Below are 211,462 nucleotides of genomic sequence, written 5' to 3'. Positions count from 1 at the left end.
ACTTTAAAATGGCCATAACTCCTTAAATATTGAGTTTTCGGCGTTTTTAGCTATTATTTGTGATCACTTTTTTAGGTACGAATTAATGAAAACTTTAAAATGGCCATAACTCCTTAAATATTGAGTTTTCGGCGTTTTTAGCTATTATTTGGATCACTTTTTAGGAGTGAATTAATGAAAACTTTAAAATGGCCATAAACTCCTTAAATATTGAGTTTCGGCGTTTTTAGGCTATTATTTGTGATCACTTTTTTAGGTACGAATTAATGAAAACTTTAAAATGGCCATAACTTCTTAAATATTGAGTTTCCGGCGTTTTTAGCTATTATTTGTGATCACTTTTTTAGGTACGAATTAATGAAAACTTTAAATGCCATAACTCCTTAAATATTGAGTTTTCGGCGTTTTTAGCTATTATTTGTGATCACTTTTTAGGCTACGAATTAATGAAAACTTAAAATGGCCATAACTCCTTAAATATTGAGTTTTCCGGCGTTTTTAGCTATTATTTGTGATCACTTTTTTAGGTACGAATGAATGAAAACTTTAAAATGGCCATAACTCCTTAAATATTGAGTTTTCGGCGTTTTAGCTATTATTTGTGATCACTTTTTTAAGAGTGAATTAATAGAAACTTTAAAATGGCCATAACTCCTTAAATATTGAGTTTTCGGCATTTTAGCTATTATTTGTGAGCACTTTTTAGGTACGAATTAATGAAAACTTTAAAATGGCCATAACTCCTTAAATATTGAGTTTTCGCGCGTTTTTAGCTATTATTTGTGATCACTTTTTAAGAGTGAATTAATAGAAACTTTAAAATGGCCATAACTCCTTAAATATTGAGTTTTCGGCATTTTTAGCTATTATTTGGGATCACTTTTTTAGGAGTGAATTAATGAAAACTTTAAAATGGCCATAACTCCTTAAATATTGAGTTTCGGCGTTTTTAGCTATTATTTGTGATCACTTTTTTAGGTACGAATTAATGAAAACTTTAAATGGCCATAACTTCTTAAATATTGAGTTTTCGGCGTTTTTAGCTATTATTTGTGATCACTTTTTTAGGTACGAATTAATGAAACTTTAAAATGGCCATAACTCCTTAAATATTGAGTTTTCGGCGTTTTTAGCTATTATTTGTGATCACTTTTTTAGCTACGAATTAATGAAACTTAAAATGGCCATAACTCCTTAAATATTGAGTTTTCGGCGTTTTTAGGCTATTATTTGGGATCAGTTTTTTAGGAGTGAATTAATGAAAACTTTAAAATGGCCATAACTCCTTAAATATTGAGTTTTCGGGCGTTTTTAGCTATTATTTGTGATCACTTTTTTAGGTACGAATTAATGAAAACTTTAAAATGGCCATAACTCCTTAAATATTGAGTTTTCGGCGTTTTAGCTATTATTTGTGATCACTTTTTTAAGAGTGAATTAATAGAAACTTTAAATGGCCATAACTCCTTAAATATTGAGTTTTCGGCGTTTTTAGGCTATTATTTGTGATCACTTTTTAGGTACGAATTAATGAAAACTTTAAAATGGCCATAACTTCCTTAAATATTGAGTTTTTCGGCGTTTTTAGCTATTATTTGTGATCACTTTTTAAGAGTGAATTAATAGAAACTTTAAAAATGGCCATAACTCCTTAAATATTGAGTTTTCGGCATTTTTAGCTATTATTTGTGATCACTTTTTAGGTACGAATTAATGAAAACTTTAAAATGGCCATAACTCCTTAAATATTGAGTTTTCGGCGTTTTTAGCTATTATTTGTGATCACTTTTTTAGGTACGAATTAATGAAACTTTAAAATGGCCATAACTCCTTAAATATTGAGTTTTCGGCGTTTTTAGCTATTATTTGTGATCACTTTTTTAGGTACGAATTAATGAAAACTTTAAAATGGCCATAACTCCTTAAATATTGAGTTTTCGGCGTTTTTTAGCTATTATTTGTGATCACTTTTTAGGTACGAATTAATGAAAACTTTAAAATGGCCATAACTCCTTAAATATTGAGTTTTCGGCGTTTTTAGCTATTATTTGTGATCACTTTTTTAGGTACGAATTAATGAAAACTTTAAAATGGCCATAACTCCTTAAATATTGAGTTTTCGGCGTTTTTAGCTATTATTTGTGATCACTTTTTTAGGTACGAATTAATGAAAACTTTAAAATGGCCATAACTCCTTAAATATTGAGTTTTCGGCGTTTTTAGCTATTATTGTGATCACTTTTTTAGGTACGAATTAATGAAAACTTTAAAATGGCCATAACTCCTTAAATATTGAGTTTTCGGCGTTTTTAGCTATTATTTGTGATCACTTTTTAAGAGGTGAATTAATAGAAACTTTAAATGGCCATAACTCCTTAAATATTGAGTTTTCGGCTTTTTAGCTATTATTTGTGATCACTTTTAGGTACGAATTAATGAAAACTTTAAAATGGCCATAACTCCTTAAATATTGAGTTTTCGGCGTTTTTAGCTATTATTTGTGATCACTTTTTTAGGTACGAATTAATGAAAACTTTAAAATGGCCATAACTCCTTAAATATTGAGTTTTCGGCGTTTTTAGCTATTATTTGTGATCACTTTTTTAAGAGTGAATTAATAGAAACTTTAAAATGGCCATAACTCCTTAAATATTGAGTTTTCGGCATTTTTAGCTATTATTTGTGATCACTTTTTAGGTACGAATTAATGAAAACTTTAAAATGGCCATAACTCCTTAAATATTGAGTTTTCGGCGTTTTTAGCTATTATTTGTGATCACTTTTTTAGGTACGAATTAATGAAAACTTTAAAATGGCCATAACTCCTTAAATATTGAGTTTTCGGCGTTTTTAGCTATTATTTGTGATCACTTTTTTAGGTACGAATTAATGAAAACTTTAAAATGGCCATAACTCCTTAAATATTGAGTTTTCGGCGTTTTTAGCTATTATTTGTGATCACTTTTTAGGTACGAATTAATGAAAACTTTAAAATGGCCATAACTCCTTAAATATTGAGTTTCGGCGTTTTTAGCTATTATTTGTGATCACTTTTTTAGGTACGAATTAATGAAAACTTAAAATGGCCATAACTCCTGAAATATTGAGTTTTCGGCGTTTTTAGCTATTATTTGTGATCACGTTTTAGGTACGAATTAATGAAAACTTAAAATGGCCATAACTCCTTAAATATTGAGTTTTCGGCGTTTTTAGCTATTATTTGTGATCACTTTTTAGGTACGAATTAATGAAAACTTAAAATGGCCATAACTCCTTAAATATTGAGTTTTCGGCGTTTTAGCTATTATTGTGATCACTTTTTAGGTACGAATTAATGAAAACTTTAAAATGCCATAACTCCTTAAATATTGAGTTTTCGGCGTGTTTTAGCTATGATTTGTGATCACTTTTTTAGGTACGAATTAATGAAACTTTAAAATGGCCATACTCCTTAAATATTGAGTTTCGGCGTTTTAGCTATTATTTGTGATCACTTTTTAGAGTGAATTAATAGAAACTTTAAAATGGCCATAACTCCTTAAATATTGAGTTTTCGGCATTTTTAGCTATTATTTGTGATCACTTTTTAGGTACGAATTAATGAAAACTTTAAAATGGCCATAACTCCTTAAATATTGAGTTTTCGGCGTTTTTAGCTATTATTGTGATCACTTTTTTAGGTACGAATTAATGAAAACTTTAAAATGGCCATAACTCCTTAAATATTGAGTTTTCGGCGTTTTTAGCTATTATTTGTGATCACTTTTTTAAGAGTGAATTAATAGAAACTTTAAAATGGCCATAACTCCTTAAATATTGAGTTTTCGGCATTTTTAGCTATTATTTGTGATCACTTTTTAGGTACGAATTAATGAAAACTTTAAAATGGCCATAACTCCTTAAATATTGAGTTTTCGGCGTTTTTAGCTATATTTGTGATCACTTTTTTAGGTACGAATTAATGAAAACTTTAAAATGGCCATAACTCCTTAAATATTGAGTTTTCGGCGTTTTTAGCTATTATTTGTGATCACTTTTTTAGGTACGAATTAATGAAAACTTTAAAATGGCCATAACTCCTTAAATATTGAGTTTTCGGCGTTTTTAGCTATTATTTGTGATCACTTTTTAGGTACGAATTAATGAAAACTTTAAAATGGCCATAACTCCTTAAATATTGAGTTTTCGGCGTTTTTAGCTATTATTTGTGATCACTTTTTTAGGTACGAATTAATGAAAACTTTAAAATGGCCATAACTCCTTAAATATTGAGTTTTCGGCGTTTTTAGCTATTATTTGTGATCACTTTTTTAGGTACGAATTAATGAAAACTTTAAAATGGCCATAACTCCTTAAATATTGAGTTTTCGGCGTTTTTAGCTATTATTTGTGATCACTTTTTTAGGTACGAATTAATGAAAACTTTAAAATGGCCATAACTCCTTAAATATTGAGTTTTCGGCGTTTTTAGCTATTATTTGTGATCACTTTTTTAGGTACGAATTAATGAAAACTTTAAAATGGCCATAACTCCTTAAATATTGAGTTTTCGGCGTTTTTAGCTATTATTTGTGATCACTTTTTAGGTACGAATTAATGAAAACTTTAAAATGGCCATAACTCCTTAAATATTGAGTTTTCGGCGTTTTTAGCTATTATTTGTGATCACTTTTTTAAGAGTGAATTAATAGAAACTTTAAAATGGCCATAACTCCTTAAATATTGAGTTTTCGGCATTTTTAGCTATTATTTGGGATCACTTTTTTAGGAGTGAATTAATGAAAACTTTAAAATGGCCATAACTCCTTAAATATTGAGTTTTCGGCGTTTTTAGCTATTATTTGTGATCACTTTTTTAGGTACGAATTAATGAAAACTTTAAAATGGCCATAACTCCTTAAATATTGAGTTTTCGGCGTTTTTAGCTATTATTTGGGATCACTTTTTTAGGAGTGAATTAATGAAAACTTTAAAATGGCCATAACTCCTTAAATATTGAGTTTTCGGCGTTTTTAGCTATTATTTGTGATCACTTTTTTAGCTACGAATTAATGAAAACTTTAAAATGGCCATAACTCCTTAAATATTGAGTTTTCGGCGTTTTTAGCTATTATTTGTGATCACTTTTTTAGGTACGAATTAATGAAAACTTTAAAATGGCCATAACTCCTTAAATATTGAGTTTTCGGCGTTTTTAGCTATTATTTGTGATCACTTTTTTAAGAGTGAATTAATAGAAACTTTAAAATGGCCATAACTCCTTAAATATTGAGTTTTCGGCATTTTTAGCTATTATTTGTGATCACTTTTTAGGTACGAATTAATGAAAACTTTAAAATGGCCATAACTCCTTAAATATTGAGTTTTCGGCGTTTTTAGCTATTATTTGTGATCACTTTTTTAAGAGTGAATTAATAGAAACTTTAAAATGGCCATAACTCCTTAAATATTGAGTTTTCGGCATTTTTAGCTATTATTTGGGATCACTTTTTTAGGAGTGAATTAATGAAAACTTTAAAATGGCCATAACTCCTTAAATATTGAGTTTTCGGCGTTTTTAGCTATTATTTGTGATCACTTTTTTAGGTACGAATTAATGAAAACTTTAAAATGGCCATAACTCCTTAAATATTGAGTTTTCGGCGTTTTAGCTATTATTTGGGATCACTTTTTTAGGAGTGAATTAATGAAAACTTTAAAATGGCCATAACTCCTTAAATATTGAGTTTTCGGCGTTTTTAGCTATTATTTGTGATCACTTTTTTAGGTACGAATTAATGAAAACTTTAAAATGGCCATAACTTCTTAAATATTGAGTTTTCGGCGTTTTTAGCTATTATTTGTGATCACTTTTTTAGGTACGAATTAATGAAAACTTTAAAATGGCCATAACTCCTTAAATATTGAGTTTTCGGCGTTTTTAGCTATTATTTGTGATCACTTTTTTAGCTACGAATTAATGAAAACTTTAAAATGGCCATAACTCCTTAAATATTGAGTTTTCGGCGTTTTTAGCTATTATTTGGGATCAGTTTTTTAGGAGTGAATTAATGAAAACTTTAAAATGGCCATAACTCCTTAAATATTGAGTTTTCGGCGTTTTTAGCTATTATTTGTGATCACTTTTTTAGGTACGAATTAATGAAAACTTTAAAATGGCCATAACTCCTTAAATATTGAGTTTTCGGCGTTTTTAGCTATTATTTGTGATCACTTTTTTAAGAGTGAATTAATAGAAACTTTAAAATGGCCATAACTCCTTAAATATTGAGTTTTCGGCATTTTTAGCTATTATTTGGGATCACTTTTTTAGGAGTGAATTAATGAAAACTTTAAAATGGCCATAACTCCTTAAATATTGAGTTTTCGGCGTTTTTAGCTATTATTTGTGATCACTTTTTTAGGTACGAATTAATGAAAACTTTAAAATGGCCATAACTCCTTAAATATTGAGTTTTCGGCGTTTTTAGCTATTATTTGTGATCACTTTTTTAAGAGTGAATTAATAGAAACTTTAAAATGGCCATAACTCCTTAAATATTGAGTTTTCGGCATTTTTAGCTATTATTTGTGATCACTTTTTAGGTACGAATTAATGAAAACTTTAAAATGGCCATAACTCCTTAAATATTGAGTTTTCGGCGTTTTTAGCTATTATTTGTGATCACTTTTTTAGGTACGAATTAATGAAAACTTTAAAATGGCCATAACTCCTTAAATATTGAGTTTTCGGCGTTTTTAGCTATTATTTGTGATCACTTTTTTAGGTACGAATTAATGAAAACTTTAAAATGGCCATAACTCCTTAAATATTGAGTTTTCGGCGTTTTTAGCTATTATTTGTGATCACTTTTTTAAGAGTGAATTAATAGAAACTTTAAAATGGCCATAACTCCTTAAATATTGAGTTTTCGGCATTTTTAGCTATTATTTGGGATCACTTTTTTAGGAGTGAATTAATGAAAACTTTAAAATGGCCATAACTCCTTAAATATTGAGTTTTCGGCGTTTTTAGCTATTATTTGTGATCACTTTTTTAGGTACGAATTAATGAAAACTTTAAAATGGCCATAACTCCTTAAATATTGAGTTTTCGGCGTTTTTAGCTATTATTTGTGATCACTTTTTTAGGTACGAATTAATGAAAACTTTAAAATGGCCATAACTCCTTAAATATTGAGTTTTCGGCGTTTTTAGCTATTATTTGTGATCACTTTTTTAAGAGTGAATTAATAGAAACTTTAAAATGGCCATAACTCCTTAAATATTGAGTTTTCGGCATTTTTAGCTATTATTTGGGATCACTTTTTTAGGAGTGAATTAATGAAAACTTTAAAATGGCCATAACTCCTTAAATATTGAGTTTTCGGCGTTTTTAGCTATTATTTGTGATCACTTTTTTAGGTACGAATTAATGAAAACTTTAAAATGGCCATAACTCCTTAAATATTGAGTTTTCGGCGTTTTTAGCTATTATTTGTGATCACTTTTTTAAGAGTGAATTAATAGAAACTTTAAAATGGCCATAACTCCTTAAATATTGAGTTTTCGGCATTTTTAGCTATTATTTGGGATCACTTTTTTAGGAGTGAATTAATGAAAACTTTAAAATGGCCATAACTCCTTAAATATTGAGTTTTCGGCGTTTTTAGCTATTATTTGTGATCACTTTTTTAGGTACGAATTAATGAAAACTTTAAAATGGCCATAACTCCTTAAATATTGAGTTTTCGGCGTTTTTAGCTATTATTTGTGATCACTTTTTTAAGAGTGAATTAATAGAAACTTTAAAATGGCCATAACTCCTTAAATATTGAGTTTTCGGCATTTTTAGCTATTATTTGGGATCACTTTTTTAGGAGTGAATTAATGAAAACTTTAAAATGGCCATAACTCCTTAAATATTGAGTTTTCGGCGTTTTTAGCTATTATTTGTGATCACTTTTTTAGGTACGAATTAATGAAAACTTTAAAATGGCCATAACTCCTTAAATATTGAGTTTTCGGCGTTTTTAGCTATTATTTGGGATCACTTTTTTAGCTACGAATTAATGAAAACTTTAAAATGGCCATAACTCCTTAAATATTGAGTTTTCGGCGTTTTTAGCTATTATTTGTGATCACTTTTTTAGCTACGAATTAATGAAAACTTTAAAATGGCCATAACTCCTTAAATATTGAGTTTTCGGCGTTTTTAGCTATTATTTGTGATCACTTTTTTAGGTACGAATTAATGAAAACTTTAAAATGTTGCAATTTTTTTTCATCTCACCCTTTATATATGTTAACCTACATATCCGACACAAAAAGGTATTGCTACAAATTACCCCAGCAAAAAAGTCATTGGAAACTTTTCTTGAATGCCTTTGTTTTTGAAAGTGACTGACTCAATGACAGTCTGACTGCCCACCCACTCGTCGTACACCAACACAAAAACCATCCATGCAAATATGAATCATAAAACATGCAAATGAAAATTTTGAGGTTATGGGCAGTGGGAGGGAGGGAGGAAATAGTCATCGAATCATTTCAAGAGCTCCTGCAATGACCACAGACATTCATATGAATTTTAAATAAAGAAGATAATTTACACAAAAAATTTTTATTATTGTTGTTGTTCTTTTTTTCTTTGTTATTGAATGTCTGGGTTCTAGGCTAACATTTCACAGACATTAGATAACAAGAACAAGAAGAAGAAGAAGCATCAAAGTATACGGTTATCTTGTGGCTGGGGAAAACTTTGTGGTTAAATATTTGTAAATATTTAGGAAAACTTGAAGAAAAGGAACCAGAATTTGTGGTTAAAACTAATTTAAAAGAAATTTAGCAACTTTTAGGTTAGGTTTATTAATTAATTTGTTTAAATTTTTTTCTAGTATTTTTTTCTAGGCAATACTTTGCACAACACTTTGTATGAGATACATTAGATTTAGGACAATTTTATGTATCATTATCATGCCGGTTCGGTTGCGAATTTCAAATAGTCCACACACAGTCACACGGAACTCACGATAGCGCAGCTGCATTAGGAGCATTTCCAACTGCAAAGAAATCAAATGATGTGGTACAATTTTTAAAAAAAAGAAAAAATATTTTAGCAAAGTTTTTTTATTCCATGGCAGAACAATAGAGGTAGTCTCATTTGCTAAAAAGTAAAAAAGCAAAAAAATATTTTAATATCTTAAATATTTACGTATGACAAGTGGCATATTTTATTTGATCGCTTTTTTTTTAATTTTTTCTTTTTTTTTTTTTTTCTTTAATTTTTTTGGAATGAAAGCAAAAATGTCGGAAATAGCATCAAATTTTAGAATAAATTTAGATTTATTCGAATTGGTCAACTTTGGCAGGAATTATGGCCTCCAAACAGCCAATGAAACCACGTCACACGTTGCCTGCCCGAATGTTGTTCTGCGGTATTTTGGCCCATGGCACGGCGAAGCGCTTGCTTAAGGTGATCGACACTTTGGTTGTTGTTGTTGTTGTAGCAGTAGTACATGTATGTATTTGCGTTCTGCTAATCTGGTTCCAGCTCCAGGTTTAGAAATTCGGCTACTTTAACGGGCTGTAGCCAGAGATCTTCTGGAGTGAGTTGGATTGGTTTGGCTGAGCAATTAAAAAGGTGTAGCGTATTGTGCGGGCCTGTATCGCACGGCGGGCAGGCGTCACGCACATCTTCATCAATTCGTGCCCAATACGAATTGAGACGACTACACCATCCTGAACGTAATTGCGCTGACGTTCTTCAGCTGCAATGTATGGGGGTATTTTTTTGGTATTTGGTTTAGTGTCAACCCTGCTTTCCAAAATAACTCCAGACAGAATAGTCAAACGGATTGGTATCCGGAGATTTTGTGGTGGCCATTGTACGCTGGAAATGAAGAAACGAGGAACCTCATTTTGTAACCATTCTTGGATGGCGTGTGCTGAGAGCGATGCAGCTGAGTCCTGTTGGAATGTCCAAGGTCTGCGGCAAAAATGCTTGGGTGCCCAAGGCTTTATAACACCCCCTTCAGAATATTTTCACGATAATATTCGGCATTTATATTGGTGGCCATGGTGCGCTAGAAATAAAGCGAGGAACCTCATTTTGTAACCATTCTTGGGTGGCGCGTGCTGGGTGTGATGGTGCTGAACCCTGCGGCCAAAATGTTTGGCTGCCCAAGGCTTTAATACACCCTCCAGAATATTTTTGCGATAATATTCAACATTTACGTTGATGGCCATTGTGCAATGGAAATGATGCGAGAACCCTCAATTTGTAACCATTCTTGGATGGCGCGTGCTGAGTGTGATGGTGCTGAGTCCTGCGGCCAAAATGTTTGCGTGCCTACGGCTTTATAACATCCCCTTCAGAATACTTTCGCGATAATATTCGGCATTTATTCTGATGCCATAGTCGCTTAATACGAGCGGAAAGCGACCATCTGATGTTATAGCGGCCCTCAGCCTCACTCACCATGGCCGGCGCTTGAGTTCTGGTGGCCAAGCTGCCTCAGATGACCTCTTTGGCAAGTAAACCCGAGCATTTTGTTTGTTTCCAACTGCTGGACAACGAATGTTTTCTCATCGGAGAAAACCAATTTCGTCAGTTCACCACTTTCGGCCAAGCGAAGCAAGTCTTTAGCTCTTTTGAGTCGTCTATTTTCTTTTTATTGCGGTGTAAGTTCTAGCACATTTTGGAATTTCAATGGCTTTACCCCGAGCTCATTTTTTAATATTTGACGAATGAAATATTGCCATTTTCGGCCACTGCGACGCGGGTTTCGATCAAGTCGCTTTTTTATTTTCCCAACCATTTCTGCTGATGTTGCTGTTGATATTCTTCCGTCCACTTCCTTGACATCGTCGGGCTACGCTACCAGGCATCACGGTAACTAGCGATGGTATGAGACACAAAAGATTTATTCACATTTAAATGCTGGATTGTTCTAACGATAGCCACTTTTGGTGGTTCTCCAGCCAAATATAAAGAAATCACAACATCACGCTTGAATTCTATCACGAATAAGTTTTTTTTTTTCTCGAAAATTCTCACCAAAACTTCTGTGCGCTTGTAAACAATATAATGAGCTGTCACTGGAATAATTTTAACAGCTGTCGGACGAGTGGTTTAGAAATGACAGGAGTCTGAAATTGGTTGCAGTTTTTTCATTTCTCCCCGTAAATGTAAATTTCTTGCCAGTCGTACGTCCATATCTAAGGAAGAACTACAAAATATAAATTTTGACAATAAATAGACACCAAATAAAAGAGTTGTATTTCCATGATTGCATGAGGCTACCTTTGTTATTCTACCATGAGTTTTTTTTATAAAAAAGTCAATTCAGCAGAGTTTTTTTTAACGACGTGGACCTGCATAGGCAACTTTTGTCATAAGCCATTAAAATATTCAAATGCGAAACTTGAGAAAAAATCGGTGAATAATCATCAAAATACCGAATATCGAGAAGTACCATTATCTGGAGGCTATACGAAGACGTGAACCTGCCAGGACAATTTTCTGTCATAGGCTCTAGTATCCATTACGAACTTTAAATACCAAATTTGAAACAATTCTGGTGATTAATGTCGCCGAAATCACCAATATACCGAATATCGGGAGGTGCCATTATATGGGGGCTATAGGAAGACGTGGACCTACATAGACAATTTTCTGTCTTAGGCTGTAGTATCCATTACGAACTTCAAATATCAAATTGGAAACAATTCCGGTGAATAATGTCTCTTAAATCACCAAAATACCGAAAATTGGGATGTACTTATATAAGGGGCCTATACGAAGGCGTGGACCTGCACAGACAATTTTCTGTCACAGGCTGTAGTATCCATTGCGAACTTGAAATACCAAATTTGAGACATTTCCGATGAATAATGTCGCTTAAATCATCAAAATACCGAATATAGGGAGGTCCCATTATAGGAAACCTATACAAAGACGTCGACCTGCAGAGACAATTTTCTGTCACAGGCTGTAGTATCCATTGCGAACTTCAAATACCAAATTTGAAACAATTCCGGTGAATAATGTCGCTAAAATCACCAAAATACCGAATATCGGGAGGTACTATTATATGGGGGCTATACGAAGACGTGGACCTGCACAGACAATTTTCTGTCTTAGGCTTCAATATCCATTGCGAGCTTCAAATACCAAATTTGAAACAATTCCGGTGAATAATGGCGCCAAAATCATCAAAATACCGAATATCGGGAGGTACCGTTATATGGCGGCTATACGAAGAAGTGGACCTGCATAGACAATTTTCTGTCATAGGCTGTAGTATCCATTACGAACTTCAAATAACAAATTTGAAACAATTCCGATGAATAATGTCGCTAGAATCATCAAAATACCGAATATCGGGAGGTACAGTTATATGGAGGCTATACGAAGGCGTGCACCTGCACGGACAATTTTCTGTCTTGGGCTGTGGTATCCATTACGAACTTCAAATGCCAAATTTGAAACAATTCCGGTGAATAATGTCTCTAATTTCATCAAAATACCGAATATCCGGAGGTGTCGTTATGTGGGGGCTATGCGAAGACCTGGACCTGCACTGACAATTTTCTGCCATAGGCTCTAGTATCAGTTGCGAACTTTAAATACCAAATTGGAAACAATTCCGTTTAATAATGCCGCTAAAATCATCAAAATACCGAATATCGGGAGGTACAATTATATGGGGACCTATACCTAAACGTGCAGCTACATGGCCCATTTCCAATTCCAAACATCCTGCAGCCATAATATACATTTCAGTAAAATTGTATAAACCCAACCCTCCATCCTATGGTGGAGGGTATAAAAATTTTGAAGATATGTTTACATAGGGCTACCTTTTTAATTCTACCCTGAAAAAAAACTTTGCTGAATTGACTTTCCAATATTTTTTGTAGATTTTTTTTTTCTTTTCGAATCCCTTACACTCAACACCAACGTATCCCTTTCCACATAACCTCCACTGCCCAGTGAGGCATAGATTCCAATACGATAAACCTGATTGACCATGCGTGCATATGTCCTCTGCAGCGATTCACAGATGTTATAGAATATCATGACATTGCTAATGTTCGCCAGCAAAATAAAAACGTAAAACGACAACTTCAAAGGTTGAACATTTCCAAAATCCGCAACATAGGCCATGATGTTAAACATCATGGTAATGAGACTGATGAAGACGGCCAGCAACAAAAATAGCACCGGAATTTCATAGATATCCAAATGCTCATGCGTCAAGCTCTGCAGATGCATTACCTCAGCGGCAATAGCCTCCACGGTGCGATTTAAATTACCACGCCATTTTCGATGTAACATCTGTTGATTTTTTAGAAAAATATTCTCTTGGACCTTTCGCGCCTTGGCCATTAGCCAAATGTCACGTTCGATTTCCTCCAAGGTATGACTCAACATGCTGAGACACAAATCGATGAGCAGCAGACCCAATATCACATTTACATCCACAATCAGCTGTTGCACATTCAGGAGGCCATAGTACAAACTTATCGCCACATAGGGTAAACTCTTCACATATTCACAGGGTGACTCGGTGTAGTAGTGATAGATATTCACATAGACCACAATGGCCTTGCACACGGATGAACAGAATTTCTTGAGAAATATACGCTGGGCCCGTTGCACAGCTTCGTAGTTATCCAACAGCATGGTCTCGGTGAAATAGCGCCGAGTCAGAGCCAAATATTTGTAGTACAGCTGATGTATTTTTTTCCGTTTTAGCCAAGACATGCACATAATCGAAAAATACGCCAAAAAGTATGCAATGCCACTTAGCAGTTTTATTACCACTAGGGCACCGAATTCGTCACAGTTCAAGGACACCCGGCTGGAGTGTAACATGGAGATGGGTTGGAGCATTATGAAAACCAGATTCAATACCGCCGAATACACAATTGTGGGCCAATGGTAGAGCTCGACAATTTGAGTTCCGCCATCGTAGCGTAAATTTGTCAAACCCACCACCAGGCTGGTGTAGTAATAAATCGTTAAAAATTCAACCATAACTCGAACAGCTCGCACGGAAGTGAAACGTATAACTAAGAGAACCGAACAGTTTTATTGAAATTACCTTCATCCATTAGTTTTAATGATTGGCTGTTAAGAGGTCCCCCCGGGGTGTGTGTACATGATGTCACCCCTCGATATCATAATTGAGTATTTAAATATTAAAAATTCTCCTCTCCTCTAGGGGAGATATGCAAATGAAACGGTGGAATCCAAAATGAAAAAATTGAGTTCGGATCGTTGGCTGTTGCCAAAAAAAATTTGGCAGAATCAAGGGTCTGTTAATTGATGATATAAGTTTAGTTAGTGGTAAGGGTTGTTGTTGTTATTGTAGCAGCTCATACATCTGCGTTCGTTCGGTTTCCATTTTTCTGACTCCATTCAATCAGGATCTGCCTCTAAGTGCCGTCTCAAAAAGGATACAACCTGTATGGGTTGTGTCCATAACGAGACTGGAGTTAGGTGAGTAGGCTTGGCTGGGCAGCCAAAATGGGTGCAGCGTGTCATGTGAGCCTATGCCACAAGCTGGGCAGGTCTGCTGCACATCGCCAGCTGTTAATCCGGGCCCAATAAGAATTTAGGCGGCTGCACCATCCTGATCGTAATTGAGACAAAACTACTCGGCTTTGACGGGGCAGCTCTCGTTCTTCAGCTGCGACGGGAGGGGGATGGTCTCCTAGCACAGTATTCGCTCTATATCCTTGAAGGGCTTCTGAGATCGCATTGGAGTGAGTATTATTCAGTCCCGCTGAATAGGCCTGTTGATCTAGAGGCTCTCTCTCTGTACCTCTCCCTCTGGATCATGAAGGAGGAGGTTGCCTATCCACAAGATAGCGATTCGGATGGCTTTGTCTATAACACCCAAGCAGGTATTGCATTGACAGAATTTTGTTATGCTGTCGCACCGGTAAGACCTTTGCTTCCTCATGTAGGTGATCGACAGGTGTCATGAGAAGGCACCCTTTTGCGGTTCTAAGCGGCGGCATTCTGGCTGGACTGAATATTTTTCCACTGCGTAGCTCTGACGTTGGCGGACCACACCGGAGCAACATAGTTTACCATAGACCGGTCTATCGCGTTGTAAGAGGTCAATATGGTTTCCTTATCAGCTCCCAAAGTACTGCCGGCCAGAGAATTGAGGACCTTGTTCCTACTTCTAATCTTGTCGCAGATAGCTGTGCTGTGCGCGGACGACTCAAAGAGGCTATCGAATGTGGTAAGGGTATTATGTCTTTGTTGCTTTGTTTGTAACACGGAGAAGGAAGCGCGATAGACCCATCGATACCTTTGAGAATCTTCATAGAATCACTTTCTGAGTCGATTTATGGATGTCAGTCCGTCCGTCCATCTGTCCATGTAGTCTTGTCAACAAAATGCAGGTCGCGTTTATTATCCGATAGAGATTAAATTTTGTAAACAACATTTGTTTGGCCCAAGGACAAACCCAATTGAAATTGATGAGAATCGGATCAGATTTAGATATAGCTCCCATATATATCTTCAACCGATTACGGGTTAATTGTGCACCAAATGGCCAATATCTGTCCAAATGACCTGAATTTTGGTACATCCCAACGAATTCAGTCTAGAAGTGAGTACATCAAATTTGGTGTAAATCGGTTCAGATATAGCTATAGCTCTCATATATATCTTCTACCGATTTCGGGTTAATTGTGCACCAAATGGCTAATATCAGGCCAAATGACCTAAATTTTGGTACATCCCACCGAATGCAGTCTAGAAGTGAGCACATCAAATTTGGTGAAAATCGGTTCAGATATAGCTATAGCTACCATATATCGGTTTCATCCGATTTGGGGTTTAAGGTCCCTCACATGCGTAATATGGCCTCCACAACAATGATATTTGGTATCAGACATCAGCTACTGCTCGAAAATACATCTGTCAAATTTTGTCGAGATTGAAATCGGTTCAGATTTTTATATAGCTTCGATATATATCTTCATCCGGTTTTACGGATTGATATGATTTACTTCACAACAATTCCCAATGTAAACCTTTTTAATAGCTTGAGCTGTACTAAATACACATAGTGGTGTAGGGTATCATATAGTCGGCCCCGCCCGATTTTTGGCCGTTCCTTACTGGTTTCCCTTTAAACGAGTTTATCTATAGACAAATTTGCTAACATTCATGTATTTTATAGATATCTCATAAATTGCTTTTTTATAAAAAAACATGATTTTTTCAATATCGAAAAAATTCACTGAATATTCTTTTTCAAAAACACAAAGAATTTTCATTTTTTTTCTCAGAGAAAATTAAATCTAGAGTTGTTTGACAGCCACCCATTAACTTTAAATGTGTGAACGCTAAACCACAGCGCCGTTAATCTGTGAAATGCAAAAAAACCTTAACATACTCTTAGGCGTCAATAATGGTACAGTGCTTAAACAGCAAACAAAGTAACCACATCAACAGCTATGAGTTGAATTAACTTTTTCTTTGTATTTTCGTTTAATATGGGCAGAATTTTTAATAGAATTAGAATACTTAAATTTTCTTTAAAAAAAACATTGAATAAATTTACTATTCATATTTGTTGAAATTCAAAGGGGGAACGATTATTAATAATTCATGAGCAAAAGTCCCTTGACTTGCTTGGTTGGTTATCAATTTCCAAAACAAATTTTTAAAATCTTGCTAGAATTTGATAATAAATTTTCAAAATTAAATGGTAAAATGCTGCGCTATATTTCAAAGGTAACGAAAGACAAGAGTGAAGCTTCATCATTGGAATTTTATTTAATTTTCTGCAGATAATAATCACTTATTACATTGGATTTCAATTGTAAATTGAATATGGTGGGAGTTCATAATAACAATTTCGTTTTTTGCTTTCATGGCTATTTTGCATTTGTAATACAAAGAGAAACAAGTATGAAATGGAAAAAAGTGGGTAATGAAGGTTAATGGAGTGTTATTTAAGTTAAGGAAGAAACTTAAGAATAAAATTGAAATGCAAAACATTAAAAAAGAATATAGTTTTTGGAAAATCATATTTGAGTTAAATATGTGCTCGGAAGAGGCAGTCTTAAAAATCTAGAATAAACAAAAATGTAAAGGTAAGAATACATAAAAGGTTTTTTTAATTGACTTATAATATATATAGCAAAATAGGTGTTTTCTCACCTTAAAGGTGATAGAACATAACAAGTAAAATAGCTGTAAGTTCGGCCGGACCCAACTTTGAATACCCTCAACCGGTTGGAACGAATTTTGAAATGTTCAAACAAATCAAAATTTGTTAAAATTCTGTTAAAACCCTAGTCGCCGTTATATTGGGGTCTATACAAAGAAGTGGACCAATATAGACAACTTTTGTCATAGGCCATTACAATATTCAAACACGATATTCAATTTGAAAAAATTTCGGTGAATAAAGTCGCTAAAATTGTAGGGAGATACCCTTATATGGGGGCTATACAAAGACCTGACCCTGCATGGACAATTTTCTGTCACATGCTGTAGTATCCATTACGAACTTCAAACACGAAATTTGAAACAATTCCGGTGAATAATGTAGCTAAAATCACGAAAATACCGAATATCGGGGTTACCGTTATATGGAGGCTATTCGAAAAGGTGGACCTGCATAGGCAATTTTCTGTCATGGGTTGTAGTATCCATTATGAACTTCAAATACCAAATTTGAAATATTTCCGATGAATAATGTCGCTTAAATCATCAAAATCCGAAATATAGGGAGGTATCATTATATGGGGCCTATACGATATCGTGTACCTATAAAGACAATACTCTACCAGGGGGTAAAGTACTCAGAAGGAACTCCCTGTGTGGATTTTCAGATACTTCCATTAAAAACTTTGGCTACAATCATCAAAATACGGAATATCGGAAGGTACCGTTATATGGGGGCTATACCAAGGCGTGGATCTGGATAGAAAATTTTCCGTCACAGGCTGTAGTACCCATTAGGAACTTCAAATACAAAATTTGAAACAATTCCATTGGAAATGTTGGCTACAATCATAAAAATATCGAATATCGGGAGGTGCCGTTATATAAGGGCTATACGAAGCCGTGGACAGACAACTTTCTGTCAAAGGCTGTACTATTCAGTACGAATTTCAAAAATCAAATTCGAAACAATTCCGGTGAATAATATTGCTAAAATCATCAAAATACGGAACGTAGGGAGGTACCATTATATGAGGCCTGTACGATATCGTGAACCTATATAGACAATACTCTTTCAGGGGGTAAAGTACTCAGACGGAACTTTCTGTGTCGATTTTCAGATAATTCCATTGAAAAATTTGACTACAATCATCAAAATAACGAATATCGGGATGTACCGTAATATGGGGCTATACGAAGACCCGGACCCGCAAAGTCAACTTTCCGTCACAGGGCATAGTACCCATTAGGAAATTCAAATACCAAATTTTTAAATAATTCCGGTGAATAATGTCCCTAAAATCATCAAAATATGGAACATCAGGAGGTACTGTTATATGGGGGGGCTATACGAAAATACCGTCAAAAATCGGTAACTTTAAAACCAAAAATGTTGATATAAAATAAAAGTTGAAGTTGATAAGTTAGGTATCGGTAGGTCTCAGCGACTACTTTGATGTCGCTGCTAACTTACCCTTAATTTCCGAAATTTGTGGCATTTCAATTTTACCGACTCAAGAGCTGAGTTAAGCTGTGGCTACATAAGCAGCTTGAAGTCTTCACATGGCATATTTGGTGACATATCATAAAGGAATGCCAGATCAGAAATCGAATTCTGCCGTCGTTTCCCCTTATAATTTGATATTAATATGCCTGGCCATAATGCCAAGTTGTTTATCTACCCTCACCTTTGGAGAATTCCATTACAGGAGTCATATAATACTTTACACAAGTTAAATTCTTCATTTATTTTTTTCCTAAAAAATTCTTCGAATTATGGTAATTTGACGCTAGTTAAGTTTTTTTTCTTCTATAGTTTTACGAGAACTTTTATCGTAAATTGTCGTTGTATCGTGTTACGGAATCCTGATGGGCTACAGATTTTTTTTATATATATATATACTCGCTTCATTAATCCACCATTTTTTCCTAATTTTTCCAATATTTATCATGGACATTCTAGATGGCAATAGGGTACCTACGAAATGGTTAATCAGCCATGGTTGCATAAAACCGTAGCCATATATCGATTGAACGATCCCTAATTTTATTTATTATGGCAACGCCATCCATTTCCTTTTTGTCATTTTCTTTTTCGTTTCGCATGATGCGCAACAGCATCCAACTTTAAAATTTTGTTTTTTCTGAATCGGGTTTCTGAGCTATTTCTCTTTTCAAAGAAATAGCTACTGGGGTAAGTTATTCAAAGCCTACTTAAAAAAATGTAAATGTAGTTTTGGCAATCATCCCTTTTTTATTGGACTTTTTTTAAATGGTGTCTTTAGTTCCCTATCACTAGCCCATGGTTGATGATAGGGATTCATAGATACAATTTAAAAAAAAAATCCCTATCACTAGCCCATGGTTGCATTTTGTTCTTAGTTCTCTACACTTACCATGGTAGAAGAATACAGGTAGATGCATCAATGCTTGGAAACATTGATATGCCAAATAATTTTGAATGTTTTCTCAAATATAAGTAGATTTTTATATGTTTTCTTATACGACGTCAAGCGGAGGTTATTATAATTCGTATTTTTCAAAAATTTTTACAAATTTAAATAATTTTTCATTCAACATTTTCAATTCCAAAATTAGTTTGACAGTTCATTGTCCCAGCAGCTGTGTCGATGCGGCTATCTATATTCTTCTACCATGACACATACATAGTATACATGGTAGAAGAATACAGATAGTCGCATCGACACATCTACTGGGACAATGAACTGTCTAAACAATTTTGGAATTGAAAATAATGAATGGAAAATTATTGAAATTTGTAAAAATTTTTGAAAAATACATATCTTTACAACCTCCGATTTGCGTCTTATAAGAAAACATAGAAAAATCTACTTATTTTTGACAAAACTTTTCAAAAATTTTGACATATTAATGTTCCCAAGCGTTGATGCATCTACCTATATTCTTCTACCATGGTAGTATATATTGGCAAGGCTTTTCGCTTCACTTAAACTGAACCTGTTAATTTCGTGGTTCGGCCAAATTGTTGATGGTGATGGAAAAAATGTTCTGAAAAAGCCCCCAACAACTTATTATATATTTTTAACATTATATTTTTCTAGATCTATAATTTTGTCCAAAGTGGTTACAGCTGCTATTCCTACATCAGGGCACATATAGGAATAGGAGCTGTAAACACTTTGGAAATAATTTTAGATCTTGAAAAATATAATTTTAATAAATATAATAAGTTGTTGGGGGCTTTTTCAGAACATTTTTTCCACTTTCCATTTTTAGCCCAACATTTTCTAACGTGAATTTATGTAAATTGTTGCCGGATGACCAAAAAAGTCACACATTTCATCCTGGAGTCCATAAAAGCAGACATATAATTTCAAAGATCAATAAAATCTGTTGGAATATCCCATAACAATTCCATAACCACATTTTATGCTCTTCCTCTTTTGGTGGTCAACATTTTAAAAGAAGTTGCTGAGAAAGTTTCATACTTTCTGTTGCTTCTCACCATAGCCATAAAACAGGAAATAAATCTCTCCATGAAAACAACAACATTAAAACAAACATAAAATCTTGCCCACATGTACTTCCTTGTTTTATTGTCAACGGGGTATTACCGAGTTTTATTCATGCGGAAAATAAGAAAAAATACTTTAAAGTTGTGAAATGGCGAATGTTTAAGGATGGGATCAAAAAAAGAAAGAAAGAAAATGGGTTTCAAAGAAGATTTGAAGGTATGTGAAGGAAATATTAAATCAACTTTGGAAATAAAACTAAACTCAATTTACAAGAAAAATTGTTAAATATTTACCTTTAAAAATAATGAAAAATAACTATTGCCAACATATTTTTTTTAAGTTTTGAAAATTATTTTTAAAAATATTTACAGAATCCAGGCCTTCAGACAGAAGGGGTAAGGCTATATGTCCATATCCTTAGGAGGGGAATCGGTGAAATGGCCGCCACTAACGAAGTTAGAGAAAAGACTCAATTATATATAGGTGCAGTGCCTACAATGAAGTTGGTCCAAAATGACGAAATATGGACAATTTTTTTCTATGACACCAGTTGAGAGAAAGTTCCATGATATGAAATGATGCTTCTGTGTACAAATAAAAATTGTTAATTAACTTTTAGGAAAATATTGGAGAAAGATGTAAATGTTTATAAGTGCGGTTGTAAGATTTAGAAGACTTTCCAAAAGAATTTTAGTTTAATTTAATTCTTTGGTTATTCTTCTATTGAGCTTACGATCTCGTCACTTGGGTAAAAAATTGTTTTTTGTCATAGAAGTTTTTTAAAAAAAAACTTCCTTCTCCTTCCGAAACCTAGGTATTCCCTGCCTTACCCCCTGGTAAACATTACCATCGTTCTTCACTAATAAACAAACGTTGTTTTTATAAAAACAACAATAAAGGGATAAAGCCTGACAATTTTGCAACAAGAAAATATTTATTTTAAAATATTTATTTAAAAGTTTATTTAAATTATTTTAAATGTTTCTGCTCCGTTTTCTTTTAAAAATATTTAAACAAACCCAGTCAATGGCGGAAAGTGGGAATAATGCCCTAGGCTGGCAACAACCTTTATTTCCATTAAGTATCTTAAATTATTTTTTGTGGATTATCCCCATTATTATTGCACGAAATGGAACTGAACATTGTAGAAGAATATAGGTAGACGCATCAACGCTTGAGAACATTGATATGTCAAAATTTTTAAAATATTTTATTGAAAATAAGTAGAAGTTTTTAATACGAAGCAAATCGGATGTTGTTATAATATCGATTTTTCAACAATTTTTACAAATTTGAATAATTTTTCATTGAAAATTTTCAATTTGAAAACTGGTTTGACAGTTCATTGTCCCAGCAGATGTGTCGATGCGACTACCTGTATTCTTCTACCATGGAACTGAATTTATATTGCATTGAACAAATTTAATATGGCATATGGCAACGCTGTCTGAAATCAATCAGCTGTTAACTAATTGTTTACGTTTGTAAAATGGCAAAAAAAAAACAAGAAATGTAGGTATTTTAATAGTATGGAGGGTATATTAAGTTTGTCATTCCGTTTATAACACCTCGAAATACAAATTTTAGACCCCAAAAAGTATAAATTTTCTTGATCAACATAAAATTCTATGTCGATTTAGCGATATCAATCCGTCTGTCCGACTGTGGAAATCACTCTAGCTTCCGCACGAAATGAAGTAGGTTGATAAAATTTTACTCAAATGTATATTATGTCAGCAGGACTTTTGGTATTGAAAATGGGTCATGTAGGTCCACGTTTTGGTATAGCCCCCATGTAACGGCACCCCCCAATATTCTGAATTTTGATGATTTTAGCGAAATTATTCACCGGAATTCTTTCAAATTTGGTAGTTGAAGTTCGAAATGGATATTACAGCCTACGACATAAAATTGTCCGTGCAGGTCCACGTCTTTCTATAGCACTCATACAATGGTATCTCCCTGTATTCGGTATTTTGATGATATTAACGACATTGTTCACCGGAATTGGGTCAAATTTCGTGTTTGAAGTTCGTAACGGGTACTACAGCCTATGACAGAAAATTGTCTGTGCAGGTCCACGTTTTCGTATAGCTTCCATATAAAGGTTTTTATTTGAGCGGTATTTTCGGTGGTTTTTCTTTTTTGAATATTTTCGGGTTCCTTCCGTATGCTGAAGGAAATAAAAAGTTCGGCCCGGCCTACTTAACAACTTAACTGCTTTTTTACTTCTTTTGTTTTAGATTATATTCTTCCTATGGTACAATAAGGAGGTACAACAGCTTCGCAAAACAACAGAAATGCACTCCTGAGGATATGCCCGCTTCCTGTCAAATTTGCATGCCACAAGTTTTTTTTATTTATTCGATATTTTCCCTCATTTTTAAAATGAGTCATATAGCGTGAAAAATGAATTAAATGTCTTGGTTTTCTTTCAAAAATATAATCTAAAAAGCTTGAACTTTCAAATCCATGGCAAAACTAGGGAATATCTTCAATGCGCTTCCCGCAATGTACATTTCTTCCAATCATTAATTTTGAAAATATTTCGTTTTTTTATTTTTCAAAACAATAAATACATACACAAAATTGGCAGAAGTCGGGCACACTTAGAAAAAAAATTTTAATCAGCTGGTAGCTCTACCTTACCTTTTTATTGTACCATGATTCTTCCCTGACTTTTATGCCCTCTAAAAGACGTGATAATTACAGAATATTTGGTCGGAAATAAATCTAAATTATTTGCTAGCTATACGTGTTCAAATTTGGGGAAGATCTACAAAATATAAATATGACAATTTATGTAGATCAAATAAAAAATTATGTTATCGAGATTACCCATTAAGGTGGGAATACATAAAACGCTTATTTGACTAACTTAAGTCATCGGCTGGCTTCTTCATAGAGGAACAATGGAGTTGTAGGTTGACTTAGTTCGATCCTGGCCCTAGACTCCTTTGTACGTTTCCGAAGAAGCCTGCCGATAACTTAAGCTAGCCAAACAAGCACTTTATGTATTCTCACCTTTAGGCATTTGTTTATGAATTTTTAAGAGTCGCTGCTTTCAACAAATATGATGAACCGATTTGTTCAACATTTAATATTTAATTTAAGGAATTCCAATGGATAGTCATTTTTACCCATCAAGGGACTTGAAAATTCTATCAGTATTTTAAGATAAAATACCAAGAAAAAGTTTTATAAATTCGTAGCCATTGAAATGGGCAATTTGACAAATTTCTTTGCTGGGAAAAGCTTTATCTAGAAGTTGATGCCTAAAAGTATGCTAAGAATTTTGCATTTAACAGAAAAAGCTATATACACAATCTGACATTTCTGAATTTTATTTGAAAAGATATTTTAAAGAATACAAATTTGTTGGACTGAAAAAAAAAAAATTAAAAATTATCAAAATCGTTGTTTCTAAAAAAAAATTAAAAATCCAAAAACGAACAATTTTTTTCAATTTAAGGTGTAAGTACGTAAAAAGCTTGAAGTCATGGCAAGGCATATTAATGTCAAATTATAATGGAAAACGACGGCAGGATTTTAGTGCGGCTCTGTAATCCCTTTATGAAATGTCACAAAATATGCCTAGTCATGACTTCAAGCTTCTTATGTACTTGCACCTAAACTAGAAAAAAAATTGTCAGTTATTGGATTTTTAATTTGTTTTTTTTTTCAGAAACGATTTTGATATCTTATAATTTTTTCCGGTCCACCAAATGAGTATTCTTTAAAATAGTTCTTTCAAATAAAATTCGGAATGTTAGCTTGCGTCTATAGCTTTTTCTGCTAAATACAAAAATTCTGAGCATACTTTTAGGCATCTATTTTTAGGAAAAGCTTTTCCCAGCACCCAACATGATAGTAGAATACAGGTAGTCTCATCGACACAGCTGCTGGGACAATGAACTGTCAATTCAATTTTAAAATTGAAAATTTTCAATGAAAAAATATTGAAATTTTTAAAAATTCTTGAAAAATGCATATCATAGCAACCCCCGATTTGGGTCGTATAAGAAAACTTATAAAAATCTTCATATTTTTGAAAAAACATTTTAAAATTTTTGGCATGTCAGTGGTCCCAGGCATTAATAAATCTATTCGTATTCTTCTACCAACAGACCTAGAACATATCACAATCTTCGTTTTGTCGCCTTTAAATACAACCCTTTTCACTATTTCCCCCCTTTTTTCCCCAAAATTCCTTAATGCAAGAATAAACTATCTTCCCTCAGATCGCTTAAATCCTTTCTAAATATAGTTGTAACATTAAGCGACACCTACCAAACAAAAAAAAAAAGAACAACAACGAGCAACAAAGACCTCCATCAGTTCCCCAGCGTGTGTATTTGCTTCACTAATCCTCAATGGATGCCAGGCTTTAAAGTGCCACCTAAAATGAATACATATGACTCTTGGATAACCACGTTTACCGCTCACTCACTCGCTCACTCACTGTGAGCATACTGGTGTCTTGGTGTCGAGGCAGACATGATATCCCCACACCCCTCCCCCCAGATATAATACCTCCCATCTGTTTCACAGAGTAATTCGTTCGCTCGCTTACTCACATTGTCAGGCATGTGCAAACATGTATTTACGTTGTTTTAGTTTAACGGATGAATCCAATCGGAAATGCATTCCACACACACACAAGGATACTTTTCCCCCCTCCTCCCTTTATTCCCCCATCCTTAGATAATATTCACAGTTGCGGAAACGACAAACATGTAGCAATTTCTTATGTTACATACAGGGTGAGAAGAAAAAAAACTACAACCAACTTCAGACTGCTTTCATTGCTAAGCCACTCATCCGACAGCTGTTAAAATTATTCCAGTGACAGCTCATTATATTGTTTAGAAGAGTACAAAAGCATTTTGCTGAGAATTTTCCAGAACATAAGTTATTCGTGTTCGGAATTCAAGCGTGATTTGGTGTGATTTCTTTATATTTGGCTGGAGAACCACCAGAAGTGGTTTTAGTTAGAGCATTTCCCAGCATTTAAATGTGAATAAATCTTTGGTGTCCCATACCATCGCTCGTTACCGTGGTACTGGCAGCGTAGCCCGACAACGTCAAGGAAGTGGACGGAAGAAAAAAGCAACATCAGCAGAAATGGTTCGAAAAGTAAAGAAGCGGCTTGTTGGAAACCCGTGTCGCAGTGGCCGAAAAATGGCTCGTGAGATGTACATACCGCAATGTTCCATTCGGCAATTATCGAAAAATAAGCTCGGGGCAAAGCCATTGGAAATTCCAAAAAGTACAAGAACTTATACCGCAACAGCAAGAAAATAGACAACTCAAAAGGGCTAAAGAGTTGCTTCGCTTGGCCGAAAGTGGTGAAGTGAACCGAATGTGGTTTTCTCCGATGAGTAATGAGAAAAACAATGAGAGAAATGAGAGATTCGTTGTCCAGCTGATTGTAAACAAACAAAATGATCGTGTTTAGTTGTGAAAGAGGTCAGCTGAGGCAGCTTGGCCACCAAAACTCAAGCGCCGGCCATGGTGAGTAATGGTGTGGGCCGCCATTAAAGCCGATGGGCGCTCTCCGCTCGTATTAATCGACCGTGGCATCAGAATAAATGCCGAATAATATCGCGAAAAAATTTCGGAGGATGTATTAAAGCCTTGGGTACGCAAACATTTTGGCCGCAGGACTCAGCACCATAGCACTCAGCACGCGACACCCAAGAATGGTTACAAAATGAGGGTTCTCGCATCAATTCCAGCACACAATGGCCATCAAAATAAATACCGAATATTATCGCGAAAATATTCTGGAGGGTGTATTAAAGCCTTTGACACGCAAACATTTTGGCCGCAGACCTTGGACATTCCAACAGCACCTCATCATCACCATCGCACTCAGCACGCGTCACCCAAGAATGGTAAGAAAATGAGGTTCCTCGCTTCAATTCCAGCGCACAATGCCCACCACAAAATCTCCGGATACCAATCCCTTGGACTCTTGTGTGTCTGGAGTATTTTGGAAAGCAAGGTTGGCACTAAACCAAATACCAAAGTGTCGATCACCTCAACCAAGCGCTTTGCCGGGAATACCGACAAAATACCGCAGAGCAACACTCGGTCAGGCAGCGTGTGATTGGGTTTCATTGGCCGTTTGAGGGCCATAATTCGTGCCAAAGGTGGCCAATTCGAACAAATCTAAACATATTCTAAAATTTGATGCTATTTCCGATATTTTTTGCTTTCATTCGAAAAAATGCAAAAAAAAATTAACAATTAAAAAAACTGTAAGTTTGGCCGGGACGAACTTTGAATACCCTCCACCATTTGGAAAGAATTTTGACAATTCTCAAAAAAATAAAATTCGTTACAAATTCTGTTAAAATCTTAAAAATACCGAATATAGCTGTTATATTAGGGTCTATACGACGACATGGACCTGCATAGGTAACATTTGTCATAAGCCATTACAATATTCAAATGCGGAACTTAAAAACAAAAAAAAAAAAAAACGGTGAAAAATGTAGCCAAAATCGTCAAAATACCGAATATCGGGAGGAAACGTAATATGGGGGCTATACGAAGACGTGGACCTGCAGAGGCAATCTCCCGTCATAGGCTGTAGTATCCATTAGGAACTTCAAATACCAAATTTGAAACAATTCCGGTGAAAAATGTTGCTAAAATTATTAAAATACCGAATATCGGGAGGTACCGTTATATGAGGGCTATACGAAGACGCGGACCTGCACAGACAATTTTCTGCCATAGGCTGTAGTATCCATTAGGAACTTCAAATACAAATTTTGAAATGTCGCTAAAATTATTAAAATATCGAATATCTGGAGGTACCGCTATATGAGGGCTATACGAAGACGTGGACCTGCACAGACAATTTTCTGTCTTACTTTGTAGCATCCATTACGACATTCAAATTCCAAATTTGAAATAATTCCGGTGAATAATGTCGCTAAAATCATCAAAATACCGAACATGGGGAGGTACCATTATATGGAGGTTATACGAAGACGTGGACCTGCACAAACACTTTTCTGCCATAGGCTGTAGCATCCATTACGAACTTCGAATACCAAATTTGAAACAATTCCGGTAAATAATGTCGCTAAAATGATCAAAATACCGGAAATCGGGAGGTACCGTTATATGGGGGCTCTACGAAGACGTGTACCTGCACAGAAAATTTTCTGCCATAGGCTGTAAGCATCTATTACAAACTTCAATACCAAATTTGAAACATTTCCGGTGAATACTGTCGCTAAAATTATTAAAATACCGAATATCGGGAGGTACCGTTGTATGAGGGCTATACGAAGACGTGGACCTGCCCAGACAATTTTCTACCATAGGCTGTAGCATCCATTACGAATTTCAAATACCAAATTTGAAACAATTCTGGTGAATAAATTCGCTAAAATCATCAAAATATCGAATATCGGGAGGTACCGTTATATGGGGGCTATACCAAAACGTGGACCTACATGGCCCATTTTCATTAACAAAAGTCCTGCAGACATAACATACATTTGAGTGCAATTTTATCAATCTACTTCAATTCGTTCGGAAGTTAGAGTGATTTCCGCAGACGGACAGGCGGACATACGGACGGACATCGCTAAATCGCCATAGAATTTTATGATGAGGAAGAATATTTATACTTCGTGGGGTCTAAAATATGTATTTCGAGATGTTACAAACGGAATGACAAGCTGAATATACCCTCCATACTATGACAGAAAATTTTCTGTGCAGGTCCACGTCGTCGTATAGACTCTAATACACGGCTACATTAGGTATTTTCAAGATTTTAACAGAATTTTTAACGGATTTTATTTTTTGAAAATTGTTAAATTTATACCAAATGGTATTCAAAGTTCGGCCCGGCCGAACTTACAGCTTTTTTACTTGTTTTTATCTCACCCTGTATCTTTGTAGATGCGTTTACACTCACACACACACGCACACAGCGACATTGTCACACATTGAGATGACAATGACAGCCAGAAGTGGCAAAGCAAGGAAGGATTTGAGACATAAAAGACAATCCCAAAGCCAAAAAGAGAATACAAATATTAAGGTAGTTTCAAGGGTTTGCGACCCAGAAATGGAAAATATTTTTGTTATAGGAGAGGAGGGGGTGGTGTTAGGAAAAGGTTATCATTCGACCCCATTTTAGTTGCAAGTTTTCTCATAATGCCATAAATTTAAGGCAGGGCATGACATGGCAGGTCATAATGGTGCCCTAACTTACTCCCCCCTCTTCACCCCCTCCCCCCACACACATCTAAAGGAGGTTCCTATAAAGTTATAATAAACTTGAATCCTGACTTGACTTCTTCTACCCTACTGGCGTATTTAAATATCCTGTGTGTGGGTGTGTAAACGTCACACAAAGATCAACACATTTGAAACTATTAAATCCCCAGTAAAAAATATTTGGAGTAATCCTCAACCGAGCAATAGAGGAGTAATGATTTCTTCATCCATTTGGAGTAATAAGCGAGCAATGTATGAATTTTGTTTTGCCAAAAAATTCCACGAAGTTGGAAAAAAATTGATGTCTCGCCTTATGCTCCAAATGGATCAATAAGGGATGCATCAAAGCATTTTTGGCATGTTTTTTTTTGTTTGATGTAACTGTTGTTTAACTGTTGCTTTCGTCATGTTCGATTATTTCTTTATGGTTGTCCGTCCATTTGCTCAGTTTTCTTGTGTCCGTCTGAAGTGAAACACGTGTTGTAAGTGTAAATAAAGTGTAATTAAAAAAATTAAAAAAGTGTAATTAAAAAAATCAATTGGTAAAATAATGTGTGATAATTTTGTTTCTAAACGTCATCTTAGACGGCTTGTAAAAAAAGAAATTGAAAATTTCTCAAATTGTACTCGGCAGACTCTTACTGATCAGGAACTTTCGGCACCTATAGAAATTAATCAGTCATCAAATGAGGGTAGCCAATCGGAAAACTTTAATATTCATGACGAAATGAATCCAAATGATACGAGTTTCAGCAGTGAAAAAAAAGATTGTATTGATCGGAAGCTTGCTTCGTGGGTAATAAATAATCGCGTTTCCAACGAATGCTGTAATTCGCTTCTTAGCATTTTAAAAAGTGAAGGTATTAATGTTGCACTATGCAAGGAAACATTGTTGAAAGCGTTATATGCAGAAAACTCTTATTGCCCTAATGAGAGCCCGTCAATATCACAAATGCCACCAGGTGAATATTTTCATTTTGGATTAGAAAAAGCGCTGATGATGCATGGCCAATACTTGCTGTTGAATGCAAAGTCCGAATTACTTCTTGATGTATTTGTGGATGGAATGCCGCTTTATAAAAGCTCATCAACGTCATTATGGCCAATCTTATGTTCTTTCTCAGAGTTCAAAAACTCACAACCATTTTTAATTGCTACTTATATTGGTAAATCAAAACCTCCGGATGTAAAGGATTTCTTAAAAAGATTTGTGGAGGAATACATCTATTTGAAAAATGAAGGTTTTAAAATTGGTGATAAATACTTTACACCCAAAATTAGACTTTTTGTTTGTGACACACCTGCAAGGGCTTTTTTAACCGGTACAGTGGGACACACTTCTGCGCAAGGATGTTCGAAATGTGAGCAAGAAGCTTCATATAAAAATAAGAGACTAAATTATGCTATAGTACCCGGAAATGCCAGGACTGATGAAGCTTTCCTAGCACGAAAAAGTCAAGCATATCACATACAGCAATTTCGTAGCGAAACTCACCCTTTGGAATTATGCAACATTAAGATGGTCACACAATTTCCGCTTGACACTATGCATTTGATTGACCTTGGAGTGTTTAAAAAGATGTTGCGTTTAATTTTACAAAACAAGCATACAAAATCAAAGTTAAATGTAGCGGAAATAAATGAATTAAATCGCAAAATATTGTATATTGCGAAGTATACCCCAAAGGAGTTTGCTCGAAAAGGTAGACTATTTGACGAGGTATGCAGGTGGAAGGCAAAGGAATTCCGGCAAGTTGTGCTTTACACGGGAATAATTATTTTTAAAAACATATTGCATGAGGATTTATATACACACTTTTTACTATTACATACAGCATATCGGATGGTTTCGTGTCCTTCAAATTGTCATAAGAATTTGCAATGCGTTCAACAACTAATGGAAGCTTTTGTTGCCGATTTTGCCTTGATATATGGAAGTGATAAGATCAGTTATAACGTGCACAATTTACTACATTTGGCGAAATGCGTGGAAAACTTTGGAAATGTAGAAAATTTTTCATCATATAAATATGAGAACTTTTTGCAAACCTTAAAAAAAGATTGTCGGAAACCATCATACATTAGCCAACAGCTAAATAATCGATGCATGGAGCGGCATTTGCTTTTGAAAACAAATGATCCTAAATTCTTACCACTTGGGCAAAAACACAGAAACAACTTGTTTATGAGATACAAGTTCGACACATATTTCTTATCCGGAAAATCTCCTGACAATTTTTGCTTCACTATGAGTATGGTTCCAATTAAAGTATATGGTTTCTTGGTAGATAGCGGCGAAGAATACGTAGTCGGTAACGCATTTACAGATGCAGTAAGCTTGTTTCAGTACCCAGTGGACTCTAAAAAGTGTTTAGGAATTTGTAAGGCGAAAACACTAAATATCCACCGAGAGAAAATTAACATGCGTGACATATATTGCAAGATATTTTGCGTACCTGATGGGGAATATTTTGTATTTATTCCTATTCTACACCACTGTCAAATTTAGTAAATACTAATATTTAAACTATATTTCAAACTATTTTTCTACCTTAAGAACCATGAATTTTAATGCGAACATATTCCAAACTCAATCAGTTTTTACGGATGAAACTGTACAAAGCACACCGAATAATGTCGCAGGTAATGTTAACTCATAGCTCTTTTTATATTTTTTATCATAGTAATTATTTGATTTTATGTTCATTTCTAGAAACAAACAATGAAACAAAAAACACCAATAAAAAATTGGAAAACAAAATTGATCTCCTTCAAACTGAAGTCGAAGCTTTAAAGAAAATTATGTGTAAACAGACAATTTTGTTAGAACAGGTCGTTAAACACATACGCCCAACTAGCAAGGATCTCAAAATTTTTCCAATAAATTCACTAGAGGAATTAAATTCGGCAGAACAATTAGTTAATAACGAGCCTGAATCAGAAGTGGTAAGCCAGAGTTTTTAATGCATAATTTAAGTGAATTTGGTACTAAAAGCTAATTATATTTATCTTTAATTATTTTCAGATATCATATATGAAACTAAAATTTGGCAAAGACAAAATAGAAAAGGCGTTACATGCAATGATTGGTGACAATATTTTGCTTCGGGTAAATTGGGATGGAGCTAAAAATAAGACAGCCATAAACAAATATCGGTTGTTTAACTTTTTTTATTTCGGTAATAGCTTGATTTTATAACGTGTTTTAAATAATATGTACATGATGTTTATTTTTCCTTTATTTTTGCAGAATCACTCAGAGACACCTACGAAACTTATCCTGAATTTGAAAAATCTTTTAAGTTGGCCTTTCGCAAATGTAAGGCAACATTTTACCGGCAAACCTACAGCCTAAAATCTAAATAAATAAAGTATTTAATATGTTTTTTTAATTATAAGAAATTATAGTACAAAAATGAATTATTTGTTTTTTTTTCGTTAAAAATAAATGATAAAATATATATTCTTTATTTTACTCTTTTCTTTTACTTCTTTACTTTCTTTTACTCTTTCAGGAGATAACAAAGATTACTCCCTTGATTCTCCTTTCCGAGATCAAAAGGAGTACTCCCTATATGCTTTTTCAGGAGATAACAAAGATTACTCCCTTTGTCCTCCTTTCCGATATGAAAACGAGTACTCCGTCTATGCTCTTTCAGGAGATAACAAAGATTACTCCCTTTGTCCTCCTTTCCGAGATGAAAACGAGTACTCCGTCTGTCATCCAATGGGAGCTCAAAAGGAGTGCTCGCCTCCTAGGACATGCAATGTTAAAAAAGAGTATAAAATGCAAGAGAGTCGGAGATTTAAGGAGTACTCCATTGCTCGAAAAGGAGCGTCCTACGATTAATCGTTGGATGATCCAATTTTTTACTGGGTCCCCCCCCGCTCACACACACACATGCACGTGATGTGCATTTCCCTGTGTGTGTGTGTGTGTGTGGTAAAATATTCCCCGCAGCAGCTGCTGCTGCGGCAACACCACTCTGCGGCATCATTTTTCGCTGGCAGTGGTGACAATGTTTGGTGATGGCGGCATTGGTAATGCCGATGAGTGACTGCCTTGGTTGCACTTCTGTTTGGCCGCAAGGACACATTTTGTGTGAAAGCAAGCCTTGGGCGAGGGATGCAATGAAATTCCACTGTTTGTGTGCGTGAGTGTGTGTGAGTGAGCGAATTGCTCGCAGCCAACTTTAGTTAAACTTTAATTTTTGCCAAAACTAAATTTCGAAGAACATTTTTAATTAACAATCAACAATTTTAAAAGTAATTTAAGTTTCAGGCAAACTGACGGTGACTTGTGGACGGGGAGGAAGGATGGGGTAGGTTAGATTTTTAGATTTTCTTGTAAAAATTAATTATTTGTTTTTTTTTTTTTTGCCCTCCACCATAGTATGGAGGGTATATTAGGATTGTCATTACGTTTTTAACACCTCGAAATACACATTTTAGACCCCTCGAAGTATATATAAAATTGATCAGAATAAAATTCTATGTCGATTTAGCGGCGACTGTCCGTCTGTGGAAATCACTCTAGCTTCCGAACGAATTGAAGTAGGTGGATAAAATTTTACTCAAATGTATATTATGTCTGCAGGACTTTTGGTATTGAAAATGGGCCATGTAGGTACACGTTTTGGTATAGCCCCCATATAATCGTAACCTCCCGATTTTCGGTATTTTGATGATTTTACCGACATAATTTACCGGAATTGTTTGAAATTTGGTATTTGCAGTTCGTAATGAATACTAAAGCCTAAGACAGAAAATTGTCTGTGGAGATCCACGCCGTCGTATAGCCCCCATATAACGGTACCTGCCGATCTTCGGTATTTGGATGATTTTTACCGACATTTTCACCGGAATAGTTTCAAATTTGGTATTCGAAGTTCGCAATGGATACTACAGCCTAAGACAGAAAATTGTCTGTGCAGGTCCACGTCTTCGTATAGCCTCCATATAAAGGTCCCTCCCGATATTTGGTATTTTGATGATTTTTGCGAACTTTATTCATCGAAATTGTTTCAAAGTTGATACTTGAAGCTCGTAATGGATCTTACAGCCTATGACAGAAAATTGTCTGTGTAGGTCCCCGTCTTCGTATAGCCCCCATATAAAGGTCCCTCCCGATCTTCGGCATTTAGATGATTTTTGGTGACATTATTCACCGGAATTGTTTCAAATTTGGTATTTGAAGTTCGAAATGGATACTACAGCCTATGATAGAAAATTGTCTGTGTAGGTCCACGTCTTCGTATAGCCCCCATATAACGGTACCTCCCGATCTTCGGCATTTTAATGATTTTAGCGACATTTTGCACCGGAATCGTTTCAAATTTGGTAATTGAAGCTCGTAATGGATACTACAGCCTAAGGCAGAAAATTGTCTGTGGAGGTCCACGCCGTCGTATAGCCTCCATATAACGCTACCTGTCGATATTCGGTATTTTGATGATTTTACCGACATTATTTATCGGAATTGTTTCAAATTTCGCATTTGAAGTTCGTAATAGATACTACAGCCTATGATAGAAAATTGTCTGTGCAGGTCCCCGTCTTCGTATAGCCCTCATATAACGGTACCTCCCAATATTCGGTATTTTGATGATTTTAGCGATATTATTTAACGGAATTGTTTCAAATTTGATATTTGAAGTTCGTAATGGATTTTAAAGCCTATGACAGAAATTTGTCTGGGCAGTTCCCCGTATTCGTATAGCCCCCATATAAAGGTCCCTCCCGATATTTGGCATTTCGATGAGTTTAGCGACATTAATCATCGGAATTGTTTCAAATTTTATATTCGAAGTTCGTAATGGATACTACAGCCTATGACAGAAAATTGTCTGTGGAGGCCCAAGTCTTCGTATAGCCCCCATATAAGGGTACCTCCCGATATTCGTTATTTTAAGGATTTTGGCGACATTAATCATCGGAAACATTTCGAAGTTGGTACTTGAAGCTCGTAATGGATACTACAGCCTATGACAGAAAATAGTCTGGGCAGGTCCACGTCTTCGTATAGCCCTCATATAACGGTACCTCCCGATATTCGGTATTTGGATGATTTTTGGCGACATAATTTACCGAAATTGTTTCAAAGTTGGTACTTGAAGTTCGTAATGGATGCTACAGCCTATGACGGGAGATTGTCTCTGCATTCGTATAACCCCAATATAACCCCGGTACCTCCCTATTTTCCGTATTTTGATGATTTTAGCGACATTATTCACCGATTTTTTTTTATTAAAGTTTCGCATTTGAATATTGTAATAGCTTATGACAAAAGTTGCCTATGGAGGTCCACGTCGTCGTACACACCCTAATATACGGCTACATTCGGCATTTTTAAAATTTTAACAGAAACTTTAACGGATTTTATTTTTTTGAAATATATTTTGCGGTTCCTTGAGGGGGTGGGCCAAGTTTTTTTTTCCATTTCGTATCTGACATAAGTCTGATTTTATATCGACTACTTGCTTCACCTTAAATGAGATATTTGTAAATATTTCGAAAAGTTCGGGTTTCATGAGAGCTATAATTTTTTTAAAATGCTGACCCGTCGTGGGTGAATTACATAAGGCGATAACAGGTTTTCTATTTAAAAAAATCGATAACAATTTTTTTATAACACCATTCAGTTCTATTTAAGATACCCCCAAATTGTCCAAACATTCCACCAGCCATGATGATAATTACTCTGGCCACCTACTCCCCTCACCATCTTTGACGCAATTAAAACATTTCAATTAAATGAACACCAAAATGAATTGCCACTCCAGAAGAGAGCATCTTCAGTGGGCGAAGGTCGTTTTTCAATCAAAAAAAAAAAAAAAAAACTCGGAGAATGTAACAGCTTGTTGCCATGTCTGTGGCTTAAAAATTTTAAGCAGCTTTCAATTTCAACAAAATTGAGTTTCCAACGAAGGGTATGCTAATGTCAAAGGTAGTTTTTTTTTCGAAATGGGGGAGGGGAGGGGAGAGGGGAAGAAAAGGGGGTACCTCTACACCTAAAACATTCAGCACTTTGCATTGAAACCTTGATGTTCTGTTGCTCTGGCATTTAGCGCCTTTGACAATGCCTTTAAACGTTTCCGTGTTTTGTATTGGGCTTTTGTCTTAAACGGCCTCTTTGGAGGTCAGCAAAAAAAAAGACAGATAAATGACAGTCTGTTGCTTTTATGGGGCATGCGATTAGTGAAATGGTGTCCTTAAAAAAATAAAGGCTTTAAAACAGGACATGGCAATAAAATACCGGGTGAGATGAAACAACCTGCAATCAACTTCAGACTGCTGTCATTTCTAAGCCACTCATCCGACAGAGGTTAAAATTATTCCAGTGACAGCTCATTATATTGTTTACAGGCGTACCAAAGCATTTTGGTGAGAATTTTCGAGAAGAAAAGTTATTCGTAAAGGAATCCGAGCGGGATAGTGTGATTTCTTTATATTTGGCTGGAGAACCACCAAAAGTGACTATCGTTAGAGGTCTTCAGCATTTAAATGTGAATAAATCATTTGTGTCTCCTACCATCGCTCGTTATATTGTGATACTGGTTGCGTAGCCCGACAAAGTCATGGAAGTGGACGGAGGAAAACCGCAACATCACAAGAAATGGTAGGAAAAGTAAAAAAGCGACTTGATCGAAACCCGCATCACAGTGGCCGAAAATGGCTTGTGAGCTGAAAATATCGCAATACTCCCTTCGGCAAATATTGAAAAATGAGCTCGGGCTAAAGCCATTGAAATTCTAAAAAAGTACAAGAACTTACACCGCAATAGAAAGAAAATCGACGACTCAAAAGAGCTAAAGAGTTGCTTCGCTTGCCCGAAAGTGGTGAACTGCCGAATTTGGTGTTCTCCGATGAGATTCCGATGGCATACGTTGGCCAGCAGTTTGTAAATAAACAAAAGGATCGGGTTTACTTGCCAAAGAGGTCAGCTGAGGCAGCTTGACCACCAAAACTCAAGCGCCGGTCATGGTGAGTGAGGGTGAGGGCCGCCATAACAGCCGATGGTTGCTCTCTGCTCGTATTAATCAACCGTGGCATCAGAATAAATGCCAAATATTATCGCGAAAATATTTTGAAGGGGGTGTATTAAAGCCTTAGGCACGCAAACCTTTTGGCCGCAGAACTCAACACCATCGCACTCAGCACGCGTCACCAAAGAATGGTTACAAAATGGGGGTCCTCGCTTCATTTCCAGCCCACAATGGCCACCAAAAAAAAATTGCCGAATATTATCGCGAAAATATTCTGGAGGGTGTATTAAAGCCTTGGGCATGGGAACATTTTCAGATGCAGACTTTGGACATTCCAACAGCACCTTAACATTACCTCATCAGCACCATTGCACTCAGCACGCGCCACCCAAGAATGGTTACAAAATGAGCTTCCTCGCTTCATTTCCAGCGCACAATGGCCACCAAAATCTCCGGATACCAATCCATTGGACTGCTATTGTGTCTGGAGTATTTTGGAAAGCAAGGTTGGCACCAAACCAAATATAAATGTGTCGATCACCTCAAGCAAGAGCTTCGCCGGGAATGGGCCAAAAAATACCGCAGAGCAACATTCGGGCAGGCAGCGTGTGACTGGGTTTCATTGGCCGTTTAAAGGCCATAATTCCTGGCAAAGGTGACCTATTCGAACAAATCTAAATTTATTCTAAAATTTTGATGCTATTTCCGACCTTTTTTTGCTTTCATTCGAAAAAATTAAAAAAAAAAATTAAAAATTATGGCCTTTGACTTTATTGCAGTTTTTTTATACCCTCCACCATAGTATGGAGGCTATATTCAGCTTGTCATTCCGTTTTTAACACCTCGAAATACACATTTTAGACCCCACAAAATATATATATTCTTGATCAGCATAAGATTCTATGTCGATTTAGCTATGTCCGTACGTCTATCCGTATGTCCATTTTCGGTAATCACACTAGCTTCCGAACGAATTGAAGTAGATCGATAAAATTTTGCTCAAATGTATGTTATGTCTGCAGGACTTTTGGTATTGAAAATGGGCCATGTAGGTCCACGTTTTGGTATAGCCCCCATATAACGCTACCTCCCGATATTCGGTATTTTAATAATTTTAGTAACATTTTTCACCGGAATTATTTCAAAATTTGGTAATTGAAGTTCATAATGGATACTATAGCCTAAGACTGAAAATTATCTTTGCAGGTCCACGTCTTCGTATAGCTCTCAAATACGGGACCTCCCGATATTCGGTATTTTGATGATTTTAGCGACATTTTTTCACCAGAATTGTTTCAAATTTGGTATTTGAAGTTCGTAATGAATTCTACAACCTATTGCAGAAAATTGTCTGTGCAGGTCCACGTCTTCGTATAGCTCCCATATAACGGTACCTCCCGATATTCGGTATTTTAATGATTTTGTGGACATTTTTTCACCAGAATTGTTTCAAATTCGGCATTTGAAGTTCGTAATGGATTCTACAGCCTAAGACAGAAAATTATTTGTGCAGGTCCACGTCTTATGACCCCCATGGTACCTCCCGATATTCGGTATTTTGATTTTATTGACATTATAACCGATTTTTTTTAAGTTTCGCATTTGAATATTGTAATGGCTTATGACAAATGTTACCTATGCAGGTCCATGTCGTCGTATAGACCCTAATATAACAGCTACATTCGGTATTTTTAAGATTTTAACAGAATTTTTAACGGATTTTATTGTTTTTGAGAATTGCCAAATTCGTTCCAAATGGTGGAGGGTATTCAAGCTTTTTTACTTGTTTCATATCATCCTGTACTGTCTTTCTTAAATCAATTGGACTTTAAGAAGAATATCCTGCCAAATTTCGTTTCCATTTACCACCCCCCAATTAAACGCCCAACTATCACCCTCAATATTGACATTTAAATCGAGAACCTGTCCAAGGTGTCAAATAAAATATTCTCGAGATTACAAGACACCTACACTTGCCACTTCACTATTTTCCGTCTCTCTCTTCTGCCCAAAGTGTTCTGCACTTCAATTAAAATTCATTCCATTTAATTATATTAAAATATTCTCAAAAAAAACCTGAAAATAAAACTGAAAAGTATTTTTGCAATTTTTACTTCATTGAAATGAAAATGTTCCGTAATAGCATTAATTTAAAGTTGTCTCTTCCTTTGCTGCCGAATTCCTTGGCCATAGTTGAGTGCCTTTTTTGCAAGGATACATTCGCACACACAGTTTGTCGTCATTAAAGTTTAATGTGTCTTTTGTCTTGGCGCGCACAGCAACGAGCAAAGCAGAAGGAAAGCAAAAAAAAAGGAGAAGAAACTTTCAAGCAATTCCAGCGGAGATAATTGCATATGGATGTCGAGAGGTACGAAAAAATGCCAAGGCATTAGGGAGGTAAATGGGCGCTTCATAATAATGCCATAAGGACTTTTTATTGAAATTTATTTATTTATTTATTTCTGGAGAATACTTCAAATTTTACTTTAACAGAGAACAAAATTATCGATAACAACCTTTTCATACAGAAATTATGTCGATACATAACTTCTTTTCTGTAGATCGATAAATAAAAATCGATATTTAAAATACATAAAATATTTCCCGTTTCACTATCAATACTCTCTTTCTCTCTTTCATATATTTTATTGTTGTCGTTCAATACTCTCTTTCTCTCCTTCATATACTCAATTGCTATTTCTCTCCGTCATACCATATCATCTTTGTACTGTAATCCTAACTAACATTGCAGATTGCAACACATGATGCAACCCTCCCCGCCGGGAATAGAGCAAACAATGGATATAAGTCTCTCAATCGTCTTCATTTGACAGCAACAATGGAGTTGTTTTTTCTTCAATGAACTCAATTTGTTGGCAAACTACTTCAATCCATTTGGGATGGGAAAAACTCAGTGTTTTGACCAGGGGGCGGGAGGGCGATGCATTCGTACCTCTTGGGTATTTGAGGTTTCAAATGAAAACAAACATTGGTAATTTTCAAAAAAGAAAAAAACATGAAAATTCGAACACAAAGGATAAACTTAAATTACATGGCTTGGCTTTTTTTGACAATTAAAAAAATTAAATTAGAATATATGAAAGGAGTTCGAAATTATAGGGCAACAGAGAGATATTCAGACACGTTATACAGATGATAAAAATTGTCGATTACAACTTTTCTATATAGAAAAGTTGTCGATAACAACTTTTTTGTATAAAAAAATTGTCGATCACAACTTTTCTGCATAGAAAAGTTGTCGATAACAAACTTTTCTGCATAGAAAAGTTGCCGATAACAACTTTTCTGTATAGAAAGGTTATCGATAACAACTTTTCAATATAGAAAAGTTATCGATAATAACATTTCCGACTAGAAAAGTTATCGATAATAACTTTTCTGTATAGAAAAGTTGTCGATAACAACTTTTCTGTATAGAAAAGTTGTCGATAACGACTTTTCCGCCTAGAAAAGTTGTCGATAACGACTTTTCCGCCTAGAAAAGTTGTCGATAACAACTTATCCGCCTAGAAAAGTTTTCGATAACAACATTTCCGCCTAGAAAAGTTGTCGATAACAACATTTCCGCCTAAAAAAGTTGTCTATAACAATTTTTTTCTGCACAGAGAAGTTGTCGATAACAATTTTTCTGCATAGAAAAGTTGTCGTTACAATTTTTCTGCACAGAAAAGTTGTCGTTACAATTTTTTTGCACAGAAAAGTTGTCGATAACAATTTTTCTGCACAGAAAAGTTGTCGATAACAATTTTTCTGCACAGAAAAGTTGTCGTTACAATTTTTCTGCACAGAAAAGTTGTCGATAACAATTTTTCTGCACAGAAAAGTTGTCGATAACAACTTTTCCGCCTTGAAAAGTTGTCGATAACAACTGTTCCGCCTTGAAAAGTTGTCGATAACAACTGTTCCGCCGAGAAAAGTTGTCGATAACAACTGTTCCGCCGAGAAAAGTTGTCGATAACAACTTTTCCGCCTTGAAAAGTTGTCGATAACAACTGTTCCGCCGAGAAAAGTTGTCGATAACAACTGTTCCGCCTTGAAAAGTTGTCGATAACAACTGCTCCGCCGAGAAAAGTTGTCGATAACAACTGTTCCGCCTAGAAAAGTTGTCGATAACAACTTTTCTGTATAGAAAAGTTGTCGATAACAACTTTTCTGTATAGAAAAGTTGTCGATAACAACTTTTCTGTATAGATAACAACTTTTCTGTATAGATAACAACTTTTCTGTATAGAAAGGTTATCGATAACAACTTTTCAATATAGAAAAGTTATCGATAATAACATTTCCGACTAGAAAAGTTATCGATAATAACTTTTCTGTATAGAAAAGTTGTCGATAACAACATTTTTGTATAAAAAAATTGTCGATCACAACTTTTCTGCATAGAAAAGTTGTCGATAACAAACTTTTCTGCATAGAAAAGTTGTCGATAACAAACTTTTCTGCATAGAAAAGTTGCCGATAACAACTTTTCTGTATAGAAAGGTTATCGATAACAACTTTTCAATATAGAAAAGTTATCGATAATAACATTTCCGACTAGAAAAGTTATCGATAATAACTTTTCTGTATAGAAAAGTTGTCGATAACAAACTTTTATGCATAGAAAAGTTGCCGATAACAACTTTTCTGTATAGAAAGGTTATCGATAACAACTTTTCAATATAGAAAAGTTATCGATAATAACTTATCTGTATAGAAAAGTTGTCGATAACAACTTTTCTGTATAGAAAAGTTGTCGAAAACAACTTTTCCGCATAGAAAAGTTTTCCCCATAGAAAAGTTGTCGATAACAACTTTTCCCGATAGAAAAGTTGCCGATAACAACTTTTCCGCCTAGAAAAATTGTCGATAACAACTTTTCCGCCTAGAAGAATTGTCGATAACAACTTTTCCCCATAGAAAAGTTGTCGATAACAACTGTTCCGCCTTGTCGATAACAACTCTTTCGCATAGAAAAGTTATCGATAACAACTTTTTCATATGGAAAAGTTGTCGATAACAACTTTTTCATATGGAAAAGTTGTCGATAACAACTTTTTCATATGGAAAAGTTGTCGATAACAACCTTTCCGCATAGAAAAGTTGTCGATAACAACTTTTCGGTATAGAAAAGTTGTCGATAACAACTGTTCCGTCTAGAAAAGTTGTCGATAACAACTGTTCCGTCTAAAAAAGTTGTCGATAACAACTGTTCCGTCTAGAAAAGTTGTCGGTAACAACTGTTCCATCTAGAAAAGTTGTCGATAACAACTGTTCCGTCTAGAAAAGTTGTCGATAACAACTGTTCCGTCTAGAAAAGTTGTCGATAACAACTGTTCTGTCTATAAACGTTGTCGATAACGACTTTTCCGCCTAGAAAAGTTGTCGATAACAACTTATCCGCCTAGAAAAGTTGTCGATAACAACATTTCCGCCTAGAAAAGTTGTCGATAACAATTTTTCTGCACAGAGAAGTTGTCGATAACATTTTTTCCGCCGAGAAAAGTTGTCGATAACAACTTTTCCGCCTAGAAAAGTGGTCGATATCAGCTCTTCCACATCTAAAACACTTTGTCGACAACTTACCCGCATACATCCCCTACCCTAGCACTAAATTACAAACTAAATTAAGTTCCTCCAAACGACTTCAATATCTAACCAATTGACATTCACATTTCAAACTAACCTGTAACCTTCCCGAAAATCACCTTGATTTTCTCACATTTTATTCTAAACATGATTGTGTTATGCCATTTTGAATAGTTCTCCAATCTCTATTTTTAAAAGAATCCAAATAAATGTTGTTAACCCAATTCTAGATAACAACATTTTGACCGCATTAAATTACCATGAATCCTCCAAGCCCAGCATGTTTCAGTTCTGTCCTTTTTTTTTTTTTTTTTTTTTTTTTTTTTGCTCTCCTGTTGTCTTTCTCGGTAAACCTATGCCCAAACAATGACTGCTGGATGTCCATGTTGGTGGTTTTCCACATTTGTCATGGCCCCACAGAGCGGAAAGGGGGAAACATAACAATGCAAAAACCAGATGTAAACAGAAACAAAATAGAAAACAAAAAACAAGTTGAATCTATGCAAAATACCATTAGAGGACCCAAAGGGCAGATAAACATTTTCCGCCACAACTTATTTACTTTGCCAAGGAAGGCAATGTTGCAGTTAACAATTCAGTTGTTTCCATTTTTTGTTTTACTGATTCCATAGTTGAGGAGGGGAGGTTTGGATACAAAAAAAATTAAACGCAACTATAGGTCCCTATTAAAGATACAGTTTTTGGGGCTTGAATTTCATGCCGCCCATATTTTAGTGTTGGTGAACAAATAATGACTAACTCATAAAGCTTCCCAGATGCCCTTAATGAATTGCATCACTTGAAATGAAACTCAGGGAAAATACCTTTATTCTACAAATTACAATTAACTATTTTTATCGCTCTCTCACAATAAGAGAATTACAACATCTCTATGAAGATGTGTTGTCGATAAGCAATGTCGTCGAGGGGAATGTTGTCTATAACGGTATTTCTACACAGCAAAGTCCAATGATGTTGATTTTTTCTTGGTTTTTCCAAACAGCTTGCCTAGAAAAAATAGTGTCATTATCATCTTGGAATGAGCATGTCAAAAAGTTATCAATAGCAACTGTTCTACACAGAAATATTTAATGTTATCGATAATACACCTGCCAAGAATACTTTACCTCTTTGAACGTCTTCCAATATATTAGTGAAAACAACAAAATTTTTGCATTTTTTTTTTGTTAATTATCTTTTAAATGTTTATTGAAATTAAGTTAAATATTATTTCGGATTTTTTTTACAATCATTTATCGAAATTATTACATATTATCATATTTTTATCAATTTAATTTGAATTAAATATTTTTAAAAGCCAATCATTATGTCAAGTTGGAGCTAAATATGAATGTAAGTTTATGCCATAAGTTGTAAGTATAATTATTATAATAATATTATTAGTTAAATTTAAAATTGTTAATATTTCATGATATTAGATTTGATTTAAGTACTATATTTTGACTAATTGTTACAATATTTTTATAGTACAAGGATACATTTTTGTGGGTTAAAAAGTTATAAAAATTTATAGATTTAAAGGGATTATTATTTTGATATTCCGTTCCGGAGTAAATGGTTATGTATTCTAATAAAGGTGCGCGGATAATGAATAAAGTCTAGGGTTGATATGTTTGGAGATTTAAGATTTTTCTATGTTGCAAAAAGAAGAGTTTTAGTTTGAAAAGTTGTCGATAACAAGTTTTCGGTATAGAAAAGTTGTCGATAACAACTTCACAGTAAAGAAATGTTGCCGATAACCACTTTTCGGTACAGAAAAGTTGTCGATAACAAGTTTTCGGGACAGAAAAGTTGTCGATAACAAGTTTTCGGTACAGAAAAGTTGTCGAAAACAAATTTTCGGTACAGAAAAGTTGTCGAAAACAAGTTTTCAGTACAGAAAAGTTGTCGATAACATGTTTTCGGTATAGAAAAGTTGTCGATAACAAGTTTTCGGTACGGAAAAGTTGTCGATAACAAGTTTTCGGAACAGAAAAGTTGTCGATAACAAGTTTTCGGTACGGAAAAGTTGTCGATAACAAGTTTTCGGAACAGAAAAGTTGTCGATAACAACGTTTCTGCATAGAAAAGTTATCGATAACAAGTTTTCTGCACAGAAAAGTTGTCGATAACAAGTTTTCTGCATAGAAAAGTTGTCGATAACAAGTTTTCTGCATAGAAAAGTTGTAGATAACAACTTTTCTGTGTAGAAAAGTGGTCGGTAACAACTTTTATGTATAGAAAAGTGGTCGATAACAACTTTTCCGCCTAGAAAAGCTGTCGATAACAACTCTTTTGCATAGAAAAGTTGTCGATAACAACTCTTTTGCATAGGAAAGTTGTCGATAACAACTCTTTTGCAAAGGAAAGTTGTCGATAACAACTCTTTTGCATAGAAAAGTTTTCCATAACAAGTTTTTCGCCTAGAAAAGTTGTCGATAACAACTTTTCTGCGTAGAAAAATTATCGACAACAACCTTTCCGCCTAGAAGGTTGTCGATAACAACTGTTCCGCCAAGAAAATTTGTCGATAACAACTTCCCTTTATAGACAAGTGGTCGAAGTGGTCTTTCCTGTAGAAAAGTTGTCCATAACAACTTTTATCTATAGAAAAAATGTCGATAACAACTTTTCCGCCTAGAAAAGTGTTCGATAGCAAGTTTTCTGTATAGAAAAGTTGTCGATAGCAATTTTTCTGTATAGAAAATTTTTCGATAGCAACTTTTCTGCATAGAAAAGTTGTCGATAACAACTTTTCTGTATAGAAAAGTTATCGATAACAACTTTTCTGTATAGATAAGTGGTCGATAACAACTTTTCTGTATAGATAAGTGGTCGATAACAACTTTTCTGTATAGGTAAGTGGTCGATAACAACTTTTTTGTATAGATAAGTGGTCGATAACAATTTTTCTGTATAGAAAAGTTTTCGATAGCAACTTTTCTGCATAGAAAAGTTGTCGATAACAACTCTTCTGCATAGAAAAGTTGTCGATAACAACTTTTCTCTATAGAAAAGTGGTCGATAACAACTTTTCTGTATAGAAAAGTGGTCGATAACAACTTTTCTGTATAGAAAAGTGGTCGATAACAACTTTTCAGTGTAGAAAAGTGGTCGATAACAACTTTTCAGTGTAGAAAAGTTGTCGATAACAACTTTTCTCTATAGAAAAGTTGTCGATAACAACTTTTCTCTATAGAAAAGTTGTCGATAACAACTTTTCTCTATAGAAAAGTTGTCGATAACAACTTTTCTCTATAGAAAAGTTGTCGATAACAACTTTTCTCTATAGAAAAGTGGTCGATAACAACTTTTCTGTATAGAAAAGTGGTCGATAACAACTTTTCTGTATAGAAAAGTTGTCGATAACAACTTTTCCGCCTCGAAAAGTTGTCGATAACAACTTTTCCGCCTCGAAAAGTTGTCGATAACAACTTTTCCGCCTCGAAAAGTTGTCGATAACAACTTTTCCGCCTAGAAAAGTTGTCGATAACAACTTTTCCGCCTAGAAAAGTTGTCGATAACAACTTTTCCGCCTAGAAAAGTTGTCGATAACAATTTTTCTGCATAGGAAAGTTGTCGATAACAATTTTTCTGCATAGGAAAGTTGTCGACAACAATTTTTCTGCATAGGAAAGTTGTCGATAACAATTTTTCTGCATAGGAAAGTTGTCGATAACAACTTTTCGTTGTAGAAAAGTTGTCGATAACAACTTTTCGTTGTAGAAAAGTTGTCGATAACAACTTTTCATTGCAGAAAAGTTGTCGATAACAACTTTTCGTTGTAGAAAAGTTGTCGATAACAACTTTTCGTTGTAGAAAAGTTGTCGATAACAGCTTTTGGTGTAGAAAAGTTGTCGATAACAACTTTTCTCCCTGCAAACAGAATTTGCTATCGAAAATAGAAGTTTAGTCTGCAAAATGTTAAATATTGGAATATGAAATAAACGACAGGGGATTTTTCGGATATGTGTTCTCTAAAATCTAAATTAGTTTTCCATTTTATATTTCTTACGAAGAGAGTCTTTAAAAAAGTTCACACATTATTAGTTTCTAAAAAAATGTTTTCTCTTGTTGACGTTTTTTTTTTTTTAATTTTTCTTATATTGAAGCTAAGTGGTTTTTAGAAAAAAAGTTTGATATTCATTTAAATTTTGATTACTTTTATTCCTTATGTGGGTTGTGTTGGTTGGTTTGGGTTAGTTCTTATGGTGTTTCCTTGTTTGCATGATTTTCTTCTTGTTCTTCTTCGTTCGGTTTTGCCTTGGCTTGAATTGCAAGTGAATTCAAATGAGTTAACTTGACTGCTCTTCTAACCTCTCTCTTTCTTTCTCTCTCACGAGTTTCTTAAATTTATTCATATGTTATGGAAACATTCGATTTTGGTGTTGGCAATGGTGATGTGGTGTTCTCTTCCTCTTCGTCGTTTTCTTGAGAGTCCTCCGGCTCGCCCAAGGCATGAACAAATTCATAGAAATCAATACGGCCATCACCGTCAACATCGACTTCCTTAATCATGTCTTCAACTGTGTGGGTGGTGGTGGGAAGAGAAATTAAAAATATGCAAAAATAAAAACAAAATAAAAACAAAACTTTATTAGTTAAAGTTTGATAAAAAAAAAAACTTTATGGATATTTTCATAACCTGCAAGGTCAAGAATATGCTAAATATTTTATTGGCTTTGCAAAACAAAGGGTAAACATTTTATGGTTGACAAGTTTTTTCTCTTTTACTTACTTTCTTCTTCATCTAAATCCTCTCCCAGACACTGCAATACAGCCCTTAAATCCGATGCCGTTATGTAGCCACGATTATGTTTGTCGAACACACGAAAGGCATCACGCAACTCACGTTCTTCTTGATCGGCCGATGAGAGACCAGACTTATCTTCATAGGCCATATTCGAGAGAATATCCACAAACTCCTCAAAACTAACATTTCCATCGCCTATTTTAAACAAGGTTTTATTAATGGTCGGAAATAAAGCATTCATTTAGTTTCAAAAAAGTAATGGAAGAAAAGATTTTTATAGATACCACAAAAAAAGGAAAAAAGACGTCAGAATTCAAAACCTGACAAACTCATATAAATATTTCTCGCCAATTTATCCAATAATGGGAGCGGTCTTTGAAACTTTTTCTAGTTTTAGAAATTTTTTTCTAACAAGAACTAGTTCACCTAGTTCCCTAGTTCAATTGAGTGCACCCAAACATAAAAGCATGGTACAAGAATATGGGTAGACGCGTCGACACAGCTGCTGGGACAATGAACTGTCAAACCAATTTTCGAATTGAAAATGTTGAATGAAAAATTATTTGAATTTGCAAAAATTGTTGAAAAACGCGGTTTATAACAACCTCCGAATGACGTCGTATAAGAAAACATATAAAAATCTACTTATATTTGAAAAAAAAAAGATTTAATTTTTTTTACATATCAATGCTCCCAGGCGTTGATGCATTTACCTGTATTATTCTGTCATGCATAAATGTTTAATTCTAAAGAGGTTTAAACATTATCAGGTGAGAATACATAAGAGCATTTTTTTCTAATATAAGTCACCGGCTGACTTTTTCGTAAAGGAATTAGGGTGCGCTTGTTTAAAATGTGGGTCAAAATTGAACTAAGTCACCCTAAAACTCCTTTTTTCTTTTACGAGAAAGCCAGTCGATGTCTTATGCCAGTATTCTCGCCACAAGATTTTTTTCTCACACATGTCAGCGTTTTTCTTTTTTGGTAGAAGAATCAAGGCACATTGTTCTATTGACATTTGTTTTCTTGGAAAATTTCTTCATTTCCTTTCAGAAACTTTCATATGGCAACGCTGCAGAACATCAATCAGCTGTTTACAAATTGTTTACGTTTGTGAAAATCAAAATGGATAGCAAAACAAAAAAGAGGTAAGTTTTTAAAGGCTCTATTAGATGATATGTTTTTTACATATGTCATATAAAATTGTCCATATGTAGAAGTTGCAAATAACGTGTGATACATGGATGACATTTCAGTTGTGAAATACATGAGTAAAGCACATACAGGGTGAGATAAAAAAACTGCAACAAAGTCAAACGCCATAATTTTTACATTTTTTTTTTTAATTTTTTTTGAATAATAATTTTTTTAGAATAAGTTTAGATTTGTTGGAATTGGTCACCAATGCCATCAATTATGGCCTTCAAATAGCCAATGAAACCGCGTCACACGCTGCCCGAATGTTGCTCTGCGGTATTTTGGCCCATTTCCGACGAAGCGCTTGCTTTAAATTTTATTGAATGAAAACAAAAAATGTCGGAAATAGCATCAAATTTTAGAATAAGTTTAGATTGGTTCGAATTGGCCACCTTTAGCACGAATTATGGCCTTTAAAGGCCATTGAAACCGTCACACGCTGCCCGAATGTTGCTCTGCGGTATTTTGGTCCATTCCCGGCGAAGCGCTTGCTTGAGGTGATCGACACTTTGGTATTTGATTTAGTGCCAACCTTGCTTTCCAAAATACTCCAGACACAATAGTCCATCGGATTGGTATCCGGAGATTTTGTGGTGGCCATTGTGCGCTGGAAATGAAGGGAGGAACCTCATTGAGTAACCATGCTTGCGTAGCGCGTCATGAGTGCGATGGTGCTGAGTCCTGCTGGAATGTCCAAGGTCTGCAGCCAAAATGTTTGCGTGCCCAAGGCTTTAATATACCCTCCAGAATATTTTTCGCGATAATATTTGGCATTTATTCTGATGCCACTGTCGATTAATATGAACGGAGAGCGATCATCGGCTGTTATGGCGGGTCACACTATCAACATTGCCAGTGCTTTAGTTCTGGTTCTGTTGGCCAACCGAAGGTACACATTTTCAGCTGACCTCTTTGGCAAGTAAATCCGAGCATTTTGTTTGTTACAAACTACTGGACAACAAATGTTTTCTCTGATCGGAGAAAACCAAAATTCGCCAGTTCACCACTTTCCGCCAAGCGGAGCAACTCTTTAGCTCTTTTGAGTCGTCTATTTTCTCTCTGTTGCGGTGTAAGTTCTTGCACTTTTTGGAATTTCAATAGCTTTACCCCGAGCTCATTTTTCAATATTTGCCAAATGGAATATTCCGATATGTTCAGCTCACGAGCCATTTTTCGGTCACGGCGACGTGGGTTTCGATCAAGTCGCTTCATTACTTTTCGAAGCATTTTTGCTGATTTTGCTTTTTCTTCCGTCCACTTCCTTGACGTCGTCGGGCTATGTTACCAGTATCGAGCGGTAACGAGCGATGGTACGAGACACAAAAGATTTATTCACATTTAAATGCTGAAGTGCTCCGACGAAAGCCACTTTTGGTGGTTTTCCAGCCAAATATAAAGAAATCACACCGAATCACGCTTGAATTCCATCACGAATAACTTTTTTTCTGGAAAATTCTCACCAAAATGCATTGGTACGCTTGTAAACAATATAATCAGCTGTCACTGGAATAATTTTAACAGCTGTCGGGCGAGTGGCTTTGAAATGACAGCAGTCTGAAGTTGGTTGCAAGTTTTTTCATCTCACCCTGTATTGTAACTGGACAGTAATTTTAGCAAATATTGCCCATAACAAACGCCGACAGGTATATGTCCTGCCCTCCCTCTGTCATTCTTCTTCGTTACTACTTACCATCAACATCAATTTCCTGCAACATTTCCTGCAGCTCTTCGACACGTGCAAATTGACCCAGCGAACGCATAACCGTACCCAGCTCCTCCTTGGTAATGCAACCGTCGCCATCTTTATCGAAAAGGCGAAATGCTTCTCGAAATTCTGAAAGCGAATAAAATGTAAGGGAAAACATTTAATTGATAACCTAAACAAATAATTAAATTTCTTGCTCTCGAAGGACCAATTTCTATAAAATGCGTAATTTTGGGACATCGAACACATAAAACACTTTTTTTTTGATTGGCTTAAAGGTGAGAGTACATAAAAAGCCTTTTTGACGGCCTTAAGTCATCAGCTGGCTTTTTCGTAGAGGAAAAAAGGAGTTATAGGTTGACTTAGTTCGATTTTCGCCTTACGCTCCTTTATTCGTCAAAAAAGCGTTTTGAGATTGACTCAGTTCGATTTTCGCCTTACGCCCTTTATTAATGAAAAAAGCGTTTTATGTATTCTCACCTTAAGCCAGTCAAAAGGCTTTTTATGTATTTTCACCTTAAGTCATCGCTTGGCTTCTTCTTCGTAAAAGAACTAGTTCAGCAGCTCATCATCAGTGAAGCGCTCAACTGAATTTTGCGCCAGGTTGTTAGTGAACTTAGCAAGCAGAGAGTCGAGTTGATGATGACACTAAAGGTGTGAGCACATAAGCAGCTTAAAGTCTTCGCATGGCATATTTTGTGAAATATCATAAAGGGATGCCAGAGCCGCATTTAAATTCTGCTGTCGTCTCCCTTTATAATTTGACATGAATATGACAAGCTTTGATGCTAAACTGCTTATGTACCGTCACCTTAAATTATTTGGCTTCAGGTTAGAATACATAAAAAGCTTTTTTGACTGGCTTAAGTCATCGACTGGCTTCTTCGTAGAGAACCAAAGGAGTTTTAGGTTGACCTGTTTCGATTTTGGCCCAACGCTCCTTTGTTATTTTACGAAGAAGCCAGCCGATGACATAAACCAGTCAAAAAAGCGTTTTTTGTATTCTCACCTTTACATACCATTTGGTCCTTCGATTGCTTATCTTTTCTTGGTCCCCCAAACTAATGTTGGAAAAGAGAATGTTATTTCCCACTTACCTCGCATTTGACTTTTCGATATTATTCGACCACCGGCCGCCTCATATGATTCATTTGACGGCGTTCGTTGCTTTGAAAATTGACGTGTTTTCGTTTTATGTTTGCTAACCGTTTTAGTCTTTGGTCTACGTTTATTTTGTTCCGTCGAAGACGTCACTTCAAAATCATCGGCGATCTCTTCCACTTCAATGTCATTGCCCTCATTATCGATATCGGCATCGTTGTCGGATTCCGTTGTAACACTCGCTTCATCCTCATCGTCATCATCATATTCCTCAGAATTTTGCGATTCATTGCCATTGTTGTAATTGTATTTGTCCTCAGAAACCATATCCTCGGCATATTCCTCAACCGATGTTACTATGGTGTTGGGTATGTCTCGAAAAGGTCGTCTTGGCCTATGTTCCCCAGTGCCATCAGCTGCGCCGCCTCGACGTCGTTGACTTGAATTGAAATCACATGATGAATCTGTATCGGGATCTGATGCAGTCCTGGGTGTTCGTTGATATCTACTACTCTGTCTAGTGCTGCTGCCGCTATCCAATTCCGATTTATTATTGGTCGAATCGAAATTCGTTGGGGTTTTCTTTCTATGTCGCGGCGAACGTCGCCGTCGTCCCTTTGTTGGCGTTGTCATTGTGTCTGAAGTTTCTAGCGGCAATGTTTGCGGTGTTGCCATCACCGCCATCGAGGTGCTCTGTGCATTTTGTGAGTTTGAATTTGGCAATACTTCAGGGTTCTCTGCTGTCGCCTGTTGTTGTAGACTACTGTTTGCGCCGGCACTGGCGCCCGGAGTCAACTGTTCAACATTTGTCAATACTTCAGAAGTGTCGTCGACACTTACAGATGTATTACGTGTCTGCAATGGAAGTAAGTATGCATTTTGTGATAAGGTAATAAAGGCAAAGGTGAGAATACATAAAACGTTTTTTTTTTTTGAGTGGCTTAGGTCATCGGCTGACTTCTTCGGAAAAGATCAAAGAGGTAAAGGGCCAAAATCAAACTAAATCAACCTAAAACTCCATTGTTCCTCGACGAAGAAGCCAGCTGATGACTTAAGCCAGTCAGAAAAGGCTCTTGTGTACTCCTATATAAGTACTTATAGGGTAGAATCACATAGAATAAAGATGTAGATATATAAAAGGGTTTATGTTCGGGTATAAGTACTCGACTGCCGCCTTTTTAAAAAAATAAAGAAGGTTTGTTTTCACTTAGTTCAATATCGACCTTGCTCACCCTACAGATATGACTTGACAGATTCAAAATATTGTTTACAAGCGTACAAAAGCATTTTGCTGAGAATTTTCCGGAAAAAAAGTTATTCGTGATGGAATTCAGGCGGGATAGAGTGATTTCTTTATATTTGGCTGGAGAACCGCCAAAAGTGTCTATCGTTAAAGCACTCCAGCATCTAAAAATGTGAATAAATCTTTGTGTCTCGTTACCATCGCTCGTTACCGTGATTCTGGTAGCGTAGCCCGACGACGTCAAGGAAGTGGAGGAAAGAAAACAGAAACCCGCGTCCCAGTGGCCGAAAAATGTCTCATGACCTGAACACATCACAATATTCCATTCGGCAAATATTAAAAAAATGAGTTCGGGGTAAAGCCATTGAAATTGCAAAAAAGTGCAAGAACTTACACCGCAACAGAAAGAAAATAGACGACTCAAAAGAGCTAAAGAGTTGCTTCGCTTGGCCGAAAGTGGTGAAGTGGCGAATTTGGTTTTCTCCGATGAGAAAACATTTGTTGTCCAGCAGTGTTTACTTGCCAAAGAGGCCAGTTGAAAATTTGCCTCTTCGGTTGCCCACCAGAACTCAAGCGCCGACCATGGTGATGGTGTGGGCCGCCACAACAGCCGATGGTCAATCTCCGCTCGTATTCATCGACCGTGGCATCAGAATAAATGCCGAATGTTGCTGCGAAAATATTCTGGAGGGTGTATTAAAGCCTTACGCACCCAAAAATGTTGGCCGCAGACTTCGGACATTCCAGCAGGACTCGCACACCATCGCACTCAGCACGTGCCACCCAAGAATGGTTACTAAATGAGGTGTCCCTCGCTTCATTTCCAGCGCCCAATGGCCATCACAAAATCTCCGGATACCAATCCGTTGGACTCTTGTGTGTCTGGAGTATTTTGGAAAGCAAGGTTGGTACTAAAATATACCAAAGTGTCGATCACCTCAAGCAAGCGCTTCGTCGGGAATGGGCCAAAATACTGCAGAGCAACATTCGGGCAGCATGTGACGCGGTTTCATTGGCCGTTTGAAGGGCATAATTCATGCCAACGCTGACCAATTCGAACATATCTAAACTTATTTTAAAATTTGATGCTTTGTCCGAAATTTGTTGCTTTCATTCAATGAAATTAAAAGCAAGCGCTTCGCCGGGAATGGGTCATAAAATACCGCAGAGCAACATTTGGGCAGCATGTGACGCGGTTTCATTGGCCATTTGAAGGTCATAATTCGTGCCAAAGGTTACCAATTCGAAAAAATCTAACCTCAATCTAAAATTTGATGCTATTTCTGATATTTTTTGCTTTCAATAAAAATTTAAAAAAAAAATGCAAAAATTATGTCTTTAGACTTTTTTGTATTTTTTTTTATCTCACTCTGTATTTTCAGGTACACACATTGACAGTGTAACCAAGTTGGCTTAGTCGATTTTTATGATCTTTATTTATGATTACCCAAAATAAACACGAACAATAAATACTCCAAATCATCGCAGAAAAAAATACAGGTAGATGCATCAACGCTTTGATATGTCAAAAAAATTAATTTTTTTTTTCAAATATAAGTCGATTTTTATATGTTTTCTTATACAAGGTCATTCGGAGGTTATTATAATTAGTGTTTTTCAACAATTTTTACAAATTCAAATAAATTTTCATTCATCATTTTCAATTCCAAAAATTGGTTTGACAGTTCATTGTCCCAACAGCTGTGTCGATGCGTCTACCTGTATTCTTCAACCATGCTCTAAATGCATTCTAAAGCTGGAAATACATAAAGCGCTTATCTGGCTGGCTTAAGTCATCGGCTGGCTTCTTCGGAAATGAACAAAGGAGCCCAGGGCCAAAATCGAACTAGGTCAACCTAAAACTCCTTTTTTCATCTACGAAGAAGCCAGCCGATGACTTAAGCCCGCCAAATATGCTCTTTATGTATTTCCAGCCTAAGAATTTCTCTACTTGGTATATGGTCCTTGGTCCCTCTACGAAAAAGCCAGTAAAAAATGTACCTTTTATGTACTGTCACCTTTACTCTGTTCTCATTGCCTTTTACCTTTCATGTTCACCAAATGGAACTCAATATTTATAGGTTATAAATTGCCCACTTTAATACTCACCATTAGATGTTTGATTTCCCTGGCAAATGTTGAACCAGTGAAAAAATTATTAACTGCTGAAAAAAGCCGTTTTCCTTCCAACTTGGCGGTCTAAATGGTATTTCGTTGGCTGATAATGAAGTGTCCACTGCACTGGAATGACGTTTCAACTTTAATGCAATTACCCAAACAGATGACAACGACAACTGCAATGACAGTATGAGGATTTTCGCTCTCTGAACTTGTTGACAGTGAACTCACTGTTAGTGGAGCAGGTGGAGAGGCAGGCACACAAATCCGTTAAATAAATTTGGTTTTTTTTTTCACGAAAAAACGCCGCTCATCAACCACCAACCACTTGATTGTCAATATAAATATTTAACTAATTGTCAATGCAGTGCTTCAACATGTGTCTATGGCCATGTACTCTCTCTGCTTTTTCTTCGTCTCTTTGGCGCTCACAACCAATTGGAGCTGTGTGTGTTGTGTTTGTATTTGTACCGTTAATAGTTTTTGTAAAGCTGCTGCTGTTGTTGTTGCTGTGCATTGCTGCCGTTCAATGTGTCATTCAATTTTCATTACTTTTTTAACCGAATTTCAAAACGGAAAATTTATGCAAGGACATACATATGGTTGTGGGTGGGTGTGGGTGTGTGTGTGTGGTATGCCTTAACCACATTCACACGGATAGTGTGAATGTATGTTAACTTTGATGTCGTATTAAAAATTTAATTGAATTCCAATTTCACATTTACAAAATTGGTTTTGTAGCTTAACATTGGCTTGGCATGGTTTTCTGCAGTTCCTGCGTTCGTTCGTTCATTCGTTGGTTTCGTATAGCTGGATTGTATATATGTTTCTCCCAGGTGGAGGTGTCCCAAAAACCATTGACTTCTTCAATTTAGGATTTGCATATTTTGATTGATTTTACTTCCGTTGCTCATGGGATTTTTTCTGAAAAGGAATGGAATTTGGAAAAAAATCGAATTTAATGAAGAATAGTAGATATTTATTTTTAATAAAATTTAATAATGTGGACAGGAGATTGAAGGAGTAGAAGAGTTTTTGGGTATGATAAATCTGTTATTACATTCCTGGTTCACATAGGGAGCATTTTAAGGTGTGATATTGAAGTTTTCACATGTGGAGAGTTTTAAAGGAAAAAAAATATTTTTTTGGGAATTTAGAGTTATTTTTTTATAAATTAAGTATTTTTTATAAATAATTTTTATTAATTAGAGGTAATTTTTTCATAAATTAAGTTTTTTCTATAAATACTTCTATAAATTAAGTTTTTTCTTTCATAAAACTATTCGCATAAAGATAAAATCAAGCCTTCGTTGCTTGTCGCATTGCCAAACAAACAACCATCACATGGAGGCAGCGTTGCCATCAACCTGAAAAGTAATGCTATGCTATACAGGGATATGTAGCTCGATTTTTTATTCAACAATTAAAAGCTGAATTCGCCCTATTGCTATTGAAATGTAAAAGCCCTCAATGTGGGAAATGTAATAGTGAATAAAAATTGACTTTGTCACCACTGCTTTTTATACCCTCCACCATTCTATGGAGGGTATATAAGCTTTGTCATTCCGTTTGTACAACCTCGAAATATACATTTTAGACCCAAAAAAGAAATTATATTCATAATCAGTCATGGTAAAAGAATATAGGTAGATGCATCGACACAGCTGCTGGGACAATGAACTGTCAAACCAGTTTTGGAATAAAAAATGTTGAATGAAAAATTATTTAAATTTGTAAAAATTGTTGAAAAAATGCGAATTTTAATAACCTCCGAATGACGACGGAAAAATTTAAAAATCTACTTTTTTTTGAATAACATTTTTTTTTTTATACCCTCCACCATACTATGGAGGGTATATTAATTTTGTCATTCCGTTTGTAACTCCTCGAAATATTCATGTCAGACCCAACAAAGTATATATATTCTTGATCAGCGTAAAATTCTAAGACGATTTAGCCATGTCCGTCTGTCTGTCTGTGTGTCTGTCTGTCCGTCTGTCTGTCTGTCTGTCTGTCTGTCTGTTGTAATCACGCTATCTTTCGAACAAATTGAGATAGAAGGCTAAAATTTTGCACACATGTATTTTTTTCCAGTAGGCAGGTTAAGTTCGTAAATGGGCCATGTAGGTCCAAGTTATCATATAGCCCCCATATAACGGTACCTCCCGATATTCGGTATTTTGATGATTTTAGCGACATTATTCACCGGAATTATTTCAAATTTGGCATTTGAAGTTTGTAATGGATGCTACAGCCTAAGACAGAAAATTATCTCTGCAGGTCCACGTCTTCCTGTAGCCCCCATATAACGGTACCCCCCGATATTCGGCTTTTTGATGATTTTAGAGACATTGTTTACCGGAATTGTTTCAAATTTGGTATTTGAAATTCGTAATGGATACTACATCCTAAATCAAAAAATGAACCATGTAGGCCCACGTCTTCATATAGCCCCCATATAACGGTACCCCCAGATATTCGGTATTTTGATGATTTTAGCGACATTGTTTACCGGAATCGTTTCAAATTTGATATTTGAAGTTCGTAATGGATACTTCATCCACAGTCAAAGAATGAGCCATGTAGGTCCACGTCTTCATATAGCCCCCATATAACGGTACCCCCAGATATTCGGTATTTTAATGATTTTAGCGACGTTATTTACAGGGATTGTTTCAAATTTTGTATGTGAAGTTCGTAATGGATACTTCAGCCCATGCCAGAAAATTGTCTGTGCAGGTCCACGTCTTCGTATAGCCCCCATATAACGATACCCCCCATATTCGGTATTTTGACGATTTTAGCTACATTATAAACAGATTTTTCTTCAAGTTTCGCATTTAAATATTGTAATAATTTATGACAAAAGTTGCCTATGCAGGCCCACGTCGTCGTATAAACATTCGGTATTTTTAAGATTTTAACAGAATTAACGGGTTTTATTCTTTGGAAATTGCCAAATTTGTACCAAATGGTGGAGGGTATTAAAAGTTCGGCCCGGCCGAACTTATAGCTTTTTTACTTGTTTTGATATATCAATGCTCCCAAGCGTTGATGCATCTACCTGTATTCTTCTGCCATGTAATCAGCAAAAAATTCCAAGACGATTTAGCTATGTCCGTCCGTCCATCCGTCTCTGGAAATCACTCTGGCTTCCGAACGAATTGAAGTAGATTGATAAAATTTTACTCAAATGTATATTAGGTCTGCAGAACTTTTGGTATTGAAATTGGGCCATGTAGGTCCACGTTTACGTATAGCCCCCATATAACGGTACCACCCGATATTCGGTATTTTGATGATTTGAGCTACATTATTCACCGAAATTTTTTCAAATTTGATATTTGAAGTTCGTAATGAATACTACAGCCTACAACAGAAAATTGTCTGTGCAGGTCCAGGTCTTCATATAGCCCACAGATAACGGTACCTCCCGATATTCGGTCTTTTGATGATTTGAGCGACATTATTCACCGAAATTGTTTCAAATTTGGTACTTGAAGTTCGTAATGGATACTATAGCCTACGACAGAAAATTGTCTGTGTAGGTCCACGTCTTCGTATAGCCCTCATATAACGGCACCTTCCAATATTCGGTATTTCGATGTTTTATTCATCGGAGTTGTTTCAAATTTGGTATTTGATGTTCATAATGGATGCTATAGCCTATCACAGAAAATTGTCCGTGTAGGTCCACGTCTTTGTATAGCCCCCATATAACGTTACCTCCCCATATTCGGTAGTTTGATGATTTTAGCGACAATTTTCTGTGCCAGCTTCCATATAACGGTACCTCCCTGTATTCGATTTTAGCTAAATTATTCACCGATGTATAAATTCTTATGACAAAAGTTGCCTGTGCAGGTCAACGTCGTCGTATAGACCCTAATATAACGGCTACATTCGGTATTTTTAAGATTTTTAACGGATTTTATTTTTTTTTGAAAATTGCCAAAATCGTTCCAAATGGTGGAGGGTATTCAAAGATCGGTTCGGCCGAACTTACAGCTTTTTTTACTTATTTTATCATTAATATTATAGTTTTTTGTATGATTAACCTTCTAAGAGGCCAACTTAAAGGTGAGAATACATAAAACATAAAAGGTTGGCACTAAACCAAATACGAAAATGTCGATCACCTTAAGCAAGCGCTTCGCTGTGACGGTTTCATTGGCCGTTTGAAGGCCATAATTCGTGCCAAAGGTTACCAATTCGAACAAATTTAAATTTATTTTAAAATTTGATACTATTTCCGACATTTTTTGCTTTCATTCGATAAAATTTATCTCACCCTGTATATACCTAACATTTTTGTTCAAAACTTTAAATCTACCCCTCAATTATCCACTGAGAAATGATAATCTCATTTCACAGTTTTAATCTGATGCTCAGCATCACCGCACAACTACACTTCATTTGTCGTTTAATAATTTAAAAATCAATTAGGAAAATATTGAACGCTTTTACTCGGCACTCGGCGATTGGCTACATTTTTAATGAATCAATATGGTGTTCTTATGGTCATTCAGAGCCGTTTCCTACTTTGTAGCATGGGTGATGATGCTGATAATAATTATGAAAGACGTCTTTTGGCCTTGCCTCCAGCAATAATGTATCGTTTAAGGGCAACTAAATGAAGTGCTGACGATAAATGACACTTTACACAACACACACACACACACGCACACACCAAATATAAACAGTAATAAAGTTGACAGTTTATGTCCGTCCATCCTTAAGGAAAATTGCCTGTTATCATCTTAATTAATTTTTGGTTGCATGTCATTTTCAGATGAATGAAAGGTAAATGAGTGCGTAGCTAGTTTAAACCCAAAGCAAATGATATCTAAATTAACATTTTCATGAGATTAGATTTAGATTTATTTTATTGCGACTTTTTTTTTTTTTGCTATAAACAGTAATGAAGAGAATTCATAAAAAAATATTGCGTATTATTTTAATATCATTGTGAATGGAATGTGCGAATTGCTTGCAATCATGGTAGAAAAATACAGGTAGATGCATCAACGCTTGGGAGCATTGATATGTCAAAAAATGTTTTTTTTTTCAAATATAAGTAGATTTTAGGATAAGTAGATTTAGAGGATATTATAATACTCGTTTTTCAACAATTTTTACAGATTTGAATAATTTTTCATTCAATATTTTCAATTCCAAATTTGGTTTGACAGTTCATTGTACCAGCAGCTGTGTCAATGCGACTACCTGTATTCTTCTGCCATGGATAATTCTTAAAAATATTGTGAATTATTTTAATATCATTGTGAATGGAATATGCGAATTGCTTGCAATAAACTGAACCGTTCGCATAACCGAAAATCTTGTTCAGCTTGCCAGCAAAATCAAGAAAATACCCAAAATGTGTGGACATATTTGAAACGCGTTCCGTCTGATAGCGCCTTAACTTGTGTCTATCCTTGGTATAGTGATTTGACAGCATGGTAGAAGAATACAGGAACATTGTTATGTCAAAAATTTTTAAATATAAGTAGATTTTTATATGTTTTCTTATACGATGTCATTGGGAGGATATTATAATACTCGTTTTTTCAACAATTTTTACAAATTTAAATAATTTTGCATTCAACATTTTCAATTCCAAATTTGGTTTGACAGTACATTGTCCCAGCAGCTGTGTCGATGCGTCTACATATATTCTTCTAACATGGGTTCAAGTCATTGCCTTTTTAAAAGAAGAAAAGAGTTTTATTTTTACTTAGTTCAATATCGACCTTGTTCACCCTAAAGCTGGCTTCTTGCAACGACACATGGCAGAAGAATACAGGTAGATGCATCAACGCTTGGGAGCATTTATATGTCAAAAAAATTTAAACGTTTTTCAAATATAAGTAGATTTTTATATGTTTTATTATACGACATCATTCGGAGGTTATTATAATCCGTGTTTTTCAACAATTTTTGCAAATTTATATAATATTTCATTCAACATTTTCAATTCCAAAATTGATTTGACAGTTCATTGTCCCAGCAGCTGTGTCGACGCGTCTACCTATATTCTTCTACCATGCAACGACATAGAAGTATAAATATTTGACTTGTCAGTGTCAAAATATTAACACCAGGTAGATTGATCTCTGTTGTTAATATATCATAAGAACATTCCATGGCAGAAGAATACAGGTAGATGCATCAACGCTTGGCGACATTGATATGTCAAAAAAAAGTAAATGTTTTTTCAAATATAAGTAGATTTTTATATGTTTTATTATACGACGCCATTCGGAGGTAATAATTATTCGCGTTTTTCAACAATTTTTACAAATTCAAATCACTTTTCATTCAACATTTCCAAATCCAAAATTGGTTTGACAGTACATTGTCCCAGCAGCTGGGTCGATGCATCTACCTATATTCTTCTGCCATGTTTGACAGCTAATTTACAGCCTATTCCATGTTATCGAAAGAACACGTTCGCACACCTTATACGCACACAAACAGCTGATTTCCGTTCCACTAAAATCCATCACAACGACAAATTGTACGAACATCAAAGCGAACAATAATGTAAGCATTTAGGTGTAAGGATGGAAATACATAAAGCGCTTATCTGGCTGGCTTAAGTCATCGGCTGGCTTTCGTCGGAAATGAACAAAGGAGCCTAGGGCCAAAATCGAACTAAGTCAACCTAAACCTTAGTCATCGGCTGGCTTCTTCGTAGATGAACAAAGAAGTTTTAGGTTCACCTAGTTCGATTTTGGCCCTGGGTCCTTTGTTCATTTCCGAAGAAGAAAGCCGATGACTTAAGCCAACCAAATATGCTCTTTATGTATTTCCAGCCTAACTTTTGCGTTCCTCGCACGCATGCGAACACAAATGTGAAAATCAGTCACCTGTGTGTTTGCTGTCGTCTGATTATAATTCAGAAAAATTAGAATTGTTTCACCATAAATATTGCTATGATTGAAAATGTAAACCCAAGAAGCTGAGTAAAAATAGTAAATAAAGGGTGAGATGATAACCTGCGACCAACTTCAGACTGGTGTCATTTCTAAGCCACTCGTTCGACAGCTGTTAAAATTATTCCAGTGACAGCTCATTATATTGTTTAAAAGCGTACCAACAAAGCATTTTTGGTGAGACCGCAAGAATGTGCCAAGCTTTAAATCGGCAACCCTTTTTGGGTTGTTCTGCAACCATGGGAACGCATTTCTCTTCTAGCATATCCAACAGAGCTGGAAAAATGGAATCCTTGGACACATGAAGTTTGGCCACAAACTCAGAAAAACACATTTTTTCTCATACCCTCCACCATAGTATGGAGGAGGTTATATTAAGTTTGTCATACCGTTTGTAACACCTCGAAATATACATTTTAGACCCCTCAAAGTATATATATATATATTCCGATTCCGATTAAAAATTCTTTATCTTCGTTACCTGGTTGGTCAGATACTTAATTAGCTTGTGGGAACTTATGTCGGCGGAAATTATATGGCCATTTTCTGGCACCACGGACATTGTTGCATGATATATTCTTGATCAGCATAAAATTCTGGGTCGATTTATCAATGTCCGTCCGTCTGTGGAAATCACTTTAGCTTCCGAACCAAAATAAATAGGTTGATAAAATTTTACTCAAATGTGTATTATGTTTGCATTACTTTTGGTATTGAAAATTAATTGATGTAGGTCCACGTTTTTTAATGCGACGTCGTGTGACGATAATGTTACCTTATCTGAATTGTTGGCGCGTTTTTTTTTATCAAAAGACATAGTCGTCGTAGAATGAAGTATATAAATCTTTGTTATCGTATGTTTACAATTTTTTTTAAAAATTTTCACATGACAAAATTTCATTTTCAAAAGGTATGTATTTAAATCCCTATCATATGCTGCAAATTTTAATTAATTGTTTTATTCAAAAATATTAAACACAGAAAGAAGCCAGCCGATGACTTAAGCCAGTCAAATAAATTAAATTAAAAAAATTCAAACGAAGCGCGTTATTTGAATGCGCAAAAATAGGCAGATCAAATGTTGAAACATGTCCAACACCTTGCAACGCATTAACGAATGACTTCTCAAAGCTTGGTGGTTGGATGACTCCTCCTCTCTGCCCACCCAACCTTGACCCTTTGCAACCATTCTCATTTGTTTCAAGGGCCCCCTTTTCCACACACACACACACACCTTTTCCTTCCCTCTCTCACACTCATGTTAGAAAGACATGATAATTAATTTTAACATTCAAACATATACTGTGAGCGTGAAATGAAAGTAAACACCTCATATAAATTAACAAAAAACTTAATTTTATTAAAACAAAGAGCGATATAAAAAAATAAATATTATAATTTATGAGTAGCAAAAGACTAAATAAACGTGCAAAAAAAAAAAAAAAAAAAAATCTAAAATAATGGAAAATAAATAAAAATTGACTTCATTTATTAATTTCCCTAAAAAAAAGCGTTAATTTCCCTAAAAAAAAGTGGCATCCTTCGTAGAACAGACATCCCAGAAAAAGTATGGTGGCATCTTTGCGAACATTATTTTTGATTGGCATCACAGAGGTAAATTGGTACAATTGTTGGAAGGAACCATTGTACGATTAAAAAAAAATTACAGACAAATTCACTAAACATCAAAAATTGGAGAATTTACCGCGAAGAAGACGGCCAAGGTGTCTTACAGAGCAAGAAGTAAGAGCCATTGTTAGGGAAGTTAAGGTAAATCCGACTTCGAGTGCAGTTAAAATAGCTGAGAATATATCGCAGCAGACTGGGAAGATGGTAAGTGCCAGTACAGTTCGCAGATCCCTTCACCAGAATGGTTTGCATGGCAGAGTTCCACGTAAAAAGACTTATGTGTCAAAGCCGAACCAAATTAAAAGGTTAAATTTTGCAAAAAAAAAAATACAAAAATCATCCCTTATTTGGTGGCAAAAAAAACCTCCAAAAATATGGCGTAGTGCCAACGAAGCTTTTAAGGATAACTGCGTGGTTAAAACTGTGAAATATGGTTGAGGATCCGTAATGGTCTGAGGATGCATGGCAGCATCGGGGGCCGGCGCAAATGGAATTTATAGAATCAACAATGAAAAAAGAAGATTACCTCAAAATTCTATATGAAGTCAATTTTTATTTATTTTCCATTATTTTATATTCTGGTTTTTTTTGCACTTTTCTTTAGTCTTTTATTACTCATTAATTATAATATTTATTTTTTTTTATATCGCTCTTTGTTTTAATAAAATTAAGTTTTTTGTTAATTAATATGAGGTGTTTACTTTCATTTGACGCTCGCAGTACATTTATTAACATTGTCTTTATCGTGGTTTCCTAACGGATTATTAACACCAAACAACACGAGGAATGTGACAACAATTTTCACACTGGACGACAACAATTTTCACACTAGGTATTCGGCCAACTCGGGCTATTTTTACTCATCTAAGAAGATATTCTGCTCAATAGAGCTCGATTAGGTAGGGCTAGCATTTCTTAAATCTGTCTAAAAAACAAAAACGTTTCGTCTAAACCTAGTTGAACGTTGAGGGTGTTCCTTCACTCACGTCGAATGAGTTTCGTGCTATTAATTTTCCTCATAATAATACTACTTAAATTTAAACATAAACGAGCACTAAATTACTAAACAACACAACTTGTTTCTAAAACATTATATTCATGCTATAGTTTTTTTTTTACTTTTTTTTTAAATTTTTTTGTCTCGGACTTAACGTCAAATCAATTGAATAATTATTTAATTTCCTTGTTAATTTATTTCAGGTCAGATGGGTTAACGGTCGCCTCACACCCATTGATAAAGCGCTACGGTGCCGATTCCGATTAAAAATTCTTTATCTTCGTTACCTGGTTGGCCAGATACTTAATTAGCTTGTGGGAACTTATGTCGGCGGAAATTATATGGCCCTTTTCTGACACAACGGATGAATCTGCTGGCTTACTGTTGGAAATAATGGAATTTTAGATTTCGACACAAATTTTTCTATGACATATGACCGGTTTAAATAAGGCCACCTTTCGCGTAAACTGTTGGAAGGCCGCACAATGGCCTGCAATCTGATGGAATCTCAAATGGAAGGGACACAACACTTGTTACAACCAACATTAGACAACACCATAATTTAAACTTACATCTATGATTTTTATCCATCAAACGTAAAGAAATAAATGCAAGGCACACAGCCGTATAAACCCGTCAATAAAACTTAATTTTGTATTGTTGTTATATGCCGACTTTTCTCAAATGGTCGATTTTGGCAAACGAAATATACAGCCTGTTCAAATAAATTCGAAGCATCTCTTAAATGCCTCTGTGACACATTTTGAACCTCCTCTACATCATCCTTAAAAAATAGGTCTACAGAAATATTCATTTTTTTTATTTTTTAAGAACACAAATAGTTTGAACACAATCACTAGAAATTTTATTTTGTTTGTTTATTTACAATTTGTTTGTTTACAACTGAACTGTCTGTTTACTGCTGCTGTCTGTTTACCACTGCTGCTTTTTCGCGTTTAAATTCGACATTTGGCGTTTTTTTTTTGCCTTATTTCGCGATTAATTTTTCCAAAAAAAAATTTAGCAACACTGAATCACGTAAGGCTATGCGAAAGAAAGAACGAAAGTTAGTGGAACGCATTCTTATACGAAAGTGAGTGAGTAGCCTTCGTTCGCACAAATTTTCTTTCGATATCGTGGAACAGGCTGATAATGTTTTTTTTTTTTTCTGTAGCGCACCAATAAAATCTGATCTCTACGCTTTTATACGGGGAAAATGACGCCAAGACTAATTTCCCCTTCTCATCGATTTCCCCCCAAATTTTCCAAATTTATTTTGCTTTTCTTTACTTGTCTGTTCTACTAAACACCATCATAAGCACAGAGTTGCATTTTCCCCCCCGCCAATCTAAAAGAATCGACCCAGCTAAAATCAACACAAACTTGGCACTACCTTTTTTTCACAAATCAGGAGGCCCCGCATATCCGGGTCATTTTCAGTCTGGCGTTCGATCATTGTGAACTAAAACTAATGCCGGTTTGTTTATTTTATTGCGCCATGGCATTTATTTATTGTGAACGCCACCGCAACAGCTCTGGAATAGATTTTTGAGAGCATGTCTATCATACCTGATATTTTTTTTCGGCGCATTTCCGCCACTTTTCGTCGGAATAACATATTTTTTCTAAAAAGCAAGGAGCTGAGAAAAGAGGAAGGTTCTCATAAATACAATTATTACTTTTGGGAAATAAACATGGGGCTGTTTGCAAATTCGTCACAAAATTAAGAAAAAAGGAAGGCGAAATATTTTCGCTTCAAAAGAAATTTTGACAGTTCGAAGGAGTAAATCAGCTGTTTTTAGCCAATTCGCCTTTTACACGACCTAAAAGGAGTAAATCAGCTGTTTTTAGCCAATTCGCACTTTACACGAGCTAATAAATGGGCCTTGACTTAAGTCATTAGCTGATTTATTTTGTAAATGACTTTAGGTTGACTTAGTTCGACTTTGGCCTATCTTTTATACTTGTTCTCGCAACCGAAATAACCATCTCTGATTTGTTTACATATAAAGAGGAAGTGGTGCAAAATTAATCCTCATATCACAAAATGCTATCAATTTTACGATTCGACCCTAATGTTCTGTTCTGTTTTGTTTTGACATTTTTGTAGTAAACACATGTGTTTAGTTTTGTAGAAACAGTACTTGTTGTATTAATAGTTTGTATGTCGTATGTACTTCTTTAAATTCTTATCTCATTTTTATGTTTTCCGAAGAATGTAGATTAGTTAAATAAAGAAAATACTTAAGATGCGTGTGTTTTCCATACGCTAGGTTTATGGTCGGCAAAAAATAATGCCAAATAAAAATCACGGCCATAAATAGAAGATAAGAAAGTTTCGATCACAAAGTAGGTGCGTTTCATTTTCTATTGTGTATTGTGTGCGTGGAGTGCATTATGTAAAGAGTGATTTTTTAAGAGCTTGATAACTTTTTAAAAAAAAAAAACGCATAAAATTTGCAAAATCTCATCGGTTCTTTATTTGAAACGTTAGATTGGTCCATGACATTTACTTTTTGAAGATAATTTCATTTAAATGTTGACCGCGGCTGCGTCTTAGGTGGTCCATTCGGAAAGTCCAATTTTGGGCAACTTTTTCGAGCATTTCGGCCGGAATAGCCCGAATTTCTTCGGAAATGTTGTCTTCCAAAGCTGGAATAGTTGCTGGCTTATTTCTGTAGACTTTAGACTTGACGTAGCCCCACAAAAAATAGTCTAAAGGCGTCAAATCGCATGATCTTGGTGGCCAACTTACCGGTCCATTTCTTGAGATGAATTGTTCTCCTCAAAATGGCCATAGAATCGCGAGGTGTGTGGCATGTAGCGCCATCTTGTTGAAACCACATGTCAACCAAGTTCAGTTCTTCCATTTTTGGCAACAAAAAGTTTGTTAGCATCGAACGATAGCGATCGCCATTCACCGTAACGTTGCGTCCAACAGCATCTTTGGAAAAATACGGTCCAATGATTCCACCAGCGTACAAACCACACCAAACAGTGCATTTTTCGGGATGCATGGGCAGTTCTTGAACGGCTTCTGGTTGCTCTTCACTCCAAATGCGGCAATTTTGCTTATTTACGTAGCCATTCAACCAGAAATGAGCCTCATCGCTGAACAAAATTTGTCGATAAAAAAGCGGATTTTCTGCCAACTTTTCTAGGGCCCATTCACTGAAAATTCGACGTTGTGGCAGATCGTTCGGCTTCAGTTCTTGCACGAGCTGTATTTTATACGGTTTTACACCAAGATCTTTGCGTAAAATCTTCCATGTGGTCGAATAACACAAACCCAATTGCTGCGAACGGCGACGAATCGACATTTCACGGTCTTCAGCAACACTCTCAGAAACAGACGCAATATTCTCTTCTGTACGCACTGTACGCATTCGTGTGGTTGGTTTAATGTCCAATAAAGTAAACTGAGTGCGAAACTTGGTCACAATCGCATTAATTGTTTGCTCACTTGGTCGATTATGTAGACCATAAATCGGACGTAAAGCGCGAAACTAATTTCGAACCGAACACTGATTTTGGTAATAAAATTCAATGATTTGCAAGCGTTGCTCGTTAGTAAGTCTATTCATGATGAAATGTCAAAGCATACTGAGCATCTTTCTCTTTGACACCATGTCTGAAATCCCACGTGATCTGTCAAATACTAATGCATGAAAATCCTAACCTCAAAAAAATCACCCTTTAGAAACATTGAATATCAGATGCACATCGAACGCCAAATTCAGCCCTCATACTGAAAGTCTTGTTGTAGGAATAAGAAAAAAAAAAACAACTTTGGTAAAAGAGCCTTATCACACCTTTAATAATCTCTGAGATTATATTGAGTTCTTGCGATATCTTGAAACTCATTAGAGCAATCGTCCACCAAAAAAAAAAAAAAAAAAACACTTGGGAATCTTGAGGTCCCCAAATGGACACTAGCCAAACTGGACAAGATTGTCTTGAAATCTTTTTATTATAAACTGCCGCCATTTATCCCCTCCTAGCGATGCTCTGAAGATATGTTAGGTATGTGTGTGCTTTCCATTTGTTTTTTTTTTTTTTTTTGCTTTTTTAATTTAGATCTCATCTTTTTAATTAGCTAGGACTATCTGAAGCATAAAAATATATTAATAGACATTGTTGGTGTGGATAATGTGTTTGTTGCTGTTCTTCTTCGTCCTCTTCTTCCTGTTTGCTTTCACCCAAAAACACATTTAAAATTGTTTTTTTTTTTTTTTTTTTTTTTTTTTTTTTTTTTTTTTTTTTTTTTTGTAATGAGATTGTCCATTAGCTTAAGTCCAGAATTTTAGATTACATTGCTGTGTACGAAATGGGGAAAAAAACTTCCGCAAAAATTCAATTACCTTGGGAAAAATGTTTGTTTTTTTTCATCTTTTCCTAATGTTATTAAAGAATCTATGAATTTAAGTAATATTTTCAGATTTTTGATGCAAAGGAAAAATGTACATGGAAGAATAATTTGTGAAGCGAATTTAAAAATATTAAACAATAAAGTAATGTGTAAAGGTGAGAGTACACAAAAGGTTTTTCTGACTGGCTTAATTTCGACTTTGGCCCTAAGCTTCTTTGTTCTTTTCCAAAGAAGCCAGCCGATGACTTAAGCCAGTCAAAAACAAACGTTTTATGTATTCTCAATGGAGTTATAGGTTGACTTAGTTCGATTTTCGACCATGATTTATACTTGCTAGCCCTTCAACAACAACTGTTTTTTTGTTTTCTTTTTGTTTACAAAAGTTGTGTTCTCTCGAGAAAAAAATGGCGCTGAGTGGTGCACATTTCTGCTCGTTTTTTGAGCTACATGAATTTGACCGAGCAGAAAAGTGCAAATGGTAAATTTGACATTTAATTGGCAGGGCTAACAAGGTTGAAAAATGTATTGATACATTTCAATGTTCACGCGTGACAAGAAATGTAAAGTAAGGTTTCACCAGTCCGATTTAGCCTATTTTCTTATTTATGAGCACACCTAAGTGAGAATGGCAGTTCGTAGTTTTACTACCAAAAAGGTACTGGAACACAACGAAAAATTATAAGTAAAATGCATGGTACAATAACAAAGGTAATCTCATCCGATCATACGATTTTATCATTGTCACATTTACATAATGCAGTTCTACCATAACTATGGACGTATAACTGGCAAGACATTTACATTTATTTCCCATCCTCTATCAATGAAATCCAATGGATTTAAGAATCGATTTCAATTGACACTTGAAATCCGCTCGATTAAGAATGTGTAAAGGTGGGGATACATAAAACGCTTTTTTGACTGACTTAAGTCACTGGAAACAAACAAGTAGCTCAGGGCAAAAATCGAACTATGTCAACCTAAAATTAAATAATAAAAAAATCAACCTAAAGGTGGAAATACATAAAGCGCTTATCTGGCTGGCTTCTTCGAAAATGAACAAAAGAGCCTAGGGTCAAAATTGAACTAAATCAACCTAAAACTCCTTTGTTCTTCTACGAAAAAGCCAACCGATGTCTTAAGCCAGCCAAATACGCGTTTTATGTATTTCCACCCTAAGATTTTTTTTTTTAATTTTCTTAAATGAAAGCATAAAATGTCGGAAATAGCATCAAATTTTAGAATAAGTTTCGATTTGTTCGAATTGATCATCTTTGGCACGAATTATGGCTTTCAAACGGCCAATGAAGTCACACAGTCACAGTCACACGTTGCTCGAATGTTGCTCTGCGGTATTTTGGCCCATTCCCGGCGAAGCGCTTGCTTGAGGTGATCGACACTTTGGTATTTGGTTAAGTGCCAACCTTGCTTTCCAAAATACTCCAGACACACAATAGTCCAACGGATTGGTAACCGGAGATTTTGTGGTGGCCATTGGGCGCTGGAAATGAAGCAAGGAACCTCACTTGGTAACCATTCTTGGGTGGCGGATGCTGAGACCTGTTGGAATGTCCAAGGTCTGCAGCTGAAAAGGTTTGCGTGCCCAAGGCTTTGATACACCTTCCAGAATATTTTGGCTATAATATTCGGTATTTATTCTGATGCCATGGTCGATTAATACGAGCGTAGAGCGACCATCTGCTGTTATGGCGGCCCACATCATTACTCACCATGGCCGGCGCTTGAGTTCTGGTGGCCAAGCTGCCTCAGCTGACCTCTTTGGCAAGTAAAGACGATCATTTGGTTTGTTTACAACGAATGCTGGACAACGAATGTTTTCTCATCGGAGAAAACCAAATTCGCCACTTCACCACTTTCGCCCAAGCGAAGCAACTTGTACAAAATACTTTGAGTGCGATTGGAAAATGTAGCAATAAAAAAATAAATGTTCTAAAATTAAATATTTCCCAGCCGCCATAAAATATCACATGTGAAGAATTCTGTGATCTTGTGTGCTGACGCATACGATAATGTGAGAGATAATAAAGGTTATGACCCACACGCACAGTAGATGCACAAGACCACTTGAATGAGATGTCAAGCAGCCCTGCAATGTTCTCCATTCAATATTAGAATAGATAAGAACAAATGTGTGGCTGCGACTAGGTTAAGTTAAGCTGCAAGTACATAAGAAGCTTGAACTCATGGCTAGGCATATTTTGTAACATTTCATAAAGGGAGTACAGAGCCGCACTAAAATCCTGCCGTCATTATCCATTGTAACTTGACATTAATATGCCTAGCCTTGACTTCAAGCCTTTTATGTACTTGCACCCTTAGATTAGTTTCAGTAGTACGTAAGGAACATATTTTAGAAATAAAATCAGAATTGAATTGAACAGCCAAACCATTCGGTCGTATTCTTTTCTCGCCCTTTTACGCAACACTTTAGCTCTTTTGAATCGTCTATTTGCTTTCTGTTGCGGTGTAAGTTCTTGCACTTTTTCGAATTTCAATGACTTTACCCCGAGCTTATTTTTTTCGAATATTTGCCGAATGGAATATTGCCATATGTTCAGCTCACGAGCCATTTTTCGGCCACAGCGATGCGGGTTTCGATCGCAAGTGGCTTCTTTACTTTTCGAAACATTTTTGCTGATGTTGTTTTTTATTTTCTTCCGTCCACTTCCTTGACGGAAGTCGGGCAACGCTACCAGTATCACAATATAACGAGCGATGGTACGAGCCCCAAAAGATTTATTCGCATTTAAATGCTGAAGTGCTCTAACGATAGGTGGTTTTCCAGCCAAAAATATAAAGAAATCACACTATCCCGCCTGAATTCCATCCCCGGATAACTTTTTTTCTAGAAAATTCTCATCAAAGTGCTTTGGTACGCTTGTACGCAATATAATGAGCTGTCACTGGAATAAATTTAAAAAGCTGTCGGGTGGGTGGATTAGGGTGCAAGTACATAAGAAGCTTGAAGTCGTGGCTAGGCCTATTTTGTAACATTTCATAAAGGAAGTACACAGCCCCACTAAAATCCTGCCGTCATAATCCATTGTAACTTGACATTAATATGCCTAGCCTTGACTTCAAGCCTTTTATGCACCCTTAGATTTGTTTCAGTAGTACGTAAGGAACATATTTTAGAAATAAAATCAGAATTGAATTGAACAGCCAAACCATTCGGTCGTATTCTTTTCTCGCCCTTTTACACAACTCTTTAGCTCTTTTGAATCGTCTATTTGCTTTCTGTTGCGGTGTAAGTTCTTGCACTTTTTCGAATTTCAATGACTTTACCCCGAGCTTATTTTTTTCGAATATTTGCCGAATGGAATATTGCCATATGTTCAGCTCACGAGTCATTTTTCGGCCACAGCGATGCGGGTTTCGATCGCAAGTCGCTTCTTTACTTTTCGATCTGCTGCATTTCTGCTGATGTTGCTGTTGATGTTCTTCCGTCCACTTCCTTGACGTCGTCGGGTTACGGTACCAAGCGAAGCAACTCTTTAGCTCTTTTGAGTCGTCCATTTTCTTTCTGTTGCGGTGTAAGTTCTTGCACTTTTTCGAATTTCAATGGCTTTACCCCGAGCTTATTTTTTCGAATATTTGCCAAATGGAATATTGCCATATGTTCAGCTCACGAGTCATTTTTCGGCCACAGCGATGCGGGTTTCGATCGCAAGTCGCTTCTTTACTTTTCGAAACATTTTTGCTGATGTTGTTTTTTAGTTTCTTCCGGCCACTTCCTTGACGGAAGTCGGGCTACGCTAGCAGTATCCCAGTAACGAGCGATGGTACGAGCCCCAAAAGATTTATCCACATTTAAATGCTGGCGGGCTCTAACGATAGGTGGTTTTCCAGCCAAAAATATAAAGAAATCACAGTATCACGCTTGAATTCCATCCCCGGATAACTTTTTTTCTGGAAAATTCTCACCAAAATGCTTTGGTACGCTTGTACGCAATATAATGAGCTGTCACTGGAATAAATTTAAAAAGCTGTCGGGTGGGTGGATTAGGGTGCATGTACATAAGAAGCTTGAAGTCATGGCTAGGCATATTTTGTGACATTTCATAAAGGGATTACAGAGCCGCACTAAAATCCTGCCGCCGTTTACCATTATAATTTGACATTAATATGCCTAGCCATGACTTCAAGCTTTTTATGTACTTGCACCTTTAGTAATGACAGCAGTCTGAAATTGATTGGAGTTTTTTTTTTCATCTCACCCTGTATACCCCCTTTAGCCATATGGCTGAGGGTATAAAAAGGCAGAAGTTATCAGCTGTTCTTGTTCTTGTTTTTTTTTTTTTTTTTTTTTTTTTTTTTGCGATGAGTAATATCTTTTATTTCGCCACCTATTGTCTTCTTCATAGTTTATTTATAAACGGAAATTATTGTTCTTTCTTTCATTTCATCATCGTTTCAACGGAAACTTGTTACAATTACTTGGCAAAAATTACAAATGACACTTTTTTCTTTGTTTTCTTTTGCTTTTCTTGGAAAGTTGTCCTTTTTTTGTGTGGTTGGGAAATTTTATCATTTTTCTTATGGAAAATTTGCTAATAATTAACGCAAATGATAAATGTTTTTTTGTGGTCGACCACATTTGTGGGAGATTTAGATGAATCATGGTGATAGCGGTTTTTTATTTGTTTTTTTTTTTTTTTTTTGTTTTTTGAACGGAAATACTGTTGACTAGGTCTGTTGGAAATACGGTCACATACCCATGTGGGAAATACTAAAAACTCTGTAAATTCCCTTTGTCAGAGGGTATTTTTATTAGATTAAACATCATCCATGGTAGAAGAATATATGTAGTCGCATCGACACAGCATGGATTTTTTAAAGAATTTTTCAAGAGGACCAAAAGAGACACAAACGTGGATTTTTTAAAGAATTTTTCCAGAGGACTATCAGAGCCACAAACGTGGATTTTTTTAAAGAATTTTCTAGAGGACTATCAGAGCCACAAACGTGGATTTTTTTAAAGAATTTTTCTAGAGGACTATCAGAGCCACAAACGTGGATTTTTTTAAAGAATTTTTCTAGAGGGCTATCAGAGCCACAAACGTGGATTTTTTTAAAGAATTTTTCTAGAGGACTATCAGAGCCATAGACGTGGATTTTTTTATAGAATTTTTCTAGAGGACTATCAGTGCCACATTTTTTAAAAAAAATTTTCTAGAGGACTATCAGTGACACATTTTTTAAAAAAATTTTGTAGAGGACTATCAGTGACACATTTTTTAAAAAAAATTTCTAGAGCTACAATCGTGGATTTTTTAAAGAATTTTTTGCTAGAGCCACAAACGTGGATTTTTTAAAGAAATTTTCCTAGAGCCACAAAGGGGGATTTTTTTAAAGAATTTTTCTAGAGGGCTATCAGAGCCACAAACGTGGATTTTTTAAAAGACTTTTTCTAGAGGACTATCAGAGCCACAAACGTGAATTTTTTAAAGAATTTTTCTAGAGGACTATCAGAGCCACAAAAGTGGATTTTTTTAAAGAATTTTTCTAGAGGACTATCAGAGCCACAAACGTGGATTTTTTTAAAGAATATTTCTAGAGGGCTATCAGAGCCACAAACGTGGATTTTTTTTAAGAATTTTTCTAGAGGGCTATCAGAGCCACAATCGTGGATTTTTTTAAAGAATTTTTCTAGAGGACTATCAGAGCCATAGACGTGGATTTTTTTAAAGAATTTTTCTAGAGGACTATCAGTGCCACATTTTTTAAAAAATTTTTCTAGAGCCACAAACGTGAATCTTTAAAGAATTTTTTCTAGAGCCACAAACGTGGATTTTTTAAAGAAATTTTCCTAGAGCCACAAACGTGGATTTTTTAATGAAATTTTCCTAGAGCCACAAAGGGGGATCTTTAAAGAATTTTTTCTAGAGCCACAAACGTGGATTTTTTAAAGAATTTTTCTAGAGCCGCAAACTTGGATTTTTTAAAGAATTTTTCTAGAGCCGCAAACGTGGAATTTTTTTAAGAATTTTTCTAGAGGACTATCAGAGCCACAAACGTGGATTTTTTAAAAGATTTTTCTAGAGCCGCAAACTTGGATTTTTTAAAGAATTTTTTTAAAAGCCACAGACTTGGATTTTTTAAAGAATTTTTCTAGAGGACTATCAGAAGCCACAAATGTGGATTTTTGAAAGAATTTTTCTAGAGGACTATCAGAGCCACAAATGTGGATTTTTGAAAGAATTTTTCTAGAGGACTATCAGAGCCACAAATGTGGATTTTTTAAAGAATTTTTCTAGAGGACTATCAGGGCCACAAACGTGGATTTTTTAAAAGATTTTTCTAGAGCCGCAAACTTGGATTTTTTAAAGAATTTTTTTAAAAGCCACAAACGTGGATTTTTTAACGAATTTTTTCTAGAGGACTATCAGAGCCACAAACGTGGATTTTTTTAAAGAATTTTTCTAGAGGACTATCAGAACCACAAACGTGGATTTTTTTAAAGAATTATTCTAGAGGGCTATCAGAGCCACAAACGTGGATTTTTTTAAAGAATTTTTCTAGAGGACTATCAGAGCCATAGACATGGATTTTTTTAAAGAATTTTTCTAGAGGGCTATCAGAGCCACAAACGTGGATTTTTTTAAAGAATTTTTCTAGAGGACTATCAGAGCCACAAACGTGGATTTTTTAAAGAATTTTTCTAGAGGACTATCAGAGCCACAAACGTGGATTTTTTAAAGAATTTTTCTAGAGGAATATCAGTGCCACATTTTTTAAAAAAAATTTTCTAGAGGACTATCAGTGACTCTTTTTTTAAAAATTTTCTAGAGGACTATCAGAGCCACAAACGTGGATTTTTTTAAAGAATTTTTCTAGAGGACTATCAGAACCACAAACGTGGATTTTTTAAAGAATTTTTCTAGAGCCGCAAACTTGGATTTTTAAAAAAATTTTTTTAAAAGCCACAGACTTGGATTTTTTAAAGAATTTTTCTAGAGGACTATCAGAAGCCACAAATGTGGATTTTTGAAAGAATTTTTCTAGAGGACTATCAGAGCCACAAATGTGGATTTTTGAAAGAATTTTTCTAGAGGACTATCAGAGCCACAAATGTGGATTTTTTAGAGGACTATCAGAGCCACAAACGTGGATTTTTTTAAAGAATTTTTTTAAAGCCACAGACTTGGATTTTTTAAAAAAATTTTCTAGAGGACTATCAGAGCCACAAACGTGGATTTTTTTAAAGAATTTTTCTAAAAATAATTTTCCTGTATTCTTCTACCATGACAACATCTTAGAATGTATTTCTCAGAGTATGTTTATTTCTCAGAGTATGTTTCTCAGAGTATGTTTATTTCTCAGAGTATGTTTAGCGAGATTTTTTCCCCCTTTTATGGTGATTTGATTTGACGTATATGCTCATGGTCATTTTGACATGGCAGAAGAATACAGGTAGTCGCATCGACACAGCTGATGGGACAATGAACTGTCAAAGCAAATATTTTGAATTGGAAAATTATTCAAACTCGTAAAAATTTTGTGAGAAATGCACGGCACAACAATCTCCTATTGACGTCATATTAGAGAACATATAAGAATATTTTTTATTTATTTAAAAAAAAAAAAAAAAACAAATAAAAACATTTAAAACATTTTGAAATAAAAAATTTGCTATCTACATTGATTAATAACAACAAAGACCGGAATTTCTACCTGATTGCATTGTTCTGCGTTATCACGGTATTTTATCAAATAATGAGGGAAAAATAATACTTGAACTATGATGGGTATTTATTGGGGTATTTACTAAACACCAAAGTGTCGATGACCTCTAGCAAGCGCTTCACCAGCAATAGGCCAAAAAATATCGCAGAGCAATATTCGGCCAGATAGCGTGTGACTGGGTTTCATTGGCCGTTTGAAGGCCATAATTCATACCAAAGGTTGAGCAATTCGAACAAAATCAAAATTTGTTCCGAAAATTTGATGCTATTTCGAGACATTTTTTGCTTTCATTCAATAAAATTAAAAAAAAAAAAAAAACAAGTAAAAAAGCTCTAAGTTCGTCCAGGCCGAACTTCGAATACCCTCTACCAGTTGGTATAAATTTAATAATTTTCAAAAAAATTAAAAAAAAATTAAAATCTCTTAAAATCTTAAAAAAACCGAATGTAGCCGCATATTAGGGTCCATACGACGAAGTGGACCTGCATAGGCAATTTTCGTCACAAGCTCTTACAAAATTCAAATGCGAAACTTGAAAAAAAGCTGTTAATAATTTAGCTAAAATCATCAAAATACCGAATATAGGGAGGTACCATGGCGGTTATAAAACGTGGACCTGCACAGACAATTTTCTGTCATAGGCTGCAGTATCCATAATGAATTTCAAATACCAAATTGAAACAATTCCTGTGAAAAATGTCGCTAAAATCATCCAAATATCGAATATCGGAAGGTACCGTTATATGGAGGCTATACGAAGACGTGGACATACATGGCTCATTTTCTGTCTTAGGCTGTAGTATTCATTACGATTTTCAAATACAAAATTTGAAATGGTTTCCGGTAAATAATGTCGCAAAAATCATCAAAATACCGAATATCGGAAGGTAGCGTTATATGGGGGCTGTACGAAGACGTGGACCTGCGCAGATAAATTTCTGTCTTAGGTTGTAGTATTCATTACGAACTTCAAATGCCAAATTTGAAACAATTCCGGCGAATAATGTAGTTAAAATCATCAAAATACCGAATAACGGGAGGTACCGTTATATGGGGGCTATACGAAGACGTGGACCTGCACAGACAATTTTCTGTCTTAGGATGTAGTATTCATTACGATTTTCAAATACAAAATTTGAAACGATTCCGGTAAACAATGTCGCTAAAATCATCAAAATACCGAATATGGGGAGGTATCGTTATATGGGGGCTATACGAAGACGTGGACCTACATGGCTCATTTTTTGACTTGAGATGTAGTATCCATTACGAACTTTAAATACGAAATTTGAAACATTTCCGGTGAATAATGTCGCAAAAATCATCAAAATACCGAATATGGGGAGGTACCTTAAAATGGCGGCTATGCGAAGACGTGGACCTGCACAGACAATTTTTTGTCTTAGGTTGTAGTATATATTAGGAACTTCAAATGCCAAATTTGAAACAATTCCGGCAAATAATGTCGCTAAAATCATCAAAATACCGAATAACGGGAGGTACTTTTATATGGAGGCTATACGAAGACGTGGACCTGCACAGACAATTTTTTGTCTTAGGCTGTAGTATATATTAGGAACTTCAAATACCAAAATTGAAACAATTCCGGTGAAAAATGTCGCTAAAATCATCAAAATACCAAATATCGGAAGGTAGCGTTATATGGGGGCTGTACGAAGACGTGCACCTACATGGCTCATTTTCTGTCATAGACTGTAGTATCCATTACGAACTTTAAATACGAAATTTGAAACATTTCCGGTGAATAATGTGGCGAAAATTATCAAAATACCGAATTTCGGGAGGTACCGTCATATGGGAGCTATACGAAGACGTGGACCTACATGGCTCATTTTCTGTCTTAGGTTGTAGTATCCATTACGAACTTCAAATATCAAATTTGAAACATTTCCGGTGAATAATGTCGCTAAAATCATCAAAATACCGAATATCGGGAGGTACCGTTATATGGGGGCTATACGAAGACGTGGACCTACATGGCTCATTTTCTGTCTTAGGCTGTAGTATCCATTACGAACTTCAAATACCAAATTTGAAACATTTCCGGTGAAAAATGTCGCAAAAATCATCAAAATACCGAATATGGGGAGGTACCTTAATATGGCGGCTATGTGAAGACGTGGACCTGCACAGACAATTTTTTGTCTTAGGCTGTAGTATATATTAGGAACTTCAAATACCAAATTTGAAACATTTCCGGTGAATAATGTCGCTAAAATCATCAAAATACCGAATTTCGGGAGGTACCGTCATATGGGAGCTATACGAAGACGTGGACCTACATGGCTCATTTTCTGTCTTAGGTTGTAGTATTCATTACGAACTTCAAATACCAAATTTGAAACATTTCCGGTGAATAATGCCGCTAAAATCATTAAAATACCGAATAACGGGAGGTACCGTTATATGGGGGCTATACGAAGACGTGGACCTACATGCCTCATTTTCTGTCTTAGGCTGTAGTATCCATTACGAACTTCAAATACCAAATTTGAATCATTTCCGGTGAATAATGTCGCTAAAATCATCAAAATACCGAATATCGGGAGGTTCCGTTATATGGGGGCTATACGAAGACGTGGACCTACATGGCTCATTTTCTGTCTTAGGCTGTAGTATCCATTACGAACTTCAAATACCAAATTTGAAACATTTCCGGTGAATAATGTCGCTAAAATCATCAAAATACCGAATATGGGGAGGTACCTTAATATGGCGGCTATGCGAAGACGTGGACCTGCACAGACAATTTTTGTCTTAGGCTGTAGTATATATTAGGAACTTCAAATACCAAATTTGAAACATTTCCGGTGAATAATGTCGCTAAAATCATCAAAATACCGAATTTCGGGAGGTACCGTTAGATGGGGAATATACCAAAACATGGACCGATATATCTCATTTTCAATACCAACCATCCTAGACACAATACAAATTGTTCTGCTAAATTTTAACGCTCTACGTCAAATAATGTGGGCTGTATCGTGATTTCAACAGACAGACAGACGGACATTGCATATACGTCAAATAAATCACCATAAAAGGAGGAAACCCCGTAAACAAAAATCTCGCTAAACATACTCTGAGAAACATACTCTGAGAAACATACTCTGAGTTTTGTTTGTTTTGTTTTGTTTCTCACCCAGTATATTTATATATATATAGGGAATATCCCTAATAAATTAATTACTGATGGTTGAAAAGAAAGTAAAAAAAAAAAAAAAATATATATATATATATATATATATATATATATATATATATATATATATATATATATATATGCATATATATACTTTCTTTTTACTTTCTTTTCAACCATCAGTAATTAATTTATTAGGGATATTCCCTAGCCACCATTAGGGAATACCCCTCCTATACGGCCAATTTGTGCTACAAATACTTTTTACACAAAGCAATGCCGGTCAGTCAGTCAGTCAAACAGCATTCATACTTTTCTTCGTTGGTATTCGAAAATATTTTGTTTATCTTTTTTGAATTGTCTAAGAGCACAGATAGAACTTGAACCGATTACAAAGAAATACGTAAAATTGTCCAAAAATTGCCTAGACGCCAGTGTTCGCCGAAATGACAAAATACAATAACATAATAACAAATGTCAAAATAAAACATGAAAATAAAACGAAAATGAAAATATTAATGGGTAGGTACATTATTAACAGTGACATACATATAAAACTAATGGCGGTATTTATACCACGGAAGATTAACCCACTGGGTTTAATAGATCTCAAGGGCCAACCGTGTGTGTTTTTAGATACAGTCGAAGAAGTGAATAAATCTTGGAAGTGAATAAAATTTAAATTAAAAATTATTGGAATTTGTAAAAAATTATTGAATAACTCCCATCATAAAAACACTTAATCACAAATTGAGTTATCGATAAAATACACAATACCAAAAGAAAAAATGATGATTTTTTAATTATTCTCTAACCGTATATACCTTCCTCTTTTTTTAACAGCTCTAAAAAATATATCTCCATAAATTACCATCAAATGCTGGCAGATAATCCATATTTATTTCACAAATATTTGCATTTGCACAACAACGATAAGGCCCTAGTTGATTCGATAAATAATTATCAAGAAAACGTATTACACATAGCATGCAAATCGGACATGACATCGACGCTGATAAAACCTCTAATACAATGCGGCTGTAGTCCAACGAAACAGGATCTTCAGGGTCGTACACCGCTGCATGTGGCCCTTGAGTTGCGCCAATATTCTTGTATCAAAGAATTTCTATTGCTATTCCACACACATATGTTGTATCCAAAAGAAATTGTGGATAGGCTAAAGCATATGTTTCAGATATATAATCGTGCCGGACATACGATCGTACACGAAGCAGTTATACGTAATGAACCCGATATTCTGAGAGAATTGCTGCGAATATGCCAACAACATGACATTAATGTTTTGGATAATGAAGTATTGGGTAGTGGCGATACATTGCTACACTTGGCCATCAATCGAAAGGTGGATACGGAAATCATAGATATAATAATTGATTATTTACCGGAAATCGTACATATATCCAATTACTCGGGTATGTTGGCCATGGATGGTACTGATGCAGAATCCAAAGTTACGTAATGAAAATTTCGTCAGTTCTTTTTTGCTCTGTTCCGGAACAGAGAAAATGTGATTTATATGTGATATGTTTGCCCTGTTGGCCAAATAAAAATATGCGTTTGAGAATGTATTTAGGCTTGTTTTATTTTAGCCCTGTTTTTTTTTTTTCGAACATTCTTTCTGATTTCTGTTGAAAACTGTGTTATCAAATCAATTTTCTACAGAAAACTTTATTATCGAAGAGATTTTCTACAGAAAACAACGTTATCGTATAGATGTTCTATGAACAACTATGTTATCGGGTAGATTTTTCTGTGGAAAAGTGTGTTATCGACCAAATTTTCTTTGGGGGCAAATTGTGTTATCCACCATATTTTCTATGAAAACTGTGTTATTGATAAGATTTTCCATGGCTATCAAAGAGATTTTCTATGGAAAACTGTGTTATCGAACATATTTATATGGAAAATTTTGTTATCGCAAAGATTTTCTATAGAAAATTCTGATATCGAAAATATATTCTCTAAAAAACTGTGTTATCGAAGAGATTTTCTACAGAAAACTGTGACATTGAACCGATTTTGAGAAGAAAACTTTGTTATCGAAAATATTTTCTCAAGAAAACTGTGTCATCGAACAGATTTTATATAGAATATTGTGTTATTGAACAAATTTTCTAACGAAAACTGTGATATTGAACCGATTTTCTGTAGAAAACTTTGTTATCGAAAAGATTTTACATAGAAAACTGTGTTATCGATCAAATTTTCAATGGAAAACTATTTTATTGAAAATATTTTCTCTTGAAAAACTGTGTTATCGAACAGATTTTCTATGGAAAATTGTGTTATCGAATAGATTTTCTATAGAAAACTGGGTTATAGAGCAATTTTTTAGGAAAACTGGGCTACCGAGCAATTTTTATAGGAAAACTGTGTTATCGAACATATTTTCTATAGAAAAATGTGTTATCGAAACGATTTTCTAAAGAAAACTGTGTTACCGAACAGATTTTCTATGGAAAATATTTTATCAAACAGATTTTCTATAGAAAACTGTGTTATCGAATAGATTTTCGATGAACATCTATGTTATCGAACAGATTTACTATGGAAAACTGTGTTATCGAACCGATTTTCTAAGGAAAACTTTGTTATCGAACAGATTTTTTATGGAAAACTGTGTTATCGAACCTATTTTCAAGGTTATCGAACCCATTTTCTATGAAAAACTGTGTTATCGAAGAGATTTTTTTTATGGAAAACTGTGTTATCGAAACCATTTTCTAAAGAAAACTTTGTTACCGAACAGATTTTCTATGGAAAATTATTTTATCAAACACATTTTCTTTGAAAAACTTTTTTATCGAACACATTTTCTATAGAAAACTGTGTTATCGAATAGATTTTCTATAAACAACTGTGTTATCGAACCGATTTTCTATGGAAAACTGTGTTATCGAAACGATTTCTAAAGAAAACTGTGTTATCGAAACGATTTTCTAAAGAAAACTGTGTTACCGAACAGATTTTCTATGGAAAATTATTTTATCAAACACATTTTCTTTGAAAAACTTTTTTATCGAACACATTTTCTATAGAAAACTGTGTTATCGGAAAGATTTTCTATGGAAAACTGTGTTATCGAATATATTTTCTATGGAAAACTGTGTTATCGAACATATTTATATGGAAAATTTTGTTATCGCAAAGGTTTTCTATAGAAAACTCTGATATCGAAAATATATTCTCTAAAAAACTGTGTTATCGAACCGATTTTCTATGGAAAACTGTGTTATCGAACCGATTTTCTATGGAAAACTTTGTTATCGGAAAGATTTTATCTAGAAAACTGTGTTATCGAACATATTTTCTATGGAAAACTGTGTTATCGAAACGATTTTCTAAAGAAAACTGTTTTATCGAAACGATTTTCTAAAGAAAACTGTGTTACCGCACACATTTTCTTTGAAAAACTTTTTTATCGAACACATTTTCTATAGAAAACTGTGTTATCGAATAGATTTTCTATGAACAACTATGTTATCGAACAGATTTTCTATGGAAAACTGTGTTATCGAACCTATTTTCTAGGTTATCGAACCCATTTTCTATGAAAAACTGTGTTATCGAAGAGATTTTTTTATGGAAAACTGTGTTATCGAACCGATTTTTCTTTGAAAAACTCTTTATCGAACACATTTTCTATAGAAAACTGGTTTATCGAATAGATTTTCTATGGAAAACTCTGTAATCGAAAATATTTCCTTAAGAAAACTGTGTTATCGAACCGATTTTTTATAGAAAATTGTGTTATCGAACAGTTTTACTATGGAAAACTATCTTATCGAAAATATTTTTATAGAAAACTGTGTTATCGAAAAGATTTTGCTTATAAAACTATGTTATCGAACAGATTTTCTAAGGAAAACTGTGATATTGAACCAATTTTCTGTAAAAAATTTTGTTATCGAAAAGATGTTATCTAGAAAACTTTGTCATCGAAAAAATTTACTATAGAAAACTGTGTTATCGAATAGATTTTCTATGAAAAACTGTGTTATCGAACAGATTTTCTAAGGAAAACTGTGTTATCGAACATATTTTCCACAGAAAACTGTATTATCGAACCGATTTTCTATAGACAACTGTGTTATCGAAGCTAATTTCTATAGAAAACTGTGTTATCGAACAGATTTTCTATGTGTAACCATGTTTTTGAACCGATTTTCTATGGAAAACTGCGTTATCGAACAGATTTTCTATGGAAAACTGTGTTATCGAACAGATTTTTTATGGAAAGCTGTGTTATCGAATCGATTTTCTCTGGAAAACTTTGTTATCGAACAGTTTTTCTCTGGAAAACTGTGTTATCGAACCGTTTTCTAAGGAAAACTCTGTTATTGAACAGATTTTCTAAGGAAAACTGCGTCATCGAACACATTTTCTATAGAAAACAGTGTTATCGGAAAGATTTTCTATGGAAAACTGTGTTATCGAACGCATTTTCTATAGAAAACTGTGCTATCGACCAAACTTCCTTTGTGAAAACTGTGTTCCAGAACTGCAAGAATGTAAAATTTTTTACTACAATAACCGATTTCCCCTTAATTATATAAAAAAATGCAAGTTCTGGAACAGAGCATATATCAATATTATGAAGCAAAGAAAATACAATTGCCACATTAAATGATATCTTAATTTTTAAGATTTCACGAAAAAAAAAACAAACACAAAAATACCAAGAATCTTCTATTTTATTAGAACAAAAACTTTTCGCAGCGTAGGCGTTATCGGTTGTAACGATTCAAATTTCAGCGATATGAAACACCATATCGTGATTAATTACGTAGCAACGTTGTGCGGAAACATTTCCCAGAAAACGAATCACAACAATATCCTTAAATATTGCTTTCCTTCTTTCACATTCCTTGCCTCCCGCATAGATGGGAGTCATAAATCACTAGAGCTGTGCGTATTTTCTTAAACTCTTCTCAGAAAAACTGGGGAACACATGGAAACTGTTTTTTCTTTTTCCTAATTGATTTTTGGCCCACAATGGCTTTAAATATTTTCCTCCCATTTGGTTTCATCCATAAGAGTCCAATATCAATTTGCGGAAATTAAAATAAATATGTTTCTTTTTGCAATGAAAGCAATAACAAAATAAAAAGTAAACCTGCCTGACTGTGACATGTGACAAAGGCACTCTTCACCCTTTCCTTCAATATTCCACTGAAGCATTTTATGTCTGCACCCACAAATGTCAAAAATGGTTGTTTGTTTAAGTAATTTATTGCAGGCAAAAGTCTTGGCCACCCAAAGATCACAAATCATTTTTCAAGTCTTAAAATGTATTCATGGCAACCCAGTTATTTACAGTTATAAGACATTGTGACGACAGTTACCATTGTAACAAGATTTTGTGTCAATAACACAAATGTCAATGGCGGAAATCTCAGCAATAATTTGAGGGGGAGGGGTCGTTGGAAATATCGGGGAACAATTTAAGTACAAACATTAAATTGGGGATAAATTATTGATTTTCCGGAAAATAACGACAAGATTTGGTTTGTGATAGATAAATAAATGCACTGTTTTGATCTACTAGTTTTTTTTTTTTTTAGATCATAAAGGCAATATCTGTTATAGAAGTAAAAAAATACAATCTGCCAGCACGACGACGTGGACCTGCATAGATAACTTGTGTCATAAGGCATTACAATATTCAAATGCGAAACTTGAAAAAAATCGATGAATAATGTAGCTGAAATCATCAATATCGGGAGGTACTATTATATGGGGGCTATACCAAAATGCGGACCTGCAAAGACAATTTTCTGTCATAGGCTGTAGTATTCATTACGAACTTCAAATACCAAATTTGAAACAATTCCGGTGAATAATGTCGCTATTATCATCAAAATACCGAATATCGGGAGGTACCTTTATATGGGGGCTCTACGAAGACGAGGAGCTGCACAAACAATTTTCCGTCATAGCCTGTAGTATCCATTACGAACTTCGAATACCAAATTTGAAACATATCCGGTGAATAATGTGGCTAAAATCATCAAAATACCGAATATGGGGAGGTACCGTTATATGTGGGCTACACGAAGACGTGGACCTGCACAGACAGTTTTTTGTCACAGGGTTTAGAATCCATATCGAACTTCAAATACGAAATTTGGAACATTTCCGGTGAAAATTGTCGTTAAAATCATCAAAATACCGAATATCGAGAGTTACCTTTATATGGCGGCTGTACGAAGACGTGGACCTGCACAGACAGTTTTTTGTCACAGGCTTTAGTATCCATATCGAACTTCAAATACCAAATTGGTAACATTTCCGGTGAATAATGTCGCAAAAATCATCAAAATACCGAATATCTGGAGGTACCTTAATATGGCGGCTATACGAAGATGTGGACCTGCACAGACACTTTTCTGTCATAGGCTGTAGTATCCATTACGAACTTGAAATCCCAAATTTGAAACATTTCCGGTAAATAATGTCGCTAAAATCATCAAAATACCGAATATTGGGAGGTATCGTTATATGGGTGCTATACGAAGACGTGGACCGGCACAGATAATTTTCTGTCTTAGGCTGTAGTATCCATTGCGAACTTCAAATACCAATTTTGAAACAATTTGGGTTAATAATGTCGCTAAAATCATCAAAATACCGAATATCGGGAGGTACTTTTATATGGGGGCTATACGAAGACAAGGACATGCATAGACAATTTTTTGTCTTAGGCTGTAGTATTCATTGCGAACTTCTATTATCAAATTTGAAACAATTCCGATGAATAATGTCGCTGAAATCACCAAAATAGACGTAGACCTGCATAGACAATTTTCTGTCATAGGCTATATTTTCCATTACGAACTTCAAATACCAAATTTGAAATAATTCCGGTGAATAATGTGGCTAAAATCATCAAAATACCCAATATCGGGAGATACTGTTATATGGGGGCTATACCAAGACGTGGACCGGCACAAACAATTTTCTGTCTTAGGCTGTAGTATATATTAGGAACTTCTAATACCAAATTTGAAACATTTCCGGTGAATAATTTCGCCAAAATCATCAAAATACCGAATATCGGGAGGTACCTTTATATGGGGGCTATGCGAAGACGTGGAACTGCACAAACAATTTTCTGTTATATGCTGTAGTATTCATTACGAACTTCAAATACCAAATTTGAAACATTTCCGATGAATAATGTCGCCAAAATCATCAAAATACCGAATATTGGGAGGTACCTTAATATGGCGGCTATACGAAGACGTGGAACTACATGGCCCATTTTCAATACCAAAAGTCCTGCAGACATAATACACATTGGAGTAAAATTTTATTAATCTACTTCAATTTGTTCGGAAGCTAGAGTGATTTCCACAGACGGATAGTCGGACGGGCATCGCTAAATCGTCTTAGAATTTTACGCTGATCCAGAATATATATACTTTGTGGGGTCTAAAATGTATATTTCGAGGTGTTACAAACGGAATGACAAACTTAATATAACCTACATACTATGATGGAGGATATAGAAATGTAAAAATTATGGCGTTTAACTTTGTTACAGTTTTTTTATCTCACCCTGTATAGGTTCGCTCTGAAGCCAAACTATAACTGTTCTAAAGCCAAAAATTGATAGGTGCTATGATCTACTTCAATTAAATTCTTTTGTTACGGGAGATCTACTAAATATGTATAGTGGTTTAGAAGGTATCATATAGTCGTCCCCGACCGACTTTTGACTTTTCCTTACTCGTTTAGTTTAACAATTCTGTGATGTGCCTTAAAAAATGTGCTATGAAAATACTAAAGATCTATGTGGAAAAAGTTAAATTGCATAGGACTCATAATCTTGCCATAAGAACTCAAAAAATACTCATGAAATTTTCTCTGTATTCATATGTGTTTGTGTGAATTTCCAGTATGTTATTAAATAAACTTTCTTTATTCGTATCATATTTTATTGTCTTAATATTCATTCATCCACTCAATATGAATATGAATGGCTCTTGACGAGATGCTTATGAAATTCGTATGTGACTCTCCCACTCTCTCTCTCTCACTCTTCCTCAATGAGAGTTCAAATATTTAGTGTTATGTGGCATAGACTTGACTATGTGTACAACAACAACAAACATGAATGTGTAAATCTATATGTGTATGGAGTATGGGAGTATGTGCGTGTGCCATATGCCACCCTGTGACATTTCGAACCAAAATGAAAATATTTGCATAACTTCAGCATTCTTATGTAAAAATAAAGCGATGAACAAAAAAGCTGAAGGATTTTTCTTGGGAGACTTGAGACAGACCACTTTATGTTACTTTAGAGTACATATATATTATGTTTCCTAAGTAGCTGTATTGGGAAGCAATGTAAGATTGGAATGAAAATTGCAATTAGTTTTAATGAAAATTTATGAAACTTTACATTTTGTATTAAACAAAACAGAAAGACTCTGAAAGTTAATATAAATTTTGAGATATGGAAATTTTCAATTTGGAATTTGGTGGAATTTTTCGTTATGGCTTATAAAGCTTCGTGGTGGATAATGACATATTGCAGATTAAGAGTTATGACCATGGAAACAAATGGCATAGATTACATGGAAACGTGAAATAATAGAAATCGAAAAACCAATTTATACCCTCCACCATGGTATGGAGGGTATATTAAGTTTGTCATTCCGTTTGTAACATCTCGAAATATACATTTTAGACCCCCACAAAGTATATATATAAATTCTTTGTCGATTTAGCGATGCCCGTCCATCTGTGGAAATGACTTTAGCTTCCGAACGATATGAAGTAGATCGATAAAAGTTTTACTCAAATGCATATTATGTCTGCAGGACTTTTGGTATTGAAAATGGGCCATGTAGGCTCACGTTTTCATATAGCCCCCATAAACCGGTACCTCCGGATATTCGGTATTTTGGTGATTTAAGCGACATTATTCATCGGAATTGTTTCAAATTTGGTTTTTGAAGTTCGTAATGGATACTACAGCCTATGACAGAAAATTGTCTGTGCAGGTCCACGTCTTCGTATAGCCCAGGGGCAGGTCCAGGTCTTCGTTTAGTTTCCACATAACGGTACCTCCCTATATCCGGTCTTTTGATGATTTTAGCGACATTATTCACCGGAATTGTTTCAAATTTGGAATTTGAAGTACGTAATGGATACTGCAGCCTATGACAGAAAATTGTCTGTGCAGGTCCAAATTTTGGTATAGCCCCCATATAATAGTACCTCCCTATATTGATGATTTTAGCTACATTATTCACCGATTTTTTTTTCAAGTTTCGCATTTATCTGTAATGGCTTATGACCAAAGTTGCCTATGCAGGTCCACGTCGTCGTTTAGACCTTAATATGATGGCTACATTTGGTATTTTTAGGATTTTAACAGAGGTGGGGGAGGTACCAGAAGGAGTGGACCGATATATCAAATCTTCACACCAGACAGTGGGCTAATAAATATATTGTGATGTGTGTAATTTGAAGAGAACCGAATGCTTATTTTGGATTTTATGATCGTTTTGGTTATTCAAAATTTTGACCCTTTGTGGGGGAGGTACCAGAAATAATGGTCTGATCTCGTCCATCTTTATAACAGATCTTGTGTTAATGGAAATATTGAGATATACCAAGTCTGAATGGAATCGGATGTTGATTTCGTGTTTTATGAGCTTCATGAATATTCAAAATTTTGACCCTTTGTGGGGGAGGTACCACAAGGAGTGGACTGATAAATTCCATTTTCACACCAGACATTGGGCTAATAAAAATATTGCGATGTGTGTAATTTGAAGACAATCGGACTCTTACATCACATTCTATAGGAGTTATATTTATTCAAAATTTTGACCCTTTGTGGGGAAGGTACCAGAAACAATGGTCCGATCTCTACCATCTTCATGGCAGATATTGCGTTGATGGAAATATTGATATGTGCCAAGTCGGAATGGACTCGGTTGTTTATTTCGTGTTTAATGAGCTTCATGAACATTCAAAATTTTGACCCTTTGTGGAGGAGGTACCAGAAGGAGTGGACCGATATATCTCATTTTCATAGCAGACCTTGGGTTAATGAAAATATTGCGATGTGTGTAATTTGAAGACAATCGGACGCTTACATCACTTTTTATAAAAATTCTAATTATTTAAAATTTTGACCCTTTGTGGGGGAGGTACTGTATGGAGTGAACCGATATTGTAAATTTTCGTACCTGACCTAGCACTGATGCAAATATTGGTATTTACAAAGTTGGAGCAAAATCGGATTATCCTTTCTCTTTCTGTGCAGGAAATTATTTTCTTTAAAAATTTTGACATTTTGTGGGAGTGGTACCAGAAGGAGTGGACCGATATTGCCCATCTCCGAACTCGATCTAAGTTTGACTAAAATATTATGATGTACCAAGTTTGGACTAAATCGTGTGCAAATTTAATTTTATATATTTTCGCAGAACACACACATATTTAATGACATTATATTTTTCCAATGAAAATAGGGCTCGCTAAGATCGAAAAAGGACATATGTATCATTATAGAAGAATATTAGTAGAGGTATCGACACAGCTGCTGAATTTTTGGGAATTTAATTATTGAATGAAAAATTATTCAAATTTATAAAAATTTTTAAAAATGCCTATTAACAACCTCAGATTGACGTCGTATAGGAAAACATATACAAATCTACTTATTTTTGAGAAAACATTTAAAATTTTTTGAAATATCAGTGCACCCAAGCCTTGCTGCATCTACCTGTCTTCTTCTACCATGACATGTACTTTACTCATGTATTTTAGCACAGAAATGTCGGCCTTGTAACACACGATGTGTGTAACTTTTACATATGGGAAATTTGACAATACATATGGAAAACCCTTAGCATCTGATAGCAGCTTTTTTTACTTGTTTTACTAGTGCCCCCGTAAAATGTTGTTATGACCAGAACCATTGCGTGCATGCGTTTAATACCTCATTATACATTAACAATGAGGCGGAATTTTGTAATTTTTAATATACAACGATTATGTGTTTTCAAAAAAACCGAAATTCAATTACATATTTAATGAATATCGTGTTGGAAACAAAATATATAATTTCCACATAGATTTTAATATGTAATAATGTTGAACAATTTTATGCATGTCCGACACGTTCGCAATATAAAATAACTGGAACGTGCTGGAACAATGAAAATGCTCTTACATTACAGGTATTTTGAAATCATACTTTGTGGCGTTACTCCTGCTCCGCTGTTGTTCCAATTCATATTTGGCCGCGGGAAGGTCCATTCGAATGTTGCAAACAATGGAGAAACACAAACATGCGTGCCTCTGACAATACCTTTGGCGAATACCGTGTCACGGCGGTCAAATGTGAAAATCTCTCTCACATTCTTTGGGGGAAGAAGAAGCATTAGGAGAAGCCATCAAATCTAAAGTACCGTTATATTATAAAATAAATATCAAATAGTCAATAACATGCAGAAAAGTAATGGGGGGGGGTCATTTGACAACTTCAAGGATCACACGCAAATTATGCTGAGCATGTATGACTGTGTGCCATACCCTTAAAAATTATGAGTTTCCGTTTCAACGTCTTCAAAGCAATGAAAAGATAATTGTTCTGTTTCAATACCTGCAAGCTCCTAGTTTTGCAATTTTCTTCGATATCATAAAGAGAAAATCGGTTATCGTAATAAGAAATATTAGATTCTTGCAGTTCTGGAACAGACCAAATTGTATCCTCAGCCATATGGCTAGTTATACCCTCACCCATATGACTAGAGAGGATATATATCATATGATACGGCCAAAACGTGTCTCATCGTAATAACGGTTTTAGACCCTAAGTCTCTTTTTTGACCAATTCCGTTTCAGGACATTTGGAGTAGATCTAGTGATGTCCGTACGTCTGTCTGTCTGTAACTATCAAAGTCAGTATCCGATTTGATCCAAACTTGGTATATCGTAATATTATTGTCAAACTTATATCGAGTTCGAAGATGGGAAATATCGGCCCAGTCCTTGTGGTACCTCCCCCACAAAATGTCAAAATTTTTCAAAGAAAATAATTTACTGCACAGAAAGAGAGAAGATACTCCGATTTTGCTCCAACTTTGCAAATCCTAATATTTGCATCAGTGCTAGGTCAGGTGCGAAAATGGACAATATCGGTGCACTCCCCCACAAAAGGGTCAAAAATTTGAATAATTTTAACTCTTATAAATGTGATGCGAGAATCCGATTGTCTTCAAATTACACACATCACAATATTTTCATTAACCCAAGATCTGGTGTGAAGATGGAATATATCGGTCCACTCCTTCTGGTACCTTCCCCACAAAGGGTCAAAATTTTGAATATTCATGAAGCTCATAAAACACGAAATCAACAACCGATTCCATTCAGACTTGGCACATCTGAATATTTCCATCAACACAAGATCTGTTATAAAGATGGTAGAGATCGGACTCTTGCTTCTGGTACCTCCCCCACAAAGGGTCAAAATTTTGAATAACCAAAACGATCATAAAATGCGAAATAAGAATACGGTTCTCTTCAAATTACACACATCACAATATTTTTATTAACCCAAGGTCTGGTGTAAAAATGGATTATATCGGTTCACTTCTTCTAGTACCACCCCCAGAAAGGGTCAAAAATTTGAATGTCCATGAAGCTCATAAAACACGAAATTAACATCCGATTCCATTCCGACTTGGTGTATCGCAATATTTCCATCAACACAAGATTTGTTATAAAGATGGTAGAGATCGGACTATTCCCTCTGGTACCTCCCCCACAAAGGGTTGAAGATTTTGAAAAACGAAAACACTCAAAGAAAGCGAAATAACCATTCAACTCTCTTCAGATTTCACACACATAAATATTTTTAGAACAGTGTGGCTTGTTTGTTCGGGATACCGTAGTATTTTGTTGTTGCAAAATGGTCTGGCTTTATCCCTTTATTGTTGTTTTTATAAAAACAACGTTTGTTTATTAGTGGAGAACGATGGTAATGTTTACCAGGGGGTAAGGCAGGGAGGATTGGTGGCTCTTTCCGAAACCTAGGTATTCCCTGCCTTACCCCCTGGTAAACATTACCATCGTTCTCCACTAATAAACAAACGTTGTTTTTATAAAAACAACAATAAAGGGATAAAGCCAGACCATTTTGCAACAACAAAATACTACGGTATCCCGAACAAACAAGCCACACTGTTCTATTAATAGACAAGGCACGGTCGACGAAGGGGTTTTTGTTGTAACAGACAAAACCAACTTACATGGTTATGCTACTTCGTTCAGGCTGAACGAAAGCATAACAAGTGGAGAAAGATGTAAATGTTTATAAGTGCGGTTGTAAGATTTAGAAGACTTTCCAAGAGAATTTTAGTTTTATTTAATTCTTTGGTTCCTCTTCTATTGAGCTTACGATCTCGTCACTTGGGTAAAAAATGTTTTTTGTCATAGAAGTTATTTTTAAAATAACTTCTGGGGAGAATATCCCAGACAAAAACAAGGGAACTGATGAGGATTGGTGGCTCTTTCCGAAACCTAGGTATTCCCTGCCTTACCCCCTGGTAAACATTACCATCGTTCTCCACTAATAAACAAACGTTGTTTTTATAAAAACAACAATAAAGGGATAAAGCCAGACCATTTTGCAACAACATAAATATTTTTGCTAACGCAAGATCTGTTGTGAAGACGATATACATCTGCCAACCCCTTCTGGTACCTCGCCCACAAAAGGCTTGAAATTTGCAATACTTATATCTGTCATACCTTACGAACAAGTCGGCGATTCCTCACAAACTTGATATATCGAAATATTTTTCTTAACCAGCAATCTGCTGCGAATATGAGATTTGTCGGAATTTATGATTTCGCATAAAATTGGATATAAATGTTCGATTTCCTTCGAATTTTGCGGATACCAATATATTTAGCTGTATTATATGAGGTATGAAAATAGAATACTTCGATCCGCTATATCTGTTACCTCACGCATGTTTCCACATTTTCAAAACATTTGCCCATATCTCGTATAAAGTACAGGAAGTTGTCGATTTGGTATAGCCCCCATATAATGGAACCTCCCGCTTTTCGGTATTTTGATGGTTTTAGTGACATTATTCACCGGAACTGTTTCAAATTTGGTATTTGAAGTTCGAAATGAAAACTGCAGCCTATGACAGAAAATTGGCTGTGCAGGTCCACGTCATCGTATAGCCCCCGTATAAGGGTACCTCCCTATATTCGCTATTTTGATGATTTTAGCGACATTATTCACCGGAAATCTTTCAAATTTGGTATTTGAAGTTCGTAATAGATACTGCAGCCTATGGCAGAAAATTATCTGTTCAGGTCCATGCCTTCGTATAGCCCTCATATAATGGAACCCCCGATATTCGGTATTTTGATGATTTTAGCGACATTATTCACCGGAATTGTTTGAAATTTGGTATTTGAAATTCGTAATGGAAACTGCAGCCTATGACAGAAAATTGCCTGTGAAGTTCCACGTCTTCGTATAGCCCCCATATAACGGTACCTCCCGCTGTTCGGCATTTTGATGATTTTAGCGATTTTTTCCAAGTTTCGCATTTGAATATCCGTAATGGCTAATGACAAAAGTTGCCTATGCAGGTCCACGTCGTCGTATAGACACTAATATAACGGCTACATTGGGTATTTTTAAGATTTTAACAGAATTTTAAACGGATTTTATTTTATTTTTTTATTTTTTTGAAAATTGCTAAATTTTTCCAAATGTTGCAGGGTATTTAAAGTTTGGCCCGGCCGAACTTAAGGTGGGAATACCTAAAGCGCTTTTTGTGGCTGGCGCAAGTCATCGGCTGGCTTCTTCGAAAATGATCAAAGGAGCCTAGGGCCAAAATCGAACTAAGTCAACCTAAAACTCCAGCCAGCCAAATATGCGCTTTATGTATTTCCACACTTACCGCTTTTTTACTTGTTTCATAATAATTTATTATTATTATTATTATTATTATTATTATTATTATTATTATTATTATTATTATTATTATTATTATTATTATTATTATTATTATTATTATTATTATTATTATTATTATTATTATTATTATTATTATTATTATTATTATTATTATTATTATTATTATTATTATTATTATTATTATTATTATTATTATTATTATTATTATTATTATTATTATTATTATTATTATTATTATATATTATTATATTATTATTATTATTATTATTTATTATTATATATTATTATTATTATTATTATTATTATTATTATTATTATTATTAGTATTATTATTATTATTATTATTATTAGTATTATTATTATTATTATTATTATATATTATATTATTATTATTATTATTATTATTATATATTATTATTATTATTATTATTATTATATTATTATATTATTATTAGTATTATTATTATTATTATATTATTATATATATTATTATTATTATTATTATTATTATTATTATTATTATTATTATTATTATTATTATTATTATTATATATTATTATTATTATTATTATATTATTATATTATTATATATTATTATTATTATTATTATTATTATTATTATTATTATTATTAGTATTATTATTATTATTATTATTATTATTTTATATATATTATTATTATTATTATTATTAATTATTATTATTATTATTATTATTATATATTATTATTATTATTATTATTATATTATTATTATATTATTATATTATTATATATTATTATATTATTATTATATTATTATTATTATATATTATATTATTATTATTATTATTATATTATTATTATTATTATTATTATTATATTTATTATTATATATTATTATTATTATTATTATTATATATTATTATTATTATTATTATTATTATTATTATTATATTATTATTATTATTATTATATTATTATTATTATTATTATTATTAGTATTATTATATTAATTATTATTTATATATATTATTATTATATTATTATTATTATTATATTATTATTATATTATTATTATTATTATTATTATTATTATTTTATTATTATTATTATTATATTATTATTATTATTATTATTATTATTATTATTATTATTATTATTATTATTATTATTATTATTATTATTATTATATTATTATTATTATTATTATTATTATTATATTATTATTATTATTATTATATTATTATATTATTATTATATTATTATTATTATTATTATTATTATTATTATTATTATTATTATTATATTATTATTATTATTATTATTATTATATTATTATTATTATTATTATTATTATTATTATTATTATTATTATTATTATTATTATTATTATTATTATTATTATATTATTATTATATTATTATTATTATTATTATTATTATTATTATTATTATTATTATTATTATTATTATTATTATTATTATTATTATATTATTATTATTATTATTATTATTATTGTTATTATTATTATTATTACTTTTTTTTTTTGTTCTAAATAACATCTAATTTCCAACTTTTCTCATTTCAGGAAGAATTAATCTCAGCTAATTCCCCGAAAAAAAATTTTAATATTCCAACAACGAAGAGCATTTCTCATCTCATGCAAAAATCTCTCACGTAACGTAATACGCCCTAACCGTACAATGGTCCCCTGTTGGGTATGCAATATCAAATGTTTGCTTTCTAACAAACCAGATATGCTTTTGAATATTTATTATCTCCAATTGATATCATTTTTGGTATGAATTTTATGAAAAACATACATATTTTATTTCAAATACCGCAACAAAGTGAATATTCATGGTCGGGGATTTAAATAAAGTTTATGAACTCTCATGAACCTGTTGCCCCAAAACAAGACAACACAAATATTTGCTTATTACCTCTAAATCCCCAAATAATAATAAAACATCTGCCATAGTTTTGATAATCTCTTGGTTTTGCGAAGCCACATAAATTTGCTGAAGATTCAATTATTTTTAAGGCAACTGCCAGGAAATGTCATAAATTATGCTGATACACCATCCACTGGGAATTAAGATGTTCATCTCTGCGCAAGGTAGTCATTAATGGAAATGTACAGGGTGAGATAAAGAAACTGCAACAAACTTGAGACTGCTGTCATGTCCAAGCCACTCATCCGACAGCTGTTAAAATTATTCCAGTGACACTTCATTATATTGTTGACAAGCGAACAAAAGCATTTTGCTGAGAATTTTCCAGAAAAAAAAGTTATTTGTGTTCGGAATTCAAGCGTGATAGTATGATGTCTTTATATTTGGCTGGAGAACCACCAAAAGTGACTATCGTTAAAGCACTCCAGCATTTAAATCTTTTCAGGCTCGTACCATAGCTCGTTACCGTGATACTGGTTGCGTAGCCCGACTACGTCAAGAAAGTGGACGGAAGAAATCAACAGCAACATCAGGAGAAATGGTTCGAAAAGTAAAGAAGCGACTTGATCGCGAACCCGCGTAGCAATAACCGAAAAATGGCTCGTGAGCTGAACATTCGGCAAATATTAAAAAATCAGCTCGGGGTAAAGCTATTGAAATTCCAAAAAGTTCAAGGACTTACACCGCAACAGAATGAAAATAGACGACTCAAAAGAGCTAAAGAGTTGCTGCGTTTGGTAGCGTAGCCTGACGACGTCAAGGAAGTGGACGGAAGAACATCAACAGCAACATCAGCAGAAATGGATCGAAAAGTAAAGAAGCGACTTGATCGGAGACCTCATCGCAGTGGCCGAAAAATGGCTCGTGAGCTGAACAAATCGTAATATGCCATTCGGCAAATATTGAAAACTGAGCTCGTTGTAAAGCCATTGAAATTCCAAAAATGCAAGAACCTACACCGCAACAGAAAGAAAATAGACTCTTAGGAGCTAAAGAGTTGTTTTGCTTGGCTGAAAGTGGTGAACTGCCAAATTTGGTTTTCTCCGATGAGCTCCGACGAGAAAACATTCGTTGTCCAGCAGTTTGTAAACAAACAAAATGATCGTGTTTACTTGCCAAAGAGGTCAGCTGAGGCAGTTTGGCAACCAGAACTCAAGCGCCGGCCAAACCGATGATGGTGTGGGCCGCCATAACAGCCGATGCTCGCTCTGAGTATTAATCGACCGTGGCATTAGAATAAATGCCGAATATTATCGTGAAAATATTCTGGAGGGTGTATTAAAGCCTGGGGCATGCAAAAATTTTGCCCGCAGACCTTGGACATTCCAACAGCACCTCATCAGCACCATCACACTTAGCACGCGCCACCCAAGAATGATTACAAAATGAGGTTCTTCGCCTAATTTCCAGTGCACAATAGCCACCAAAATCTCCGGATACCAATCCGTTGGACTATTGTCTCTAGAGTATTTTGGAAAGCAAGGTTGGCACTAAGCGCTTCACCGGGAATGGGCGAAAATACCGCAGAGCAACATTCGGACAGGCAGCGTGTGACTGGGTTTCATTGGCCGTTTGAAGCAGCATCGCACTCAGCACGCGCCACCCAAGAATGGTTAAAAAACGAGGATCCTCGCTTCATTTCCAGCGCACAACGGCCACCAAAATCTCCGGATACCAATCCGTTGGACTATTGTCTCTGGAGGACTTTGGAAAGCAAGGTTGGCACTAAACCAAATACCAAAGTGTCGATCACCTCAAGCAAGCGCTTCGCCGGGAATGGGGGCCATAATACCGCAGAGCAACATTCGGGCAGGCAGCGTGTGACTGGGTTTCATTGGCCCTTTGAAGGCCAGAATTCATGGCAAAGGTGACCAATTCAAAGAAATCTAAACTTATTCTAAAAATTGATGATATTTCCGGCATTTGCTTTCACTCAATAAAATTTAAAAAAATGTAAAAATAATGGCTTTTGCAATCTTTTTATCTCACCCTGCATATTAAAATAAGGAAGATATGTTCGATAATCACCACTTTATTGTAGGAAATATGTGCTCTGTTCCAGAATCTGCACGGAACTACTAGTTTTGCAATTTTCTCCGATATCAAAGAGGGAAAATCGTTTATCGTAGTAAAAAGTTGTACATTCTTGCAGTTCTGGAACTTCACAGTGTTCTAATATATATAGGCTCTGTTCCAGAAGAATCTACTAAATTTGCATTTTTTTCGGTATTATAAGGGGGAAAATCGGTTGTCGTAGTAAAAAGTTCTACATTCTTGCATTTCTGGAACGGAACAATGTTCTAATATATATAGGCTCTGTTCCAGAAGAATCTACTAGTTTTTCAATTTTTTTTCGGTATTATAAGGGGGAAAATCGGTTATCGTAGTAAAAAATTTACATTCTTGCAGTTCTGGAAGAGAGCAATAGTTTTCTTCAGGAAATATCTTCGATAATGGATTTTTACAGAACGGAAATCTCTTATTTTTTAATTTTTATTTATTTATTTATTATTATTATTATTATTATAGTTATTATTATTATTATTATTATTATTATTATTATTATTATTATTATTATTATTATTATTATTATTATTATTATTATTATTATATTATTATTATTATTATTATTATTATTATTATTATTATTATTATTATTATTATTATTATTATTATTATTATTATATTATTATTATTATTTATTATTATTATTATATTATTATTATTATTATTATTATTATTATTATTATTATTATTATTATTATTATTATTATTATTATTATTATTATTATTATTATTATTATTATTATTATTATTATTATTATTATTATTATTATTATTATTATTATTATTATTATTATTATTATTATTAATTTCGACATTTATATTACTTAATTAAATCATAAATATCTTCGGTAAAGGTTTTTAATTGACTTAAAATCATTTCGAAAACCGGAAAACTCTTATTTTTTTATTTATTTATTTATTATTTATTTATTAATTTATTTTATTTATTTTTTTTTTTTTTGAATTATTAATTTCGAATTTTTTACAAATCTCTTCCATGCTACCCAAATCACATTCCCAATCAGCAGCATTTATATTACTTAATTAAATCACTTAATTAATTGCATACTTACAGGCGTTTTTTGTTAAACAGCTTCCGCTATCTTAGTCGCGTTTTATCAAAGCCCAGATGATACAATTTGAATACAATACCACGGAACAACGCTGTTATACAAACATCGCGAGAAAGCGAACAATATAGAAAAGGAATGTATAACAAACAATAAGTCAATTAATCACTTAAACACTTATGAGGAACACACTTGCACGCACGCACACACACACAATCATAAACAATATTATGTTACGCTTGTAATTAATTGTACACTTGCTGTTGTTATTTCTGTTCATATCATATTGTTAACTATTATAGTTACAGCAAGAACAAGGCAAGGCAACGAAAACATGAAAACAACACTTCATCTTTATCAAATTACATGAATATCTCTCTTTACACCAACACACACACTCGTATGAAGATAACGTGAAAAATCACAACCGTCATAAGACGCTTGGGTATTTTGTTGTACATACGTACGCACACACGTTTGCACATGCACACCCGATAAACAGTCTAATTGCAAACACCTAAACTCACTTAATTAATTTGTGTGCCTGTGTTAGTGTTGTGTTGTTTTCTGTGATTTTGGTTAACCAAGGAGAGAGTCACACCACCCTTCGTGAGAGAGCCATCATATGGCAAATGTAGGAAAACAAAAAGCTAAACAAAAAAAAAACACAAAGCAAATTCTTTAACCCACGCTCCATTGCAAAATGTTTATATCACAGGTCAGCGTTGCCATTTCAGTTATTTTCGACCAAATTTATTTATTTTTGAATTTGATGAGAATTTGGTGGAATTTATCATATATCTCTCGTAAAAGCATTCCAAATTTGTTACAAAAAATTGTCTTTATAAAAAAGCTCTTTGTAATTTTCACGCCTTTTATACGCTCTTTCGAGGAAGAATATAAAATAAATTGGAAAACTAACATATTAGAGTACGTTTAGATTTACTAAATCCACTCGATCTCAAATGTCAATTCCTTAGTGTAGACGTCAAATATTAATACATAATATTTACCATGGTAGAAAAATACAGGCAGATGCAACAACCCATTTGAACATTGATATTTCAAAAAAAAATAATCTATTTTCAAATATAAGTAGATTTGTATATGTTTTATTATACGAAGTAATTCGGAGGTTATTATAATACGCGTTTTTGAACATTTTTTTTTACAAATTTAAATAATTTTTTATTCAACATTTTCAATTCCAAAATTAATTTGACAGTTCATTTTCCCAGCAGCTGTGTCGATGCGTCTACCCATGGTACAATAAGGAGATATAACAGCTTCGTAAAACTACAGAAATACAGCTCTGAGGCTATGCCCGCTTCCTGTCAGAATTATTCAATATTATAGGCAAAAAGTTATTTTCATTTACTTGATATTTTTTGTTCATTTCTAAAATGAGTCAAATAGCGCGAAAGATGAATGAAATGCCTGGATGTTCTCTCAAAAATATGATCCTAAGTGTTCAATCTTTGAACTATGTGGCAAATCTGGTTAATATTATCAATGCTCGCCCCGCAATTTGAGTTTCTCCCAATCATCGCATCGAAACAGCTGCTGGGACAATGAACTGTCAAACCAATTTTGAAATCAAAAATTTGAAATGCAAAACTAGCAAGATTTGTAAAAATAGTTGAAAAAATGCATATCATAACAAACTCCGATTTGCATCGTATAAGAAAACATATAAAAATCTATTTATGTTTGACGAAACATTAAAAAAAATTTAACATATTAATGTTCCCAAGCCTTGATGCATCTACCTGTATTTTTCTTCCACGTTACGTACCGTAAACGCTATGGAATTTAGATGTGAAACCGAGTGGATTTAATAGTGAAGATAACGGGAAAATAATAAGTAAAGGCGAGAATACATAAAACGCTTTTTTAACGTCAATCGAAGACTATACATGAACTAAAAGTGAGAATACATAAAACGCTTTTTTGACTGGCTTAAGTCATCGACTGACTTCTTCGGAAAAGAGCAAAGGAGTGAAGGGCTCAAATCAAACTAAGTCAACCTACAACTCCTTTGTTTCTCTACAAAGAAGCCAACCGATGACTTAAGCTAGTAAAAATACGTTTTATGTATTCTCACCTTAACAGTTTACTCAGGATGAAGGGTTTAAACCATCTCTTTTGTATGTTTTAGCCCAAAAAAATAAAAATTATTTTCTTAGATATGGGAGAAAAATTTGTTGTACGTGCCATGGAACTTCCATGGTAGAATAAAGAAGGTAAAGTCATGCAATCACAAGTTTACAATTTTTCCGCAATTTATTATTTGACAACATCTCATTGTCCAAATATTTATTTATAAATCCATTGTACATACACAAATCAGAGATGGGAACCTGCTTTCTATGCAGTAAAATTTGACAAGTATATTACAGAAAATGCAAAGTTGGGAATGCTTATTTGAAATGACTTTACCTTATTAATTTTATCATGGGAACTTCGAAAGCAAGAGACTATTTATTATTTTAGATATGAAAATAATTTTTATTTAAAAAATGATAAGAAGAATTGTAACCATGGTAGAATTAAGAAGGTAAAATCATGCAATCATATGTTTACAATTTTTTTCAAAATTATTCATTTGACATCATCTCATTGTCAAATTTTATATTTATAAAATAATTGTATGCACAGAAATAAGAGATGGGAACCTGGTTTTATTCCGTAAAATTGACAATATAAATTACAAAAAGTACAGAGATGGATGGTCTTATTTGAAATGACTTTAATTTTAAATTAAGCGTTTTACCAAAATAATCTATTTATTTTGCGACTAAGCGACGATTTTTTGACTGACGTAAGTCATTGGCTGGCTTCTTCGTAGAGGAACAAAGAAGCTATAGAAGAATACAGCCGATGACTTAAAGGTGAAAGTACTTAAAAGGCTTTTTTTTGACTGGTTTAAATCATCAGCTGGCTTCTTCGTAGAGAAACCAATGAGTTTTAGGTTGACTTAGTCCGATTTTGGGTCCTAGGCTCCTTTGTTCTTTTCCGAAGAAGCCAGCCGACGACTTATGCCAGTCAGAAAAGCATATTATGTATTCTCACCTTCAGTCAGTCAAAAAAAAGCATTTTATGTATTCTCACCTTAAACGGAGTTTTATTAAAACGGCAGTGACACATAATTAAGGAGATTAACAAAAAATAAGTCATTATTAGTAGAAGAATACAGGTAGATGCATCAACGCTTGGCAATATTGATGTCAAAATTTTAAAATTGTTTTGTCAAAAATAAGTAGATTTTTATGTTTTCTTATACGGCGCCCTTCGGATGTTGATTTGCATTTCTCAACAATTTTTATACATTTCAATAATTTTTTATACAACATTTTCAATTTCAAAATCGGTTTGACAGTTCATTGTCATTGTCTTCTTCTTCCATGGCATAATCATAAGGGGCCTCTAGATAGCAGTTTTTTTGGAGTTTTATACACTTTCACTGGTATGGTAACACTTATATCGAACGGAATGCTGGGTATACGAAAGATTGTTTTAATGACAGATTCCCTCCACTCAGTAGGCGAATGTTCAAGTTCTTAATGTGTACGTAACATGAAAGACAATACGCTTTGTTTGGGCGTTTATACAACATATATCGAGTTTCAGTAACAAAGTTTTGTTAAAGTTTTAAAGACGATATCAGAGATGAAGAGTGTTATTCATGTAGACGTCCTACAAAGGGACTTTTTCCTCTTTAAATTACATTTCTTAATTCTTTAAAATGATTTTGTTCATAATTTTTTTACTATGTTTTTAATTTTTTTATAACACTGGTTGCTAAAACCGAACAACTGCAATTATATTTTGGTTGTGCAATAAATTCACACAGTTCGAATTATATATGTGTGTGCGTGCATGGATATCTGTTAATCTTTGAAAAAAACCAACACTTTAATCCGCCAGGGATTTATTACTTATTACGGGAAGAGGAAGTTCCCTTTACTTTTGGTATGCCTTTTTTGTGAACCGTTTAAAAAACTTCCGTTTATCACCGAAAAGAGCAGCGCTTTTTATTAGACTTTAGACAAGTGTTAAGATTAACAGCTTCAATAATACTGATGCTGCGGTCTGCAACATCCCATTGACATTGTCCTTTCATCGTTTACACACATCCAGCTCTGTGGGCATTATTTGGACTTTCTCTCCCTCTCTCTCGCTCTGAGAGGGGTTATTATCTGCGCAGTTGTGATAAATAAAAAAGGAATGAATGACAACAATGATGCTACTACTTTCTTGGGGCAAAGAGATATTGGGAGGCATACAAGGTGAGGTAAATGCAAGGCTCTCTTTAAAATTGCAAGTTCCAGGATTTGTTTTCACAGTCAGTGCATTGGAAAAATATAGGTCACAACTCTACATCCCAGTCACAGACATACACAAATATTTACGTGTGAGTGAGTAACATTCACAAAGGGTGGGTAGTAACAGAGATGGGAGATGTGTTACCATTGTAGAATGAAATGAAGGTAACCTCATTTTAAATAAACATTCCCATATCTGCATTTTCTTTAATTTACCTTGTCAAATTTCACTGCATAGAAAATAGTTCCCATCTCTGATTTTGTGTGTATCCAATGGATTGATGAATATAGATTTTGACAATGAGATGTTGTCAAAGGTAAAAAATTTGAAAAAAAAAATTGTAAACATATGATTGCATGACTTTACCTTCTTAGTTCTACCATGTGTGTTACAAATATTGCAGCAAAGTTATTCAATATACATAGCATGTTCATACAAACAGGTCATTTAGACTGTCAACCGGCATAGAGGTGCCACTTTTAAAGGTAGTTTTAGTGTCTTAAAGTACGTTTAGATTTACGAAATCCACACAGATTTCAAATGTCAATTCCATAGGGTATACGTCAAAAATATCCACTGGATTTATCAAGATGATTTATGTGATGTATACGCCCTGGTAGAAGAATGTAGGTACACGCATCGACACAGCTGCTGGGACAATGAACTGTCAAACAAAATTTGGAATTGAAATTTTTAAATGAAAAATTATTCAAATTTGAAAAAATTGTTAAAAATGCATATCATAACAATCTCCGATTGGTGTCTATAGCAAAACATATACAGATCTACGTATTTTTGAAGAAACATTTAACATTCTTGACATATCAATGTTCCCAAGCGTTGATGCATCTACCGGTATTATTTTACCATGATATACGCTATGGAATTGACATTTGAAATTGAGTAGATTTAGTAATCTAAACGTGTTCTTATCCATTATCTTTATTATAGATGTATTGTTCAACCAAATGTTAATAATTTTAAATATTAGAAACAAATAGTAAAGAAAAACGAAATTATTACAATTCTATAATTTGATGCTCCTTCGTTGTCAAGATTGTATTTTTTAAGATCTTCCTTATTTATGTACGTATAACTGTCGACAAATTCATTTCATCAAGAAAGAATAAAATATAAAACAGAATATACTGGTAGAAAATTGTCATCCCGATATTCCTGTCAATTTGACATTCAATATAATACAGGACATTGTCGGCCTAAGTCTTTTTTAGTACAAATTTTTATATTTCTTAGTTCTTCCCATGGTAGAATCAAGGAGGAAAAGTCATGTTTAATTTTTTTTTCAAAAATAAATAATATTATTATTTATTAATCAAAAATTTGTATTTATACATACACAAATCAAAGATGGGAACTTGTTTTTATGGAGTGATATGTGACAAGGTAAATTTCAGAAAATGGAGAGATGGGAATGCTTTTTTGATATGACTTTACCTTCTTAATTTTGAAACTAAAACTCCTTTGTTCCTCTACGAAGAAGCTAGCCGATGACTTAAGCCAGCCAAATAAGCGCTTTATGTATTCCCACCTTAACGTCGTAATAAAGAAATCATTCTTTAAATAGTTGTTAAAACATATGTTCTTTGTTTACATTTTGCCTGGTGTTTCTAGAACCCTTTAATAAGCGTTAGGATTTTCGTTTATCACGCAATTCCATTTTGTAAATTATTCATATTGGAATGGCCACCATGACCATAATTTGACACACCCAACCCTGAGTGACTATAGGGCTCTACAAATCGAAAACGATACCTTAAAATATGTGATCTCTAAAACCCTACTAACCATCACACTCGTAAATAAAAACTGAGAATAAATAATAATAGTTGTGTTCCAGAACCTGCAAATTAGTACTAATTAGCACTAATTCTGCTACAACGCGTTCCCGTACTCCAAAAACTAGCAAAACTTGCAGCTCTCTCGAGAAAAAAATGGCGCTGAGTGGTGCACATTTCTGCTTGTTTTAGCTACATGAATTTGGCTGAGCAGAAATGTGCATATTGTAAATTTGACATTTAATTGGCAGGGCTAACAAGGTTGAAAAATGTATTGATACATTTCAATAAAGAAAATGATCAACTTGAAAACTAAAGGAAAAACTAATATTTGTCGTGCAAAAAACAAAAAGAGAAAATATGGAGCAACTGATGTATTCACTTTTGGATGATTCCAGCAGTGAAGAGGACTGGCTGAATGAGGAATCAGATTATTAATTATTATTATAAATTATTAATTTTAACTTATCGTCTTCAATACTCATTTTTTAAATGTTGGCGCTCTTTTCAGTAAGGTTTCACCAGTCCGTTTTAGGCTGCTTACTTTTGGAATTTTGGCATTTTATCGCATTTCTGCTAATTTTCCGTTCCCTTATTTTTTGAGCAAACCTAAATGAGAATGACATTTCGAACTGTTCTCTCTTCTGCTAGTTTTACTACTAAAAAAGTACTGGAACACAACTAATATTTTAAAGAACCCCTGAACGAAATCTTGGATTTGTTAAGACAATTTAAAGGAGGATTTTTAAAAATTTTGAAAATAAATTTAAAATAATCTTAGAATAATAAAAACTGATATCTCTCAACTTCAGAAATGCGTGCTAATCATCCACTCACTTTCACAAAATAAACCAAGTTATTATTAGTTTTGTTTTGATTATTTGTCTTTATCACGCATTACCCCTTTGTTTTTGTTTTCTCTTTTCTTATTGGAGGCCGGACAACCGATGTTCAAATGTTCAAGAAAGTCGTAGTGGGCATATCAGGTGGCGTTGACAGTCGTAATAAAGAAATCATTCTTTAAATAGTTGTTAAAACATATGTTCTTTGTTTACATTTTGCCTGGTGTTTCTAGAACCCTTTAATAAGCGTTAGGATTTTCGTTTATCACGCAATTCCATTTTGTAAATTATTCATATTGGAATGGCCACCATGACCATAATGTGACACACCCAACTCTGAGTGACTATAGGGCTCTACAAATCGAAAACGATACCTTAAAATATGTGATCTCTAAAACCCTACTAACCATCACACTCGTAAATAAAAACTGAGAATAAATAATAATATTTTAAAGAACCCCTGAACGAAATCTTGGATTTGTTAAGACAATTTAAAGGAGGATTTTTAAAAATTTTGAAAATAAATTTAAAATAATCTTAGAATAATAAAAACTGATATCTCTCAACTTCAGAAATGCGTGCTAATCATCCACTCACTTTCACAAAATAAACCAAGTTATTATTAGTTTTGTTTTGATTATTTGTCTTTATCACGCATTACCCCTTTGTTTTTGTTTTCTCTTTTCTTATTGGAGGCCGGACAACCGATGTTCAAATGTTCAAGAAAGTCGTAGTGGGCATATCAGGTGGCGTTGACAGTGCAGTCAGTGCCTTCCTTTTAAAGGAAAATGGTAATAGATGCGAGGATAAGTGGTCATCTGCATTCTTTCATTGATTAAACATATTTTAACTTACCTTTCTAGGTTGGGGACACACTAGTTTCATCTTGGTTACATTGTACTTTCAGGTTACAAGGTACTGGGAGTCTTTATGAAAAACTGGGATGAATTTGATGAAATGGGAAGATGTTCGGGCGAACAAGATCTATTGGATGCTGAATATACCTGCAACAAGTTAGGTATTGAACTGCGACAGGTGAACTATGTGAAAGAGTATTGGAATTCAGTGTTTACGTAAGTTTGGGAAAAGGAAATTCAGAATTCACAGATTTAAATAAGTTTTTCTTTGTAAATTAAGTAACTTCTTGGAAGACTATGAGCGAGGCTTGACCCCCAATCCGGACATTTTGTGTAATAAACACATAAAATTTGATTTATTCCATAAACATGCTTTGGAGCGACTGGGATATGATGCCATTGCCACTGGACATTATGCCAAGACAAATTTTGGTCCTTTTCTGGAGAATTATGAAGAAAGCAAAGGTTCGTTGAAATATAAATGAGGTAGCAATTTCATATATTCTAATAACTTTTATCTTAGATGTCCATCTACTCATACCGAAAGACACATTTAAAGATCAGACATTCTTTCTTTCGGGTATTCGACGTGAAACTTTAAGAAGGACCATGTTTCCCCTGGGAAACTATTTGAAGTCTGAAGTCAAGGAAATAGCCAAGAGCTGTGGCCTGGAAAGATTGACACAGAAAAAAGAAAGTACGGGCATTTGTTTTGTGGGTAATCGCGATTTTAAGGAATTTATTAAGGAGGTAAACAGATAAATATTTCGATAAGAATTATGGATTATTGGAATTTTCCTCATCAAATTGAGATTTATACAGGGTGAGATACGAAAACTGCAACAAAGTCTAACGCCATAATTTTTACGATGGTACGAGACACAAAAGATTTAAATGCTGGAGTGCTCTAACGATAGCCACTTGGGGTTTTCCAGCCAAATATAAATATATCACGCTGGAATTCCATCACGAATAACTTTTTTTCTGGAAAATTCTCACCAAAATGCTTTTGCTTTTATACGCTTTTAAACAACATAATGAGCTGTCACTGGAATAATTTTAACAGCTGTCGGACGAGTGGCTTAGAAATGACAGCAGTCTGAAGTTGGTTGCAGTTTTTTCATCTCACCCTGTATTCCATTACCATCCATGATTTATTTATATTTTGTTGCAGTACATTGCCTCAAAGCCCGGAGATTTTGTGGATATTGATAGCAATATGGTTGTGGGTCATCACGAGGGCATACACCAATGGACAGTGGGCCAACGTTGCCGTTTAAAATCGTTTCGTAAACCCTATTATGTAGCCCAAAAAGACGTCGCAACCAACACAATTTATGTTGCCTATGGCCATGAACATCCTAGCCTTTATTCAAATCAAATTTTTGCCACTAACATTAATTGGTTGTGTTGCGAAAATCCTTTTGACATGCCAAATTCTCCTCCTTTAAGATGTAGATTTCGTTTTCAACACACAAAACCTCTGGTGGATTGTACAATTTATAGAAAATCGCCTAATAATAAGACTGATGTTATTGTAATGCTAGACAAACCTTTGAGAGCTGTCACACCCGGCCAATATGCTGTGTTCTATAGTGATACCGAATGTTTGGGTTCTGCGCGAATTGTGGAAGCCATAAACGATAGTGACCACAAACGAGTGGAAAATTTAAAAAATATTTTGGAAAATTCATGACACAGGCTGGAGGAGGCTGTTATTAAAATTTAAAAAAAAAAATAAATAAATTAGACTAATTTTAAAAAATTTGTTTTTGTTTGCTGTGGTTACAAAATATTCAAATTAAACGGGATATTATTTTTTGAGAATATTATTTTTTTGTTTCTTCAAGGCTCAAATAGAAATAATTTTGTAATAGATTGTCGCAGTGGCCGAAAAATGGCTCGTGATATGAACATAGCGCAATATTCCATTCGGCAAATATTGCAAACTGAGCTCGGGGTAAAGCCATCGAAATGTAAAAAAAAAAAACACAAAATGATCGTGTTACTTGCCAAGGAGGTCAGCTGAAAATGTGCACATGTAGGTGTTTGCATTCTGCTAATCTGGTTCCAGCTCCAAGTTTAGAAATTCGGCTACTTTAATGGACTGTAGCCAGAGATCTTCTGGAGTGAGTTGGGTAGGTTTGGCGGCGCAATTAAAGAGGTGCAGCGTATTGTGCGGGCCTGCAACACACGCCGGGCAGGCGTCACGCACATCTTTATCAATTCGTGCCCAATACGAATTGAGACGACTGCACCTTCCTGAACGTAATTGCGCCAAAACTACCCTGGTTTGTCTAGGCAGCTGACGTTCTTCAGCTGCAATGGATGGCGGGGTGGAATCCGAGGACGCCATTCATTTTATAATTGCTAATAGCATCTGCGACTGCATTGGTATGAATGTCACTCAGAGCTGCCTGATAGGCTTCTTGATCTAGAGGTTCTCTCTTGTAGCGTTGGACCTCCCTCTTTAGATCATGTATGTCCTTCCTGACACGCCTTGGTGGGGGAGATTTTTCCACCATATGATGATTGGGATGACTCTCGCGGTAACACCCAAGCAGGTACTGCATTAATCGACCGTGGCATCAGAATAGCCGAAAATATTCTGGAGGGTTTATTAAAGCCTTGGGCACGCAATCATTTTGGCAGCAGACCTTGGTCTTCCAACAGGACTCAGCACCATAGCACTCAGCACGCGCCACCCAAGAATGATTACAAAATGAGGTTCTTCGCCTAATTTCCAGCGCACAATAGCCACCAAAATCTCCGGATACCAATCCGTTGGACCATTGTCTCTGGAGTATTTTGGAAATTAAGGTTGGCACTAAGCGCTTCACCGGGAATGGGCCAAAATACCGCAGAGCAACATTCGCGCAGGCAGCGTGTGACTGGGTTTCATTGGCCGTTTGAAGCAGCATCGCACTCAGCACGCGCCACCCAAGAATGGTTAAAAAATGAGGTTCCTCGCTTCATTTACAGGCACAATGGTCAAAGGTGACCAATTCGAACAAATATAAACTTATTCTAAAATTTGATGCTATTTCCGACATTTTTTCGCTTTCATTCAATAAAATTTAACAAAAAAAAAAAAAATACAAATGATGGCGTTTAACTTTGTTTCCGTTTTTTTTTTTTATATCACCCTGTATAAGCGGAATTTTTGCCAATCAATTTGATTGACAGCAGACGACAAGTATATTTCCTACTTGCCTTAAAATGCTCCTTTTTAGACTGACTTGATTTCCTTGAAAATTGCAAATTCCATGTCCCATATCTTTCCAGATAGTCCAAGGACAATTGTTGAAAATAAAAAAAACAAAATTTCTGATGAGATAATGATATTTGTAAACATGTGTTTTGGTGTATTTTGTTGATGTGTGAAAATAATATTTTGTGTTTTTTTTTTAACATTAATAAAACTTAAACCCTAATTTGTTATATTTAGTGTTTTTTTTTCTTTTGTAAATTGAAGTCCTAAATATTTGAACAATTTCTTTTTTAATATAGCATGTGTCTGTCTGTCCAATCGTAGTACAATTCGTTTAAACTAAAATTATTCAAATCTTTTTTTAATTTTGTTTTTGTAAACCTAAACAGAGTAATAGTTTCAGAGTCCTAACACATTGATATTATGGAGAAATTCTTTTATAACAGACCAACACTTAAATGATATTTAAATATTAATTATTGTTAAGTCTATGTAAATTTTTGCTTAAGACACATGAAGAAAATGGAATACATAAATATCTAACAACTAGGTTTAGAAGCTCAAGCCAAAAACAATAACATAATTATATCCTATCCTTAATCATCGACTTAAAAAAATATAGCAAACTTAATTCGAAACTATGTTAGCAGCACGGTCAACGCATCCAGAAATCGTGTTAAATCGTTTTGCCTTATCTGTATGAGGGACGATTCAAAATGATCCTGTAAAATGGCGGCATTACATTTCTGGGCCGCCTGTTCAAATGCCTTGCCAAAGAAATTCTTTGGTGAATCCTCTCGTACCGGTGGTATACCAACCAATAGGCACAGACCATGTTCTGCATCAATGGGACAGCTGGCTATCAGGGGTAAGTCGGGGGCCTGGCGACTACGTGACACAGCCACATGACCATGCAAGAGAAATTTGGCCAGCATTGACAAACCATAAGGATAGGAGAAGAATGTATTTTCCTCGTTGAGTATGTAATAGAAAAATGATCCTGTCGAATGGACTTGATGCGCCTCTAAACTACTTTGTACTTGTTTAAATATGGCTTGATGCAACTGCTTGGAACCCTCAATGCCAGCATTCAGAATATCCTTGTGATTGCGACCCAAGCCGTCCAGGGCCTCTAGAAAACAGTCTTCTGGTGTCTTATCCTTTTTCACCGACTCCAATATGGACAACAAGGCATACACATAATCGGCTGCCGAATAACGATTACGATAACCATAATGTAGGGTAAATGAGCCATAAATAACATCGGGTATACCGTATTTTTCTGCCAACCCATCCACCATGGAGTAGAATTCTTGTCGCAATACCAAATCCATGGAACTAAATGTTTGTCGGGCATGTATCAACGGCAAGCCCATTTCAACCAACAATTCGTGCAATTTCTTCTCACCCTTCAATGTCCACAGCTTTAGCTTGCAAGCCACATACATTGAATAACGCATCGATTCCGTAACACTCCAATGACGATATAGGACCAAATGCAAATCATTCTCAAAGTTTATTTTCGAGGCGCTCATATTGCTTTGATCATTGACTTTGTTGGTCAAACGCGAAACATGTGACTGTATGTTGTCTATTTCCAGCGTATAGGCACTACTTTCAATTTTACCCAATATCAATTGTTCGGTTATGCCAACAATGGCCCACCACAGCAAGTCCATGTTGTCTTTGGACAGTTTCCAAGCCAATTCGAATATGGCCAGGGCCGATGAACGACCATAGAAACTGTATTGGGTATATTCAAACATTATGCGATCACGTTCATTTTCCCATGCACGGCGTTGGCGTTGTTTTAATATGCGCTGTTCATGTTTTTCCATACGGCTAAGTTTCTTAGGACGTTCGGCACGATTGTTGCCATCTTCGTTTTCGGCATCAGATTCTCCGGCACCACTATCGTTTATTTCATCTTCGTCTTCATCGTCATCTTCTTCGTCCTCATCTTCGGATTCACAGAAAATTGATTCAAATGGTGGTATGTTTTCTTCGGCGGATGGATCACCCAAAATGCATACCTAGAAATCGAAAATAGAACATTAAATAAAAGTAAAAAAATAAAATCATATAGAATATCTACAAAATTAAACCTTTTTTGGGGGAAAGTAGACTTGGACCGAGGCAGAAGTAAAACAATTAAAACAGCATGTATTCGCAACTCACATAGAAACAAAAGCAGAAAATATTCATTTCCCTACAGAACTATTACAACAGCAAAAACCTCAATACACTCAACGCGCCCCACACACAAACACGCTTGTGCGAATTCTCACCTGGCGATCACTGTATATATTACACACATCCAAGGGACGATGCGAATCACAGATAAAGAATGTTACATCTTCTTCGGGCTGCAGAAGCTCCACAATGTCAACACATCCTCCACAGTTTAATAACAACACAAATTTAACATCGCCCTGGTGTTCGTTGTAGGCCCTCTGCAGGCCAGCCAAACCCATTATGGGCACCACCGAATAGAGCATATGGTCATATTTGAAAAGGGACTGCAGAATTTTACTGGCACATATAGCATCAATGTCATAGTTGACGATTATCAAAATCCTTTTGCCAATTAGGCGACTATAAAATTCTCTAAGATCTTGAACGAACATTATTTTTTCCTGGGGGGCCAATGAGTTCTTGGGTTTGCTCTCTTTATGTGTTTTTTTTTTATCAAATTCACTGTGTTTCAGATCGGTTTTCTTTTCTCAATTAATTGGACATTTGTCAAAATCTAATTCACTTTTATTTCTTTGTCTTCACATTTTTTGTATCATTTTATATTGTTTTTGTTAAGAAAAATATGGTTTTTATTCAACAAAATGTTTATATTTGTTGTTGTACAAGATCAAGATGATGGTTTGCAAAAGATGTTTTTAGCGGGAATGAAAACACAAAGCCTTGTTGTTGTGACGCCGTTCATTACAGTAAGTAGAGATCAGCAAATCGATTTTTGTTTGATAACTAAAAGTACGGCGAATTGCCACGATCAAACAGTTTTTTTAATCTGATATGTCAAAATTAGTTGCTAAGACGATAGTTCGCACAGGTTTAAATTTCAGGTTAAATACAACAGATATTCCTAAATTGCAGGGGTGAATCGCCAAGTCTTTAAGCTGGAAATACATAAAGCGCTTATCTGGCTGGCTTAAGTCATCGGCTGGCTTCTTCGGAAATGAACAAAGGAGGTTTAGGTTGACTTAGTTCGATTTTGGCCCTAGGCTCCTTTGTTCATTTCCGAAGAAGCCAGGCGATGACTTAAGCCAGCCAAATAAGCGCTTTATGTATTCCCAGCTTTAGTGCGGCTCTGTAATTCCTTTATGAATATGCCTAGCCATGTCTTCAAGCTTTTTATGTACTTACGCCTTTACGGTTGCTTTGTTCCAGCAAATGCTTGAACAGAACAACCATAAGGAAAAAATCGGTTATAAAACTTGTTCCTTCTGGCATGGCTCAACTCCAAAGAACAGACGTGCAACAATCGGTTTTGTTTATTTTACATTTTTACATTTACAATATTGGCATGTCTGTTCGGGAAACCGTTGTATTTTTTTTTGCTTCGTCCTATTATTGTTGTTTTTATAAAAATAACGTTTATTTGTGAAGAAAGATGGTAATGTTTACCGAGAGGTAAGGCAGGGAATACCAAGGTATCGGAAAGAGCAACCAATCTTCATCAGTTCCCCCTTTTGTCTGGGATATTTATTTTAAAAATAACTCCTATGACAAAAAAAGTTTTTTTAACCAAGTGACGGGATTGTAAGCTCAATAGAAGGGGAACCAAAAAATTAAATTAAACTAAAATTCTTTTGGAAAATCTTCTAAATTTTACAACTGCACTTCTAAAAATGTTCATCTCTCTAGTTCTGGAACAGACCAATATATATATTTTTGACAGGAAAGGACAGACTGAAAGCTAGGAGATGGCTTTATTCTGCCTTCTGTTATTGTACCAGTTAAGGACAGACTTTGAAGGCAAGGAGATTGTTTTAATCCACCTTCTGTTATCGTACCAGTTAACATTTTATCTGCCTGATGTCAAATATCGATTTGTAGATCCCAATTTTAACTAACGGCGTAGCAACAACAAGGCTTTGTGTTTTCATTCCCGCTATAAAACAAACCATCGTCTTGAATTTGTTGAATTGATACAACAGACGTAAACATTGAATAAAAACCATATTATTTCTATTAAAGTCCAATAAACATATAAAAATGTAATGGCAACTAAATAAAATGAATTAATTTCTTAAATGTGTGCTGAAAATTGAGAACAGAAAGTCGATGTAATTATATTTTTTTTTCAAATTTAGCTTGCTTCAGTATATCAACAGTCTAGTAAAAATTTTACAATACAGTACATGTGTGGCGCTGAGTTTCGCCCAGGACCTGCCGGTACATAGTAGAATATATAAATTGCTAAAACCTCATTTCAAAAATGGATTTTGATTTGTTTGAACCGGATGAAGATGATGACATCTTGTCCGTCGTTAATATTGAGCCCACACAAATCCCCAATGATTGTGGCGGTGTTACTGAGACCATTCCTGAATTCCATTGCACGGGAGAGGACTCAATGAATTCTCAATTCTCCAGTGAAAGTTTTGTTAAAAATGTATTTTTCCAAAGTTATTCTAATGCCCGAAATAAAGCTATTGAGGAGGCTACTTTAACGAAGTATGATTTTCAAAAGGCAAATATGAATAGTGGAGCAGTGAATACATATTTATTCGGAGAAGCATGGTAGGTAACTTAAATCAATACATTGTCAAATTTAAAATATAATTCAGATTTTGCAGCATGAATATCCAATATATGTTGGCAAGTTTACAAGGTGCTGTTGGGAACCAGAACGAACAATCTTACTATCTCAGAAGGCGCCACGTAACAATGCTATTACATATTGTCCTCCAAAGCACCCATTCAGAGCAGTGGGAATTTTTGCAACCGCACCTGTGTAGGCTTAGAGCTTTGCTCAACAATTGCGTGCAAGTTGATGTATTGAAGAGTATTTATTTTGCCAACAGCTGCAAGGGCAACGAGTGTAATATTCCAGCATATCATTTACTCCATGGACTTTTGGAATGGAAATTTTTAGATTTATGTATTTTACAAAAATACGACTCATCAAACCCGGATAATACTGATGGTATAGCTGATGACGAGAAAAAGGAAACAACTTGCAATGTTCTAATCGAACAAATTGAAAATATCTTTGACATCCTCTTGACATGTTCCATATATCTATTTGCAAAGAAACGTAGTCCGGAACTGTTATTTACCTCTCCATTTCCATGTACTTGTATCAAGGAAATGTGGCTTCTAATGCAATTTGCCATAGAAAAATGGCATTTGAAGTTTCCCGATGGGGAGACATTGACTTTCTGGAGTACATTTAACAAGGCAATGCAAAAAATTAAGGGCAATATGGGTGAGTAGTTGTATATTTCTTATTTTAATGGAATAACAAAATTGATCGAATATATATTTAACGCAGAAAATCTTGGCTTGACCCCCCTTAGCTATTGTGAATTCTACAATTGGATACAATACGCTCTCGTACGCCTACATGGTTATCGTTCCAATGGCCAATATGAGGGTGCCAATTACACCAGGGCAACTAATGAAGATGCCCAAAATTATGAGTTTTGTGAACGTATAACTCAACAATTTCTCAATGCAAATCCCAGCGAAGAGCAGCTACGCATTTACATTGGCATACAAACGCCGATTTTACTTGAATGGTGGCCACCAAAAGTGAATATTGCAATGGTGTTGTGGGAACATTTTCACAAGAAATTAAATTCATCTTTCTTCATTGCTGGTTCGGCGCCATCGAATTTGGCTGTGGCCTGTGTCAGTGGTCGGGCCTATGTGGATAAATATCGTAACCTTTTGTCTAAACCCCCCGATGCAAATCTCAGCAGCTATACATTATTTGTTTTACTAATGGGCAAAACTTTGCAAAGATTGTTAGCCGGTCATGCCCAACATCAGGCCCAGAAGTTATTGGGCCGCATTTACACCAAGTTTAGTGCCCAAAAGTTTTTGGCACTCAATGAAACGGGCATTCATCATTTGATAGAACTTTTCCTGGTGTTGGCCTTGTGCGGAGATTTCAACGATCTGTCGGGAAAGCTAAAGGACAAACTTCTCTCCATAGGCCTTGATAAAATAACTGGTCCCAAGCAAGTGGCTGTGACCAAGGGTCACATGGCATTGTGGATACTGTATGCTGAACATCAATACGACTTGACAGACTATATAACCAAGGTATTACAACAATTATCCGCCATACGCAACGATTTGGCAGTGTCAAAAATAATTGCCGATAGCCTGTTGGATATATTTGACCACGCCGATACCTTTCAACGCGGCGAAAGCCTGTTGGTGGGTTCCTGGATACCGAATTTTTTGAATAATTGTACACCAGTTGAGCAGGAACGTACATTGGAAGCGCTGCACATGATGTTTGTAAAAATACATAATTGTGAACAACATTTTCTTGAAATCAATAATGATCTGATGAGGGCGCTAAACACCTCAATACTGCCATTTATCAAACAGCAATATGTAAATAGTTTCAGTCACTGGCTGCCGATTTTAGCTTCGGACTTTTGTGCCCATTCCTTTGCTGTAACAGACACACAAAATTTTCAAAAACTCTTCAGCTACTTTAGTGAACAACAAACCTCCAATCGTTATGCTGTCACACAATTTGTACTACATGTGCTGGAATCCGAACGGAAAGCCTTGGTCGATCACACAATCATCATGCAGGTGTGGCTAAGAAGTCTTGTACTATTGACGGCCAACAATGAAGATGTTTTAAAACTTTCGAAAATTGTGGTAAAACTATCAGAATTTGCCTTTATGACAAATATCAAGGATGAAGATGATCTCTTGAAGGCAAAGGAACCATTGTGTATATTCATTGCTTCGGTGGGTAAAACATATGATGCCACCACAGACCATAGCAAACGATCAACAATTGCCAATAACTTTAATGCCTACATCAGAAATTTTGAAAAATGGTTAAACAGCGATTTGAAATTGGAAAAATCGGAAGTAACTTTTCGATTTTATAGTTTCATTGCTATTGTGATATTTAATTGTCCCTCCATTGTTTATAGTAAATCGAAAATAACTTGTTTCTTTCATGTGGCATTTACACGTTACATATTACCCACCAGCATACAAATGGGTAAACCACCCGAGGGCAAGCTAGCTCAACTTGTACACAAAATTTGGCCTGTCTTAGTGCAGGGTATTGGTCGTTTAAATTTCAAATCGGATCCCTATATTACAAAAACACTAAGCGATTTAATACAAAAATGGACACCTCACTTTAAAATCTCCACCAATGCCAGACAGGTTGCAAGACCATTTATAAATTGTCTACAAAGCGATAACCAGGATATTTCCTTGTTTGTTTTTGAAAAGCTGACTGCCTTGTTTTTATCTACCCAACGTCGACAGGCTGATCCTAATGCTTGTTTGGTAATTACCATTTATCAGGAGGTGGTTGATGCCATTTCCAGCAACAATGAGGATGATGATGAAAATGCCGTTAGACGTTTACAAACCTTTCTCAAGGGTTGCAGTTTTGCCACATTGGAACACATTATGATGGTAGATGAAATTGTACCTAGTCGTCCATTGCTTTTGGAGCTGTTCAAGAGGATTTTCAACAGTCCTGTTTATCAAAAGTCAATAGCTCTCAAGGATTTGATAAGGGAGCACCTGCGCCTGTTAACCAAGAAACATCTATCGTATTATACCTTTTTCTATTTTGAGTTGCTGACAAAGCTATGCTCAATATCCTACGAAGTTGTCGAAGATATTTTACCCTTTCTAATGGAGGAAATCCAAATTGTTGAACAAAAGCGAGGCGCTGGCGAAGATAATCGAATACGTGGCTGTTTGCAAAAACTTCAACAAAACATTCGATTGGCTAAGCAGAAATAAGTTTAGGGAGGTGTTAAGGAATTAATTTTTGTGTGGGTGTTTGTTAATGTTTTTATATTAAGAACAATGTTAATAAAATAAGTTTTTTATATAAAAATGTTTTTACTTTAAAATTGCTATACCTTTAGGATTATTGAAAAAAAAAAACATTTTATGGATTTTTCCTATTGAGAAAGTTAATTTTAAGGATATTTTGAAAAGTGATGTTTAAAAAAAAAACATTATTTTAGAACTTTTTTGAAAACTTGTCTTTTTATACCCTCAGCCATATTCCTCAAATATTGAAAAATAAGCCCGAGCCATTGAAATTCCAAAAAGTGCAAGAATTTACACCGCGACAGAAGGAAAATAGACTCAAAAGAGCTTAAGAGTTGCTTCGCTTGGCCGAAAGTAGTGAACCGCCGAATTTGGTTTTCTCCGATCGGAGAAAACGCTCGTTGTCCAGCAGTTTGCAAACAAACAAAATTATCGTGCTTACTTGCCAAAGAGGTCGACCGTGGCATCAAAATAAATGCCGAATATTATTGCGAAAATATTCTGGAGGGTGTATTAAAGCCTTGGGCACGCAAACATTTTGGCCGCAGACTTCGGACATTCCAAGAAGACTCAGCATGCGCCACCCAAGAATGGTTACTAAAATGACCGCTTCATTTCCAGCGCATAATGGCCACCAAAATCTTTGGATACCAATCCGTTTTACTATTGTGTCTGGAGTATTTTGGAATGCAAAGTTGGCACTAAAAAATACCAAAGTGTCGATCATCTCAAGCAAGCGCTTCACCGGGAATGGGCCAAAATACCGCAGAGAAACATTCGGGGAGCGTTTGACGGTTTCATTGGCCGTTTGAAGGCCATAATTCGTGCCAAAGGTGACCAATTTGAACAAATCTAAACTTATTCTAAAATTTGATGATATTTTCGAAAATTGTAGCTTTCATTTAACAAATTTAAAAAAAACAGCTAAAAATTGTGGCGTACCACTTCGAAACCGGCTACAGGGTTTGTATCTGAGGCTGGCCAGATGGCCTTAGTAATATCAAGGACATAAAAAAGTTCCTTTATATCACTTAATAGGTTCGAACTAAGAATATTTTCTTCTTCTCGCTTCTATATCTTTTTTATCCCCAAATTTTTCATTTCTTCCTAGGATTGACACAAAGGACTTCCTAGGATTCACCAGAGTCATACCATCGGTGTCCTACTTAAGTCTACGCAAAACACAAATCACCCTCAGTACATACCCAAACGCTGCTGAGTGGTCGCAATTAAAAAAAAAAACATCAATACCAGATAATATTCTTAAAATTTTATTTATTTCTTTATAATATATAGACAATATTTTTTATTCTTAAGCAAGAAATAAACATGATGTACATAAAAATACATAAAATGGAATTTATTTTGTTTTTTTTTTTGTTCTCATTTCGACAGAGCTTGGTTGTTAACGTTAAACAAGTGGTAACACATTTTAAAGCCAATAGTGTTTTTCTTTTTTACTTATTTATTTTTTGTTATAAAAGGCATTGTTTTGCATTTCATTGGGAATGTTTTATTAATTTTTTTATTTTTTTAATGTTTTATTTTAAAAAAGATATATGTATAGATTTTTAGTTTATTTAATAAAAAAACAGAAATTCGTTCATTCGAGGAATGTTTCTTTTTAAAATTTGGGACTACTAAAATATGAAATGATAAATCTTTAAATGAGTGTGTTTTTTACGAATATTTCGTTGTTGATATGAGCCTTGGATGGTAATAAAAAAGTGTCACTAATATAAAGGCACTTCGTCTTTTTTTTTTAATTTAATGTATATATAATTTTAATTCCTATAATATAGCTTGCTTATTGTTGCCATTTACTGGAAATTAGTTACATGTATAATATATATGTATATAAATATGGGTAGGGTGATTGGCTTTAAGTTTTGACTGTATTTTTAATTTCATGCTTGCTTTTTTTGTATTTAAACGGCACTTAAAATATGTAATAATAAAATTAAAATACACATACTTATATAAAATAATAAAAAAAAAAAACTAAACATATAAATGCCATATAAAATCATAAATTAAAAAAAAAGTATATATATTTTTTTAAAATAAACAAAATGTTATAACATTGAATAATGAAAAAAATAGTTAGTAGTACTGCCAATATAAATACATTTCGGGTAAAATAACAATACTTTTTTGTAAGGATCTGTGGAGAGGGGGTGGGGGAATGTGGATTTTTTGCCCAAATTGGCCATATTAAGTATCCATGTTGAAATTTTAAAATTCCCAGCGAAACTCTAAAACTTAATTTAATGCTGCCGTGAATTACGCATCAGTGGTACCAACAGAGATGGTGGCCCCGCCTGCCTTAAGAACGGGTGGGCCAACAACTCAGCTGCCGTTGCTCTTTGGGCTGGGTCACGCACCAGCATACGATCCAAAAACGATTGAAGACGTGGCGAAACCTTGTGGGCATTCTTCAAATTTGGTGGTTGCATATCACGTATGCGACGCATTGCTTGCAGTGGTGGCTCATTAAAGAATGGCGGTTCGCCATCTACCATTTCGATGACCATTATGCCCAATGACCAAATATCAACCTCAGGTCCATAGGGCAAACGCGATATAACTTCCGGTGACATCCAATACGGTGTACCCACCAAAGATTTACGTTTCGGCAATTCCTGTGAGACTTGAGCACAGAAACCGAAATCAGACAATTTAACACGCCCATCAGCTGCCAAGAGAATTGAGTCGGATTTTATGTCACGATGTATTACACCCTGGGGGGAGAAAAAAAATGAAATTTGGAATTTATTAAATAAATTTATTGTTTTTATGATAAAAGTTTAAAAAGGCTCAATGGAGCTTTTCGGAAAAAATTAGTAAAAAAAATATAAAGAGAAAATATGAAATTGAATAAATTATCAGGTGAATATTTTGCTATGGTAATGGGCAAGGTCAACATTTTTTGTGGTCGAAAATTAAAAATTTTGGATGTAAAAATACAGGGTGAGATAAAAAAATTGCAACAAAGTCAAACCCCATAATTTTTACATTTTTTTTAATTTTTTTGAATGAAAGCAAAAAAGGTTGGAAATAGCATCAAATTCTAAAATAAGTTTAGATTTGTTCGAATTGGTCAACTTTGGCACGAATTATGGCCTTCAAACGGCCAATGAAAACGTCACACCCTGCCCGAATGTTGCTATGCGGTATTTTGGCCCATTTCCGGCGAAGCGCTTGCTTGAGGTGTTCGACACCTTGGTATTTTTTTGTGCCAACCTTGCTTTCCAAAATACTCCAGACACAATAGTCCAACGGATTGGTATCCGGAGATTTTGGTGGCCATTGTGCTCTGGAAATGAAGCGAGGAACCTCATTTTGTAACCATTTTTGGGTGGCGCGTGCTGAGTGCGATGTTACTGAGTCCTGTTGGAATGTACAAGGTCTCCGGCCAAAATGTTTGCGTGTCCAAGGCATTAATACAACCTCCAGCATATTTTCGCGATAATTTTCGGCATTTATTCTGATGCCACGGTCGATAAATACGAGCCGAGAGCGACCATCGGCTGTTATGGCGGCCCAGACCATCAACATGGCCGGCGCTTGAATTCTGGTGGCCAACAGAAGGTGCACATTTTCAGCTGACCTCTTTGGCAAGATAACACGATCATTTTGTTTGTTTACAAACTACAGGTCAATGAATGTTTTCTCATCGGAGAAAACCAAATTCGGCAGTTCACCACTTTAGGCCAAGCAAAGAAACTCTTTAACTAATCTATTTTCTTTCTCTTTCTGTTGCGGTGTAAGTTATTGAACTTTTTGGAATTCCAATGGCATTACACCGAGCTCATTTTTCCATATTTGCCGAATGGAATTTTGCGATATGTTGAGTTCACGAGCCATTTTTCGGCCACTGCGACGCCGGTTTCGATCCAGTCGCTTCTTTACTTTTCTAGCCATTTCTGCTGATGTTGCTGTTTTCTTCCATCCACCTCCTTGACATTGTCGGGCTACGTTAACAGTATCACGGTAACGAGCGATGGTACGAGACACAAAAGATTTATTCACATTTAAATGCTGGAGTGCTCTAAGTGATAGCCACTTGTTATTTTCCAGCCAAATATAAAGAAATCACACTATCACGCTTGAATTCCATCACGAATAACTCTTTTTCTGGAAAATTCTCACCAAAATGCTTTTGCACCCTTGTAAACAATATAATGAGCTGTCACTGGAATAATTTTAAAAGTTATCGGACGGGTGGCTTGGATATGACAACAGTCTGAAGTTGATGGCAATTTTTTCATCTCACCCTGACAATGAAGAAATGGAAAAATCCAAGGCGTTTTCTATGGGAATTAAAGTCATTGCCACCAACCGAACGTAGTGTGCCCATAAGGAGCGTGTTTGCTTGGGAAGTTATCACCCAATGCCTGAAATCGCAGTAAAATGTTGATATATGAATCTATTAAGGGCTCTAGCGCCGTCTCGTTCACTACAAACAAGTCTTGGAAACCATTATGGCGGCACTTAAAGTTCTGTTAGAATTAATGGTATTTCAAGGATTATCCTATGATTATGCCAAATTGATGATTGGGAAGTCCTGGGATTTTTCAAAGCGATTTTAAGGGACATTAAAGACCAAGTCGGATCCGCAAAGTTTACCACAGACCGGTCTAACGCGTTGTAAGAGATCAACAAGATTTTTTTTATCAGATAGCTGTGTTATTCGCTGACGACTTGAGACGCTATCGGATGTGACTTATGAGGCCTTGGAGTAATTGATGGAGGAAATTAAAACACCATCGACCTTCACGTTGAGTGATAGTCTTATCTCTGCTGTTCGTGGCAGACAAATTTAAAATACTCGCAATGAAAAAAGGCATTGATATGAACAAAGTAGATGTCATCAATGATGGGTTCAATTTTAAAAAAGGTTTTCCTCGATTTCAACACTTAAGCATGAAACCGGCAATTTGTCGGTACATTCATGCACGGTCAACAGTCTTTTATAAATTAATTGCAAATTTGCTTGTCATTTTAACGTAATGCAATGCCGCTTACTTTTTATGGATATTTCGTTAACCACATCCGTTTATGGTCAAGATGGTCCCTTATAAAGAAAACAATTAAAACATAGTAATAGAAAATAAAATACAATTACAACTCCCGACTAAACATTGCAATCATTTACAATGTCGCAACACACACACATACAGAGACGCACAGTCTTGCATATGCAACGCACAATAGACAACAAAGAAAAACAAACATAGATCAACTTTCAAACCAAAAACAAAAAATTCTTGTCACGCACCTGTGAATGTAAATAGGCTAATGCCTTTAAGCATTGTTTGCACACCGTTGCTATTTGTTCCTCATCCATGCGAGAATGTGTGACAATATCGGTTAGAGCACCACCTTCTAAATATTCCATTACCACCCAGAGCTCATCGTTGACCAGAAAACTTGAGTATGTCTCAACAATATTGGGATGATGATAGTCACGCATAATTACAACCTCATTAAACAATAACTCACGACGTTGCTGTTTGCGTAAATCCATTTTCTTGACAGCTACCTGGCGACCTGTTTATTGTTTAGCATTAAATGAAGGGGAAAGTTTAAAACACAAAAATTTTGCAAAATATGAAACAAAAGCAAAGAAACAAAAACGACTTACCTGTCGACTTGTCTGTGGCAATGCAAACGGTGCCCGTTGAACCTTCACCGATTTTCATGAAATTGTCGAGATTTTCACGTGGATCGCCGGCAGAAACAACCATTTGAAGAGCCGACCGGAACTAGAAAAACAAAAAAAAAAACAATAATATAATAAACATTTAGAAGTGATTAAGAGACTCAACATTATATACTTAAGAATAGGGATATGAAGGATAATTATCTTCAGACTTTTTAGATATTATACACATCAGATTGTTAAGGAGTTTCAGGTCTTAAAAACCCGTGGTGATCGTATAAGGTTTATTATACCCTCAGCCATATGGTAAGATAAGGTATGGCCAAAACGTGCCTCATCGAAATAACGGTTTTAGACTCTAGGTCTCTTTGGACCAAATCCGTTTCAGGATATTCGGTGTCGATCTGGCAATGTCCGTCCATCCGACCGACAGTCTGTCTGGCTGGTGCGCACTATAACTCTCGAAGGGAGTATCCGATTTCATCCAAACTTGGTACATAGTAATATTTTTGTCAAACTTAGATCTAGTTCGGATATGGGCCATATTGATTAACTCCTTCTGGCACGTCCCCCACAAAATGTCAAAATTTTCAAAAAAATAATTTACTGCACAGAAAGAGAAAGACCAAACGGATTTTGCTACAACTTTGCATATCCCAATATTTGCATCAGTTCTAGGTCAGGTGCGAAAATGTACAATATCGGTCCACTCCATCAAGTACCTCCCCCACAAAGGGTCAAAATTTTGAATAATAATAACTCTTATAGAATGGGATGTACGTGTCCGATTATCTTCAAATTACACACATCTCTATATTTTTTATTAATCCAAGATCTGGTGTGAGGATGGAATATATCGGTTCACTCCTTCTGGTACCTCCCTCACAAAGGGTCAAAATTTTGAATATTCATGAAGCCCATAAAATACGAAATTAACTTTCGATTCCATTCATACTTGGCACATCTCAATATTTTCATCCACACAAGATTTGTTATAAATATGGTAGAGATCGGACTATTCCTTCGGGTACCTCCCCCACAAAGGGTTAAAGTTTTGAATAACCAAAACGATCATAGAATCCGAAATAAGCATCTGGTTCTCTTTAAATTACACACATCACACAATTTTGATTATACCAAGGTCTGGTGTGAAATTGGGATATATTGGTCCACTCCTTCTGGTACCTCCCCCACAATGGGTCAAAATGTTGAGCATCCACGAGGCTCATAAAACGCGAAATTAACATCCGATTCCATTCAGACTTGGTACATCTCAATATTTCCATCAACACAAGATATGTTATAAATATGATACAGATCGGACCATTTTTTCTGGCACCTCCCTCACATAACTATAAAAAAGTTGAAAAACAAAACGCTCAAAGAAAGCGAGATAAGCATCCAACTCTCACATATCCAAATATTTTTGCTAACGCAAGATCTGTTGTGAAGGTGATATGCATTTGCCAAGCCCTTCTGGTGCCTCACCCGCAAAGAGTCACAATTTCCAATACTTTTATCGGTCATAACTTGGGAAAAAAAGTCGCCTATTCTTTACAACTTGCTATATCTAAATATTTCTCTTAACCTATGATTTATGATTTCGCATATAATTGGATATAAATGTTCGATATCCTTCAATATTTTCCAACCAACCAAAAAACTCCTACAATTTTTGCTCATTACCTGTTCATGTGTCAAACGTGGCTCCTGCTTTGGTGGTGCTGCCGTTGCTGTACTACCACCCGTTGCACTGGTAGCACCAACACCAACTGTTCCGCCACTGGAACTGGAAGCTCGCGATGCTGTTTTTCCATGCAAATGCATTTGATGAGGATTCTGATTTTGATCGGATGTTATCAGGTTATTACTAATTTGTTTGCCAGCCTGTTGTTGATGTGTTAAATGCTGCTGCTGCTGTTGCGACTGATGATGGACGCCATGGGGTGGCAAAGTTGGTGGACCATGATGCAGCATTTGTCCTTGAGGTGTGGGATACATTGGTAAATTGTTTGTGGTAATTGCGGAATTATTGTTCATATGGTGTCCATGGGAATGCGATGAAATGTGAGAATGTGTCGAACGAGTATTACTGGCTATTGAACCAACAGGCGATATCTGTTGCACATGCATATGCGGGGCTCCGGGTCGGTATTGCACAGAGCCAGCTCCAGGCTGGGTACCCATATCCGTACGAACAGCCAATGGACCACCGCCGTTAACAACTGTCTGCTGTCCAACGTACATTCCCGCGACCGCTGAACCTGTCGTCTGTGTCCCAGGTGCCTGCTGCAGTTTATATGCGGCCATATTTACAGCTGGACCTCCCGATAAAGCATTTATTGCACCACTGCTACTCGAAAGCGATTCCCGTTCTTCGGGAACAGCAGGTGGCACATTTGCATTTCCTCTCAAATCCCTTCGAATCCTGGGCGGACTTGAACTACGCAATGAATTTGATCGTGCCACATGCGAGGTCTTTGGCAAAACAATACCACCTCCAACCGTGGCAGAACCATTATCCGCAGCCATCGCATGAACATGTTGGCCAATAACACCCCCTGCTCCACCAACACCAACAGGCTGTGTAGCTATGCTACTATTCAGAGATGTTGTATCAGCTTTATTGTTGTTATGATGCGGTCGAACAATGGTCTTTAAATCCAATATTTCAGTCGGTGTTATCTCGGACGGATCGACCAAAGGCAACGGTCTATTTGTTGATTTCAGTATTTGGTTATTGCCCACTATGCTCGCCCATTGCATTGGAAGACCCACATATTTTTGTTGGCGTTTGTCGAATCCCGTGTGTACTCGATGCTCAAAATTACTGGGCATAGAAATCAAAGGTTTCTTCTTTTTCTTTGAAAACATATTCACACGCACGTCACAAAATTATCTTTGACACGAAAATAAAAGATATAAAACTATAAATTACAGGTAATTAAAATGACTATTTTGCGAAAAAAAAACTACAAAAAAATGTCTTCTTCTTCTTCCTACTAAATCTTCAAGCGAAACTGGAATTGTGTTTGTGTGCCATTTGATAACAAACCAAACGTCACAGAACGTCAAAATCAATGTCGAGATACGCTGGGAACGTCTAAGTAAAGCGTATAAAGCGTATGTAATTATCATCAAACCATCGTTGTGATTGAAGCATGTGAAGCCTTCATGTGTGTGTCTGTGTGGTGTTTGTTGGTTAAATCTGAAGAATCTGAATCCATTTCCGGAATCTACGAAATATTATATGCCAAATTATAGGTAATACTATCACCTTTCCAAAATGCAATAATATGTGTTTTTATCCTTCCTGAATCCAGACATATGTGTCCTATAATTCAGGATTTTTTTCTCTGCCCTGCAAAAGTAATTTCAGCTTCTTCTTACAAATCCCATTGGATATTCTGCAATCAAACAACTATCCATTTTTCGATCAACCAACTTTTTGCATCTATCATTTGAAAAGGTATCAATTCTTAAAGAAGTATTTTCTTTTCTGTTAAAATTTAGATACATTTTCAAAACAAAATATGCCAAAACACTTTTGACAGAAATCGGCCACTCTCAGAAAAAAATGTATAATCAGCTGATAGGTCTGCAATACCTTTTTGTTGTACCCATGGTGGAGTTAAAAAGGTAAAGTCATTTCAAACAAGCATATCCATTTTTGTATTTTCTTTAATTTACCTTGTCAAATTTCACTGCATAAAAAAACTGGTTCCCATCTCTGATTTGTATATGTACAATTAATTTATAAATATACATTTTGAGAATATGATGTTGTCAAATGAATAATTTTGAAAAAAATTTAAACGTATCAGTGCATGCATGTTAAAATTAAAAAAGTAAAATCATTTCAAATAAGCATTTTCTTTGTTTTACCTTGTCATATTTCACTGCATAGAAAACTGGTTCCTATCTCTAATTTCTGTATATACAATGGATTTGTAAATATAAATTTTGACAATGAAATGTCAAATGAAAATTTTTGAAAAATATGTAAACATGACTTAACCTTCTTAATTCTACAATATGTACATGACTTGACCTTCTTAATTCAACCATGGACTCGTCATGGTTTACTTACCCATATATTTTTGCTCTGTTATCAAGAATCTACTAGTTTTTTTTTTAAATTTTTTTTTTCGATATCATAAAGGAAAAATCATTTATCATAGTAAAAAGTTTCAGATTTTGAAGTCATGGAATGGAGCATGGTACAATGAAGAGAAGGTAGGTCAACTTTGAAAAAATTGCAAGTATAGAGGTCTACCTGTTTGGCTTGTAATGTCAGAATTAGTATCAAAACAATAAAAAATCAAACAACTTGTTGCATTTATTTTGAATAAATAATTTCAAACCGCGAAAAATGAATGAAAGGTCAAAATTTCTTTTCAAAAATATGTTCTATATATCTCTTATGGTTTATTTCGCAACAAAAACTGTAGATTTTGTCGAGGTATACGTTGCAATAAGCATTTTGAAAACACCCAAATTTGAATATTTCCTGAACAATTTTTTATTCTTGAAAAAATACACACACATAAACAAATAAAGTTGACATATTAAGCCAGAAAAATGAAAAAATTGAAATCATATGGTTGTTCTGCCCTACCTTGAATTCATTGTACCATGGAATGGAGCATTTGCTCTGTTACCACCTCCATGATCGATAATGTGTACACCACCCAATAGTCAACTTTCGATAAATGCATCTGTGCAAAATGAGTTGGCAACGCACTGCTTAAAATTGCAACTCTGCAACACACGCCAAAAATATTTTTTGCGGCTTGATTAATTTTTTCGAGATTATACGTTTAGTTTTTTCTGAAGAAACGCTAAAATATGTCGAAAGCACATCCCCCAGAACTTAAAAAGTAATTATTTGACTCTTGATAATATTATTGTGCATATATTGTGATAGTTTAAACCATATTTCTCAATTACATGCATGTGTGCAATTTTGTTACTTGCCGTCATATTAATATCCACAATTAATTTTTTCAGGTACATGGATAAACGCATGTTGCTTAAGCTGAACGGTGGCCGTTCCGTAGCTGGTATACTGCGTGGATTTGATCCTTTCATGAATGTGGTGCTCGACGAGACAGTGGAAGAGTGCAAAGACAGTACCCGCAACAACATTGGTATGGTTGTTATTCGTGGCAACAGCATTGTTATGGTCGAGGCCCTGGACCGGGTCTAGAGCGACTTTTGGGCACTACAAAGCAGATTAATTAGAATAAGTTATACCCTATATGGTATGTGTATTTTTGATATCATAAAATAAAACTATTTCAGCTAAGAAACATACCGATCTGCAATGTTAGTGCTTTTTTAGGAATGGGGATCGATTTTGAGAACACCCTTTTATGATTGCAAGAAGGTTTAAGTTAAAAATAAATGGCAATTTGTACTTTTATTTCATGTACTTTGTCACAGTGTTTTTTTTGTTCAACTTCTTGCATAGGCTCAATAGAGAAATTTTGTGTAAGAGATAGTTTGTAAGTTTAGATTAAGAATGTAATAAGTTTTCGGACATATTGCATAGGCTCAATAAAGAAATTTTGTATAAGAAATAATTATAAGTTCAAAAGCACTACTGTCGATAAGTTCGTAAGGACTTATTGTATAGGCTCAATAGAGAATTTTTGTATAAGGAGTAATATTTAAGAATAAAATATATAAAACACAATACATTTGTTTTTTTTCGTGTAAAAGATTTGCCGGGGAATGAAAACTACTGCCGACAAAATCATTTGGGAAAATTTGTTTTTAAAATCCATATTAACTTGGGCTATATTAATTCTCTATTTGGATTTGATGTTCCAAAAAGATTGAAACACGAGGTATCGAAATCCTAAGTAAATTCAATTGGTCTGTTCCAGAACTGCAAGAATGTAAAAGTTTCTACCACGATAACCGATTTTCCCTTTATGATACAGAATAAAATTGCAAAACTAGAAGATTCTTGCAGGTTCTGAAACATAGCCAATGAAAACCTACAAAAATCCGGATTCACATTCCTCAGTGCCGACTTCCAGAAGTTAGTCACTGTTTATACCCCACACCTCAAGGTGGTCAGGGTATTATGTCTTTGTTCATTTATTTGTAACAGGCATAAGCAAACGAGTCTATGGGTACATAGTTCCTTTTGATTATCTGCATAGAATCGATTTATGTTTTTCCGTCCATCTGCCTGGCCATGTTACAGGTCGCATTTATTGTCCGATCCAGATGAAATTTTGCACAGGTCATTTGTTTGACCCAAGGACGAACCCTCTAGAAATTGGAGGTAATCGTTTCAGATTTGGATATAGCTCCCTTATATATCTTCGTCCGATTTACCTTTTATTGTGCACCAAGAGTGTAATATTGCCCCAAATTTGAGCCCAGACATAAGTACGCCAAATTTGATCGAAATCGTTTCAGATATAGCTATGGCACCTATATATATTATTCGTCCGATTTGATATTTTTGCCCTCCGCGTCCGTAGTATGAACTCTATAACAACGACATTTGGGGAAATATATCAAATACAGCTCAGAAAAACCTTTGCCAAATTTTATCGAGATCGGTTCAGATTTGGACAGAGCTGGCATATATAACTTCGTCCCATTTGCGATTTATTGTGCACCAAACATGTAATATTAGCCCAAATAAAATGGAATTTGGCACTTATCAACATATTGAGCATAGAAAAAAGTATGTCAAATCTAGGGAAAATCGGTTCAGATATAGCTATAGCCCCCATATATCTTGTTCATCCGATTTGTTATATGAAGCACTACTAAATATGCAATTGGGTGTAGGGTTTCATATTGTCTTGCCTAAACAAAATCAGTTGCCGAGGTGATATAAATTGGACACTAATGGCTCTGTAACAGAGACATTCGAAACAATGGGACAATGAGACATTCGAGTATATGGCTGGCTTCCAGATTTAGGTTGAAATGAATTTTAAACCACGACTTATAGTTAGATCAATTTTCGGATTCAGATTCCAGTGGTTTCCCTGCACAAATTAATTTCTCTCGAACTTTTTTCATATCTATGCGAGAAGTTGGTCCTAGTACTTATGCTGACTTAAGTAGTACTTAATCAAAAGCCATTCAATGAGACTAGAAGTATCAAATGATCAAAAATAAATAGCATGCTTCTTCGATGCTAGTAATTGGGTCTTTGTTTAATGCTAATTTTTACAGTCGATTTTTGTTTATAAAACCTGTTCTCTATATTCGAAGTTAATATGTAGCTACAGAATAATGTTTCTGCTACGGATCACACACTATCAATGGTGTAAAATTTCAGTGAAATCTGGGCATGTTAGATAATCTAGGATTGTACCAAGGTCTGATAAGAACAGCTAAGAAAACTGTTCTCACCTTAATTTTCAGTTGTTGATCTCACTTTAATGATAAGTTTTGCGAACCGATGCCCAAATTCTGGTAAAACTGAATGTTGATGCCAAAGTCAGTACACAATCTTGGCTTTTTAAAATCTATAGCTTTACTTGAACCTTAAATCCAGAATATGCTCATATATACATTTAATCAGGACAATAGCACTTCTCCACTCGAAATAAATTCACTTATTGCTTGCAAAATTTAGTTAAAAAAAAAGTATCAACTATTTTTTATTTCTCTTGTCAACTTTAGTTTTCGGAAATGACAATTGGGCCAGCTACTTTGGTAGCTTCACGTTGCTTGGTGACGATTTGATTGGCAATGCGATCCAAATCACGTTGGCCAATTGGGGTCAATTTACGGCCACCATCGGGGTGCTTTTCGATAAGGCGGGCGTGTTCCAAGGCTTGCAAAGCTTTACGGGCAGCACCATCAGCAGCACGGCAGAAGTGAGAGGGGTGGACACCGTTACGTTTGCGGCCACCGTAGATCTTGGTGATGGAACCAACACCAGCTGGGCTGCGGTGGTACAAATGACGCAAAATCGAAGCACAACGGATATAGAACCAGTCGGGATCGTAAGGAGCCAATTCCTTGTATTTGGCTGTCTTGATGATGTCCATTTGGTCGGGGACCTTTAGTTTACCAGTCCTATCAAAAGAAACAGATACAATTAATACACAACAAGGGATAACATTATATGAGAAAAACTTACTTCTTCAAGAAGCTGGCAACAGCCTTGACGCAAGCGTGTTGATCAATATCTTTTACAGTAACGCCGGGCATCTATAAGACAAAAATTTGTTCATTAGTTACGTTGCACACACACCACACCTCACATAATTAACATTGTATACAGCAACAAAATGTTGTTTTTGTCACATGTGGATCTTTGTGTTTTCTTTTTTCCAGTCATTTCTCGTTTATGAATGACATAAAATGTCTCACTTAATAAAAAAGCATTTGTTTACCACTATGATTTTCAATTTGAATCATTTTTTACATTTTTTGCGCATACAATGTGATTTTTTTTTTATAAATTTTATAAAATTTCTCGGCAATTCATACCTTGCTTGACAGAGAGAACCGGAAGAAAGGACATGTTGAGTTAAGTTGGCCGCAGTTAATGTTTGACACTTCAAACAGCTGAGCGGGTTTTTGTTGGGAAGTGTTTAGAAATTTGATAGATTATTGACCGTTAGTGGAAAATAGTACAGTACAAAAGAATTTATTTAAAAAATATATTATCGATATAAAACCACATTTATTGGGAAAAGAAGAAAAGGGAGTAAATCTCTGTATAGAATTTCATGTATTTTACAATATTTTTTATGTAATATTTGTAATATTTTCCTTTGTTGATTGTCCGATAACCGATGTTTTCTTTATGATGTCGAAAAAATTGGAAAACTAGCATGCAGGGTCTGGATCATACCATATATACCAATACCATAACAAACCCGCTTTGGTAGAATGTTTTATACGTCCGTATTACCCAAATACACCAGGTCCATATTTGGAGTCTATTAAACAAAAACGTTGTAAATATTGACATTTTTTAAAATTGGCCCAATTGTAATAGTTTCCAATTACAAAGAGAAAAGAACAGCTTCGTAAAACTACAAAAATACAGCCCTGAGGCTATGCCCGCTTCCTGTCAAATTTTCATGCCACAATTTGTTTTCATTTATTCAATATTTTACCTTATTTTTAAAATCAGTTAAACAGTGGGAAAAATGAAAGAAAGAAAGATTCTCTTAAAGAAATTTGATCTAAACAGTTCTATCTTCAATTCCATGGCAATACTGGCGAATAGCTTTAATGCGCGTCTCGCAATTTTTTTTTTTTCAAAACAATAAATACATACAAACAATTGGCAAAAGTCGGGCACACTTGTCCAGCAGCTTCTTCTAACAGAGTAACGTAGCTTTATTCTCTTTTGCAAGAAAACTGTGAAACCTAAACCGACGGAGTCCCTGCATAAACTTGCAAGCGTTAATTTGATTTGTCAAAACGTAACTTGTCCGCTTTTTGTTAGAATCCTAAGCTTGTTGCTGGCTGTCAAAAATATCGCTTATTTGCTTATTTGACATACCTTAATTATAATTCGCTATAGTGTGCATTTTTCGATCTAGGGAACACCATTATTATCGTCCCTTTCTGTTTTGATTCCAGTAATTCGTTTCAGTGTTGCCATATTGCAGTGTTGTACTTGTCGTCGGCGTCGGTTGGACTACTCGAGACTTTGTAATCAACAAAATAGTGGCTGGTGTGACGTCCATCTGGAAGAGCCTAAAGCCGAACCGGGAGTAAGAAATAAGGAAAGGACTATAAAATGAGTTACATACAATTCGAGAGTGCCCGAGAAAAAGATAAAGCCCGCGCCGAATTGCGGGCGGCACGTGAGGCATTGTTGGAAGATGCCAAAAAGCGGGCAGTTCAAAGGGCTGAACGAGAAGCTAGTAAACAACTGAAAGGTGAGGTCAATTGGATGCATCCTGCAGTGGAAAAGAAGCTTAAGAAAAAGGAAAAAGAGCTCAAGAAACTCAAAAAGAAGAAAGACAAAAAGAAAAGTGCAAAAACAAAAAAGAAAACCAAGAAGAAACATAAACATCAGTCAAGTTCTGAGGAGGAAAGTGAGGAGAGTAGTGATGAGGATACGTCTTCCACCGAAAGTAGCACATCTGAGAGTTCTTCATCTTCTGAAGAAGATAAAAGACATAAGAAATCGAAAAAATCCTCAAAAAAGAGTAAAAGAAAGAAGAAAGAGGCTAAACATAAGAAGCAGGAAGAAAGCAGCAGTAGCGAAAGCAGCGAGGAAGATGGTGAAGAAAGGTGGTCAGAGGCTCCTAAGCCTGAAGTTCCGGTGCAAAGAGACAGTTGGATGACAGATGCCCTAATGTTAAAGACATATTCACGCGAACGTCCAAATAAACCCCAGGAGAAACAGCAGATTGATACGTATGATCCGGCAAAAAGCACTAGAGAATTGAACCCGTATTGGAAAATCACTGGTACTGGCTTGCCAGGTTTTCAAAAACCTCGTGACGATGATGAGTATGAAAGTCGCCACACCGCTAGGTCGTCAACGTCTCAGAGCTCTTCCCGGGGGTGGAGAAAACAAAGTGATGCAAATGAAATACCAAAGGAAAGAAAACCTCCACCACCTACCAGAAAAAGATCTGCCACGCCTAGTAGTAGTAGTAATTCTTCTTCCTCAGAACATGATGATCGGGACAATGTCAAGGAGAAAAAGCAAAGTGCTTCAACTTCTGACTTTCTAACGGATCAACAAATGAACGAACTGGCTGCAAAGATACTCAAAGCCGAGATCATGGGCGATTTGACTGCTGTGGAAGAGATGCGTGCCAAATTGGAAAAGGCCAGGGTACAAAGAAATCTCTTCAAGGAACGCAAAAAGGCTGAGGTTGAGGCAAATCGCCACCAAAACAAGGAAAAATCTAAGAAAACGGAAGAGGAACATGTGCTGCTTACTCACACAGACCAGTCGGGACATAGTCGACCTTTACCTGCATCGAAATTTGTTGATCCCCGAGATCTGTATGGCGGCAAGAAGAAACAAAAGCGTGTCAAGACACACGATGACGAGGGCCAGCGTGTACGCTACTTTGCCGATGATGACCGTTACGATATCAAGCAAATGTTTGAGCGCGAAAAGTATACCACAGCATCACAGGCTAATTTGGAATTTGCTGACCTAGCAGCCAAGAATAAAAACCCCAATGATGATTTGGAGGATATATTTGCCGAAAAGATCTGCAAAGATGATTCGTCACGGGAGGCTCGCAGAGAGCGTGATCGTGCCATTAGAGAACATCAAAAAATGGAGGCGGTTTTGGATAACTGCTATAGATGTTTCGATTCTACGAAAATGCAAAAAGAGTTATTGGTTGCCGTTGGAGATAAGGTATATCTGGCATTGCCCTGGTATCAAGGACTACAAACAGGCCATTGTATGATTATACCCACCCAGCATGCGACATGTTGTACTCAGTTGGACGAGGATACATGGGAGGAAATCAATGATTTCCGCAAAGCTTTAACAAGAATGTTTGCCGCTCAACGCAAGGATGTTATTTTCTTTGAAATTGCCAATAGACTACACAAACGTCCTCACTTGGCAATACATTGCATACCCATTAGGGAATCTGAGGGTGAAATGGCACCGTTTTATTTCAAGAAAGCCATTGAAGAATCCGAACATGAATGGTGTGTCAATAAACAATTGGTTTCGTTGAGCAAGAAATCACTGCGCAGCAGTATACCCAAGGGACTACCTTACTTTTGGGTAAACTTCGGCATGGACACCGGTTTTGCGCACGTCATCGAAGATGAACAACGTTTTCCACAGAATTTTGCCGAAGAGATTATTGGTGGAATGTTACATTTGGACGCAAACAAATGGAGACGTCAGCAAAAGGAACAAAATATAATAACAAAGGTTAAAATGTTTGCCGATTGGTGGAAGAAATATGATTGTACAAAATGATAGTGTAATTTATTTTAATTGATAAAGAACAGAAAATTAAACGACTTGTTACTTTGTAACAAAACATAATCCAATTTTTTTGTTTGAATGCATTTTATAGGTGATTGGCGTAATTATTTTTTGAGATATCGAATTCTCTGAACCTACAAGAATCTAAACATTTTACTACTGGCATTACAAAAATTACAAACTTGTACTAATTTGCTGGTTTTGGAATATACCATGGTAGAAGAATATAGGTAGACGCATCTGCTGGGACTATGAACTGTCAAACCAATTTTGGAATTGAAAATGTTGAATGAAAAATTATTTAAATTTGTAAAAGTTGTTAAAAAACGCTTGTAATAATAACCTCCGAATGACATCCTATAAGAAAACATATAAAAATCTACTTATATTTGAAAAGACATTTAATTTTTTTTTTGGCATAACGATCCCAAGCGTTGATGCATTTAGCTGTATTCTTCTATCATGACAAAAAACATGTCATGTCTCCGAAAATTCATTTATTTTAAAAGAAAATGTGAACTTTATCCTTTACTTTTTCTAAAGTAAGGGCGCAATCACATAAGAAGCTTGAAGTCATTGCTAGGCATATTTTGTGACATTTCATAAAGGAATTACAGAGTCGCACTAAAATCTTGCCGTCGTTTTCCTTTATAATTTGACATTAATATGCCTAGCCGTGACTTCTAGCTTTTTATGTACTGTACCTTAAGGATAACCAAACTGAACTATAAACAGGCTTAAGAATTTGAATTGTTTTTCCTTGTACCAATTTGATGCGTGGCCCTACCCCTTTATAGTTATTTTCAGCAATAAATTCATGCCAGAGAAAAAGTTCACATGGTTCATTCCAGTGATTTGTTGTATTGAACTACGATTCATTCGTTTATGTCAACAAATTCGTTTGATTTTTGCTTTTAATTATTTATTGAAAAAAATCTTTAAATATGCCACTATATGAAACAGCAATGCAGGAAAAGCCCCCTGTTGTGTTAGATATAGGCTCAGCCTATACCAAGTAATGAAAAACTAACACTTACCAATGACGTCATGGCTTAAACTGATGATACATCTTTTTTGCAGGTTTGGATTTGCAGCAGAAGCATATCCCAGAAAAATTATACCCACAGAAGTTATACTGTCATCGAGTGGTGAGACAAAACATCTATTTGATTATGGTGACAAACTGGAGTTTTATGATCAAATGGTGGATTTTTTGCAGACCATATTTTTCAAGTAAGTAGTTAGTTATGAGCGAAGGTTTTCCTTTTTAATGTCGAACTTTCTTTACAGATATTTACTAGTCAGTCCAAAAGAAAGGAAAATTGTTGTGGTGGAGAATGTTTTTGGCCAGACAATTATACGTGAGACTTTGGCTAAGGCACTGTTTCGTCATTTTGAAGTTTCCTCAGTACTCTATGTACCATCACACATGATTGCCCTTTCCACATTGGCGGTGCCCCATGGTGTTGTCATTGATATGGGTTATAGTGAAACAACCGTTATGCCCATTTTTAGTGGTGTTCAGGTTATGCAAGCATTCCAAGATCAAAAGTATGGCGGGCGTGCCGTCCAGGAAGAAATCAAACGCATGTTAGTGGCAACCGGTGTCCGTGAGGAGTTACTCAGTGAATCGGTTTTAGAGGATATTAAAGTGCGCACTTGTTTTGTAACGAAATTAGAGCGAGCCCAATCTTATTTGAAAAATGAACCACCACAAGCCCCTCCAGATGTAGACTATCCCATCGGCGATGAGGCAATAATTACAGTGCCCGGAAAAGTACGTGAAACTGCATTTGAAATATTCTTTGAAGAGAACAATGATCGTGATAGTCTGCCACATCTTATTATGCAATCAATACTCAGATGTCCAATGGACATACGCCGTTCATTGATGGAGAATATTTTTGTTATTGGTGGTAGTGCAATAATAATGGGACTTCTACCCAGACTTCAACAAGAACTTAAGTATTTGGTGGAGAACGACAAAGAGTATAAGGAAAGGCTTCATGGAGATGTAACATTTAAATTTCATAAAACCATTGGTCGTCCAAATGTAACGGCTTGGATTGGTGGCTCATTGTGTGGTGGTACCGATTTAGTGAACACAAGATCACTCACCAAGGAAGCGTATATGCGCTTGGAAAGAGTACCCGATTGGGTTTGTTTGGATGACAATCGCACAGCCGGTTAGAAAAGTATTTATTATATTCTCTAAGATATTTATTGTAATGCTTAAAATGTTGAAAACATTTTAAACTTAAGTCAAAATTTGCAGAATACACAAGGCCTGTACTTGAAATGTAAACTAAAAACCAAATCCAAATTATGATTTATATTGAAAGGTTGATTCTATTCAACGCTCTGCACTATATATCGTTTGAAACCCTAAAATAATTAGATTTGTTGCTTTGATTTGATTAGAAAGAAAAAATTGCAATAATTTATGAAATCTCCTTTTAAATTTGAATTACGTCGTTTTAGCCGTATCAAATACGACTTCCAAATTTCAAAATTAAGTAAAATTTAATTAGACTTATATTACACAGACGGAATGTTCAACTTTATTCCATTGCAGGCCTAATGCATTCTTTCCATGACTTATGTACACTGGCCTTCTATTTATGTTTTTGGCACAAGGCCAAATTTCATTTGTATTCTCAGTTCATCATCTTTGAGCGCTTGCAGATTTCTTTGTCTCGTTTCTTCATCATCATTCTTGTGCGTATTGAAATGTGCTCTTAACTCACTTTGCAAACGAAATCCTTGTGGGCACATTTCACATTTATAGACACTATCAGCTCCCAAATGCCCTCTTAAATGCTTTATTAAATCATTACTCTGGGCAAAGGAACGGACACAATATTTACATTTATATGGTTTCTCACCCGTATGGGTTCGCATATGTCTTCGACATTGGTCAGCGAGGACAAATCTGAAAAAAAGAAACAACCGTAAAATTTCAAATAATGTATGTGTTTTTAAAATTTTTACCGTTTTTCACAAAATTCGCACGAAAATTTCCGTTCATTGGCGTGATACAGTTTGTGCTTCTTAAGGAGATATGGCTTGACAAAGCCACTGCCACAAATATCACATACATGAGATTTAGTCTTCGTATGTACTGCCTTGTGGGAGGCCAAATCACTAAGGCAGGGAAATTTTTTCGGACAATCAGGACATTCGTAAGGACGATCGGAGCCATGGCGTAAAAAGTGTTGTTTCATGTTACTCAGGCTCTTAAAAGCTTTACCACATTCCGAACACAGATAAGGCTGCTCTCCTGTATGAACTCTTAGGTGGTCTTTCAGGGAACTGGACTGATGGAAAACTGTCAAGAAAATTCTTAAATTATTTAAGTAAAGTATGACAATACTACACCCTACCCTTTTTACAAAATCCACACTCATTTTTTGCAGATTTGTTACGCATTCTCCCATCAGTCTCTCGCATGTGAATACGTAAATGCCTTTTAAGACTTTTGCGTGTCTTTAATTCGCTTCCACATTGATTACAAGTTAATCTATTTGTATTGTCTTCCTGTTGTTTTTGATTTTCTTCCGTATCCATATTATCGGTGGAATGGTTTATGTTTTCTTCTTCAGCCCTTTCAGTTTTATATGACCTACAAAATTACAGGATAGTGCTATAAAAACATTGGCGTACATAGAAATAACAATTTCTGATGTCTTACATATCTGTGTCTATTAATTGGCATTTGTTTCCAAAGGTTAAATTGTCGATGTCACCTTCATCACACCTTTCTTCGATCCTTGTAGTATTGTTAAGAGGTTCAAAACTTTTGTGTGTTTTAAGGTGATTATTGAGCGTTCTCATTGTTTTGAAAGCTAAAAAAAATATACAATATCATATAGAGCTTTAAAATAAGGCATGCACTTACTTCTTTTACAATCTTCGCATTGAAATGTGCCTTTGGAAGTATGCACTGTTCTGTGTCTTTTCAGGCCTTTGGGCGATGTTGGATTAAGACATTTTCTTGCAGGGCTATCTTCATTTGTGACACCATGTAGAGATGTTTCTGTGTTCCCTATAGACGAATATTCAGAGTCTCTGTTGGGAATAATGAATGAATAGTATTTAAAACTCAAATGAATATAGCTTTTCCGATTTACCTTTCGTCACAACTACTTGCACTCGACTCATTTTGGTCGCTTTGGACTTGCTCAGCAGCTGAATTACAATTCACAATATTTATTGTTTCCTTTTGGTTCTCATTGACTTTGTCGAGTGGTTCCAGAATTTCAATTTTTAGATTATTTTCTAGATCATGAACCGACGGGATCATATTAAGTGGGTCAGTAATATTGGCAGCAATCTCAATGCATTCGTCCGTTACGCTGCAATGTTCCATATAATGATGAAGCAATGAATCCAATATTGCATAGTGTTGATCACACTCGACGCATTTGAGGATGTATTGTTTGCTATTCAAATTGGGAGATATAAGTACGTCTCCACATTTGATGTATTCCAAATATTTGTCCATTTTCTGGATATGTATTCAATTCATTCGAATTACTACCACAATATTAAATATTAATTGTTTAAAATCATTTATAAAATATTAAATTGGTCAAGTTGGCCTGTTGTGCCTTGCAGTTTAAGAATGTAAACAAACGGTTGATATTCCTTTGACACAACAGAGCCATAGGTTACTAAAATGAGCCGTGAACTAGTTGCATCATTCACTGACATATATGACTCAATTAGAGTTGTTAGAATGCTGGGCGGGATTATCCCGATCGATCGGGACAAATATCGATAAAATTATTAGTGAAGTCTGAATTAAAGTTGAAAGCACCCCTGCCATGGGTAGACCATAGTAGAAGTATACAGGTAGAAGCATAGACACGGCTGCTGGTCAATGAACCGTCAAACCAATTGAATTGAAAAATTGTATGAAAAATTATTCAAATTTGTAAAAATTGTTGGAAAAGGTATATAGTAACCTCCGATTGACGTCGTATAAGAAACATATAAATATCTACTTTATTTGAAAAAACATTTGACATCAATAATCCCAAGCGTTGATTAGCGATTCCATTTTTGTCGCTTTATGCCAAATTTCGTTATTTACGATATGCTAGGAAATTCCACCACAGAAATGTTCGGAAACCCCAAAAAATATCACAAAGTTTATCTAGCACAGATTTTCTTAATTTTAAAGATTTATTTCAGAATATTTCAGCGAATGAAACAATCGTAAAGAATTGATATTCAAAATTTGTGTTCGATATAGAAAACCATTTTATTTTTCATAATTGTAAATAATTTATTTACAAAAAAATGCTTACAAACTTAATAACTATCAGACATACACACAGCGCCCCTCTCATTCCTCCTGCAATCTCAAGCGATGTTGTGTCAAAAACGCCACATCGAATATGGCTTCTTGTTGTAGCAGCTCATGGACTTCATATTTCATTGACTCCTCGTAGGCATATTGAATACTTGTGTCATACAGCATCATTTTACAATGGGCCAGAGCCAATATACAGTTCCTCAATCGGGCAATGACTTCACGGTCACCTCGTGGTATAATCTCGGACAGATTTTGTGAAAAGCCACCATCACCACCCTCGCCATCGGAACGGGACGATGGCGATACCCATATGAAACCATTATTACCCAAAATAATGCTGGCACCACAGGGTAAATTGTGAAAATGTGTCTTACGCCGTTTGACCAGTGAAGGGAAGACCTTAACCAACAAACCCTGTGACAGTTTGCCATATTTCAAGGAACGTGTGTACAGCGACAGCGTACCCTCATCGTAGATATTTTGTACTTCGGCCGAAATAAGATCACCTTCTTGTAAATATTTACGCATTGCCTGTTCATCTTCCGCCACACGTCTTCTCAGCTCACCACCGGGTAAATTCACAGAGGATAGCAAGAGAATGGAATCCAAACGAGAATTGGTATCGACTTTCCATCTTTTCTGTTGCACCTCGGTTATCCGTGCCACCACCACATCGCCAATTTCACCGACATAACGACTTTTTAAGGGTTTTATGGACACCAATTTGTTGACTTGTTCCATGACACCGGCCACAGAAGCTTTGATGTCATCTCCTTCCACATAGGTTCCGTGGCCTTTCATGAAGCCCTGTTGAGCTGTAACCACTTCACCGGGTGTATATAAGCGTGGAGCATTCGCTTGATTTTGTGCCAATAGACCCATATTGACACGATCCAGGGCTAGGCGGATATTTACGTTCGTGGTCATTTTAAAAAAATTTAAAAGGAAGGAACAAGAGGAACGTGGGCAACGCACGCCACACAAAAGACAAACAACAAAGCCGGATGATTTTTGTCTGTGGGAGAAATCAAATTACAAAGCTCTGTTAGAAAACCAACGCCGCTTAAGACTACGAAGTAAAACACTATGCAGAATGAAAGATAAAGATGTAAATCAAAACAAAAAAATGCAAAATTAACAAAGAAATAGACATAATTTTATTTCCTCCTCCTTTCCACTCGAAGAAAAGTAGGTCTCTGCAGATCGAAAACGGGTGGAAATAAAATAGGGAGCCACAGTTTTATTTTTCTCCTTTCCACTAGAAGAAATGTTGTTGCGAATGGCAATGAAGGAGTGGAAAATGTATTTACTCCTCCTTTCCAAGAAATGAAAAGGATAATTGTGTGTTGAGAAGAGAACGTTTGAAAAACAAGGATTAAGCCGTTCAGTTTTTAAATTAAATCTAAATAGATTAGAGTTATAGCCGTTCAGTTTTAAAATTAAATCTAAATAGATTAGGGTTATAGAGATCGACAATTACATAGCTATTTACTCAATAGTGAGGTACTTCCTATAAAATAATATTTTCAATAGCTACCTATTTTTTCAAAAAACTTGGCCAGTTCAGTTAAGCATTTGGTTTAGTATTTCTCCACAAAATGTCCTATAATTTATTTAAAGATGTTCAAGTGATATTTCTATGTAAAATGTTAACCTGGGAAAAATTCATAATTTTTTATAGGATGAACTTGTCAAAGCAATAAAGTTCTATAGAATAATTAGTCTGTTCCAGAACTGCAGGAATGTAAACGTTTTACTACGATAACCGATTTTCCCTTTATGATATCCCGAAAAAATTGTAAAACTAGTAGATTCCTGCAGGTTCTGGAACAATGCAAATGTGGAATGGAAGAACTGGACTATATATATTTTTTTAAAGGTAGATCAATTTTTCTACACATATGATTGATGATGTGGTATTCTCGAAGAAATTCTGCAAAATCAACGGAAAATAAGAGTGAGTGTTATTTTCCTTTGGTCATCTCCCAAAAACTCATCTCCGTCAAACTTTATACTTTGAATTGGAGACTGGAACTTATTATTCTTAAGAACTATATTTCAGAATTTATTTGATAATTAATTTCAAATTTTTCATTGAATGACAGTTTGTGTACTTGACAAACAAGCTGCTTCGATAATTATTTTCCTCCATTCCAGAAATCTTTTCACGCAACTTCATAAAAAATTCTTTATGCTTTCAAAATTTTTAATTAAGAAGAATTTTTCTAACGAATTTGTGTCCTAATTAATGTCACCCTTAAAGAATGCTATAGGTTTTCCTCATTACAAAAAAAAAAAAAAAAATGCAATACAAACATTCCAGTCTGTTTTTCCTACTAAAAATTGTTGTGTTTAACTTTGAGCTCCCCCCACACACACATACACTGTTTTTACCAGACATCTATGGGGGGTGGACAAACACAGCATAGTTAATATGCAAATACCATATAAACATAACAAAACGCCAAAACGTTTCACAGCAAAGCAAATTATTGGCCCCCACATACAAGAAATGCACTGGACATGACAACAACAACGGGAGTAGTTGTTTTCGGAAGAAATTTCAACACACAAACCATCGTTCCGGTATTTCAAAAAAGAAAAAAGAACGAAGAGCTAGCAATCAAATAGTAGAACGTAAAATATTGAGTAAGCAAAAATTTCGTCCTCTCATATCTCCAAAGACGGAGCACCACCCTTCGAGTACTCCAACATAAATTAAAGCAGAAAAATATTAAGAAAAACACGAAACATTGAAACCAATAGAATGATAACAATGTACAAGGCACGTGGGGAATAAGGCATGTGTATGTGTACAGTGGTTTCAAATCAATTGGAATTTTTAAACATACATTTTAATAACGACAATTTTATTATTTGATTTTTGGGAGTTTTTTTATCTTGAAAAATTTTCTGAACTTTTGTAGCTTAAAATTTAATGCATTAATTTCATCGTATAGGAAAGTTCATGCCGTGAACCATTTATTAAAAACTCTTCTTTTTTATACCACAGTATCTGTCCAAACGAAACATTGAAGCGTAACACAAACATAAATATCCAAACCGAAATGAATGTCTGGAATGTCACGCAGTTTTCAGTTGTTTTTTTTTTTCTTTGCTTTGCCGTAACTTTGTTGTTGTTTTTGTATGTGTTAAGGACGAATTGTTGTTAACGGTTATTTGGAGAGACAAAAAAATCCAAGCAGACATGTAGGTACATGCCTCCCAACAACAACATAATATTAGAGAGCACATAAATATCATAAAGAGAGTGCTAGACGGTGAGAGAGAGCGAAAGAAAACTTCATTGTATGAATCACACAGCACAACTCTCCCCCAACTAAATAACAGTAACGAAAAAAAAGGAAAGCCCCATTGCCTAAGTTTGTGTGTGTGCGTCTGTGAGAGGGGAGCAGACAGAGAGCGAGAGACTGAGGAGTTATATCTTTGTTAGGTGACGTTGAAAATGCTTTGGTTTTGGCATTTTTTTTGCCCTGCTGTGTTAGATGGACAACCAAGCAACAGGCAGAATATTGCCATTTTCAATATTCAGTCTGCATTCAACCATTAAACAGGGCGTAACTTAATAAATTCCGATACGCGTAGAACTTTGAATTCTTTAGCTGTGAAAGAAAAGTAACAATCCAAAACGTCAAGTTTTGTAAAAATTAAAAGAAAATAAACTTAATAAACGGCCAAAATTAATAAAGAATTGTGAAATTATTTCCCGTGGCCTAAAAATATGCTATAATTTTTGTTACTTATTAAAAAGAATACGGGAAATATGTTAACTAACAAACCAAAAAGGAAATAGATTTTTTACAAACACACACACACACGCGCGTGCATACATAAATCATACATTTATTAATTATTAAACAATAAAGCAAAAACAAATAATTGTAATTAATTTCGAAAAATAATAAAAAAATAAACGAAATATTATCTTCATTTTGATAACTTAACTTTGTGTGTGTCTGAGTGTGTGTGAGTTATTTCGAGTTTTTTTCGTCATTACTGGCTGCTGACTGGCGGCTGCATTTGGCCATGGATTTTCGAAGCCTTAATAATGGCGGCAGCGGAAACAGATTTGTCTGTCCCAGTGACAGACAGTTGGCATTGAGAGCAAAGTAAGCGAAAATATAAGCATAACAGAAATCATAACACCAACAACTGCAACAACAACAAAAAATAATAACGAAATTATGAACAGTAACCATATGTAAAAAAAAAAAACGAAAAACAAAAATGACAGTGAAGTACAAAAGTGTGCAGACACTTAGCAATTGTTTTTTAAAGCTACTGAATTTTTGATGTAAAGAAGTAAATCCAATTTTATTAATGGCCCGAGCAGTTGAAAAATATTTAGAAAAATCACGAATAAAATAGTATAAGTCGGTTTTGCCGACAGATGTATACCCACAGTCTAGAGTTGTGGTTATTCAAACTTTTAACCCTTTATGGGGGTAGTTTCGAGGCAGTTGGCCAATATTGAGCGTTTTGTTTTTCAAAAATCTTAAACCCTTTGTGGGAGAGGTACCAGAAGAAATGGTCCGATCTCTACCATCTTTATAACATATTTTGTGTTGATTGAAATATTGAGATGTACCAAGTCTGAATGGAATCGGATGTTAATTTCGGGTTTTATGAGCTTCATGTGTACTCAAAATTTTGACCTTTGTGGGAAGGTACCAGAAGGAGTGGGCCGATATATCCCATCTTCACAACAGACCTTGGTTGAATAAAAATATTGGGATGTATGCAATTTGAAGAGAATCGGCTCTGTATTTTGGATTTTATGGTCGTTTTGGTTATTTAAAATTTTGACCTTTGTGGGGGAGGTACTAAAAGGAATGGTCTCACCTCTTCCGTCTTTAAAACAGATTTTGTGCTCATGAAAATATTGAGATGTGGTAAGTCTGAATGGAATCGGATTTTAGTTTCGTGTTTTATGAGCTTAATGAATATTCAAAATATTGACCCTTTGTGGGGGAGGTACCAGAAGGAGTGGACCGATATATACCATCTTCACACCAGACCTTGGGTTAATAAAAATATTGTCATGTGTGTTATTTGAAGATAATCGGAAATTTATTTCACATTTTATAAGAGTTATAATTATTCAAAATTTTGAACGTTTGTGGGGTAGGAACTTGATCGAGTGGACCGATATTTTCCATTTTCGCACCTAACCTAGTACTGATGCAAATATTAGGATATGCAAAGTTGGAGCAAAATCGAATTATCCTTTCTTCTTCTGTGCAGTAAATTATTTTTTTTTTTTTGAAAATGTCGACATTTTATGGGGGAGCTACCAGAAGCAGTGGGCCGATATTGCCCATCTCCGAACTCGATCTAAGTTAGATAATAATGTTAGTTTGGATCAAATCGGATACTCCCTTCGAGAGTTATCAGCCCGACAGACAGAAAGACGGACGGACATCGCTAGATCGATTCCAAATGTCTTGAAACAGATTTGCTCTAAAAAGACCTAGGGTCGCCATATGTATACAAAAAGGTAAAAATATTATAAAAAAGGTTTTGAAAATAAAAATATTTTAAAAATGTAAAAATATTTTTTTTGTTGATAAATTTTTTTAATTTATAAAATTATAATAATTTTTAAATTAAATATTTTTTAAATATATTTTTTTTTTTTAACAAAATTACTTTTTGCTCTCACTTTTCCCCATCACTGTATTTGCGCTAAGACCATATTTCCCCCCTTTAATATAATAATACTCCATATCGCAATCGACCGGGTAGTCACATCTAAATCACACACACACATGTGCAGAGAAATAATCTCTTCCCCATTAAATAGAAGACCCCAGCAAATATGCAGTAGAACTTCAACGAAGCACAGCACCGCATTCCACATACACACACACTCAACAAAAAGTCCCCTTGTAGCGTGCAGTGTGAAGGCGAAGGCTTTATACAAATTACAAGTGAAAAAAATGAAGCATACATACAGGCGAACACAAAACCCATTTGGTAAACACAAGAATCATGAACTTCAATAAAAGGCAATTGCAGAAAACCACAACAACAAGGACTACCTCCAGCAGACGACGATGGCAATAACCACAAATATTATTAAATTTTTTTCTGTATTTGTTTTAATTTCTGGTAGAAATAAAAGAAATCATTTGCTGTTATGGTGTTGTGTCACAGGAGACAAACGACGGGGTTTTAAAAATAAATTAAGGGGGTTCTGACTTAAGGATATGTTTGCTCTTTACTTCAAAAAAAAAAAAAAGGATCAAAGAAATCACTTTCCAAAAAATATGAGATGTTTCGAAACAAATACAGACAAAGTAAATAAATTGTATTTTAAAATTTGTAACAAGTCCTTTAAGCCTCCAGACGTGTAAAATATTAAATATTTAATTGAAATTGCCCTAAATCCAATTGCAAATTGAGCTCACACACACACTCCTACTGCATGTGTAGACACATAGAGTCCATGATGCTAATAAGAAATAAGAAACATTTTACGTTGGCGTTGACATTCACTTGAAATTCAATCTAAAGCCAAAATAATTACAAAAATAGACAGAGGATGTCAAAGATCGCATGTTGCACATGTCAAGGATAAGAACATCATCACTTAGTCATTTTATGAAAGAAAAAAAAGATTAAAATTATTGGGAATCTTCCTGAGAAATTCGTGATAATCTCTTTATTGCATGCTCATTACAGTTTTCTGAAAGATCCTCCAAGATACATCGTTTGTTACAAAAATTATATAACCTAAGAATAATGATGAAAAATAGGAAAAATTAAGTCTTCTTTTGAATTTATGTATAGCATTAGAGTTAACTAAGTTATGCCTACAAAACTTATCGGATTTTTATAGAAAATGTTCCTTTTAATTAACAGATTTAGAGATATCAACTCTTTAAAATCACCATAGAGAATATGACCAAAAAATTTTAGTTCTTAGCACTTGTTTTCTTTGGGAAATAACTCTGGTATTTGCTTAGCTATTTCAATAAAAATTACCTATTTTCTGAAAAACGCATTCTTTTTTCATTATCAATTCATTTTATTAAGATATCTCAATTAGTACAATAGTTACGGTCTTCTTTAATTAATTACGAAAAAAATAACAACATTATGAATTTTAAGGTCTTTATATTTCTTTGACGATAACTCTGGTAATTGATTATCTATATCGACAAAATTTACCTATCTTTCGAAAAAGACATTGTTTTTTTAGTATCAATTTATTTCACCAAGATATCCCAACTAGTACCAAAATTATGTTCTCTTTAAATTGATTACGGAAAAAATGTCAACATTATGGAGTTTATGGTCTCTGTAATATATTGGTGATAACTCTGGTATTTGATTGGCTATATCAATAAATATTTCATATTTTTCGAAAAACAGCTTCATCTTTTATGATACATTTTTTCATTATTATATCACAACTAGTTTAAAAGTTATGGTCTCCTTAAGTTGATTACGGAAAAAATAACAACATCATGAATTCTAAGGTCTTTGTATGTTTTTGACGATAACTCTGGTGTTTGCTTATGGATATCGATAAAATTTACCTATTTTTCGAAAAAGACATTCCTCTTTCAGTATCAATTTATTTCACCAAGTTAGAATTTTAAGGTCTTTTTTTAATTTTTTGGTGATAACTCAGGCATTTCACCAGCAATATAGAAAAATCATATCACTATTAAAGCATAGCATTTTCTTCCTTCCAAATTGAGTTTTTCATCAAGATATCTCAATTACTTCCAAAGTTATATCCCTTTTAATATGCTTGCTGAAAATACTACAAAATTGGTACTTTAAAATGACTTGTTATCGGTGGCCGATAACTCAGCTATTTCACCAGCTACATTATCCTAACTTAAACCAAAATTAAAGCCTATGTCTCTGTTTTTCAAAATCAAGTTATGTTAATAAAATATTCCAAGTACTTCAAAAGTTATGGTCTCTTTAAAATGATTACCGACAATATGTCAAACTTATCAATTTCAAAACACTTTTGACCTTTGGACTCCTTACTTCAAAATTTCTTCAACTACACCAAAGTATCTCCACTGTGATTTCGAAACTGTATTTTCCTTATTCCGTATTCAGTTATTTTGTGAAAATATCCCGACTATTTTAAAACGTTATGGCGTCTAGATATATCATATCAAATATTTAATAAAAATGTTTGTTTTAAAGCACGAATAAAAATTAGCCCATAACTCAGGTATTTGGCCAGATGAAATCAATAAGGTGAATGGAGATTACTTATCAAATGTCCATCTTTCAAATACAGTTTATTTCATTTGGATATCTAAAGTATTTCCCAAGTTATAGCCTTTTTGGTGAGTTTACATAAAACATTGTCAATTTTCTAAATTTGATGACACTTTTTAACTTTTGCCGATAACTCAAAAATGTCTCCAGCTGCCTACATTTATTTTAACTACAGCTTAAAAACCACATCTCCTTTTTTCTAATTCAACTTATTTCATTAATATATCTCCAGTATTTCAGAAGTTATGGTATTTTTAAAATCGTTACGAACAATTTTGCAAACATTTTAATTTTGAAATACATGTAAGTTTTCGCCCATAACTCAGGTATTTCATTAGCTATGTCAGTGTAACTGAAACACAATTTAAAGATTACATTTCCATGCTTCATAATCTATTATCATTGAGATATCTCAACAATTTCAATAGTTATATCGCCTTAAAAATACTTACGGAAAATATGTGGAAAATTGTAAACATTATATATTGGTGATTTTTTGTCCATATCTCCTATATTCGCTTGTGTACATCAATATATCTTAGACACAAAATATAACAAGTATTTTACCCTCCCAAATATAGTTTATTTCATCAGGATATCTTAACTATTTCAAAAGTTATGGGTTCTTAAAATTTATTACTAAAAATATGTTAAAAGTTTAAATCCTTGAGCACTTGTGTAGTTTTGGCGATAACTCAGGTACTAGATTGGCTACATCCTTATTATTTGATAGCGCTTGAAAGATTTTCCTTCCCTCTTTCCAAGGCCTGCCTTTTTTGCTAATACGTCTCTACAATTTTAAAAGTTATGGCATTTTTAAAATCATTACAAAATTTAGAGCAACAATTTTATTTTTAGAACACATGTACATTTTTACCCATAACTCAGAAACTTGTTTAGCTATATCAATGTACCCTAAACATAATTTGAAGACTACATTGACAACTTTCAAAAACAATTTATTTTAAAAATTTAACTCAGCCGATTCAAAAGTTATGACCAACCCAATATTATTGCGGAAACTTTTTGCTACTCTTGAATTTTTAAACACTTGTAAATTTTTGACGATAACTCAGATATTTGATTAGCTACTTTCAAACAATTCACTAACCTTTTAAATATTATGGTTTCCTCTACCAAATCCAGTTAATTTCACTAAGTTATCTCACATATTTTCAATGTTATGCCCACCATAATATGATTACTGAAAATATGGCAAAAATTTCAGATTAAGAGCTTGTTTTTATTTTCCCCCATGACAGAAATATTTGAAAAGCTACATATACCAAACTCATGCAGGACTTTTAGATGCGGTTTCAATTTCCTCAAATCAGTTTATTTTACTTAAACATTCAAAATATTTCCAAAGTTATGATTTTCCTAAAACGATTACGGAAAAAATACCTAAAAACATGCTAATAAAAACATAATTTTTTATGGGCATGTTATAACACTGTTCTGGCATGCATAATCTTTATTGGAATCCTTAATACACAACAGGATTATTTCATTAACAACATAATGTGTTGCCATCGTTTCACATGAAGCATCATAACAGCTTTGGGCGAGGAAGGAGAAATGGCTGGCAAACACAATAGAAAAAAGCGGCAATGTTCAAAAACAGAAAATGGTTATTTAACAAATATGTTAACACATTTTTGAAGAGGGATCCAATTGGGTGGGGATTGGATAAAGAGAAGCAATTTATTATGTATTTCCATCAATCGGCTAACATGTTGTCCTACTTCCAACCCATTATGAAGTAGTACAAAAAAAGATGAATACTTAAACATCAATTAAATGATTTTTTGTAAATTAACCCATCATTTGCATACCATCCTCGAACACATTGTAGGAAATTATCCATTATTTACAATGAAAATATGAATAGTCATCCCACGTCCATTACTAACTTACTACAGCATGCCATCCCTGGGAGCCTATGAGAAAATATTTGAAACGTTGTGTCTCTATGCACCCGACAAGGGAGAGGCAGAGAGAGATTAAAACGGGGTCACCACTAATTAAGACAAGAAGAAAATTCCTCATTGTAGTAAAACATTTCTACAGAAAATATTGCATACTTTTATGAGACACAGGGTTGCCATTTCTCAAACAAAATCTGAAAATTTTAAAAAAATATATAATAAAAAATATGATTTAAAACATAAGAACGAGGTAAATCGACGTACAAAATGTCAGATATAAATTCGGATGAATATAATTTAAAGGTTATCTTCTGTAAAATCAAGCTATTTCACAAAGATGTCTCAATTATTTCCAAAGTTATAGCTTTTTAAAAAAATTACGGAAATTTGTTAAAAAATGCAAGTGTTAAATTTTACTTATAACATGAGAATTCGAGCTTTTGCAGCGACATGACACAAACAAATTTAAAAGCTCGCATATTACTTTTTCGAATTCTAGTTATTTGATGAAGATATCTCAAGAATTTTCAATGTTATAGCCTCATTAAAATAATAAAGAGAGATAGATCGAACATTTAATTTTTTAAACATTTGTGAATTTTTACTTATAACTCAGGAATTTGAACGGTTACATCAATACACTTGAAATACTACTTGAAGCTAACAACTTCTTCTTTCAAATTAAATTTATTTGATAGAGATATCTCAACAATTTCCAAAGTTATGGTTTGTTTAAAGTGATTACGAAAGAAAGTTCAAACATTTCAGTTTTTGAGCACATGTGAATTTTTATTGATAACTTGAGAATACTGGCAATTGCATCGATCCTACTCAAATATAAGTTGAAGCAAGCATATCAGTCTTTCCAATTTAAGTTATTTGATGAAGATATCTACACTATTTCCAAAGTTATGGCCTCTCCAAAGTGATTACGCAAAATAGATCAAGTATTTGAATTTTTTAGCATTTGGTTATTTTTACTTATAACTCGGGAATACGAACAATTGCATTGATATGACTCAAGTAAACATTAAAGCGAGGATTGCATTCTTTCAAATTCAAGTTATTTGTTGGAGATATCTCAACGATTTCCATAGCTATTGTCCCTTTAATGCTATTACGGAATTTTATTTAATTTTTGAGCAAATGTGGATTTTTACCTATAACTCAGGAATTCGATCGGTGGCATCGATATGATTCAAACAATATTTGAAGCTAGCATAGTATTCTTTAAAGTTCAGGTTTTTTGGGGGGATATCTCAACTATTTTCAAAGTTATGGCTCCTTTAATGAGATTGCGGAAGAAAGGTCAAACATGTTGATTTTTGAGAATTTGTGAATTTTTACTGATAACTCGGGAATACGAGTGATAGCATTGATATGACTTAAGCATAGTTTAAAGCTAGCATAGCATTCTTTCAAATTCAAGTTATTTCCTGTAGATATCTCAAATATTTCTCAAGTTATGGCCTCTTTAAATTGATTACGCAAAATAGGTCAAACATGTTAATTTTTGAGCATATGTGAATTTTTGCTTATATCTCGGGAATACGAGCAATTGCATTGATATGACTCAAAGAAAACTTAAAGCTAGCATAGCATTCTTTCAAATTCAAGTTATTTGATAGAGATATCTAAACTATTTCCAAAGTTATGGTCCTTTTAATGCGATTACGGAAAAAAGGTCAAATATTTGAATTTTTTAGAATTTGTTATTTTTTATTTATAACTCAGAAATTCGAGCTGTTGCGTCGTTAAAACTCAAGTAAAACTTGAAGCTAGCGTTGCAATCTTTCAAATTCAAGTTATTTGATGAAGATATCTCAACTATTTCCAAAGTTATGTCCCCTTTATGCGATTACGGAAAAAAGGTCAAATATTTTAATTTTTGAGCAAATGTGAATTTTTACTGATAACTCGGCAATGCGAGCAACTGCATCAATATGACTCAAACAAAACTTGAAGCTAATAAAGCATTATTTCAAATTCAAGTTATTTGATGGAGATACCTCAACTAATTCCAAAGGTATGGTTTCTTCAAGTTGATTACGGAAGAAAGTTCGAACTTTTTAATTTTTGAGCATATGTGAATTTTTACTGATAACTTGGGAATGCAGGCAATCGCATCGATATGACTCGAGAAAATCTTAAAACTATCATAGCATTCTTTCAGATTCAAGTTAGTTGTTGGAAATATCTAAACTATTTCCAAAGTTATGGCCTCTTTAATGCGATTACGGAAGAAAGGTCAAACATGTTAATTTTTGAGCAAATGTGAATTTTTACTGATAACTCGGGAATACGAGCAATTGCATTGATATGACTCAAAGAAAACTTTAAGCTAGCATAGCATTCTTTCAAATTTAAGTTATTTGATGAAGATATCTCAACTATTTCCCAAGTTATGGCCCCTTTAATGCGATTACGGAAAAAATGTCAAACATTATAATTTTTGAGCAAATGTGAAACTTTACTGATAACTCAGGAACTCGAGTAGTTACACCGACATAACTCAAACACAAGTTAAAGCTAGGATAGTCCTCTTTCGTATTCAATTAATACTTTAAAGATATCATAATTATTTCAGCAGTTATCACCTCTGCAGATCGGTTACGAAAAATATGCTAGCATATTTAATTTTTGAGCATTTCCGAATTTTAACCTATAACTCCGAAATTTGATCAGCTATACCCATAACTCTTGCAAGCAATGAAAACGACATTTTCTTCTTTCTAAATCAAGTTGTTTCATGAAGATATCTCAAATATTTCAAAAGTTACGCAACCTTGAAAATTTTTACAGAAACTTTTTGATATATTTCATTGTAAGAATATTTGCGACCTATTGTCTATAACTAAATTATTTTGATGCAAAACAACTTCTTTCATAATCACCCGGAAAGGCAAGATTTTTTTCCGTATAGAGTCTCAAAAATATGGCAACTCTGTGCAAGACATCTTAGCCATGGGTTGCAATATAGACGACGCCATTATTTGTCAATGAGCGCAACAAGGATGCTGTTGATGCGGTCACTGACGCTGTTAATGTTCCGTTATTATCGACGCCAGCCGTTGTGTTTCGGGTGGGCGGGAATAGGACACAATTGCGTGAGTGTTTAGAATAGTGGGACGATTTTGGCGTCTAAATGTTTAACGAGAAGAGTGTTTTCTCTTGTTGTTTTTTTTGAAATGTTTCTGTGGAATGGACAAACGATGTTTGTTTGGTGTGGGCTTTTTTTTTGCCTCCACCCAGGTTCATTGTTATTAAGTTCTTAATAATTTTAATTGACTTTATATCTGTAGCCATTGTGTGGATATCGAAAGGGAGAGGGGGGTGGGAGAGGAGTATGAGAGTTAGAATTTATGGTGTTAATTAGTAGTTAATAATTTTTATTGGCAATTATTGGTTTTAGTTGGGTGGTTAAACTAATAACCACGGGTGGCTTATTAAATATTTAATAGACTCCTTAAAGTATGCATTAAAGTTAACGTAAATTACATTGATGTTAATGTATTTAAATTATTGATTTGGAAAGTCATACTTTTAGGCTTATTTTTTATATGTATCAGCTGATATGTTCAATTTTGTCTTAAATTATGACAAAACCATTATTTTTAGCCATCTTAAGTTTCATGATTGCCCTTACTTCAGGCATTCAGGGTTTTAATCCAAGGCAAATATTGAATTACATCGCCAAGGAGTTACTTGTTTTCCTTTCCCACACAGGAGATTTATAATGAAATTAATAGAACAAAATGGAATACAAGGAAGGATAACGGAAATTGTAGATGCCACATGAAGTCTTTGGAAAAATCTTAATAAGAATAGAAAAAAAGTCTATTATCTGACATTGAACACACATTGTCATTGGAGTTTAGGGTCATAATGCTTTCCCATAACCTTGAATATGGAAGAAAGAGGATAGCTACAATAGGAAGGACAATCGAAATTGTTAATATTTCAATTGTAGAAAACAGAAATACAAATATAAAAAATGTATTGCATACTTTTAGGATTTTTTGTATAAAAATGATCAGCTGACTATAAATGTCAGCTGATTTGTTCAATTTTATTACAAATTCATAAAATTCTTAGCATTTTCAAATAGATAAATTGTCTGGACTCAATTTATGCCCCAAAACTTTTTCCCAACCTAACATTATTCATTTTTATGTAGATGTTTTAGAAATAAAATGTCGAATAACCACTCTTAAAAAATATATAATTTTATGCTAAATATCTCTTTTCTATTTTTTTGCCTAAGGCTCTGACGCCTCTGCCTATCCGCGCTGATTATATCAAAACATTTGTAAAACATTTTCCATTCGCCGGATGACAAAAGAAAGCAGTACAAAAATAAATTTCCCACGACAGTTAACAACAAAGTGAAAAAAACAAGATTTCAACAGTAACAGACAAGTACAGAAAAAAAGGAAATGAAAATTAAAAATAGAAATGGGAATGTAAATAAAAACCAAAAAAAAATATGTAAATGAATGCAAAACAAAATACCCAGACAGGGGGATTTTTTTCTAAGATTTTAAAGGACATCAAAAACCATGGTAGGCTATATTCCCAAAAGGATATTTGGAAAAGTGCAAAGGATCCTCCAAGGATTTTTGGATTTCGAACTGCGGACCAGTGTCATTTACTAAGATAAAGATATATATTCTATGAACGAGTAGACATAATACTAACACTAACGTTCACCTCAACTTTGAGAAGGGAAGGGAACAATCTTTTGACCAGCAAGTTCAATTTTTCTGGAGGTTTCATTAGCTGACAAATTTCGCGGCTGTTTGGGAAGAAAGAGGAAAACCTGAATTTTCCTAAAATTACTAAAAAACTGAGGGTTTCATCGCTGGAAAAGAGGTCCATCCATGCCTTTGCTGAAGGTGTTGGGCGCCATCACCAATTGATTTTTTGAAATTTTCGGTTTAAGATTCCTTAGAAGACTTGCATTTAAGATATAAAGTGTCTTCGGCAGTATTGCTGAGAACAATACGAGGATTATTTTGGTGATTCAATTTTATCAATTTAACCCTTAAGCTAGCCACCAGAAAGGTCTTTTATGTCCTTTTTTTTAGGAAATGCTTAAATACTCCCTTGAACGGAATTGTAGCAAGTCAAAATATTCTATAAAATGTTTTGTCATTAAATTCTACTATAGGCCCCAGAATACATCAAAAGTCTTAGTTTTACCTAAACGCCAGTAAGTTTGGTTAAAATCGTACTTCTTTTCATATTTTGTCTTTATTTTCGTCAATAAAAACAACTTTTTTCCGAATTCCAGGGAATCCTTGCATTTTAGGCTCTTAGTGTCTTTGGCAATGTTACTGATAATAATACGGGCATTATTTTTATCGAACATTTTAATCCTAAAGCGAACCACAAAAAGGGTCTTTTAGATTCTTTTTTGAAAAAAATGCTTAAAAACTTCAATTGAACGTCATCGTAGCAAGTCAAAATATTCTACAAAATTATTTGTCATAAAATTTTACTATAGGTCTTAGAAGACGTTAAAAGTCTAAATCTAACCTGAATGCCAGGAATTTATAAATATTTAAACACACATTTTAGGGTTAAAGTCGTACTTCGTATGTATTTATGCAAAATCTTCCACAAAGCATCATTCTAGAAGGATGATGTCAAAGACAAAAATATTTCCAATCAAATTTCACTATAAGTCACCAAAGACGAGAAATCTCTATTTCCATTGTATACCGAAACATTTTCGTATCGATGTTCCGAAAAAAAACTCGAAAATATTTTCTAATTTTTTGTATTAAAGTCGTACTTTATGTGAGTTTATGCAAAATTCTCCTACAAAGCATCATTCTAGAAGGATGATGTCAGAGACAAAAATAATCCCTATCAAATTTCACTATAAGTCACCAAAGACGAAAAATCTTTATTTCCATTGTATACCAAAATATTTCTGTATCAATATTCCGAAAAAAAATCGAAAATATTTTCTAATATTTTGGGTTAAAGCCATACTTTATGTGAGTTTATGCAAAATTCTTCTACAAAGCATCATTCTAGAAGAACGATGTCAAAGATAAAAATATTCTCTATCAAATTTTACTATAAGTCACCAAAGACGAGAAATCTCTATTTCCAGTATTTACCAAGAATATATACGGATCAGTGTTGCAAAAAAGTACTCGAACATGTTTCCATTTTTGAAAAATATTTCCTTGGTCTTTTTTTGGTTTGATGCATGAAAGTGACATAAATTTTCGTTTTAGGCATAAATTCTCAATAGAAGAAAATTCTAGACAAAATTTCATTATTAATCTCAGAATAAAACATATACCTAGGTATAATAGTTTTTAAGAGAATTACATACGAAATTTATACATTACAAGTCAAAATTATGGGTTATGTTATTTTACTGCTAATTTAACACCTTTCCATTATAAGTCGCAATCTCCCTTAATCACTTAGTTTTTAGTAAAAGTATTAAAGGAAGAACTATTTTATTCAAAATTTCACTACAAATCTCAAAATAAACAATATATCTAGGTATAATAGTTTTTAAGAAAATTTTATACGAAATTTACATTTTACAAGTCAAAATTTTGTGTTGATTATTTTTTCTGCTAATTTAACACCTTGCCATTATAGTTCGAAATGTCCCTTAATCACTTAGTTTTTAGGAAAAGTATCAAAGAAAGAAATATTTTATACAGAATTTCATTATAAATCTCAGAATGAATTATATGTCTATGTATAATAGTTTTTGAGAAAATTATGTACGAAATTTATATATTACAAGTCAAAATTATGTGTTGTTTTTTACTGAGAATTTAACACCTTTCCATTATTGATTGAAATCTCACTCAATAGCTTAGTTTTTGGGAAAGTATCGAAGGAAGAAATATTTGATACAAAATTTCACTACAAATCCCAGAATAAACCCTATATTTAGGTATAATAGTTTTTAAGATATTTATATACGAAATTAATATATTACAAGTAAAAATTATGTGTTGATGTTATTTACTGCTAATTTAACACATTTCCATTATAAGTCAAAATTTCCCTTAATCACTTAGATTTTGGTAAAAGTATCAAAGGAAAAAATATTTCCCTATAAATCTCAGAATTAATTACATGTCCAGGTACAATAGTTTTTAAGAAAATTACATACGAAATTTATACATTACAAGTCAAAATTATGGGTTATGTTACTTTACTGCTAATTTAACACCTTTCCATTAAAAGTCAAAATCTCCCTTAATCACTCGGGTTTTGGGAAAAGTATGAAAGGAAGAAATATTTGATAAAAAATTTCACTATGAGTCTCAGAATAAATTATATGTCTAGGTATAATAGTTTTTAATATAATTATATATGAAATTTATATATTACAAGTCAAAATTGTGTGTTGATGTTTTTTACTGCTAATTTAACACCTTTCCATCATGAGTCAAAATTTCCCTTAATCACTCAGTTTTTGGGAAAAGTATGAAAGGTAGAAATATTTTATACAAAATTTCACTATTAATCTCAGAATAAATTATGTATCTAGGTATAATAGTTTTTAAAAAAATTGCATTCGAAATTCGTGTAATACAAATGAAAATTATGGGTTATGTTTTTTTAACTGCTAATTCAACACGTTTTCATTCTAAGTCAGAGTCTTCCTTAATCCTTAAATTTTGGGAAAAGTATGAAAGGTAGAAATATTTTATACAAAATTTCATTATTAATCTCAGAATAAATTATGTATGTAGGTATAATAGTTTTTAAGAAAATTGCATTCGAAATTCGTGTATTACAAATGAAAAGTATGGGTTATGTTTTTTTACAGCTAATTTAACAACTTTCCATTATAAGTCGAAATCCCCCTTATTCCTTGTTTTTTTGGAGAAAGTTTCAAAGGAAGAATTGTTCTAGATCGAATTTCATTATGGATCTCTGAACAAAAAAAAATTTGTATACTTAATATGTACAATTAAAAATTTATCATCAAAATTGGTTTGGAAAAATTAACCTTTTTATTTTCCCCAAATCTCACATGATTCCATTCTAAGTAAAAATCTCCTTTTATACTTCATGTTCTAGAGAAAGTGTCAAAGAAAGAATTATTCTGCATTGAATTTCATTATGGGTTTCTCAAGAAAACAAACGTATATAAATAATATGTTACACAAAAAATATATAATCAAAATTGGTTTCATAAAATAACCTTCTTATTTTCGCCAATTCTTATACGTTTCAATTCTGAAACAAAATCTTCCTTAATCCTTGATTTTTTGGGGAAAGTTTCAAAGGAAGAATTGATCTAGATCGAATTTCATTATGGGTCTCTGAACAAAAGAAATTTGTATACTTAATGTGTATCATTAAAAATATATCATAAATTTGGGTTATAAAATAAGCCTTTTATTTTTGCCAAATCTTACACAATTCCATTCTAAGTAAAAATCTTCGATAATTCTTGACTTTTTGGAAAAAGTTTTAATGGAAGAAATCTTCTAGATCAAATTTCATTATGGGTCTCTGAACAAATGAAGTTTATATACTTAATTTGTACCGTTAAAATTATATCATCAATTTTGGTCTACAAATTAACTCTTTAATTTTCGCCAATTCTTGTACGTTTCCATTCTAAGTCAAAATCTGCTTTTATACGTCATTTCTTGAAGTAGATGTCAAAGCAAGAAATATTCTAGTTCAAATTTCATTGTGAGTCTCTGAACAAAAGAAATTTGTATAATTAATGTGTACTACAAAAAAATTATCATTAATTCTCGTTTTGGAAAAAAAAAATATTTTAAAATACGCCCATTTGACCACTTTTTCTGAATTCACTGAATCTTTGTTTTAAAAACGGGCCGAAACGTTCGCTTTAAAAGGATAAGCTCCCATTCCAAGTTTTTTTTTCTCGTTCAGTCATATTTTCCATTTAGTTTTGCCAAATTTTGTTTTTTTTTTTTGTTATTGTGAGTGATGTTGGGCGCCATTGTCTTTTTGTAATAATAAGGAAAGTATATCAAATAAATGGAGGTTTCTTCGAGCCGTATTCCTTTTTATCAAACACAAAATGGATCAGTTTTGCGTTACCATATTGAAGACGACTTTACATCGGCACCTATTTACCATTTTTTTTCGAAAATTCGTCCTCTTATTTGACATATTTAAATAAGGCGTTTTATGAACTCATGAATAAGGCTTAATACAATTTTTAAATCAACTTTTTACTTTTCTAACTTTGCACGACTTCTATTTCTCCTCTTAAATTAAAAGGGGAACTCCTTTGAATTACCATCTTCCTTGGCGATGGGAGGAAGTTTCATCCCATATTTCATCTTGCTTTTCTTCATAGTTAAAAAGTTTTGTTCATTTTATGCTTATGAAGCCATCGGAAAAAAACTGAAACCTTTTAGAAACTTCAGACGCCAAGTATTGTAATTTTTTCCCAACCAACCCATTACTCCTTAGAGAGGAACTTTGCTCATTTCCTGGTGTAAAATGGAAATATAAAAGTTTTTTTTTTGCATTTCTACAGACGTTTTTTTTTTGTCTCCCTTCTATGCCTAAGTGTCTGATAAAGTCAAACTAACTTAATTTCGCCGCTCCAGTTAGATAGAAGCTGGAAACTGTGGTACAAGTTATATGCAGATAAACTTTTTTCTGTCAAATCCCAAAGACTCCTCCAATGGAGGTGAGTTCTGGAGAAAAACAAAAAAAACGTCACTTCTTTTTATTCACATTCTCTCATTATTATGCCAGGCATTCTATTTGCTTAGTGAGGATGTTCGTTTTATTTGTTGTCGGAACAGAACAAGTGGGAGACATAGCAGGCGTGTAAAAACAAACACAAACACAAAGCTATTAACCCCTAACTACCAGGGGATCTGTAAGTTGCCGTTGATTTTTTTCACATGCACGACGGAATCATCTGGGAAACCAGTATTTAACTTTGATATGCTCATAGGCAAATGAAAATGTAAAAAAAAAACGAAAAAAAGAACGGGGAAAACGAAAGCACGTAATCGGAATTTACATACCACAATTTTCGTCCTGCTATACACAGGGACGAATTTTTGCATCGGGGAGGGGGTTATCTCTGTTTTTTTCAACAAAAATATGTTACTCCTTAAATGTTCATTGATTATTGATTGGAATCTTGTGTTTATACACAATTTTATTGGGTTTGGTTTTATTGATGGCATAGGCCTTCTGTAGAACAGGCAATTTATTGAAATTAAATTGGAATTTTAAGAAATTTTTGGGTGAAATTTCATGCAGTTGATACCCAAAACTAAAGTCCAATTTGCACAAAATGTAATCAATTAACTGTAATTGGAAATAATGAGCCTAGAGAGAATAAACAAAAATTTTCTGGACGTCTTATTTAGGGGTACAATTTGGTAAAGTTCCTCCAAAAAAAATTAAAGAGCTTCCCTCTATTCAATAATGTAACAAATATATTTAAGATATCCTGTGATCCTTGCATTTTAGGATTATGGTGTGTTCTAGGATATTTTCCAGGATACTCTGGGCAACACTTTTGCAGAATACATTATCTCTCTAGCAGCTCATTATAGGCGTCTTCAGTTAACTTTTTTGAAATGTTACAAAAATTGTTGTTTTTGAATAACAAAAATATTTTATTAGATTCCAGAGAATCTATAAATTTTAGACATTTTCTTTGTGGAGCGATTTTATTGAGAACGCAATAAGCTAAATTTTTGTAGAACATCTTAACCCTCTGGCGTTTCATTTGAGGGTCCGTTTTGTTACAGTTCCCTCAAAAAAGAGTTAAACAACTTCCCATTTTTTTAATAATATAACAAATTTATTTAAGATATCCTGTGATCCTTGCATTTTAGATATATAGTATGTTCCAGGATATTTTCCAGGATACTCTGGGCAACACTTTTGCAGAAAACATTAACCCTCTAGCAGCTCATTATAGTTGCCTTCACTTAACTTTTTCGAAAAGTTGCAAAAATTGTTGTTTTTGAGTAACAAAAATATTTCATTCGATTCATGGGGATCCGTAAATTTTAGGCATTTCCTTTGTTCAGGGATTTTATTGAGAGCGCAATAAGCTACATTTTTGTAGAATATCTTAACCCTCTGGCGTTTCATTTGAGGGTCCGTTTTGTTACAGTTCCCTCAAAAAAGAGTTAGAAAACTTTCCTTTTTTCTATAATATAACAAATCTATTTCGGATATCCTGTGATCCTTTCATCTTAGGTATATACTGTGTTCCAGGATATTTTCCAGGATACTATGGGGACCACTTTTGCAGAATATGTTAACACTCTAGCAACTCATTAAAGGGGTCTTTGGTTAACTTTTTGGAAAAGTTACAAAAATTATTGTTTTTGAATAACAAAAATATTTCATTAGATTCCGGGGAATCCATGAATTTTAGGCATTTGGTTTGTTTGGAGATTTTATTGTGAATACAATAAGCTACATTTTTGTGGAATATCCTAACACTCTGGCGTTTCATTTAGGGTTCCGTTTTGGTACATTTTCCTTAAAAACAGTTAAAAATCTTCCATTTTTTTCAATAATATAAAGAGTCTATATAGGATATCCTGTGATCCTTGCATTTTAGCTATATGGTGTGGTTTAAGATATTACCCAGGATACTATGGGGAACACTTTTGCAGGATACATTAACCCTCTAGCAGCACATTATAGGGGTCTTTAGTTAACTTTTTCGAAAAGTTACAAAAATTGTCGCTTTTAAATAACAAAAATGTTTCATTGGACTCCTGGGAATCCTTAAATTTTAGACATTTAGTTTCGTCTGGAATTTTATTAAGAGCACAATAAGCTACATTTTTGTAGAACATCTTACCCCTCTGTCGTTTCATTTAGAGGCCCATTTCGGTACATTTCCCCCAAAAATATAATTAAAAATCTTCCCTTTTTTTCAATAATATAAACAGTCTATATAGGATATCCTGTAATCCTTTCATCTTAGGTATATACTGTGTTCCAGGATATTTTCCAGGATATGATGGGGAACACATATTGACCCTCTAGCAACTCGTTATAGGGGTCTTTATTTAACTTTTTGCGCAAAGTGATAAAAATTGTCGACTTTGGATAAAACAAACTTTTATTAGATTCCTGGGAATCCTTAAATTTTAGGCATTTTGTTTCTTTCGGGATTTTATTAAAAACACAATAAGCTACATTTTTGTAGAACATCTTAACCCTCTGGTGTTACATTTAGAGGTCCGTTTTTGTACATTTCCCCTAAAACAACTTTTCTTTTTTTCACTAATATAACGAATTTATTTAGAATATCCTGCATTCTAGCTATATGATGTGGTTAAGTATATTTTCCAGGATACCATGGGGAACACTTTTGCAGAATACATCAACCATCTAGCAGCTCATTATAGGGGTCTGTAGTTAACTTTTTCGAAAAGTTACATAACAAAAATATTGCATTAGACTCCTGGGAATCCTTAAATTTTAGGCATTTAGTTTCGTCCGGAATTTTATTAAGAGCGCAATAAGCTACATTTTTGTAAAACATATTATGACTCCAGCTCTTCATTAAAGGGTCCTTTTTAGTACATTTTCCAAAAAAAAGGGTTTAAAAACTTCCCTTCTTTCAAGCATATAATAAATATATTAAAGATATGCTGTGATCCTTGCAATTAATGTATATAGTATGGTCCAGGATATTTACCAGGATACTATGGGGAGCATTTTTACAGAATACATCAACCCTCTAGCAATTCATTATAGGGTGGTATGATTTGAATATAATTTCTATTAAATGCTGTGAAAAAAGGCGCCAAAAAGTATGCTTTGATAATTGTTGTTTTTCCCTTCTTCAGTTGATGGCTTGGTGATTTTTGTAAAGGACATGCATTTCACCAAAGACAATTATTTGCTGTCCTTCATAAATGATGACCACCACCATCGCCACCATCCTTTGCCCACAACCTCCATTTAAATCCGAAAGGCTTACATTCTGTTGTGTCGCACACATTTAATGACATATGTCATTTATGCTTACAGGTGTTTGTTTTCCGTTATTGTTACCACGTTCTGTACCAGTCTTTAAAAATTCAAAATCATGTGTATGTGTGTGAGTGGGCCTTTGGCTGTTTATTTAGCCAGTCAGCCAGTCCGTCATAATAACCGACTGGTGGATGCATAAATGCTTGGTTGGCTCTACATGAATAATACTCAGGAATAATGGCCACGTTTTGCTTGAAGGACTATTGAAGTGCTGAAGTTTATGTTCATCAGCATAACTTCTGCATAGAAGGGGGGGAGGGAGAAGGAGAGGTGGTAGTTTTGTATGATATGACTGACGCACTGTTTGCCAGACAATAAGGCAACAGCAAAAGCCACACTGCTGTATTCTCTCATATTCAACCAACCAACCACCCACGCACCCTCCCTCCCTCCCCAAATGTTGTTGTTTTGTTTGGCTTAAAGGTGAAAAGCTGCTGTTGTTGTTATTATTATTGTCGGCTGATATTACACAGCGGCTTAGTTTAAGGTCGGTCGTTGCTGTTTTGCTCAGAGTTAAGTTGTTGGCCTCCGCTAGGCTACAGTTTTCCTTTAGGTGGGGGTGGGTGGTTGAGTATTGGGGGTAGGTTCCTTTGTTTATGGGAAATACAAAAACAATACCAAACTAAATTACGATTTTCCTAACCTCTGTTTGCCTATTGCCAATGCAAATTTAAAACCATTTGGAAATCGACAATTCCGCATGGAATTAATTAAATGATGAACTTGAAAGCAAAGTTCACCAAAAAAAAAGCACTGATAAAACAAATGTAGAAACAAAGACAGAGGGAGAGAGTGGCAGGAAACAGCTGTTTAGGCGGTGATAACAGACAAAGGAATTAATTATTGCCTTAAATGGCATCAATACAAAGAAAATATAAAAAATAGGAAAAAAATTCACCAATGAATTTTTTTCACCAATAAATTTTTTTCTATGGGAAAACCAATGAATTTTTTCTATGGGGAAATTTTTAAAAAATAATTTTTTTCCAATAGAAAAAATGTTCACCAATGAACTTTTTTCCATAGAAAATATGTTCACCAATGAACTTTTTTCTATAGAAAAAATGTTCACCAATGAACTTTTTTCCATAGAAAAAATGTTCACCAATGAACTTTTTTCCATAGAAAAAATGTTCACCAATGAACTTTTTTCCATAGAAAAAATGTTCACCAATGATCTTTTTTCCATAGAAAAAATGTTCACCAATGAACTTTTTTCCATAGAAAAAATGTTCACCAATGAACTTTTTTCCATAGAAAAAATGTTCACCAATGAACTTTTTTCCATAGAAAAAATGTTCACCAATGAACTTTTTTCCATAGAAAAAATGTTCACCAATGAACTTTTTTCCATAGAAAAAATGTTCACCAATGAACTTTTTTCCATAAAAAAAAATATTCACCAATGAACTTTTTTCTATAGAAAAAATGTTCACCAATGAACTTTTTTCTATAGAAAAAATGTTCACCAATGAACTTTTTTTCTATAGAAAAAATGTTCACCAATGAACTTTTTTCTATCGAAAAAATTTTCACCAATGAACTTTTTTCTATCGAAAAAATTTTCACCAATGAACTTTTTTCTATCGAAAAAATTTTCACCAATGAAATTTTTTCTATCGAAAAAAGGTTCACCAATGAACTTTTTTCTGTCGAAAAAATGTTCACCAATTAACTTTTTTCTGTCGAAAAAATGTTCACCAATGAACTTTTTTCTATCGAAAAAGAAAAATGTTCACCAATGAACTTTTTTCTATGAAAAAAAATGTTCACCAATGAACTTTTTTTCTATCGAAAAAATGTTCACCAATGAACTTTTTTCTATCGAAAAAGAAAAATGTTCACCAATGAACTTTTTCTATGAAAAAAAATGTTCACCAATGAACTTTTTTCTATGAAAAAAAATGTTCACCAATGAACTTTTTTCTATGAAAAAAAATTTTCACCAATGAACTTTTTTCTATGAAAAAAAAATTTTTCACCAATGAACTTTTTTCTATGAAAAAAAAATGTTCAACAATGAACTTTTTTCTATGAAAAAAAAAATGTTCACCAATGAACTTTTTTTTATGAAAAAAAAATGTTCACCAATGAACTTTTTTCTATAAAAAAAAATGTTCACCAATGAATTTTTTTCTATGAAAAAAAATGTTCGCCAATGAACTTTTTTCTATGAAAAAAAATTCACCAATAATTTTTTCTATGGAAAAAAATTCAACAATCAATTTTTTATGGAAAAAAGTAATTTCTTTGTCATGGTAAAAGTGCACCAATGATTTTTTTCTATGGAAAAAAGTTCACCAATAATTTTTTCTATGAAAAAAATTCCCCAATGATTTGTCTATGGAAAAAATTTACCAATCAATTTTTTATGGAAAAAAGTTCGGCAAAGAATTTTTTCTCTGGAAAAACTTCATACAATGATTTTTTTTCTAAACAACAACTCATTTATAAAAAATATATTCACCAACAAATATTTGTTTGTTTTTTAAACATAAATATATTCCTCTTCCTTCAGCAATTTTAAGAATGATAAATTTGTACCTTAATTCTTCCGTTTCTTTAATCTCTTTAAGGTTCACCAATGAACTTTTTTCTGTCGAAAAAATGTTCACCAATGAACTTTTTTCTATGAAAAAAAAAATGTTCACCAATGAACTTTTTTCTATCGAAAAAAAAATTTTCACCAATGAACTTTTTTCTATGAAAAAAAAGATGTTCACCAATGAACTTTTTTCTATGAAAAAAATTTTTCACCCATGAACTTTTTTCTATGAAAAAAAAATGTTCACCAATGAACTTTTTTCTATGAAAAAAAAATGTTCACCAATGAACTTTTTTTTATGAAAAAAGAAATGTTCACCAATGAACTTTTTTCTATGAAAAAAAATGTTCACCAATGAATTTTTTTCTATGAAAAAAAATGTTCGCCAATGAACTTTTTTCTATGAAAAAAAATGTTCGCCAATGAACTTTTTTCTATGAAAAAAAATGTTCACCAATGAACTTTTTTCTATGAAAAAAAAATTCACCAATAATTTTTTCTATGGAAAAAAATTCAACAATCAATTTTTTATGGAAAAAAGTAATTTTTTTGTCATGGTAAAAGTGCACCAATGATTTTTTTCTATGGAAAAAAGTTCACCAATAATTTTTTCTATGAAAAAAAAAATTCCCCAATGATTTGTCTATGGAAAAAAATCACCAATCAATTTTTTATGGAAAAAAGTTCGGCAAAGAATTTTTTCTCTGGAAAAACTTCATACAATGATTTTTTTTCTAAACAACAACTCATTTATAAAAAATATATTCACCAACAAATATTTGTTTGTTTTTTAAACATAAATATATTCCTCTTCCTTCAGCAATTTTAAGAATGATAAATTTGTACCTTATTTCTTCCGTTTCTTTAATCTCAAAACGATAAATTCTTTACGCTTTGATATGATTGTTCCCATTGCCACCATAAATTGAAGAAGAAAAAAATATTATCTCATGTCCTGCTTTCCCTTGAAACGCCTTCATGCCAGTTTTACACCCACATTAAAATTGTCTTACCTAAGGGTACAATTGGCCCTTCTCTCAAGCAGCAGAGCACAGTTGTTTTGCCAAAAATGTTACTTTGGGTCATATATATTTTTTAACAAAATTCGTTGAGATTCGTTGTTGTTGTTTTTGCAATTTTGCTGAGCAAGGGATAATTGCCATTTAATGGGATGTGAATTAATTCCATAGAAAATGTTATGTTTTTATTAGACAGAATGAAAATGTTGCCCTCTCCCTTCTAAAGTAAAAAAGGATAAGGGTTAGTTTTTATGAAAAAAAAAAACACAAAAAAATATTACAACAATTTGTGTGTCGTCTTTGTAACTTATTAAATTTGAATAAATAAACAAAGGGTTCTTTTTATGACAGGAGGACGAAAGGGTTTAGATTTTTTTTTGTTCTTTGTTGGGAAAAATTCATTAGAAAATTGTAGCGCTTCTCAATAAGATGTATTACAATTTTTATAGCATATCTTCAGGGGTTTTTTCCCCCAACAAAAATCGGATAAATAATTTTGGCACTTTGGAATGCAAAATATCCTTAAATAAATAAAAATAATATTTCAAGCCATTTTTTAGATTTGTATAACAGTTTTTCGCTTAGTATAACAGTTTGGAAAACTGTTATACGTTGCAAAAAAAATGTATATTTATGAAATAAAAACAATAAAGCAATTTTTACGATTTGTATAACAGTTATTTTCGTTTATGTATAACAATTTTATAACTGTTATACTCAAGTAGAAATCATATAAAATGTATTTAAATACAAAAAATTAATATTTCTAAGACCTCACAGTCTATGGGAAAGTATTCTATGGTCTATTAACATATTTTATTGTTTTAATTTAAAATTCATTGGAAAATTGAACCGCTTCTCAAAAAGATGTATTACAACTTTTATAGCATATCTTCGGGGGTTTTCCCCCCAAAGAAAATCGACAAAATAATTTTGATGGCATGCAAAATATTCTTAAATAAATAAAAAAACATTTTTAATTTTGTATAACAGTTTTTCGTTAAGTATAACAGTTTGGAAAACTGTTATACGTAGCAAAAAATAGTATATTTATGAAATAAAAACAATAAAGCGATGTTTGCAATCTACAAAACAGTTCTTTCCGCTTATGTATAACAGTTTTGTAACTGTTATACTCACGTAAAAATTATATAAAATGTTTTTAATGCAAAAAAATGAACGTTTTAAAGTCCTCAAAGTCTATTCGGAAGTATTATATGGTCTCTTAACATATTTTATTTTCTAAATCCCCATAATAATCTCAGAAAATGGAAAGAAAGAAATTTTTAAATAAAAAACTGTTATACAAATTGATAGCAGATATTAATAAATAAATAAAAAAAATAACAACAATAAAATAGTATTTTAGAACTGTATAACAGTTTTATTGGGTGTGTGTATAAAAAACTGACAGACTGCGGAAAAAATATTGGTCCTTCAAATAAATAAATTAAATATCATTTTAATGAAATTTTTAGAAATTTAAAATAAAATTTTTCAAAATTTTATTTTCTAAATGAAAATTTTTAAATGAAAATTTTCAAAATCTAATTTTTTAAATGACATTTTTTAAAAATTCAGTCCATGATTTTTTGTATTATTTAAAATTTTTATTTATTTTTATATTAAAATTGAGTTTCATAACTGTTAAAACTTAAAAAAAAACTGACAGACTGCGGGAAAAATACGCTTTAATGTTTATTAGTCCTTAAATTAAATATTTTAGTGTAGTTTTTACAAATTTAATTTAAAATAAAATGTTTCAAAATTCAATTTTTTCATTTAAATATTTCAAAATGAATTAATTTTTTAAAAGAATTTTTTTATTTTTTTAAATGGAAATTGAGTTTCATGTTATACAAAGGGATAAAGTTGCTTAAAACTTAAAAAAACTGACAGGCTGGGGAAGAAATATGCTTTAATGTTTATTAGTCCTTGTAAGAAATAAATTAAATATAATTTTTAATGAATTTTTCAAAATTTAATTTTTAAATAAATCTTTTCAAAATTTAATTTTCTAAATAAAATTTTTAAAATTTTAATTTTTAAATACAATTTTTAATTTTTTAAATAAAATTTTCTAAATTTAAGTTTTAAATAAAATTTTTCAAAATTTAACTTTTTAAATAAAAATTTTATAAATTTAATTTTTAAATGAAATTTTTTAATTTTTTAAATTAAATTTTTAAATAATTCAATCCATGATTTTATTTTTTTTATTAAATTTACGGCCTAAAAGTATGCTTTAAAAATGTCAACATGGTGCAATTTACCCTCACTCCTTTTATTGATCTCATCCTTTTCAAGGAGTGTCTAAAAGTATGCTTTAAAGTAATTCGTTCTTTTTTATCTTTTTTGGCCTAAGTCTCACATTTTTTCTCAATTTTATTTCCAGATTACGAGCCGGCTGGAACAGTTCCCAAGTCCATGAACCTCTACGCCCCGAAGAGCAAGCCGCCATTATATCTGTCATCCAGCGCAATGAAGAAATTGAAAGTGCCGAGCGGCAAAGGGTCGGACGCCTGGTGGATCGTGTGGAAAAAATCAAATCTCGTGCCGTAGAAAAAGGTCCGAATTGTTGTCGACTGTGTGGTGATGCTTTCGGTCTACTGCGGGCCCAACGCATCATCTGTGAGGATTGTAAAAAGTCCGTGTGTCCCAAATGTAGCCTCGATATAAGTATACGCTACCACACGGTGGAGAAAACCAAAGAGATATGGCTGTGTCGGATTTGTTCCGAGACACGGGAGATGTGGAAAAAATCGGGTGCATGGTTTTTTAAAGGTCTTCCAAGGTATGAAATACCACCAGGCTCAACGACATCAACCCCGACCCGACACAGCGCATCATCGATGGCCACCGAGGCATTGATGGCCCAGCGTAGGGCTCTCAGTTGCCAGACAACTCCCACGAGAAATGTGCGAGTGAAAAAACTCACAATAAGGGTATGTGATTCCAGCAGTTCCGAGGAAGAAGAAGAGGAGGAGGAGGGAGGGGCAAATAAATCCAAAGATGAGTTGGATGGTGGTGGGGTGGGCAATGCCATGAATCAATTGGCCATAGGCGGCTCCAGCAGCAACATGAGTGTTAGCCCCTCGGCCAGTAGTGATATCAGCCCAAGTAAGCTGCAACGGGAGGATAGCTTTCGCATGCGAACCTTTGGTTCCATACGCAGTTTTATTGATGGCTCTGGGGGAGAACGAAGACTTTCGAATGCTTTCTTTTTCAACAATCGCTCAAATTCCCGTTGCGAAGGTAATGGCCAGCAGGAATATGATAACATATCGACGGTATCCACAGTATTAACGACGGCCTCACAGGGTTCGGCAACACGCCGGGAAAGTGGAAATTACAATACCAGTAATAGGAGGAGCTCTGTTTCTTCTTCTTGGTCTGTGAGTGATAGCTCATCGGGCACTTCGGGTACCACCGGATCCATAAATCACCACAGCCACCAGCAAGTAAATGCCCATTGTCGGGATCCTTTGCTGGGTTGGTTGGAGGTTTCCATATGCTATCGAGAAAATGATCATGCCTTGGATGCGTGTGTGGTAAGGGCCCGGGATTTGCCACCCATGGATCCGTTAGGTCTGACGGATCCTTATTGTAAGTTGAATATTGTGACGGCCGAGGGCAAGCCCAAATATTTGAGATGGCAAAAGACCAAGTGTGTACACAAAACCAGAAATCCAGAATTCAATGATACCCTGCAGTTTGTGGGCGTGGAACCAGATGAATTGGGTAATGCTTTGCTGTATGTGGCCATTTTCGATGAGGATAAATATGGACATGATTTTTTGGGTGCTGCCAAGATTTGTTTGTCGACGGTAAGTTGGGTTTTGGGAAATGGGTCCTCTTCTGATTTTAAATTTGGATATTTCCAGGTACACAATACCAATCTCTATAGGATATCCGTGCCGCTGGGTCCCGAGGATCAATATAGCAATGCTGCAGAGATGTCCCAGGAGTGGCCACATGGAAAAATGTTGATTTCGCTTTGCTACAACACCAAGAAACGGGCCCTGACGGTGAATGTGAAACAATGCATTGATTTGATACCCATGGATAATAATGGCTCCTCGGATCCTTTTGTGAAAATGTAAGGTTCAAATGGGAAATTCCTGTAAAGATATTTGTTAAAACAAAAATTAAAAAAAAGTCCATTGAATCTATGATGAAGTATTTTTTCACGCCTAAAAGCATGCTTCATTTTCTTTCTCCATTTTTTTTGCAGTCAAATGAAACCCGATTCCCATCGCAACAAAAAATACAAAACCAGTGTCAAATGGCGAACTCTTAATCCCATCTACAATGAAGAATTCCACTTCGAAGCCGGTCCCCATGATCTGAACAAACAGTCACTGGTCTTGACGGTGTGGGACAAAGATTTGGGCAAAAGTAATGACTTCCTGGGCAGTTTGGTGATCGGGCACAACAGCAAAGGCGAAAGACTGCAACAGTGGTTGGATTGTATACGTTTGCCGGATCATTATCATGAGAAATGGCACTGCTTGGCGGGTGATAATCCGCTGCATTAGATGAAGCGAGAAAATGAGGAGAATGATGAGGGATTTGATGGAACAACCAAAAGCCAATTGAATTGAAGCATTTAGCGCGATCTAATCAAATTGATGTCTTTCATTCCATATTTAAGTTGTTTTTTTTTTGTTTTCTTTTTCAAAATCGAACTTTTTTAAGTGTCCTTAAAAGGCTTTAGTTAAAAAAAAAAATATTTAAAAAAAAACTAAAAATGAACAACAACAGCAACAGGAACTATCTTATATATTAAAAAAAATAATATTTCAAATAAACTTCCAAGGAAATAAATTTACAAAAAAAAAAAAAACATATTGAATTTTAATTAATCCTTAGGAGATCTCAAAAAAACACTTTTCAATTAAAAAAATGTGGATTCTTTAAAAAAAAAAATTTTTTTTTTGGCAAATTTGAAGGACATGTATTTTTTCGAATAACTCTCGATGAGAGTCTCCGATTTGATCCAAACTTGGTACATCGTAATATTATTGTCAAACTTAGATCGAGTTCGGATATGGGCAATATTGCTCAAATCCTTCTGGTACCTCTCCCACACAAAATGTCAAGTAACTCTTATAAAATGTGATGTAAGCGTCCGATTTTCTTCAAATTACACACATCACAATATTTTTATTAACCCAAGATCGGGTGTGAAAATCAGAGACGTCGGTCCCCTCCTTCTGGTACCTCCCTCACAAAGGTTCAAAATTTTGAATATTCATGAAGCTCATAAAACACGAAAATAACGTCCGATGCCATTCAGACTTGACACATCTTAATATTTCCATCAACTTAAGATCTGATATAAAGATGGTAGACATCGGACCATTTCTTCTGGTACCTCCCCCACAAAGTGTCAAAAATTGGAATAACCAAAACAATCATAAAATGCGAAATAAGCATCCGGTTCTCTTCAAATTACACACATCACAATCTTTTTATTAGCTCAAGGTCTGGTGTGAAGATGGAATATATCGGACCATTCCTCCTGGTACCTCCCCCACAAAGGGTCAAAATTTTGAATAAACATGAAGCTCATAAAACGGGAAATTAACATCCAATTCCATTCAGACTTAGCATATCTCAATATTTCCGTCAACACAAGATGTGTTATAAAGATGGTAGAGATCGGACCATTCCTTCTGGTACCTCCCCCACAAAGAAGTCAACGTTTTAAATAACCAAACGATCATAAAATCCGAAATAAGCATCCGATTCTCTTCATAGTTCACGCATCCCATTATTTCTACTAACCCAAGCTCTGGTGTGAAAATAGAATATATCGGTCCACTCCTTCTGGTACCTCCCCCACAAAGTGTCAAAGTTTTGAATAACCAAAACCATCATAAAATCGGAAATAAGCATCCGGTTCTCTTCAAATTACACACATCACAATATTTTTATTAGCTCAAGGTCTGGTATGAAGATGGAATATATCGGTGCACTCCTTCTGGTACCTCCCCCACAAAGGGTCGAAATTTTGAATATTCATGAAGCTCATAAAACACGGAATTAATATCCATTAACATCTGAATGGAACCAGTCTTGGCACATCTCAAAATTTCCATCAAAACAAGATCTCTTATAAATATGGTAGAAATCGGACCATTTTTTCTGGTACATCCCCCACATAGGGTTAAAGATTTTGAAAAACAAAACGCTCAAAGAAAGCGATATAAGCATCCAACTCTCTTCAAATCTCACACAAACAAACATTTTTGCTAGCACAAGAACTGTTGCGAAGACGATATACTTCTGCCAACCCCTTCTGGTGCCACACCCACAATACTTATATCTGTCATAACTTGCGAAACAAGTCGGCGATCCTTTACACCTTTCTATATCTAAATATTTCTTTTTACCAAAAATCTGATATGAAAGTGTAATTTATTGAAATTTGTGGTTTCGCATAAAATTGGATATAAATGTTCGATTTATTTCATATTTTCACATACCAATATTTTTTTCTGTATTAGATGTAAATGGAATACTTCGGCCCGCTATATCTTTTATTTCACGCATATTTTCACATTTTCCAAAAATTTGCACAGATTTCATATTAAGTATAGGAAGTAGTCGATATAGTCCAAATCTGGTACGTTTTTTATATTTATATCGGTCTTAGTCACATACGAATATTGGCCAACTGCTTCGGAACTTCCCCCATAAAGGGTCAACAGTTTGAATAATCATAGCTCAAGGCTGGAGGTATACATCTGTCGGCAAACCCGATTGATACTATTTTACTTGTTTAAATTGCTTTTTTAATTTCTGACCAATCTGAAAATGTGTTCTCTACAATCCACTTCTCCAAGAACAATAAATTGCCTTCATAAGAAAAAAGCTATTATTGTTTATTTGTTGTTTCATAATTTATTATCATTTAATTCGGATTTCTTTAATTTATTTCGATTTCATTTCATTTTTTGTCTCTTTGTGTAAACCTTGTCTTTTGTTTTATTAATTTTAATTAATTTTCTTATGTTCTTTTTGTATAATTTTATTCATTACTTGTTGCCTTTCAATCAATTAATTTATTTATTTATTATTTAAGACTAGCCTTCATTTATAAATTATTTCTGGTAATAAATCTACTACACATTCACCCAAAAACCAAGTGACAGACTTCTGGATCTTCATCATCATCATAATCGTCTTTGCATACATTTTTTAAGAAAAACTAATTACAAAAAAAATAGGAATAAATTTTGCTAAAGGAAATGTTTGTTTTTTGAAGAAAATTACACACATTTTTATGGTTCCCATTGAGAACCCACTGAGAAGAAAGGGGAAAAAAGCGGGGAGTCGTAAAGAAAGCCATTCAACACAACTAAGAAAACAAGCTCCCTTAGAAATATTTCTATAACAAATACAAAAAAAGAAATTAAAGAAATTATTCTCTTAGTGCAGCCTTTTTGGTTTTCTTGCTGACAACAGTCGTCGGCGAGGGTGCATTGTGGGAGCTGGGTGTGGTGCTGTTACTGTTGGTTCTATGTTTGTTGAGACGTTTGTGATAGCTCTGAGCCAGCGAATTAATGATGGACACCACAAAATAGCACACCATGCCAATGACAAAAGTTTCAAAGATTTTCGACAGCAAATTGCCGGCCTCCGCCGGGGCAGAATTACGTTGACGATGCAGACGCATTTTTTGATTATTCAAAAATGCCTTAAAGGGTTCTTGTAACTTCTTGCCCACTACAGGTATCACCGACAAGGTATCCACAGCCCGCTCAATGAGTACCTCATTAAAGGCAATGATGACAAAGACCTTTTGTATGTGCATTTTAACAATGGCCTTGCCAATTAGCGTAGCACCAAAGAATGTCCAGAATGGTACCAAAAAGTGACCACAGGTAATACCAGCCAAATCGAACAAGGGATTGGGTATCTGTAAAAAGATGCAAAATTAAGTTTTTTTATTTTTGTAATTTTATCTTTTATGGTTACTCACACTAGCACATGCCAAAATACCCAGGAAACCAATGCGCTCCACAACACGTTCCATAAACAGTTTTCCCCGATCCATGAGACTTAAATCTTTTTGATTTCGTTTTGCCTTAAGTGCCTCAAATTCAGCCAATTCCTCAGCATCGTCTGGATCGTAGCCCGACAAACGGGCAGCCTTGGCCATAAAATATGGTGGCAGTTCTCCTAGAGCAGTGCCAGCACCCCATAGGAAAGCCTCCAAACGTACCTTGGACATGATGGTCCATAAATTTGGCACCTGTTTGTCATAGGGTTCCTCAGGGCAAATAATGCTGCGAATAAAAGAAAAATAAAATAATTACTTTAAATTTTTGTAGAAAATAAAGAAAATTCTCTCAAAAAAAAATATTTTAAAATTTAATATTTAAAAAAACAAAAATATTTCAATAAATTCAAAAAAAGCTAAACGTATCGGTCGGTTTTGCCGATAGATTTATGCCCTCAGCCAATGTTTGATTATATAAATATATTTTGACTTCTCTTATGATTATTCAAATGGTTGACCCTCTATGGCGTAGGTTTCGAAGGAATGGACCAAACTTGTCCAAATAAATATGATATAAATATTGCGAGGTGTCAGATTTGGACTATATCGACTACTTCCCGTACTTGATATGAGATATGTGGAAATTTTTGGAAAATGTGGAAATATGCGCGAGGTAATAGATATAGCGGACCAAAGTATTCCATTTTCATACCTCGTCTAATAGAGATAAAAATATTGGTATGGGCAAAATTTGAAGGAAATCGAACATTTATATCCAATTTTTATATGAAATCATAAATTCCATATTCATCTCGAGTTTCTGGTTAAGAGAAATATTTAGATGTAGGAAGTTGTAAAGAATCGCTGACTTGTTTCACAAGTTATGACAGACATAAGTATTGGAAATTTTGACCCTTTTGTGTGTGAGGTACCAGAAAGGATTGGCAGATATATATCATCTTTACAGATCCTGTGTTAGTAAAAGTATTTAGATGTGTGGAATCTGAAAAGAGTTGGTTGCTTATTTCGCTTTTTTGAGCGTTTTTTTTTTAAAAAATCTTGACCCCTTTGTGGGGGAGGTACCGGAAGAAATGGTCCGATCTCTACCATCATTATAACAAATCTTGTGTTGATTGAAATACTGAGATGTACCAAGTCTGAATGGAATCGGATGTTAATTTCGTATTTTATGAACTTCGTGAATATTCAAAATGTAGGCCCTTTGTGGGGGAAGTACCAGAAGGAATAGTGCTATCTCTACCATACCTAAAACAGATCTTGTGTTTATGGAAATATTGAGATGTACCAAGTCTGAGTGGAATCGGATGTTAACTTCGTGTTTAAGAGCTTCATGAATATTCAAAATGTTGACCCTTTGTAGGGAAGGTACCAGAAGGAGTGGACCGATATATCCTATTTTCACACCAGACCCTGGGTTAATAAAAATATTGTGATGTGTTAAATATGAAGAGAACCGGATGCTTATTTCGGATTTTATAATCGTTTTGGTTATTCAAAACATTGACCCTTTGTGGGGGAGGTACCCGAAGTATCTTGTGTTTATGGAAATATTAAGATATGCCATGTCTGAGTGGACTCGGATGTTAAGTTCGTGTTTAAGAGCTTCATGAATATTCAAAATTTTGACCCTTTGTGGGGGGAGGTACCAAAAGGAGTGGGCCGATATATTCCATCTTCACACCTGAACTTAGATCAATAAAAATATTGTGATGTGTGTAATTTGAAAAAGAACGGATGCTTATTTCGGATTTTATAATCGCTTTGGTTATTCAAAACTTCGACCCTTTGTGTGGGGGAGGTACCCGAAGTAATAGTGCTATCTCTACCATCTTTACAACATATCTTGTGTTTATGGAAATATTAAGATATGCCATGTCTGAGTGGACTCGGATGTTAATTTCGTGTTTTAAGAGCTTCATGAATATTCAAAATTTCGACCCTTTGTGGGGAAGGTACCAGAATTAGTGGACCGATATACTCCATCTTCACACCAGACCTTGGATTAATAAAAATATTGTGATGTGTGTAATTTGAAGACCATCGGACACTTACATCACATTTTATAAGAGTTATAACTATTCAAAATTTTGACCCTTTGTGGGGGAGGTACCAGAAGGAGTGGACCGATATTGTCCATTTTCGAACCTGACCTGGCACTGATGAAAATATTAGGTTTTGCAAAGTTACAGCAAAATCGGATTATACTTTCTCTTCCTGTGCAGTAAATTATTTTCTTTGAAAATTCCGACATTTTGTGTGGGAGGTACCAGAAGGAGTTGACCGTTACTGTCCATCTCCGAACTCGATCTAAGTTTGATAATAATATTACGATGTTCCAAGTTTGGATCAAATCGGATACTCCCTTCGAGAGATACCATGCGCTCCAGCCAGCCAGCCAGACGGACGCACGGACGAACATCGATAGATCGACTCCAAATATCCTGAAACGGATTTGGTCCAAGGAGAGCTATGGTCTAAAACCGTTATATCGACCAGGCACGTTTTGACCGTATCAGAGTATATATACCCTCTCTAACCATAGGGCTGAGGGTATAATAAAATAATTACTTTAACTTTTATTAAAAAAGAAAAAAATCCCTTAAAAAATTATTTAAAAAATTAATATTTAAAAAAAAAATATTTCAACAAATTTGAAAAAAAAAAAAGAAATTTTATATTTCTTCACTTACTCATCGGGATATGGTGGTTTTGGGAAATTCAATGAATTACATTCATATGCAGCCAGCGTCACACTGGCTATGTGTGGACCCAAGTACAGCAGAAACGTATGCAGTCCCGTGCCCAAGCCCACCGATGACAGTATACCCAAACCGGTCCAATAGACCACAAACCAGGTATTCTGTTTTAAGAATTCAAATAGAACTTGATGAGGTCCGGGTATGTGATATAATATAGCTATAAAACTAGCTAACACTACAAATACACCAATCCAAATTTTTCTTTGAATTAATCTGCAACAAAAATACGGGAAATAGTTTTTAAAATGTTCCTGCATTAAAAACGTGTGGTGGAGATGTTTACTTACTTTCTTCCTAAAGTCTTAACAAGTTCAACTATTTCTAAACTACAATATGACAATGTTTGTATTGGATGTCTCCATAATACTAAAGCTTCACGTTCGGCCTTGAGTTTTTCCTTTAGTTGTTTGTTGTTGTTGTTCTTGGTTTGTTTCATGCTTAAAGGTAAATTGCCGTTGTTAACTTTTTTGGGGTGTTGTTGTTGCTGATGCTGCTGTGGTTGATGTTTTTTGGTTGGTGTTTCTTTTTTTGCAGAGTTGGAGTTGGACGTTGCAGAAGAAGAGGAGGACGTACTATTGTTATTGCCGGTCTTTTGTTTATGGGAATTGTCTACATTTTTTCTTTGTCTCGTATCCTTGTCCTTCTTCGAATGTTGTGACATTTAAGTAAAGTTTAGTTCTCGAGAAAAAAAAGTTGTTAATAATTTGCTTGACGGGAGGGTATGTCTGGCGTCTGTTGATTTATTAAGTTTTCTGTTCCTTTGCTAGTTTTTGTTTTTTATAAAAAAAGATAGACAACTTGGCTTCTAAAGAAGTTGTATGGGGTGCTGATAAAGGTGCGGGCTTTGGTGTCTTGTTAGTTCTACGATTTTGTTTATGCCTCTCTGGTTTTACATTGGTTTATGAAACTGAAAGAAAAAAAAAGGAAAAAGAAAATTATCATTTTAAAAGTTTTAATAACATTTCAAGTAATGAAGGCTCCTGCTGGAATAAGATGTCCGGAGATTTATAAATAGATCCCATGGTAATATGAAATACAATTTGAAATATTTTCATATTTGTTAAATATCAAGTCATTCCCACTTTCCTATCTAAAAAAAAAAAAAAACAAAAAAAAACCTTTTGCAATTTTTTATGACCTTTAAATGCGAGCGTTGAACAGACATGACCTTTAAGTAGAACATCTCCTGAGGCTGCAAATAAAATAAATATTGTTGTTCACTTTTTTTAAATCACACAATGGGTATTGTAGACAAATTTTAAAGTGAAATGATTGAAAGCCCACATGTTTTAGGGATTTTCAGGAAATAATCAGAGAGAGAGGGCGGTAGAGGGATAAAATTTCAGATACAAAACCCATGTTTCAATTTTTCTACAGAAAACATAAAATAAGGAATCCAAAAGCATCCTTTCCTGTTAATTTAAGCTAAAATTTTCAGCCGCAGATATCCAGCCTTTTTAATCAGAGAAAATATATGCCGGGGAAATCTTTTATTTTTGTGCTCTAGGACACAGACATTGAATTCTGATTCCCAATTATCCCAAGCCCCTAAATAAGAGACCTTTCTCTGAGAATATTCGAAGTATACAATTATAAGGGAGTTTCTTCGGACATTCCCAGAACAAGGTCTATTTATTTTAGGGCTTCGGATAATTGATTTAGGAATCAGAATTCAATGTCTATGCCCTAGAGCACAGAAAGAAGTATTCTTCCGGCATTTTGGGGCTTGGGATAATTGATTTAGGAATCAGTATTCAATGTCTATGCCCTAGAGCACAGAAAGAAAGGATTTGCCCGGCATGTGTATTCTCTGATTTAAAAGGCTGGGATATCTGCGGTTGGAAATTTCCGTAAGTTCATATTTAAAATTATATTCAAAACATTCAGTCTATCGCTTGCAATGTCTGCCTCTAATCGGTCACATAAACAAACAATGGCTTGCGTTCTATTATAAAAAAAAGAAAATATAATGCGACCATACAAAAGATAATCAATAATTTGCAAAACAATGACTTTGATTATGATTCATAACATTAAGTGATAAGAAAGGCGGCAAGGCAAGGGTCCAAGAGAAATGGAGTAAAAATGGACTAGTAAACACTCTAGTAATTTGAAGAAGAAAAACCGATGGACAAATTTTTATACCCCCCAAAATGTCAAAACTGGACTTATGATCAGATTGTCTAACCTCAAAATCACTAAAATATGGAAGTTTTGGTGGCTATAACTGAATATCTTTTACTAAGAGTTAACCTACGCAATGAGGACTTAATGTAAACTATAGGGCAGTTACTACTGATATTCTCAGAGCAAGGTCTATTTATTTTGGGGTTTGTGATAATTGATTTAGGAATCTTTGTTTGAAGTGCAACACATTTTTTTATTTTTAACCACTTATTATCTTTGAACATCCTGACCTATTCTGCAGAAGTCAGTGACTGTGCCCCGCAAAAAATAATAACTTGGCATGTGATTTCTCTGATTTAAAATAAGGAATAGAAAATTCCAAATTACAGCTGATTATGAAGGACAATTAGACCCAAATCTGCCAAAAAAACACGAAAATCAGGAGGTAGCGATATATGGCCCTTTGGCCCAAAAAGTTGATCTACATCGAGTATTTTTTTGCGAGGAGTTAAACTACACATTGAGAACCAAAAGTGTTAAATTACAGCCAATTTATTTGGAAACTCATACCAAAAGCTTAAAAAAATCGAAAATCATGAGGTACCGATTTATGGGGACTATACCAAAAATATTTTTGGCGAGGAGTTAAACTACCCTCTGAGATACCAAAATATCAGATTACAAATGATTTGGTTTAAAATTGGAGCCAAAAACTTCGAAATATAAAAAAGTTATGGAAATTGAGACCAAAATGAGTGCTAAACCAAAAATTGGACCTACAATGAATATTTTTGCTAGGAGTTACACTACCTCTGGGAACCTGAAATTTCAAATTACACCTGATTTGGTTGGAAATTGAGCCGAAAAACCGAAAACCAGGAGTTGCCATTCAAAGGGGGCTGTATCAAAAATTGGACCTACAATGAATATTTATTTGCGAAGAGTTATACAACCTACCGAGAACCGAAATATCAAATTACAGCTGGTTTGTTTGAAAAATGAGACCAAAACCCCCGAAAAACCGAAAATCAGGAGGTACCTTTATATGGGAGTTATGCCATAAGTGGACCTGCATTGAATTTTTTTGCGGGGAGCTAAATTACTTTCTGGGAACCTGAACTTAGTTAGAAATTGGAGCCAACAACTTCGAATAATCGAAAATCTGGAGTTGCCGTTCAAAGGTGGCTATACCAAAAATTGGACCTACAATGAATATTTCTTTGCGAAGAGTTATGCGACCCACAGAGAAACCAAAATATCACATTATAGCTGATTTAGTTGGAAATTGAAGCCGAAAAATTCGAAAAATCGAAAATTAGGAGATACTTTTATATGGGAGCTATACCAGAAATTGGAGATAAATTAAAAATTATTTTGCGACCTGTTACACTTTTCACTGAGAAACCGTAATATAAAAATACAGCTGATTTCGTTTGAAATTGGAGCCAAAAACTTCGAAAAATCGAAAATCATAGGGGTTGCCGTTCGAAGAGAGCCATACCAAAAATTGGACCTACAATGAATATTTATTTGTTCCACCGAGGAACCGAAATGTCATATTACAGCTGGTTTGTTTGGAAATCGAGACCAAAACCCCCGAAAAACTGAGAATCAGGAGGTGCTGTTATATGGAAGCTATGCGACAAACTGGACCTACATTGATTATTTTTTGCAAAGAGTTATACAATCCACCGAGAAACTGAAATTACAGCAGTTTTGGTTGGAAATCGGAGCCGAAAATCGGAAAATCATTGAATATATCAAAACGTGGTGCTACGTTAAATATTTTTGGTGAGGAATTGAACTACGCACTGATCACCCGGAATAACAAATTACAGCTTTTTCGGTTGCGTATGGCCTCAAACTTCAAATTACCGAAAATCAGGAGGTACCGTTCTATGCGGGCTATATCTAAACGTGGACCGATGCATTACATTTTCAACACAAAACATCCTAGGTGTAATAATAATACCTTCAAAATTTCAAACTTTATCTTTAAAAGTGTGGGCCCTGTTCTGATTTTAATGGCGGAAAGACGGACAAGCCTTAATTGACATAGAATTTTTTTTACGCTGGTCATGAATTTGTATATTTTATTGGATCTCCGAAGAATATTTCGAGTGGTTTCAAATGGTGTCGCAAATTAAATATATCCCCCATTTTATGATGGACCTTATTTGTAGGTAAAAAGCTTGACACGAAGGTGAACCCAAACAATGTCCAAAATTTGAGTCTGATTTTCAAACAGCTCACGACATTGGCAGCTGGTACACTATCAAGAAGCGATGCCGGAAGAACGGTATTGCGAATGATGTAACAAATATACCCTTCATTCCTTCCTACCCTTCATTTAAAGGTAGAGCTTATTTGTTCGTAAAAAGAAGGTGGATCCAAACAATGACCAGAATTTGAGTCTGATTTTCACAAGTTTAGCTTACCAAGAAGCGAAACCCAATGTTGTGAAAAATTTCTCTAAAAAAGTCCTTAATTCAATTTCTATCTGTCTATTCCCCCTCCAAAGGAATTCCTAATTAAGGGTTTCGGAAAAAATCACCCCATTTTTAAAAACAGCTGACACCAAACATGTGTGTTCATTTACACAACGCCCCTGGAAATAATTAAAAATTAAAGATAAAAACATTTAAATAGACAATCTATCACTCACCACTTTTGGACCAAAATTTGATTGCATTAAATTATCTATAAACCCAACTATGTTCCTCACTGATAGTATTAGATAGACACACTTCTTTTATTAATTTTTCTACGTATGTCATTGACCAAAGGCCGGCCAGAACCTATACTAATTTCGAAAAGAAACAAATTAAATAAAACAAAAACAACCCTGCCAAATGGTTAATGACCTACATACGGGAATTGGAAAGAATACCGTGTAGGTAAAATGAATGAAATGGTAACGAAAGAAAAAAAGTATTTAATCTACTCTATATGGACTACTGCAGCAGGCAAATTGAAGAAGAGATAAGTGCTATCGCTTTTTATTTGTCTGCCTTTTGTACCGGTCTAAGTTTGTTTGGCCAAACTATTTAAAGATTAAACAAATGTCAAGTAGGTATTCTTCTTGGATGTTGACGAGCGTGCCCAGCGCAAGTGTGTGTCTGGCATAATCAAAGTCTAATCCCAAAGACGAGTAATGTTTATCAGTGCTATGCTGTAATAACAAAAGGAAAGTGTATTACATTTTCGTTATAAATTTTATTAAATTATTACCTGACTTTCCTCTTCTTTTAAAATTTAATTAACCATTTGTTGTTGTGAAAATTTTTTGTTAATTTAATTTTTTTTTTTTATTTTTTTTTTGTGAAAAAAAGTTGCGAGGGAAAATTAAACATGCGATACCAGCTGAACCAACCAATGACAAGAAACCACACACGTTTCCAATGGTTTTATGTCATGTTGTTGCTATTGTTATTATTCTACTCAAAAGTTTTTCAGTTTTCTAGGCTATTATTGAGTAACGCGGTTTTCAATTTTCTTTGGCAGAGAGCGAGAGTGAATACAAATACAAAAGAGAGAGAGAGATTGAAAGGTAAACAAAACACTGTGACTAAGTTTAAATAAGTATAGGGGTCATATTACAAAGAGTAAGGGAATTACAAAGGAAGGGAAGTTCACACCAGTTTGGATATGGAAATGAGGCTATTATTTATGTGGTTTATTTTTCATTAAAAGGAAATCTTGTAAAATATATTCTTGGGATCTACATCAAAATCTTAACCCAAAATTGGAATCGGATGCATATAGCAGCAGCAGTATAGCTTATTCACCAAATCATTTCAGCATTTGTGTGGGAGCTATATCTAAATCTAAACTGATTTTTATTAAACTTCGAAAAAAACCTAGGCTAATAAAAGCGACTTGATCGAAATCCGCGTCGTAGTGGCCCAAAAATGGCTCGTGAGCTGAACATATTCTATTCGGCAAATATTGAAAAATGAGCTCGGGGTAAAGCCATTGAAATTCCCAAAAAGTGCAAAAACTTACACCGCAACAGAAAAAAAATTGACTCAAAAGAGCTAAAAAGTTGCTTAGCTTGGCCGAACGTGGTGAATTGCCGAATTTGGTTTTATCCGATGAGAAAACATTCGTTGTCCAGCAGTTTCTAAACAAACAAAACGATCGTTTTTTTTTTGTCAAAGACGTCAGCTGAAAATGTGTACCTTCAGTTGACCACCAGAACTCAAGCGCCGGCCATGGTGATGGTGTGATCCGCCATAACAGCCGATGGTCGCTCTCCGCTCGTATTAATCGACCGTGGCATCAGAATAAATGCCGAAATCGCGAAAATATTCCAGAGGGTGTATTGAATCCTTGGGCACGCAAACATTTTGGCCGCAGGCCTTGGACATTCCAACAGGACTCAGAACCATTGCACTCAGCACGCGCCACCTAAGAATGGTCATAAAATGAGTTTCCTCGCTTCATTTCCAGCGCACAATGGCCACCAAAATCTACGGATACCAATCCGTTGGACTATTGTGTCTGGAGTATTTTGGAAAGCAAGGTTGACACTAAAAAATACCAAAGTGTCGATCACCTCAAGCAAGTGCTTCGCCGGGAATGGGCCAAAATACCGCAACATTCGGGCAGCGTGCGACGGTTTCATTGGCCGTTTAAAGGCCATAATTCGTGCCACAGGTGACCAACTCGAACAAATCTAGAGTTATTCTAAAATTTAATACTATTTTCGAAATTTTTTTGCTTTCATTCAATAAAATTTAGAAAATAAATGTTAAATTTATGGCGTTTGACTTTGTTGCAGTTTTTTTATCTCACCCTGTATGTACAATTCGATCGTGATTAAACTTGAAATATCACCTTATGATGATCATCTACACGAAGTCGGAGGAATAGGACTCCGGGAACTTGAAACTTGAAGATTTCTTAAAAGTAGAGAAAAGAAGGAAACTTTAAAGTTTAGGATTTTCTTTAAATTCTTGAGACATTAATTTAACTTTAAACTATTACCACTTCTTGGGATTGCAGACTCTGTAAGAAATAACATTTTTACTATGACCAACATTTAATACAAAAAATATATACCTTATAGCAATTATGGTCCCTTATTTCCATGGAATTATGTCCGTGAATGATGCAGGCCATATTCACACTGACTTTTTCATTTCTTTATTTTCTTTGTTCTAAATTTTCTCGCAATGACTTAGCTTTGTGGCATTTTGGGGGATTTTTATCATTCCGACTCATTAATATTGCTTCACCCTGTACTTGTATTGCTTCTACCACTGAAAACGTGTTCTTTGGATTCTTTTGTTAACCCCCTAAAACAAACAGCACACACCACAATAAGGGTGTGGGTGCAATAAGGGGGATGTTTTAACTTTTATTTTTTGTTCCCAATAACTCTCACTCTGTCTCTCTCTCTCCCCACAAAATAAACTCTCTGTAACACTTCACACACAATTTTTTTCCATTTTTCTCTCTCCCCTTACATCTCTGGGTTGCGGTTATTATTTTTTTATATTTATGCAATGAGACACGAAATATATTTTGAAATGCATAAAATATTTCATGCAATGTCTAGACAAAACAACAGACGAAACATTTATTGCAATACCCAATACGAAACACACACTTTGGCAATTAATCGTTTGTTCGTTCGTGCTCATTAATATTTCCGCATTTAATTGATTGTTGTTTTTGTTTGTTTCATGTTGTTTTTTTTTCTTGTGAGATAGATGATTTGTCAATTTTTCATCTTGTCTTCATTGTCATTCACAACACAGGGACACACAAATTTACATTTAAATTACAATTACCTTGTGTAAAGTCTTTATGTTTTGTTGGCCTGTATAGCAAACAAATAGAAAACTTTATCGTTAATGTTTAATTAACACATTTATGGGATTTACTTGTTTTTCCGCACGATTTTTAATTCAATTTCGATCTCTCACTACACTAAACCGCAATCGTCGAAGATACGAATCAAAAGACAATAAAGAATGGTCGATAAAAATTAGCAAGAAAATGAAGTCGAAGTCCAATGTTTTTCCCCATCTGCTTAATCAGAGGAAAATGATAGCCTGACTTTGCTAATCACCGAAAATGATAACCAACAAGCTGTTTTATAGCGCGTTTAAATACAATGTTTTAAGCAAATAATTTAAAATTTTCTTTAGGCAATTTCCCAAAATAAATGTGATACAGAACTTGTAAATTAGTACTTTTTTGATACCATAAAAAAGAAAGGAAGAAAAATAAACAAATATTTGGTTATTTCAATGTCTGAAACAGAACAAATGAGTCGTGAGGTTTACTTGGAGAAAAAAGTAGGATAAAGTAATGGAATGGAATATTATAATGATGTGGGCACATATGCAGCTTGAACTCTTCGGATGGCATATTTTGTGACACATCTTAAAGGGATAAGAGACGCACGTCGTTTTCCCTTATAATTTGGCATTAATATGACTAACTATGATGTACCCATGACTCAATCAGAAAGGTTGATTCAAGGACTTCAAGGAAACTAAGGAAATGCAACTCAGTACTGGAGTCTTATTATACCAAATAGACATTTAAAACGTGCTATCGTGTGTCATATAACAGAAAAACTGACATCGTAATTTGTTTTCATATGGTAAGTGCTAAGAGGTGTTCAAGATTTAGAAAATAAATTACGATAAATGTTATTTAATATGTCACTTGGAACTTATTTTTGAATTTATAACCAAAACGCAGAAATATTTGAAATCTTGCGTTCTTTTACCTTCGTTCCTTCACCCGCTCATTATAATCTCTCATTTTTATAAAATTTACTTTTTGCATTACCATATTAGCTGAACACACTTTAAGGCAACATTTTACAGTGAGTGACACTTGTCATTACTGTGTGTAATCCAATACAAATAACAGTTGATTGAAAACGTACCCAAAGTATACATCACACATAACAGGGTGTCTCATACTTGGCCAAGACAAAGCTTGTGAATTTTGTGGCGACTGTAAACAAATTTACTAAGGTTTTTTTAATTATATTAAACACAAATTTGTGTTATTTTCTAGCTTTTTCCAAAAATGGAAAGTGAAGCAACAGATCATCAGCAAATGGGCAGTAAAAGTGGCGAACAATCAACACCAATGGATACGGATGATGAGCCCATGAATAGTGCAGAGGCAGCTCACGGTATTGTCGCGTTTTATATTCTTGTGAAAACTGGTCTCATTGAAGTTTTTGTTTCTTTGTAATTATAGGTGCTATGGAAAATCATGGTGAGGGGCAACAAAATTTGTTGCAATCCCAAATGAATGCCAGTAATGATGCACTGAATCATCACCAGGCTGGGGATAATGCTGGCTCAAATCATTTACCGGTGGATATGGATGCTGGGCATGATAATTTGGCAACATTGGCCTCAATTGCGGGAGCAGAGGCCGCACCCTTGATATCGACAAGTTCTGCATTAACATCCTCACAAACCTCGTCGATAGATTCAACAGCATCCGGCCAAGCGCAATCAGGAACAGAGGTCACACCACAAAAACCTGCAACCTCCCAGCCAACAACGCCCTCCACCACACAAGCCCCTAATTCACAACCACCACCTCCACCCATTGATGAGGAGGATGCCAAATGGCATACTGTGGGCATATTTCAAAATCTATCCACCACGGTGACCAATTACATTGATAACACTGTATGGACTTCGGCTGGTATGCATCTCAACTCCGATGAAATACCCGATTTAACACAATATGAACGCATTAATCTTGAACCCGGAACGGCATATCGTTTTCGCATTAGAGCCTTAAATTCGGTGGGGGCCAGTGATTGGAGTGAAATATCTAGTTTTAAAACATGCCTACCCGGCTTCCCGGGAGCACCATCGGCCATTAAGATATCCAAGTCTTCGGAGGGAGCTCATCTTACCTGGGAGCCACCACCAAGCTGTGTTAGTTCCAATGAAATTGTTGAATATTCGGTATATTTGGCAGTCAAGCCGGGCAAAGAGAAAGAGGCCAAGGCGGGACAAAGAGCTCCAGCACAATTGGCATTTGTACGAGTCTATGTGGGGGCAGCTAATCAATGTACGGTATCGCATAACTCTTTGTCAGCAGCCCATGTAGATTGTTCCAATAAACCGGCTATTATATTTCGTATTGCGGCACGCAATGAAAAGGGTTATGGCCCCGCTACACAAGTTAGGTGGCTACAAGATCCAGTACAAAATTCTGCAACAAATCATGGCATGGGAGCCAATAGTTTATTGTCGCCCACACGTGTTAAGCCAGAATTGGGTGGAGCATCACCGAGCAAACGTTTTAAAGCGGCAGCGGGACGTTAGGGGAAGTAGGGAGAAAGACAAGGATTCAACAATTCAAGTTACAGTGTATTCAATCTTTATAACATTTAAAATACAATTACAAACATACAGATTTTGTAAAAATAAACCTGACATTATTTTCTTTAAGATTTTAATTATTATTTTTTTTCTAGATGACCGACCGAACGATCAGTCGTAATTATCAGTTCAATAAATAAGAAGTAAAATAAATAGCTACATAAAACTAAAGATGGAAGAAGTTCCATTCAATTTTTTTCTTTCTGGATTGAAATTTCCATGTGAGTTCCATTGGGTTTGAGGATATGGGAATAAAACAGTTAGGATATAAGCTGTCTTTAAAAGTTAAGAGCTTTTTTAATTCAAAATGTTGTTTCTTCCAATTTGAGGCCAAACAATAACCTTATCTTGCTTCTAAATCGCATGAGTTTGATACAAAACCAAATGTTCTAAAAGAAAAAAAAAAAGATAAACATGACTCTCCTTGAATACGATGAAGTAGATCCTACCTTCTATCGTTCTACATTGTTGCTCCAAATCATCTTCACAGTTTTCATCTCTTAATGTTGGCATTGCGGAGATATTTAAACTATAATCTGGTCCATATTTTAGGAAATTTTCATTATCGCTAGGAACATCATCTTCAAGCGTTTCGTCGCATAACTCAGCTGTTAGTTGGCACCAATACCGACTGGAATTGGCCAGACTATAGCCCCCTCCACCCAAGAATACACAGGGTACGGGATAGTCTAATATAACTCTAATGCATTCTATTAAATCTTGTGGTATCAAATTCGAGCCACCCAAGGGATCGCCCACTATAACATCCGCACCGCATTGGACAACACAGACATTTGGTTTGAAGGCCTTGTACACGGCAGAGAAGATTCTAGGGGAAAATGATGGAGATTTTAAAAATATATTCTCTAAACTACTGGATTTTTAAGAATCTTCCAATATTTTTACCTCTTAAAACATGTCTTATATTTATCGCCTGTTATTCCCCTTTTATAGGGAAAATTAACTGTATATCCCAAGCCATTGTCCCGACCCATATCCTTGCAACTGCCACTACCAGGATAATAACCGCATTCCATTTGATGAAACGACAGACAAAATACACGGCGTGTGGAGGCAAAGGCTTCCTCAACGCCATCTCCTAAAAATGGGAAATTAATAAGGTACAAACATTATAAAATAGAACAACGTCCTACCATGATGATTATCCAAATCGACATAGAGTATCCGGCGAAATTTTGTGGTCAACACAAGAATACCCAAAACAATATCATTGACATAACAGAACCCAGCTGCCCGGCCCTTTTGGGCATGATGCCAACCACCACACCAATTAATAACAATATCATTGCTATCTTTCGATTTACAGACCGTATCACAGGCTGTCATTGTGGCCCCGGCAATGGCATAAACATAATCCTTTACCCCTCGCCATGGCGGACAATCATAGCACAAACCATGGCAATCTGATAAAAGACAATCTTCTAAATCTTCTTCATGATCATCATCATCTCTGTAGGAATTATCTTGGATTTTCTTGTCTTCTTTGCTTAAATCTTCATAGTTATTTAGCTGCTTTACATAGTCGGCATTGTGAAAAGCCTTGAGGTCACCAGAATTGGCCACAACGGGCCTAATTCGTTCCATGTGTGATAGAAGGCCATAGGACTTGATGAGGTTGTGGGTTAAAGAAGCCTGGAATGGGGACAATATTTAGTTCAAGATACTATACTGAAAACTGTCCCTGCCAATAGGGCATCAAATTGAAAAGAATTCCAGAAGGAAGTCTGGAAAAAGAATAGGGGTTTCCAGAAAACCTAGTTGAATAATTCCAAACTAAGGAAGTTCAATTCTTACCCTTCCTTTGACGGCTGGATTCTTGTCGGCCTGTGCCAAGAGATAATCACTGTAAACATATTTGATTTTCCTAGACATTGTGAGCGGGGATATCAGGAGAATATCTATCAAACAGAAATCTTTTGAAGGCCTCAACTATGCCGAAGTTTATAAATTCTTTCTATTCCAAAGATACCTAAAAAAGGCCAGAAACCGCCCTATAACTAGAACATAAATCGCGCGCCAAATTTTAAAATCCAATCCTAGAACATCGTATTGTTAAATCGGTTAGGTTTCTCAATGCATTTGGCTTTGTTTTGGACTAGTCCTTGTCCGTTATGGACTAGGTGTTACACTTGCGTATGGAGTAGTCGTATTATTATGATGTCAAATTCACGATTTGGCCCTTGAAACCAATTGCGGTGGTATAAGGCCTCCTCAAGAGGCGGGCGCAATCCACTAATAAAGAAATTGGTCATAGGGCTTTATAGATCGAAAACAACTCACAAATTTGCGCGCCATTTCCTTGAAACCAAAGTGTCGTTTGCGATCTACGAAACTCTATCATCACTCAGAGTTGGGAGTTTAACTAAAGCAAAGGTAGAAACTAATGTAGCTATCAAAGAACAGATAAAACTATAGCAGTTTTTCACAGTTCCAGAAAGTGTTGCAATTGTGGCGCTAAATATAAAAGTATGGCACTTATAGCGTAAAAAAACGCTAATTTTAAAAGCTTGAAAAGAAGAGGGAGAAAAATAAACCAAGTGTCAAAGGGAAAATATAAACTACAGGCATTTTTCAGAGTATTGCACTCGTAGCGTTTAAGAACCGCTAATTTCAAAGGCTTGATTTTTCTTCTTTATTTCCCATGAGCTAATAAAAAATGCTTTCCTTCTTTACTTTGATAATTTTTTTTATTGGGTTTTTGAAAATTGTTATAACCTTATTTATACATTTACACGGTGTTTTGTTGTATCTTCATTTTGTTGTTCGTTTCTTTTTTGCTATGAAATTTTTGTTTTATTATTAGAATTATTTTTTTTTTCAATATTTTTTTAAATGTTTTAACAATTTATGTGTAGTTTTTAATTGTTTTCCTATGAAATACTTTTATTTCTTGTTGTTTGGGTTCTTTGTCATTATTTTAGAAATAATTTTATGTTGATTAATGTTTAAAACTACATTTGTGTGTGTGAAAGTGTGTGTGTATTACATCATCTAAACATTTAGCTAAATACTTAACATAAAAAGTACAAAAGTTAATAACTTTTTTTTATAAGATTTTTACTCTTTCATATTTTTACAATAAAAAAAGTTATTTTTTTTCAAGATTTCTTTAAGAATACTGATGATAATTTTTTTTCATTATATTTTTTTATATGTTAGGTTGCAGTTTGTCAGTCACAATATTCGGTTTTTTTATATTTTTTTAATTTTTTTTTTCAATTTATTGCTAAATTTACCATTAACTCTAACTAAAATATAACAAAGATATTTTTCTAATTTTATATATTTTTTATTTTCGTTTTTATATACAAAAAAATTCCTTACTATCAACCTTAGGGTGAATGGTTTATAATTTTACATTTTAAATACGATCTATTTGGGTCTCCTGGGCCTCCAGTTCAGGTTCTTCGGCCAGGGTATAGACCCCTTTGAGGCCGAGGTTGCCACCATTTGAGTCCAACGATGATTGTGTGGTAGGCGTGAGAGTATCCATCAAAGGACTACCCATTGTATTGAGCCCAGGACAAGAACTAGGCGGAGATGTGGCCAAACCACCACCAACACCACCACAGGACGATGCTGAGGTTGTTAAATTATTAAGCGGTAAATTTACATTCGATTTTAGTAGATTAGTTGATGTTGAAGCCGTTGCATTTGGATCCATTGTCAGAATAGGCATTAACTCGTGATTAACATAATCCTTTAATTGGTGAATATTCGCCAAATCTGAGTCATTGTGGGTGCCAAAGACCAGTGATGTGGGTGTGCCTGAAAAAAAAGAGACATTTTAGAATAAAATTGCAAATTATATCTCAAAATTATTAAAGAAAACAATTTCACATTGGCCTATAACCTTAGTAGTTCATAAAGTGCGAACATCCCTTAGGAAATCACATTTTATTTTTTCTCATTCACGACGGCTATTCTATGGAGTGCCTTACTTTAGGAAACAATGACTCTAAGGTCTTTCGAATTAATTTCTGTGGAAAAAACTGTCCGCGTCCTCTTTTATTAAAAAACTCCCTTTACTTAAATTTATTCTTAGCATGTGAACCTCCCTTAAGAGTTGCCATCACATGGTTGTATTTTGTGACTGAGTGTGGCCACTGCAGAGATTTAGAACCCGTTATTTTGAAATTGTGTACAGTGTGAACACCCCTTAAGGCAGAGTTGTATTCTCTCGTATTGTCTGGCTAATGTAGCGTTTAAAAAAACGCCAAATTACAAAAGTCTCAAATTTGAACATCTCTGAAGTCAGAGTTGCATTTTCTTTTGTGGAGTGGCTAATTAAGCGTTTAAATAAGCGATAATATAAAATTATGCATAAAATGGTGATACTGAGTTCCTATGTGGTCAATGTAGCGTTTTCAAATATGATCAGATTGACTTTGTTTATAAAGTGTGGCTAATGTGACGTTTAAAATACCAGCTAATTTATGTTAAGATAAAAATCGAACTCAAGGTACAATGTGGCCAATGTAGCGTTTTAAAAAGACATTTTTATATATTATCGAAAAAAGCCAAATTAACAATGTGTCAAGTCTGAACCTCTCTGAAACCAGAGTTGAATTTTCTTTTGTGGAGTGGCTAATTCAGCGTTTAAATAAGCGATAATATAAAATTATGCGTAAAATGTTGGTGCTGAGTTTCAATGTGGCTAATCTAGCTTTTTCAAACATGATGAGATTTCCTTTATAAACAGCAGTGTGGCTAATGGGGCGTTCAAAAAATCAGCTAAAATAAATTTGGTCTAAAAATCTAATCTTGAGGTACAATGTGGCTAATGAAGCGTTTTCAAATATGATGGGATTGCCTTTGTTTATAAAGTGTGGCTAATGTGACATTAATCAGCTTATATAAAATTGAATTAAAATTCTGATCTTGAGGTACAATGTGCTCATGATGACATATGACATTTAAAAATCAGCTAACGTAAAATTGAACTAAAATTCTGATCTTGAGGTTCAATGAGACCAATATAGCGTTTTTCCAAAAACGCATTTTTATTAATTTTTTGTTTTTTTTTCAGTGTGGCTAATATGACATTTAAAGATCAACTAATGTAAAATTGAGCTAAAATTCTGATCTCGGGGTTTAATGAGGCCAATGTAGCGTTTTTCCAAAAACGTATTTTTATTAATTTTTTTTGTTTTTTTTTTCAGTGTGGCTAATATGACATTTAAAAATCAACTAATGTAAAATTGAACTAAAATTCTGATCTTGAGGTTCAATGAGGCCAATGTAGCGTTTTTCCAAAAAGGTATTTTTATTAATTTTTCTTGGTTTTTTCTTTCAGTGTGGCTAATGTGGCGTTAAAAAATCAGCTAATGTAAAATTGAACTATAAATCTGATCTTGAGGTACAATGTGGCCAATGTAGCGTTTTTCCAAAAACGCATTTTTATTATTTTTTTGGTTTTTTCTTTCAGTGTGGCTAATGTGGCGTTAAAAAATCAACTAATGTAAAATTGAACTAAAATTCTGATCTTGAGGTACAATGTGGCCAATATAGCGTTTTTCCAAAAACGCATTTTTATTCATTTTCTTTGGTATGATTTCCCACCTAACTCTTTACTCACCCGTTACCAAAGTCTCTTCGGTGGGATTTCGTTGATACAAGTTCTGCTTCTTCTCCGTATACGGCTGTCAAGGTGGCATATAATAGCTGGTCGGCTCATCATTCGTTGTATCCAGATTCGATGTTTTCTTAAATTCCACCACAAATTTAATGCGATTCACAATCTCTTCGTGTATGACATTGAAACACATGGCCGTCAGGGCCATGCCGGACATAATGTATATGGAACAAAACCAAATGGTGGTGTTCGAGTCGCGCCGAAAACCTGGCATCATATCGCCGAAACCGATGGTGGAGAGACTCATGAAGCAAAAATAGATGCCATCCAAGAGGGGCCAATCCTCGAGGCGATAGAGGACCACGGCCCCGAACAAGATGTAGATTATCATCATACAAAAGCAGAGGAGTATGGGTGCCAAGATGGCCAGGCCATGCATGCTGCCACGCGACTCACTGGCACTCAGCGAATCGAGATCGGGCATTTGTATGCTGCTCTGACCGAGCGATTGTTTTTCCGGCGTCTGAAAGGTGTCCGGCATCGATCCGGACCGAACGTAGTAGGGTTCCTGCAGAGCCTGTTGTTGTTTGCGCAACTCTTCCTGTTGGCGTTTGCGTTTCATACGTCTCTCCTTTTCGGCCATACGCTTTTCGTCGTAACAACAGTAGCCACAGTTGGAGCATAGGCAGCAGCACAACGCCTTCGAGAATACTTCGCGGGCCACCTTGGCCAGAATGCCACCCGTGCTGGAGAGATACACCAGGGTCAGGGGTATGCCGAAAAATGCATAGGCCAGGGTAACCAAACGGCCCAGGGTGGTGCGAGGCGCAATGTTGCCATAACCTGGAAAGGTAAAAAAGTGAGGTTAGTATTTTTAATGGAATTAATTTTTTGTCCCAAAAAGTTGTTCCTAACGGTCTTCCGAATTTTTTGTTATAGAAAAACGGAATTTTAGTCCCCTAAACATCGGTTTTCTGTTAAAAAAAGCAAATATTTATTTTTGGCTTGGCTGGCGTATAAGTGTTGTCGTTATTCATACGCATCATGGGCCGCAGCATTTAATCCCCCCTAAATTTCGAAGAATTGACTGTTTCTCATAAACTTTTTTTCTATTTTCAATTTTCCCAAAACAACTCTCAGTTCCTAAAACCATTTGACAGAGACACAGTTTTGTACTTGAAGCACTAAAGCGAAATTCCGTCACATAAAATCGCGCTATGGCTGTTTCTGACGACGACCATGATGATGTTGGTGATGGTGGTGATGGTCGTGACAATGATGATGCCAAGAATGACAATGACAACGACTGTGTGTTTACATTTCGAAACATACGGCGGCTGGTTCTGACGTTGGGCAAACCCTGATGGTGGGTGGGGGAGGTGTGCGTACTGTTGATAATGATTAGCATTCAAGTCAATCGAATTGTTACCACTCAGCTTTAGATTTAAGTGTCCTCCTAGTGTGCCTCTGTATTTGACTTGTGAAGTGAGAGAGGGGGGGGAGGGGTGGCGTCAAGGGAGAATGGAAAGCAAGAGCCTGGCAAAGCCAGCCTGCAAGGAAGCCAAGTAAAGTGGTTTGTTTGTTCAGCAATTGATTTGTCAGTAACATTTTCAAGAAGCCATTATCCTAGGCATCGATATCGCATCGCATCACATCAAGGCTGTTCGATTTGTTTGCAAACAATTGTTTCTTTTTTTTTCGGTTCGAAAAACCCGAAACAGAAAAAAAAAATCGACAATGCGCAATGGGAAGCAGAAACCAGGAGATGTTCCTGTTCCATTTGCGGCCGGGGGGAGGAGTTTTAATTGAAAAACTAAAAGAATAGGATTTATACGCCATAGATATTTATAACACTAAAGGTGTGTGACAATAATCGCCCTAGGTCACCCTACATTTCTAGTGAATGTCTCCTTCCTTCCAACAAACCAGCCAAAAACGCCCTGGTTCACCCTACATTCATTAGCAAAAGCCAATGAATGAAGGAAGTCATGCTAATGAATGTAGGGTGAACCAGATCGTTTTTGGCTGGTAATAATAATAATAATAATAATAATAATAATAATAATAATAATAATAATAATAATAATAATAATAATAATAATAATAATAATAATAATAATAATAATAATAATAATAATAATAATAATAATAATAATAATAATAATAATAATAATAATAATAATAATAATAATAATAATAATAATAATAATAATAATAATAATAATAATAATAATAATAATAATAATAATAATAATAATAATAATAATAATAATAATAAATAATAATACAAATCAACAATAATAAAAGAAATAATAGAGAAAGCAGTCATTCACTGGCTTTTGCCAATGAATGTAGGGTGACCTAGGTCGTTTTTGGCTGGTTTATTATAAGGAAGGAGTCATTCACTGGAAATGTAGGGTGACCTAGGTCGATTATTGTTTGCACTAATTACAGACCAAATATAAAGGAAGCTATACATAAAACGCCATTTTGGTTGGATTAAGTCGTCGGATGGCTTCTTTGATAATAATACTAGGCATATTAATTATATAAATAATAGCAACAATAATTAATAATAATTTAAGAAATAATAGAGAAAGTAGTCATTCGCTGACTTTTGGTTATGAATATAGGGTGACCTAGGTCGTTTTTGGCTGGTTTGTTGGGAGGAAAGAGTCATTCACTGAAAATGTAGGGTGGCCTAGGCCGATTATTGTTTGCACTAATTAAAGGGCAAATATAAAGAAAGGAACACATAAAACGCTATTTTGGCTGGATTAAATTGTCGGCAGGCTTCTTTGTTAAATAACAAAGAAGCAGGCGCAGGCTGAACAAATATATGTTATGGGTCGAAATTGAACTAAGTAAAGCGGAAATTCATTTGTCCTTTTACGAAGAAGCCAGTAAAAAACCTTCAATGTATTTGCAGCTTAAAAATGCATTTCGCAAAAGAATGTAGGGTGACCTAGACCGACTTTTGACTGGTCGGTTGTGCTGACAAAAGGAGCAACCAGAGTGAAAATTATGGTGATAGTAATAATAATAATAATTATAAATATAATAATAGTAAAAATATAATATAATATTATATATTATAATCATAATAATATAAATAATAATAAATAATAAAAATTATTAATAATAATAGTAATAGAATGTGGAGCTTTTTTGATGCGATTGCCTGTATTATTGTATTATGGGCCTACCTTGTCCACTATCACTGTCAAAAGGTAAATCTTGGGTACATCAATCAGAGATGGGAACCTGTTATCAATAAAATTGAAATGTGACAAAGTAAAATACAGAAATTATAGACCTGTTTTAATACGACTGCCTGTATTATTGTATCCTGGACCTATATTGTCAAAATATATATATTGCGTATACACGAATCAGAGATGGTAGAAGAATACAGATGGATGCAATAACGCTTGGGAACATTGATATGTTACACATGAAAACATAAATCAGAGATGGGAACCTGTTTTCAATAACACTGAATTGTGATAAAGTAAAATACAGAAAATGTGGAGCTATTTTGTTGCTACTGTCTGTATTATTGTATTATGGACGTAGCTTTCCAATTATCATGGGAAAATAATACAGTTGGATTCAATAACGCTTGTGACAAATGACAGCAAAAGTTTGTTTAAAAAAATAGTTTCTTATATGTTTCCTTATACAAGGCCATCCGAAGGTTGTCATGGCATGGATTTTCAACAATTTTTACAATTTCGAATACATTTTCTTTCAAAATTTTGAATTTGAAAGTTGGTTTGACAGTTTATTGTAACAGCATCTATATTGATGCGGCTATCTCTGTCATTTTATCATGGTCAATCGAAGTCTATATATTTTCGAACTTGTGAACCCTAAACATTTATATACAAGACGACAACTTTTGTTCGATGAAATGTTGCAATTATTTTTTGGTTTTGCGCGCCTTTTTAATCATCGTTGAGAATGATTTTAAATTGGAAAGGGTAAAGGTATATAAAACTTACTTAGTTCGATTTTGGCCCTACGCTCCTTTGTTCTTCTCCGAAGAAGTCAGTCGATGACTTAAGGCAGTCAAAAAGCGTTTTATATATTCTCACCTTAACTATTTTATTGAACTCGGTTTGTACCTGATATGATAGAAGTATGATTTTCTCGAAAGTTTTAATTAGACCTTTGACATTAAAAAGTTCTGCAGTAAAATATTTTTTTGACCGGGATACATCAACACTTTTATTTCCTTGCTACAGAAAATAAAATATAAATTTGAGACCTGTTACTTCAACCATTTTTTGCAATGATTAAAATGACAATCTATTAGGGATCACCAGTCCGTTTACGGCCTTTGGCATAAATAGCAACGTTTGGCAAAATATATGTGTAATTACATGCAAATCAATAATTGATAAACGTTACTGAAATACAGCCCTTGCTTTGAGGGTGATTCTTTAGTAAGCCGTAAATAGTGTTGACAGAAATTACTTTAAACAGATTCGCAATAATTGCAAATAAGTGGTTGCCGAAACATCACTGCTTAAGCAAACGAAATAGAAAACTTGAGGTTTGCCATACATAATGTTATTTTGACAAGTGGCAACACCACTTATAGTGAAATGGCTAAAAAGTAACCAAACCATAAAGTTCGAAACAGAATAAATGCTCGCAAAATAGTCAATTTTAATTCCGAGATCTACGCCATTTAAAATGGCTGCATTGTAGGGATCGCTAGTCTGATTTTTTACTTTGGCGTAACTAGCAAGAGTTGTCACATTACAAAAATTTGTTTACTTGCAAATCGATCCTTGATGATATTTTGACAAGTGGTAACGCCACCGGTTTTCTCTGCTATAGATTTTTCATGGCGGTATTATAGGGAGCGCTAATTTGATTTTTGACTTTAGTATAACTAGCATGGGCTGGCACAATACAAAAAATTGTATTTACTTGCAAATCGATATTTATATAAAATTTGACTGAAATACAACATTTGCTTAAGGGTGATCCTTTAAGTTGCCGAAAACAGGTTTGGCATGATATTACTTTTTAATATTTCAAAAATATTCGCAACAATTACAAATAAATGGTTTGTCAAAATTAATTTTTTTGCACCTGCAATTGATAACTTAAAGGTTGCCATACATAATGTAATTTTGACAAGTGTAGAGATAGCTAGTTCGATTTTTAATTTGGCATAACTAGCCTAACTTTGGCATATCTAACCAAATGTCTTCTTATCAAAGAGCTCAATTCAATAGAAAAATAATTCCAGACCTGGATTCTGTGAGTTTTTTAAAAGGGGATTTTTTTCACCGAAAATAACGTCAGAATGGGGTCTTTGAATATTTTTTCTATGGAAAAAAATCCACCGATTTGTAATCTGGAAATATTTTCTATAAAAAAAATCTCAAGGTCTTTTTCTAGAGGACTAGAGTGCCTAAATTTATAAATAATTCAATAGAAAAAAATTCCAGATATGGGGTCTTTTTTTTGGTGGGGGGGATTTTTTCACCCAAAAAAAAAAAAAACGTCAAAATGTGGTCCTTGAATATATTTTCTATGGAAAAAGAATCCATCGATTTGAAATTTGGAAATGTTTTCTATAAAAAAAATAGTTTGTTTCGAGCGGCATTGTAGGGATCGCTAGTCCGATTTTTGACTTTGGCATAACTTGCATTACTGCGGCCATTTTGGCATAACTAACTAAATGTCTTCTTATCAAAGAGCTCAAGGTCTTCTTCCAGAGGTCTAGATTGCCTAAATTTATAAACAATTCTATAGAAAAATAATTCCAGACCTGGATTCTGTGTATTTTTTAATAGGGAATTTTTTTGACCGAAAAAAAACGTCAAAATGAGGTCCTTGATTTTTTCTCATGTGAAAAAAATCCATCGATTTGAAATCTGGAAACGTTTTTATAAAAAAAAAATCTTTAGTTCTGAGTTCTTGCGATTTTTCGTAGAATTTTCGTGGCGATTTTTACATTTTAAAATTATTTTACATTTTAAAGTTATTCCTCTTTTGCCAATAATCATACGCCCCATTGACCTGACAATAAATAACAATCATACGCTGCCTGGGTCATTTGCTGGAAAATGTTTGAAAATTATATTAAATCCCAGAACTAAAGCCCCAGAAGGTTAATAAACATGGCTATTTATAGAATTTCTTTTTAGTACTGGACCCATAATCCCTCTTTTTCCCAATAATAACGGTCAACGATGGCAAAAATCATCAAAAGATTGAATGACGACACAATGGACATGTGGAACATTGCAAGGATTTGCCTCCTCCCCAAATTCAGGGAATTTTGGGCTACAAAAGCAATCAAAACAAGTCCTTTGCAAACGCTTTGTATTCAAATGTTTTTTAGGGGGATTGGAAAAAGGAGAGTGAGTGGAGAGAGGGGTGGGGAAGGCTGCTAGGAATTGAAATCACACAGAGAGAATGGAGGACCATTTTAAGAAGAATTCTTGATTTGCCACCACCCACTTTCAGTGAAGCAATAAAAATTTGTCAATACCAATACCTTCCCCCCCCCCCTTCATCCTCCTCCTGCATACATAAACATGCTCTGAAACTCAACAAAACGCCTAATCAATATCGCCTATCAACTTCCGTTTCCTTGTTATGAAATGAAATCTGCCATTGGATTTTTTTTTTCATTTTTTTTTGGGCAACAATAGTCTTAGGGCCTATCAAATATGTCCTTTACAATATGCATTTATTGTTCGGTTATTCGGGAATGGCCTAGCATCTATTGTGTGTGTGTGTGTGTGCGGGAGTATGTTGTGCTTCCTGGGGAGACACTTTCGCCGAAATAAAAAAAAACAACTGAAATCTCGGCTTTCTTTCGATTTCAACAAAGCCAAAGAAAATCGAAAGCATTTTCCAGATACGATACCATTGAGCTCCTTAGTCGGTTACTGTGTCGAGGAAGTCTATTTGTATTCTTCTGCTGCTGTTGCTACTCCTGCGGGTCTGATTCGGCCGGCCATTGTTAAAAACACTGAAGGCTTTTCTATTTTTCTGCCGAGATCAGCAATTTTAAAAAGAAATGGATAAAGAGGCAAGAAAGAGGGGAGGGAGGTGGAGAGAGGGGGGGGGGGGGCAAAAACGAAATTTACATTTTCGATTTAAGCAGTGATTTCAATACTGGGACAAAAAAACTGCCAGCCCAGATTCAATTGCCTAGGCCAGGAAAAAAAAGAAACTCAAACAAAGACAACCAGAAAACTTGACAACATATCTTTGGTTATGTTTACACAACATTGCCGGTCCATGACAAGAATAAACAACAACAACAACAATAAAGTCATGATAGCAATAATAATGATGATAGCTAAGCATTTCGAACAATAAAACCGGAGGAGAAATGAATAAAATTATCTACCCGAACGGAAAGAGCCTGACAATTGTGAATTTATTTTTATTTGCCGAGAGAGAGAGATAAACAATCGTTTGTCCTTTTTTTTATTTTTCATTATTCGGGGGCGTATGATTAATTTTTTATTTTTGAAAAAAAAAAATAATACAAAATATTTCACTTGAACATTTATTTGAGGCATACGTGGCTGGAATTGACATGGAGAACCTTTGATGAAATTGTTATCCTCCAACTTCTCATAAAACCAGACGGAGGAGAAAACCCATAGAATAATGTCAAAAGTAATTTTGGACACAAAATTCTGGAGTGTAACAGGAGATATAGTTTTTGTCAAGATGGCGCCCAATCAATTCAGGAGTCATATTTTAGCGTTTAAGCAGCATATATATTAAAATTTGTGGCTGCTAGGGTTTTTTTATCGTAATGGCGCGCAACAAATTCAACAGCCGTTCAATATACGCTCATCGGCTCGCTTCATTTCCAGCGCACAATGGCCATCAAAATCTATTTAAAATATTTTATCAAATGCTAACCGAAACTAGATTTAAAAACAAAAAAAAAAATTAAAGACCAAAAGAACTTGGATTTAAAAAAAACATATTTTTTCAAATATCAACCGAACATGGATTAAGAAAAAATATATTTTCAGAGACCAAAAAAGACCCTGGATTTAAACAAAAATATATATATTTTTTTAAAAATCAAAAGAAACTGGATTTTAAAAAAATTTAAAAATTTATTCAAAGACCAAGAGGACATTAATCCAAAAAATACTTTTTCAAAGACCAAAAGAACTTGGTTTAAAAATAAATATTTTTTTTTAAAACCAAAAGAACTTGAATTAACAAAAAAAATTTTTTTCAAAGACCAACCAAACCTGGATTTTTAAAAATATATCTTTTTTTCAAAGATCAACTAACCTGAATTTAAAAAAATATATTTTTTTCAAAGACCAAAAGAACTAGGATTAAAAAAATACGTTTTTAAAGACCAACCGAACCTGGATTTTTTAAAGAAATAATTTTTCAAAAACCAAAAGAATTTGGACTAAAAAAAAATATTTTTTGAATACCAACTGGACCTGGATTTTTTTCAAAGACCAAAAGATTTTGGATCAAAAAATATTTTTTTAAAGACTAAAAGAACTTGGATTAAAAAAATATTTTTTCAAAGACCAACCGAACCTGGATTATTGTTTGAAAAATTTCTACTTTTTCAATAACTAAAAGAATGTGGATTAAAAAAATATTTTTTCGAAACTAACCAAACCTGGATTTTTTAAAAATATGTTTTTTCAAAGACCCAGAGAAACTGGATTACAAAAAAATTAAATACCAACTGAACCTGGATTTTTTTTTTAATATTTTTCAAAGAGTAACGGTACCTGGATTGAAAAAAAAAAATTTTTCAAAGACCAAAAGACCTCAAAAAAATATTTTTCTTCGAAAACCTAAAGAACTTGGATTAAAAAAAAAATTGTTAAAGACCAACCGAACCTCGATTAAGAAAAAAAATTTTAAAAACCTACTGAACCCGGATTTAAAAAAATATATATATTTTTTAAAGACCAAAATAACTTGGATTTAAAATATTTTTCAAAGACCAACCGAACCTAGACTCTTTAAAAAATATATTTTTTTAAAAGACCAACCGAACCTAGATTAAAAAAAAAAGGATATTTTTTTAAAGAACAATAGAACTTGGATTATTTTTTTTTTCAAAGACCAACCAAACTTTTTTTTTTAATATAATTTTTTTTAAAAACCAAATGAACTTGAATTAAATTTTTTTTTCAAAGACCAACCAAACCTGGACCAACAGAACTTAGATTTGTAAAAAAATACGTTTCCAAAGACAAACAGAACGTGGATAAAAATGCGTATGACTGTTCTCAGTATGTATACGCCAGCCATACTGAAAATTCATTTTTTTATTTATATATTTTGTTCTTTTGGCCATTTTATTGCTTTGAATATCAATTTTTCCAAAGAAAACAGCAAAACCCTCATCTTTCTTCTTTTTCAAAAAAAAAAAAAAAAAAAAAATATCACGGACGGGGTTTTTTTATTTATATATTTTGTTCTTTCGGCCATTTTATTGCTTTGAATATCCATTTTCGAAAGAAAATGCAGAACCAATATTTTTCTTTTTTTTCAAAAAAAAAAAAAAAAATGCTGACGGGGTTTGATATTTTTTCCACAGAAAAAAATCTGTGCACTCCAGTTCTGGGAATTTTTTCAAATATTTTTCCAAGGATTAACTGTCAACATTCATTTTTCAAAAAAAAAAAAAAAAATTCCCAAGGACTCTGAGTGAACTAGATTTTTTTAATACAAATTATTCCATTCAAATACGTACCCCATTGCGTATGACTGTTGTCAGTATGTATACGCCAGCCAAGCTGAAAATTTAATTTTTATTCCTAAATTTTCCCGGGTCTCATGAAAATACTTTCATTTTTTTCCATCGAAAAGAAATTCCACAGACCCCAGGTCTGGGGATTTTTTTCCACAGGAAAAAATCGCAGTCGAAGTGGATTTTTTCCTTAGAAAAATTTTGATGTCGATGCGGATTTTTTCAAATATTTCATCCAAGGACTAACTGTCAACATACATTTTTCACAAACATTTTTCCAAGGACTCCCTGTCACCTTGATTTTTTCAAAAATACAAATTAATTCATTTAAATGCGTACCATGCTGCGTATGACTGTTGTCAGTATGTATACGCCAGCCATGGTAAAAATTTAATTTTTTCCCTAAATTTTCCCATGCCTCTTAAAATCTTTTTTTTTGTCTTCACATTTCCATTTTTTATTGCTTGGAATATCCATTTCCTTTCACCCAGTTCCCAGTTTGTCATGGGCGTTACGTTTCCATTTCATTTGAATGACATTCGATATGACTAAATTCCGATGAGGCATATCATCATCAATACGCTTATTGGCACGCTTTGGAGTTCTTCTTTTGTTTCTTCTTTTTTGGCACTTAGCGAGTTCTGTTTTTGCTTTGTTTTGTTTCTTTATGGGCTTCATATTCGCTCGGCTGGGAGACAGATGAAGGGAGTAGGAGGATGGGAGCTGTTAGCCTCCTCAGCATCATTGTCGAGTACATTTGTGTCAATTTTATGTTAATAATATAAATAAAATTGACACAATTTCAAATGGCTTTTTTTAAAAAGAATTGAAATGACATCGCAGGCGGGTGAGAGGGAATAGGGGTGAGACGAAAAATAAAAAATCGGATGGAAAACAGAAGGCGTTGACTTTGTTTGTATGTGTATATATCTATATATTATTAATAAATATTCCTAAACTTTGAATGCCAGCAATGAGATCAAGGCTGCTGCTGACTCAGGATATTGAATGAAAGTGACAGTCTTGACAGTTGGCAAGAAATAAATAACAATCATGGCCATCATGGCAATGCCAAATGATATCTACCTAGCTTTGCTTATTTGAGACAAATCTTGGATATATTTTTTTTTATTAATAATGCCACACCATTTCAAAGATTGATGTCTTCTCAAAGGAAATAAAAAAATCATGGAAAAAATCACGATTAAATCTAATTAGGCCAAAAGCCCATGACAGCGTATGAGTATTGCCGTATGTCATACGCACCCCTGTTCGAAATATATTTTTTAGAAAAGATTTGGAAATATAAGTAAAAAAAAAACTATGAATATCGATTTAAAAAAAAAATTCTACAACAAATATAATAAAATATTTTTGGAAAAAAAAATCCAAATTCACAGATTATTTTTTTTAAATATAATTTCCCAATATTTTTAAAAATTACATTTCCAGCTGGGATGCCTATGACACCAAGGACACTTCCATTCTATTAATATCGGTTTTTTTATTGTTTTTTTTTTTTTAAAAAAAAAAATATTTTCTATAAAAATTTTTTTTTCAAAAACAAAATTTTAAAAAAGAATCTAATTCAAGAGTGCACATGACACTAAGGACACTTTGAACGCAAGCAATTCGAATTTTTAAAAAATAATTTTTTACAACAAAAAATATTTTTTAAATAATTCAAAGACTCTTTGAATCCATGATTTCTGTTTTTTTAAAATAATTTTTAAAACTTCCAAATGCATAGATTATTTTTTTTAATTTTTAAAACTTCCAAATTTTGTTTTTTTAAATAATTTTTAAAATTTCCAAATTCATAGATTAATTTTTTTTTTAAATTAAATTTCTAAATATTTATAAAAATTACATTTTTAGCAGGGGTGCGTATGGCACCAATGACACTTCCATTCTATTAATTTCGGTTTATTTATTGTTTTTTTTTACAAAAAAAATATTTATAAAAAATATTTTTGAAAATAAAAAAAATTATTTAAAAAATATTTTTTTGTTGTAAAAAATTATTTTTTAAAAATTCGAATTGCTTGGGTTCAACGTGTCCTTAGTGTCATATGCACTCTTGTTCCTATGAATTGGAATTTTTTTTCAAAAAATATTTTTTTATTACAAATATTAAAAAAATAATCTTTGAATTTGGATTATTTAAAAAAAATATTTTTTTATTTTTGTTGTAGATTTTTTTTAAAAAAATTGTAAAAATATTTTTTATTTTTGCCTGACGATTTTGCAACAACAAAATACTATGGTATCCCAAACAAGCAAGCCAAACACTGTTCTATTAATAGACACAGGCACGGTCGACGAAGGGGTTTTTGTTGTAACAGACAAAACAAACTTACATGGTTATGTTACTTCGTTCAGGTTGAACGAAAGCATAACAAGTGGAGAAAGATGTAAATGTCTATAAGTGCGGTTGTAAGATTTAGAAGATTTTCCAAAAGAATTTTAGTTTTATGTAATTCTTTTGTTCCTCTTCTATTGAGCTTACGATCTCGTCACTTGGGTAGAAAATGTTTTTTGTCATAGAAGTTATTTTTTAAATAACTTCTGGGGAGAATATCCCAGACAAGAAACAAGGGAACTGATGAGGATTGGTGGCTCTTTCCGAAACCTAGGTATTCCCTGCCTTACCCCCTGGTAAACATTACCATCGTTCTCCACTCATAAACAAACGTTGTTTTTATAAAAACAACAATAATGGGATTTTGCCTGACGATTTTGCAACAACAAAATACTATGGTATCCCAAACAAGCAAGCCAAACACTGTTCAATATTTTTTTATAAAAAATATTTTTTTATAAAATATTTTTTAAATAATTCAAATACTCTTTGAATCTATTATTTTTGTTTTTTTAAATAATTTTTAAAACTTCCAATTTCATAGATAAATTTTTTTAAATTAAATTTCCAAATTTTGTTTTTTTTTAAATAATTTTTAATACTTCCAAATTAATAGATTAATTTTTTTAAATTAAATTTCCAAATATTTGTAAAAATTACATTTCGAACAGGGGTGCGTATGGACTAAGGTCTCCTCAAAAATCTCTGAATTTCGATTTTTTAAAAATTATTTTTTAGAAAAAAAAATTAAAATTTAATTTCTAAGAAATTCTAAGAAATGAATTTCATAGATTAATTTTTTTTAATTTAATTTTCAAATGTTTTTGTAAAAACTACATTTTGAACAGGTGAGCGCATGACACTAAGGACTCTTTGAACCTATGAATTTCGTTTTTTTTAAATATTTGTTACAACAAAAATAAAAAGGAACAAGGGTGCGTATGACACTAAGGACACGTTGAAACAATGTATTTTGAATTTTTAAAAAATAATTTTTTACAAAAAAAAAAAAAAAAAAAAAATAATAATAATTCAAAAACTCTTTGAATCTATGAATTTTCGGTTTAAAAAAAAAAAATACAACAAAATTTAAAAAAAAAATATTTAAAAAAATTTAAATTCATAGATTAATTTTTTAAATTAAATTTCCAAATATTTGTAAAAATTACTAACAAAAATTACTGACTAAAGTCTCTTTAAATCTCTGAAGAAATTCCAATTCATAGATTGATTTTTTAATTTTTTTAATTTCGAACAGGTGAGCGTATGACACTAAGGACTCTTTGAACCTATGAATTTCGTGATTTTTTTCAAAATATTTGTTACAACAAAAATAAAAGGAAAAGGGACGAGGGTGCGTATGTCACTAAGGATACGATAAAACAATGCATTTTGAATTTTTAAAAAATTATTTTTTACAAAAAAATATATATTTTAAAATTCAAAGAATCTTTGAATCGATGAATTTCGGTATTTTTAAAAAAAATATTTTTTTTCAACAAAAATAAAATATTATTTTTAAAAAACTCAAATTCATAGATTAATTTTTTGAAATGAAATTTGCAAATATTTGTAAAAATTGGATTTCAAACAGGGGTGCGTAAGGACTCTTAAAATCTCTGAATTTCGGTTTTTTTTAAATATTAAAAAAAATATATAAAAAAAATATTAAATATATTAAAATAAAAATTAAAAAAAAAAATTAAAATTTAATTTCTAAGAAATTCCAATTCATAGATTGATTTTTTTCAATTTAATTTCCAAATGTTTTTGTAAAAACTACATTCCGAACAGGTGAGCTCATGACACTTAGGACTCTTTGAACCTATGAATTTCGGAGTTTTTTTTTTAATATTTGTTACAACAAAAATAAAAAGGAAAAGGAACAAGGGTGCGTATCACACTAAGGACACGTTGAAAACATTCATTTTCAATTTTTAAAAAATAGTTTTTTACAACAAAAAAAAAATATTTTTTAAAATTCAAAGAATATTTGAATCTATGAATTTTGGGTTTAAAAAAAAATTACAACAAAAATTAAAAAAAAATATTTAAAAGGAAAATTAAACTCATAGATTGTTTTTTTAATTAATTTCCAATATTAGTAAAAATTATATCTCAAACCGGCGTGCGTATGACCCTAAGGACTATTAAAATCTATGAATTTCAGTTTTTTCATAAATATTTTTTAAACAAGAATACAAAAAAAAATATTTTTTTTTCGAAAAATTCAAACTCAAACATTATTTTTTTTTAAATTAAATTTCCAAATATTTGTAAAAATTATATATCAAACATGGATTGTTTTTTAATTAATTTCCAATATTTGTAAACAATACATTGCAAACAGGGGTGCGTATGACCCTAAGGACTATTAAAATCTATGAATTTCAGATTTTTTATATTTTTTAAACAAAAATAAAAAATAAATATATTTTTTTTTTAAAAATCCAAACTCAAACATTAATTTTTTAAAATTAAATTTCCAAATATTTGTAAAAATTACATATCAAACATGGGTGCATATGACCTTAAGGACGCTTTGAATCTTTAATTTTTTAAAAGAATGATTTTTTTGACAAAAAAAGTAGAAATTATTTTCTAAAAAATCCAAATTTTAAAGATTGAGTTTTTTAAATTTAATTTTCAAATATTTGTAAAAATTAAATTTCGAAGAGGGGTGCCTATGACATATAGGACTCCAATATCAAATTTGAGGATTCCAGCCCAAACCCTTCACTCAATACAAAATTTAGTACCATTTTGTACTTTTCGTACAATTATAGCACATATTTTAAAAATACTTTTATATCTCAATCCCAGATACCAACAGAGACCTCAGTATCAAATTTCGGGATTCCAGCTCTATTCCTTCACCCAATACCAGATTTAGTACCATTCCGTACTTTTCGTACAAATATAGTTCACATTCCTAAAACCACCTCCATATCTCAAGTTCAGATACCATCAGTAATCTGAATATCAATTTTCAGAATTTTTTCTCTATCCCTTCACCCAATACCAAATTTAGTACAATTTGGTACTTTTCGTACGAAGATGGTACACATTTCCAAAAACACCTTCTTATGTGTCAAACTTACTTGACCCCATAAACCTTGAATCCCATACAAAATTTCAAGTATTTGGCTCTATACCTTCAAATAATACCAAATGGTACCGTTTTTGAAATTTAGTGTCATTTTAGTACTTTTCGTACGCTTTTAGTAGGAATTTCCAAAAAACCCTTTGTTACATCTATGCTGCTGTCCATCACTTAGTCTCATTTTAATTCTCAGTATTTTAGATTATTGTTCAAAATAAAATATTAAATTTATAGTACATTTTAGTACCTTTCGTATCCCTTTAGTACGAATTTCCCAAAAATCCAAAATATAATTTTTATGATTTTTTTTCTTAAATTAATTTTGAAAATTATTTAAAAAAATGTTTTTAATTCTGTTCCCCTTTTTCTTGGTCCTGCCGTAACCTCTGTGGGCAAAATTCTCTCGAAATAATTTATTTCAGGACTCGAATTTTCTGGGAATTTGGAAAAATATTTCCAAAGTGGGGGAGGGGGGGGGGGGGGGGGGGGTTGTGTGTTGTGACATTCTCAACTTACCAATTGTGGTCAGCACCGTTAGCGAATACAAAAAGGCCCTGGCAAAATTCCACTCATGATGATGATGGTGCAGATGATGCGGTGACAGGCCATGCTGATGGAACAGCAACACTGCTTCGGTGGCCGGTGTCTGGCCATTAACATCGGTGTCATGCGATAATTGCAACATGGCATCTTCGTTCAGTCTCTTAATTAATTGGTCCTGAAATTTGGCAATTTCCAGGGCGGCCAATCTGTTGAGTGGGGGAGAGAGAAAAAGAGAGGGTGGTGGGTGAATAGTTAAAGTTACAGTTATTATGGCCTCCCAGGCCTAGCCTTGTACTCACTTTGTCCAGTTCTCCTTGTACAAAATGTTCAAGGATACCGTGATATCCCAGATATTTTCGATGGTCCTTTGGCGTACATCATAGGTGTCCGGCGACAGGGCATACTGAGGTGTGAACTCATCACCGTAACTGAAATCATTGTTATTCAATGAGATGACACCCTCCATCATTTGCGAGGGTGATGATGATGAGGATGATGCTACTCCATTGGAGGGGGAGGAGGAGTAGGGTACACCCGCTGCACTCATTGTGCTATTGTCTGTATGATGTGG

The 211,462-nt window shown here is 34.2% G+C and overlaps 18 protein-coding genes across 22 annotated transcripts; 8 read left to right on the top strand and 10 right to left on the bottom strand.

Moving 5' to 3' along the window:
* Positions 1-8,885: 8,885 nt before the first annotated feature.
* On the bottom strand, positions 8,886-25,184 carry LOC131802733 (putative gustatory receptor 58c). Its single transcript, XM_059123177.1, has 3 exons — positions 25,148-25,184; positions 12,932-14,058; positions 8,886-9,041 (listed from the first exon to the last, which is right to left on the bottom strand). Exons 1-3 carry the CDS (start codon positions 25,182-25,184, stop codon positions 8,886-8,888), a joined length of 1,320 nt encoding a protein of 439 aa, XP_058979160.1.
* A 3,922-nt stretch (positions 25,185-29,106) lies between these two features.
* Positions 29,107-32,357, top strand: LOC131802737 (uncharacterized). 2 transcript variants are annotated; one of them, XM_059123185.1, is made up of 5 exons: positions 29,107-29,417; positions 31,493-31,578; positions 31,649-31,881; positions 31,961-32,114; positions 32,186-32,357. In XM_059123185.1, exons 2-5 carry the CDS (start codon positions 31,497-31,499, stop codon positions 32,299-32,301), a joined length of 585 nt encoding a protein of 194 aa, XP_058979168.1. In that variant the 5' UTR covers positions 29,107-29,417; positions 31,493-31,496; the 3' UTR covers positions 32,302-32,357. The 2 variants fall into 2 exon arrangements, with proteins under 2 accessions (XP_058979168.1, XP_058979167.1); XM_059123184.1 differs by having other exon boundaries at positions 29,107-29,477.
* A 13,468-nt stretch (positions 32,358-45,825) lies between these two features.
* LOC109613434 (uncharacterized) lies at positions 45,826-103,691 on the bottom strand. The gene is made up of 7 exons (XM_059123180.1): positions 103,443-103,691; positions 99,508-99,598; positions 54,621-55,553; positions 51,265-52,123; positions 50,153-50,296; positions 47,251-47,460; positions 45,826-47,038 (listed from the first exon to the last, which is right to left on the bottom strand). Exons 3-7 carry the CDS (start codon positions 54,621-54,623, stop codon positions 46,866-46,868), a joined length of 1,389 nt encoding a protein of 462 aa, XP_058979163.1. The 5' UTR covers positions 54,624-55,553; positions 99,508-99,598; positions 103,443-103,691; the 3' UTR covers positions 45,826-46,865.
* Positions 103,692-107,049: 3,358 nt separating this feature from the next.
* On the top strand, positions 107,050-109,079 carry LOC101893095 (mitochondrial tRNA-specific 2-thiouridylase 1). 2 transcript variants are annotated; one of them, XM_005187580.4, is made up of 5 exons: positions 107,050-107,259; positions 107,376-107,541; positions 107,606-107,790; positions 107,849-108,075; positions 108,500-109,079. In XM_005187580.4, exons 1-5 carry the CDS (start codon positions 107,184-107,186, stop codon positions 109,019-109,021), a joined length of 1,176 nt encoding a protein of 391 aa, XP_005187637.1. In that variant the 5' UTR covers positions 107,050-107,183; the 3' UTR covers positions 109,022-109,079. The 2 variants fall into 2 exon arrangements, with proteins under 2 accessions (XP_005187637.1, XP_019893787.1); XM_020038228.2 differs by having other exon boundaries at positions 107,115-107,259; positions 107,332-107,541.
* Positions 109,080-110,674: 1,595 nt separating this feature from the next.
* On the bottom strand, positions 110,675-113,451 carry LOC131802735 (cell division control protein 45 homolog). Its single transcript, XM_059123181.1, has 2 exons — positions 112,825-113,451; positions 110,675-112,569 (listed from the first exon to the last, which is right to left on the bottom strand). Exons 1-2 carry the CDS (start codon positions 113,161-113,163, stop codon positions 111,175-111,177), a joined length of 1,734 nt encoding a protein of 577 aa, XP_058979164.1. The 5' UTR covers positions 113,164-113,451; the 3' UTR covers positions 110,675-111,174.
* Positions 113,452-114,653: 1,202 nt separating this feature from the next.
* LOC101895266 (protein MMS22-like) lies at positions 114,654-118,616 on the top strand. 3 transcript variants are annotated; one of them, XM_020038227.2, is made up of 4 exons: positions 114,655-114,768; positions 114,865-115,294; positions 115,351-115,982; positions 116,049-118,616. In XM_020038227.2, the coding sequence occupies exons 2-4, from the start codon at positions 114,990-114,992 to the stop codon at positions 118,517-118,519; spliced, it is 3,408 nt and encodes a 1,135-aa protein (XP_019893786.1). In that variant the 5' UTR covers positions 114,655-114,768; positions 114,865-114,989; the 3' UTR covers positions 118,520-118,616. The 3 variants fall into 3 exon arrangements, with proteins under 3 accessions (XP_005187651.1, XP_019893786.1, XP_011294198.1); XM_005187594.4 differs by having other exon boundaries at positions 114,654-115,294; XM_011295896.3 differs by lacking the exon at positions 114,655-114,768 and having other exon boundaries at positions 115,155-115,294; positions 115,342-115,982.
* A 1,194-nt stretch (positions 118,617-119,810) lies between these two features.
* LOC131802725 (serine/threonine-protein kinase PAK mbt-like) lies at positions 119,811-127,254 on the bottom strand. The gene is made up of 4 exons (XM_059123162.1): positions 125,907-127,254; positions 124,203-124,323; positions 123,837-124,108; positions 119,811-121,296 (listed from the first exon to the last, which is right to left on the bottom strand). Exons 1-4 carry the CDS (start codon positions 127,092-127,094, stop codon positions 120,823-120,825), a joined length of 2,055 nt encoding a protein of 684 aa, XP_058979145.1. The 5' UTR covers positions 127,095-127,254; the 3' UTR covers positions 119,811-120,822.
* A 1,689-nt stretch (positions 127,255-128,943) lies between these two features.
* Positions 128,944-129,536, top strand: LOC131802726 (probable small nuclear ribonucleoprotein G). The gene is made up of 2 exons (XM_059123165.1): positions 128,944-129,100; positions 129,231-129,536. Exons 1-2 carry the CDS (start codon positions 129,069-129,071, stop codon positions 129,427-129,429), a joined length of 231 nt encoding a protein of 76 aa, XP_058979148.1. The 5' UTR covers positions 128,944-129,068; the 3' UTR covers positions 129,430-129,536.
* Positions 129,537-131,830: 2,294 nt separating this feature from the next.
* LOC101893771 (small ribosomal subunit protein eS19A) lies at positions 131,831-132,773 on the bottom strand. Its single transcript, XM_005187584.4, has 3 exons — positions 132,699-132,773; positions 132,346-132,416; positions 131,831-132,281 (listed from the first exon to the last, which is right to left on the bottom strand). The coding sequence occupies exons 2-3, from the start codon at positions 132,414-132,416 to the stop codon at positions 131,879-131,881; spliced, it is 474 nt and encodes a 157-aa protein (XP_005187641.1). The 5' UTR covers positions 132,699-132,773; the 3' UTR covers positions 131,831-131,878.
* Positions 132,774-133,860: 1,087 nt separating this feature from the next.
* On the top strand, positions 133,861-136,214 carry LOC101893940 (CWF19-like protein 2 homolog). The gene has a single exon (XM_011295897.3). The coding sequence runs from the start codon at positions 133,966-133,968 to the stop codon at positions 136,138-136,140; it is 2,175 nt and encodes a 724-aa protein (XP_011294199.1). The 5' UTR covers positions 133,861-133,965; the 3' UTR covers positions 136,141-136,214.
* A 781-nt stretch (positions 136,215-136,995) lies between these two features.
* Positions 136,996-138,476, top strand: LOC101894114 (actin-related protein 10). The gene is made up of 3 exons (XM_005187586.4): positions 136,996-137,164; positions 137,230-137,382; positions 137,440-138,476. Exons 1-3 carry the CDS (start codon positions 137,094-137,096, stop codon positions 138,338-138,340), a joined length of 1,125 nt encoding a protein of 374 aa, XP_005187643.1. The 5' UTR covers positions 136,996-137,093; the 3' UTR covers positions 138,341-138,476.
* Positions 138,477-138,586: 110 nt separating this feature from the next.
* On the bottom strand, positions 138,587-140,754 carry LOC131802732 (zinc finger protein 43-like). The gene is made up of 6 exons (XM_059123176.1): positions 140,280-140,754; positions 140,048-140,217; positions 139,841-139,994; positions 139,533-139,771; positions 139,141-139,477; positions 138,587-139,081 (listed from the first exon to the last, which is right to left on the bottom strand). Exons 1-6 carry the CDS (start codon positions 140,651-140,653, stop codon positions 138,769-138,771), a joined length of 1,587 nt encoding a protein of 528 aa, XP_058979159.1. The 5' UTR covers positions 140,654-140,754; the 3' UTR covers positions 138,587-138,768.
* Positions 140,755-141,377: 623 nt separating this feature from the next.
* On the bottom strand, positions 141,378-142,598 carry LOC101894282 (exosome complex component RRP4). The gene has a single exon (XM_005187587.4). It carries the CDS (start codon positions 142,394-142,396, stop codon positions 141,500-141,502), a length of 897 nt encoding a protein of 298 aa, XP_005187644.1. The 5' UTR covers positions 142,397-142,598; the 3' UTR covers positions 141,378-141,499.
* Positions 142,599-145,016: 2,418 nt separating this feature from the next.
* LOC101894446 (rabphilin-3A) lies at positions 145,017-173,065 on the top strand. Its single transcript, XM_005187588.4, has 4 exons — positions 145,017-145,599; positions 170,648-172,079; positions 172,137-172,351; positions 172,487-173,065. Exons 1-4 carry the CDS (start codon positions 145,517-145,519, stop codon positions 172,788-172,790), a joined length of 2,034 nt encoding a protein of 677 aa, XP_005187645.1. The 5' UTR covers positions 145,017-145,516; the 3' UTR covers positions 172,791-173,065.
* A 2,070-nt stretch (positions 173,066-175,135) lies between these two features.
* On the bottom strand, positions 175,136-187,178 carry LOC131800384 (vacuole membrane protein 1-like). The gene is made up of 5 exons (XM_059123163.1): positions 186,969-187,178; positions 179,331-179,950; positions 178,975-179,256; positions 176,243-176,549; positions 175,136-176,179 (listed from the first exon to the last, which is right to left on the bottom strand). Exons 2-5 carry the CDS (start codon positions 179,702-179,704, stop codon positions 175,682-175,684), a joined length of 1,461 nt encoding a protein of 486 aa, XP_058979146.1. The 5' UTR covers positions 179,705-179,950; positions 186,969-187,178; the 3' UTR covers positions 175,136-175,681.
* Positions 187,179-188,084: 906 nt separating this feature from the next.
* LOC131802731 (host cell factor-like) lies at positions 188,085-189,628 on the top strand. Its single transcript, XM_059123175.1, has 2 exons — positions 188,085-188,335; positions 188,404-189,628. The coding sequence occupies exons 1-2, from the start codon at positions 188,227-188,229 to the stop codon at positions 189,492-189,494; spliced, it is 1,200 nt and encodes a 399-aa protein (XP_058979158.1). The 5' UTR covers positions 188,085-188,226; the 3' UTR covers positions 189,495-189,628.
* Positions 189,519-191,802, bottom strand: LOC101895615 (histone deacetylase 8). The gene is made up of 5 exons (XM_005187596.4): positions 191,367-191,802; positions 190,706-191,204; positions 190,458-190,650; positions 190,001-190,380; positions 189,519-189,940 (listed from the first exon to the last, which is right to left on the bottom strand). The coding sequence occupies exons 1-5, from the start codon at positions 191,442-191,444 to the stop codon at positions 189,906-189,908; spliced, it is 1,185 nt and encodes a 394-aa protein (XP_005187653.1). The 5' UTR covers positions 191,445-191,802; the 3' UTR covers positions 189,519-189,905.
* Positions 191,803-192,270: 468 nt separating this feature from the next.
* LOC131802723 (TWiK family of potassium channels protein 7-like) lies at positions 192,271-211,438 on the bottom strand. The gene is made up of 4 exons (XM_059123158.1): positions 211,191-211,438; positions 210,865-211,097; positions 195,151-195,990; positions 192,271-193,340 (listed from the first exon to the last, which is right to left on the bottom strand). The coding sequence occupies exons 1-3, from the start codon at positions 211,436-211,438 to the stop codon at positions 195,218-195,220; spliced, it is 1,254 nt and encodes a 417-aa protein (XP_058979141.1). The 3' UTR covers positions 192,271-193,340; positions 195,151-195,217.
* Between the last annotated feature and the right edge of the window lie 24 nt (positions 211,439-211,462).

Source organism: Musca domestica, unplaced genomic scaffold, assembly GCF_030504385.1.
Source record: "Musca domestica strain aabys unplaced genomic scaffold, Musca_domestica.polishedcontigs.V.1.1 236, whole genome shotgun sequence".
In the NCBI taxonomy this organism is placed as follows: Eukaryota; Metazoa; Arthropoda; class Insecta; order Diptera; family Muscidae; genus Musca; species Musca domestica.
The sequence above is the reverse complement of the archived record's forward strand: the minus strand, read 5'-3'. Positions and strand labels throughout refer to the sequence as shown.

Coding starts and splice junctions, on each gene's coding strand:
- LOC131802733 (XM_059123177.1), bottom strand. CDS start 25,184: ATGTCTGCCTCGACACCAAGACACCAGTATGCTCACA. Junction 14,059..25,147: donor AAGACACCAGTATGCTCACA/GTGAGTGAGCGA, acceptor CGGTTCTCTTAG/TTATACGTTTCACTTCCGTG. Junction 9,042..12,931: donor GGGATACGTTGGTGTTGAGT/GTAAGGGATTCG, acceptor ATTTCTTTGCAG/TTGGAAATGCTCCTAATGCA.
- LOC131802737 (XM_059123185.1), top strand. CDS start 31,497: ATGAATTTTAATGCGAACATATTCCAAACTCAATCAGTTTTTACGGAT. Junction 31,579..31,648: donor CACACCGAATAATGTCGCAG/GTAATGTTAACT, acceptor GTTCATTTCTAG/AAACAAACAATGAAACAAAA. Junction 31,882..31,960: donor ACGAGCCTGAATCAGAAGTG/GTAAGCCAGAGT, acceptor AATTATTTTCAG/ATATCATATATGAAACTAAA.
- LOC109613434 (XM_059123180.1), bottom strand. Junction 47,461..50,152: donor GCAGGAAATTGATGTTGATG/GTAAGTAGTAAC, acceptor TGTTTAAAATAG/GCGATGGAAATGTTAGTTTT. Junction 47,039..47,250: donor GGATTTAGATGAAGAAGAAA/GTAAGTAAAAGA, acceptor CCACCCACACAG/TTGAAGACATGATTAAGGAA.
- LOC101893095 (XM_005187580.4), top strand. CDS start 107,184: ATGTTCAAGAAAGTCGTAGTGGGCATATCAGGTGGCGTTGACAGTGCA. Junction 107,542..107,605: donor TATTGGAATTCAGTGTTTAC/GTAAGTTTGGGA, acceptor TTGTAAATTAAG/TAACTTCTTGGAAGACTATG. Junction 108,076..108,499: donor TTAAGGAATTTATTAAGGAG/GTAAACAGATAA, acceptor ATTTTGTTGCAG/TACATTGCCTCAAAGCCCGG.
- LOC131802735 (XM_059123181.1), bottom strand. CDS start 113,163: ATGTTCGTTCAAGATCTTAGAGAATTTTATAGTCGCCTAATTGGCAAA. Junction 112,570..112,824: donor ATATATACAGTGATCGCCAG/GTGAGAATTCGC, acceptor TTCGATTTCTAG/GTATGCATTTTGGGTGATCC.
- LOC101895266 (XM_005187594.4), top strand. CDS start 114,990: ATGGATTTTGATTTGTTTGAACCGGATGAAGATGATGACATCTTGTCC. Junction 115,295..115,350: donor TATTTATTCGGAGAAGCATG/GTAGGTAACTTA, acceptor CAGATTTTGCAG/CATGAATATCCAATATATGT. Junction 115,983..116,048: donor AAAAATTAAGGGCAATATGG/GTGAGTAGTTGT, acceptor TATTTAACGCAG/AAAATCTTGGCTTGACCCCC.
- LOC131802725 (XM_059123162.1), bottom strand. CDS start 127,094: ATGTTTTCAAAGAAAAAGAAGAAACCTTTGATTTCTATGCCCAGTAAT. Junction 124,324..125,906: donor CACGTTTGACACATGAACAG/GTAATGAGCAAA, acceptor TTGTTTTTCTAG/TTCCGGTCGGCTCTTCAAAT. Junction 124,109..124,202: donor TGCCACAGACAAGTCGACAG/GTAAGTCGTTTT, acceptor AACAATAAACAG/GTCGCCAGGTAGCTGTCAAG.
- LOC131802726 (XM_059123165.1), top strand. CDS start 129,069: ATGTCGAAAGCACATCCCCCAGAACTTAAAAA. Junction 129,101..129,230: donor CATCCCCCAGAACTTAAAAA/GTAATTATTTGA, acceptor TAATTTTTTCAG/GTACATGGATAAACGCATGT.
- LOC101893771 (XM_005187584.4), bottom strand. CDS start 132,416: ATGCCCGGCGTTACTGTAAAAGATATTGATCAACACGCTTGCGTCAAG. Junction 132,282..132,345: donor GTTGCCAGCTTCTTGAAGAA/GTAAGTTTTTCT, acceptor TTCTTTTGATAG/GACTGGTAAACTAAAGGTCC.
- LOC101893940 (XM_011295897.3), top strand. CDS start 133,966: ATGAGTTACATACAATTCGAGAGTGCCCGAGAAAAAGATAAAGCCCGC.
- LOC101894114 (XM_005187586.4), top strand. CDS start 137,094: ATGCCACTATATGAAACAGCAATGCAGGAAAAGCCCCCTGTTGTGTTA. Junction 137,165..137,229: donor ATAGGCTCAGCCTATACCAA/GTAATGAAAAAC, acceptor TCTTTTTTGCAG/GTTTGGATTTGCAGCAGAAG. Junction 137,383..137,439: donor TTGCAGACCATATTTTTCAA/GTAAGTAGTTAG, acceptor CTTTCTTTACAG/ATATTTACTAGTCAGTCCAA.
- LOC131802732 (XM_059123176.1), bottom strand. CDS start 140,653: ATGGACAAATATTTGGAATACATCAAATGTGGAGACGTACTTATATCT. Junction 139,478..139,532: donor GTGTGGATTTTGTAAAAAGG/GTAGGGTGTAGT, acceptor TTTTCTTGACAG/TTTTCCATCAGTCCAGTTCC. Junction 139,082..139,140: donor TGCGAATTTTGTGAAAAACG/GTAAAAATTTTA, acceptor TCTTTTTTTCAG/ATTTGTCCTCGCTGACCAAT.
- LOC101894282 (XM_005187587.4), bottom strand. CDS start 142,396: ATGACCACGAACGTAAATATCCGCCTAGCCCTGGATCGTGTCAATATG.
- LOC101894446 (XM_005187588.4), top strand. CDS start 145,517: ATGGATTTTCGAAGCCTTAATAATGGCGGCAGCGGAAACAGATTTGTC. Junction 145,600..170,647: donor CAGTTGGCATTGAGAGCAAA/GTAAGCGAAAAT, acceptor TTTTATTTCCAG/ATTACGAGCCGGCTGGAACA. Junction 172,352..172,486: donor TCGGATCCTTTTGTGAAAAT/GTAAGGTTCAAA, acceptor TTTTTTTTGCAG/TCAAATGAAACCCGATTCCC.
- LOC131800384 (XM_059123163.1), bottom strand. CDS start 179,704: ATGTCACAACATTCGAAGAAGGACAAGGATACGAGACAAAGAAAAAAT. Junction 176,550..178,974: donor AAACCACCATATCCCGATGA/GTAAGTGAAGAA, acceptor TTTTATTCGCAG/CATTATTTGCCCTGAGGAAC. Junction 176,180..176,242: donor GTATTTTGGCATGTGCTAGT/GTGAGTAACCAT, acceptor ATCTTTTTACAG/ATACCCAATCCCTTGTTCGA.
- LOC131802731 (XM_059123175.1), top strand. CDS start 188,227: ATGGAAAGTGAAGCAACAGATCATCAGCAAATGGGCAGTAAAAGTGGC. Junction 188,336..188,403: donor TAGTGCAGAGGCAGCTCACG/GTATTGTCGCGT, acceptor TTGTAATTATAG/GTGCTATGGAAAATCATGGT.
- LOC101895615 (XM_005187596.4), bottom strand. CDS start 191,444: ATGTCTAGGAAAATCAAATATGTTTACAGTGATTATCTCTTGGCACAG. Junction 191,205..191,366: donor ATCCAGCCGTCAAAGGAAGG/GTAAGAATTGAA, acceptor TCCCCATTCCAG/GCTTCTTTAACCCACAACCT. Junction 190,651..190,705: donor CGATTTGGATAATCATCATG/GTAGGACGTTGT, acceptor TCCCATTTTTAG/GAGATGGCGTTGAGGAAGCC.
- LOC131802723 (XM_059123158.1), bottom strand. CDS start 211,438: ATGAGTGCAGCGGGTGTACCCTACTCCTCCTCCCCCTCCAATGGAGTA. Junction 211,098..211,190: donor TACAAGGAGAACTGGACAAA/GTGAGTACAAGG, acceptor CCCACTCAACAG/ATTGGCCGCCCTGGAAATTG. Junction 195,991..210,864: donor AACGGTGCTGACCACAATTG/GTAAGTTGAGAA, acceptor TTACCTTTCCAG/GTTATGGCAACATTGCGCCT.